This window comes from Heteronotia binoei, chromosome 5 (assembly GCF_032191835.1).
Source record: "Heteronotia binoei isolate CCM8104 ecotype False Entrance Well chromosome 5, APGP_CSIRO_Hbin_v1, whole genome shotgun sequence".
NCBI lineage: Eukaryota > Metazoa > Chordata > Lepidosauria > Squamata > Gekkonidae > Heteronotia > Heteronotia binoei.
In genome coordinates, this window is record NC_083227.1 from 73524416 (window position 1) to 73812773 (window position 288358).

At 42.4% G+C, this 288358-nt stretch overlaps 1 protein-coding gene across 3 annotated transcripts; it reads right to left on the reverse strand.

The window, feature by feature from the left end:
• Positions 1–13635: 13635 nt before the first annotated feature.
• Positions 13636–221276, reverse strand: RAD18 (RAD18 E3 ubiquitin protein ligase). Of its 3 annotated transcripts, none has more exons than XM_060239602.1 (13): positions 221092–221276; positions 218381–218462; positions 212879–212940; positions 207944–208014; positions 180829–181172; positions 177398–177497; positions 172357–172541; positions 163851–163927; positions 160048–160108; positions 122279–122416; positions 116155–116317; positions 58431–58493; positions 13636–14314 (listed from the first exon to the last, which is right to left on the reverse strand). In XM_060239602.1, exons 1-13 carry the CDS (start codon positions 221143–221145, stop codon positions 14221–14223), a joined length of 1494 nt encoding a protein of 497 aa, XP_060095585.1. In that variant the 5' UTR covers positions 221146–221276; the 3' UTR covers positions 13636–14220. The 3 variants fall into 3 exon arrangements, with proteins under 3 accessions (XP_060095585.1, XP_060095586.1, XP_060095587.1); XM_060239603.1 differs by having other exon boundaries at positions 13636–14308; positions 221092–221247; XM_060239604.1 differs by lacking the exons at positions 218381–218462; positions 221092–221276 and having other exon boundaries at positions 207944–208010.
• Positions 221277–288358: the final 67082 nt, after the last annotated feature.

Genomic DNA, 288358 nt, shown 5'->3' on the forward strand with positions numbered 1-288358 from the left:
CACAATCCTCTCTGGTTCTCACCACCCTGAACAATTTAGGGCGTTTTCGCACTGACCTTACTCGGGAGCGACGTCCCTCTTTGTCAAGTCTGCTGTAATGTCTGAGTAGTTTAGGCCCAAACACTGGTTCAGGAAATGGCTCCTGGGTAAAAGCCATACTGTATTCAGATGCTGCTAGCTCAACCTCTCCTTCCCCCCTCCTTCCCTTTGTTATGTAGCACAGCTTGGTAACGAGAACATGGGAATAAGATTGTGAAGCCTTCTCAGAGATAACGAGCGCTAAGGAAGCGCCCAAGGCCAACCAAGGCCTGAGAACGATAAATGTAACAACGATGTGTGAATGTGCCCTGCATAGTGTGCCCCCCCCCTCAGGAATGCTTTTGATTTGTACCTTAAAAGTTTGCCCTTTGTGTATGCTCGCCAGTCTCGCAATCTTTCGTCTATAGCTCTGCAATATGTTACAATAAACTAGAAACTTCTTATCAAGAGAGTCTCGTTATTGAAACATCAGACTTGACACTCTTCACCGTGCAGCGTCTGTGCGGATTTCGCACTAATTGCTCCGCAGAACCCGGAAGAGCCGCAAAGTCCCACGGCTTTTGCGTCACAAATGTAAACTGGCCAAAAACTCTTCCGGGTTCTGCAAAGCAATTAGTGCGAAGTCCGCGCAGATGCTGCGCGGTGAAGAGGGACGTCGCTCCCGAGTAAGGTCAGTGCGAAAACGCTCTTAGTGTCATCTGCAAACTTGGCCATTTCACTGCTTACTCTCAACTCCAAATCATTTATGAACAAGTTAAAGATCATGGGACCCAGTACTGAGCCCTGCGGCACTCCACTGCTTACTGTCCTCCACTGCGAAGACTGCCCATTTATACTCACTCTCTGCTTCCTATTAATTAGCCAGTTTTTGATCCAGAAGAGGACCTGTCCTTTAACTCTACGGCTCTCGAGCTTACTAAGGAGCCTTTGATGAGGAACTTTATCAAAAGCTTTCTGGAAGTCAAGGTAAACAATATCTATTGGGTCTCCTTTGTCCACATGTTTGTTCACCCCCTCAAAGAAATGTAACAGGTTAGTGAGGCAAGATCTTCCCTTACAGAACCCATGCTGAGTCTTCCTCAATAATTCGTGTTCATCAATGTTCCTACTCATTCTGTCCTTGATAATGGTTTCTACCAACTTTCCTGGTATTGAAGTCAAACTGACTGGCCTGTAGTTTCCCGGATCTCCTCTGGAACCCTTTTTAAAGATGGGGTTGACAATTGCTACCTTCCAGTCCTCAGGAATGGAGGCAGATGTCAATGAAAGATTACATATTTTTGTCAGAAGATCCACAAGTTCAACTTTGAGTTCTTTCAGAACTCTGGGATGTATGCCATCCAGACTTGGTGACTTATTAGTTTTTAATTCGTCTATCAGTTGTAGGACCTCCTCTCTTTTCACCTCAATCTACTCAGGTCTTTCAACACCCCTTCCAATATAAGCGGTTCTGGAGCAGGCAAATACTTCTCATCTTCCACAGTGAAGATGGAGGCAAAAAATGCATTCAGCTTCTCAGCCATTTCCCTATCCTCCTTCAGTAATCCTTTGATTACTTGATCTTAAAAGTGCTTTTTTTGTATTTCTCACATGGGATCCACGGAACTGGGCAAAGGAAGCTCTGGCTCTTTCCTTCCTTCCCCAGGGGTCTGTGGGAGGGAGGGAACCTCAGCCAATAGAAGAAGAGAGGCTTGACTCAGTAGCTCTGCTGTGCAATTGAGAGAGCCTGGCAAAACAAGCTCTGCCTCCCCCCCTTTCTCCCCAAGGGAGGTGCCTCAGCCGATGGAGAAAATAGAGGTTTTGCTCTGTAGCTCCTGTGCAATGGAGCAAGCCTTGAAAAGCAAACTGTTATGCAGAAGGAAGCAAGAGAGAAGGAAGCAGATGATAGCCAGTTGCTCGAGGGCCTGATAGGAGTCCTCTGGGGGCCTGATTCAGCCCCCGGGCTGCATGTTTGGCACCCCTGACTTAGACCTTCTCCTACTTCTTGACAAATGACAACCTAGGATCAGCATAGGGGTAGTACATAAACACCTAGTTTCTTTAAATGAAATTAAGTCCTCAGGACCAGATGAGCTGCATCCAAGAGTACTAAGAGAGCTTGCAGATGTAATTTCTGAGCCTCTGGCCATTATTTTTGAGAATTCTTGGAGAACAGGTGAGGTGCCAGAAGATTGGAAGCTGGCAAATGTTGTCCCATCTTCAAGAAGGGGGAAAAGAGAATCTGGGTAACTAACAACCTGTCAGCTTGACATCTATACCTGGAAAAGTTTTAAAACAAATAATCAAACTGTCAGTCCTGGAACATTTAGAAAGAATGGCTGTGATTACTAAGAGCCAGCCAGTCATGTCAGAATAACCCTATCTCTTTTTTTTGAGAAAGTTACTGCCTTGCTGGATCAGGGGAATGCTGTAGACATAGTTTATCTTGATTTCAGTAAGGCTTTTGATAAGGTTCCACATACTACCCTTGTTGACAAGTTGGTAAAATGTGGTTTGGATCCTGTTACTGTTAGGTGGATCTGTAACTGGCTGGCAGATCACAACCAAAGAGTGCTTGTGAATGGTTCCTCATCCTCTTAGAGAGGAGTGACAAGCAGGACCGAATCTACATGGGTTTTTTTTTTTTGGGGGGGGGGCGTTAAATTTAAAAATGACACCCTCTTATAGGCCCATTCTATCTCATGGGCCCATAGAATAGCATGGACTCCATACCCAATTTGGCACCCTCCCCTCTGGCGGTGCCTGGGGCAAGCACCCCTCTGCTTCCCCTTAGATCTGGCCCTGGTGACAAGTGGAGTGCCTCAAGGATCTGTCCTGGGGTCTGTTTTGTTCAACATCTTTATAAACTATTTGGATGAAGGAATAGAGGGAATGCTTAATAAATTTGCAGATGATACTAAATTGAGAGGGGTTGCAAACACAGTGGAAAACAGAAACAGGATACAGGATGATCTTGAGAGGCTGGAAAACTGGGCTAAAACCAATAAAATGAATTTTAACAGGGATAAATGTAAAGTTCTGCATTTAGGTGGGAAAAATCTAATGCATGATTATAGGATGGGGGAGACTTGTCTTGGCACTAGTATGTGCAAAAAGGATCTAGGAGTCTTAGAGAACATGAGTTGACAGTGTGATGTGGTGGTTAAAAAGGCAAATGCAATTTTGGGCTGTATTAACAGAAGTATAGTGTTCATGTCCAGATCACGTGAAGTGATGGTATTGCTTTACTCTGCCCTGGTAAGACCTCACCTGGAGTATTGTGTTCAGTTTTGGACATCACATTTTAAGAAGGATATAGATATAGGATATAAAGCAGGTCTAGAGGAGGGCAAAAAAGGTGGTGGAGGGTCTGGAGACCAAGTCTTATGAAGAGAACTAATGAGTTGAAATTAAATCAGAAGAGTTTCTGGCTCAACATTAGGAAGAACTTCCTGACAGAGCGATTCCTCAGTGGAGCAGGCTTCATCAGAGGAGGCTGAAGTTGGTTCCTTATTCGCAGATCCTTATTCATTCTTTATTCGTGGATTTAACCAAAAACACTAAAGAGAGTTTGAAAGCTCTAAACCCCAAAATAAGGACTGGACCCCATATATCATACACCCCCACATTCAGGGGTCTCTGCCCTTCAAGAAGACATGTGCTGCCTCATGGTCCAATGAGCGGTTCTCATGCCGGTTGCTCCAAAACAAGGTGCCCCCAGGATGCTCAAACAGACAAACACTGGGGATAGGCTGTACCCCAAAAACAATGTTTGGACCACCACAAGTGACACAACCCTATGCTTGGGACACTGTCCCCTGCAAGAGGACATGCAGTGCTGCCCAGTCCAAACAATGGTTCCGATGCCACAAGCTTCCATTGCGAGTGCCACCTAGAAGCCTGAGTTCCAAAAGAGATTTGAATAAGGAACTGTTTGGACTGCTTGCCCTCTGCACCCCAACATGCACTTTGGACCACCACATGCCATACATCCCCATGCTCAGGGGACTCTGCACTATGAGGGGACATGTGCTGACTGATGGTTCAAAGAATGGCTCTCGTGCCAGTTGCTCCAGAGCAATGTACCCCCGGGACACTCAAAGAGGCAGACACTGGGGCCAGGCTGTACCCCAAAACAATGTTTGGACCAGCCCAAGTGACACATCCCCACCCTCAAGGCACTGTCCTCTTCAAGAAAACATGCAGAGGTGTCTGGTCCAAACCTTGGTTCCAGCGCCAAAAGCTTCCAATTGGGGTGCCACCTAGAAGCCTGCATTTCAAAGGAGATTTGAATAAAGAACTATTTTGATTGCTTGCCCTTTACACTCCTAAAAGCAATATTGACCACCACATACCATACACCCTCACGTTCAGGGAACTCTGCCCTTTGAGAGAACATGTGCTACCTGATGGTTCAAAGGTTGGTTCTCATTCCAGCTGCTCAAGAGCAAGGTACCCCCAGGACACTCAAAGAGGCAGACACTGGGGCTAGGCTGTACCCCAAAACAATGTTTGGACCACCCAAGTGACACATCCCCATGCGCAGGACACTGTCCCCTGCAAAAAGGTGTGCAGTGCTGCCCAGTCCAAACACTGGTTCCGGCACCACAAGCTTCCAATTGGGGTGCCATCTAGAAGCCTGTATTTTAAAGGAGATTTGAATAAGGAACTTGGGGTGGTCCAAACATTGTTTTGGGGTACAGCCTGGCCCCAGTGTCTGCCTCTTTGAGTGTCCTGGAGGCACCTTGCTCTGGAGCAGCTGGCATGAGAACCACTCATTGGATCATGAAGCAGCACATGTCTTCTCGAAGGGCAGAGTCCCCTGAATGTGGGGGTGTATGATATATGGGGGTCCAGACCTTATTTTGGGGTTTAGACCTTTCAAACTCTCTTCTGTGTTTTTGGTTGAATTCACGGATAAGGAATGAATAAGGAACTGCGAATAAGAAACCAACTTCAGCTCCTCTTCCTCAGAAGGTGGTGGGCTCTCCTTCCTTGGGAGGCTTTTAAACAGGCTAGATTGCCATCTGACAGAAATGCTGATCCTGTGAATTTAGGGGAAAGTGTTTGTGAATTTCCTGCATTGTGCAGGGGTTGGACCAGATGACTCTGGAGGTCCCTTCCAACTCTATGATTCTATGATCTTAAACCATTTTTCTCAGCTGGGCTCCAAAGCAGGAAATATGTGAACGGCAGCTGATGGCTTGAGCCATCCTGATCCAATAGAAAGGACAGAATATAAATATTTGAATAAATAAATAAACAGTTTTATGTGAATACACATTTAATAAAATATCAGTTTCTCCTCCATCAGTGGGACTCAAAACTGTCCACTGACCCATTTTAAATTGCTGCCTCTAGTGTTCCTCTTCCAGGCGCTGTTCCCAGTTGTCCTATGTCTTATATGGGACAAACTGTTGCTGGGGTATTCAGACCAGGGGAAAATTGCACATATGAATTTCCCAGTTTGTAGGAGACACTTGTATCAGACTCTTACATTATGAAGTCCACGGTCTGTCAAAGAGGAGCCTGATGAATTTCCTTTTGCCTTTAGCTCTGAACTAGGGTATCAGTGATTGCTTGCAAGCTGAATCTTGGTTTTACAAACCATAGTTACAATAAACCATCGTTTTATTTTATGTAGCGATGTTGAAACTGCACACTTATTTATGTACGGGTCCCTGGTTTCATTTGTAAAACAAACACGCATCAGCTGTTTCATAACTGGTATATGCATGCACACAACATGCAAGTGGTATGAGCATTCGCTGCAACACGTGAACAGAGCTTCTGTGATTTTTAACAGGATTGGTTCATTTTGTTGGATGCTAGGGAACAGCTATGGTGATAATGTCCAAACTTTCAAAATTAAAGTAAGCTGGGAGCCTGATGTAGCTCTGCATGTTGAACTTGTGGATCTTCTAACAAAAATCTGTAATCTTTAATTGAAATCTGCCTCCGTTCCTGAGGACTGGAAGGTAGCAAATGTCACCCCCATCTTTAAAAAAGGTTCCAGAGGAGACCCGGGAAATTACAGGCCAGTCAGTCTGACTTCAATACCGGGAAAGTTGGTAGAAACCATTATCAAGGACAGAATGAGTAGGCACATTGATGAACACGGGTTATTGAGGAAGACTCAGCATGGGTTCTGCAAGGGAAGATCTTGCCTCACTAACCTGTTACATTTCTTTGAGGGGGTGAGCAAACATGTGGACAAAGGAGACCCAATAGATGTTGTTTACCTTGACTTCCAGAAAGCTTTTGATAAAGTTCCTCATCAAAGGCTCCTTAGAAAGCTTGAGAGTCATGGAGTAAAAGGACAGGTCCTCTTGTGGATCAAAAACTGGCTGAGTAATAGGAAGCAGAGAGTGAGTATAAATGGGCAGTCTTCGCAGTGGAGGACGGTAAGCAGTGGGGTGCCGCAGGGCTCAGTACTGGGTCCCATGCTCTTTAACTTGTTCATAAATGATTTAGAGTTGAGAGTGAGCAGTGAAGTGGCCAAGTTTGCGGATGACACTAAATTGTTCAGGGTGGTGAGAACCAGAGAGGATTGTGAGGAACTCCAAAGGGATCTGTTGAGGCTGGGTGAGTGGGCGTCAATGTGGCAGATGCGGTTCAATGTGGCCAAGTGCAAAGTAATGCACATTGGGGCCAAGAATCCCAGCTACAAATACAAGTTGATGGGGTGTGAACTGGCAGAGACTGACCAAGAGAGAGATCTTGGAGTCGTGGTAGATAACTCACTGAAAATGTCAAGACAGTGTGCGTTTGCAATAAAAAAGGCCAACGCCATGCTGGGAATTATTAGGAAGGGAATTGAAAACAAATCAGCCAGTATCATAATGCCCCTGTATAAATCGATGGTGCGGTCTCATTTGGAGTACTGTGTGCAGTTCTGGTCGCCGCACCTCAAAAAGGATATTATAGCATTGGAGAAAGTCCAGAGAAGGGCAACTAGAATGATTAAAGGGCTGGAGCACTTTCCCTATGAAGAAAGGTTGAAACGCTTGGGACTCTTTAGCTTGGAGAAACGTCGACTGCAGGGTGACATGATAGAGGTTTACAAGATAATGCATGGGATGGAGAAAGTAGAGAAAGAAGTACTTTTCTCCCTTTCTCACAATACAAGAACTCGTGGGCATTCGATGAAATTGCTGAGCAGACAGGTTAAAACGGATAAAAGGAAGTACTTCTTCACCCAAAGGGTGATTAACATGTGGAATTCACTGCCACAGGAGGTGGTGGCGGCCACAAGTATAGGCACCTTCAAGAAGGGTTTAGATAAAAATATGGAGCACAGGTCCATCAGTGGCTATTAGCCACAGTGTATGTGTGTATATAAAATTTTTTGCCACTGTGTGACACAGAGTGTTGGACTGGATGGGCCGTTGGCCTGATCCAACATGGCTTCTCTTATGTTCTTATTTGATTGCCCTTGTGATTAACTAAAAGAGAAAGTGCTTTCAAGATAAATTACTTCTTTCTTCCAAAGAGTCACCACCAATATTCCCTGTAAACTGTGGAGTCTTGTGAGCAAAAATTCTATTTTGTGAGCTACTGGCATTAAAGTTGTGAGCTACTGCATAAATAAGTTTGCTCTGGGGCCATTTTCCCTAGCTAAGACAAAAATGTGGGAAGCTGGAGGCTAAAAAACCCAGTCAGCTAACTCATACTAACTCAGCTTAAAAGGAACACGGGTCACCACCATCCTTAAGGAGGTTTGCACAAGGTTTGAGAACCTGATTAAGAGTATATTGCTAAAGAGGCAATGCTTAGAGAGGCTGGAAATGTATTTTCATAGATTTAGAAGCTTCCAGTCATGCTTCCTCTATTGGATACTCCAACTTGGTACTTTGAAATCCAGTTTGGGATTCTATCCATAATTACAATCCTGAACAACAGTATTGGGAAATATTTTAGGAGTGGAAAACTGTAGATGGGGAACATGCTCTGCTTTGGCTCTGCTGGGGAAAAGGTCACTGCAGAGGCAAAAGACTGGGTTCCCCCTTTTTCCCCCTGTGAGCTATGATCTGTAAGAAAAAATTATGTTAGATCTGAAAAACAGAACTAAGTTGCATTTTTCCACATCACGTCCAAATGTATGTAGTGTTCTCTTTGCAACTGAATTGTTTTTAATTGAATCAAGGGGGCCCAGTCTTGGTCTTAGGGATGTTAAGTTTCAGAGCTATCTGGGAATAATGAACTTTGACAACAGAACAAGTTTGAGTCCAACCATTGAGGAAATTCTGTTTCACTGTATATGAAGAAGTGTGCTCACACACAGAAGCTACAATTTGAATAAAACTGTTGGTCTTATAGGCACCACTGGACTCAAGACTTTGTTCTGTGGCTTCAGACCAACATGGCTACCCACCAGGAATTTTGACAAGTAAAATTAAGCAAAAAGAACACAAAATGAAATAATGGCAATGTGGATGCTTTTTAATGTTTGAAATGTTTTAATGTTTGCCACGTTTGGTGGGAGGGGGCTGAATTGGGAGGGAAGGGCAGAACAGAAATGTTTTAAATAAATATTTTTTCAGTAGCCCAGGCTCCATCCATTGCTGCCCAGGTTCATACAGGTACATACAAAAATAAATCGCACTAACAAAAGCAAAATAAAAAGAAAATCATCCCAGAAGTACTGCAGATATATTGCTTCAGTACTGTATTTTTGATCTAGTATGCTTCACTCTTGGCTTTGTGGGGGAAGTCCTCCACTGAGGAGTTCACTTCCTCTCAGACTAGGCATTTCCCTTTGCACAATTCTCACGCTTTCCAGAGAGTCCTGAACTGCCTAGAGAGAAAAAGTGAGCTCCACAGCAAAGGACTGCCTCCATAGCACTCACAAAGAAGCATACTGAGTGCAAATGTATAGGATCCAAGCAATATCACAGAATATTCAAAGATATTATCAGTGAAATCATAATCTTAACAGGTTTTTTTGTTGTTGTTGAATTCAAGACAAGAGGAGTAAGAACTGGTTAATATAGAATACAGTTCTTAGGCATGCTTGCAAGAATTGGTTTAAGATGGACATATGTCACCCAAATCTTGTTTGCTGCAGGTACAGTGCAGCAATTGTGTTGGGTGTGTCAAGTGTGGAGGTGCCCTAAAATGAAACTAACTGTACCGCTAATCTTTGGAAGTGTCTCCAGACTTCTCCAAAAGAGACAGGTACTCATATCTATACCATGACCCATCTTTAAGTGCCTTTTTATAAGGATGAACATTGCCAGGCTTGCACCTACATAGTAAGACAAAGCAGTTCTAGAGGAAACTGTGGATGCCTGAAGAAATTTCTATTCTATCATACAGCAGAAAAAGCAAACCATTTCTTAGATAAAAATATCGCAAACATCACGACAACGCTTATGCAACTGTATCGACAGCATAGTTCATCAGAGGGTAGGATGCCTGCAGACCAATAAAACCCTGTCTTCTAAAAAAGCTGGCAAAACACAGTCTTTATAAATTATTTCTAAATGTGGTGTTTCCCATCCATTCACTGAGCACAGCCTTTCCCTTCTCTTGAGAGAAGCTTTGCTCATTCATTCAGTCCCTGTAGGTTTGCTAGTTTCAATTAGATCTGGAATCTGGGTGCACAACTGCAGGGTGAGGGGATGAAATGTCGTAAATTTTGTAGAGATATTGGTTTATTCTATAACTAACATTACTGCTGGAAATAAACAAATAAAAAACAAGTGGGTGGAAAAAAATTGTTTTCTTACAGGGATTACAAAAGTCTATGGTATTGTAAAAATGGTGCTTATTGGATTAGGGTTAAAAACCAACAGATTATTACCATCTTGCTTTAACAGCCAATACCAATAACCAAAACAAATGATTAGGCCATTTGTCTCTAGTGGTAGCAGCACAATTTCATAATCAAAGGTAATATTTTATTAAATATGAAGTCACAAATAAACAATTTTTTTAAATATAGTTTTATGTCACCTCACAAAAAGTTTTGGACAGCTTACAATACCCCCCCCTCCAAGAATTATCCCTACAGTCATTAAAATATCCAAATTACTGATAGTTCAACACCACTATCACATTACCATCATGTTTTAGAGTGAGGGTCTACTACCAAAAGCCCTGTAAGTATCTCCAGGGGCCATTTACGGTTGTTAAAGAAGTGCAGCCAAAAAGAACTTCGCTTTTTCCAGCCCTATCGGCCCAATCCAAATCACACCCACAAGCATCTTCCATTTAAAGGGGCGGGGGGAGAACCACTGGAGCTCCATTCATAGGTTAAGCGACAGGTAAAGAAATACAGGTGCTGACAACCCACCTTGTCTCCAAAAGTGGGACCTCACAACTTACAAGTGTTGGAGGTATCAAAAGCCATGGAAATGTCCAGGAGAACCAAAAGGAATGCACTTCCATTGATGCTATTCCAGTGGAGATCGCCAGTCACAGTTACCAAACCTAGGACTGAGTTTGGATTTGAATGCGTCTAGATAATCTGCTTCCTCCAAGACTACTTGGTCTAAAATGCATTACTGTTTAGTTCTTACAAATGCCACATTAAAATCTGTGTCTTCAAGAAAGATTTTAACTTCATGCTGATTTGCAGGCCCCACCACCAACCAAACTTATTACCCAGGTACTTAAGTGATTGGCTCCCACACACAACTTCAAACTATGTATCAGGCTGGAATTCATTAAACCTTCATTGATGTGCTGTCATTTGCTCTGAGCCTCCTTTGGGTTCAAATCCAAACCTATGAATTCTGTAGATGGTTTGATAAATTCTTGTTTATTCACTTAAGATATCATTTCAAACATATATCTTTTCTAAAGTTCCAGGTGGGTAGCTGTGTGAATCTACCATAGTAGAGGTAAATTCAATTCCAATAGCACCTTAAAGACCAATAAGGTGTCTAAGCTTTCCAGGGTCAAAGCTTTCAAAAGTCAGTAGTAGTGACCCCAAAACTCTGGAAGGGGCTTCCAGAATGGGTAAGGAGGATATCTTCACTTAGTGCATTTAGGAAAGCATGTAAGGCAGTCTTGATCCAGAGAGCATTTGTTTGAATGGTAAATTGTTTCAGCGGTTTTGGATGTGATATAGTCCTGTGTTCATTGATCTTATGTGCCTTAATTCTAGTTTTACAACTTGAGTGCCTTTTAAGATGTAATCTGTATATTTTAATGTTTCAGTTTTGTTAATGGGACTGTTGTAGTTTTAGTGCTTGTACTATGGAGCTGCATTATTCGCTACCACCAGCTCAGGGAGATAAGGCAGGACAGAAATGTTTAAATAAATACTTCTACTTCTTACTACAGTCCTCATACATGGCTTTTGTCCATGTAGGCTTCATGATATGTACCATAGTCTTTGCGGTGGTCAAAGGAGACCACCCACTTCCATTTTCCAGCAGTGGAAAAGCTGGTTGAATCCAACCCATTATCATGTTCAAAAAGCTCTGATTTGTTTTATTGTATTCACAGCTGATGTGTTTTATAAAATTTTAAAACGTTTCATCTGTAAATTTTTTTGTTAATCAACATTTTAAAAAATGAGGGCAGTTCACTATTTAAACCAAGTCCCAGAGTGATCTCACCAGGAAAGGTTTTGATTGCATTAAAAATTGATGTTGGGTGATTAAAGTAATGCAAGGTCCCAGACTCAGCACTGGTAGGATCCAACCCATTCAGATTTTCTTATTGCTTATAATGATATGCATTTGGCTATATCAGGTCCAAATATATATCCAATAAATAGCTTAGTGGTATTTTTCAGGCTTATTTGGGCATCCTTGATGGTATTCAGGATCCTTGGGAACAGTGGTATCTGCATCACGGCTCCCATATATTTCCAAGAATATCTGGGGCCAGCATTTTAAGGATTCCAGGGCTGTCTCCCCTCACTTCGACAAGTTTTCTGGGCAACAGGAAGGTGGCTCCTGGCTGGTGTGAGTTTTGTCTGGCCCCAAGAAGGAAGCTCCCATCCGGTGCATGCAACACAAAGGATCCAATAGAGCTGCAGAGCTAGAAGGCTCCTTCTCCTTTCCTTACTTCATTGTGAGGACTGGGTGTTCTACCAATGTTGGGTTTCTTTCCCCCTCCCAGACCACATTACTGCAAGTAGGACAGCTGGGAGCATCTCAGATTGGCCAGCATGAGCTGAGAAAAACTATGATCAGCCAAGTGCTGAAGAAGAGAAGGGTGTTCAGTTCATTCAATTCCAGAGGTTCTGGCAGTTGGAACCATTCTGAAGACAATCAGTTAAGTTTATTTAACAGGCAAGGGATGAATAGCTGTAGTCAGGGAAAAGCTGAGGCACAACTTGTTAGTATTTCAAAGTACACTTCTTTTAATAGGCAAAATAGTGATCCTGAAGTCTGTTTGCATATATTCTAGATCCTTAACAGTGAGAGATGTTTTACTTAGTATCTTAGTTACAGCAACAATGTTTCTTCAGAGATTTTCATATGGCAGTGCAGTTTTCTTGGAGTTGGTCTCTTTCTTTGAGCACCTAACTTATTCCTTTCTTGAAACTACAGTTTATTTCTCTTCTGAGTGGTCTAAAACTGTTTTCTCTTTATATCAGATCTGGGGTCATCCGCAAAGCCAAACCCCCAGAGAAACTGGTCAGGAATTAATCTTATTCTCCACAGAAGATATAATCCTCTTCCTTTGGTCTTGAAAAGGAGTTTCAGCACACTACCCAGTCACTCATACCAAATCACCATCCCAGTGCTGGTGTCTGTGTAAAGCAAACTTCAGTTCAGACTGACACTTAGACTCTGAATTCTATTTATGAATTCTTCTCCAGGATAGTTACACTACAGTTAAGGCAAAGGAGTCTTTTTCATTCTGTTTGAATGTTATACCATCTCAAGCATCAAAGGGTAAAACAAGAGGGCTCCTATTTTCCCCATCAGGTTCCTGGGCTGGGCTAAAAGCCAAATTATATTCTGTGTGACAAAGTGGGATAAACAGACTTTCAAAAACACAAATATTAACACGCTACTTATGGCTGCTCAGCCACAGTAGGAAACAAAACTTTTGGCAGGAAAATCTGCCTTACAGTGAGGGAGTGACAGGGGTCTGTCATACATAAATAATTTTGTCGCCTCTATCGCATCAGCCCTTAGTCACCTTGTTTTTAATCTAATAAGGCCCAAATTATTTTGTTTCACTTTATAGGAAAGCTACTCCAATGCCATTTCGGTTGCCCTTTTCTGCATCTTCCCAGGTCATACGTATGGCTTCTGAGATATGGCAATTAGAATTGTATTCCTAGTCAAATGAGGCTAGTCCTGCACACTGCTATATCCATAGCTTTGTTTTCAATCCTTTTTTTATTACCCCTAACATGGAACTTGGCTTAAAAAACAAAATGATGTGTTGACATCAGTGATCAGTCCACCACAACCCCAAGGTCTTTTTCACAGTCTGCCTGTACCAGGTCGGACTCCATCAATGTATAAGTTGCTTGCCCCAGTGTGCATCACTTTGCTGTTTCATCTGCAATTTCATTGCCCACTGCTCATTCACATGATTCAGAGAAGTCCTTCCAATACCCTTGTGTCTTCACCATCCAGAACAAACTCAGGATCACTTAACATGTACAGAAGTTCCAACAAAAAAGCAAGAAGCAAATAGTTATAATTTAGAACTTTTATTTATTCCAAGCATTTCCTAAGGTCTTCAAAGTTTGTGCTTACCATTACACAAAATGAACTATTTAAATCAAGTATTTTAAAGCTGTGTATGAATTATGGTTCTCTTCTCCATAGGCAAGCAAATTATGGGCTGCTTATAAGTGCTGCAGAGTTCAACTTTCCCAAGCTATCTCAATCAATATGACATAGGAAAGGTTGGTAGGGAACAGGGAGACAGAGAGAACTGAAAAGTAGGAATGAAGATTACATAGCTAACAAGTATGCATTCTTAATATCAAAAGCCACCAATATTGTATGAAAGTATCTTTAATGAAAAGTGAAAACAAGACATAAGCTTGTTTCAGAACTTTAAACAATTACAGATAAACAGCTACAGCTGTGATCTAAAGCATATTTACTTACAAGTGGTGTTACCAGAATATACTTCCAAGTTAATGAGTTTAAGACAGGAAGGTTTATTGCCAGAGACTTTGGAAGAAATCAGTATATTTTAGTAATTTCCATAGTAATGATTCAAGACCACTGAACAAAGTTAGAAGAGAATGGAATATTTACATTTATTTTGCTACACTTTTCTTCGCTTACTCCTGGACTGTAATGAACTGCTTCTACAGTCTCTTGATTTTTGCTTGGTCCTCTTCACATCTGGCAAACTGTTGCTGTAAGAAAAAAGAGAAAGAAAACAGATCTTAAAAGCTGAATGTAGCGGAAATGATATTTCTTTGTAGAGCCATGAGTCACCAACAGTCTTCTTTGTGAAGATCAAAAGGGTTTTTTTCTCTCAATCCTAATCTTATTTTAGCTATGTTATAAATAAGAATAGATTAAAACACGGCAGAATTTGCATAGCTAAAGGGCAGAAGGAATCAGTTAGATCCTTTAATCGACGGCCTGTATATTGGCACTCAGCCAGTTATTCCAAAAATCAAGGCCACTTACTTAGGTTTAGCTAAAGTACGTCCTGTCCCGATTTTAAGACTTCAGGGAGAATTCGGCAACCCCTTCTGTCTCAGAAGTTAATGCCTAAAGAGATCACTTTGCACACATTCTTTAACAATGACTTTCTTTATTACATGGCATCGGGGTGGAATTTTAGCAAGAGCTCCTATGCATATTAGGCCACACACCCCTGATGTAGTCAATCTTCCAAGAGTTTACAAGGCTCTTTTTTTGTAAACTCTTGGGATGATTGGCTACATCAGGGGTATGTGGCCTAATATGCAAAGGAGCTCCTGCTAGAATTCCACCCCTGCATGGCATCCCAGTGAAATAGCAATGGTGAACTGAACACTGAGATGGTGATATTGTACTAATGTGAAGCACAGTGATTTGAGATCTATAGTGGATGTGGAATCTTGTACCCAGAAAGGAATATGTTGGCTATTCCAAAACAGGATTAGGAAGGGCAGCTGCAGATCAAACAATCAAACGTGGAACTGAACAAAGGCTTGAATGATGTAAACCAATAACCTAATTTTATGCTGCACCTTTCCAAGCATTCATAGCAATAGAAATACATACACACACTCATAAGGGGGGGGATCCCATCCTCCCCCTATTGTGAGCTTGTTGCAGTTCCTGGCGTCTAAAGGTATCACTGTGCCTGGAATGGCTCCTGGACAGCAATGGCAATGCCACGCTTGGACTGGCTCTTGGATAGTGCTTGCAATACTGCACCTGAAGTTGTTCTGTCTCCATCACCAGCTCTCCACAAAAAAGGTAAGCATTGTCTACATTTTTCTTTGTAGTTCTCAGATTCAGCTTAGGTTTGTGCACACTGGTATTCCCTCCTCCCATTTTACCATCAAAACAAACCTGTCAGACAGATGAGGCTGAGAGAATATGACTGGCCCATAGCAGACAGGATCTGAATCTTGGTCCATCAGATCCCAGTTCACCACTCAAAACAGTACACCCAATGGGATATGTGTAGTTAGATGGGTGTAAGAGCATGCGATGGAGAATGTGCATAATTAGCTAACTCAGGGTTGCCACTAAAATTTTATTTTTCATTTCCCTGACTTTCCCTGACCAACATTTGTCAATTTTCCAGACCACTATTCAAATATAACCACAAGTTAAAAAATGAATAGATCATGTTGCATTAATGCAAGGCTTAATGAAATGTTCCACTCTACAACTACACAAGTCTCAACTGCAAAAATATTTGTCAAAGTAAGAGATTTAATATCAGCTTCTTTCAACATTAACTGCAGCAACATCTGTTTTGCAGTTGCACCAATGATTACATCAAGATACAAACTTCAATTCAAGTAAACTCTGAATGCTAAGTAGGAACTTTCCAAAGCTGGGAAAGTTTCACTTTCAGTTTCTGGTTCCAGACAGTGTAATGAGCAGATCAGCAGCAAGAAAGGAGGTGGAGTTTCTGCAATCTAGAAAAGCAGACAACCCTCATTTGCAACCTCTAGGCGTGGGAAAAGTCGGGAGAGTGAGAGAGCTGATACTCTGTAAACTCCAGCAGGAGCAAGTAATCACATTTGCAAAATTTACTATGCATGGTGCAGAGAAGAAAGTGCTAGTTGTCTGTGAAATTCAACAGTGGCAAAACTCATTTGCAACTCTGTGCTGGGTTTAACAGGAGACAAAAGGTCCATTCCATACACAAGCATGACCCCAAAACATGCTTATCTTTATATGTAAGTTAAATGCAGTACTAGCAGGTAGGGATGAAAACAGTTAGATGTTTAAAGTTTGTATATTGCTAAACGTTTAAACTAGTTTTTCTTTGCAAATGCTACAAGCAGACCTAGGAAAGCATGCAGGTAGAGAGCTCAACAAACACATTAGGCTGGTTGCTGGGGGTGGAGCTGAGAAAAAGGTGGAGCTGGGAAAGGGCATCATTCACTTTTATTTGTATTCCGCTACTTCTCTATTCCAGTTGCCACAAGAACAGATCATGCTCTTGAAGCAGCAGGTAAAAAATCCACTGCTTGAATATATTTTAATCAGTTTCCCTGACTTCAGACCAATTTCCCTGACTTTCCCTGACCAAATTCCATTTCCCTGACTTTCTAGAAAGTGGCAACCCTGTAACTGTAGATCTATACACTGATACCACCACAGCGCCACCCCACTAAAATCTTTAGGTATATGGAGAGTGGTGAGCACTCTTAGCAAAAGCCAAGGTCTAACACTTGATACCTGTGAGTATTTTAAATTTTGAGAATAGTTTTATGCAAATAGTGCCTCACATCATTTTGGGCAACTAAGGCAATCCAGTGGTCTAGATTTCTTCAGGTCCAAATCAATGCACTGAACTGGAAACAAAATCTACTCTCATAGAAACTGAGCATTTTTATCAATAGCTAGAGAACAATGTCTTTGAGATGTGTGCTGTTGATTGTGGAAAAAGCATGTCAAAAGGCTGACATTTTAAATCTTCAGTGTTACAAGTCAGTCTCCAGGTTTCTAAAGTCATTGTTTGTGTACTATCTCAGTTCTACTAATGAGGATTACGCAGGCATCCAACATAGCTATGCCAGACTGCATCACATAAAATGAGCACAAGAAGAATTAACACTATGTACAACCCCAGAAGGAATGTGTTCCTTAGTGGTCACTAATTCCTAGTACGTGATTCAGTTGCACAGTACTCATTATAACAGGCAACAAAATGTTGGATAGCAAATCTTGTAATCCTCCATTTAATAAGGCATTTCTCCAAGCTACAAAGTTCAACATAATCTTTCTATTTCATTCTTCACACTGCCTAATAATCAATGATTACAGGAAGAAACAGGCAATCGGGAAGCGGAGCTTGGATAATCATGCAAAGTACTGGCAGCTGAGATGTAAAGTGTGCACAAACTTTTGCTACACAGATTACACAGTGTAGCAAACTCCACAGTGAGGAACTCCAAAGGGATCTGTTGAGGCTGGGTGAGTGGGCGTCAACGTGGCAGATGCGGTTCAATGTGGCCAAGTGCAAAGTAATGCACATTGGGGCCAAGAATCCCAGCTACAAATACAAGTTGATGGGGTGTGAACTGGCAGAGACAGACCAAGAGAGAGATCTTGGGGTCATGGTAGATAATTCACTGAAAATGTCAAGACAGTGTGCGTTTGCAATAAAAAAGGCCAACGCCATGCTGGGAATTATTAGGAAGGGAATTGAAAACAAATCAGCCAGTATCATAATGCCTCTGTATAAATCGATGGTGCGGTCTCATTTGGAGTACTGTGTGCAGTTCTGGTCGCCGCACCTCAAAAAGGATATTATAGCATTGGAGAAAGTTCAGAAAAGGGCAACTAAAATGATTAAAGGGCTGGAACACCTTCCCTATGAAGAAAGGTTGAAACGCTTAGGGCTCTTTAGCTTGGAGAAACGTCGACTGAGGGGTGACATGATAGAAGTTTACAAGATAATGCATGGGATGGAGAAAGTAGAGAAAGAAGTACTTTTCTCCCTTTCTCACAATACAAGAACTCGTGGGCATTCGATGAAATTGCTGAGCAGACAGGTTAAAACGGATAAAAGGAAGTACTTCTTCACCCAAAGGGTGATTAACATGTGGAATTCACTGCCACAGGAGGTGGTGGCGTCCACAAGCATAGCCACCTTCAAGAAGGGGTTAGATAAAAATATGGTGCAGAGGTCCATCAGTGGCTATTAGCCACAGTGTGTGTGTGTGTGTGTATATATATATATATATATATATTTGGCCGCTGTGTGACACAGAATGTTGGACTGGATGGGCCATTGGCCTGATCTAACATGGCTTCTCTTATGTTCTTATGTTCTTATTACACTAATCCACAAGGCTACATACATTAGCCAACTAAAATCACTTTAGCTGATGAAAATTATAATAGCTCAACTATTAATAAAAGTGCACTTACTAGGAATTGTTCCATTGAACCCAGGAGGCCCTGATTTCAGAGGGAGGAAACATTTATTTTCTTCACTAGGTAAAACAGCCTTTTCTAATACTTTGATTCAATAATAATAATAATAATCAGGGGTGGAATTCTAGCAGGAGCTCCTTTGTATATTAGGCCACACACCCCTGATGTAGCCAATCCTCCACGATCTTACAAGGCTCTTTTTTGTAAGCTCTTGGAGGATTGGCTGCATCGGGTGTGTGGCCTAATATGGAAAGGAGCTCCTGCTAGAATTCCACCAATAATAATAATAATAATAATAATAATAATAATAATAAGCTGATCATGCTGCAGTTCTTGCCCTTCAAAAGCACTTAGCAGTATTGTGAGCATAAGAAATCTGAACAGTATTAATAGCTAGAGCCTCAGCTGAGCTAAACAATTTCTTGCCACAAAAAGCATACAAAATAAAAGCAGGGAAAGAAATAGAATCAGCAAAAGTTGTTATGCTAAAACAGGATCAAACACTTAAACTCTCAGTTTTAATTAGAAGTGACTTTTTAGAAAATGTCACACAATGTACTGTTTTAAGCTGCAGTGTTTATGCCATTTAGAAATAGTCATTTGAAGCTAAAAGCTTGATCCTATCACACGCAGCATGAGCAAATAGGTGCTCTGGGGAAAGTGGCATGAACGAACCTTACAAAGCAAGCTGATCCAAGAAACAGATATACACGTCATATTGCCACTGTCCTAGTCCTATCTTCTGGGGGCACAGAAAACAATTCCACACCATTCTTTATATGACAGCCCTTCAAGTGCTTGAAGATGGTGATCATATCACCTCTCAGCCGCCTCCTCTCCAGGCTAAACATCCCCAGCTCCTTCAACCTTCCTCCATAGGACTTGGTCTCCAGACCCCTCACCATCTTTGTCACCCTCCTCTGGACCCATTCCAGCTTGTCTATATCCTTCTTAAAATGTGGTGCCCCAAACTGAACACAATACTCCAGGTGAGGTCTTTCCAAAACAGAGCAAAGTGATACCATCACTTCACATGATCTGGACACTATACTTCTGTTGATACAGCCCAAAATTGCATTTGCCTTTTTAGCCACCACATCACACTGTTGACTAATGTTCTGCATATGATCCACTAAGATCCCAAGATCCTTTTCGCACATACTACTGCTAAGACAAGTCTCCCCCATCCTATAACCATGTATTGGATTTTTCCTACCTAAATGCAGAACTTTACATTTATCCCTGTTAAAATTCATTTTATTGATTTTAGCCCACTTTTCCAGTCTGTCAAGGTCATCCTGGATCCTGTTTCTGTCTTCTACTGTATTTGCAACCCCTTTCAATTTAGTATCATCGGCGAATTTAATAAGCATTCCCTCTATTCCTTCATCCAAATCATTTATAAAGATGTTGAACAAAACAGGTCCCAGGACAGATCCTTGAGGCACTCCACTTGTCACTCCTCTCCAAGAGGATGAGGAACAATTCATAAACACTCTTTGGGTGTGATCTATCAGTGTTACAGATCCACCTAACGCTAACAGGATCCTAACCACATTTTACCAACTTGTCAACAAGGGTAGTATGTGGAACTTTATCAAAAGCCTTACTGAAATCAAGATAAACTATGTCTACAGCATTCCCCTGATCCAGCAAGGTAGTCACTTTCTCAAAAAAAGAGATCAGGTTAGTCTGACATGACTTGTTCTTGAGAAACCCATGCTGGCTCTTAGTAATCACATTCAATTCCGTAGGGCTTGCAGTTAATCAGCTCCGTAGGTCTTGCAAAACCCTCCTTTTCCAGCTGGCTTTTTAAGGTGGAACCATTACATCAACATAAAAATGATGTCTATACGCACATCAAGACTGTAGCACCATATTATGTTATATTGTGGTTTTAAAATTATTAACTTAAATGTTTTATATGTAATTGTATTTTAACTGCTACTGCTTTGAATTTTATTGCTGTATCATTGTACAAAGTACTATGTCTTGTTAGCCGCCCTGAGCCTGCTTCGGCAGGGAGGGTGGGGTATAAATTAAAAATAATTATTACTATTCATTCTTCCTAAATGTTCCAGGACTGACTGTTTGATGATTTGTTCTATAACTTTTCTAGGTATAGACGTCAAGCTGACGGGTTGGTAGTTACCCGGATCCTCTTTTTTCCCCCTCTTAAAGATGGTGACAACATTCACCCGCTTCCAATCTTCCAGCCTCTCCCACAGGTTCGCACAGACAACTCTTATCTTCTGCTAGAGAAGTGTGAGAAAGGGAGATGTTTTTAATAGCCTAAATTTCTTAGTAATAAAAAAGATAGTGTTTAGCAACCTTTGAACCCGTGGCTCAAGTATGCATCTGTAATGTAACCTTTGAAGATATCCTATATAGCAACTGTGTAACCCTATATACGTCATTACTCCCAAGGCTTGTGTCCTTGGTACAGCTTCTGAATTTCTAACAATAAAACAGCTTTGATTTAAAACAAAAGACTGCTTATTGAGAAATATTGGCGCTTGACATTTTGGGAGTAATCTTACTTGGGGCCATAACTGACTTGGAAACTTTCTACCCAAATGGCGTAGAGAGCTCCAGATAATGGAGAAACCCCTGAAAACCCAGAAAGACAAATTGGCGAAGATCAAGGACCCGACACAGCCGCAAGACAACTTCCGTGGCACCTACTCGACGCCAGGAGGCCGGCAGGGCGAGGGTCTCCACTGCACATACAGCGACTGTTTATAACCCCAACGGATTGGGGCCCCAGGAGGTCCACCAGCCTAATGGATGAAGCACCCGCTCAGAGAGAGGCAATCTTGGTGCTGCCTCCCCTACGCACACGGATGGGAGACGACAGTGACCAGGGCACCTTGGAGGCGAGTGGTGGGGATGGTCAGGAAGAGCAATGCCCTGATCCGATCCCAGATGAGGAGGAGGAAAAACAAAACTCTGATCTGTAGGACTTCCTCCAAACGATGAGGTTAGAAATGGCAGAGACGACCAAAGGTTTAATAGAAGAAATGCGAGCCAACAATGCATTCATGGCCCAAAAGATGAGGAAACAACTAGACCGGGCCTTTCAGCCACCGGCACAAAGAGGGGAGCAACCACCACAACCACCACTGCCGCAGCTGCTCCAGCAACCTCAGTCGCTGGTACAGCCACCGCCGTGAGATTACGGGCGAGGCTGCGAGCTGGATGCCACCTTCAATAGAGAAGAGGTGGAGTACTTTTCAATACAAGCCAATAGCTTTATGTTCTACTGGGGCACACCTTCCCCAATAAATTTAGCAGAGTGGATTACTTAGACTCGAAATTGAAGGGGGCTACCAAGAGATGGTATGTCAGCCTGTACGACCCCAGAAGCCCCGAACTAGACACGATAGCGGTGTTCCTACGAGCCCTGACACAGTATGAAGATCCTTTGCAAGAGACCAGAGCACTGACCACCCTGAGGGACCTACAACAGGGGCCCAAAGCCATGAGAGAGTATGCAGCCGAATTCCGAGTCAATGCGGCCAAGGTGCGAGGGTGGAACAAAAAGATGAAGATAGAGCAGTTTCAGAGGGGTCTGAATGCCAGTGTACTGGATTGAGCCTTCCAACAGGCTTGCCCTACCACACCGGTAGGGTGGGTGCAACTGGCAGGTGAGGTGGAAACCAACATGAAGAGAATGGCTCTCCAGCATCAACAGCAGCAAGGAGGTAAGGGGGGACATGAGGGGTGAGCGAAAGAACCAGCAAAAGGCAGCTCAGCATCCGCAACCCTACGGGAGGAAGAAATCATCATTGTTGACGAGCTGGGAGAAGACGCCTGGGAAGACGAGCCGGCGGGAAACAAGGGTGACCTGCACTGAGAGGTGCCGAGCAGCAGGTCGTGGAATTAACGGCACCGCTGAAGGTGAGAATTACTGGGACCTTATTTTTCATCCCACTGACTTTACTGAATCCTAAACTCAAACGTTTTATACATGCCCGAGCACTACTAGATTCGGGGTGTACCAGAGGCATAATCACACCCAAACTAGTAGAAGCTCTTGGACTCCCTACGAGTCCACCCCCCTCCCACCCCATACAATTTGAGCAAATGGATGGGACAGTGATGAAGAGTGAACCCTGTACGGAGCAATCCCAGGGGGTACCAGTGGGAATAGAAGACCACTGGGATACAGATTTTTGTTGTGGCCCCTTCATCATTTCATATTGTCCTGGGAGTAGAATGGTTGGCCAAACATGAGCCCAACATAAAATGGGGGGACCAAATCATAGACTTTAGAGATGGGAGATGTGAGTCCCATCAATGGAATGTGGAGTGGGGTCTGGAACCGCCCCCCCTAAATGAAAAACTATGCCTCACTATAGAAGAGGTGAAATCAATTCCCCATGAGTACAGAGACTTAAAACAAGTGTTTAGTGAAGAAGAAGCGAATGAGCTTCCTCCCCATCGAGATATGGACTGTGCTATAGAATTAATTCCAGGGGAGAGCCTCCCTCGAGCTAAACTATACTCCATGGGGCGGGATGAAAAAGCTGAACTTTGCAAGTTCCTAGACAAGAACTTAAAGTGGGGGTTCATCAGATCGGCTATGGGCCCCCACGCTGTCCCCGTGCTGTTTAGGAAGAAGAAAGATGGGGGGCTCGGGCTATCTACAGATTTTAGGGGGATGAATGCGATTTCGACCTTGAATGCGTACCCCTTACCCCTAATGAAGGATTTATTAAGTAAAGGAAAGATTTTCACCAAGCTGGATCTAAGAGACGCTTACTTCCGGGTACGCATAAAAGAGGGGGATGAATGGAAGACAGCGTTTAACACGCCAATGGGACAATTTGAATACTTAGTCATGCCATTCAGGCTACAAGGGACCCCGGGAGTTTTCATGAACTTTATAAATGAGGTCCTGCGAGAACATTTGTACCGAGGGGTAGTAGTGTACCTGGACGATAAAATTATTTATTCAAACGACCTCCCTTCCCATGTGAAATTAGTGAGGGATGTCTTAGCAACCATCTATGAAAATCAGCTGTATGTAAAACTATCCAAGTGTGAATTCCATAAGACCAAATTGGATTACTTAGGTTACAGAGTGTCGGGGAGGGGTTTGGCAATGGACCCCGCCAAAATACAAACCGTAGTAGATTGGGAACCCTTGAGAACACATAGACAGCTCCAATCCTTCATGGGATTCGCAATTTTTTATCATAATTTTATACAAGGGTTTGCACATACCATGTTCCCCTTGACGGACCTTTCTTAAAATGAAAGGGAAAGGTCCAGAGGCCAAGTGGCCAGGAGCAAAATTGAATTGGACAGAAAATTGTCAGGAAGCCTTCAAAAGGTTGTTCACCAGCAAACCTATCCTAATTCACCCCAATGAATTAAAACCCTTCGTGGTCCAATGCGACACGAGTGATGTCGCTGTTGGGACAATTCTCATACAACCAGACGAGGGGGGGCGGTCCCTAAAACCGTGCGCTTACATCTCTAAAAATTATCTCAAGATCAGAGGAATTGGTCAGTGTGGGAAAGAGGCTTTTGCTCTAACGTTCACAGCAAAGACATGGTGATCTTGGCTAGAAGGGGCGAGGGTCCCGTTTGAAATATGGACAGACCATAAGAATCTGGAAGTCCTTACTGGTTGCAGGAAACTGACTGAGAAACAGATCCGGTGGGTGGGATTCTTTGCTAAATTCGATTTTAAACTGAAGCACATCCCGGGATCTAAGAATTTTCTTGCTGATGCATTATCCAGACTCTTCTCTTGGGGCGTTTTTGCACTCACGTTCAGCCGGCGCGACCCCCCTCTTCACCGCGCAGGATCTGCGCGGATTTCGCACTAAATGCCGCGGAGCAGCCGGAAGAGCCGGAAACTCCCATCGCAAAAGCCGCGCAAACGGAAACTGCTTTTTGGCGGTTTACGTTTGAGCGGCTTTTGCGCCGGGAGTTTCCGGCGCAAAAGGCTGCTCCGCGGCATTTAGTGCGAAATCCGCGCAGATCCTGCGCGGTGAAGAGGGGGTCGTGCCGGCTGAACGTGAGTGCGAAAACGCCCTTGGAGAACTTTGCAATCTGCTGTAGGAGTATCTCATCCAAGTCCTCTGCCTGGCTTGGTGGTCTATAGCAGACCCCCACAATAATATCACTGTTATTTCTTACTCCTTTTATTTTTACCCAGAGACTGTCAGCTGAGCTGCCATTCTCAGATTCACATATTTCCTCACAAGTATATACTTCCTTCACATATACTGCTACACCTCCTCCCTTTCTCATTTGCCTGTCCCTTTTAAATAAGTTGTAACCCTGAATCCTAGTTGTGAGTGTCAACCCACCAAGTTTCAGTAAAACCTATTATGTCATAGTCTCCTTCCTGTATTAGGACTTCCAGTTCCTCCTGTTTGTTTCCCATACTCTGTGCATTAGTGTAGAGACATCGGAATCCACATGTTATGCATCGCGAGGGTTTAGTTTCCGTACAAACCTGCAAGTTAACATTACCTAGCTTATGCACCACTCTCTGCAAATCTTTAATGTTCTTATCCCCAGTTTCTGGCATCATACAAGGCTTTGAATTATTGTCTCACTCCGCCATACAATTTAGTTTAAAGCCCTCCTTATTAGGTTAGCAAGGCTGTTACCAAACACCCTTTTTCCTTCCGCTGTAAGGTGCAAACCACCTCCCAATAGAAGACCACCATCTCGAAAGCGTAAGCCATGGTCCAGGAATCTGAATCTTTCCTGACCACACTATCAACTTAGCCAGTCGTTTATTTGAAGTATTCTTCTTTCTCGTCCTAAGCCACGGCCTTCAACAGGAAGAACTGACGAGAACACAACCTGTGCACCCAGCTACTTCACCTTCTGACCCAGAACCACATAGTCTTTTCTAATATGTTCAGGGCTATGACAGGCAGTATCATTTGTCCCCACATAGATCAGCAAGAAAGGATAGTAATCCATGGGCTTGATAAATCTTCCAGTCCTTTCTGTCACAAGCTGGATGCATGCAGACAGCAGACCTCTCGGGATGACAAGTCCGGTCGGCAAACTTTGGGCTTCACCCCTCTGAGCAAGGAGTCTCCAATCACCACCACCTTCCTCTTCCTATATTGGGGAGCAGAAGCTCCAGGCTTCTTATCCACAGGATCCTGAGAAACTTTATTCAAACTTCATGGAGGCTGGGGAAGTAGCCTTTGTTCCAATGGTTCAGAATCAGTTACTGTGGGGAGAACCTGAAACCTATTGCTGAGCAGCAGAGGCTCAGAACATCTCCTGATTTTCTTTCTCCTTTGGGTTACGTTTTCCCAGGAACCCTCCTCCTGTGTTGGGTTCTCTTCTAATTGCTGAGATACCGTTTCCCCTCCCTCCTCTTGTCCTTTCAAGTGCCTCATGCGTTTTGTCAAGAAAATCCTCACCTTCCTTTATACACTGCAGTGTAGACAATCATGCCTCCAGTCCCTGTATCTTCTCCTCCAGCAGGGCCACTAACTTACACTTGCTGCAAGTGTAATTCGTGCTAATCTCAGGTAGAAATACAAACATCCCACAGTCTTTACACGTCACTGCCTCTGCTCCCTCACCAGCCATACTGCTGCAATCCATTTCAAAATTTTCTTTATCTTGACTTCTCTTTAAATCTCACTACCAACTGCCACTTGAACCACTTGTGAGTAACTACCCACCTTTCTACAGAACCTCCAGTCTAGACCCCGAGGCTAAGAGCCACAGGCCAAGAGCCCTTCGACTCGTGCCTCTGGCAAGGATGAGCCTTGCAAATTAAAGGCTCAAGCCCCCACCCACCTCTGACTCAACAGCCAGAGCAACAGCAGAGGGTGGGGCCAGCAATTACCCCCAGGCAAACAAGCTCTCCTCACTCAGCAAGAGCTACACAAAAGACACACAGAAGCAATCAGAAATCCCTTTCCAGCAAGCACCAAGCACTTACACAGTTCCCTCCCACAGCAACCCTAGGTAATGCTCCCCAGCAGTTTTAGAAAAGCAAATCAACTCTCACTCACCTTACCAGCAGCTCTGTTCTAGCTCCAAGCACCTTCCTCTACTGCAGCTGAGCCACTTCTAATATTTTTACTTTTAAAATAATAAAAATAATATTTTTACTTTTAAAGGGAGAGAACTTAGACAAATAAGCAGTTAGTGAAACACAGCTGGAAAATGTGTTTATGGCAAGATCAAGAGTTGATCCATTTTTGTAGCTGGCAAACTGAAAATTTATATGGCATTTAGTCAAATACTCTATCTGCAGAAGTGAAATGGAACCATAGTTCACTTAAGAAGGCAATAATAACTGAGGGCCATTTTGAAGAAAAGCAGGATTGTAAAAGGAGAAACTCTAAAAATTGGCAGGAACAACATATGCAATTGCTAGCATTCTGGCTCCAAAGAAAGCCTTCTAAGGTTTAAAAATCTGTTGCTGCTATAAAAAGATAGCAGTTTGCAAATGACTGTATCTGCAAAGAGCACTCGACAAATAGTACTGTAGCTGAATAGGTCATTGCCTAAACAGTATCCACTGCAAAGATCTGACTCAGAGAACATTCTCTTTCAGAAACAGTAGGGATATCATTTGCTGATCAAAAATAAGATCTCATACTTTCATCAAGAAAAAAAAAACAGAGGCAAGGGGCTTGGCTTGAATTATGATTTCATAAAATAATAAGCTGTTCTTCACACAACTAAATTATGGGCCAATAATTTCTTAGACGTCTAACACAGAGGACAAATACACAACAGAAAGTGCAAATTAAATGAGGAGGAAAGATGATGAAGCTTGCTCAAAGTTTTGCGACAGAACTTTTGTGCATTCCATAAAGATCATCATTATATGAAAGACTGTTTTGCACTGCAGACTCAAAAATATTATCCCAACAGAGTTCATTCACACACCATAAATTGTGTGACACCTGCTCTCGAACAGCTAAATTACATCATTCAGCTTCACAGCTTGAAATTTCATGTGGTGGTGACATTAATGATATTATTCACACACTCAGAAAAAAACCCTATTAAAAAGTTAATCATGCTATGGGGTAGGATAATGATATAAACAGGCTGTCCTGTTGACAGATAGTGAAGCAATGCACAGTCACCTTTTCGTTGGCACATATTTCAGAAAGCACCTAAAACATTCCTGGCACTGTGATAGCATTCAACCACCAAGAGCAGCTCTGCTCACAGGCTTGCAGTTTTACATAGGTTCTGATAAAACTGCCATGAATAAGAAGATCTACATGCTGGTCCACATGATCATTCCGTTTGCCTGTGGCTATTTGTGTACACTAGAGTTTAGACACTGCTAAAGTCTATTTGGAAGGGAGCTATATTTGTAAAATAACAGCAGTAGCTTTTCATATAGCCAGCACAAACTGTTGTGATATAATACAAGTTCAAATCTGCAGCAAGAGACAATGGACTTTGTTAATGTTACCACAGCAGTGGGTCTGTTGTTCTGCTGTACTGAGGTTTAGTTCAGATAAAACGTGAATCTAGTTCCTTTTCGCTACACTTTGTGTGTGAAGCCTGGGATTTGACTCGCAGACAATAATTCAAATCCTGTCTTGCATAAAGAAAAGTCAGCTTTGCAGCAAGAGCAGCATCAGAGAACAACTCAGGATACTGTGTTCATACATCATGAAAAACCACCTTCGGTCCCTGGTTTCATTTCATGGTTTGATGAGCCATAGTACAATGGTCCACATTCAGATGATCACACTAACCACAGCTGGTATATTTAAAACCGTGGTTTTGTGTGAAGTCTGATCTGACTCTGTGTCAGGGATGTTTTACACAACCACTTTTGTTACTAATTTTTAATCCAAGTGTCTTTTGGGATCATGTTGATGCATGTTTTACTCTCTCTCTAGATTCAGATTCAGCATGCCACAGTATATCAAACATATAACATTTTCTATATTCAGTCAGTCGGAAAGGGAGGGAGGAGAAAGGCAGCCTTGAAGTATACCTTTGAACTCCTAACAAAATGTATTTATAATTAAAAATTAATTCTTGACACTGTTTCTACTATGCTCAATGAATTCCAAAGGGAAAACTCCTTTTCCTCAGGAGGAAAAAAAAGTTTTCCAAACATGTTTTTTTGAAGAGACTAAGTTTTGTGCACTAGATGCTACAAATAATGAGCAACAGCTCTACATCTGGAATAGACCTTCTTGTATCCCCCAAATTTCTGCAGCTCTCCATGTCACCCCAAAAGGCTTGAGGGATTTTGCCAAACAGCAGTGGATTCAACATGAGGAGGGTACCTAAATCTTGAATGGGAAACTAGACTGCCATCTTGAAGAAGTTTGTCCTTCTTCTCCAAGCATAGCATCACAGCTAAATTCTCTGATGGGCCTGAAGGATTTCTATATGCTTTTCTGGATTATGCAGAATTAGGAATAAGGGCAAATAAGTGATTGGCCTGAAGAATTTCTAGATGCTTTTCTAGATTATGTAGAATAAGGGTAAATAAATGTAAGGATAATATTCAGAAAGCAAAACTATGTAGGCGAGGGGTGTCAAACATACAGCCTGCAGTCCAAATCAGGCTCCCAGAGGGCTCCTATCAGGCCACCAAGCAACTGACCGTTGTTTGCTTTCCTTTCCCCTCTCTTGCTTTCTTCTACATCACATTTTGCTTTGCCAGGTTTGCTCCATTGCACAGGAGCTTCAGAACAAAACCTCTATTTTCTCCATTGGCAGAGGCTTCTCCCTTGGGGAGGAAGAGCTTGATTTACCAGGTTCACTCAATCACACAGAAGAACTACTGAGCCAAGCAACTCGTCCTTCTATTGGCTGAAGCCCCCCCCTCCTGGTCCCCTGGGAAAGGAAGGAAAAAGACAGAACTTCCTTTGCCCAGTTCCCTGGATCCCATGGGAGAGATACAAAGAAAGCACCATTAAGACCAATGAGTGCTAATGTTTTAAGCATGTTTTATTTTAAATTTGTCAAAAAAATAGTGTTTGTGTCCTTTATAAAGTTTATATCTTTGTTACCTGGCATTACATTTTATGACACACATGGCCCGGCCTGACAAGATCTCATTTGTGTCAGGTCTGGCCCTCATAACAAATTAGATTGGCACCCCTGATATAGGCCATTCCTAGAGGAAGGATAAAATTGTACTAGATAGATCTCTCCAAATTGACAGCCAGTTCCTAACATTCTGTTTCTCTCTCATGCTCAGAATGAAACAAACACTCATCGTTTGGGGCCAACTATTGTACAGATGAAGCACACATTTCATTTGATATACATTACTTTTCTTCAAGGCTGTTAGGAGAAAACTGGAATCACATCAAGTAAATAGAATAAGCACCTCATAGAAATGCCATCCTTTATAACTCCAAGCTTTGCTTTGTAAATCTCACACTAGAAAGTGCTCTGCAAAAACCTGCTGCTATTTTTGGTTGTTCTATAATTTCACAGCCAAACAAACAAGTCATTTTTCTGTAGTGTGTTCTGTTTTACTGGCACCTTCTATTCTAGTGGAGCCCACTCCAGCCTTTGCTTCCCAGCCTAGCTTTTATGTAAGATTTAACTGTGGCCAAAAATCCGGTATCTAAGATTTTTATTTTTTCCAAAACCATCATATGTTTAACAAAATTTTTAACACACAATATAGACAGATTGGGGAAGTAGCAAATTAGACCATGAATTAGTTGATTATTTTTGTATTCAACCTGCATTTTGTATTTAAGAATAACTTAAAAAAAAAAAAAGAACAGACAAAACTCAACAAAAATTATTTTAATGGCAAAGTTCCACTTACTTTTTCAAAAAGTATTCATTGCTCATGCTGAAGAAGGAAATTGTTTTGATTAATCTGGAATATTAAGAAATGTAATTTTATAAACTGGCTTTACATCTATTAGAGCCAAAGGGAATTTTGCCACAATACTCATTCTAGCATAAGAAGGCTGCAAAATTATGGGGTGGGGATTTAGGAATATAATTAAGCAGAGGGGGATGCATTACTAATGCACAGAACTGCCTATAAACAATCAAACTACCATGAGAATGACAAATGGGTATTATATATGAGTGTTATATTTATAAATCTGTGATTTTGTGCAATTTTCCTTTGTTTCCACCCTTTCAATTCCACCCCTCTGGCATTTAAGGCTGTGAGCAGTATAAGGGAGGAATCATTGGCGGCTATTTATCCACTGGAGGTTGATTCACTTGGAATATTTATCAGGGCTTCTTAATTCCATCTTGCAGTTCAAATCATTGGATTGCCTAAGCTTGCTGAGTCCAGATGTTGCTTTAAGTATTAACTATTAATATTTCCCTTTGTTGCTGTGGGGAAATGTCTTACACCTCAGAAATTAACATCAAAGTGTACTGTTATTGGGTTTGCACTTTGTACAAGCTCAGAGACCACAAGGGACCCCTTGCTATATAACAAAAGACACAGGAACAAGTTACTTCTCAGTCATAGAGAAATGCACATTGTCATAGAAAAGCATATGTTTTGGGCCTGGGTTAATAGAAAAGAATTATCAGCTCACATCTTACACCTCAGCCAAAGAGTTGCACCTAGGAAACAGAGCATTAGAGGCCAAAGTGAAGAGTTACTCCTCCTTCGAGACTGGAGGAAAAAGATGACCCACAAGGGGTTGGGCAAAGGGAGATGACAAAAAGTATCTTAAGCCATTTTGTCATTTTCATGAAGGATTAAGCCATTGTACAATTCTTTATACAGGGACTCCATTTGGAGCACATGTTGCTGAAGCAACAAGGAGAAAGGACTTGGTTAATGGATCATTTCTGCATGTTGCAACTCCAAAAATCAATTTGTCTGTGTAAAGTGTCCTCATGCCACAGCTGACTTATGGTGACCCCACAGGGTTTCCAAGACAAGAGACATTCAGAGGTAGTTTGCCATTGCCTGCCTCTGCGTCCCAACCCTACACTTTCTTGGTGGTTTCCCATCCAAATATTAACCAGGATTGACCCTGCTATGCTTCTGAGATCTGATGAGATCAAGTCAGCATGGCCCATCCATTTTAACATCATTTAGGGGATGTGAGTGGCAGGAAAAGAGGATCTCAAGTTTATTCCCAATATTTTAAATCCTTACTCAATTTGTCGCTTTTGCAAAGGACATGTGTCCTCTTTTGGCTGATGGTAATGGCTCTCTGTGACCCACAGGGTGAATGCCACTGAACTAAGGCAATAAAAGTAGGAGATGTGCAAAAGTGGAGCTGTGGCAGCAGAAGGGACCTGGGTTTACATCACTCAGGCAGAAATTTCACTTAGTTCATAGTCTGTGGTGGCCATGAAAGTTCATCCAGAGGGAGTACAGAACCTGGAAGCAGAGTCTGACTGAGCCAGAGAAGCAGGAAAGCCAAGTTGCCTTCTTATTCGCACATGGGATGAAACAGGGCTTGCAATGCTGCTAAACCACAGTTGTTAACAAAACTGGGCAGCAAGTTTCCCAGGTAAGAAGTCATATATATGTTCCCAGTCCCTTCTGCCCTTGCCTGGTTTCGAGTGACTCCTAACAGCGAAATCGCTGTAATCATTAACCATTATTCTTCTTGAAATATGGTTTAAGTACAATTTAAGAATTTATCATTCTTCTCTTTTGCAGTTTGTGGTACCACATGAAGCAGAAGCTGGGCATATCAAGCTTGATTCTGTTAACAGGATGAAATTCAGTCAGAAGTATTAATCCACCTATTTTTGTGACATGAATAATTAGTAACGGCCATGGTGGTTTAAGGGAAAAAAATGGATAACAACTATGTTTGTGCCACAAAATACCAATATATTAGTAACATTAAATGCATGGCTATCCTCTCTCTTTGGAATAATAACAGTTAGTACAGAGACTGTGTCTAAGAATGAGACAGAGAGAAAGCAGCCCACACAATCAAAGCAAGAAAGGAGGACAAAGCTCCAGCTGCTGCTTTGAGAAGTGATTTCCACAGTTTACTTCATTCTGCCAACTGTGTACCTCACAAGCCCTCAAGTTCTGAAGCTGGAAAGGGCATTGCTACCACCATCAGCTTTGTTCTTTCTTTAAAAAATATACCATTAAGTACTGTAGAGAAAAGAAAAGAAACCACAGAAGCAAAACCTAAACTGTAGACCCTTATTGATTTTGACAGGCCCAGAAGGATGGTCTAATCTAAAAGCACTCGATGTAGTTCTATTGTGAAGCTGCTTAGCCCTGAAAGCTACCTAGACGGGGAACCTGGACACATTGAGGGGAACCTTTTTGTTTGTCTGATGCCCTGTGTGATAGTTACCAAGTACTTTGAAAAATACCCCCGGTTCAGAAGTTGTTTCCCATGGAGGCTAGCCATACAGTTCTTTGGGTTATGGTACACTACTTTTCCTGCCAAAGAATTGTATGGCCATATAGTGATGGGTGCTAGACATAGTTCCCTCTAAGCTGCACTAGGGAGCACTGGTACACAAAATGTTAACAGGCAGCTCAGGGATTTCTGCTTCTATCCACAAAGAAACAATGGAGGATGAGGGTACCTTTTTTGGGGGCCCATAGAATTGGACCCCCTTTTTGAAACTTGAGGAAGTTTTAAAAGAGAGGCACGAGCAGCTAGGCAGCAAATCTGGTGCCTCTACCTTGAAAAACAGCCCCCCAGAGTAACAGATCAATTCTCCATTATAGCCTATGGGGCTCATTGACTATAATAGGCTACAGTAAAGCCAGAGGGAAAAAAAAATTATGCACACTCCTATTTATGCTTTTCAGTATGATGTGTAAACTGCCTTGAGTCACAGAGCAAAGTGGGACATAAATATTTGAATTAAAAAGTAGCTTGGGCAGGTTGGTAACATTTAAGCAACTTCCTGTTTGTTAGGTTAGGCAGGGTTCTGACAGTAATTGTTCCTCTATTACACTTGATCTGTAATGCTGGTTGTCATATTTCACAAACAACAACCAAGCATCCCGCCCTTCACCCCGCCCCCCCTCCACAAGTGCTGGTATATTTTCTAAAGCTCAGCTCAGGGCAATGGCCTGAGGCCAGGTCTACCAATAAAGTGCAAAGGGGTGGGTAGACCTGTTCTCCAGGGGCCTGGTCAATCAATATGGTCGGGGGGAAGTAAAGGTAGTCCCCTGTGCAAGGACCAGTCGTTTCCAACTCTGGGATGATGTTGCTTTCGCTAAGTTTTCACAGCAGACTTTTTATAGGGTGGTTTGGCAATGCCTTCCCCAGTCATCTACACTTTCCCCCCAGCAAGCTGGGTACTAATTTTACCAACCTCGGAAGGATGGAAGGCTGAGTCAACCTGAGCCGGCTATCTGAAACCAGGGATCGAACTCAGGTCATGAGCAGAGGGCTCAGACCTCTAAGAATTTAAGAATTTATTCTGAATTTTTTTTTTTTAGTTTATGTAAGTAATCTTAAAAACTAATGTACATGATAGCCAAATGTAGACCTGCTCACAACTTTAATGCCACTAGCTTTTTTTGCTCATGAGGTGCAATTTCTGCTCACAACACTGGAGAATTTAGAGGGAATATTGGTGCTAGAGGTACTCCTCCTTTGGAACAGCACAAACAATTTACTGCATGCATGTTTGTAGGGCTACCTTCCCCATACACTTAAAATAAAGTCAAGGGTTCAAACTGTGGACGATATTTTACGTTTCTCTTTCTTTATCAGGAAATACTCTAATGAAAATCTGATCTCTGCTATGGTTGCCTTAGTTCCGTGTGTGCAATGTGGGGATAATATTATTGACCAACTTTATAACATACCATAGAGACTATTGAAAGAATAAACACTGTGATCAGTTGGAGCCTACTGAACCCGTAAGCAGGGATACTAGATTTATTTACTGAAAATACCCAGATCTCACCTTCTTTCATGAGACTTAAGCTAACAAAGCAACAGGAAGCTATTTGATTACATTGTCTTACATTGTGTAATCCCTGGGAAAAACATGCCGTATATAAAAAACTAACGACTAAAAGCAAAATATAATATTCAAGGCTTCAAGAAACAGTGCACCAGATAATTGCCAATAGGAGCTGTATTACTCTGTAATGATGCAATGAAACTTTAAAGGCTAACCAAAATAATTTCATTACCACCTTTCCCAAGTCACAGCTCATGCCATTCCCTCCTCCTTTTCCAGCTTTGATATAAAAGCATCTGTCAAATTGCCCATATGCTTACGCTGCAATAAATTTTGTTAGTTTTTAAAATATCCTGTTGTAGTTTCTTGCCTGTTACTATCAGCCTTTGCAGAACTGGCCAGCCCTGTCCCACTTTCCTCCATATTCCAACAGCTCCATTCTCATAGGGCTGGCCTGGAAAGGTTCGGCATTGTGAGGTGGAAGGGAACAACACATGTGTCTTATTGGAGGTATTCAGCTGGAATAAAAGAGGGAGGGGTGGCCCAGTCCACTCTCTCACCTTGAGGGTCTTGTAGGTGGTGGCAATGAGGAATTTCTCCTGAGAGGCCTCTCCACCTGGCTCTGGCTTGTGCTGCAAGTGCCAAGTCCATGGAGGGCATGCAAAGATCCCCTCTTCCTCAAGTCTGAATTCTACATCTGCTATCAGCCTGCAGGGTTTTTCCCAGAGGAAGCTGCAGCGACTCACCCTCTTCCTTGCAGCCGAGTCTCCTTTGAAGGACTGCAAGCCAGAAGCTTCTAGACATAGGTAGAGTCCAGGGAAAAGAGGGCTCTGGTGGGCAGCACTTCTGCAGGAGTCCACACCCGGCCCTACCCACCAGCACTATACTAGGAGTGGAGGAGAAGGGGGAAGCTTCTCGGCATTTCTGAGCAACTGTGCAGTGAGCTCACCAGCTGGAATTTCATAGCTCTGTGTTCAGCTAAGAGTTAGAAATTTGTGCACCAGAGCATGTTAGTGAGTTTAGCAGGAACACTGATCCCCATACTGGTCAGACTGCTGGAATGGTCTTTGAAGGGAGGCACAGGAGCTACTGTAGGGAAGCAGCAAAAATCCATTGCAGAAAGATTGGATCAAACCCACTTGCTCACTGCTTCTGTTTGTGTTTGATCTGTGATCAAACAGCCCACATCCTCAACCCAAACAAATAAATATTTTCCTGATACCCCTGTTTACTTCTCCATAAGGAATATTACCTCATCATTTACAAATAGCAAGCAGATACTGTCTGCTGCCATGTTGGTGATGTTATTTCATAACAACTGCAACAGATGTGCTTATTGAGCAGTTAATGAGACTCAGTCTGGGAATACAAATCTTCTAAAGTATCCCAGATCTAAAAGATGCATGAACTAACTACAAGTTGAATATTCTTCTTTAGGTATGGATAGCGATATTTTTGGTCCCCTGCAGCTACACAACTGAACTGTCATTCCTGTACTAACTCATTCCACCTCATTATTGCCAAATTGTGCACTACAAAATATTAAGCTTCCCTTGGAGTATGATAATTTAGCGCATAATGAAAATGCTTTATAAACCTACTTCGAATATTCCGCTGTAATTCCAAATCTATAAACCCACACTTACAAGCAACCCACCATAATTGGAGAAAACAACTAGTGCAGAATTTAAATAGTGCTTGAAAACAAAACCACCTCATTTATTTTCATTGTCTGTAATTAGAGTTTGTATTTATAAAGAACAAGAACAGCCAGCACTAACAGTGCTAAAAGTGAAAGGCCATTAAGAATGTTATTGAAATATGGAAGAGCATTTTAATAGGATAGAAATAAATCAACAAAACCAACAACTCAAACCCAGGGACTCTGCTATCAACCTTTTGCTCGCCCTTATTAAGTTGGGAGCCATTTTCATTACTGCACTGTAGTAATTTAGCAGTGTGAACAAGAACATAAGGAGGGCACAATAATCCTACTCAGAGCGGTGGCACATTTGTAATGCAATCCTAAACAGGGTTAGATGTTTCTGAGCCATCAATTTCAACAGATTTAAAAGGGAGTAACTGCTTAGCATTGCACTGTTGGTTCTGCAGTTATACTTGTACTGTCAGCAGTACTCCATCTGACTACTGTCTGAGATGCACAAGCCATTCCACAAAGAGATGAACAAACTATGGAGCTTCTCTTCAGTTTTTGCAGGCATATATATTCTTGACTGGGGGAGGGAAGGCAGTATGGTATAGTCTGACCTTATCAGATGTTAGAAGCTAAGCAAAGTCAATACTTGGAAGGGAGAACACCAAGGAAGACTCTACAGAGTAAGGCAATGGCAAACCTCTGCTTCTCACTTGCCTAGAAATCCCTTTATTGGGGTTGTCATAAATCGGATTATCTCTACCTGGAGAAACCATCAAAAGCAAGTACAAGACATAGGCAAGCATTCTGTAACACTCCATAATCACAACATTCAGTACATTTGTAGTACCTTGAAATGTGACACTACTCAAAGTTGTAAAGTTGCAGACAGGAGGTTAGTATCTAAGCATAACGGCCACAATATGAAAAAAAAAATATTCATTTTCCCAGACTGTCCTAAGTAACAACAAAACCTCAACACACCAAATGGAATAAATTTAGCATAGGCCGGGAACCTAAAAAATACAGAGATCATGCATACTAGAAATGGTCATGAACTGACAAATGAATCCCAGTCTGAGCATGAATTAGGCCAGTTTGTGGTTCATGAAGCAGGGGTTCAGCTCCGATGATTTCATGGAGATTCAGGGGGGATTCATACAGGGCATTTAAATACCTTCGGAGCTTATTTCTGGGTCTGGCAACCTGACTGGAAGTGAGCTCTGAAGACTTTTAAATGCCGCCAGAGCTCACCACCAGCCTATGGCCTGAACTGAGTAAGCTTACTTCTAGGTCAGGCTGTCCAACAACAAGTGAGCTCCAAAGGCATTTAAATGCCTTCAGTGCCCACCTCCAGCCTGACTGAATTTCCAGTTTTGACTGGCCTCCCACAGTGAGCTCTGAAGGCTTTTATAGGCCTTCAGAGCTCACTATGGGAGCTTAGTCAGGCTGGCCCAACCCAGAGATGGGCTCCAAAGACATTGAAATACCTTCAGAGCTCACTTCTGGTTGGGTGGCTTGACTTGGAAGTAAGCTCCTTATAATGCACCTTCCTGATCAAGAAATTTGATAGTAAATGTTGCCTTATTTATGGGCAAAACATGAATAGCATGGAAACCACAGGCTTGAATCCATTGCTAAACCCCATAGCGTCCTTGGATTCACTGGTGAATCCCATGGAATGCCTCAAATCTCGCTCCCACTGAAGTCCAAAATGCTGCTTCTGGAATAGCCCCCCCTTCCCAGAACAGCATGATGGGGGAGTCAGAGATCTGTTGCAGAATAGGGGAAACTGGTAAAAATATCTTCACCTTCCATTCATAGAAATATTCTGCAGTATCTAACCCACAAACTTAGAAATGCTAAACTGAGAGGATTTTCATTACATTTGGGGCGAAGAGGAAAAGAAGAACATATATTCAGACAAACTGCTTAATGAGGAAGTTGTATGCTGTCTTCTAGTGAGCTGATTGTTAAAAAGAAATAGTATCTGGCAAACATACTTCAGTATTAATATTTCAATTACTGCTTTCCTTTCCACTGCAAATACTGCGAAAGCAGAGGTATAAATGTTTTAATATAAATTTTGTTTTGTTGGGTTTTTAAGAACTGTCCAAACAGAACTAGATGTTTCCAATTACTATGACACAAGTAAAACAGAGAAGTGCGGCCTGTGCTTATGTTCCCATTAAAATATGACACATTGCATAAGTGTCTGGAGACAGAAGCTACAGCTCTTGACATCCTTTAAAAACAAATCAGTGTAGTTAAAATGTCTGTGACAGCCACTCCCGAAACAAAGTGCCTGGGAGATTCCATTTTCAGTTGAGTTAATATATATGAATAAAATATTAATAACAACAATAATTAAATATTAATGTACCTTAAGTTGTTGTTCTTCAAAGGGTTACCACGGAAAATAGATCACATGTCAGTGCTGGTGATGGTGACCCATCAGTTGCCAATGTAAACTCAGAACTTCCAACAGAACAATGTATCTTTGAAGAGTTCTGCAAATACCATCAAGCTGCTAGCAAAGTGTACAGAACACAAAACTCTTGATTTGCAGAAAGAATCCTTCTTCACGGGCATGCAAGATGAGAGGATGTTCTGAGATGGAGGAAACATTTGCTCTACACACCCCCTTTTGGTTCTGTTCTTCAGTCTTTTGTCCCTCTACTTAAAAGAGACATATTTCTTCATTGATCTTTTCAAAAGGACAATGTTATGAATGAGGTGACAGTGTGCCAAGACACAGACATATGTTTTAAAAGTGTAAGCAAGCCCTGAAATCCATAAGGACTAACTGCATTCAGCATCAATGTGGATAGTCACAGGCAAACAAGCTTTGGGGCTAAAAAAATGAGTATCTATTGATACCCTCATCTGCAGCATTAATTAAAACCATAACTTTGGTGGATTAGACCAAGGGCCCATCAAGTCTAGCACTCTTATCACAACCAACTGCCTTTTGAAAGCCCACAAGCAGGATGATTGTAACAGCATCCTCCCACCCATGCTCCCATGCAATTGATTAAAGAGGTTTATTGCCTCTAGTACTGGAGGAAACAGTCATCATGACTAGCAGCCATTGAAGGCCCTGTCCTCCATGAATGTCCAATCCCCTTTTAAAGCCTTCCAGCTTGATGTCCATTACCACATCCTGTGGCAAAAGGTTCCGCAATTTAACTATATGCAGTGTTAAGAAGTACTTCCTTTTATTTGTCTTGGATCCACCACTACAACCACCCTTCAGGATGACCCTGGATTCTAATATCATGGGAGAGGGAGAAAGGCCTTGTCCACATCATGCAAAGTTTTATAGACCTCTGGCATGCCTCTCCATACTAAACAGCCCTGAACATTTTAACTGATCTTCATAGAGCAGATGCTCTAGCCCCCTGCTCATTTTTGGTGGTCTTTTCTGCACCTTTTCAATGTGTACAATATCCCTTTTCAGGTGTGGTGACCAGAACTGTACACAATATTCCAAGTGTAGTCCACCAGAGATTTGTGTAAGTGCAGTATGATATTGGCAGTTTTATTCTCTATTCATGGTTCTAATTATGGCCACCGTGGAATTTGCCCTTTTCAAAGCAGCAGCATACTGGGTCAATATTTTCATCAAGCTATCCACTGCCATCCCAAGGTCCTTTTCTTGGCTGAGATCCCATCAGTGTATATGTGAAGCTGCGATTATTTGCCCCAATATGTATCAACTTTACACTTGCTCACAATGAATCACATTTGACATTTTAATGCCCATTCCTCCAGAATGGAAAGAACCTTTTGGAATGGAAAGAACCTCTTCGCAATCAGTTTTTGCCTTAACCACTCCATTTAATTTGGTGTCATCCACAAATTTTGCCACCTCAATACCCACCCCTAAATCCAGGTCATTTATGAACAAATTGAAAAACACCAGCCCCCCCCTCGACTTCCGGGTTTTGGTCATGGAGGACTGAGCTGCTCTTCAGCCAACGAGCAGATCAGAATCTCTGTTCTGGGCAGAGAAGGTGATTTTAACACCTGCTGCCTACCTCTTCCACGCAGGGAGAGGGCCAAGATATGCATATTAACTTCTGAGGGGATTTACTTTGGCCGACGAGGGACTCCAGTGGGGTTCCTTTTGGCTTTGAAGAGTCCCCCAAGAAGGACTGCATTCAACCGTCTACAGAGGATTTCTGAGGTCATTAAGTTGGCTTAAATCTACCAAGATACAAAGCTTCTTTGAGACTGATCAACATCTAACAATTAAGAGAGCAGTGCGCAGAAGGATATCGGAATAGAAGGTAAAAAATTTATATCTATCACTCCGGGACTAATAAAAGACTACATAAAAACAAAAATAAAGATCTGGATCCAGATATATCATCTTATATTAAGGAAGATAAAGGAGGGGTTAAAATTGGGACTTGTAAACTTGGAGAATTAACACTAAAAGAAGAAAAACAACTATTGTTTGGAATACCTGTGATCTGAAGTAGATAACCCCTCCGAGAAGACTTGCTGAGCTGGTGATTATAATACAAGAAATGTCATCACTGAAACAACGTGAGACTTCATAACCATTGAAAACGAGACCGTGTCAAGAAAGGAAGGAAGGTAAAGGAAGGAGCCATTAGGAGAAGGGGAAAACAACAAGCCTCCCAGCCCTCTCTAGCACTCAAATAATAGAGAAGTACCAGTGACCATTATAAGAAGGTAATAATTTTTAAAAATTAATTAAAAGAAAACTGGACATTGAAAAATAGCAGAGCCAGCAGATATTGTCATTAAAGGGTTAAATCTATTGGACTATATACTCAGAATTAATTTTGGTACAGTTTTGGAGAAAAAAGGAAAAAACTTTTTTAAAGGACAGAAAAGCCTCGGCAGCCATTTTGAGTAAACAATTTTTTAAAACAATATCTTGACCTAGGAACATCAGAGAACAGCGATTTTGGGTTCATGTAAAAGGGCATGATTTAATCTACAGAACTGTGTATTTAAAATTCGAATCTGAGAGGTCAACTTTTGAACCTATTTAAAGCAATAGGTAAACAGACCAGCAGCAAAGCAGATACGAACAAGGGCTGGGTCACTTGAAGAAGAAAAAATGACCAAAGTTAAAACTGACAAAGCTGAGAAAGTAGGATGGCAAGAAGCAATGGATGCTATGGAAGCAAGATTGGCAAAGATAATTAGAGAAACAAAAACAGAACTAAAAAGAGAACTAAAAAAAGATATTGAGTCCAGTACAGAAGAAATTAAAAAAGACATAGAAGATCTCAGAAAAGACACATAAGCAGCTCTACAGAAAGTACAGAAAGTGGAGGAAACGATGAAAGACCTAGATACAAGAATGGATAAGGTAGATTCCACTATACAAAAAATGTAGGAGAAAGCATTATTAGCTGACTGTAAACAAATGGAGAATCAAAGACAAATGGAAAATTTTCAAAAGCAAGATAGGACAATAATTTGGTAAATGCTTTCAGCTGCACGGACATTATATGCACAAATGTGGAAACAAGACAAAATACCAGAAATGTGGGAATGGACTTTGAAAGTCATGCATTGGAGTGAAATGGACAAACTTACAAGAATCTTAAAAGAACAAGATCTAGAGAAGTTTAAAAATGAGTGGGGAAAGTTTCAAAAATATATTGAAAAACAATGGAACGTTAAAGGACATCTGGTGATCTTTGACAATGGTTAATTTTTAAAGAAACTATATATGGATTACAGTTTAAAAACTAGGATTATTGGATTATAACTTTTTCGTTTCCTTGTTAATGATTAAGAACAACTATCATGAAGATGGATTACAACTATAACCTTTGGGGTTTTTTGAAGAAAGATTCTTTAACAGATAGAGTTTATTACCTTATAACAAATTAAATTTAATAGTAATAAGGAGATGTATGTTAAGGGGGTAGGTACTGCTGGGGGTCACCAAAAGGGGGGTGGGGTGGAGAAAATTATCTTTTGTCATTAAATGTTAATACACATATGTGTACTAACATTTAATGACAAAAGATAATATGCTATTACAATATATTATATTATAATAAATGGTTTTCTACAAAAAAGAACACCAGCCCCAATAGAGATCCCCAAAGGACCCTACTGCTCACATCCCTCCCCTGCAAGAATTGAACGTTTAGCCCTACTCTCTGCTTCCCACTTTCAATAAAATTGAACTCCTAACATTACTCTTCTGATAGATTTCAACATGACCATCACCCTATGAATGCTGCCATAAAGCATTTGAAAATGTCAACCCATATGCCCATGGAACCATTACACTTAATCACAGCATACTGGCAAACCAACCCTGCAATCATTTGGATATTTTAAAGACTATACCTGACATGTAGCTCATGGGCTGACCCCTCCACCTAGTGGCCATTTGCATGTCTGTCCTTATGACAGTGATTTCAGAGGACAAGTTTGCCTATCATGAGTAAAAAAAAAATCTTCCTTTTTTTTGGCTCTAAGAGTTTTCTGAATTATCTTGTTAACAGGATTTTGTGTGAAGCATATATGTGGCACCTATAAAAAGAACCATTTTAATAGGCCCATCAATGTGTACAAGATGACTTATGAAGATAGCTTAATACAAAATGCCAAGCAAGTTTGCAGTGGATTTGGTCTTTCCACACTCCTCTACTCCCAGCAGTCCCTCTGACCTCAGAAAAGTTTATTCCTGGAGTTGTGGATTAATACCACATGGAGTTATATCCACATAGGCCAGAAGGCATAAATGGGAAAGAGGAAAGGAGTGAAATTGCTCCCCTCTTCTTCTGTTGACAGACCTCTGCTAAAGGAAGATGCACAAAAGGCAACTTCATCCAGCCCCAATCCATGCAGCTATTCATCAATATGCATTTCACAACCCCAAAACTAACTTTACCAAGGTCAGAAAGGACTGCTGGGGAAAGGGGATCACAGGAAAAGATCTGTGACCATTTGCTGGCAAATTGCAGGATTCAACTCAATATTTTCAGCATCCCACTTCATACTAGCATGTAACTTTTAAACATTATCTCAGTCTCTAAAAAATACCATTTTAAAAATTAATTCCTGCACTGGAATAGCTAATGGTGTTCTTGCACGGATAACCACTGTTGGACTTAAATAATAACTAGTAAAATTAAAACCAACTCGTTAAACAAAGCCTACTTAAAATGCATAAAGAAGACCAATATTATACGTATATGAGTTCACAGGAATTCTCTTGGATCACATCAGTATTCCTTTAAATCTACCACTTTGTTTCCAAAATGTCAGCCAAATGCCTTTAGAAGCTCACAAACAATGGTGATTGGCCCACATGAATTTGGTATTCAAAAGAACATGCTTCTTTATAAAGTAACCTTTATTTTAACAATTTATTCCTTAATTATGGTGATTTCCTTTAGAGACACCACAAAGTTAATTACCTAGATCGGTATATTAATTTCTCCAGCTCAGATCAGAAGCTATTTTTCTCAGAGGACTATTCAGTTAGATTTGGTGCATGCAAAGTCAACATTCAGCAAATACAGCTGCTTTTGAGGTATATGCATGGAAGTTCTATAGTATTAATCCCTCACTCTCAATGTTTGTGAGCTGTGTGATCAGCCTAGGGCTTTTTTTGTAGCAGGAACTCCTTTGCATATTGGGCAACACACCCCTGATATAGCCAATCCTCCTGGAGCTTACAGTAGGCCCTGTACTAAGAGCCCTGTAAGTTCTTGGAGGATTGGCTACATCAGGAGGGTGTGACCTAATATGCAAATAAGTTCCTACTACAAAAAAAGTCCAGGCTCAGCCTTTTGTTCACCAGGTATCTTCAGTAAAAAGGTAAAGGTGTCTGGCACTGCAAAACTGGGCCTCAGAAGAATGATGTAAAAGTGTCTTATGTCCCCATTAAAAAGCAAGGAGAGATATAATGTGAGGAAAAGCCCCCAACAGAACATCGTGATTACCAACTTGGTTGCCAGAGCACCTGGAGAAGTGACTCACACACGTCTGGCCAGAGAGTGTGAGTAAACCCATCCAGGGGTGAAAGGGACTTATGCAGTACTAGCAGCCATAGCGCTACGAAGGCACTCAAGACCAGTACAAGAGTGCCCACCAGGAGAACGGATGGCTTCCCATTGTTCTGTATGACGTCCATCCCGGCCATGGAACGGAGGAAACTGCGCCGCCAGGAGCTATCCAGGCGAGTAGGCTGGTGGGTGGAAAATAGAGAAGGAAACAGGATAACAGGAGAGGCAATAGGAACTTTTAGGAAAGGGAAGGAGGAAATAGTGGGGGGATGAGATGCCCCCCACAAGTTCTGCAGATCCTCCACAGGTTTCATATTTTCCATCTGAAATGTCACATTCACTTTGCATAACATGATATTAATGTCACATCAGGTCTGAACCTCAGCATCCGAACTGCATGCATTTTCTCAAAGGGCAGGCTAATAGAAATAGCAATAGAAAAGGTACTTAAGAAAGACCATGCTGGCTATAAATTGTCTTCTCCTGACAGCCCCAACCAATCCAATATCATTATGCTAGCAACCCTTATTTTAATTTTCTCGAGTTGTATAAATATCCTAAGCTCAAAAGGAAATCAAACATAGGACATCCAGTAGACAATTTATGTTACAAGCTAATTCGGAAACCTGCCTGTATACAAGATAGGAACCACTTGGTAGGAATTTTTATGAAGAATGCTGAGACTTCGAAAGGCAATAAACTTCTGTAAAATACAAAATAAGCATGCATTTGAAAAGACTTTAAGTAAATAAAAGAGGCTATCAAGCTGTTCCAATGCATATATACAAGTCTGCAAAGTCTATCCTCTTGGCAAAAATCCACATTAACTGTTTATTGCAATTGACTGTAAATTAAATTAAAGTGGGGCTGAATAGTAATAAAAGCCTTTCTAATTTAGCGGCATGCAATACTGATCAGAAGTCTTTTTTAAAAAAAAATACAGACAGCCACAGAAAAATACGCCAAGAGCCAAAGACCTCTTTGGTACATCTAGAATCATAGAATTGGAAGGGACCTTCAGGGTCATCTAGTCCAACCCCCTGCACAATACAGGGAATTCACAAATACCTCCCCCTAAGTTCTCAGAATCAGCATTGCTGTCAGACGGCCATCTAGCCTCTGTTTAAAAACCTCCAAGGTTTTTTAAAAAAACCTGACGAAGCATGTTCCAATGAGAAACCGTCTCTAATGGTCAGGAAGTTCTTCCTAATGTTGAGCTGGAAAATCTTTTGATTTAATTTCAACCCACTGGTTCTGGTCCTACCTTTCTTCTACTGTTTTTGTAAAAAACCCTCCCAATTTAGTATCATCTGCAAATTTAATAAGCTTTCCCTCTATTCCTTCATCCAAATCATTTATAAATATGTTGAACGAAATAGGTCTTTATACAAAATCATTTCTAAAGATTATTTATAAATATCATTTATAAAATGATTATAAATCTTTATAAATGATGTTGAACAAACATAAGCTTTTCTGTGCATTCAGAATAAGTTGCTCATTTCACCTGTTGGCTGCATACGCTTGCACTACCTCAACGGTACTCTGGTCTTCAAGAACTGCTCTTGAGGACACAAGTTAATGGGGCTGGGGGTTAAAATGGCTTTTGGATTCCAACCTCACAGTTATTATTTCATTTTATTGGTCACATGGTCTTGCAGACAACATCATTGTAAAGGAAAAATTAATGCTGTGAAGCAGTCAATTTTGTAGCATGCACATTAAAGATGAGTCACTGGTCTGTTCAAGTAATACTCTACTGGTTAGGTGACTCTCAGATGATTTTTTAAAGTTTACCTGGAATAAAAACAATGTGATCTTTGGAACAAAAATACCATCCTCTTATATAATACTGGGCCTTAAAGGAATGACAGTCTAGTGAATAATCAGTGGAGATCTATTCAGGGTTTGTTTTTAAATTACAAAAAACTATAAATATGGGATGGATTGGGGGATGATTTCACCAATTCTTCCCTCCTGCAGCAGCCAAAAGCACCCTCTGAAAATGCTGTTTCTGGAGGAATAATGTAGTGTTTAGGAATAAAGTGGGGAACCCCCAGGAACAGCTTAGAGGGAAGTCAGAAGTCTCCAATGGAGGAAATCTCCAAAAATTGCATCCCCGCCCCCCAAAACCTAGGTGGGATTGAACCCATGTAACTTCATGATTAAAATGAATATCTTGATTCATTTTAACCATGAAGGGGTGGGGGGTGGGGATTCAGCACTTAAAACAAGGATTGGCATATATGGACAGTTAATTGCAATGATGACATACTTTCTTTTGCACAGAGGCCAAAAGTTTAAGGGAAAGGGCTAAGGCAGAGAACTATTTGCATCCAAAGGTGAAACAATACAGGGAAGCAAAATGTTCCTGGATTGTTATTGAATTCCAGCACTATCAATCAATGTAGCACACAATCTCATATATGGCATTGACTTCAAGCAGTGGAGAGGGTTAGGGGTGTGCAATCGGTAAAGATAAAATGTGGAAAAAAATGAAAAATGTCCTTTTTGGTAATTTTAGGCTTTCATAAAGCTGAGTCAGATTCTCTGATCTGACCTGATAGCTGAATTAAGCATACTAGAGAAAAAGCAAAAAAAAAAAAAAGGTTTTTTTTCTTCAGGAATCAGGAGGATGGCAGGGGGAAGGGGAGAAGAATACTCCTTCCTTGCATACATGAGGGGAATCTTTCATCTTCTTTTGTCTCTACAATTAGAATCCATTAAGAGGTAAAGATTCTCAATGTGTTCCTCAATCACTCAGCCATCAAGTTAACAACTGTTTTATCAGTGTGAACTCAATCAGGGCAATGGGGGGAGAGGAGGGATTTGTTGCAGCAAGTTTTATTTTACTGCAAATAAGAATAAATGCTCTAGAATGGTTAATATTTATAATTTCACACATACTCAGAAATGGATTAGCAAAGGAATGGACTTCTGAAATAAACCAATAGCTAAAAACAAGGCTAGTATGTAATTTAACTAATTTATCATGCCTTTGTGTTATCTTTAATTACACAGTATAGTTAAATTGCTTTCCTTTGTAAGGCCTAGCAGCCAGCAGGAAGGGGGATGGGGAGGAAGAGATGGACAGTCTGGCCAATTAGGGTCAAAGAGGTGCATGCCAGTCACAGGGGATTTTTCACATTTTGAAAATCTTCTGTGCATGGCCAGAGAGCATCACCCTGCTGCTGAATTCCTTGAACATTGCTAAAGGAATACCCCTGACTCCTGTCCTGTCCCTAGCTGCAGGAAGAAGACATCTCCTGGTTTGCCTAGCAATGCTTAAAAATATTTTTACTGTTAGGTCTTTTTAAATTTGCCTAGTGAGGGGGGCTACTTTGGGTTGGGGGGAAGGTTGCCCTTGCCTATGCATTTTTTAAAAAATTTAATTGCTTTGTTGAGGGGCATAGTTTTGACTTCCATAAGGTTGTTTTTCAGGGGCAAGCTGGTTGGTCTAAGAGTTCAGTGGGTGCTTCTGAGTTTTTACAACTTAGTTAGGGCTATTAGTAGGCTTTTAAAAATAATTAGGGTCTGAGACAGGAAATCCTTTGAGTAACATTGTTGGCATAGAGCTTTAGAACTTCCCCTGTAAGTAGGCCAGATAAGATCTTAAAAGCAGGAGATCTCCAGGCCCCACCTGGAGAGCACACCAGCCCTCACCTAGATATTGGCAACAATGGCTCCCCAGAAAATCCCTCCTACCCAATTTGATTTGTCCTGGTTTTTTTTTTTTTTTGCAATGTCATAGTAGCATTGCCTCTGCTGGGCACATGCACTGGTTCTGCTGCTGACTGAAAAAGCAGTTTTTAGGTAAAAAACCCTCTTATTTGATCTTAATCATTTTCCCCCCACAACTAAAACCAATAGAGTTTTTGCAGCCATTGATTTTAATTGGGATAGGGTCACCCTCGTTGGGTGCCCATAAGATTGGACCCCCTGATCCAATCTTTTTGAAACTTGGGGGTTCTTTTGGAGAGAGGCTCCAGCAGGTACCCAGCAAATTTGGTGCTTCTCGCTCAAACCTCCTCCCCCCCCCCCCCCCCCCAGCGCATGGAATGTACTCTGAGGGATTTTGCCATTGACTAAAATGGCCCATAGAGTATAATGGAGCCAAAAAAAAAATTGAGAATACCGATTTTTTTTTCTGGTTTTTCCCCTATACCTAATATGAGATTCGGCTTTCTAAGGGAATAATGATTTTTTTTGTTTGTTTAATCAACCCAAAACTGATTTTTAACAATTTTTTTTCCATGCACACCCCTAGAGAGGGGTAAATATGTGACTCAAGACTCTAGCCTCTTGAAAAAGTGAGTTCATATATTCAATGAAAATTTCTCACTGGCAAATTGTCTGTACTTTCATACTGAGATGTGCCTAAATTTTGATATGTTGCACTGTTTAGGAATAAATTGAGGCCTCAATTTCAGTACTGATTAGGTACTTTCTTGATCATGAAGCTGTAATGGCACCTGGTGTCTTTCAGATAAACTCATTAATTCTGAAATTGCTATCCCATCTGTCAAATATTTAATTACAACTGATTATGAAAAAAAAATTAAAAAACAACAGTAGCTCTCTCTGCCACTGTCCCTCTCCAAATATCCATTCTCCTAGCAACTGCTTCTAAAAATAAAGACAGAGAGAATAAGCAGATGTTTACCTTCAAATTTAGGTTATTTGTAATTCTTCTAATTTAATAAGAGTCATTTACATATAACAACAGAGTGTTCTGGCTCCACTTCAGTGGTGCACGAATAGATTTTAGTGGCCATTTGTCTAATAAATTGATTATGGGAGAAGTAACTCAGATACCATCAGAGAATGGCTACTAAGAGCATTGTTAAGTATTTAATACCATGCCACATATATATTGTGTAGTGTGAGTATGTGGGTGAGAGAGCTTCACTCCTTCATACAGAGGCAGAGTAACACACTTGTAAATTCAAATTTCAACCAATCTGTTATACCATTCAAAACAGGTACGGTATTTAAAAAAAAAACTAGCAAAAAGAGGCCATCAATTTTTTACTCCATGTTATTAATGTTACTCCATGTTACTTATGTTCTTATAAGTATAGCCACCTTCAAGAGGGGTTTATATAAAAATATGGAGCACAGGTCTATCAGTGGCTATTAGCCACAGTGTGTGTGTATATATAAAAATTTTTGCCACTGTGTGACACAGAGTGTTGGACTGGATGGTCCGTTGGCCTGATCCAACATGGCTTCTTTTATGTTCTTATGAAGGAACAAATCATGGTGTGATTCTTATGTGCAGCTAGGGAAGAGGATATACTAGCCTGTATCACTTCAGATGATAGGCAAGGAATTTTTGAATACACCCCCATATAAAATTCACTGCATGAAACAAAAACTAGTGAATCCAGGGCAAAACATAGTGTTCATACTCATAGCTGTTGAGAAGAAGGGACAGGGTAGGATTCCCAAGTCCCCTCATTCCTCTGGCTGAGGGATTTGAAGGGTATTCCAAGATGTCTCTGATCCAATGTCACCTGGAAGTTACACCATCATGTCAGGGCCATTGCACAGTGACGCTCTGGTTTTGGGGCAAAACCAGCTTCAAAACATAGAGTTTTACCCTCAAACCAGAGTGACACCTCATGACATCCCTGACATGATGCACCTGACATGCACTGCACTGGGGACATTGTGCAGTGATGTTGCTGTTTGGTGGCAGGGTTTCCCCCACTGGCCAGCTGTGGGGAGAAGCCCCAAAAACCAGGGGAACCCATGCTGGAACTGGGGACTGGCAACCCTAAGATGGGGGAACAACATTCACGGGGTCCACATCAGTTGAAGAGCTCCTGAAGCCAGAGTCATGCTGCAGTGATTGAACACATCCACTTTTTTAAAAAGTTCTAATACAGTTGTGCACTTCCTAATAAGTTTGTTATCTCCAGAAGTCTATGGTTTCAGTTTTCTTTTAGTTCCACCCAGCTCCACAGTTTTCTCTGCACAGCCAGATCTTGCAAAGGGGCAGCTCTGTTAGTGTGTGCTAGCAAATAAATAAATAAATAAATACAATAATAATCATCATCATTAAAAACCCTTTTGTTTTTTTCATTGTCTCTTTCTCACACTTTTCTCCTCCTTTGTTTCACTCTTTTCTTTTCATTAATCACCATTCCTCTATACCCACTCCTAATGTTTCTCTCCCCTTCAACCTTATTTTTCGGTCTTGGTCTCAACTCCTTCTAATCCATTATTAGGAACATATTCAATAGTAATATAGCATGAACTTTTTGTAAGTAATATTAATAGAAGGAAGGAGTTAATATTTCTCCACAATCTATCAAAGTAGTAAAAGGATGCTTCCCCCTCTCCCCACTCTTTATGTGCATGATAACAGAATGTTAATCTGATTTAGTGGTAATAAATGAGGAACAGAAGTTAGAATTTGGCTTAGCTTCCATTGCAAATAGAATGGGGAGGGGGCGTCTGAAAAGAATCTGAATCCTTTAGTTTTTGGCCCTGAAACTCATAGAACTTAAGAAGAGCCCTGCTGGATCAGACCAGCGATCGTTCTGTCCCACACAATGGTCAACCAGTTCCTCTGGAAGACAAACAAGGCAATGGGGCCAACTCCCTCTCTGTGTTTGAATGCAGATTTCTGTTTGAACAGAGATTTTTACTCTGTCTGCTACTTTAAATGTTCTGCAGTGCAAAGCTTCTGATATAAGAAATGGGCATGGGATAAGAGAATAAGAGAGTTTTGATAGTTGAGGGGGAGAGAACACATAAGGACACAGCTTCTGGAGTGAAATCATTCACTGTCTTTAGGAGGGTGGCAGAAACCTCTTCAGTTATATGGGAGATTAATAAACATTAACAACCAACCATGGATGAAAGTACAACCAAATGAGAAACTTAATTCTCCTCCATTAAATTCAGTGGAAGAGAGCCTGGAAGTTCAGGAAACTGATAAGAATATTGATGCAATTAGGTAAAGCAAATAGTACAGAAAAGGTTGAAAGCTAAAGCTGGCAATGGTTTTTAGCACATCAACTCTCAGTTATTAGGGGCTTTCAGTCAATTATATCAGTTTTATAATTTTTATTAATTTTAACTACAAAAAGAAAAAGCACAAACACAGAAACATCAAGGGGGGGGAATACAGAGTGGGAGATCAGAAACAAAGAAAGCTGCAAATATATCAGTTATATTTTTACCTTAAAACAAAATACCTAATCCTTTCTACCTGCAAGTATTGAGTTTTCCCCTTATTTCTACTGTCTTCATTTTCCATTATAAATTTTTACTAAACTATACTTAAAATACAAGTCTGAACTATTCTTCTTCAGCAAATATAGATATAGAAAAAAGTCACCAAGGTCTCAACACAGAACTAACTGGATAAGCTTAACCATATTAAAAATAAAAACTGACTTGTTATTTTAAAAATATCATCATAAAAACAAATATTTCTTTATCCTTCTAGCTTACATATTTCAAACAGATAAAAAAAAGATCAAATTTAAAATAACGTAAAAAGTGGAGAGATAAGGAAAAAAATGGTAAACAAGGAGCATATTAGTTTATCTATCTCAATATAAGCAATTTCTCCAAACATATTAAGAGCAGATCTACCAGATTACAAAATAATTGTGTTGTCTGTCTTCTTAAAAATTAATCCAAGTTAACTATTTAAATTTCTTTTCAGAACTTTTCAGTCCTTTAGTTCTTATGTCCATATTAATCAGAGAGGAACAAATCTATTATGTCCCAAAGACATAATGTCCCTCACTTTGCCTTTTAAAATCACATTTCTTGCTGAGACTTCCATATTATCCAGTTACCTACAGAGAGAGAAAACAATTTAAAATCCCTTCTTCCTGAAAGTTTTCCACGTTTTGATTTTTTTTAATGAAATGTGCATCCTCTCTTCTTAATGCAAGGACCCCTCTCAGTAACGACAGTAAAAATCCCATGCCGTTAGATCCTCTCAAAAATACTTCAAACAGCCTTAACTTCTGGTTCTTCTTAGTAACTACGCCATAAGGTTCCATTTTAGTTTTCTTCTTTTCATTTCGTGATGGATCTTTTCCCATTTCCAACTCCACAGACGTCACCAAGATCTCTTTGTCACTCTGCCCATGTAGATGGGCAGAGTGACAAAGTTTTCACTAGCTTTCAACAAAAAAGCTCCCATTTGCTTTTTTATCAACTCTGTTAATAAACCAAGGTCCTGCTTTAGAGAGAATATGATATCCATTGTATCTTTTTTATGAAACATTTCGCTTTGCGATCCCATTTTTCTCCACAGAATAACTCAGTCTAATAATCAAAGTTGAAAAGTAACTCAGAGATCCAGTTAGTCTATCCTTCCAAATCTCCACCAACCGTATATCTTGATTGTTGCCATTTCAGTTGCACTCAGACGACAAATATAAATCTCTTTGGAATATATCTCATTTGTTCAGACCAAATTATAATCAAATAATAGTCTCTTTATCACTTATTCAATCATAATCCGGGTCGATTTATCAATATGCAGTCAAATTCAGATTGTTGCAGGCATTCAAAGTTGTTCTTTTTATCTTTTGGAAGCCAGATTCACGGGAAAGTGGGGGGGGGGGGGAATTCACCTCTTTCCCATCCTTTGAACTGACCCGTTTGTTGTTATGTAAAACGACCCATTAGCCTATGGTATGAAAAGCAAACTTACTTGCAGAGTAGAATTGTTGTGTTTGAGATAGGAAAGCAATACATCAAAGGCTTGTTAGCAGCAAAGAAAGCAAGTGGTCGGGTGTTCACCTCTTTCTGCCGTAATGGCGATCAAGGCAGCTGAGCATTGAAGCACACAAGAAGAGCAGGAACAGCTGCAGCTATATTCCTGTCTTCCTGTAAAAGCCCCATGCCAAAAGGAAACCCCTCCAGGGTCCCCCCTAGAGGTGTCCCACCTGTGGCACTTCTCCAACTGCCTGATTCAGGGGGGCCGCAAGAGACAAGCTCCGGAGACCCCCACTGTGCCCAAGGCAACGAAATCCGGAGGTCGGCTCTCAGTCTATTATAAATGGTGTGAATTCTGCAGCAGAAGAACTGCAAATACAAATAGTTATTTGGTGCACAGATAAAAATATCCTTTTTATGTGATCAGATTGGACTCACTGTTTATTGTTTTATCATAAAGGAGCGACAACTTACTGGCAAGCAATGGATCCACAATATAACTATTTTAGAACAATCTGAAGAACTATCTAAACAGAGCCAAGATATTCAAAGACCTCTTATACTTGTTACTGATGCTTTGTTGCAGAAAGAAGACGACCGTAGATTTTTACCCCGCCCTTCTCTCTGAATCAGAGTCTCAGAGCGGCTTACAATCTCCTTTATCTTCTTCCCCCACAACAGACACCCTGTGAGGTGGGTGGGCTGAGAGAGCTCTCACAGCGGCTGTCCCTTCAAGGACAACTCTGCGAGACCTATGGCTGACCCAAGGCCATCACAGCAGCTGCAGGTGGAGGAGTGGGGAATCAAACCTGGTTCTCCCAGTTAAGAGTCCACACACTTAACCACTACACCAAACTGAAGGGGTGGGACTGTATAGGTTTGCAGAGGCAGAATGTCTCTTCCAGAGATCTCCCTCCCAACACACATTTTCCTTTCCTCCTGCCCCCTTCAGGCCCCAGGACCAGGTAAGGGGCCTTAACAGGCTGCTACTACTTTGGTTCTAGGGATTTATTAGACAGGGCCCAGAGCACCCTCCCTGCCCCCAGGCAACCTCCCTCTTTAGTCAAACATAAGGCATGAAGAACAGTGAACAAGAAAGTTTCTTAAACAAATATTATAGCAGTTAAGTAAATAAGAGAACAGTTACAGAAATGAGGCAGAATTAGGGCTGCCATTATCCAGGTGGTGTCTGGAGTTCTCCTGGAATTACAACTGATCTCCAGACTACAGAGATGAGTTTCCGTGGAAGAAATGGCAGCTTGGGGGGGGGGGCAGCCTTTATGGAATAGGATTCCCGCTGAGCTTCCTCCTCAAAATTTGCCCTCTCCCTAGGTTCCACTCCAAATTTCCAGGAATTCTCCAGCCCAGAGTTGGCAACCTTCAGCAGAATTAATAGAGACACTATAGGGATACAGGGCAAAACTCATACAGGCAGCTCATTCTTCAGCCTTGAGCTTAGGGTCATGGCAAGCTGCCATCTAAACTAACATATCCGTTGAGCTGTAGTTTAAACCGAGCTGTACTTTATCCTTGTCTGAAGAAGGGTGCTTTTAGCACACGAAAGCTTACGTTTTTAATAAATCTTTTTTGGTCTTAAAGGTGCTACTTGACTCCTGCTTTGCTCTCTCATCTGCTTACCTTGAAATTCCAAACCTTTTTACAGTGTCCCAAGAAACCACTTGCAGTTATCAAGGCCTATGGTTAATTCAATTGATTTTTTTTTCGTGCTTTCAGTCATTCTGTAGATCAATAAGTTTGGAACTCTTGACTTCTACATGGGGTTTGAGGTGCGTGCTAGAAACAGTCATGAACACTAAGTAAGTCGAGGTCAAAATTGTACCACTTCTCATGAAATGGACACAGCAGGAAGAATTTAACGATATGGATAGCTTTTACCAATAGCATAGGAATTCATTTCCTTTATGCTTCTCTTTTCAGCCAACCAGCTATATATTAAGGGAGCAATTAGAGATGTATCTTTAACATGTAATGTACGTCAGTTCTTGAATGGGAGAGAATGGAAGACCCCCTCCACATCTGAACAGTGGATTTTTCTTGTGTTTCTTTTCTCCTCAACTTTAAATAGTTTAAAGACTAGTCTTATTTATTTATATACACATACACACATATACACACACACAATTGGCAGTGTTTTGCTGATGGGTCATTAATACTGTTTTTATTTGTTTACGATTCATTGTTGCTTTGTTAGTTGCCTTGAGTCTAGGGAGACAAGGCAGCATATAAATAATTTAAATGTAAAGACAAATAGATCAAAAATTATGATACAATATATTTTTTCTGCATAGTTTCATTTCTAAATCTTTCAGTTATTAATGTATTGGGGGGAACCAAACAGTCAAGCTATTAATACATTTAACAACACATAATAAAAAATCAACAAAATGCAGCTCAAAAACCATCAGCTTTGGGGCACACTACACTTCTGAATTGATAACATTCTCTCAAAGAAAGTAAAGTTTTAGAGATAAATGACTATTTGCATTGCCAAGAGGCATGATAAAAAAAAAATCACAACCAAATATAACTCTTGAGAAATAAGAAATAACACACAAATATTTTCCATTTTGGCCTGAAGTTATTTCCTTCCATTGCAAACTGTGTTTGAACCGTGACAAAATAAAAGTAAACAATACATCTTCATGTCCAGTATCAAAATACAACATAGCCCAATGTAAGTTTTTTCTAACCACATGTATTTTTAAATTTGTCTTTTTTTTTACAAGAATTTAGAAACAAATAACAGGAGTATAGTCAGAACTAGTTATTATTTAAATAGTATTCTATTAATCACTCCTTCGGAATGGCTTCCAAGTGAGGGTGTAGAGGCGCCTTCACTTCTTGTATTCAAGGAAGGCGTGTAAAATGTTTTTTTTTTCAAAGAGCATAGAAGATAAACTGGCCGTGTTTTGTTAATGGGTCATTAATACAGTTTTAAAGTGCTTATGATTCATTGCTGCTTTGTTAGTTGCCTTGTGTCTAGGGAGACAAAGCAGGATATAAACAATTTAAATAAATAATAGCTACTTTGTTACTCAGTGGCTCAGGAGCCACCCGCAGTCCCTTTCCAATGTGGCACCTTTCCCAACTTCTGGAAAAGTGGGCCTTGCCTAGTAGTCATTGGTAGCTGGCTCCCACCTTAGCTACTGCTGGACAGAAGGAAAAAACCTCTTTTCTCCAGTCCTGCACCCCTGCCACACACATACCCTATTCTACAGCCTCTGTGCTCTCACCTCAGCATCAAGGTGATTTCCAGGAAGACAGCAAATTTACCACAAAACAGAGAGTAAAGCTACTATGGCAGCAACCCAAGGAATAAGCAAGTCGGCTACAGTGTGTGTATACGAGGGGTGACAGTTTTACTTCTCTTCTCCACAGATTGGTCCTCCTCTGAACAGCAATCTCACTCTCTCTTGCCCAATTTGCTATGCCTAATGCTGAAGAGAGAGCAAGAAGGCTGAAAGGGAATCCCTTCCCCTTACTCTAAATACACAAGTGCTAGCTAGGATACAACAGTGCTGGGGAGAGACAGCTCTGCATGCCCAGAGGTACTCCAGTAATTTTAAAAAGTCATAGTTACATTTAGGAATTATATCACATATTTTTTTTTAGTCCAGTGGCACCTTTAAGACAAACAAAGTTTTATTGAAGGTATAAGCTTTCATGGGCAAGCATACTTCTTCAGATACAATGTATGCTTGTCTATGAAAGCTTATACCTTGAATAAAACTTTGTTGGTTTTAAAGGTGCCATAGGAACCAAACTTTATTCTAATGTTTCAGTCCAACACAGCTACCCACCTGAATCTATATCATATCATTGTGCACGTAAATTCCAAGAGCATGTGGTTCTTTTAGTTGCTAGTAATTGTGAATGTGGCTCTCTGTGAGTCATAGTAAGTACCACTGAGCATATTCATTCTGAAGGGTTTATATTTTTGTTGCTGATAAATTAGTAGTGCAAAGATCACTGACAGATATAAGGAAATGTGAATGTGTACTAGGCATGGGCACAAACCAAACCATGAATCAGGATTCATGCTGAAAATGGGCCTGTCATGATCCTAGGCCTAGTGAGGCCTACAGGCTCCAGGGAAGCCTGTATCAGATTAGCTACAGGGCCTACATTTCCCAGGATCCCTTCTGTCTCTGATTGGTTGGGCAGTATTTTTGGAGGGAGAACTTGCCCAGTGGAGAACAGAGGGATGGGACCTGGAAGGAAGGAAATAAAAGGCCCAGCTAGAGAGGGAGGGTTATTCTCTCTGGAAAAGGCTGAGTTTGGGAGAGGGTGCAGCTAGGAAGGTTCCCTCATACAAAGTGTGGTGACCCAGTTGGAATTAGAGGAAGGAAATGTAAAGTTAGTTGCATCAGGGCTTTTATTTTGGTTTGTACCACCTTTACTGTTTTCATGTTCACTATTGCACTAAAAGTTACAATCCACTTATTGAGCACTTACAATAAACTTACTGTTATACAACCTGGGTCTGCATGCCTCTACAGTCATGGTTAAAAGGATCAGGTGGGTGCTCTGGACCATCTGACAGACAGACTCGTACCAAAGTGGTGGCAGCCAGCAGAAGGCCCTCCCTGCTCCTCTGCTTGTTACAGGGCCAATTTGTGGTTTGTTCCAAACTAGTTCATTTGATCACGTCCGAACAAGAAAAGTAACCGGCTTTTTTTTTTTGGTATGTTGTTTGGTTTGTGTTAGGTTCATTTTACCAGTCATCCTGATGTGATTCCCCAGCCCCCTGCCGCTTCTGGTCAGTTTCACTCCCCTCTGAGTTTCCTGGGAGTGAAACTGACTAGAAGTGGCAGGGGGTTGGGAAAGCTGCACTGATGGTTTTGGTCAGTTTCACTCCCCTCTGAATTTCCTGGGAGTGAAACTGACCAGAAGTGGCAGTGCAGCTTTCCCCAACCCCCTGCTACTTCTTGTCAGTTTCCTGGTCAAGAAAAGCTGACCTTCTCCTAGCCAAAAACCTGATCAGCATGGAGTGAACCAACCAGACGCTGCAGGGCAGCTTCCCTTTCTTTCCGCAGCTTGACATACTCTTAGGAGAGAAGTTTAATGGGGACACCAATTCACACCATATTTGGTGAGCAGGTAGAGGAGAGTCTGCTGAAGAGTTTGCCACAAGTTTGGCATCTCTAGCTGTTCTACACCTTCCTGAACCAAACAAACCAACAACCACAAAACGGGTTGGGAAATCAGAAAAAAACAAGAATAAACATGAACCAACAAATTGGGCGACCAATGAACCATGAAATGAAACAAACCACCAGTTTTCCAGTTCAGGCCCATCCTTAATGGATACAAGATTCCTATCAAGCTCCTTCCTCTCTTTGAATATACAGTATTTTAAAGAACAGTTTTTGCTTGGAAGTTTGTTCAGTTAAGCATGTCTTATATACAACAATTATTAGCATCCACAGACATTTTAAAAAATTAAGACTGAAAGAAAATTAAGAATGATCTGACTTCAATGCCAGTTTTTTAATACCTATAATAGTTTTCAGCTTTTCAAATTCATATCAGGGAGAGCATGGCTTCAGAAGTGAAACAATACACAACATTTGGCATATTTTCCAGTTTAATTAGCCATGTTCCCAACTAGCAAAGTGATAAAAAGAAATCAATTACAACTGTTAAGGGATGAAAATAATTTCAAAGCACTCTTACTTATCTGATGAGCCTGAACATATCCCAGCAATTTCCAAATCTCTTATGATGTCCGAACTTGAGCTGAAAGGCAAAATAAGATTTATTTTAGACTGTTTGTTGAAAACTGTCTGGAATTCCTATAGGATTAAAGCAGCCATGCTTCAGGCAAAAGGAAGCAGAAGAGAAAGGCACTATTCACTAGGACTAGGACAATCAAAGGGATGATCAGAAGCCAGGCTGCAGCCCTTTCCACTTGCAGGAGGGTCTTCCACCTGATGAAGTCACTAATTTTTGCAGTTATCTCTGCAGCAGGAGAGAAAACTGGGTGAGGAGAAAGCAGTGTGTAGTAGAAGGGGAAAGTCACTACTTATACATACCAGCCCTTCCCTCAAGTCTGGATAGAATCCCAAACATATATGTTGAACTAATCAGATCTGCAAGTATACACAATCTCACTCCTTCTTCATTTCTTACTAGCATAGCTACTCCAGTCTAAGCACACTGGAATCAATAGGACAGGAACATTTCCCTTCTGGTAAATTGAAACTGAAATACTTGGGCTCATATATTCCTGGCTCAGGATGGGCACAACTGCCTGCATCTGGGCACTTGGTTTCTTGCCACTGAGTGATATTTTCTACTTTGTATGGAAAACATGTGACACAATTTATTAAAGTGCCAAATTTGAACATCATAACAAATTGTGATCAGCCTGAAGACTTATTAAATCAAGAAGTACCAACCATGGCATGAAGGGGAGCACAGCACACAAGCCCAAGGAGTTCAGGCCTGTTGTTCCCACAGACAAATTGCATTTTTCATGACGTCTGAATGCAGCATGTGTACGTTGCTTTACTGTATGATCTGTATCTGGAAAGCTTAAAAATTCATAACAGAGGACTATATTTACAGATCATGTTTTATTGGACCTTGGCGAACAACTAAGATTTCAGCTAACCTTGCCACTCTGTGACTGTTGCAACCCTCATTCAGAACTGCTGCATGTCAAATGACCATATTGTATTTTAACTTCACAAACCCTTTTTTCCCTCTTAACAGATAACTTTCAGGAGATCTGGAATATACTGCACAAGAAACCAGCATTCAGACTACAATGTTCCTTCAGCACAAACAGCAAGATGTGACAAAGCAGCTCAACACAGTCTCAATATAATGGATGAACCAACTTCAATTGTTAACTAGTGATATATTTTAGGTTTCTTCATAATCAGTGCTCTCTTAAACATTCTTTGGGGCACCAGCTGACATGACCTCTTCATTTACTAGATTTTTATTCTTCTTTTCAGAAAGCCGCAGGAAAAAAATTCTCGTCAAAATTATAGCCTATATTATAAACATTACAAAGCTTTTATGGAGGAAAGGATACTTATCTAACAATGCAATCCTATCTAAGGTTGCTGTAAAATCAAAGCCTATTAAAACCACTCGACTTGGAATTGTATAGCTCTGCATAGGACTGCCTTGTATATTGACTCAAGGCACAGTGGACAGTGCTTGTTGGATTTGCTTCCTCTGATGGCCACTGCAGGCTAAAGAGAGGAGTGCTTTAGTAGGATCAATGAAGAAAGAGAAGGAGGGTAGAAGAGTATTTGGTTGTTTCTCACTAGTTCTTCTGATAGCATCAGTCACAGAGATTCTCAGACTCACCATTCATCTGGAGTTCTAGCAGCAGTTCTACAGAAATCCATTGGGCTATTTATTAGGTCACCTCAGTATAAACGTAGAATAGATGAAATGTCATTTTAAAGTATATCAAATGTCCATGAAAACAAGTGCCATGGTAATGGAGTAGCAAATTGTATCCAAGCATTTCAACAGCTACAGTTATAAGCTATGCATGTTAAGGTGTACAATGTACCTTTTATAATACTTTTGGTATAACAGAAGGTAACCATTAAACAATTACTGGATATTCAATGTTGATTTTCATGTTATCTGCTATTCTCAAGAATGGCATTTCCCACAGGCAGGGTCGCAACCCGGCACCGGGCCGTGGAGCCCTCAACGCCGGTCCACGGGGCCTCCAGTTCCCTGGCCGCCCCTCCCCCCTGCCTTCCCTCACATCATGCCTTCCTCCCCCGGGTCGCACGCCTCCTTCTCCCTCCCTTTCCCACCTCAGACAGGTCAGTTTCATGCTGCACAAAGCCCTTCTTCCCCCCGCATCGCCCGATTGCTCGGAAATCGGCATGGAGCTCATTCCACCCCAGGCCAAGCCGGCGGCAGCTCAAACAGACTGCGGCCAAAAAGGGTGCGTGACGCCTCCCTCCCTGGCACTTCCTTCCCATCCAGGAAGTGCTGGGGAGGGAGGAGGGAGGAGCCATGCACCCTTTTTGGCCGCATTCTGAGCTGCCGCCAGATTGGCCCGGTGTGGAATGAGCTCCGTGCTGATTTCTGAGCGATAGGGCCATCAGGCGGGGCGGGGGGGGGAAGGGCTTTGTGCAGCATTAAACTGACCAGCCTGAGGTGGGGAAGGGAGGGAGGAGGAGGCACGGAGGCGCACAATGAGGGGGGCATGATGTGGGGGAAGGCGGGGGAGCAGCCAGGGGACTGGAGGCCCCACGGTCTGGCGTTGAGGGCTCTGTGGCCGGATTTCCCAGCGAGAGTGTCCTTTCACTCTTTCCCTCCCTTTTCCTTCCTTCCTATTTTCTTTCTCTTTCTTTTTTTCTATATTTGTTTCCTGAAGGATCTTTTCTATATTTGTTTCCAACTCTCCCTCCTTCCCTCCCTCTCTCTCTCTCTCTCTTTCTTTTCCCCTGTCTTCCTTCCTTCTCTCTCTCTCTCTCTATCAGTCTTTTTCTGTCTTCCTTCCTTCCTCTCTCTCTCCTTCCTTCCTTGCCATTGCTAATCTGAGTAGACCTGGGGAGGAGAGAAGCTTTAAATGCCCTGCCATTTCATGTTTTCCCAGGCTGAGAGCATTTTATATTTTAAGTTTTCTGCTGTGTGGTCCTTGTGCTTTTTCTTAATGTTTTATTTTTACAACTGCAAAATCCCACTATTCTCCCACCTTTCCTAAACAAAATATTGCAAGAGTTTTTGGCTTGTTTGTACATAATTTCCTGTCTCCTGGCTCCACCCCCAAAGTCTCCTGGCTTCACCCTCAAATTTTAGTGGGCCACGAAGGAGAAGTGTAAAAATAACCAGGCCACAGGGAGGGAAAGTTTGGGAAACCCTGCTCAAGAAGACTGCAGTTTGGGGAAATTGTAAAAATTGGCAGCAGCATCAAGTGGGTTTTGGATGGTCCTCTCTATTTAGAGACTCTTTAAATGTACTTTAATGGTTTCCATAATATAATCAACCCACTGCTTCCTGTTCTGCATCATTAAACATTAAAAAATCAATCATTGTTATAACTTTGCACAATGTAGTAAACATTTAAGTAGTTTGATACTCCCTTCAAGTTATTTTTAAAAGCAGTAGGCATGTACATTCATTCTAAAATTGCTGCAGTTCCCCAGACAGCCAAATTTACAAGTTAAAAATTGATATATTTTTTTAAAAGCATACAGATAGGCCATTTTTCCTTAAACAAGAACTCAACTGAGATCCTACTTTAATGCAGAGAAACAATGGGTATTTCTTATGACTGATGACAGTGTCCTGGCATCTCAAATCATTTAGTCCTCAGAACCACTTTATTCTCCATCTTGCCAAACTAATAAGATTTATATCCAAGCATCACTCCATCAACCTAAAACTGAGAATTAAGCATGGAACATTCCCTTTCAGTCCTGCCTTCAAGGAAAGAAAGCAAAGAAAAGAGCAACTACATTAGTTCACAATATGGATTATCATCATCAAATAGTTTTAGAATTCCAAAAGAGGTAAGTGGAGTGCTCAAGGGTCTGTCCTGGGAGCTGTTTTGTTCAACATATTTATAAATTATTTGGATGAAAGAACAGAGGTAACACTTATTAAAGTTTCGGATGATACTAAATTGGGAAGGGTTGCCAGTACGATAGAAGACAGAGACAGGATACAGGATGATCTTGACACGCTGGGAAAATGGGCTAAAACAAATAAAATTAATCTTAACCAGAATAAATGTAAAGTTCTGCATTTAGGTAGGAAAAATCAAATGCATAAATATAGGATGGGGAAGACTTGTCTTGGCAGTAGTATGTGTGAAAAGGATCTAGGGGTCTTAGTGGACCATACACTGAACATGAGTCAGTAGTGTGACGTGGTGACTAAAAAGGCCAATGTGATTTTGGGCTGTATCAACAGAAGAATAGTGTCCATATCGTGTGAAGTGATGGTATCGCTTTACTCTGCTCTGGTATTGTGTTCAGTTTTGGGCACCACAATTTAAGAAAGATATAGATAGACAAGCTGGAACATGTTCAGAGGAGGGCAACTAAGATGGTAAAGGGTCTGGAGACCAAGTTCTATGAGGAAAGGTTGAAGGAGCTGGGTATGTTTAGCCTGGAGAAGAGATGAGTGAGAGGTGATATAATCACCATCTTCAAGTACTTGAAGGACTGTCATATAGAGGATGGTGCAGAATTGTTTTCTGTTGCCCGAGAAGATCAACCAATGGGTTGAAATTAAATCAAAAGAGTTTCCGGCTCAACACTAGGAATAATAATAATAATAAGTTTTTATTTATACCCTGCCCTCCCCGCTGAAGCAGGCTCAGGGCGGCTTACAAGGCATGATATAAAATATCATGGTATAACAATAAAACAAAATAATACGGTCAATAAACAGAGACATATAAATTATACAATATATAAGTTAACATTAAAATCATTAATCTAAAAGCAGTATAAAGGTGCTACAGTCGCAGTATATACAAGATGGCTTGATGATAATTCCAGGTTTATCTTAAAAGGCTAGTTGGAAGAGGGCGGTTTTGCAAGCCCTACGGAACTGGTTAAGATCCCATAGGGCCCGCACCTCTTCTGGTAGAAATTCCTGACAGTTAAGAGTTGGTGGGCTCTCCTTCCTTGGACTTTTTATAACAGAGGCTAGATGCCCATCTGACAGCAATGCTGATTCTGAGAACTTATAGGTAAAAGTAGTCACCTGTACAAGCACCAGTCGTTTCCGACTCTGGGGTGATGTCGCATCACAACTTTTTCACAGCAGACTTTTTATGGGGTGGTTTGCCTCCATATTTATTTATGGGGTGGTTTGCCTCCATATTTATTAATATTTATTGATAACCATGGTTTTATCTGTTTTTATCTGTTTTAAATGCTGATCCCTTTATATGCTTAAATACTGTAATTTTGTTGGATCTATCACTGGAAGCCGCCCTGAGCCACTTGTGGGAAGGGCGGGATATAAATCCCAAATAAATAAATAAATAAATTGCCTTCCCCAGTCATCTACACTTTCCCCCCCAGCAAGCTGGGTATTCATTTTACCAAACTCGGAAGGATGGAAGGCTGAGTCAACCTTGAGCCAGCTACCTGAACCCAGCTTTTGCCAGGATCGAACTCAGGTCATGAGCAGAGGTTAGGACTGCAATACTAAAGCTTTACCACTCTGTGCCACGTGGCACTATATATATACACACACACACATCTTAAAATAACAATTTAAATTATACAGTTAAAAGCAAATAAAATAAACAATATAATAAGCAATACACAAGTTATAAACCAAACATGGAATCTTTTTAAAAAATCAGGTGGGACAGAATATATTCTCTGTATTAGCTAGCTACTACATAACACATTTACATTTTAACCATAGAATACAATCTCTAATTAGATGCTTGACTCAGTGGTAGAGCATCTGCTAGGCATGCAGAAGGTCCAAAGGTCAATCCCCAGCATCTACAGATAGCAGAACCAGGCATCAGGTAATGTGAAAGACCTCTGCCTGAAACCCTGGAGAGCCCTTCCCAGTCAGAGTAGACAATACTGATCTTGATGGACCAATAATTTTATTCGTATAAACCCTCAAATTTGCTTGGAAGAGAGGTGTTTTTCTTAAAAATAAGAATTTACAGGTGGAGGACCTTTTCATTTTCTTCTGTCCCACTTCTATCCCTTCTTTTCCTTCCCTGGAAACTCCAATAGCCTCTCCCTTTTCCTGCTTCCCTCTCTCCTTCCCACCCACTGGACAACAACCTATCTTTATCTGCCACTGTCCTTCAACTTTCCCTTCTTCCCTCCAAATGGCAGTTCATCTCCAGCAAAATTATAACCAACTGTGTAGTGGGGAACCTGCTAGGACTTGCAGAGATACCTTACTTTTCCCTGAATCTCACTATTTCCTCTTTCCTTCCTCCTGGCAGCATCCATGTTCTCACCTTTCCCTGCTTCCTTCTCTTCTTCCTATTCATCAACCAACCTACCTTGTATCTGTCCAATATTTATCAATTATTTATTTATATCCCACCTTTCTTTACAATGGCAACCCATAGCAGGTCACTTTATTCTCCTTTCCTCCATTTTATCCTCACAACAGCTCTGTGAGGTAGGATAGGCTGAGTGTGTGTAACTGGCCTAAAATCACCCAATAAGCTTCCACGAAAATTCAAATCGGTTCTCTCACATCCTAATTTACAACTTTATAAGCACTATACTACACTGTTGTTGGGGGGTTTTTTGTGTGGAGTGGCTGCTGTTGATTAGTAGCAAACAACCAGGCCCAGTTAAGCCATGTGAGTTGTGTGGTTGCAAGTTGACTGGTTGTTATTGCCCCAATGAATCCATACTCAAAAGCCAAATCAGCCTTGGAAAGTGCCCTGCCCCCTCTACCTTGTTGTTTACTGACAGAGATCAAGTATTGCCAAGGCTAGCACTGAAGACATTTAGATAGGTAGATAGATAGATAGATAGATAGATAGATAGATAGGTAGATAGATAGATAGATAGATAGATAGATAGATAGATAGATAGATAGATAGATAGATAGATAGATAGATAGATAGATAGATAGATAGATAGATAGATAGATAGATAGATAGATAGATAGATAGATAATTTTATTTGTATCCCGCCCTCCCCGCCGGAGCAGGCTCAGGGCGGCTAACAGCATCATTCAAATTCCAACTATACAAAGAAAAGCAAAGAAAACAAATTACATATAACATTAAAATTCTGATTAAGTTTAAAATTAATTAATTAAATTAGTAAAAGTGCTAATGCTATTTGTTCTTTTATGATGGCGGTTATCATTAGCAATTTCTTTCTTCGTCAGCAAAAGCCAGTCGAAAGAGGAAGGTCTTGCAGGCCCTGCGGAACTGTTCAAGGTCCCTCAGGGCCCGCATTTCCTCTGGAAGTTGGTTCCATAGGCTCGGGGCTACAGAGGAGAAGGCCCGATTACAGGTGCATTGCAGCTTCACCTCTCTTGGTCCGGGAGTAGTCAACAAGTTTTTTCCGGCTGACCTCAGTGCTCTCTGGGGTTCATATGGGGAGAGACGGTTCCTAAGGTAGACAGGTCCTCGACCATATAGGGCTTTAAAGGTAATGACCAGCACTTTGCAGCGAACCCGGTATATAACTGGCAGCCAGTGCAGCTCGCGTAGTCCAGCCTGTATGTGCTCCCATTTAGGAAGCCCCAGCAACAGTCTAGCCGCTACATTCTGCACCAGCTGCAACTTCCGGGTTCGGTACAGAGGCAGCCCCATGTAGAGGGCATTGCAGTAATCCAAGTACCGTTGCCAGATCTTGGCGCTCTAGGAAGGGAGCCAACTGCCTTGCCCGCCTTAGATGGAAAAATGCTGACTTGGCAGTGGCTGCAATCTGGGCCTCCATTGATAGTGAAGGCTCCAGTAAAACTCCCAGACTCCTAACCTGGTGCGCCGCTTTCAGCGGCGCCCCGTCGAAGACCGGAAGAGGTATTTCCCCTTCCCGAGCGCCCCGACCCAGACAAAGGACTTCTGTCTTCGCTGGATTCAGTTTCAGCCTGCTCATCCTCAACCAGGTTGCCATATCCTGCAAGGCCCGGTCTAAATTCTCAGGGACGCAGTCAGGCCGGCCGTCCATCAGCAGATAGAGTTGGGTGTCATCTGCATATTGATGGCACCCAAGTCCATATCTCCTGGCAATCTGGGCAAGAGGGCGCATATAGATATTGAATAACATTGGTGAGAGAACTGCCCCCTGGGGCACCCCACAATCCAGTGTGCGCCTCCGGGACCGCTCGCCCCCAATTGCCACCCTTTGTCCCCGATCCTCGAGGAAGGAGGAGAGCCATTGTAAGGCAGACCCCCTCACCCCTATATCGGCGAGGTGGCGGGTCAGTAGCCGATGGTCGACCGTGTCGAACGCGGCCGACAGATCTAAAGCATCAGCACCGCCACACCGCCCCGATCCAGGTGCCGTTGGAGATCATCTACCAGGGCGACCAGTACTGTCTCCATCCCATAACCCGGGCGAAAGCCGGACTGGCAAGGGTCTAGGATGGAAGCGTCATCCAGAAAGCTCTGCAACTGCGACGCCATTGCCCTCTCTATTATTTTACCTAAAAACGGTAAATTAGAGACCGGCCGGTAGTTTGCCAATTCGGCCGGGTCTGCTGTACTTTTTTTCAAGAGGGGTCGGACCAAAGCCTCTTTCAGGGATGATGGAAAGCGCCCCTCCGAGAGGGATCTATTTATGATGTCCCGTAAAGGACATTCAAGCTCCCTCAGGCAAGATTTAATTAGCCAGGAGGGGCATGGGTCCAAATCACAAGTTGTAGGGCGCGCAGAAGAGAGGATTCCGTCAACTTCCTCCAGGCTGAGCGGGTTGAAATGATCCAGAGTTAAATCGGAAGACAGGCACGGGGCCTCGGGCTCATATACTGTGTCTAAGGTGATGGGCAGGTCCTGGCGGAGTGACGTGATTTTGTCTGCAAAGAATTTCGCAAAAGCCTCACAGCCTATTTCTAATTCTCTAACATTTGGTCTGCCCTGGGGCAGTGTAGTTAAATGTCCAATTATTTTAAACAATTGTGCTGGGCGCGAATTTGCAGACGCAATCTTGGCCGCGAAGTATTTCTTCTTCGCAGCCTTGACTGCCATCTCATACGACCTCATAAACGTTCTGTAGGATGTTCTCGCCGCTTCGCCACGAGTGCGCCGCCACTGCCTCTCTAGTCGTCGGAGTCCTTGTTTCAACCGGCGTAGCTCCGAGGTACACCAGGGAGCCAGCCTTGAACGAGGGCGCAGAGGACGTCGGGGTGCGATTCGTTGATTGCCCCAGATAGCCAGTCTTGCCAGGCATCAACCAGGGCATCAAGGGAATCGCAAGGGGGCTAAGGGTCCCGAAGAGCCGTTTGGAACCGTTCCGGGTCCATCAGGCTCTGCGGGCGAGCCAAAATAGGCTCTCCGCCCTTACAGGGTTGTGGTAGCGTCTCCATACGAGCCTTGAGGGCCAAGTGATCTGACCATGGTATCGCCTCCGTTGCGATTTCGTTCACTTTAATCCCGGTCGCAAAGATCAAATCTAATGTGTGCCCAGCCTGATGCGTGGGAGTCGTAACAAATTGGGAGAATCCCAGTGTCGCCATGGAAGACACTAGGTCCATCGCCTGAGTGGACGCCGCGTCATCGGCACGGACATTGAAGTCACCCAGGACCAAGAGCCCTGGGTACTCCAACGCCCAGCCGGACACCGCCTCCATCAGGGATGGTATGGCGCTGGCCGGTGCGTTAGGCGGACGGTACACCAGCCAGATCGCCAACCTCTCCCCGACATCCCACGCAAGGCCGACACACTCAACACCGTCGATCTTTGGGGCCGGGAGGGCCCGGAAGGAGTAAGCCTCCCGTATGACTATTGCCCCCCCCCGCCCGCTAATCCGCGACTGGTGGAAGACCGAGTAACCTGGGGGAGTCATCTGGGAGAGTGCCGTCGTCTCTCCCTCTTGAACCCAGGTCTCGGTCACGCAAGCCAGGTCAGCATCCTGCCGAAGCAGGAAGTCCCTAATGGTCTCGATCTTATTATTTATAGACCTGGCGTTGCATAACACCAGTGTCGGACGCGGGCAATTTCTCTTGGTCCCCCTACTTGTCACCGTTGGGATGGGAAGCAGACTAGAAGGGGACCGAGCACTGTTTTGTCTCCGTCTCCTTCTCTCGTACCTCCGTCCATTCCCACCGTCATATCTTCCCCTCCCCAGGAGCACTGGAATCCCCTGACCGGACATCCCAAGCCTATTCTTAGATGGTTATATTATAGTTCAACTGACTAATTTACAAACACAGCACAGATCCCCGGCCCACCCCCATCCTCAGTTCCCAATTATCTAGTTCACCAAAAAAAAATTTTTTTCCGAATTGATTAGTAAATAATTCCTACTTAGCACAATACTAAAATCTGATTCTTAAAATTTAAAGTGCTAACATGAATAAATAATCAGTTAAATTAATTAATCCTATATGCATTTAAATACATAAAATACCGAATAATAATCCAATTTCTAATCAATTTAAAATTAGTTCATTGTTAATAATTCTAATAGGTGATCGATAGTTAATTAGGCAGCAAAGATAAATTAAGAAGGTGAGGTAGGGTTTAGTTCATAAAGTGCTGTTAGTTGGTGTAAAAGTTTAAAAACTTTAATTAAATCATTTGGGGAGGTTTCAACCCCCAAATTAATTTTTTGTTTAGATTTCAGATTTTTCTGCAAATCTGATGCTTTTCTCAGGTCTATAGAAATATCTGCCTTGTGTGTCCATGGTCCCAATTTCTGGATTTACATCCCCACAGATGGGGTCCAAATGAGAATTAAATATAATAAATGAACAGTTTGTCTTTCTAACTTTAACTTGCGGACATAAATTAAATGCATAGGAGATGATTAGATCCACTTTAAAAATGAAAGACAAAAAATAAAATAACACAAAAACTGTGATTAAAAACTCCCCAAAAATCAGTTTGTTCTGTTGAAAATTACACATTTGAATATATAGAAGTTAAAACATCAAACACAAAAGAGAACACCTGTAGACGGGAGGAAAGAAGCTTCTGTATACAATGGACTGAAGGGTTTCTGCTCAGCATGGAGGACTCTTGAACATCTCCCACTGAACATACGTACTTTGAGCAAATATACCAGTAATTATATTATGCAAACAATGCTACAAAGCAAATACCTAAAATTAAAATTGATGGCTATTTTTAGTAGAAATGAGACACAACCAGCCCCATTAGTTCAGAACAAATGAAAGCTGATAACCCAGGAAGCTGACTGAAAAAAACCTGAACTTTCCTATAAAGTAATGAAATAAGCGCTTATTCTCCACAGCATCAAGATGCCAAAATTTGAACTGCCTCTGTCTCATGTATTTATGTAGGGCTGGAGGAGGAAGAGGAAGAAGATGACTGCAGATTTATGCCCCCCCTTCTCTCTGAATCATAGACTCAAAGCGGTTTACAATCTCCTATATCTTCTCCCCCCACAACAGACACCTTGTGAGGTGGGTGGGGTTGAGAGGGCTCTCACAGCAGCTGCCCTTTCAAGGACAACTCCTGAGATAGCTAAACCAAGGCCATTCGAGCAGGTGCAGGTGGAAGAGTGGGGAATCAAACTCGGTTCTCCCAGATAAGAGTCCATACACTTAACCACTAGGAAGAAGAAGAAGGAGGAGGAAAAGAAGGAGAAGGAGGAAGAGGAGGAGGATCATGATGGTTTATATCCCATCCTCCACTCTAAATCTGAGTGGCTTACAATTTCATTTACCTTCCCCCCCCCACCTGCAACAGACACCCTGTGAGGTAGGTGGGGCTGAGAGAGCTCTCACAGAAGCTGTTCTTTCAGGGACAGCTCAATGAGAGCTATGGCTGACTCAAGGCCATTCCAGCAGCTGCAAGTGGAGGAGTGGGGAATCAAACCTACCTCTCCCAGATAAGAATCAGCACCCTTAAACACTACACCAAACTGGCTGGAAGGGTTGGTTGCTCTCTAACCTGCGCTTGAAATATCTAACACCGCAGCCAAATGCATCCAATAAAGGACTTAGAATAAAATTGTCATTTTTGGCATACAAATATAATTATTCAGTGTAATAAGAAGACCACTGGCTGAGCAGTAAAACAACAGAGCCCCTGAGAATTGTGACATTTAGGTGTCCTAGAACTAGAGAATGACTTCAGGAATTCATCTATCATCAGAAAATCTAAAATTCTCTCTCATTTATGAATTTAAGACACACAGCAAACTAGAAAGCTAACTACACAGGTAGACATATATTATGACTTTCCCAGGCTTATAGTCTGAGGATGTGGACAAGGGAAAAAACGACTGCCAAACAGAAAAACTGAAGTTATTTCTGGTCCAAACTCGGAGAACACCCCAGCTCAGAGTGAACCCTCATTTCATACACAAGAAGGCCAGTGTGATTAAATCTGCAAAAATGCCCACAGTGAAGTAATCTAAATATTAATTAAAATCCAAGTGGTTCCTTCTATGTTACTGAGCTTTGAATATTCCTAATTCATTCATTAAAAGTCAGGGGCTGCCTGGAATACACAGCGATATTTTAGCTGTTTATTTTTACAGTGCTTCCATTTATTATGTTTCCTTCCCAACTGTTTTCTTGCTGAAGATGTGACAATTAATTTGGATCTCAGTCAATGGCTGTGATCATACTCACTTAATAATGCACTTTGAATCCACTTTCAATGCACTTTCCAACTGGATTTTACTGTGTGAACTGACAAAATCCAGTTGGAAAGTGCTTTAAAAATGGATTCAAAGTGCATTATTTAGTGTGTGTGATCGCAACCAACGTCTCTCAGCTAGTACAACATCATGCTTACCACAGTGGTCAATCAGAAAGCCTACAGCAGAGCACTGGAGCCGGAGGCCTTCAGTAACTGGTATGCACGGGTATACTGTATGAGTATTTATGGCTAATATCCATTGATACTTATCATTAGCAAGTTTATCTAATACTCTTTTAAAGCAACCTACTACCATGGTTAACACTGCATCTTAGGGCATTGAATTCCATAAGATAATTGTGCCGGGTACAGACAAAGTCTAATTTTGTTTACATTCCCCAATACTTAGTAATAATAATAATAAATTTTAGCAGAGGGGGGGAGTTTGCCTAATCACTTTCTCAATACTAGAAATAATTTTATAAATCTTTATAATGCTTACCCCTTAGTTGTCTTTTTCTCAATTGAAAACCCCCAAATTCTTGCCTTTCCTAACAGGTGCTTTGGTCCTGGTTATTTTGATGAGACTACTAGTTCTACAAATATTTCAAGACTGAAACAATATTCCAAATGCAGCTGCCCCCTGGATCTATACAATAGATACATTTATTTTCACTCCCTTTCCTTAGTAATCCCTAGCACAGAATTTGCTTTTTTCAACACTGTCTTGCATGGAGTCAGATTCAGGGGGTAGCTGTATCGGTCTAAAGCAACAGAACAAAGTTTGAGTCCAGTGGCACCTTTAAGACCAGCAAAATTTAATTCTGGGTATAAATTTTCAAGTGCTTATAACCAGAATTAAATTTTGTTGGTCTTAAAGGTGCCACTGGACTCAAACTTTATACATGGAGTCAACATTTTAATGCATCATGAAGACTTGTTTCTTTTCCGGATTCTTGAAGATTTTAACACTGAAACAATATTTCAAGTGCAGCTGCCCCCTGGATCTATACAATATCAAATTTGGCATTGCAACAAATTCATCTGTACATTTGTATCATGAGCTTCCTCCTCAGGATAGCATACATGATATTTCTCCCCATTTTGTCTTCACAACCTTCTGAGGTAGGTGAGGATTTGAACCCAAGTCTCCCAGGTAAAAGAAAAGCCATATATGATCCACATGGTTCTGACACATAGTGTACAAGAAAGAAAAACAATTCTTCTTGATCCTCCCCCTTTTCTGTCTACATTATCATGTGAACCTGAGTTTAGGATTGGTAGCAAAGTGTGGTAGAAGTATTCTTATTACTACTTCTACAACTACTACTATGTGAGCTGAGCTCAGATTTTAAAGGCCATTTTTAAAAGCCATTTCAGATGACAGCTTTAAGCATTTGATTTCTAATGGGACTCCCTGTGTGCAAACAGTAATGATGATGTTTAGTTTAATCACATGTACTGAACATAGCATAACATAGTGCAGCAGTTAGGAACTGGGTTTATGGGCAAATAAACAAACGGCATACATATTTTTCCCTTTGTCCCATGACATAATTTTAGATTGCTACTGTACAATAATTCAAAAACTAATCCAAAACAGATTAAAAGAACCTAGGAGGCTATTTCATTCTTGAAAGAATGCTTAATTTGCTGTGTCCTCCAACTCCCATTGTGAAGAAGCATATATAAAAGCAAAGGCCAGGAGATAATTGCTTCTTTCTTGTTCCAATCTCAATGCAAGGCAAATAGGTTACTTAAGGTCCTTAGATGTTTCTGGGAAACAGATATTAAACCATTAAGGTAAAATGTCAGTTCCATTAAAAGCGACGTAGTTGGATAGCTCCGTTGGGAAGATAATAGCAAATCATTGTTGGCATCGCTCATATGCACACTTTTGCAAACTACTGGCTGCATTATTCAATGAAAGGATAACGCAAGGAGGTGCAAAATGAAGGCCACTGAATGAACCTACATCTCTTGGAATTCAAACCTGTTAATTTGCATTTCAGATTGCAACATGTATGGCCAACACTTGTTTTGCTGTCTGGTCCCTATTAGATGATATCCTGGGCCTTCCCTTGGGTCTCACAGTAAGGAAGAGTCATATCAGATATATCTCAGTTCTGAACAGCTGAAAACATTCACAAGGAAGCTAGACAGTTCTTACGACTTTATTACTGTGAGAGTTGAAACTGCAAGGTATTTTTAAAAATTATTTCCACGCTAATTACACCCATAGTACCATTGTGATTAAATACCTCTGAGTGTTGTAGAACTTCAGACAAATGTTAACTATTGTGTCTATGAGAAGCCATGTCCATATATGGCATCCCAAAAGGATGGTTAGGAAGGCCTGTATCAAAGTAACTGTGGCTAACAGGGATTTGGTCATGGTGACAATTTGGGACCTTGGGACAAGCTAGGTTCTTTACATACAAAGGAACAAGAAAGTGCAAGGTTTGAAACATATTTAGTAATATTTCAGTGGGCGTCACCTTTCCGTCTGTGCAAGAAAGGGAAACTCTTTTCATTTTGGAAGGCAACTGTGAAGGAGAAAATGGAATTTACTATATATAGTAATTAGACCTAGTGGATAAGACTGGAAAGGAATCCTAACACGGGAAGCAAGAAGCTAATCTTCCATTAACAGAAGGAATTCTTCATGGAAAACCTTTGGATTCAACCCATGATTTATTCTTGTTTTAGTTTTTGTAAACCTGGGGAATCCCCTGGGTAAGCAGAACCCTAAGCAGTATCTTCTATTATTATTATTATATTTGTGAATTGCCTCATCCTGGCCAATGCTGGGTTCTAGGCCATGTACAACAAAAATACACATAAAATCAATAAAACTGACGAATTAAAAGCAGTTGCAACCCAATGGACATTCTTTATAATGTGCTGTAATTCTGCTTTCTAGGCATTGGGAGCAGTCCCCCCCCCCTTAAGTGCAGGTGGGAGGAGGGTGCCAGCCCGGTAACCGTCGCTGTTCTCATGCAAAAGCCTGATGGAACATCTCTTGTTTTACAAGCTCATTCTGTTGTACACATTTGACAAATCCACATAGGAGCCATCACTTCTGAATTAGATAAGAATAAATTGCCATCTTTTGTTCCAATTTTTGCTAATATTTCGGCTAGAAGCAGAACCAGACAGTGTGCCATCCACCCACATGCAGCAATAAATCAGGCACGCCTAAATGAACTTAACAATAGGCGAATAAAGCATATTTTGTGATGTCTAGGCACATTACTTAGGAAGCCTGAGCCATGCTAATAATTAAGTTGTTCTGGAAAGGCAGTATATGCCTCAAGAAAAATAGCAATGTGCTTTATAAAAAGGTAAACAGCTTCAAATAGAACTATGAGGTTATCCTCAGTTTGGTAGACTACTGCTGCATTAGGAAATCTATCCTGAACAGAAGCCACCAAAATATAACAGGAATATGTATGTGTATGTAGTTTTTTAAAGATGGCTGAACTACAGCAGACAACAGATTACTTGTACACACCATCTGGGGCTGTACCACTTCAGAAGGAAGGTAGAGAAATCTTATGTTTAAATGGCTTCCTGTAGTAAGAACTCCCAGCCCATGGAAACATAATACATCAATGAGAAGGCTAATCCCCACTGCATGCAGATCCTGGGGCCAGCTTTCTTGCCCAGTGGTTTAAATCACGAGGAAGGAGAAGGCTCACAGCCAGGTCTGCATGTGGTGGCAAGAGACTTCCCTGCTGTGTGCAGATCCTGGAGCCAGCTTCCCCTGTCTGGTGGTTTAAACCAGGGGTCCCCAACCCCCAGGCTGGTACCGGTCCATGGCCTGTTTCCGAGTGGGCTGCGCAGCCACCTGCCCCCCCCCCCAGTGTGGCCTTGTCGTCCCCCCCACGCAGCCTCACCATCCCCCATTTATACCGCTTTAAGGCTAGGGAAGGTGCCATGAAGCGCTTTCCAGGCCGACCTCCCCCGCCCCCTGCTGATCAGCTGATCCAATCAGCATAGAAAACTGTGGCAGCAGAGGCAACCAACCGCTGAAACAGCCATGCTGCCTTAGTTTTCCCAGCCGATTGGATCAGCTGATCGGCGGGGGGGGGGGAGGTTGGTCTGGAAGGCATTTCACCTTCCTTGGCCTTAAAGTGGTAAAAACAAGAAGTGGTGAGGCAGCGTGGGGGCGGGTGGCAAGGCTGTGGGGGGTGGGGCAGAGGAGGGAGGAGGAAACGGGGGGAGGAGGAGGTGCCGCAGGTGGCGGACGCTGGCTCTGGGGCAGTGGTGGGCCGGCCAGCCCTGGGGCTAGTCCCTGGGATAAAAAAGGTTGGGAGCCTCTGGTTTAAACCACCGAGCAGGAGAGTCCCAGCCAGGTCTGCATGTCAAAATAATTCCGCAATACCAAATATTTCCTGAATTCCAATACTGGGATTTGGGAATATCAGGACATACTGATTTTTTTTGGTTCAGTATATCCAAATAAACAAAAACTACTACTTATGTGTGTGTGCATGTGCATCCCTATATAGAACCTCTCAGATGTCTCCTTCCCCCTTAGCCTACCTCAGGTTGCTGGGAGTCAGTTCTGCTCCAAACACAGTTTGGAGTCTGCTGGAAGACTCCAAGGCTCATTTGTTTGTTTACTAAATAAGATGGTCTCACAAAACATGGGGCTGTTGACTTGGGGCTGTATAAGAAAAAAAAATTCTATACTCCATCCCCCCAACATTTGCTATAAACTGTGAAAATTACAAGGATATAACTTCTAGAGCTGTGACCATAACTGTGACACTTCTGCCCCAGCACCCAATAGGTTATTCTCACTCCCTGCTCAGGCAAGCAGTTCTTCAACAAGTAAGTGATATGCAGCCCTATTCAAAAGCTAGGGAGGAATTGTTTTGGTGAGGGAACACCCTGGTCCCAGAGGGAATCTCCCACTGCTCCCCAAGCCCTTTTTAAGTGGAGTTCAGAGCCTTTCCCTTCAGAAGACTGCCACCACATCCTGAACTCTCCCCCCCCCCTTTGATGCTAGGAGGAGCATCAGAGGGCTGGTTTCATAACAAGAGCCTCAGCAAAGCACATAGGCAGGAAACAAGGAACTGCTTTCTCTTAAATAGCACAGCTTTATTCTACTTGCAAACCTCTAGAAGAAATAGAGTAGGGTGCAGACTAATAGAAGAAATGAAACAAGAAAAAACTACTAACCTATTTGGAACTTAGTTCCTCCCCATTAGAGATCTGATTATCTATAAGAGCAAAGAGTACTCTGCAGAAGAAGGCAATGATAAACCACTTCTGATCCTCTTTTCCCTCAAAAACCCTATGATGAGACAATCCAAAACAAACGAACAAAAAAGATATAGTGCTGGAAGATGGAACTCCCAGGTTGGATAACACTCCATCAGTTACTAGGGAAGCAGTGAAGGACAACTATGAATAGTGCTATTCTTAATGACACAACAGGACTAACGCCAAAAGGACACTCAGTTGTTGAAGTAAATGGATGCAAAAGGAATGTTCAAAGCTGTTCAACACATATAATAGGAACATGGAATGTGAGAAGTATGAATCAAGGCAAGTTCAAAATCGTAAAAAGAGAGTGTTTAAACAGTGCAATCCTTGAAGTGGGTGAATTAAAGTGGACTGGAGAAGAAGAAGACTGCAGATTTATACCCCACCCTTCTCTCTGAATCAGAGACTCAGAGCACCTTACAATCTCCTTTAACATCTTTCCCCACAACAGACACCCTCTGAGGTAGGTGGGCTGAGAGAGCTCTCGCAGAAGCTGCCCTTTCAAGGACACCTCCTACAAGAGCTATGGCTAGCCCAAGGCCATTCCAGCAGCTGCAAGTGGAGGAGTGAGGAATCAAACCCAGTTCTCCCAGATAAGAGTCCGCACACTTAATCACTACACCAGTCAGAAAATTACAAAATGTTTTACGCTGGGAATGACAAACACAGAAGAACAAATTTGGTGTAGTGGTTAAGTGCACGGACTCTTATCTGGGAGAACTGGGTTTGATTCCCCACTCTTCCACATGCATCTGCTGCTGTGATCTTGAGTCAGTAAGAAGTTATTGCAGAGCTGTTCCTCTCAAGGGCAGTTTCTGTCAGAGCTCTCTCGGCTATACCTACCTCACAAAGTGTCTGCTGTGGGGAGGGGAAGGGAAAGAAGATTGTAAGCCACTCTGAGACTCCTTTAAGTAGTGAAGAGCAGGGAGTAAATCCAATCTGCTCCTCCTCCCCTTCTTCAGAAGAAGAAACTGAGTTGCTCTAATAGTGAGGGGAGATGTAACACAGGTGGTCAGGGACTATAATGCAAAGTTTGAGAAAAAAATATCAAGCAGATTTCATGGAAAGCCTATCAACATAACAATCATTCAAGTTTATGTCCCAACTACAAACGCTGAGGAGAAAGAAACTGAAAGCTTTTATGCAAGTGTCCAAGAAGAAAATAAATAATGTAAACAAGATATGCTAGGTGACTGAAAGGGGAAAAAAATAGGAATCAAACATTGTTGGAAGATCTGGGCTAGGAGCACAAAATGAAGTAGGGAAGAGACTCATAGAATTCTATGAAGACAACAATTTGTTAATTGTAAGGATGTGTCACTGGCAACCAAGATCAAGTTAATTCATGACACTGCGGTTCCCATCCAGAGGCATGCTGAATAGCCTTGCGTCTGGGGGCCATTTTGCCTCCTCGCAAGGAGGAGGAGCGGGCAGGGCATAATTGGGGGTGGGGCATCTTCCATCTTCCAGCACTAACGGGTGGCTCCGCTCCCGCCTCTCATTCTTCGCCTCGTGCTCGGGGAAAGCGGAGCTAGGCACCGTAGCTCTTTCCCATCACGAGGCCTGTGGCTCCACGTTCAGAAGGCTCACCTCTCCTCCTGACGCGGCCGCTTGTTAGCGCTTCAGCCGGAGGAGCGTCGGAGACCAAGAGTGTTGGTGTCAAGAGTTTTGACGTGGCAGTTTGTCGCTGGCTGTGGCGTTTTCACGTGGCCAGCATTTTGTGATTCCCCTTCCTTTCCGGCTCGCAGTGCCTCTACCTTGGGGCGTTAGAGCCGAGGGTTTGTAGTTCGGGCGCAGTGGTTGTCACCGACCGCAGCTCTTTCAGGCGCTGTTTGGTGCCCCCCCGGCACTCCTGCTTCGCTTGCTCCCATTGGGTGCAGTCGGGGTCTGCCGCGGCGCTTTCATTAAGCTGGTGGCAGGAACCTCCCCTCCCCATTTCTCCAATTTCCTGTTCTGCGGGGCTGTTGCTCCAGACAGTTCAGCTGTGAGAGGGGCCTTAGCTAATCTTTGGGTCTTAACTGGGCTATTTTGGTTTTGGGTTTTCAGCCAACCATTTTATTGGAGCTGTTGGATTCTTTGCCCCTGTTGCTGGAGAGAAGAACGGCCATTTTGAGGATAGCTTTTAACAGTTCTTCACCTGCCTGTGGTAGGGCAGTAGCCACATCAGCGTGGGCAGTAGACGGGCTTTTCACTGTCTTTATTGGGTGCATTAGCAATGCCTAAAGGACAGGGCAAATCCAAGGGCAAGAGCCCTGCACCGAGATTGCAGCGGTCTATTCCAAAGCACTCAGCACCTTTGCCTTCATCGTCTGGTGAGGAAGATAACACTTTTGAACAGTCCGTTTTAGCCAGGACAGCTGCTTTGGAGGGTTCTGGTAGTAGGCAGCCTGCTTTATTGGGGGCCAGTAAAACGGGTCTGGCTTCCAAGGCAAACAAGCGTGCTGCTAAGAAGCGCTTCCAGGAAGAAATCCTTAATCACTTGACTTCCCTTGAAAGCAGGTCTTTCACGGACAAGACGGAGGGTGCGTCGCCTCTTCCAGTAGAGGTGCTCAACATTGATGCTTCGCAAGGCTTGCAGTTGGGTAGGGATGAGTTCGCACAGCACACTACCACAGCTTGGCCCTGGGGGCTGTGGGGGCAGTCCGCCACCTTCAAGCTGGTTGCCAGTAGCCAGCCTGCAGTTTTTAATAATTCCCAGCCTTGGGCTTGGGGCCTTAACCTGGCTAACCCTTGGGGTCCTTGGGGAGGCCTGCCCAGCCAGTTCCCGGGAGGGTCAGTGGCCCCCTATGGTGGCTGGGGTGTTTCTTATCCTTGGGGTCCATCATACTCTGCTGTGCCAGCTAAGACTTTACCTTTTGGTGATCTGGCCTTACCTCTTCAGGATCACTTGTTGCCAGCCACTGAGGATAAAATACTGAAAGGGGATTTTGTGGACCTATTTTCTCTGCTCTACAGGGAGCTGGAGAAAAAGGATAAAGAGGACCTGGATGATAGGGAAAAGGAGAAAATCAAGAGGCAAAGAGTTGATAAGATGTGGGTGAATTGGGTGCCCAGGTTCATTATTTATGCTAGAATTATTTCCAGGTCACAACCATGGAGGGCCACTTCCCTTTTTCAGTATTTCGACATCATATACAAAAGCTACACCAGCTTTACCGGCCCTGCCTGGCTTCAATATGACAAGGAGTTCAGAATGAGGGAGGCTTTGAACCCTGCCCTTCAATGGGATCAGATTCAGCCACAGCTGTGGCTGCAGGTTATGTCTCCAGCACGACCTAACCTAGGTGATAGGTCAGACAGTGGACATGTTGTGCAGCGCACAGCCACTGCTTCCGGTGCCCACAGCACTGCAGGGCAGGTGGTTCAACCCTGCCTGCTCTGTTGGGAATTCGGGTCCCAGGGGGTGTGTGGTAAAAAGCATGAGTGCCCTCTTTGCGGGAGGTCTCATTTCTTCATGAATTGTTCCAGGGGTAAACCCAGGTGGGGACAGCGCAATCAGGGCCCAGGAGGCACAGTTAAACCATTTGGAAAAGGGTCCCAGCCCAATAAGGGTGACAGTGCTTGAGGCATGGCTCCGTGGTTATCCAAAGGATGAAGATCGGCTTTGTTTGTTAAATGGTTTTAAGTTCGGTTTCAGAATTCCTTTCCAGGGCCCCAGAAAGCCATTTATGGCCAATAACTTGAAGTCAGTTATAGGGATGGAGCACATAGTTCATCAAAAGATTGGGAAGGAATTAGCTGAGGGTAGGGTGATTGGTCCATTTCCCACACACTCCGTGAGTACTTTGCGAGTCTCTCCATTGGGCCTTGTGCTTAAAAAGGTCCCGGGAGAGTTCAGATTGATTCATCATTTATCTTACCCTCATGGGGAATCGGTGAATGACGCCATACCGGAAAATTTGTGTACCGTGTGGTACACATCTTTTGACCAAGCGGTGCAGATGGTAAGGCGCTGCGGGGTAGGGGCTGAGTTGGCAAAGTGCGACATAAAGTCCACCTTTTGCCTTCTACCAGTTCACCCTTTGGATTTTAAATGGCTGGGTTTCCAATTTGAAGGGAAGTTTTACATGGACAGGGCCCTGCCCATGGGGTGCTCTGTTTCTTGTGCTGCCTTCGAGTGAATAGCTCCTTTTTAGAATGGGCGGTGCACCACAGGGCTCGTTTGAGCAATGTGCTGCATTACCTTGATGACTTTGTTTGCGGGCCCCCTAGGCTCCGGCCAGTGTGCCCATTTGATGGCAGCCTTCACAGCACAGTTGGAGGAGCTGGGCGTTCCCCTAGCCCATGAGAAGACAGAGGGCCCTACGCAGCAATTGACGTTCTTAGGGGTTGAACTTGATTCACTACAGCAAACTTCATGCCTCCCAAGGGACAAAATTCTAGGTCTGCAGGAAATGGTTGCTCTGTTTTTGCTACGGCGAAAGGTGACCTTGAGGGAACTAGAGCAGTTGGTGGGACACCTAAACTTTGCTTGTAAGGTGGTAGCTGCTGGTCGTCCTTTTTTGAGGAGATTGTGCAATGCAATGGCTGGATTACGCCAGCCTCATCACTGAATCAGGATTTCAATCAGCATGCGGGAGGACCTTTTACTATGGAAGGAGTTTTTAACCTCCTTTAACGGTGTTTCCTTTTGGAGGGCTGAGTTACAGCTGGAAGCCGTGCAGCAAATTACATCAGACGCAGCGGGGTCCTTTGGGTTTGGCGTCTACTTTTGCGGACATTGGTGCACGGAGGAATGGCCTTAAGAATGGGTAGATGCGGGGTGGAACAGAGATTTGACTTTCTTGGAGTTTTTCCCGATCTTGGTAGCCGTTTGGTTGTGGGGGGATGAGTTGGCAGACCACACAGTCCACTTTTGGTGCGACAATTTAGCTGTGGTGCATGTTATCAATTCCCTCACTTCCAAATCGCCCAGGGCTATGAGGCTAGTGCGGACCTTCACTCTTCACTGCCTGAGGCTCAATATTTTATTTTTCCCCAGGCATGTACCTGGGGTGGCTAATGAGGTGGCTGACACTCTCTCCCGCAAACAGATGCAGAGGTTTCGCCAGCTGGCCACAGACGCACATCTTCTTCCGACAATGATGCCCCCCGGGATATGGATGATTGGCGGGTCGAGGCCGGCAGAGCAATAAGTCTCGCCATTGCTCCTAGTACCAGAAAATCGTACAACAGGGCAGTATGCCAGTTTGAAAGTTTCAGGAGCAAAGTGGATTACCAAAGGGGATGGCCCCTTCCAGTGGAGCAATTACTCCACTATAGTATGTCTTCAAGGCGCAGGAGGCTAGCAGTCCGATCTATTAGGGGTCGGCTGTCGGCGTTGGCCTTTGCCAGTAAGGCCTTGGGTTTCCAGGAGGATACCGGTGACTTCCACATTAAGAAAATGTTGGAAGGTTGGTCTAGAGAAGCTGGGCCCAGGCAGGATGCTAGGCAACCAATTTCCCCTGGAGTTCTTAGGGATTTAAAATCAGTCTGGGGCCAGATGTGCGTGTCGTAGTACGAAACGCTGCTCTTCCACGCCACCTCTCTCATGGCATTTTTTGGGGCTTTTTAGGTGAGTGAGCTGGTGGCTCAGTCCAAAAGGGACGTTTCAGGGAGGGCCTTGATGGCCCAAGACATTCGCCTGGCTGGTGGATCTGTATATATTACAGTTCGTCGTTCCAAGACTGACCAACTGCAAACGGGGGATACTATTAGTTTGGGTTCCTGTTCTGACATCGAGCTTTGTCCCATAGCTGCTTTAATGCACTACCTTGCTGCTCGTGGTTTTGGTGCTGGCCTGTTGTTCTGTCATGGGGACTGCAGTCCCCTGACGAAGCATCAGTTTTGGACAGTGACGTGCAAGGCCCTTGCTAGGCTGGGCCTGTCGGGAGTTAAGTTCGGCACTCATTCCTTCCGTATAGGAGCAGCATCCATTGCTGCTGCCCGGGGTACTCCCACCTTCCATTCAGAAGCTTGGTAGGTGGTGTTCCTTGGCCTATAAAGGCTATGTTCACCCTCTTGCACTGCAGTAACTGGCATCACGTTATCAGGGGGCTATGTTATTCACTGTTTCTTCTTTTCTCAGGTGCTGTGGTCCGTGAAGAGAGACGACACGTCCTCTGGGCTTCGTGTTCTGGGCTGACCATTGGGCCAGGAGAACTTCGGCTGGGTCACAGCTGGGGCTCAGCAAGTGAGCCATCATTGAGTGGCATGGACGGCGAGATCTCCATTGGTTGGGCCTTTTGCCCTTATTGTTTGAAGATGTTCACGTTTTGCCACCGCATGTTGTGGTGATAGATCTGGGGGAAAATGATTTAGGCCTGATCAAGGAAAAAGCCCTTGTGTTGCAGGCCAAAGATGACTTTAGAGTTCTCAAGAGTCGATGGCCGCAGGCTTTGATCATGTGTTGGCCATGATCCCGCGCCAGGTAAGGCGTGGGGCATGGGACTCACGGGTGATTGAGAGAGCTTGCTGCAAAGCCAATTTAGAAATTAAAAAAGCCCTCGAAGAGGGTTTGGGCCACTTTCTCCCTCACCCTGGGATCTGGGCTGATTGCACGGATTTATACAGGAACGATGGCGTCCATCTTTTGGATAAGGGGAATGACGCTTCATCAAGTGTTGGGCGTTTAATGGGAGCAGTTGCCTAAGCAGAGACTTGGCCTCGCAGTGGCTGAGTTTTTGCCTAAACTTCCATTATGCAGCTCGGTGAGCACCAATAGCACCCCAGTTTTGGGGCACGGGGTCTCGCTAAATCATTCCTGGACTGTGCAGGCTGGTTGAATGATGAAGCGGACTGCCTTGGGTTTGCATGGATTGATCCACCCTTTAGCCGTGCGGCTGGGGGTTGGAACTCCAGGGCATAACCTTTGCTAGGCCGGCCGAGTACAAGCCATTCATTTGGCTATACCTAGGGGCAGGGTGGCTCGCCCATTATGCTGCAGGGGAGGGCTCTTTGTTCCCTGCCCCTGCCGTGCTGCTGGTTAAGTTTACAGCCCTTGCTGTTAATGTAATAAATAAAGTGGCCCTTTAGTTAGCCAAACAGTCGTGTCCGTCTCTTCCTTCCGTCTGTGGGAGCAATACGGCTCCCATCCAGAGGCGGGTTGCGTCTGGGGGACATTTTGCCTCCTCGCAAGGAGGAGGAGTAGGCAGGGCATCATTGGGGTGGGGTGGAGCAGGCACGTCCTAACGGCTGGCTCCGCTCCCGCCTCTCATTCTTCACCTCATGCTTGGCCCACCCTCCCACCCTTGATGCAGTGTGGGCAACAGCTGGTTGCTCTTAGTTTGTGGGGCCAGATAGGAATTTTTTCACCACTTCTTTTTTGGCTGTTGGAAGTGGTGTTTTTCGCCTACCTCACACTACTTGTAGAAGGGATTGTGGAATTGGCTGGGGCGTGGCTGGTTAAATAGGTTGGTCACTTTTCAGGTTGGCTGGGTTTTTTGCCTAAACCTCCGTTATGCAGCTCGGTGAGCACCAATAGCACTTCAGTTTTGGGGCACGGGGTCTCGCTAAATCATTCCTAGACTGTGCGGGCCGGTTGAGTGATGAAGCGGACTGTGTCTGTCTCTTCCTTTCATCTGTGGGGGCAATGTATTCTCCATTACTATGTGTGGTTGTGAAAGTTGGACAATGGAAAAAGTTGAAAGGAAGAAAGCTGATGCATTTGAAATGTGGTGTTGAAGGAGAGTTTTACAGAAATTGAGTTCCAGATCAAATCAAGCCTGAACTCTCCCTAGAAGCTAAAATGACTAAACTGAGGCTATTGTTCTTTGCTTCACTATGAGAATACAAGAGCCACAGGAGAAGACAACGATGATGGAAAAGCTGAAGGCAGCAGGAAAAGAGGAAGACCCAGAATAAGATGGATTGACTCAATAAAGGAAGCAATGGCCCCCAGTTTGCAAGACCTATACAAGGCTGTTAATGATAACACTCTCACAATGAAGGGACGCTGCCTTTTCAGGTCTCCCTTCATGAACGTATAAAAGCCTTAACCAACCTGGGTTTAAAGTTCTGGCAGCAACAGCCCACCGGAACCTGCTTAGTAAGTAGTGAGTCAAGGATATGCCATGTTCTTACTTCTGACTGTAAAACTATGCCTAACTATCAGGATAAGGGTTCCCTCCCCCCAGCCTTGGTGCTTCCACAAACACTGGCCAATCTCTACAAATGTCACCCCACCCCCTCCTTCTCATCTCAGCCCACAGATTCATGTAGCTATTACTTCTCCAAGGGTCCCCACAACCCTAAGAATCAACTTTCCTCAGGTCAGAAGGGGCTGCCAAAGAAGGAGAAAGTGAAGGAGATCTGTGACTGTCGATGGCTTCTATGTATTGGATCTTACCAATCCACACAGTTTCTTTCAGCAGAGAAAGGCTTCCCACTTAGCAGAGAGGAGGGCAGCATCTGACCCAGAAAATTCAAGATCATTTAATGCAAACTTCTCCCCCGCTACACACTTTCATTAGTACAAGTCCCACTGTTCTATGTTGTACACATAAGAGGGTTCTGCAGTACGTGTATCCCTTTCTAGCAAAAACAGTACAGTACACTGCTGTGCCATGCCACTGCCATAGTTTGCAAAACTGGGAAGAGCCACATGAAAATGATATAGCATATACTATCTCCACTGTCAAAAAGGGCACAAGACAACCAATTGCTAGCTCTGCTGAATATCAGTACCATCATTCATTTTTATTATCTTTGTATTATGTGTCCATTCACAGATTGAAGCTATTATCTAGCAGACACACTTATACTTCCTTAAAACACAAAAAGAGATGATTCTACAATTCTGATCTTATAACTGCAAAAAAGTTGTGCAACACTGATTTTACAACAGAATAAAAGGCATCTGGTGTTATAAGAAACCAAGATTTAACTTCACCATTATGATTAGAATACAGACTCCTTAAAACCAACCAGATAGCTAAGAAAACATGGTTGCCCTCACCTGATGTTTATCGGGTGGTCATCTGTGCATTTACACATAGGTACCTGTGCGTGTACAGGCCTGCTGTATTGTGTTCCAAAGCCCCCTGAAGTGCATACAGGGGTGCTTCCCACCCACTGCTTTCCCACCCCCTTATGGCAATAAAGGGAGGGGGAAGAGTGCCCTATCCTCAGTTCCTTGAAGCTGTTTCTGGAACTAGGTAGAACAAAATTATGTAAGCTCAGAGCAGGGCTGGAGGGAATGATGTGTGACTGCACAGATGACTTTAGTCAAAATTAATCAAATATCTGCAGATCAAATACCTGCAGATTATGCACTTTTTTTTTTTGCAGGCCTTCTAAAAAGAGTTTAACATGCTGTGCAAAAGATGTACTGAGCAATGAAAAATGTCCAGCTTCTTGAATTTCAGAAGGCCATTCAATTGTTTTCAATTGATTCCCCAGGCTTTCTAGTTTGTTACTTATATACTTTTGAAATCCCGTTTCCTGTTAAAACAAAAAAGTGCTGAAGCCAAATGCCTGGACGCAGTGTACTTTCATTAAGAGATTTTAAAACATCATTGCAGCTTTATGACCAGCTGCAACAATGCCAGTGAATAAAACACAGAACACTCCTCTGTGCTGCCAGGTAATGTTGCAACATGTGATTTCAGCTGACATTTGCAGTAACGTCTTAATTTTTAACATGTAACTACTTGATTTTTAACTTGCCCTGAGCCTGCTTGCGGGAAGGGTAGGATATAAATTGAATGAAATAAATATTTGTTTGACCTTTAAGGGCAACATACAAGAAGTCATGAAAATGTACAGCAATCAATAAATCATAACAAGATTTATTTCAAAAAATCAAAAGAATAGAACTAGCAAAGAAGCTATTCAGTTCTTTCAAGGGTTTCAGAATCTCTTAACAATTTTCCTCCTTGTTCTCAGATTGTATAAACTACCTCACTGCCCTACCATTCTTCTCTCCTTTCCACATGGAGGGATGATGACTCTTGAATTTTCTCTTATATTGAATCTGACTATCTGAACACAATGTGTTAGAGTACTCACTCAAGGTTTTATTTAGGATCAGCAAACATGGTCCATGGACCCTGACGGAATGGGGGCCTTAAATTACCACAATGATCTAGATACCTGCACAATAGGACGAAACTACTACATTTTTATTGCATTCTTTTATCATTTAAAACATTGTTTTTAATTAGTCAAATGTTTTAACATTTTTATGTGAACTCCCTGATCAGGTGGAAAGGCAGATTCTCCTAGCGCCAGAACCTGGGGGACATTTTCAGCTGGAGTTTGTAAGTAGAGTGGAGAGTGTCCTGCTCTAAGGGATGGAAATCCTTCCATCAGTCAAAATGCTGCAGTGAATCCTAACTGGTAACTGGAAATGTGGGTGTATGTGTGTGTGAACATGCATATATAAACTAAGCACTTCTAGTCTGTTGAGTAATGATCATGGTTTGGATCCTATAAACGAGTACCATGTGCTCTATATAGTGGAAGAGGAACTATACTCGGCAGCAGATTCTGTAGAGTTTGCACAGAACTTGTATAGAAGATTCAAGTCTAAATGATTATTGAACTCCCAAAAACTGACATAATTATTCCATACCTTTCATTAATTTACCATCAGGTAATGGACAGAAAGATCTCCCTCTATTGCTCCTCCTAAAAAGCTGTCAATAAAACAGGCTGTAAACTGTAAAATTTAAGACAGCTCGATGCTTTGGCAGACGTTTACCTAGAACTGCAATAATGCTAGGAAATGAAATGCTTCAAGGAAAAGCTAATTAAGTTTGTGATTGAGTACTCAGTTTAATACATCATGAGTTACAGTACTGGTGCTTTCTATGTTTGAGTGTAATTCTAGGATGATTCTGTCCAAGCAATTTGAAATTAGCCACAGGACTCAAAATTGAAAAGAAATACCAAACTGGTATACATAAATTTCTTACGCAACTTTTTTGTACATTTGGTTGCCAGATTCCCCCTGACCACTGACGGGGAATGGGTGGGACAGGGGCAGAATTGCCAGAATCAGACTGGAAAACTCCTGAAGATTAGGAGTGGAGCCTGGGGAGGACAGAGGCTACCACAGTGGGATACAAAGCCATAGAGTCCCCACTCCAAACCCCAGTTTCTTTGGGAAAACTGATCTCTGTAATCTGGAGATAAGATGTAATTCTGGGAGATTCCCCAGTTTCCACTTGGAGGCTGACATCCCTAGGTCCTACTGAAAATAAAGACAGGTTGCTTACCTGTAACTGTAGATTTTCGAGTGGTCATCTGTGCATTCATACTCATGGGATAGAGCGTCTGCGCCAATCCCCAAATCGGTACCTAAAAAGCCCGGAATTTTTTCGCGTTCAGCACCAACAGGCATGCGCAGGCGTCCCAGTGCACATGCTTGCCGGCACCAGCGCGAGGATCCCGCCAGTTCCTTCCTGACCGCTGGAAGCTCCTACTGGAGGGAGACCGCCAGCAGTGGGGAAGGAGAGCAGGTAGTGTGAATGCACAGATGACCACTCGAAGATCTACAGTTACAGGTGAGCAACCTGTCTATCTTCTTTGTGGTCTCTGTGCTTCACACTCATGGGAGATTAGCAAGCAAGACATACCTGGAGGCGGGAAGACGGTCAACCGGAAGAAACAGCTTGCAGCACCGCAGCTCCCAAACGAGTCCTCTGCTGAGCATGCATGTCCAGCGCGTAGTTCTTCATAAAGGCATGCGGAGAGGACCAGCCTTGCAAACATCCGTCAGGGAAACCCCTTTAAGGAACGCCACCGACGTTGTCATCGCTCTTGTAGAGTGTCCACAAATAGGTCCAGGTAATGGCTTCTTTGCCAACAAATAACACAGTTTAATAGTCTCAGTGAGCCATTTCGAAAGCAAAAAGCTGCTGGTCCTTACGAAAACTCCTGGAGCGACAAATAAAACATGCCTCACATCTAGAGCATGCAACCTATGTTCCTCATCCGAGGAAGGTGTAGGATGAAAAGTGGGCAACCAAACTTCTAAGTTGAGGTGGAACTGAGAAACCAACTTGGGGAGAAAAGAAATATCAGGAGCTAACGACACTCCAGCCTCCTGAAAAACTAGATATGGGCAGTCACAACACATAGCCGTGGGCTCCCCTGCACGGCGTGCTGATGTGATGGCTACCAAAAAAGCAGTCTTCCAAGACAGAAGCTGTAACAAACATGTGGCCACATCTTGGACACGGTACATATGGTCCAACCTTCTTGATGACATGGGTGTAGAAGCAGGCTTCGCCCAGGGCTCCTTTACCGCCTGTAGGATGACCTTCGTCACTGGCAGGGCAACTGCTGTAGACATATCCCGCTGCATGATGTCGAACACGGTATCGTCTACAATGGGTTGCGGCTGTGTCACTGGAAGCGAGAGGGAAAGTGCCATCCTCTTCACCAGGTCCCCGTACAACTTCAGATCCTCCGATGGTGAGATGTGAAGATCCTCAGCCATATGAGACACCGGTGAAGGTTCCAAAGCCCGGTCTGGATCGTTGGTACCGACCTCGGAGTCCAACGATGAAGACTCTCTGCGTAGAGAGTGTTCTGAGAGCACCGGCATTGACTCTCTGACGGGCGACCAGATCAACACCAATGACCGAGGTTGGACTTCCTCCACCACTACGCCACGTCTGCCAGGCGAGACAGAGATCAATGCCGAAGGACGCCGTCTAGAGTGTTGAGACAGCCTGGACATATGAGATGCCTCGGACTGCTGGTCCCAGTCTGCGAACTCGCGAGGAGGGTACCATTGGTACGGTGGGTAGGGATAGGCGTAAGGAGGCCATTGGCATTGCTCCCATGGTGGAAGCGGTGGGAAGTGACGAGCTACTGTACTCGGTTCCAGCTTTCTCTGACCTCTCACCTGATCCATCGGTGCTGAAGGCTCCATCAGCGCCGACACCTCCACCTCCAACACCGAGTCGCTCTTGCTGAGACACCTGGACCCTGAATAGTGGGAGTGCTGAGTCAGGTCGATCTCTTGCTCCGATGCCGATAGGCGCAGCTGAGAAGCACTGCCTCTCAACACTGAAGGGCTACGACGCGGGGACGCGAAGATCTTCCTCGGTGGAGCTGTCGATGTCGAAGCGTCATGCGAAGGCGAAGGGGTGCAGCATGGTCTCTTCTTCCGCTTCTCCTTCGATTTCACCTTCTTTGGCACGGATGATCAGGTCCCCGAATCATCCCGATGCTTCTTAGCTGGGGTGTCCACTGACCCTTCAGAAGGCCATTTTGTGGAACGCCCGCACTCGACTGGCATCTCGGTCCTGATCGGCGAAACCTCAGCCGATGTAACCGTAGGGGCCGCGGCCTCTCCCATCGGTAGAGCCTGATGCCATCGTTTGAGGATGAAGTGCCGACTCGACCAACGCCGCCGAAAGCCTCGCCACTCGATTCTTACAAGTTTGCTTGGAGAAACTCAGACAGTGTGTGCAGAAGTCGACACGATGTCCCTCGTCCAGACAGAGAAGACAGAGGGAATGGCCGTCAGGGGGAGCAATCTTCTTCCCACAGGAGCAGCACCTCTTAAAAAAAAAAACCAACGTCTTTCCATAGACGCCCAGGAAAAAACCCACCCAGGAAAGTTTCTGAGGGGGAAAACATGGGAGAAAAACTGAGCCCTGAAGGGCAAGTCCAACAAACTTCTTTTTTAAAAAAAACAACACTAACTATCTAACAACTAACTAACTACACTAAGAAAATAACAAACGGGCTATATACAATAGGAAAAGAGCAATCTAAGATTACTTTACCGACCAGATATACGAGAGGAGATCCTCTCAGCACAGCGGTCAGAAAGGAACTAGCGGGATCCTCACGCTGGCGCCGGCGAGCATGCACACTGGGACGCTTGCGCATGCCCGTTGGTGCCGAGTGCGAAAAAATCCCGGGCTTTTGTGATTAAAACAATTTTATTGGTAACATATGCTAATAAATCTATTTCTTACATCTTTAAAAACTTTTATCTATCCCATATATTATTTTCTACTCACCCCTCCCGCCGTTACTTGACCCCCACGGTGTTATTTACTTAAAATGCAAATATTTAAAGGTACCCTTAACTCTTAAAACAAAAATTTATATTCTTCTTCTTTTTAAAACATAATCATTATCAAAAATTGTCCAATGTCCTTTTATTTTCCACTCTTTTTCTACATATCTTCTGAACTTTTTCCACTCCGTCTTAAAAACTTCTAAATCATAGTCTCTTAATATTCTTGTTAATTTGTCCATTTCACTCCATGTCATAACTTTTATAATCCAATCCCATTTCTCTGGTATTTTTTCTTGCTTCCACAACTGCGCATCTAATGTCCTAGGAGCTGAAAGCAAGTACCAAATTATAGTTCTATCTTCTTTTGGAAATTTTTCTCTGGTATTTTTTCTTGTTTCCACAACTGCGCATATAATGTCCTAGGAGCTGAAAGCAAGTACCAAATTATAGTTCTATCTTCTTTTGGAAATTTTTCCATTTGTAATCCCAATAGAAGTCTCTGCAACTTTCTTAAATTCATATCCCAAGATCTTAGAAATTTCTTGCTGAATCATCTGCCAATACTTTTTTGCTCTTTCACAAGTCCACCACATATGGTAGAAAGAACCTTCATGTTTTTTATATTTCCAACATCTGTCTGGCATCTTATTGTTCATCTCTGCCAATTTTTTAGGAGTCATATGCCACCTATACATTATTTTAAAACAGTTCTCTTTAATACTATGACACGTCGAGAGCTTCATAGAATTCTTCCACAGTATTCCCAAGTTTCCACCTGTATTTATTTACATTAATTGCCCATTTAATCATTTGAGATTTCACTACTTGATCCTCCGCAGACCATTTCAAAAGTAGTTAATATATTTTTGAAATTAATTTTTCATTATCTCCAAGCAGAACTTTTTCCATTTCTGTTTGTTCTTTTCTTATTCCTTCAGTTTTGATATCGTTATCCAAGCTCTTTATTTGTTGCTTTTGGAACCAATCATATTTATTATTCAACTCTTCAGCAGTTTTCAATTCTATTTTGCCACTTTGTATTTTTAATAATTGATTATATGACAACCACTTTTCTTCACCTATCTCAGCCGTTTTTATTACTTCAGCTGGCACTATCCATAACGGTCTTCTCTCATCTCCATATTTCTTATATTTCATCCATGTATTTAGCAAATTATTTCTTATATAATGGTGAGAGAAAAAACCGTCCATCTTCTTTTTTCCATAATTCAAATACGCGTGCCAGCCAAATTTATTTCTGTGAACTTCCAGCATGAAGAGTTTTTTGTTTAACAGTGTTATACATTCTTTTATCCACACTAAACAAACTGCTTCCTGATATAATTTTAAATTCGGTAGTTGAAATCTACCTCTCTTTTGCATCTGTCAAAATTTTCATTTTAATCCTTGGTTTCTTCCCAGCCCACACAAATTCTGAAATTTTCCTTCGCCATTTATCAAATTGTTTAATATCCTTCACAATCAGAATAGTTTGAAACAAATACATTATTCTTGGTAGAATATTCATTTTAATTGCAGCTATTCTACCCAGCAGTGACAAATTAAGTTTATTCCATTTTAACATATCTTCATCCATTTTACGCCATAGCTTCTCATAATTATTTTTAAACAAATCAATATTCTTCATTGTTATCTCCACACTTAAATATTTTACCTTGGAGTTGACTTCACAGCCCGTTAGTCTCTGCAATTCTTGTTGCTTATTTATTTGCATATTTTTGCATAGAAGTTTTGATTTTTCTTTATTAATACAAAGTCCCGCCAACTCCCCATATTATTGTATTTTGTCTAACAACAAAGGTGTGACTTGTATGGGGTTTTCATTTATAAACATTATATCATCTGCAAATGCTCTGTATTTGTAAGTAAATCCTTTTATTTTTAATCCTTCTATTTCTTTTTCTTCTTGAATCTGCATCAGTAATATTTCAAGAGTCATTATAAACAACAATGGGGAAAGTGGACAACCTTGTCTTGTACCTTTGCTGATAATCATATCTTCTGTAAGATCTGCATTTATACATAGCCTTGCACGTTATTCAGTGTATATTGTTTTTATCATTCTTATAAAGCTTTCTCCCAGCTCCATTTTCTCCATTACTGCAAACATAAAGTCCCAATTTAAATTGTCAAATACTTTCTCTGCATCTACAAAGAATAATGCTACTTCCTTTTCTGGATGTCTTTCATAATATTCTACAATATTTACAACAGTTCTGATATTGTCTCTTATTTGCCTTTTGGGAAGAAACCCCGCTTGATCTTCCTTTATAAAATTTATCAAATGTTGTTTAAGCCGTTCTGCCAAGATTCTTGTATATATTTTATAGTCATTATTTAATAGTGAAATTGGTCTATAATTTTTTACAATATCAATGAAATAACAGCTTCCTTCCATGTGTTTGGTATTTTCCCTTTTGTTCTTATCATGTTCATCAACTACTACAATTTTGGTGCTAACTCATCTTTAAAGGTTTTAAAATATTTAGCTGTATATCCATCTGGCCCAGGTGCTTTTCCATTTTTCATTGCATTAATTGCTGCTTCAACTTCTATTTTTTTAATTGGATCATTCAAAACTTCGCATATTTTCAGTTAAGGGTTCTACTTTTATCTTTTGTAAATATCCATCTTTTCTTTCTTTCTTTAAACAACTTGGCATAGTACTTAAAAATTCTCTTTTTATTCTCTCTTGGATAACCACCTCTCTTCCATCTACCACAGTTTTATTAATAATTTTATCTTCTCTCTTTTTCTTCAGTTGCCAAGCCAAATACTTTCCAGGTTTATTTGCTCCCTCAAAAGATTTCTGCTGCAGTCTTTTCAAATTCCATTCCAATTCTTTATTTAACAAATGTCTCATTTGCGTTTGTAATGTTGTAATTTCCCTTATAAGCTTCTTTTTCCCTGGCCTATTTATCAACTCCCATTCTTTTTTCTTTATTTCATTTTGAATGTCCAACAACTGTTTTTCTTTTGCTCTCTTATATTTATTATTCAAAGTAATCAATTTTCCTCTCATTACTGCTTTATAGGCATCCCAGACCGTTTGAAATTCTATATCCTCTTTGTCATTCATTTGAAAGAAAGCTTTCGTTTCATTTTCTAGATATGTCACTATTTCTTTATTCTGTAGCAAATCTTCATTCAATCTCCATCTTCTCAACTTCTTAAGACAATTTTGTAATCCACATTATTGGGTTATGATCAGCCCCAATTTTGGGTAAAATCTCTATTTTCCTTGTTATAAGACCTAAATCTTTACTGCCCCACAACATCTCAATTCTGGAAAAAGTTTTGTGTCTTGCTGAATAAAAAGTATAGTCCCGAACTTCAGGGTTCAATTTCCTCCATATATCTTCCAAATTTTCTTGTTTGACCAATTCAAAAAAAGACTTTGGCAATTTTCCTTCTTTGCTGTTATTTTTTTTCCCTCCAGACCTGTCCAATGAGTTCTTAACTGTTCCATTAAAATCTCCCATTAACAAAACTTGGTCATAAGTCAGTTCATCAAGCTATTGTATAATGTCTTTAAAAAAAAATCCTTTGCACCATAAGGTTCATATAATCCCAACAACAACTTTTTTTCCCTTTTAATATTATCTCTACTGCTACAAATCTTCCATCTTTATCTTTAAACACTAATTTTGGATCCAATTCTTGTTTAATATAAAAAACCACTCCCCTTTTCTTCTGTTCAGCCAATGAAAAAAAATTCCACTCCCAATTGTTTGTTCCATAAAAATTTATAATCCTTTTGTTTGATATGCACTTCTTGCAAACAAATTATATTACAGTTTTGTTTCTTAATCCAATGAAATGTTGCCCTTCTTTTTTGTGGTTAATTTAGTCCATTAACATTCCATGACAGTAATTTGTAATCCATCATGGTGCAAATTCTTTATTTTCTTGAAAAAATCTACGCATATCCTGTGCATTTGTAATTGTGATTCTTTTTCCCTGGAGTTCAAAACTCAAACCTTCGGTTATTATCCATCTAATCCTCATTCCATTGTCTCTCAATTTTTCTGTCAACTTTTTATATGTTCTTATATCATTTATCACTTGCCTTGGTAACTTCTTCATGATTCTCACTTTACTGCCTCCTACTATCAGTGTCTATTCAAAATTTTTATTCATGATTCTTCCCACCATTTCCTTTGTCATAAATCTTATGACAACATCTCTTGGTAAATTATTTTTCTTGACATAAAGTGAGTTCACTCTATACATATAGTCATACATGTTTTTAGTCTCCTCAGAGTTTTCCTCTAAAAATTCTGCGATTATTTTTATTATAAATTCCTTTAAATCACCATCCTCCTTTTCAGGTACTCCTCTCAGACGTATCTGAGTCTCCATCAATTTGCAGTCATGGATTGTCACTTTTTCTTGCATTTTCAACAAGGTGGAATCATATACATTCATTCTGCCTTCTACTTCCTGCACTTTCTTAGATGCTTCCTCAGTTTCCTTTCTGAGATCTTTCATGTCTTTTCTAATCTCTGCAATTTCTTTTTTTGATTCATCTATCATCTCTCTCACCCCTTTCATCATTCTGGCCTCCATTGCCTCTAGTTGGTCCTGCATTTTTTCCAATGAAGTAGCCCTTGTACGGGGCTGCTTGTGTTCAGACATTTAAAAAAAACAGGTTTCCTACCTGTAACTGATGATCTTCGAGTGGTCATCTGTGCAGTCACACTGATGGGATATAGGCGCCCGCGCCGATCTCGATCGGTAATCTTGAAAGCTGCGGATTTCCGCGCCCCAGGCCCAGTGCGCATGCGCCGAAGCCCCACCGCGCATGCCCACAGGGACCGGAGCGGACATCCCGCCAGTTCCTTCTGACCGCTGCGTAAGCCCTAGAGATGGACCGGCAGCGGAGGGGAAGGAGGGCGGGTAGTGTGACTGCACAGATGACCACTCGAAGATCATCAGTTACAGGTAGGAAACCTGTTTATCTTCTTCGTGGTCTCTGTGCATCACACTGATGGGAGACTAGCAAGCCAGAGTCCTACCTGGAGGAGGGTGCAACGGTCCATCAGCGAGAAACTTCCTGAAGCACTGCACGGCCCACTGATGAACGTCTACGCCAGTTCAGGTCCAATGCATAATGTCTCACGAATGTATGCGAGGAGGACCATGTGGCAGCGTCACAAATGTCTCTCAGGGGTACTCCCCTCATAAAAGCTGCCGACGTTGCTAGGGCTCTAGTAGAGTGAGCTCTGATCTGTCTCGGCAGAGGTCTCTTGTTCAATAGGTAGCACAACTTTATGGTCTCAGTTATCCACTTAGAGATTCTCTGTGACGAAACTCTAACACCTTGTGACGTTGTGGAATATGAGACGAACAGTCTAGGGTCTTTACGTCCCGGTCTTACTCTGTGTAGGTAGAACGAGAGTGCCCTTTTCACATCCAATGTGTGGAGCCTTCGCTCCGAGTCTGTATCCGGGTTTGGAAAGTAAGTGGGTAGACATATCTCCGCATTCAGGTGAAAGGAGGATGTTATCTTCGGGAGAAAGGTTACATCGGGGCGTAGCCTCACTCCCTCAGTGCTGAACCTCAAATATGGCTCGTCACAGCGCAATGCTGCCAACTCACCCACCCTGCGAGCTGAAGTAACGGCCACTAGGAAGGCAGTTTTCCAAGATAGCAGTTGCAGGGAACAAGTAGCCATAGGCTCGAAGGGTTTCCCCGTCAGTGCCTGTAGCACCGCCGGGAGGTCCCAAGCGGGAGCTGGGTTTCTTACCGCAGGGTATAACCTCGACAACCCCTTGAGGAACCGTTTGGTATCAGGGTGCGAGAACACCGAGTGGCCTTCCAGTTGGTCATGATTAGCCGATATGGCTGCAAGGTACACTCTCACAGACGACACAGCTAGTCCTTTATCTAGAAGCGAGAGTAGAAAGTCCAGTATAAGAGGAAGGCCTGCCTTCCTTGGGTCTCTGGCAGTTTTGGTTACAAATTGAACAAATTTTCCCCATTTATATTCATAGGATTTTCTAGTGGACGATTTCCTACTATTTAGCATGACTTGCAGAGCTCTATCCGACAACCTCGTCACTCCAGCTTCCACGCCGTGAGTTTCAGGTGAGGCACATCGTGGTGTACCACCTGCCCCTCGTGAGACAGTAGCAGGTCCGAGGTCATCGGAAACTGATGGAACGTTCCTTGAGCCAGCTGCAGTACAGGGGAGAACCATTGTTGCCTGGGCCACCATGGTGTGATGAGAATCCCCTTGGGGCGCTCGCGGTATACCTTGTGGACTACCCTCGTGATTAGCGGAATCGGCGGGAAGAGGTACACATGTAGATGAGTCCATGAGATCAGTAGTCCATCTCCCATTGATAGAGGGTCTGCTCCGCCCCTGCAGCAAAAACTGTTGCATTTCGAGGAGCTGCGCGTGGCAAAGACATCCACGTCCGGTGTGCCCCATTTCTGGAACACCGGTCGAAGAAACTCCCAATTGAGTTCCCATTCGTGGAGTGAGGCTCCTCCCCGACTGAGGTAGTCCGCACAAGAATTCAGATTGCCTGGCAGATGCAAGGCTACTAGAGATGTGTTTGATTCTCTGCAAACTTCCCAGATTCTTAGCGCTAGAAGGCATAACTTCCTCGAGACTGTGCCGCCCTGTCTGTTCACATAGGATAGGGCTGTTGTGTTGTCTGTTAAAATTGCTACCGTCCGTTCCCCAATCAGGTGTTTGAATGAGAGAACGGCATGATGTATGGCCAGCAACTCTAGGAAATTGATGTGGTAGCACCGAAGATCCGGTGGCCATCTGCCCCCCACACACATGTTGTTCGCGTGTGCTCCCCAGCCCCATAAGGATGCATCTGTCATTATGGTCAAGGTAGGGGTTTGTCTGTGGAATGGGGCCCCTCGGAGGAGGTTCTTTTTCTCCCGCCACCAGGACAAGGTCTGAAGCACCGATGTTGGGACAATCAGCTGGCGCGAGGGAAGGTCCGTTTGACAATTGAATACTTGTAGGAACCACAACTGCAGAATTCTCATGTGGAACTTGGCGAATTCCAACACTGCTGTTGTCGCTGCCATCAAGCCCAGGAGGCGTTGGGCCTGGAACGCCGTAACTGCAGGGTTTGACAGAAACGTGTGTGACAGTGCTATGATGTCTTCCACCCTTTTTAACGGGAGGAATGCTTTGCAAGCCTGAGAGTCCAATATGGCTCCTATGAATTGTACCCTCTGAGAGGGTTGCAGAGCCGATTTCTTTAAGTTGACCTGCAAGCCTAGCGTTCGTAGAAGGGCTAGGGTGGTCTCTATATGCTGGAGTAGCAGAGGTTTGGAGCGCGCCACTAGCAGCCAATCGTCTATATAGGGAAAAATAACGATTCCTTGTAGACGCAGATGAGCTGCCACCACCACCATGGTCTTTGTAAACACTCTCGGTGCCGTGGAGAGGCCAAAGGGTAAGGCCTTGTATTGGTAATGGTTGTCTCCAATAGAGAACCTGAGGAACTTCCTGTCTTCTTGACGAATAGTTACATGGAAGTAGGCATCTTGCAGGTCCAGAGTTGCCATCCAATCTCCCCGGTTCAATAGGGGCAATATGTTTTGCAGGGAGATCATTCTGAACTTTTGTTTTGGTATGAACTGATTCAGGTCTCGGAGATCCATAATGGGTCGAAGGCCGCCATCTTTTTTGGGTATGGTGAAATACCGGGAGTAGAAGCCTTGCCCAGTCTGGCTGATTGGCACTTGCTCGATTGCGTCTTTTTTGAGGAGGGATTGGACCTCTGCCTGCAGAGTGAGGGATGCCCTGGTGTAAACGACAGTGGGGACTGTCGGGTTTTCTCTGAATTCTATTTGATAACCCGTCCGGATTATCGACAAGACCCATTTGTCCGTAGTGATTGTGGACCAGGCCTGGAAATGTGGGAAGAGTCTGGTATGGCCCGGGTCCGAAGGGAAGGGGGGAAAACAGGGGGAAGGGCAGTCAAAGACCCTGTTTAGATGATCTGTTCCCCTTCTGTCTGGTTGGTTGTGAGGAAGTCGGTGAGTATTTCGACTTGGGATTGTAAGGAGGTTTGGAGAAGGTTGTGGAACCTTTAGGTCTCCATTGTTGTTCGGTAGGCTGTTTGGGGAACGGTTTCTTGTTCCACGGCTTGTTCCAGGTACGTTTTCCTTGGGTTCTAGATGAGATGGGGACTCCCAGATTGCGAGATGTTCTGATGCTTTTATCCATCTCTTGCAGCACAGAATCTGTGTTGGAGCTAAACAATCCACTTCCATCAAAGGGGAGATCTTCGATATAAGATTGAGTATCTGGCTGCAATGCTGTCGACCTTAGCCAAGAGTGACGTCTTAAGGTAATTGCTGAGGTGAGTGTTTTTGCGGCAATGTCCCCTGCATGCTTGGCAGTATTGATCTGCTGTTTGGCGATCGCTAAGCCTTCCTTTTGAATCTTTTTTAGTGCCTGTTTGGCTTGTTCTGACAAGTCTGGTAGAGTCAATAATTGATCCCATAGGGCGTATTGGTAACGGCCCATACATGCTTCGTAATTTGCCACTTTCACTCCTATCGAGCCAGCCGTGTAAAATCTTCTGCCGAAATTGTCCAGCTTCTTCCCTTCTTTGTCAGGTGGAGAAGCGTGTGTCTTTCTAGCCTTTGAAGACGAGGCTACAACTACCGAGTTTGGTCTTGGGTGATTAAACAGGAACTCAGCTGTGGATTCCTGGACCCGATACGTGTGGTCCAGCCTTCGGGAGCTTATCGGCGTTGAAGCCGGTTTGTCCCAGGAAGATTTTGTGGTATGGAGCATGACTGTCGTGAGAGGTAAGGCGACTGCCGTCGATGTGTCCAGTTGTACGACGTCGAACACGTTGTCGGTAACTACCGGCTTTGGTTGGACTGTGGGGAGCGATAGGGCTTGTGCCATACGTTTTATTAGATCCCCATAGGATTTTAGGTCCTCGGAAGGGGATATGGGTAGTTCTTAGCCCACCTTATTCGATGGCGCTGGTTCATCCGGGGAGGAGATGTTTTGATCTTCCCGGATGGAGCCTTCCTCCAATCCGTGTGAGCCTTCACCAGAGTCTGAGTGTCCTGAGGAATGTTTAGGGGTCTCTGGAACCCTTGGTGACTCCGGTGTCCTCCGACGCTCCGTGCTCCGGGAGCGTGGGGGGGTCTTTTGTCTCCTTGGAGCCGTTGTATCCTGTGGCTTCGATACCGACGCTGATGGCTTGTGTCGGGGTCGATACGAAGTCCGGGACCTAACCGAGGCTTCGGACTGCTGGTCCCAATCCAAGGGTTTAGCCGGAAACCACGGAAACATGGAAGTCATAGGGCAAGACCCATACAGGTATTGCCACTGTCTCTGGTCCCAGGACATAAGTGGCGGTGGTCTCCGAAGCGGGGAGCGATCTCTGTTGGGGGATCTCTCTTCCGAGTCTCGGGATCGATGGCGACGCCGAATGCTATGATCTCTACTAGGGCTGTTGGAACGGTCACGCCCGAGGCTGTCGCGACCGGGAGTGGTGGATCGATCCCTTTCCGGGCTTCGGACCCGACGGTGATCTGGGCTGACCAAGGGGTTGCGAGGCGGAGTTCGGGATCGGACGGTGTCTTCCACAGTATGTATTTCCGGTGGAGTGCCCTCCGTCCCCGATCTTTGCGTCAGATCTAGATCGCGATCAGAGTCTGAAGAAATGGCGATCTGCGTCGACATCGATGCCAGTACCGGGGGGCTTAACCGGCGTCGTGGTGAAGTGAAGAGCTTCAGAGGTGGTACTCTCGTCGCCGATTCCGGTGGTGATGCCGGGAGCGAAGTTGCGGACGATCGATGTCTGTCCGACTTCTTCTTCTTCTTCGCTTCCGGTTGAAGTCCCTTCTCCTCCCTTGGCCGTTTTGCAGGAGTGGAGGAGGCGGACTTAGCTGCCGAGCCCGTTTTAGTGGGGCGATCGGCGTCGGAGGGGGTTTTTTCGATACCGCCCGACTCCGGTGTCGACGGCTTATGTGTCGTCGCCATTTTCTTAGGAGATAGCGCTTTCTCCATCAGCGCCGCTGCTAAACGACCCGCTCGATTTTTCTTCGTCTGGCGGGAAAATCTAGCACAGTGCACACACGCGTCAGGGATGTGCGTCTCTCCTAAGCAAAAAAGGCAGAGAGCGTGCCCGTCTGGAGGGGCGATTTTGCTGCCGCAATTCTTGCACCTTTTGAAAAAGCCCCACTGCTTTTCCATGCGGTTGGGAAGGGGAGGGGGGGTTGGCGGGAAAAAAAGGGAAAGGTGAGGTAAAGTCCGAAAAGGAATTTTTCACTGCTTCCCCGCTCCCGAGTCTTTAAAAAGACTGTTGTTTTAGTATAAAGTCTATTAAGTTCGAGTAGCGAATGCAACTTCCAAGAAAAAATAGGGGGTTTACCGACCGTGACGCGAGATCGACTGATCCAAGCGGCGGTCAGAAGAGAACTGGCGAGATGTCCGCTCCGGTCCCTGTGGGCATGCGCGGTGGGGCTTCGGCGCATGCGCACTGGGCCTGGGGCGCGGAAATCCGCAGCTTTCAAGATTACCAATCGAGATCGGCGCGGGCGCCTATATCCCATCAGTGTGATGCACAGAGACCACGAAGAAGATCAGTGAAAATTTGGACCTCACCAATTTCAAATTCAACTATCAGATTCAAAAGAGTTGGACCTGCCCTTTATAACAAGCCCAATTTTGCCGTCCTCGAAGCTCCCAAAGTCAAGATATTTATTTTTAAAGTTTTACTGCTCCCTGCAATTTTTCCCCCTTTTAAAAACGTCCAAAGTCCACACAAATAATATGACCAATAGTATTTATTTTCTCACCCTCTTCTCAGTTAACTCCAACAATTTTTAATGTCCTGAATTCTTTAAAAACATTGTTTTTATTTTGACCTCCCAGCAATGGCTGCCGATGTTTCTCAATGGTATATACTCCTAGAGTAGGTTTTCCTTCCGCTACTTCCTGCTTTTGTTGCCACAAAGTCTCATTCACACTGGTAAGGAGATCTCACAATACTTGATGTACTTCCTGTCTTGCTTGAATGTGCTGCAGGTCTGTGACGATTGTTGCTCTTTTTTCAAAACCGTGAGTAGACTAAACAATAAATTCCTTTCCACTTTTTAGCTCTTTTTAACACTGTCCTTTATATTTATAAAGTCCAAATTTCATCTCTTCCTCCCCTCTTCTTCCAGGCTTTCTAGATTTTCCTTTCCCACCTTTTAAATTTACTCCATTAAGAAAAATCCCGGGCTTTTTAGGTACCGATTCGGCGATCGGCACAGGAGCTCTATCCCATGAGTGTGAAGCACAGAGACCACCAAGAAGATCATCAGGGAATCAATTTCATCAGTAAGTCCATGAAAGAAGAAGAGTTTGACAGTTTTATGGCTCACCACTATGTCATACTTTATGAAATACTGACAAAATAAAGACATTGTAAGAACTGATGACTAAGGAAGACCCAAAGTATAGAACTATCACTGGAAAAGACTGAGTGGATTCAGTAGTGAAATTCAGCATCCCCTAAATTATTTGAAAGCACTAACCTGCACTATATACAAATTTTATTAACATCCATGTTTTGGTTCCTCAGAATGACAATATTTCTAGTATAATTAGGACAAAACTATCTAGCTGTGCATATCAAGGTGTGAATACTGTCCTTTTTGTATCTTCCAGTTCTTCTTAGCCCCTATTCAAAACTACAAAATAGAAACAAAAAATTTCAGGAATCTACATAAGGGTCTCAGTGAAAATTAATAAGTTTAGGATTGCAAATCAATAAGCACTCTAGAGCAGGGGTCCTCAACCCCCAGGCCATGGACCGGTACCGGTCCATGCCCTGTTAGAAACCGGTCCATGAGTTGTATAATTATTTTATTATATATTACAATGCAGTAATAATAAGACGACTTTGGATTTATATCCTGCCCTCCACTCTGATCTCAGAATGGCTCACAGTCTCCTTTATCTTCCTTCCCGACAACAGACACCCCCCCCCCAACCCGGTCCATGGAAAAAGTTGAACAGATGGACATACACTGTACAAGGCAGGGCTTTTTTTGTAGCAGGAGCTCCTTTGCATACTAGGCCACATACCCCTGATGTAGCCAATCCTCCTGGGGCTTACAGTAGGCCCTGTACTAAGAGCCCTGTAAGCTCTTAGAGGATTGGCTGTATCAGGAGTGTGTGGCCTAATATGCAAACGAGTTCCTGCTACCAAAAATGTCCCCAGAGAGCACTGCGTTCCAGTTCACAAAATCTTTTGGAAATCCCTGGGCCTAAGGAGGCCAAACTTAAAACAACTAGGGAGCTGGCCTTCTCTATAAAAGCGCCCCAATGGTGGAATCAGCTGCCAGAGGAGGTGCGGGCCCTGTGGGACCTCAACCAGTTCCGCAGGGCCTGCAAAACTGCCCTCTTCCAAGAAGCCTTCAAGACATAACCAGACTGAATATTACGCTGCCTGGATAAATAGAGACTGTAGCACCACCGTATTGTTTTTTAGCTTTTTAACATTAACTTATATTTGTATTTATTGTGAATTCATTTTACCTGTATTGTTATATCATGATATCATATCATGTTTTGTAAGCCGCCCTGAGCCTGCCTCGGCGGGGAGGGCGGGATATAAATAAAAACTTATTATTATTATTAAAAAAGCCCTGAAAGATACAGTCCCAAGCAGGGGGGTGCAATTTTTTAAACTGGTATTTTTCAGTTTGGGCCTATTGGACCTGGAAAAATTTCGGTATTTCCAAAAAGTTCCACATCCCAATAGTGATATAGTATTTGGAGTTGTGATTGTTCAAAAATCCTGATTTTTTTTCTGGTCCAATAGACTTGAGAAGAAAAATACATGTTTTTGTTTTGTTTTTTTAACCCAACCCAATTTGGGGTTTGGCTTGACTTCTCCTGCAGCCTAGGGAGGCTTCTCTTGAAAGACTTCTCTTGCAGGGAGGGAGGGATGGTGGCTCAGTGGTAGAGCATCTCCTTGATAAGCAGAAGGTCCCAGGTTCAATCCCTGGCATCTCCAAAAAAGGGTCCAGGCAAATAGGCGTGAAAAACCTCAGCTTGAGACCCTGGAGAGCCGCTGCCAGTCTGAGTAGACAATACTGACTTTGATGGACCAAGGGTCTGATTCAGTATGTTCATATGTTGGTTTAAACAGCTGTGCAGGAGAAGCCAGTCCCGGGATTTGCACGCCATGGGGGAGATCACTCTCTGCAGCACACAGACCCTTGTTGGAACAGCTTCTCCTGCAGCCTGGTTTAAACTGTGTTGCAGAAGCCAGACCTAGTATCTGTGTGCCATGTGGAGACTGCTCCCCCTGGGACACAGATCCTGGCTGGGACGGCTTCTCCTGCAGCTCAGTTTCAACTAGGCTGCAAGAGAAGCCAGCCCCAGGATCTGCTGTGCCAAAGCTAGCAGATTGCTCCCTGAGGCACAGCAGATTTTGCAGCTGGCTTTTCCTGCAGCCCAGTTGAAACTGGACTGCACGAGGAAGTAGCCCCAAGATGAGCCAGTGGGAACAGTCTGCTCCACCCCGACACAGTTGATTCTCAGGCGGTCTTCTGAAGTCCCTTTAAACTTTAAACTTTAAAGAGACTGCAGTAAAAGCCCAAACCCAAATACATTTGGGAATCTAAAATATATCTGGAAAATACTTAAGGTATTTTTCCAGTATATTTTTTGTTTGGGTAGATCCGAATGCACACCCTTAGTCCCAGATATCTTCAATAAAAGGATTTAAAGTAGCAGAGCTGGGAAATACCAATTTCTGATATGGCCTTGGAAAGGAGACAATCATTACTGGACTAGGTGAGATCAATGGCCTTTTGCGTAAGGCAGCTTCTTTTGGTCTAGTGTGGGCAAACAAAGATATGAAAGACACAATGTTGGTTAGTGACATAAGCTTGATCTGGGTGTAGCCATACATCTCATTTAGAAAGCAGAGCCACTCCCACATAAGAATCAGGCTAAAAATTCAGGAACTGATTGAAAAATGTTATTGCCTTTCAGACCATAAATAGTGCATTCTAAATGACTTTGTCATGAAGCCGAAATCAGAAATTCCTGTCTAAAGAGCAGCTGATGTGTCTTCCAAAAAGCCCCCTGTATTCGGCTCTGTGTCACCAAATTTGGCTGACCTTACAGGTATATCATTCCACCAGCTGCAAATCTTCCCTCAATTTAAAATGCCAAACTCGTTCTAAATGTCTAAGGAACATGTTCAATTGGCATCAATTCCGTATTTTCTCAGTTAAGTAAGGCCCCCTATGATCCATGCGTCTGTCTACCCAAATAACTATACAATTCCACATTTTTTTTACAAAAAGAGATGACCTTTACAAAAAATTAATTTGGATTTTTTAAAAAAAATTGCTTAGAGTAAACTCTCTTTTTAAAAACTACTTGGTTTAAAAGGAAATGTGAATGCTTCAAACATTCTAAAATCTATGCCTTATACTTGCTTAATACTGAACCATGACCATCTGTCAAGCACAACGGCTGCACTCAGATGTCACAAATGCAACCAACTCTTGTTATTTACTAAATCGCTTGCGTGTAAACTTTCTGCTTCTTACCTCTCTTCCATTGTCAGCTTGCTAAAAGGGGGGATAGTACATGCAATTAAATGTGTTTTTAGTTAATTCACTTATACATCACTTTTCTCCCCAATGGGACCTAAACAGCTTCATAACATCCTCTCTTTCTCTATTTTATTCCTCAGAACAACCCTGTGAGGTAGGTTAGGCTAAGAGCAAGAGATGAGACCAAGGTCCCCCAGCAAGCTCCCATGTTTTATGTGTTCACCTTCACAATAAGACAGGTAAGTACAAAGCATGTCAAGAACCAGCTACAAATCTTGGTGCACCCTAGCAAGGTCTAGTTTCTTTGACTTTTCTGAAAAAGCATAGCTTATGAATCATGGTTTATGTTAAATGGGAATGCAGCAAATTAGTTTTAAAGGTTGCTTTTCTATGAAAAAAAGCCCTTAATGCAGGAATATTTTAAACTTTAGTCCTTAAGTAATTTATTGTATTTATTATTCCAGCATTCCTACTGACCACTGGCAAGTCATTATATGCAGCAGGATCCAGGAGAGGTCATCCATATCGCCACAAGATCATCCATGCAGCCCATAATAGGGTGGTCATATATTCCTATTTTACTTTTACAGCTCCTCGAGCTCTGTAATGTATTCCATTTTAAATGAGTATTTATGACTCTACCAAACAGCATGGGCCTACAGATCTTTTATCACATGGAAAAACACCTTTTTCCCCAGTAACTAAACCCTTGCTTATGAAAAGCGCAGGCAACTTACAGCCTGCTCCTAAAAAGGGTCCACACTAAATTCTCTGTTCATGCAAAGCACTTCTCTGCCAGAGGAACAGAATGTCCCTGCTTCTCTCCTCTCGCAACAGCCTACTCCTCTCACAACTTCTCTCCTCTCACAACAGGTCTCCCACAAAATGCTGCTCAAGTACAGCAGCAGAGATAGAGTAGGGGTCTATTCGTGGGAAACACCCCACCCCTTCCACTACCGGAAAATTTAATCTGGATCCAACGTCATGTTTACTCAGACAGGCCCCCATTTTGTTTAATGGGCCTCATTTCCAAGTAAGCATGCATAGGATTTCAACCCTAGACATAAACAGTACAATCCTGCGAGCTTAAAATCCACAGTCTCAGTTCAGAGTAACTCCACACAAGACTGCACTGGAAGTGATCTTGCTTAGTATCCCTGCATGTGCCTCAAAACAAGTACAAGCTTTCCATGGAACGGGCATGTGAGCTTCATGGCCACAGCAAACGGCAACTATCTATCTATGCATGCTTGTTCAGAAAATACATACCGTACATTTCAGAATAGGGAAGACGGTATTTTTTTCTTGGTTAATCAATTCTTTCAACTGTGACCTATATCTTGCAGATTGCATGTAACTATAGCTCACAAAGCAGCACTGGTGAGCTTCTGGGAGCTCTGATGCAAGCATGACAATCCATGTGAAGAACAGCTAGCTCTTTAAAAGTGGAACAAAGAGAATCACCACACGGAGCTTTCCTTGATGTTTAATCAGACATCTACCATTCAAAACAACAAAATCTCCATGAAAGTATATGTAGCTACATTATCACCATTTGCGCATGCAGCTGTCTGCTGAATTCATCCCAGAAAGCCATCAGCATCCCATAAATTAGGGCTAATCTTATAGGATGGTTGCTAGGATAAAACGGGGGGGGGGGGGGGGGGAAATCCCATGTGCACCATCCTGAATTTCTTGCGGAGTAATACATTGCAAATGGAATAAACAAACCAACAAATAATGCCTCCAGCTGTCTCATCAAGACTTAATATCAATAGCTGGAACATCAGTGGGTATGCGGCAATGTTGCCCAAGTGACTTCACGGATGCAAAAATGACTGTTCAGCGTGCCTAATTAAGTGGTCACATTTTATTACACATACCACGTTGGCACTACAGCTGCTACCATTATGACAGCATTTCCTTAGCATATGCCATCTTCTCTCTCATTAATAGGTGCCTGAAGTGCAGCACACCCAAAACAGACAAAACTGGACACATTTTGTAATAGTCTGAATAAAGTGGAAAATTGTACCCTTCCCAATTCATTCACTGATTCAACTTCCAGTGGCTCCCAGCATCTACTCTATGAAAGTACAATGGAATTACTTACCATTTAGAGAAAATAGAGAAAAATACGTGTGCTGTTTAGGCCAGCACTTGCTGAGTGTTGTTGTTTAAGTTTTGTTCTGATGGGAAAAACTGCTGCAATGAAGGATGCTAAGTGGAAACATTTGGAAGGAAAATGAGATTGCATAAGTGAGAAGACACTAGAGTAGACTAACTCAGTACTTGGAAGAATATATTTACAAACTGTTGTTATGTTTTCTGAACTCATTGGAGCAGATCTGGTGCATCAGAATATCCCTGCTGGAGGAAGGAGGCTGCAAGAAACATCTGCAGTCACCAGTGTCTTCCATCAACAGACTGCAGGATCCAACATTTAATTTGAAATAAGGAAACTGATTAGGCAGCATAATGCCTTGTTCTGCCCAATACCAGTCAATGTTTTAAAGTTACGGTAAAGCCAGTCAGCTGGACAACCAACTGGCTTGCAAAATAAAAGCATAGGTAGGTAACACCAGCCAAAACAACTTGAGGAAATGCTGATCTTTAACAGAATTATCTTCTTGAACCAAGGTACCTATTTCAGAGGGTAATCGTGTTGGTCTGTAGTAGAATCACTAGATTTGAGTCCAGTAGCACCTTAGAGATCAATACAATTTTCAGGGTATGAGCTTGGGAGAGAAAGCTTTTGATCTGACTCTCAAAAACTCATGCTTATAGATCTTGTTGGCCTCCTTAGTGCTATTGGACTCAAATCAAGGTATCTATAGTGTTACAACTATTTTCTAATAGTTAGAAAATAGAACCCTATAGAACCAAGGTATCTATAGGGATTCAAAACTTATCTGACTAAATTTTTAATATTACAGGCTCACAGATAGTGTATCTCTATATTTAAATGACAACAGCAAACACGTTTTCTTCTTTTCTTTTCCACTTAACAGATAAAACTTCTGTTTTATTATAACAGGATTGTTCACTACTATTTTTGGACTTGAACTTTTGTTTGCTATGGCAATTAAAAACCAAATATTAAGTACCCTAATGTGTATACCCAAATATAGGGCTGAAATTTCATTAAATCAAATAATCTACAGCATCTTTTGGAATTAGTAAGCAAATATCAGATAGGAGCACTGTAGAAATTGCTTCCAGACGCTGACCTTAATAAATCTGGCTCCTCTGAATGCAAATCTATTTATTTGTCACCCCAAAAATTCAAATCAAAACCTGGGCAAGGTTAAGAACCCAGCTGCATCTGCAAATCCTTTCTGGGGCTGGGGAAAAAACAAGATGAAATTGAAGCTATTATTCCACAGACTTCTCTGAAAGCTTGACAGTAGGAGGGCAAAGGTACATCCCCAAGGGAAAGTGTTTCATTTTGTCTCTCTGAAAGTTCACTTATACAAAACTTTCCTTCTATATAAATAACAACGTTTAAGATACATCTTTTCTGAGACAAGGCTGCTCTGAGAAAGCTCTTTAAGCCTTTCAAAACTATGTTAAAATGCCAAATTTAAAAATGCCTACTTCAACATTATAGAAATTTGCACCCACTTAACAGTGCAATCCTATGCAGCAGGGGTGGCCGAAATGCAGATTGGGAACCACTTTCCTTAGTTCCATAGCTCTTGTGGGAGCTGTATTTACTAACTTTGGTGGTCAAAGCAAAGATAATGATGCAAACAGTGCTCAGTGATTTATATAGTGTATGTGTGTTTCCCTTTCCTACTGATGTCGAAAAATAATTCTCTATATTCTTTCCCTATGCTGGTCTTATGGGGACTGTTATTCCCAACTTTTGTTTTTTAAAAAGTCTCCTTCTAGCATGGTCATATTTTAAAGTGCATACATATGTATTTTATCTTTCTGTGCAAAGAAGTATTAAGAGTTTTAATAAAATGTTTTGTAATATTAGTTCCATGCACTGTGGCTCTAAAACATCTGACATTTATTTTATGTGCTCTTACATTAAGCAAGTTTGGCCAACCCTGCTATGCAGGATCATTTCTGTCTATGCTGACTGAAAACTACAGGTTTAGAGTGGAGTAATTCTGCATAGCCGTGCATGGGAAATGCATAGCAGTGCACTGGAACTTGGTTGGTATTTGTGCCTCCAAAAGCAACAAGCAGCATCCTGCCTTATGCTGATACGAAAACCTTTATCTACCTCACTTAATAGAATTATAATTGCTTTGCCTAGATGTGTTAGCTTCAATCATGGTTTGGGCAATGAATCTCAGCCTTTCTAGGGGGCCGTTGAGGCACCCCCAACCTCCCCTCAAGAGTTAATGTGAACAGTAATAGGCCTAGTCCATCCTGCAGACGTTACTAATTGGTCTCTTGGCCTACACAGCTCTTATCATTCTCAAGGCCAAAGATGGAAGTGTGGTAATTAGCTTCTTTTGAAAACCTGGGGTCCTGTATGATGGGAGGGGTAGAACCAGGGGAATGAGGTAATTTTCTAGAGGCTTCTCCTGAAGATGCATTCTGACTGGATGTCATCATCACCTGATGTTTCTGGGCCCAAAAACTATAGTTGAGCTAAGGCCCTAAAGGGATCTTGATGGACTAAAGATCTGAACTATGACCTGCTTGAATTGCAATTACTAGCAATGTAGAGAAGACCTGCACTTTAGCCTTTGACTCTTGAATTTAAAGTTTTGCCATCTAACATAAGTCCTTAAAAGTGTCAGGCAGCTGACTTGGTTTTCTTGTTTTCTTCCTGCATGATTTTTGGAGTATTGTGTTGGCTATTTTCATACTGGCAGAAATTGAAATAAACTTCACAAATAAATTTTAAAAATTAAGCAACGGTCTGCTCATTTGCATGCAACTGCCCTGGGGATCCATGGACTTCAGTTTTGGACTCCTTGACAGTTTGTGGCATTCAATTAATATTTTAAGTCATGTTAATAAAAAATGGTTTAAAACAATAACCATGAACAGAGAGATCAATGTTTATCATTTTATGACAGTTCACACAGATTTTTGAAAGAGAACAAGCAATTCTTAATGCATATTCAAAAATGAAATTATGACTGAATGCTTAGATATATTTTAGATATAGTACAATCAGAATCCAAGACTAAGACATGCCAGCAATACTTAGATACAGACTAAAACGCCATAATGGCAGCAATGTACGTTGATAACTCCTTTCTCTCCTTGTCAAAGCACAATTTTCAGACCCTGCTCTAATCAGCTTCCAAGTGAAAGAAAAGTACCGTATTTTTCAGACCATAAGACGCACCCCCCCCCAAAAAAAGTGGGGGGGAAAATGCGTGCGTCTTATGGTCCGAATACTAAAAGATGAGGGGGGAGGGGCCTGCAGCCCCCGGGAGACAAGTGGCGAGATCGCTCCCTCCGCCCCCATCGCCAACCCAGCACTTTGCAGGGAGCAATCTCGCTGCTTGTCTCCCAGCCAGGTGTGCTTGCCCCGCGCTTGCGTGCCTGGCTGGGAGACAAGCGGCGAGATCGCTCCCTGCAAAGTGCTGGGTTGGCGATGGGGGCGGAGGGAGCGATCTCGCCGCTTGTCTCCCAGCCAGGCACGCAAGCGCGGGGCAAGCACGCCTGGCTGGGAGACAAGCGGCGAGATCGCTCCCTGCAAAGTGGCTTCAGCTTGTGCTATCAGCACAAACTGAAGCCAGGCAGAGAGGACCCCCCCCCTCCGCAAAGGCAGCGCTTCGCCAAGCGCTGCCTTTGCGGAGGGGGGGGATTCCTCTTTCCCTGTCAAGCTGAAGCCAGGCAGAGAGGAACCCAGCGCTGCCTTTGCGGAGGGGGGGGATTCCTCTTTCCCTGTCAAGCTGAAGCCAGGCAGAGAGGAACCCAGCGCTGCCTTTGCAGAGGGGGGGGGGGTTCCTCTTTCCCTGTCAAGCTGAAGCCAGGCAGAGAGGAACCCAGCGCTGCCTTTGCGGAGGGGAGGATTCCTCTTTCCCTGTCAAGCTGAAGCCAGGCAGAGAGGAACCCCCCCCCCCTCCGCAAAGGCAGCGCTTTGCCAAGCGCTGCCTTTGCGGAGGGGGGGGCTTCCTCTTTCCCTGTCTGCGTGGCTTCAGCTTGTGCTATCAGCACAAGCTGAAGCCAGGCAGAGAGGAATCACCCCCCCCCCCGCAAAGGCAGCGCTTGGCGAAGCGCTGGGTTTGCGGAGGGAGGGGGATTCCTCTTTCCCTGTCAAGCTGAAGCCAGGCAGAGAGCAATCCCCCCCCTCCGCAAAGGCAGCGCTTGGCGAAACGCTGGGTTTGCGGAGGGAGGGGGATTCCTCTTTTCCTGTCTGCGTGGCTTCAGCTTGTGCTATCAGCACAAGCTGAAGCCAGGCAGAGAGGAATCACCCCCCCCTCCGCAAACGCAGCGCTTGGCGAAGCGCTGGGTTTGCGGGGGGGGGGGCTTCCTCTGTCCCTGTCTGCATGGCTTCAGCTTCTACTGATAGCAAGGGCTGGGTTCGGAGGCAGCCAAGCCTCGGATCCCAGCCCTTGCTATCAGCAGAAGCTGAAGCCAGGCAAAGAGGAAGCCCCCCCCTCCGCAAACCCAGCGCTTCGCCAAGCGCTGCGTTCGCGGAGGGGGGGGGCTTCCTCTGTGCCTGTCTGCCAGGCTTCAGCTGCTGCTTCTAGTAAGGGCTGGGATCGGTGGCAGGATTGAGAGGGGAAAGGTGCCCAGATCTGGGTGCACAGCTTCAAAAAATTTTTTCCTGTTTTCCTCCTCTAAAAACTAGATGCGTCTTATGGTCCGGTGCGTCTAATGGTCCGAAAAATATGGTATATCTGCAGAGCTATCTCCATGCTCCATGGAAAATATTAAAATTCTCCTTAACAAGAATCATTATAAAGCCTGGGATAATTTAGCAAGTGTATTACCAGTAAACACAATAAAAAGATTACCGTTTACCAACTTGCAGCCAAACAACAAGAAGAATAAAATAAGACTATTTAGTAATCTTTAGACTCAAACAGTTGGATCTAGGGAGCTGGTTGTGGAAGATGCCAATGGATGCAGATCTTCCATTGTTCTTCTCCCCTGCCAAACATTTCCAAACATCCCATGATGCAGGACTTACAGAGTGGTGCTAAGCAGGGAAAATAAGTGAAATTGTTCTTCCTGCCTCTTCTGTCAACTTTCTCAAGATCAGAAGGCAAAATCAAGAGGAGGACAAAGCATGGGAATCTGTGATCCTTACACAAGAAGACTGTGGGATCCAGTCCTTAAAGCTGTTGGTTGCAATGTACCCAGACCATCTATCCAGCTATTCATCAATACGATTCTTTAAGCTATAATATAATAATAATTTTGCATACATAAATAATATGATCATCAAAATGAGCTGCCACTGCAAGAAAGACTGCAAATTAGTTTCTTTTTTCCTCTGCAGGGCCTGTGTGTGTGATTTTTCAGGCACAGTCCTAAGATTTTCTTCACACTCATAGCAAATGTTTAAAACTATAGTAACAATGGTATATTATGTTGGCTATGTAGGGAGTAACATTCTGGAAACCAGAGATACTGAAACAATGGGAAACATCTGTTCCCTAAAGCATGCTGCAAAGTTACATTTTCAAAAGCTGTTTTCTCAAAATGAAAGAAGCACTGCCAAGCTTTCCCTCAAACTATTTTACATACTTTACATTCCCATGTACCTATCTGCTTAATTGTTTTTGTCTTCAGAGTAAATATAAGAAGAGTCAAATAAAGGTCAACTATGAAGCATGAATGAACTAATCATGTGCACATTGAAGGCCCTTGCTAAAATTGCCAGCAAAGAGTTGACCAATGTGAAAACACGAAAAACAAGCAAACATTAAACACCGAAGACTTTCATCTAACAAATCCAACTTTTAGCACCATGTCACATTATCAAAATTCTTGTTCCAAAAATGTGCACACATGAAACTGAGATTTTTCCAGGTCATGGTACTGTCTACTCCGATTAGTGGTGGCTCCCCGGGGTCTTAGGCAGAGTTAAATCATCTACCACTAGATCCTTTTAACTGGAGAAGTTGGATGCAAAGTAGTGCTCTACTGCATTTTTGTTTCATGGTTTCTTTCCTTGTTATACTGCTAGTACTCCCTCGCCAGAGGTGACCATCAGTGAGACCCTGAACCTTCGGCTTAGCCTGGAAAAAGGCAAGGGCCCCTTGTAAAGCAACTTGTACGAGAAACTTATAAAGTAGTGAGACATCTTGGAAGAGGAGCAGGAGTATTTGCAATTCCAAATTTTGTGAACCTGTTTCCAAACAACCCTGCATTCAGAGTAAAGATGACTATTCAGCACCTTAAATCTACTGTCACAGGCCTGAATCCTGCCAAACTAATTCAGTGGCTTTAGATCTGGTTTTGCCTCTTACCCATTTCTCAGGGCTGTTTCAGAGTGGAAACCCACCTGCTAAACACAAGCCCCATTGAACAACATGGCGCAAATGTCGCATCGGAGAACAGGGTTCAGAACAGCCACAGGTGGCATGTTAAAGAGCATGTAAAACATTTATCAGCCGCCCTTCTCCCTTGCAGAACACAAGGCAAATTACAATATAACAATTGTAAAAAAATAAAACATTTATATATAAATAAAAGGCCACAATTTTAGTTTTTAAAATTCTAATTAGGATTGCCAGTAAACTGCCCTGAACTGGATAGCCCAGGCAAGGCCAATATCGGGAGATCTCAGAAGGTAAGGAGGGTCAACTCTGGCAAGTACTTGGATGGGAGACCTCCTTGAAACACAAGAGATGGGAGGTGAGGGCAGGCTTTATGTTATGTTTATTCAATTTTTATCTCGCGCTCCCCAGCAAGCGAGCTTATTCAGGCACCTCTCTGAATATCCTCCATGTCCCCAGCAGGGGTCAGTCACCATAGACTTCTAGGTGTGTGTGTGCACACACAAATAATAAAAAAAAATAGAAAGGATTGTCAGCAAACAAAAACCAAAACAGTCAAATGCAGTCCTAAAACTGTGTTATGCTGTCTCCTAAAGACTGACAATGAGGGGAGCCGGGCACACCTCCTTGGGGAGCTTGTTCCATAATCCACCAGATGAGCTTCACTGATAGGTGGGACAGTCAGAAGAACCTCTCCTTGAGATCTTAATTCCAAGTCAAGAATGTATGGAGAAAATGGTCCTTCAGATACTCTTAAACTGGACTTCGGAGTCTATCAGTAGCCAGTGACTAAACTGAAACTGACTAAATTGAAATTGGAACTGACCTGTAACCATCTAGCCATCTTATGTATGATTGTGACCTATAGCACCTTATAGTACCTGTTTTTATCTATTTTAATTAATTTATGTAATTGAATTGTATTTTAAAATTCTTGTTTACATTGTATTTTATCTAAATCATGGTTTCCATGTCTGTGAGCCGCCCTGAGCCCGCCTTTGGCGGGGGAGGGCGGGATATAAAAATAAACTTACTTTACTTTACAGTGTAATTGCTCCTAGCTGGCCCTGACCAGCAATCTAGCCTCAGCATTCTGCACTAGTTGCAGCTTCCAACCACTCTTCAAGCAGAGCGCATCCAGTTAAAAGGATCTAGCCCCAAGCAGAGCGCATTGCAACAGTCCAATCTAAATGGAACTAAAGCATGAATCATAAGAACATAAGAGAAGCCATGTTGGATCAGGCCAACGGCCCATCAAGTCCAACACTCTGTGTCACACAGTGGCAAAAAATGTTATATACACACATACACTGTGGCTAATAGCCACTGATGGACCTGTGCTCCATATTTTTATCTAAACCCCTCTTGAAGGTGGCTATACTTGTGGCCGCCACCACCTCCTGTGGCAGTGAATTCCACATGTTAATCACCCTTTGGGTGAAGAAGTACTTCCTTTTATCCGTCTTAACCTGTCTGCTCAGCAATTTCATCGAATGCCCACGAGTTCTTGTATTGTGAGAAAGGGAGAAAAGTACTTCTTTCTCTACTTTCTCCATTCCATGCATTATCTTGTAAACCTCTATCATGTCACCCCGCAGTCGACGTTTCTCCAAGCTGAAGAGTCCCAAGCGTTTCAACCTTTCTTCATAGGGAAAGTGCTCCAGCCCTTTAATCATTCTAGTTGCCCTTCTCTGCACCTTCTCTAAAGATATAATATCCTTTTTGAGGTGCGGCGACCAGAACTGCACACAGTACTCCAAATGAGACCGCACCATCAATTTATACAGGGGCATTATGATACTGGCTGATTTGTTTTCAATTCCCTTCCTAATAATTCCCAGCATGGCATTGGCCTTTTTTATTGCAAACGCACACTGTCTTGACACTTTCAGTGAGTTATCTATCATGACCCCAAGATCTCTCTCTTGATCAGTCTCTGCCAGTTCACACCCCATCAACTTGTATTTGTAGCTGGGATTCTTAGCCCCAATGTGCATTACTTTGCACTTGGCCACATTGAACCGCATCTGCCACGTTGACGCCCACTCACCCAGCCTCAACAGATCCCTTTGGAGTTCCTCACAATCCTCTCTGGTTCTCACCACCCTGAACAATTTAGTGTCATCCGCAAACTTGGCCACTTCACTGCTCACTCCCAACTCTAAATCATTTATGAACAAGTTAAAGAGCATGGGACCCAGTACCGAGCCCTGCGGCACCCCACTGCTTACCGTCCTCCACTGCGAAGACTGCCCATTTATACTCACTCTCTGCTTCCTATTACTCAGCCAGTTTTTGATCCACAAGAGGACCTGTCCTTTTACTCCATGATTCTCAAGCTTTCTAAGGAGCCTTTGATGAGGAACTTTATCAAAAGCTTTCTGGAAGTCAAGGTAAACAACATCTATCGGGTCTCCTTTGTCCACATGTTTGTTCACCCCCTCAAAGAAATGCAACAGGTTAGTGAGGCAAGATCTTCCCTTGCAGAACCCATGCTGAGTCTTCCTCAATAACCCTGCAGCTTCCTCAATAATCCTTCCTCAATAATCACTGCAGCTAGATCAGACTGAAGGAGAAACTGTAGAAACTGACACACCTGTCGAAGCTGGGCAAAAGCATTCTGAACCACCTGGTTTTCTAAGGTGACTGCCATGTCGAACAGCATTCCCAAGCTGTGAACATGGCTTTTCAAAGGAGTATGAGCCCACCCAAGACAGGAGAGATCTCAAGTGCATGGTCAGCCTGTCTACTAATCTAGATAACCTCTGTCTTGTCTGGGTTAAGTTTTTCTTAACAACAACCCTGTGAAGACCAGCTAGGCTGAGAGATTGGTCAAAGACTTTTGTTCCCAAGTCCTTTGAGGCCACATACAGAAGAGGGAAAAGGACTTTTTGAAAACCAACCTGTTTGAGGATCCAGAGGAGTGGGAGGAGGATGGAAGAATTGATCCTCTGGCTACAGACAAATGAAGAGATGGGCTTCTTACACAATCCAGAGTTTCCTTCTTGACTGCCTCTTCTGTAAGGAAGTCCCGGTCTGGATGTTCTGCAGCGCTCTGCTTTTCCCCTGGCAGAAACAGCAAAACTCAAAAAGTAAATTGGCTTAACTATGTTTCTAAGGATTTATACTGCCATATATGTATTCTCTTCAGTAAACAAACTAAAACCCTGACAAACACATTATGTGTTCTCTTCAGTAAATAAACTAAAACCCTGACAAACATGTGTTACATGTTCTATTCAGTAAATAAAATAAAACCGTGACTAATACACGTTGTGCTGCAGTCTGTGGCTTGCATGTCACACAGGCCTTCAGATGTACAGATTTCTAAATGTACTGACAGGCTTCAATAACTGCTTCAGTGATTTTTATTCTAGCGATTTTTCAGTAATTTTTTTCCCATCATAGTACAGAAACAGGGAATTTGTAAATAGATTAAGATAAACAGAACGAAAACAAAAATCCAGTAAGCAAGAGTGATTTTTTTTGTATGTGAAAGAAATTAACCTTTCTCTCAGGGATGAGGCACATGAGTTAGACTACACTACCTTCACAAAAACAAGAGTTCCACACTCCTGAAGCACTATAATTCAAAGTAAACTGGGAGCTCCTTAGTGTACTATATTTTGCTTTTATAAGCATGCATTTTAAAGACAAATTTGAAGATACAGGCTGCATTTTGTCAGCAAATCTCACCATGGTAAAGTTAAAGTGTGCACCAAATGCATCATGCTGCCACGATTACACCTACTTCCCTTAACACAGGCAGCATAATGAAGTAAGCCTGATCAGAAACTAGTTAGGCAATAGTTAATGGAAGGTAGTCCCCCCGTACACAAGAGTCTAAATTTGGATTAAATTCTAGTTTAGAATCTCTGTTAGTGTGGGAGATAACAGGGGAGTAAACTAGGAACATAAGAACTATCCCCAATTAACCTGTGCATCTGCATTTGCATATCAAGGGTGGTTGGGAGTTAATTTCTGAGGTTTCTTTATTGCACCCTGTGCAAGAGGGGAGGAGAGCGTAAGAAACAGTAGATCACATGTGCAAACCCAGTAATAAGCCTCATTTGTGCATATTTCAACTTTACCATGGTTAAGTTTGCCATCTGAATGCAAACACTGTGTTCTCTAGACCTGACAAGGAGCTGAAACAAAGTAGGCATTGGTGTTCCATAACCATCTATCATTTAATGTGAGAAAAGACTGTGTATTCACTGTAGCAGGGACATAAAGGACTTGCCCTATGATCTAGTAAGGACCCCCTCTGTAACACTTGAATTTGGAACGACTGGGCTCCATTTCACTGACAATCCAGAACTGATTTATTGAGCAAAAAATAACAGTTTGGCTCTAAGAAACAATGTTAAAAGTATTACCAAAAGGAACTTCTCTCTTCATCAACACCACAAAGCAAGTCTATTTAGCCTTCTGATCACCTAACCATTAAATGTTGTAAATAGGAACATTCTGAATGCATTTTTGATACTGCAGGTCACTAGCATAACATTGTCCTGCTGTACTTCTAGAGTGCTAATAAACAGTTCAATAAACAAAAACCCCTATGCATTATAAATTAAAATGAATGGATACTGACAAAGGCAAGAGACTCTTCCTCCAAGTAAAATTTCTAAAATGACAAAGGGAGATAACCATTGTAAGATGAGCTGAAGATGTTCCTTTTTACTCCTGGACACAATTCAAGCTTCCTTTGGCATCAAGAGCTGTGCAAGATGACAATAATGAGGTTCAAAAAGCATCTTTGTATTTCCATTTATTTTTTATTCATGAAAACTTTGGTAAAGGAAACAGGTCAAGAGCCACTGACAGGTCAGAAAAGTGATCTTGTTAACTTGAGAAGCTCTGAGATTTAGATGACTTAAGAGAAGCTGATAGCAGCATCAAAATGCAAAATTCTGCACAGATGCAGTCAAAACCCTGCCTATCTGAAACATAGGCTGAAAAATAGCTACCACTTTTTTCTAAAATCTGTGATGCTTGAAGCTGCTCTACACTACATGAAACTAGGGATGGTTATAAACTGATCCACAAATCATGATTCATGCACAAATTGGGCAGATTCGTGAGTTGTTAAGAAACTATTTGGGAGAACTGCCTCACACAAACCCACCATGGAGGTTCGTTAGGTTCAGAGAGGGTTCGTTCCCTCCCTCCAAGCCTTGGCTACCCCCAGGCACCCCATAGCTGCAGGGCTCCTGAGGAAGCCAAGGGAAGGCAGTTTAAACTGCCTGGGGAAGCCAATCCGGGGAGGGAAGACAGTTTAAACTGTCTGGCTTCAACTGGGCAGCCCAGCAGAGCTCCAGCTGAGCCCATAGGGAGACCTCTCCATGATCTTTCTCAGCTTCCCCAGCCAGCCTTCCAGGACTACACCTGTAATTCTAAGTAATACAATAATGCAGGTACTGGTGTACTATGCAAAAGTACAAAATACAAAAACCTCACTGGTTGCGAAGTACAAAATACAAAAACCTCATTGGTGAGGTTTTTGTATTTTGAGCCGTCCAGGCTGGTTGGCTGAGGAAGGGAAGAGAGAAGGTTCATAGGATAGGATACAATGGGATCATAGGATAAAATGGAGGGAACATGTCATGGCTGCCCTGTGACTCCAAAGAAGGGGCTTTAAAATTAAACCCTTTCTCTCTAGAGTTGCACAACGGCAGCTACACAATCTTCCCATTATATCCTATGGCTCCATAGGATACACTGGAGAGATCGTGGACTGGAGAAGGGAGGGAGTGGCATTTAAATGCCTTCCCCTCCCTCTCCCAGCCATGCCACTGGTACCTAGTGTCCCCAGCCTGCCCACCATGGTAAGCTGGCTGGGGAAGGAAATGGGAGGTAGAGCAGGTCAGTTTCTGCCTCCCCTTTGCTTCTCCCATCTGCCCACTGGAAGGGAGAGTGGGAAATGAACTCAGAAGGCATTTAAATGCCTTTGGTGCTCACTAGGGACCCGATAAACCACAAAACAGTTCAAGCAATCAAACAAACCACAAACTGACACGAACCACCAATTTTTTTATTTTTTATTTTATTTTTTATTTGGTAACTTATATCCCGCCCTTCCCACAAGTGGCTCAGGGCGGCTTACAACAAACAATAAAACAATAAAATCGAAACAAAGTTATTACATTTAAAAACAGACATTTAAAACCTAAAAAACCTTAAAATATTTAACATTAAAACTATACAGTATAATCACAGAAATCTGGCAGCTACATTTATCTAATCAGGCATAGGCTAACTGGAAGAGGGTTGTCTTACAGGCCCTGCGGAACTGAGCAAGGTCCCACAGGGTCCCGGTCCAATTTGGGCAAACAAATGAACCATGAACCAACAGAACCACCGCTTTCCCATTTTGTGCCCATCCCTACATAAGACTACTGCTCTATCATGGTCAGTATTGCCTATCCTGACTGACAGTGTCTCCTCAGGGATTCAGGTAGAGGTCCTTCATATCACTAGCTATCTAATCCTTTTTAATTGGAGATGCTAGGAATTAGAACTGGGACCACCTGCATACAGAGCAAATGCCCTACCACTGAGCCACAGCCCTGAGATATATTGATATTCAGAACTAAGATAGGTTCCTTTTCATATGGGGAAATGATATCTGGAAGAACTAGAGGAAAGCACTGGACACAGAAGGAGAAAATGCACATACTTCTCAAACAAGCTCTGGAGGTGCTGCATCTTAAATTCATAATTCCTAGCTTTTAGTGCTTCTACAGATCAGACTGCAATCCAAGACAAAGAGAATTACCTCCACCCTACTCTCCCATCTTGACAGCACAATACACACATACATCTCCCACCACAGCATTAGGTATCATGAGAACGACATACATCAGGAATTATCATGGCTAAGAAACAAAGAGAGCAGCTCTCAAGATGCCAAGAGAGGACAAATAGAGAGGGGTTTTTTTGTTTTTTTATAGAATCTATGAACTCACTCGGATTTCCATGGGGTAGCCACAGTTTGGAAATGGGCTCAGAGAACAGGCAGGTTTTTGGCAAAATAACTCAGTTTCTTGAGTCAGGCTTAGGTTCACTCAATAGCAGTGGTCTGTGTTCATTTTCAAACATAAGAACAATGAAATCAGAATTCTGTGCAATGCATCCTGGATTCCCTGAATCATGTCGCTCCTTCTTCACTTATTGTGTTGACTTTGATTTCCCTTCCAAAGCAAATATTTGTTTCTCAGTCCAGGTGCAGCGAAATGAAGTGTAAGTCAGTCAACTTATTAGAAATGTATATACAAGTTCAGATTTCTGTGCTATGATTTAACTATGACATGGCACTGTAGGATTATGGGACACATGTTGTTGATTATAAGAAACTGGCCAAGAAACATGCTAGCCAAGAAGAAATACAGCACAAAGACCAGAAGCTGGAATTAATTAAGACTATTTTGTGAGAAAGCAGAAGTACTATGATTTTCTACTGTTCAAAAACTGGAATGTAAGGCATTAAATTTAAAGTTTTATAGGAGTCAAAACAATTACTGGGAGTAAAATAATCGAATGTGGTAGCTTTGTTTTTATTATATACAGGAATGGCAAGAGGCTACTCAAACAACTATGCTTGCTGTTTTGAAATGTGATGGTCGAATGGTACAAACAGTGAATAATCATAATAAGAAATAAAGACTCAATGTGTATTAATGTCTGCCTGCTCCTCTACAGCACATAAAGATCACCAGATGTCACAATGTCTGAAAGAATCTTTAGGAAAGTTTATTTGCGATTAGTGCTGGAAACACAAATTAATCGGGCTTCAAGTAAGAGCACTGTCTAGGCCTTAGGCTTAAATTCTTCATGCACTGAATAGTTCAGGATCTACTCAGGTTAGGTCAACAAAAAAGTGCAAGTGTTTGTTTCATAAAAGGTCTAGTAAAATTGCCTGGTTTGAACAAGTGTTTACACATACATTAGAAGGAGAGAAGATTCTCATGAAACATGATTAATGGCAGATAACCAGGGATGGACATGAAATGTGAAAATGGTGGCTTGTTTTGTTTCATGGTTCAATGGATTGCCCAAATTGGTGGTTCAGTTCGGTTTATGTTTTTTCAATTTCCCGAACAATTTATGTTTCCCTTGGTTTGTTCAGTTTGAGAAAGCGTAAAATGGCCCCTGAGTGAGCTAGGGACACCAAACTGGCAGCAAACTCTTCAGCAGACTCTACTCTACCAGCTCTCCAAGTTTGGTGCAAATTGGATTTTAGGGGAGATCTACAGACCCCAAAGCAGGAACCCCCAGTAAACTGCTCTCCTTGAAGTATGTCAAGCAGGAGAAAGAAAGAGAAGCTGCCCTGCAGCTACTGGTCAGTTTCACCCCCAGGAAGCTTGGAAACTGACTAGAAGCAACAGCTCCATTCTCCCCGTTCTTCTGTTCAATTTCCAGTGGAGCTGACTAGAAGCTGCAGAGGGCCAGGGAGAGCAGACTGTGGCACCTAGTCAGTTTCACTGGAAACTGACCAGAAGCACAGGGGGACAGGGAGAGTGGAGCTGCCACTTCTAGTCAGTTTCACTAGAAACTGACCAGAAGTGCAAGGGCTGGGGAATCATATCATGCCAGACTGTCTGGAAAAACGAAGCATGCCAAGAAAAAAAGCCAGTTCGTGTTCAGGTGTGGCGGGATCAGATGAACCAGTTCAGAATGAACCACAAATCAGCCATTTTTAGCAGAAATCATGATTCGTGCTCCAGTTTGTGCCCATCCCTAAAGATCTCTACTGGAAAAAACTCATGTACATGTTATTCTAACGACTTCAGTTTCAATTAATCGAAGACTACCTACCTCTCAAATTCAGCCCACCTTAGATATGAAAAATGGCTTAGAAATGAAACTGAGCAGAGTTACACCCTTTTAAGCTCACTGACATCAACATTTTCAAGGGGATTAACACCTTAGGAAATGGAAACTGAAGTGCTTCACCTTCATTTTTACCAATAAAATTATACACGTAAGCATTCTGCATTAATTGGGAATAAGAACAATGCATACCAAGCACTAAAGGTGGTTTTTCAGCTGCTGTTTCTTTCTGCTGTGGTTCTTCTTCTTCTGTTTTGGTTTTATTTCCTTTTTTCTTCCGCTTATTCATTTGGTCAATTAAGAGCTGAAATTCAGCTTTGTGTTTCTTCCCTAAAATACAAAATGACATGCAGAATGGATGCTACCACAATGAAAACATGAAGAGCTGATAACCAGCACAATGCCCGCCATTATTATTATAGTACCCATATTTATTGTGACAGCATTTTGACTTAAAAGTGATTTGCTGTAATTCATCCTCATAAAACAAATTAACATCCTCAGTTTCAAGGTGGAAAACATCTAGAGAGTTCACAATAGAAGAGAAATTTGAACCTTCGCAATTCAAGTACTGAATCTCATTAGTTGCGCTGCATATTTTATATATTTATGTTATTTATGGTCCACCTTTCTAACTGACACTCAAGGTGGACTGCATAATGTAAGTCAGTGCAATCAATAAGATGAGGAGATATCTAATATATAATGTAATAGGCCTGGGATTGCAGCTAGACATAGACATGCAGAACTGAATCCAGCTGACATATCACAGCAACCAAAGCTGTCCACCTGGATCTAGCAATCAAAGCTGTCACAGAAGAGGGATCTCTATACAAAGGCTGTAACACTTAAAAATATATTCTGCACACCAGCATAGTATAATCCTGACAGAAGCCACACGACATAAAAACTCTGCAAGCATAGGGACTAGCACATTGGCTAAGTAACTATACAATGTTACAACCAGTGCAACAGCAAGTGGGGTCAACAGCCCAAGGGTAACCCTGAATAATAAATCAACTCTCAACCTTCCATCCTGCCAGGCAGTATAAACCAGACTTGTAAACAGCCTCTTGCAAGAAACAATTAGCTTCCAGCAGGGCCGTAAATACTTTTACTCCTCACCTGGGAGGTGTTTTGAATTTATGCTCCCAGCTCACCATACATATATCTTCTAGTGTCAAGCAAAAAATAATGATTTTTTTAAAAAAACCCTCTCTTGCCACCCTGTCTTTTCTCTGTGAGACATCAAAATGTGCAATTCAGTCAGTTACAGTAATTTCAAATTATTTTTGTTGGAGGCTTTGAGAAAGGATTTGACCATGGAAAGGAGAATATAAATGATCTCTATAATCACAAAAATGATATCAAAGTCATAGCAGGACAAACTGAGACATCCCAGTTGTATTTTTCTCCCTCTTTAAGCACTTATATTTATCCTGGGTTTTTTTAAAAAAAAAAATCTATCCCATTTTAGACGACATTGACTCTGACTTGCCCCCACTCTACATACATTTTTTCACAATAAGACGTGATATAATGAAGAAGCAAACACACACACAACTTTTCTCATTCTTTTATAAGTAGCTAGGTTCAAGGAGAGGAAACATCCAACCCTTGGTAAGCTACTTCAGAGTTAAGAGTCCAGTGGCACCCTTAAGACCAATAAAGTTTTATTCAAAACTGCTTTCAGAAGGCTACTGCAGAGAAGCTCCTCCTTTAAGGTGAAGCTATCGCTACAGCTAATCAGCAAGGAACACAGCTGGCCCTAGTATCTCATGAGGAGAAGCACCCTAGAAAAACATAGGGACCAGCCCGACTTGCCACATTGCCTTTAAAAAGGCCAAGGAGGAAGATAATGAGGGCATCTCGGGCTGCCCATTCAGGATCATGTAGGAGGAAGTCAGTGGCAAGAGATGGAGTGCACCATGCCCTTTCTCTATTTAAGACTACCTAGGGTGAGAGATCCCGGAGTCAGGATCAAGCCCAGCAAAGGGACGGCTGCAACCGCCGCCACCCCAATGCAAAAACAAGAGCACCCAGACAAACCACATATGCATACACCTTCCTTTCTCTCTCACTCTTTCAGAGATGAGACAGAAGGTCTCAGGATGCATCCACATTTTTTAAAAATATTGTGCTATTGTTACATTACAGCAATACCTCATAATGTCTAGGGGGAGGGGTTGTGGCTCAGTGGCAGAGCTAATCTTTAGAAAATCAGGCATGGGATGGGAGGAGGCTGGATATCTATTTATGCCATTCTCCCTCTTCTGATTATCTGTCAGCCCCACGTCAACAGACAGATCTCTTATAAACTTTTGCTTCTGATGGAGGCATTTTATCAAACCTTTTTTGTTTCCTTTCTCTCCCCCCCCCACCATGCACACGTGTGCACGCAAAAGAAAAAAGAGAGTTATAACTAGAACTACATGGATGTTATTATTACTATTACATTTATATCCCACATTCCTCCAAGGAAGGTGGTTCTCTCTTTCCCCTCTTATCCCCACCATACCCCTGAGAAGTAAGCTAGTTTGACAAGGACCAAAGTTTCACAAGTGAGTGGGGATTTGAACTTAAATTTCCAAATTCCACTCCTCCTATTCACAGTATGCTGGTGAAGTGTAACACTTTAACCAATTATCTACTGCCATGAGACTACTGAGCATGCACAAAACAAGCACCGAACCTATCCACTTCAGCAGCAACCCACCAGCACTTAAGCCATGTGTTCTACCTTCCAGGTCTTCCAGAAAGAGAAAGTTAAACTGGGCTCACTGCTCAGCGCTACCCCACACATCTGCTCTGCTACTCCTTTCACAAGCAGCACTGACTCATAATATCTTTCTTTCTTTCTTTCTTTCTTTCTTTCTTTCTTTCTTGGGGATCAAAGAAAAGAAAAAAGAAGTAGGAAAGCACAAACATGTAAAACACAATTGTGAAAAATACCATTTCAAATGACTCATTATTGCCTACAGTGTCCAATACTCCCAAGGCCCCATTTCAATGTAAAAGCACTGTGGAATATATAAGAACTCAAAACCCTCTGATAAGGTCTCCAACATCAAATCTCTTAGCAGCAGCTAGAGTAGTCTGGGCTAAACAATGGAAGAGCTCCTCTGTTCCAAAAATACAGTTATGGCTTTCTAAGGCACCAGAAATTGCAGAGATGGATGACTGTATTGACAAGATTTCTATAAACAGGGGGGGAGGGGTGGCTCTTTAGCTTCATTTGTGTAAAAATGGGGTTTATTCTTTTCCTTTATTAACAATCTTGTTTGCCTCCCTGGAAGGTTGGCGTCAGTGTTCGCCTGTTTGGGCGCGCAACGTTGGGGGCAGGGTCTGGCTGTCTTAACAGCCAGATCCCCACTCTTTGCTGTCAGTCAGTCCTGCAGACAATTGGAGCAGCTCATCGTTTGTTGTGCGTCGGGGAGGCCTCCTTGGTGGCATCGGGCTGTAGGAGCGCATGGAAGGCTTTGCAGTGGCGGCATTGTTGGATGGTTCCTGAGGGCTCCGGAGTCATTCTTCCTGACTGAGTTTGCCTGGGGCTGTGGTGGTCTGCCGGGGGCTCGGGCTTTCAGTTTTTCTTCAGTTTTTTCTTTGGAGCCTGGGGTGGTCTGCCCCCTCCCTTTCTTGGGAGGGAGTTTCGGAATAGGCTTGAGTCCCAAGGCGGGTGTTTATGGTGACTTGGTTGCTGGGGGCTGCCTTCTTTGGATAAGGGGGGAGTGGAGTCGGCCATTTTAAGTCCTCTTATTGAAAGGGGTGGCTGTCATTGCAGAGAGCATTGGTGGGCGGCCATTTTAAGTCCCTTCATTGTGAGGGAAGATAGTCATTGGAAAAGCACTTGTGAGCGGCCATTTTAAGTCCCTTTCTTGCTGAACGGGAGGCCGCCATCTTAGGAGACATCTGTGGGTGGCCATTTTGTAGGTTCTGTTCTGTCTGCGAGAATGTCAAGTGGTAAAGGGTCGGGCAAGTCCAAGGGCAAGAAGCCAGTGCCTAAGGCACCCAAGGCTCCTGCTAAGAGGCCACCACCCCCGTCATCCTCATCTGATGAGGAAGGCGATGTAGCGGTTGATGCTAATATTATACGTAGGTTGCGGGCTTTGGAGCAGGCGTCAGGTATTCCTTCTCCAGGAAGGGTGAAGGGGGATAGGGCCTCCAAGAGGGGTCAGCAAGCTAATACACTTACCAGGCTGTCTATTCTTGAGGGCAGGTCTGGTGGAGTTGTTCCTGGCAGGGACGTTGGCGCCAGCGGTCCTGATGTGGGTGCAGTGTCAGCGGCTGGAGCATCAGGAGTCGGATTGCCAATGGTTCCCACTGGATTTGTAGGTAAGTCTGGGGACAATTGGCAGGCTGGTGCTGGGCAGGCTTGACCATTGGGACCATGGGGGCCTGCCTTGTTGGCCAGGAAGGGTACTTCTGCTGCGAGTCCGGGGGTGCCTGCTTCCCCTCGGGCAGGGTCATTTTCAAATTGGGTTTGGTCAAGTGGGCAAGGTGGCCCTTGCAAGGCTTATCTGGGTGCAGGACACCTTGGCATAGCAGGTTCTCTTATGGACGCAACTTCTCCTTATGGGATGGTTCCTTTTACATCTTTGCCCTTTGGGGATGTTGCCTTGCCGTTAGGGGACCACTTGCTACCCGCAACCAGGGAGAAAATTTTGAAAGGGGAGTATGTAAACATTTTTTCTCTTCTCTTTCGAGAGTTGGAGAAAAAAGATAAGGAGGAGTTGGATGAGAAAGAGAAGGAGAAATTTAAAAAGTGTAAGGTGAATTGGACCTGGTCAAATTGGCTTCCGGGGTTTTGTATTTATGCCAGGGTGATTGCCTGGGCGCAGCCGTGGTGGCCAGCTGCCCTTTCCCAATATTTGGATATAATTTATAAGAACTACACAGCATTTTGCGGCCCTGCCTGGTTGCAGTACGATTAGGAATTTCGGATGAGGGCTGCCCTGTATCCCTCTCTTCAGTGGGACCGTATCCATCAGCAGCTGTGGCTGCAGGTCACGTCCCCGACTAGGCTTAACTTGGGTGATCGCTCTGACAGCGGTCACCTGGTGAGCAGGTCATCTACAACCTCTTCGACTTCATCAGGCTCTCCCCGCGGTTCAGTGGGGCAGGCGGTTCAACCCCGCTTGCTCTGCTGGGAATTTGGCTCTCTGGGAGTGTGTAGCAGGAAGGCTTGCCAGTTCAAGCATGAATGCCCCATGTGCGGTGGGTCCCACTCCTTTGACAGCTGCCTCAGAGCTCGTGGGCGTAAGAATGCAAAGAAGCCTGGTGGGGGTGGAGGATCGTATCAAGCTAGAAAAGGGGCCCAGCCCGATAAGGGTGGGGCCTCTTGAGCATTGGCTGTCGAGGTACCCTCGAAAGGCTAACAGTTTGTATTTGCTGGAAGGTTTTAAAGTTGGTTTTAAGATCCCTTTTCAGGGGACTCGAGTCCCATTTATGTCTGGAAACCTTAAGTCAGTTAAGGGCTTGGAAGAGGTTGTTAGAGACAAGATTGCCAAGAAGTTGGCGGAGGGTAGGATCTTGGGTCCTTTTTCACATCCTCCAGTGGGTACTCTTAGGGTTTCGCTGTTGGGCGTGGTGCCAAAGGAGGCGCCTGGTGAATTTCGTTTGATTCACCATCTCTCCTTCCCCAGGGGGAAGTCTGTGAATGATGGGATTCCCGAGCACTTATGCTCAGTTAGGTATACCAGCTTCGACCAGGCTGTTGCCGTGGTGAGACGCTGCGGGGTGGGTGCAGAGTTGGCAAAATGCGATATTAAATCTGCATTTCACCTTCTACCTGTGCATCCCGATGATTTTGAGCTTTTGGGGTTTTCTTTTGAGGGCCAATTTTACATGGCTAGAGCATTGCCAATGGGCTGCTCTGTATCATGTTCTACTTTTGAGTGTTTCAGCACATTCTTGGAATGGGCTGTGCGGGAGAAAGTGGGGTTTACAGGATGTTGTTCATTATTTGGATGACTACCTCTTCGTGGGTCCCAAGCGGACTGGGCGTTGTGGGCAGCTGCTGTCTGGCTTTATTGAGCTGGCAGTGGAACTTGGGAGTCCCTCTGGCTCCAGAGAAAATGGAAGGTCCGACCCAAAAGCTGACCTTTTGGGGGATTGAGATTGATACTGTTGCGCAGCTGTCCAGGGTACCTCTTCAGAAAATAGTTGAATTGAGAGCTAGGATTTTTGCCTTCCTTCTTTAAAAGTTGTTGCTGGAGTTGCAACAACTAGTGGGGCACCTCAACTTTGCGTGCAAAGTGGTTGCTCTGGGGAGGGCTTTTCTTAGAAGGTTATGTGATGCTATGGCAGGGTTACGTTTGCCTCAGCATAGAACTCGGGTTACCTGCAGCATGAGGGATGATTTGAGGGTTTGGCAGGAATTTTTGGAGTTCTTCAATGGAGTCTCCTTCTGGAAAGAGGACATGAGGCTTGAAGCTGAGCTCCAGGTCATGTCTGATGCTGCTGGGTCCTTGGGTTTTGGAGTCTATTTCCGTGGACATTGGTGTGCAGATAGTTGGCCAAACTCCTGGATACAGGTAGGTGTGAACCGAGATCTTATGTTTCTCGAGTTCTTTCCCATTTTAGTCGCTGTTTGGCTGTGGGGGAAGGATATGGCCAAAAACACTGTTCGTTTTTGGTGTGATAATATGGCGGTATTAATTCCCTTTCATCCAAATCCTGGCAGGTTATGAGGTTGGCGAGGGCCTTCACTCTGCATTGTTTGCGGCTTAATATTTTGTTTTTAGCCAAGCATGTTCCTGGAATGAGTATAGGGGTGGCTGACGCTCTCTCTCGTAAACAGATGGAGAGATTTCATCAGCTGGCCAACAGAGAGGTGGTGCCAATGCCCCAGGAGCTATGGCTGATTGGAGAGCCGAAGCCTGCAGAGCAATAGGCCTAGCCATTGCATCTAGCACCAGGAAGTCTTACGAACGGGATGTGCGGCAGTTTGGAGACTTTCGGGCTGAGGTAGGGTATCACATTGTTTGGCCCCTCCCGGTGGAGCAGTTGCTCCATTACTGTGTTTCGCTTCGAGGTAAGGGATTAGCCGTGCGATCCATTGGAGGCGCCTGTCTGCATTGGCTTTTGCCACTAAGGTGCTGGGTTATAGGGAGGAAACAGCTGGTTTTTGTCTTCGAAAGATGCTGGAGGGGTGGGCCAGAGAGGCTGGACCCAGGGTAGATACGCGGAATCCTATGTCTCCGTCGATTCTGCGGGGTTTGAAGGGGATTTGGGATGTGGTGTGTGCTTCTTCCTTTGAAGCATGTTTGTTTCATTCCACGTCTTTAGTAGCTTTTGGGGGGGCCCTTAGAATCATCAAGCTGGTGGCACAGTCCAGAAATGATGTTTCTGGTAAGGCTCTGTTGTTAAGGGACCCGGATCGATTTGTGGGTAAGGCTGTGATTACTGTCCGTCGATCAGTTGCAAAAAGGTACCGTAATTGAGTTGGATAGTCGTTCCGAGCTTGAGCTGTGTCCAGTTACCGCCTTGGCTGCTTATTTGGCAGTCCGGGGGCCCAAGGAGGAGGTAGCCCATTGACGAAGCATCAGATTTGGGTGGTGACATCACGGGCTTTAGGTGAATTGGGGTTGACTGGGGTGCAGTTTGGGACCCACTCCTTTAGAATTGGGGCAGCCTCGACAGCTGCCGCTATGGGATATCCTTCTTCCTCCATTCAGCACTTGGGCCATTGGCGTTCATTGGCCTACAAGTCTTACGTTCGACCTTTCCTCAGGCCTTAAGTAATTTCTTGTTGGACGGTTATTGGTTCTGTTCATGTTTAACTGTGTTTTCTCTTTAGATGCTGTTGTTCCTGGCCAGAGGAGCCAAGTTCTCGTCTGTGGCCACAGCCACGTGTTTTGGGCCACTCATCAGGCGCAGAGAACTTCGGTTGGCTCTCAACTGGGACTCAGCCAACATGTTTGTATTGAATGCTGGGGGCACCAGGGCCTTCAGTGGCCGGGCCTGCTGCCTTTGTTATTTCAAGATAGTGTGGGTCTTCCTCCTCAGGTTTTAATCGTTCACCTGGGAAGCAATGATCTGGGGCTGTTAAAGGGTAAGGCCTTAGTTTGGCAGACCCGCAATGATTTTCAGTTTATTAAGGAGCGATGGCCTGGGACCACTATAATTTGGTCAGCCATGCTGCCCCGCCTTGTTTGGCGCTGTGCTTGGGACCCTGCAGCCATTGAGAGGGCCCGGTATAAGGCTAATAAGGAATTTAAGAAGGTATTGGAAGGGTAGCTGGGCCACTATCTGCCCCATCCAGACATTTTGTCGAAATTTCCTGACCTCTACAGAGGGGATGGGGTGCATCTCTCAGAAAAGGGTAATATGCTTTTCCTGAGAGATTTGCGGCAAGGGTTGCGGGTGACTTTGGGCCTCCCAGTGGGCGCTAAGCCCTTAGAATACAGACTTGGCCTTAGTAGTGGCAGGTTTTTGGGTTTTAGGGCACTATGCAGCTAGGGGAGGACTGTGAAGCATCCCCCTTTTGGGGAATTAGGGGTCTGGCATGATCAACCTTGGGGTTTGGTGACCTGGGTGTGGAGAATGCAGACAGTCCTGGAGGCTCAACTAGAGGGTGCCTTCTGTTGAGACGTGGCCAGGCTGTTGGTTGGGTACCCTTGCCATTTATTATGATATTTAATAAAGTGGCCCAATTATTATACCAATGCATTGTGTCTGACTCTTTATTCCAACCTTGAGGGGCAATCTAAGGCTTGCAGCCTGCAGCAAAGCTGCTAGGCTGCTTTAGCCTGGTTTGCCTCCCTGGGAGGGTAAAGTCAGTGTTTGCCCGTTTGGGCATGCAATGTTGGGGGCAGGGTCTGGCTGTCTTAACGGCCAGATCCCTGCTCTTTGCTGTCAGTCCTGCAGACGATCGGCCCTCCCGCCTGCCCTGTCTGTTATGTAGGCAGTTGCTGGTTGCCTCATTTGGGGGGCCAGGTAGGAATTTTTTACACCCCAGCTGATTGGCAGTTGCTGGGGTGTGTTTTTTGCCTACCCTACATAGCAGTGCAGTGGATTGTGGATTTGGCTATGGGGAGGTGCTGTTAAATAGGCGGTCACTTTAGTAGGCAGGTTTTGGGGTTTAGGGCACTATGCGGCTAGGGGAGGACTGTGAAGCATCCCCCTTTTGGGAAATTAGGAGTCTGGCATGACCAACCTTGGGATTTGGTGACCCGGGGTGTGGAGAATGCAGACCATCCTGGAGGCTCGACTAGAGGGTGCCTTCCGTCGAGACGTGCGTTTGGGTTCGGGCCCTCTGGTGCATGCCTCCCTGCTGGGCCTGCCTGGCGGGAGCTGAGTCACACAGTTCCGGCTGGGGGTCTGGGTCTCTAACCCGCTAATGGCAGGGGAGCAGTCGCAGTGACCCCTAGCCTTGGCCAGGCTGCTGGTTGGGTGTCCTTGCCGTTTATTATAAAGTGGTCCAATTATTATACCAATGCATTGTGTCTGACTCTTTAGTCCGACCTTGGGGGGGCAATAAGCTCCTTCAACTGGAGATCTTGAGCCATGCAATAAAATCACAATACAAATATTAACAACAATCACAGAATGATGATGAAAAAAAATTATGCTACTAGTAAAATTACAAGATGGTCACACAGCAGGAGAGGGTCTCAAAGATACTATGATAGACAAAAATTTGGTGACAGATCACATAACTTCAGGACTACTCTCAGCCAGAAAAAAAGATACCACCTGCAAGTCAATGGCAAGTTGATACTTGATTAAAATAGGGGAAATCCAAAGTTCTCACAATGAAGACCATTGGTCACAGAAAAAAACAACAACATGATCAATGGACACAATAACAATATACAAAAACAACACTATGATATTGCTGTGTTTATACAATTCTTAATAAGTAAAATGCATATTTATTAATAGTCAGAATATAACAATAAACTGCATTACAATCTACAGTGCCTGTGTCCATCAATATTATTATATAATCTAATAAAAAGTATTCTAGTTTTATATAAGCCAATATCCAAATCATTCTTCAACCACTTGCATTTCTATGACCAAAGAGAACCATCTTCCTTTTCCCCTCTGAAACTGTACTCTAATCTCACAGTGCAATCCATCTTCAACAAGTAACTCAGTAACTACTTCAAAGCATTTCTTATACATAAACAATTCCTGACCAGACCCTAAGTGAATCTCATTTAGTTTGCTACAATTCTTCCCCAGAAGATTCATAGTCCAGAATCAGAAGCCTCAAAGAATTCACAACACCATTCAGAAAAGCACATGTTTTGAGAGGCTGCAGAAAATGTTTTGAGAGGCTGCAGCTGAGAATACACTCAGAACCACAGAGGACTAAGGGTAAAGGTGAAGGGCAAGAGAATGATTCACCAAATTATAAGAAGATATTTGGTAAAAAGAGATTATGCAGGCTTTTGAAACCTACTCAAAAGGCTCTTGTGAAACCTTCACAATATAGCTATGGAACTGTGACCGTTGTTTTACCATACAAAAGTATGAAACTCACAAACTACATTCTCCAAACCATCTCAGAAATGTGTCCAAAAGGATCATACAAAGAGACTTGTGAAGGCCAAACAATCCATTCAGTAGAATGCAAGCAGAAATACAAGCTACCGTATTTTTCGCTCCATAAGACGCACTTTCCACCCTCAAAAAAGTGGGGGGAAAGTGTGTGCGACTTATGGAGCGAATACTGCAAAAAAGGGACGTGGCCAAGGGCGAGCGCTTGACGGCGGGCAGGAGGGTCCAATCTGTGCACACGCGATGGCGGGGAGGAGGGTCCAATCTTTGCACGCCCTCCCCTCCACGAGGTGGGGCCAAGAGCGCTGAGGGGGTCCGGCTCAAGTTGCATGACGACGACACCAGTCTGTAGGAAAAATAATAAGCGGAGGCTGACATGGGGCTGCAGGAACGCTGCGCTTCCTCGGGAGTAGGAGCCTCGAGGCTGGGGGGGGGGAGACTTGGGGGCTAGGAAGAAGCCGACGCGTGTCGGAAGAAGGAGCTGCAGGGCGGCTCCTCTAAAAACTAGGTGTGTCTTATTTTCTTGCATTCTACTTGACAATTAGCATTGTCAAAAAAGAAAGGAAAGGAAGAAAAGAAAGGAGAAATGCTTATTCCTATTACATAATGTTAACAAAAAGATATACTGGTAATACAGCTGTGCAAATCTATAAGCGATCATACAGAAGAGTAATTTAGAATGCTTCCAGAGAATATTAAATTCCACAAACATGCAGGAGTGCTCAAAAGAGAATGATCCATAAAAACAACTCAATTCTGGACAACTGTTTGATTTGTAGAAAAAAAATGACATTTTCACACCATATCGTGAGAGAAAACATGCTTCATCAGAATCAAAACTTCCTATTTGGATAGTAAGAATGCAGGTGGGCTGTAGGTTATACTAAGTGCATAAAGGGCTGTGGTTGCATTCAGACATTAAAACAAAATGAAATTAAACTCCAGTTGAGCCCAAACAGTTTCTTGCATGTTAATGTTCTGGTTGTTCAGTCGCACAATCGAGTCCGACTCTTTGCGACCCCATGGGCAACGTCACGCCAGGGCCTCCTGTCTTCCACCATCCTCAAAAGTCTGTTCAAATTCATGATTGTTACATCAGTAGCACTGTCCAGCCATCTCATCTTTTGCCGTCCGCTTCTTCTTTTGCCTTCTGTCTTTCCTAGCATCAGGATCTTCTCCAGGGAGTGCTCCCTTCTCATTTGATGGCCAAAGTATTTGAGCTTCAGCTTCAGCATCTGACCTTCCAGGGAACAGTCTGGGTTGATTTCCCTTAGGACTGACTGATTTGATCTTCTTGCAGTCCAAGGGACTCTCAAGAGTCTTCTCCAGCACCACATCTCAAAAGTATCTATTCTTCTGACTCAGCCTTCCTTATGGTCCAGCTCTCACAGCCATAAATTACTACTGCGAATACCATCGCTTTAACTATACGGACTTTTGTTGGCAGGGCGATGTCTCTACTTTTTTATACTGCCCAGATTCGCCATAGCTATCCTCCCAAGGAACAAACGTCTTTTAATTTCATGGCTACAGTCACCATCTGCAGTGATCTTGGATCCCAGAAATGTGAAGTCTGTCACTACTTCCATGTCTTCCCCTTTTATTTGCCAAGGTGTGATGAGGCCAGATGACATGATTTTAGTTTTTTTGATATTGAGTTTCAAGCCTACTTTTGTGCTCTCCTCTTTCACCCTCAACAAGAGGTTCTTTAGGCCCTCCTGATTTTCTGCCATTAGAGTAGTGTCATCTGCATATCTGAGGTTGTTGATATTTTTCCCAGCAATCTTAATTCCTGCTTGTGCTTCTTCTGGGCCAGCATTCCTCATGATGTACTCTGCATATAAATTAAATAAGCAGAGTAACAATATACATCCTTCTCATACCCCTTTTCCTATTCTAAACCAATCAGTTGTTCCATATCCCGTTCTGACCGTTGCTTCTTGACCCTTATACAGGTTTCTCAGGAGACATGTGAGGTGGTCTGGTACTCCCATCTCTTTAAGGACTTGCCACAGTTTGTTGTGATCCACACAATCAAAGGCTTTAGCATAGTCAATGAAGCAGAAATAGACTTTTTCTGATACTCCCGTGCTTTCTCCATAATCCATCAAATGTTGGCAATTTGATCTCTAGTTCCTTTACCTCTCCGAAACCCAGCTTAAACTTCTGGTAGTTTCCGATCAACATACTGCTGAAGCCTAGCTTGTAGGATCTTTAACATGACCTTGCTGGCATGTGAAATAAGTGCAATTGTGTGGTAGTTTGAACATTCCTTGGCATTACCCTTCTTTGGGATTGGAATATAAACCGATCTTTTCCAATCCTGTGGCCATTGTTGTTTTCCAAATTTGTTGACATAATGTGTGCATCACTTTAATAGCATCATCTTTTAGGACTTTGAATAGCTCAACTGGGATACTATCATCTCTGCTCGCTTTGTTGTTAGTAATGCTTTCTAAAGGATGTCTGGCTCAAGGTCATCGATTTTACTGTCATGGTTGTCAAGGACACTGAGATCCTTTTTGTATCATTCTTCTGTGTATTCTTCCCACCTCTTCCTGATCTCTTCTGCTTCTGTTAGGTCCCTACCATTTTTTGTCCTTTATCATGGCCATCTTTGCATGAAACGTTCCCTTGATTTCTCCAATTTTCTTGAAGAGATCTCTTGTCCTTCCCATTCTATTATTTTCCTCTATTGCTCTGCATTGTTCCTTCAGGAAGGCCTCCTTATCTCTCCTTGTTGTTCTCTGGAAATCCGCATTCAGTTGGTTGAATCTTTCCTTTTCACCATTGCCTTTCGCTTTCCTTCTTTCCTCAGCTATTTGTAAAGCCGCATCAGACAGCCACTTTGCTTTCTTGCATTTCTTTTTCTTTGGTATGGTGCCGATTGCTGCCTTCTGTACAATGTCACGAACCTCCATCCATAGTTCTTCAGGCACTCTATCAATTCTAGTTTCTTAAACCTATTCTTCACCTCCACTGTATATTCATAAGGGATGTGATCAAGGTCAAACCTGAATGGCCTAATGACTTCCACAGTTTTCTTCAGTTTAAGCCTGAATTTTGCGATGAGTAGCTCATGATCTGAGCCACAGTCAGCTCCAGCTTGTTTTTGCTGACTGTAGGGATATATATCTGACTGTAGGGTTCTATATCTTTGACTGCAGACTATATAATCAATCTGATTTCTGTGTTGCCCATCAGGTGATGTCCATGTGTAGAGCCTTTTAGGTTGCTGGAAGCTATGACCAGCTTGTTCTCTTGACAAAACTCTATTAGCCTTTGCCTGGCTTCATTTTGTTCTCCAAGGCCAAACTTGTCAGTTGTTCCGGTCACCTTTTGACTTCCTACTTTGGCATTCCAGTCCCCTGTGATGAGGAGGACAACTTTTTTTAATGTTAATTCTAGAAGGTGTTGTAGATCTTCATAGAACTGGTCCACTTCAGCCTCATTTGCATCAGGAGTTGGGGCATAGACTTGGATTACGGTGATATTGAATGGTTTGCCTTGGATATGGACCGAGATCATTCTGTCATTTTTGAGATTGTATCCCATTACTGCCTTCCTCACTCTCTTGTTAACTATAAAGGCCACACCATTTCTTCTACAGGACTCCTCCCCACAATAATAGATGCAGTGATCCTCTAAGTTAAATTCACCCATTCCTGTTCCTTTTAGTTCACTGATTCCCAAGATGTCGATGTTCAGTTTTGTCATCTCTTGTTTGACCACATCTAGCTTACCTTGATTCATAGATCTTACATTCCACATTCCAATGCAGTATTGTTCTTTGCAGCATTGGACTGTTCTTTCAAAATCACATCCGCAACTGAGCATCCTTTCAGCTTTGGCCCAGCCGTTTCACTCTTTCTGTGGTTACTTGTACTTGCCCTCCGCTCTTCCCCAGTAGCTTATTGGGCACCTTCTGACCTGAGGGGCTCATCTTCCAGCGCCATATCTTTTAGCCTTTTGTTTCTTTTCATGGGGTTTTCTTGGCAAGGATACTGGACTGGCTTGCCATTTCCTTCTCCAGTGGATCACATTTAGTCTGGATTCTCAGCTGTGGCCTGACCATCGTGGGTGGCCCTGCATGCCAAAGCCCACAGCCTCATTGAACCGCGCAAGCCCTCTCGCCAAGACAAGGCAGCAATCCATGATATGCCACGACAAGGCAGCAATCCATGCATGTTAATGCTTGCTCTTAATTCCTATCACTTCTCTGATGTTCCCACATGGTGCTCGGTGGAATATTTCTCAATTTCATCAGATTCATATTTACCATGATGTCCATAATGAAGTTGAATTACTGATCACAGAAGCCTCCCAAATTTAGGATCCCAGAGTTTAGAATTTCAGTCTGTGTCAACAACAACCAGTTCACCAAGAAGCCTGCATTTGCAACAGAAGAAACACCACAGAATTAAATATAGAACACATGAAAGATTTAAAACCTTTTTAGATGGTTCATCCGTTGAGGACTTCTGGGATCGGAAAATGGCGAGCTGAGCTGCTTTCCTTAATGGGGGCAGGCTGGCACTTCTGTTCAGGGTAGTAAAAGGCAAATTAATGCCTACTGCCTTCTTTTCTCAGCTAGAGAATTGTCCAAGATATGCACAGATACTTTGAGGAGACTTACCTTGGCTGAAAGGGAGTCCCCGGGGGGGGGGAGCTCTTTTGAGGCTTTAAGGGATCTCCGGAGAGGTTGCATATTCTATTTTTCTATTTTTCTATCTATTTTTCTAGCTCTTTTTCTCTTTTTCTCTTTTATATTTTTAAACTTTAATTAATTTATAACTGTACCATTTAAATCATTGTGTATCTGTTTTAACTAAATCATGGCTTGCCATGTCTGTGAGCCGCCCTGAGCCCGCCTTTTGGCGGGGGAGGGCGGGATATAAGAATAAAATTTGATTTGATTTGATTTGATATTCATCATCTGCAGAAGTTTCCAGAGTCATTTATTTGACATAAACTCGACAGGATCCGAATCTTCTTTTACAAATTTAAACATCTAATTTACAAAAGACTGGTGTTGATATGGATAAACTACAAAAAAAAGGTACTGATTGCTATCTTTTCACTCCAGGACTAACTAAAGCTAAACAAAACAAAATTAAAAGGTGGGAGTTGGAAATAATGGAAGCCTGAAAGGAGAAGAAAAGGGGCTAAATTTGAACTTCGTAAATTTAAAAGACAGTGCTAAAAGGAGAAAGAAATTTATTGTTTAGTTTATCTGCGATTGAGGAGGTAGCCCCATTGTCATAGATCTGCAGCGCTCATAGTCAACACAGGAAGTACGTCAGATATTGTGAGATTTCTCTACCAGTGAAACAAGACTTGGTGGCAGGAAAAGCAGGAAGTACCAGAGAAAGAAGAAGGAAGTTAGAGAAGTAAATAGCCTACTCTAGAATTATAATATCAGAGAGAAACATCGGCGGCCATTGCTGGGAGGACAAAGTTTTAACAACGTTTTTAAAGTGACCGGGACAATAAAAATTGGTGGAGTCAACTGAGTTGGCAATTATAAAATAAGGACTATTGGATAGTGGTGAAGAAGATTTGAATTGGTTAAAGGAAAAAGAAGAAATTTTTTTTTAAGTGAAGCAAAAGTCACAACAGCCATTTTGGAAAAAAATAAAAACTTTAAACATTATATCTGAGCCTGGAAGGCTCAGAGGACGGCGAAATTGGGTTCATTGGAAAGGGCAAGCTTCACTCTATTAAACCTGACGGTCCAGATTTAATTTGATGAGATCTTTTTTACATGTCAGACCTGAAGCAAACTCGTGCTAGGTCTGCTTCAATGGAGAAAATTCAAGCTCAATTAGATGCAATGGAAGCCAGGATAATGAAAGGGGTGAAAGAAATGATAACTGCATCTAAAAAAAATAAGAAAAGATATGGAGGACTCAAAAAAAGAATTAAAAAAAGAAATAGAGAATCTCAGAAATGAGACTGTAGTAATAACAAAAAAGTACAAGAGATGGAAGAGAGTGAAAACACGATTCCACCTTGTTAAAATTACAAGAAAAGGTGATAATACATGACTGAAAGTTGATGGAGACACAGATTCGTCTGAGAGGTGTACCAGAAGATGAAGAATCTGATCTGAAAGAATACATAATAAAAATAATTGCAGAATTTTTGGAGGAAGATCCTGAAGGTAATAGAAATATGTATGACTATATGTATAGAGTGAATTCACTCTATGCAAAAAAGAACAATCTGCCAAGAGATGTGGTCATAAGACTTATGACAAAAGAAATGGTGGGAAAAATCATAAACAAAAATTTTGAAAAGACATTGACAGTGGGAGATAGTAGAATAAGAATTATGAAAGATTTGCCAAGACAAGTGTTAACTGTCAGGTATATAAAAAACTGACAGAAAAATTACGTGACAATGGAATGAGATACAGATGGATAATACCCGAAGGTTTGAGCTCTGAACTTCAAGGGAAAAGGATTACAATTACAAACACATAGGAATTGCGTAGATTCTATGGAGAAAATAAAGAATTTGCACCATGATGGATTACAAATTGATATCTTGGAATGTAAATGGACTAAATTCACCACAAAAAGGGCAACATTTCATTGGATAAAAAACCAAAATTGTAACATAGTTTACAAAAAGTGCACATTAGACAAAAGGATTATAATTTTTTATGGAATAGGCAACTGGGACTAGAATTTTATACATTGGCTGAACAGAAGAAGAGAGGAGTAATTTTTTTTATATTAAAAAAGAATTAGATCCGAAATTGGTTTTTAAAGATAAAGATGGAAGGTATATAGCGGTGGAAATTACATTGAACGCTAAAAAAACTTTATTGTTGGGACTTTATGCTCCAAATGGTGCAAAGGACATTTTCTTTAAAAATATTACGCAACATCTTGATGGTGTCCTATGGGCAAATTTTGTTGATGGGGGACTTTAATGGAACAATTCAGAACACAATAGATAGATCTGGGAAGAAAAAAATTGATAAAGGGAAATTGCCAAAGTCTTTTTTTGAGTTGGTTAAATGAGAGAATTTGGAGGATATATGGAGGAATTTCAATCCTGAAGTACGGGACTATACCTTTTTTCAGCCAGACATAATTCTTTTTCTAGAATTGACATGTTGCGGGGTACCAAAGATTTGGGACTTATAACAAAGAAGATAGCGATTTTACCCAAAATAGGAGCTGACCATAACCCAACAATGTGGATTACAAAATTGTCCAAAAAGTCAAGAAGATGGCTATTAAATGAAGATTTACTACAAAATAAAGAAATAGTGACATCTTTAGAAAAGGAAATTAAAGTTTACTTCCAAGTCAATGATAGAGAAGATATTGATTTTCAGACGGTATGGGATGCCTACAAGGCAGTAATGAGAGGAATATTAATAATATTGAATAATAAAGATAAGAGAGCAAAAGATAAACAGATGTTGGACATTCAAAATGAAATTAAGAAAAAAGGTGAATTAAGAAAAAGGCCAGGAAAAAAGAAAATTATAAAGGAGATTACAATATTACAAACACAAATGAGTCATTTGTTAAATAAGGAAATAGAATTGAATTTGAAAAAATTACAACTTAAATCTTTTGAGGGAGCAAACAAACCTGGAAAGTACTTGGCCTGGCAACTGAAGAAAAAGAGAGAAAGTAAAATTATTAATAAAATTGTGGCTGATGGAAAAGAGGTGGTAGATCAAGAAGGAATAAAGAGAGAATTTTTTAAGTATTATGCTAAATTATTTAAGGGTGTTAAAGTAAAGAAAAAAAGGATCGAAGCGTATTTGCAAAAGTTCAATATAGCACCCTTAACTGAATATATGGAAAAAAATTTGAATGATCCAATTGAAAAAATAGAAATTGAAGTAGCGATTAATGTAATGAAAATTGGAAAGGTACCTGGACCAGATGGATATACGGCAAAAAAATTTTAAAAGCTTAAAGAAGAATTAGTACCGAAACATCAAAAATTGATGAATGCAATATGATTAAATGGGAAAATACCAAATACATGGAAAGAAGCTGTAATTTCGTTGATTCCAAAGGAAGAAAGAGATGTCACGAATGTAAAGAATTATAGGCCAATTTCATTATTAAATAATGATTATAAGATATACACAAGAATCTTGGCAGAATGGCTTAAACAATATTTAATAAATTTTATAAAGGAACATCAAGCGGGTTTTCTCCCTAAAAGGCAAATAAGAGACAATATTAGAATTGTTGTAAATATTGTAGAATATTATGAAAGACATCCAGAGAAGGAAGTTGCATTATTTTTTGCGGATGCAGAGAAAGCTTTTGACAATTTAAACTGGGACTTTATGTTTGCAGTAATGGAAAAAATAAAGTTAGGAGAAAACTTTATAAGAATGATAAAGGCAATATATACTGAACAATGTGCAAGGATATGTATAAATGCAGATCCTACAGATGAAATGATAATCAGCAAAGGTACAAGACAAGGTTGTCCGCTTTCACCATTGTTGTTTATAATGACTCTTGAAATCTTATTGATGCAAATACAAGGCAATGAAGAAATAGAAGGAATGAGAATTAAAGGATTTACCTTTAAATATAGAGCATTTGCAGATGATATAATGTTTATAAATGTTTATAACACCTTTGTTGTTAGCTAAAATACAAGATTTTGGAGAATTGGCGGGACTTTATGTTAATAAAAAAAATCAAAACTTTTATGTAAAAATATGCAAGTAAATAAAAGGAATTGCAGAAGTTAACGGGATGTGAAGTTACCTCTAAAGTAATATATTTGGGTGTGGAAATAACAATGAAGAACATTCATCTGTTTAAAAATAATTATGAAAAGTTATGGCGTAAAATGGATGAAGATATGATAAAGTGGAACAAGCTTAATTTGTCATTGCTTGGTAGAATAGCTGCAATTAAGATGAACATTTTGCCAAGAATAATGTATTTATTTCATACTATTCCGATTGTGAAAGACAGTAAACAATTTAATAAATGGCAATGAAAGATTTCAGAATTTATATGGGCTGGAAAGAAACCAAAGATTAAAATGAAAGTTTTAATAGACGCTAAAGAAAGAGGAGGATTCCAATTACCAGATTTAAGATTACATCAAGAACCAGTTTGTTTAGTGTGGATAAAAGATTGGGTGACATTATTGAATAAAAAACTTAATGTTGGAAGATCATGGCAATAAATTTGGCTGGCATGCTTATATGTACTATGTGAAGAAAAAGAAGGATGGTTTTTTCTCTCACCATTATATAAGAAATAATCTGTTAAATATTTGGATGAAGTATATGGCGATGAGAGAAAACCACTATGGATAGTGCCAGCAGAAGTAATAAAAATAACAGCTGAGTCAGGAGAGGGAAAATGGATGTCATACAATCAACTATTAAAAATGCAAAGCGGTAAAATAGAGTTGAAAACTGCTGAGGAGCTGAATTATAAATATGATTGGTTTCAAATGCAACAAATAAAGAGCTTGGTGGAAAGTGATTTTAAAACTGAAGGAATAAGATGAGAACAAACAGAAATGGAAAAAGTTCTGCTTGGAGATAATGAAAAATTAATTTTGAAAATCTGTAAGTTACTTTTAAAATGGTCTACGGAAGAGGAAGTAGTGAAATCTCAAATGATTAAATGGGCAATTAATGTAAATAAAGAAATACAGATGGACATATGGGAATATTTGTGGAAGAACTCTATGAAACTCTCAACATGTCAGAGTATCAAAGAAAATTGTTTTAAGATGATGTACAGATGGTATATGACTCCTAAAAAGTTGACAAAGATGAACAATAAGATGCCAGATAGATGTTGGAAATGTAAAAAACATGAAGGTTCTTTCTACCATATGTGGTGGACTTGCGAAAGAGTGAAAAAGTATTGACAGATGATTCAACAAGAGATTTCTAAGATCTTAGGATACGAATTTAACAAAGTTGCAGAGACTTTTCTGTTGGGATTACAAGTGGAAAAATTTCCAAAAGAAGATAGAACATTGGTACTTGGTCTCAGCTGCTAGGACATTGTATGCGCAGTTGTGGAAGCAAGAAAAAATACCAGAGAAATGGAATTGGATTGTAAAAGTTATGACATGGAGTGAAATGGACAAGTTAACAAGAACCTTAAGAGACTATGATTTAGAAGTATTTAAGATGGAGTGGAGTTCAGAAGATACGTAGAAAAAGAGTAGAAAATAAAAGGACATTGGACAATTTTTGATAATGACTAAGTACAATAGAGAAGAGGATATTAATTTTGGTTCTTATTAATTAAGGGTACCTTTAATATTAAGATTTTAAGTATATAACACCAGCGGGGGTCAAGTAACGGGGGGAGGGGTGGGTAGAAAGTAATATATGGGATAGATCTAAAAAAGTAGTTATTAATCATGTAAGAAATTGAAATTTATTACCATATGTAACTAATAAAATTGTTTGAAATATAGATGGTTCATCGGTTGAAGAAGCCAAGAACATGAACAAACTGTGTAATGACGTCGACTGAGTTGAGGAATGAATAATTAAAAAGTTTCAGGTGGGTAGCCATGTTGGTCTATAGTAGAACAGCAAGATTCAAATCCAGTTGCAACTTGAAGACCAACAAGATCTCCAGGGTATAAACTTTCAACAGTCAAAACGCCCTTTGTCTGGAAATCTTGTTGGTCTTTAAAGGTACTATTGGACTCAAATCTTCCTCTGGAATTTAAAAGATTAACCTCTTTCAGTGCTTTAGAGGAAAAAATCATAGCACACAAGTATTTTCATCCTTCAGAGATTGCATAAAACTTTAAAGCATAGTGCCAGTTTTGACTTTGCAAATCCTCAGCTGCCCCTTTGAGATTGTACCAGTCCATACAGTTTAAGTTTTAAAAAACCTCACATTCCTTAAAATGTTGCTGAAATGTCAGCTTCTGCAAATAACTGTAATACCCTTTACCTTCATTCATTTGTATAAATACTTGACTATCTAAGGTGTCTACTTGTTCTCAAAGTACAAAGGGAAGGCAGGTTATATGAGGTAATGTGTACCATTCTCCAGGAACTCCAGAATACCAATATTATAATTTCCAGTCATGCTCCGGCAGAGGATTGAAGTTGTTCTTGAAGAATTATATCCTCAAAGATCAACAACTACAGGCAGGAAGCTCTTCTATAAAAGCAGGGACCCATTGTTGTGAATCATGATTAAAATTAAAAGCAATACAGATTCTCCATAGAGGAACAAATTCAAAGGTTAAGTGTTACCTTGCATACTGTCCTTAAGATTTATGCACAGTAATTTCTATTACAGTCGCATCACTTATCACAGATTACTTCCAGTTAGTACACTTCAAAATCCAAGCTAAAACTAATAAAAACCTTTCTCACCGCATATTGTTTTCCAAGGCAACTCCAAGTTGCTTTTGCATTTTTAAAAAAATATAAATCCAGAACACTGGAGAATTATATTTATATAGTATAATTATATAGTACAGGGAAGCTTTTGTAAATGTGTATTGCACAAGGATACCTTTGTGACACATGCAGTTTGTATCCTCACTTTACCCCATCAAAAGGATTGCCATTTGCTCTTTTGAAAAATCTCCATATATTGTTTTGACAGCAAACTTATTTCAACAACTATTCTGTCCAGGTTGGAAATACACAAGTCAAAGCCACATATTTAAAAGTCTCCGAAATCACACTATAAATCAAAGAGAGGGCTTTCCCCCCACATTTTAGTCCTTAAATGCCTACTTTACAGTACAGCCAAAGCCTCCACTTTCAGTCTTGAGCTGGAATAGAGAAGGGGAGGGGGGGGGGGAGAGACATTCTCCGGGAACATTAAAGAGAACAGTGAAATCCAATGCACTGTGACTTCGGTCTAATCTCATTTATTTCCCTGGGTTTGGACTAGCAGAACTCTTTGCAGGACTGCACTGAAAATCTGCCAATGTTGAGATGCTGGTGAGGGAACTGAACCATTGGCCAAATTCACTTGGGAAACAAGGCCAACCATAACAACATTTTAATAACTAAGGAAACACTGAGTGCTATTACCCCACAGAAATCATTCAACTCATTCATCTGTGGGCCTTTAAAACATAAATTCAAGTTAGATTAATTTAGTCTGCATTCTGGGATTTGAGCTCAAGACCACTTAAAACAAAATTTCTTATTCTTTAGTTCATTTTATCAACCTTTTTTGTTTGTATCTTTAGATGGTTAAAGTATGCTTTACCATTTTGTTCCTATGTTTATAGGAGCATTCTTCAAAACCTGCATTAATACAGAATAAATAAATCTGGGCTGTTCTCTAGGGTAGTTCCTACCATGCACTGGTATGCTTTTACTACTTTTTAACCTAGCAACTGACATAAAGGGGTTGCTTGATATACATCAGGTCCAAATAAAAAAAACACAAACTGCATACATCAGTTACATACATAAGCACGGCTTTTTCTGTAGCAGGAACTCTTTTGCATGTAGCAGGAACTCTTTTGGTGTAGCCAATCCTGCTGGAGCTTACAATAGGCCCTGTACTAAGAGCCCTGTAAGCTCGGAGGATTGGCTATATCAGGGGACTGTAGCCTAATATGCAAAGGAATTCCTGCTACAAAATAAGCCCTGTCCATAAGAAAAAGTGTGTGTCCGTGTGCACACTTGCACACACAAATAGCATCTCATAAAGCAGATATGCTTCCCAAATTCAAAAAAGCAGGTCAACAGATAAAGATAGTTTTACGTTTTCATGTAATTACAAAGTACAATCAGCATGAAACAAAGGGAATAAACAGCTATTTGATCACAAAATTCAGTAAAAAGTTATGGTAACCTTTTACCTCTGCAAGAAGTTGAGTCTGCAGTGGTCACCTGTGAAGTACAGATGTACAGTGCCATCCCAAAAAGAGTTACACCCTTCTAAACCCATTGACTTTGCTTGACTCAAAATGGTATAACACAGTTCAGGATAAAATAAGTTGGTCTTAAAGGTGTCAGACGTTGGAGATCAAAGTAAATGGACCATCATTTGTTGCAAAAGTTCTGAACAGGCAGTTATTGGAACTGATAGCAAGTATTGAAACATACATGAGTTTTAAGGCCTTACATCAAAGCATTTCCAAACAATCCTACATTCTCACACTCTAGTGCTACAAGTAACACTTTCCCTACTTTCCCCCACCACCACATCAAAAGACGAGGAGGGGGCAATGACGAAGACCTCCACCTCCCAGTTTTCCTGGATCCCTACTGGAAGCCCCTGAGTTTCCTCCGTGCACGGCTCCCCCCTCATGGCCGTCCCGTCCATTTGCTCGAATTGGATCGGGTGGGGAAGCGGGACCTTGGTCAGTCCTAGGGCGTCCACTAACCTAGGGCGTCCACTAACCCCGCCTTAGACCCTCACCAGTCCGGCTTTCGTCCTGGTTATGGGACGGAGACAGTGCTGGTCGCCTTGGTGGATGACCTCCAGCGGCATCTGGACCGAGGCGGCGTGGCGGTGCTGATATTGTTGGACCTGTTGGCCGCATTTGATACGGTCGATCACCAGCTACTGGCCCGCCGGCTCGCCGACACGGGGATTGGGGGATTGGCCTTACAGTGGCTTTCCTCCTTCCTCGAAGGACGGGGACAAAGGGTGGCCATTGGGGGGGAGCGGTCCCGGAGGCACCCACTAGTATGCGGGGTGCCACAAGGGGCAGTTCTCTCCCCGATGTTGTTTAACATCTATATGCGCCCCCTTGCCCAGATTGCCCGGAGGTTTGGGCTTGGGTGCCATCAATATGCTGATGACACCCAGCTCTATCTACTAATGGATGGCCGGCCTGGCTCCGTCCCAGAAAGCCTGGACCTAGCATTGCAAGCCGTGGCAGGTTGGCTCAGACTAAGCGGGCTGAAGTTGAATCCAACGAAGACAGAGGTCCTTTGCTTGGGTCGCGGTGCCCTGGGAAGGGAAATCCCCTTGCCGGTTCTTGACGGTGTGCAGCTTAAAGCGGCACATAAGGTCAGGAGCCTGGGGGTTCTTCTGGAGCCTTCATTATCAATGGAGGCACAGATAGCGGCCGCTGCCAAGTCCGCGTTTTTTCATCTTCGACGGGCGAAGCAGTTGGCCCCCTTCCTGGAGCGCAGTGACCTAGCAATGGTGATCCATGCTACGGTCACCTCGAGACTGGACTACTGCAACGCCCTCTACATGGGGCTGCCCTTGTGCCGAACTCGGCGGCTGCAGCTGGTGCAGAACGCGGCAGCTAGGCTGTTGCTGGGGCTCCCAAGATGGGAGCACATACAGCCGGGGCTGCGCGGGCTGCACTGGCTGCCAGTGGTATACCGAGTTCGCTACAAAGTCCTGGTTATTACCTTTAAAGCCCTATATGGCCGAGGTCCTACCTACCTGAGGGACCGTCTCTCCCCATACGAGCCCCAGAGGGCACTGAGGTCATCTGGGAAAAACCAGTTGAATATCCCTGGGCCAAGGGAGGCCAGACTGAAGGCCACCCGGGATCGGGCCTTCTCTGTCACTGCTCCACTACTATGGAACCAACTTCCTGAGGAAGTGAGGGCCCTAAGATGTTTAGATCAATTTCGTAGGGCCTGTAAGACCCACCTTTTCAGGATGGCCTTCAACTAGTGACAGAATCAATGACAAAGCTAGGCATGCTGCTGGAAATGTTTTAATGTCCTTTTTTAGGAGTCTACCAAATCTAATGTTTATAACGCCACATTGTTATGTTATGTTAATTTTAATAATTTATAACTGTTTTAACCATGTTTTATAATGTAAAACCGATGTAATGTTTATTTTATGTTGTGAGCCGCCCTGAGCCCGCTCCGGCGGGTGCAGCCTGAGTCTACTAAGGCTCGGGCGTGCATGAACCGCTTCAATTTTGGGTTTAATAAAGTCACTGGTACAAAGAGTAGGGCCCCCATTATTCTCACCTGTAGTGGTGCCGTCAAATCCACAACCTGCTGTCTGGCACCACTCAATGCAGGTCGCTCTCATTTTCCGCCAGCTCTGGCTCTCACGACTCCTCTCCCGAGTCCTCGGTTATTACAGAATCCTCAGCAAGCACCACGGATGTGGTGATGCTACCCCGACTGGGCTCTTTGGTCTTGTTCCCCGATTTCTTCTGCCCAGCTGCCACCAGCTTTGGGGTCATGGGGGGTGTGCGTGACTTATCCGGGCAGTTGGCTGCTAAGTGCCCAAGGTAGCCGCAGCGGAAGCAATGGCGCCCCGAAGTCGATTTGGGGGTACCCCCTTGGGGCGCGGCCTTTTTCGGCTCAGGTTTAGTCTCGGCTTTGGGCTCGCGTCTCCCTCTCACCCCTTGCTGTTGCTGCCATTGCAGGGCTACGTGCTTTAGGTTGGTCTCCACTTCTCCGGCCAGTTGTATCCAGCCCACTAGGGTGGTGGGGCGAGCCTGCTGGAAACATCGGTTGAGGATGCTTGCGTTAAGGCCACGGTGGAAAGCCTCGTACTTCATTCTCTCGTTCCAGCTGCGGACTTTGGAGCAGTGTGCCCAGAAGTCGGCCGCATACTCCCTCACGGTTCTCGACCTCTGCTGTAGCTCTTGCAAGGCGGTGAGGTACCTCCTGCAGCGGGTCGCCATACTGCTGTAGCATGGCTTGCAGGAACCCCGCCACGGTGGTCAATTCAGGGTCTCGGGTTTCGTACAGGCTGACGAACCACCACCTCGCTGCCCCCTTTAGCTTCGATCCTAAGTAATCCACTCAGCTGAGCTCGGTAGGGAAGGTGTTCCCCCAATGGGTCATGAAGCTGTTGCCCTGGATGGTGAAGTGCTCTACTTCTTCCGGATCGCTGTCGAAGGTGATCTGCAATTCCCGACCCCTGCCCCCTGCCCACGGTATCATGGGCTGCAGGCCCACGGGTCCCATCGGCCACCCGGGAGGCAGGATTGGCCCTGGAGGCGCTACGGGACCAGAGATCAGTGGTGGACCTGCCGGGGCTGGTGACGCGGATGGTCCGCTGGGAGGGCCCCTCGGCTGGTCTGGCTGTGCGGCAGGCCCGTCTGGAGGAGGCTCGGACGGCTCCCCTGGCTGGTCAACCGGCGGGTCTGCCGGTGGTTCTTCCGGCTCTGGGCGCTGTGCTGGTTCTCCCGGCGGGGCCCTTATTTGCTCTCGCTTCTGGTCCAGTTGCCTCTGCACTTTGTGCGATGTGCATATTGCTCATTTGGAGTTCATTCCGGATCTCTCTCATCCATATCTGCATCTCGTTCCTCAGTAGCTGGATGTCCTCTGTCCCCCTCGGGCCCCGGCCTTCGTCTTCCCCCGGGCCACCGCCTCGGTCCTCCCCGGCCAGTGCTTCTTCTCCTTCCGCCTCCATTCTGGTGAACAGGTTGCTAAAGCGTCCGGCTGCCTCATCCATGAGTGCGATCTAGGTGCGGGGCTGCCACTTCTTCGGAGTGAAGAGTAGCGTCGAGAAGTGCAGCGGTGATCCCCTTTTTCTCCGGTCAATGGTAACACCCGGCGGGATCCCCTGCCCCTCTGTGAGTTCGGTGGGTTCTCCGTTATTCGGAACCTTGGCGGCCATCCAGCTAGCAAGTTGCCGGTTCGGATAAACCCGTACTGGATCAGTTCCAAAATGTCAGATGTTGGAGCTCAAAGTAAACAGACCATCATTTGTTGCAAAAGTAGTGGCGTTTATTTGATATCTCAAAGTTCTGAATAGGCAGTTATTGGAACTGATAGCAAGTATTGAAACATACATGGGTTTTAAGGCCTTACATCAAAGCATTCCCAAACAATCCTACATTCTCACACTCTAGTGCTACAAGTAACACTTTCCCTACTTCTTATCGCTTGCGGCTCCCTTTCTCACGGAGGAGCCCTGCTGGCTCTCCTTGAGGCTTGCTATCTTCAAAGAGCTGTTGCTTTGTTAGTGTTATGCAGAGGAATTCACAGTAACATTTCTAAGACTGTTTGATATGCAACATCTTTTGCTTCATAGTTAGTAACAAGAGTTCAAAAATGGAGTTAGTCAGGTCAAGGTACAAGTTACAGAATACATTCAGCATAATAACACAGTAATGCTCTCCAATGTCTGACAAAAGGTGCAACTTGACTCCTATTTTGTTCTACTACTTCAGACCAACACAACTGACTACTTGGATCTATCTACTGTTCAGGATGGCACTGCTAGTGTCATGTCCTTACTGTGCTGAAAGAACTTCAAGAGCAATATGGATATTCATACTAACCAAACATCTGAGTCCACTTCTTGGTGTGAACCAGCAGTCTGCTGCCAGTTCATCAGTTTTACTAGTTGCAGGGTAGGAGAGCTGTCTACTGCTGTGTGTGGGAATCATACTCGAGTTTTCAGTTAGAATGAAAACCCTTAACCTTCATCTTCCTTGAGATTTAATCCACAAGACTACAGAGCCGGCATATTTGTCTGGTATTTATTTATTTAGACCTTGGGGGAGGCATTTCATCAACAATGTACCCAAAGTGACTTACAACAATGTAAAAACCAACTATCAATAACAAAAATAATTAACCATTAAAATAAAACAGAAGGAATAAAAACAGCAGCATAAAAATGTAATAAAAAATTTCATCAGGTCTTTTTAAAAGAGATAATCAAGGACAAATGTAGATTTAAAAAATTATTAATAAAATTAAAACTGTTGACAAGGGATGAAGGCATGCAATTGCCAACATAAAGTTATAACTAGGGCTGTGCACTCAGTAAAAGGTTTACCAGATATTAATCAGATATCTGCCATTACGGTGATATCTGGAAATAGGGAATACTGAAAGGGCTTTTACAACCTATTTGCAATTCCAGATACCACTGAATGGGTAAATCATTTGTAAATATTTGGTAAATCCTCGTTCTCTGTTATTTTCAATGGGGAAAGGAAAACAGTCAGTTGCCTTTCCCCAAGTTTTCCCACCTCTGGCTGGGGAGAGGGGTAGGAGGAGGTCCCTGATTCAATCACAGCCATGCATTTTGCAAATTGCAAAATGCATGGCTCAGGGCTGTTGTGTGCTCCAGCATGGAGGGGGGAAGGGAGAACCTACTATCCATTGCTGCTGCTGTGTGTTGCCAACTTGCCATAGAGAGACTGTGAGTGAGCTCCTATGCCCTTTGGCCGTGTTCTGCTCTACTCTCTGTGGCCTGGCCTTGGCTGCTGGTGTTCCTGGCTGAACTACTGGACTGGAGGACTTCATCTGGTGAGATGACTCTTTTTTCTGCTTATGGGGAGGGGGTATCAATGTTCCCTCTAAGCCATGGAGTCTTGTGAGCAAAAATTCTACTTTGTGAGCTGCTGGCATTAATGTTGTGAGCTACTGCATAAATTAGTGTGCTCTGGGGTCGTTCTTCCTGAGCGAAGACAAAAAGGTGTGAGCTGGAGGGTAAAAATCTGTGTAACTCAGCTTACAGGGAACACTGGGGGGGTATTTCTGTTTAGATTAGAAGCAGGTTTTTATTTTTAACTTTTTGAAAACCTTGAGTTTTCCTTCTGCTTTGAGTGGTTGGTTTTCTGTCGGGGACTGGGTCGCTGGTGGGGAGTGGGGGTGGCTCTGGGCTGGCCTGGTTTAAGGTGTTTAATTTAATCTGTGTTATTTTAATAATCTTTTCTGGGTTTTTTTTTAAAGTTGGAATTGCCTGTTAATTTTTTTTAATTGCCTGTTAAATTTCTGCCAAGCTTTGGTTGACTTGGATGTGTGGGGTCAGATTTCTTCCTCTGTTTTCCCTTGACCAGGTGGCTTACTGACTTGTTGAACTGCTGGCGGTGTTTTACTGGGTTTTTTGGTTGTGTTGGACTGTATGTGTGTGGTTTGAACTGCTTTTGGTTTCTGGTTGGCCTTTGCTTGGCTGTTCCTATCTGGAGCCTGACACAAGTTTGGCCAGTCCTGGTGGTGACCTGAACTGCTGGTGGTGTTCTACTGTTTTTCCCGGGGGGGGGGGGGTGTCTTTGTAAAGGGGGGGGGTCTTTGTAAAGCGATTTGGGTTGCCCACAAATAGGTCCAGCCTTTTTGGGCCTTGGGGGTTCCTTGGGGGAGAGTCCCCTGCAGCTGCCCTGCCCCGCCTCAAACCCCCTGTCCCCCAGATGCCTTTGATTATACCCTATGCTGTGCCATTGACTTCAATGGCCCATAGGGTATAATGGTGGGATGGGGGCACCTTCTTTCGGTGCTCCTGGAATGGGACCCCCTTGTCCAATATTTTTGGGACTTGGGGGTTCCTTGGAGGGAGTCTCCTGAAGCTGGCCTGCAGTTTTGGGGGCTCTCCCCCAAACCCCCTCCCCTCCAGGCAGCTTCCATTACACCCTATGTTGCCATTGATTTCAATGGCCCATAGGGTATAATGGGGCCGAATATCTGCAGATATTTATTTATTATTATTTATGACAGTTAATTTATATCCCGCCCTCTCCGCAAGCGGACTCAGGGCGGCTCACAGTATCTACACAATTAAACAAATAAAATATATAAAACCATAATTTACATTTCCAGTTTAAAAACGTATTACAATTCGAGATTATTAAAACCATTATATAGTGCTGAATACATTATAGCGGCATTAGAATTCCAAGCCGTGAACACCGGCGTTCTGTGTGATGTCCGGTGGCAGCCATCTTCGGCAAGCCTCGAAGGCCTGCTTGAACAACTCGGTCTTACAGGCCCTGCGGAATGCAGACAGATCCCGCAGGGCCCGTATGGCTTCTGGAAGAGCATTCCAAAGCTCTGGTGCTGCCACCGAGAAAGCCCTAGATCTTGTCACGCATAGCCTGGCTTCTTTTGGTCCGGGGACCGAGAGTAGGTTTTTTGCCCCTGAACGCAGTGCTCTCTGGGGGATATGCGGAGAAAGGCGGTCCCATAGATATGCAGGTCCCTGACCATAAAGGGCTTTAAAGGTGAATACCAACACCTTGAAGCGAACTCGGAACACAACAGGTAGCCAGTGCAGCTCTTTCAGCACTGGCTGAATGTGCTCCCATCGTGGCAGCCTCATTAGCAGCCGTGCCGCAGCATTCTGCACTAGCTGTAGTCTCCGGGTTTGCGTCAAGGGTAGCCCCATGTAGAGAGCATTACAGTAGTCTATTCTTGAGGTGACCGTAGCATGGATTACCATCGCTAAATCGTTGTGCTCCAGAAAAGGAGCCAGCTGCCGTGCCCGCTGAAGATGAAAAAAGGCAGATCTAACAGTGGCTGCTACTTGGGCCTCCATTGTAAGGGAGGACTCAAGGAGCACACCTAAACTCCTGACCTTAGGGACCGGTGTTAATGGCACCCCGTCAAGAGTCGGCAGATGGATCTCTCCCCTTGGACCACCCCGACTCAGGTAGAGAACCTCCGTCTTTGTCGGATTCAGTTTCAGTCGGCTCAGCCTGAGCCAAGATGCCACGGCTTGTAGAGCCAGGTCTAGATTTTCCGGGGTACAGTCGGACTGGCCACCCATCAATAGATAAAGCTGGGTGTCATCCGCATATTGATGACAACCCAGTCCATACCTCCTGACAATCTGGGCAAGGGGGCGCATATAGATATTAAATAGATACTAAATATCTCCTGTATATTCAGATATACCAGATACTGGCATTTGGAAATATCTGGATCTGGATATTTTGGCCCTGAATATTTCGAGATCTGGATATTACCAATTTTTTAAAAAATTATTTTATTTTATTTTGTGCGCAGTCTTAGTTATAACTAACAGTATAGTCTGGGCAGAGTTACTGCAATCTAAAACTCACCAATTCCATTAGGTTTAGAATGGATTGACTCTCCATAGGATTGCACCATAACTCTGTCATACTTTTCCATTACTACCAAAGGGGGTTCACAGCTGGACCTCATCATTTAACATAAAAGTTAGGCTCTTCCTCTGAGGCCACAAAAGTAGGCATTCGTTAGTAGAAAAGATCTGTAGAACCATAAGGGATGGAAGAAGAATCATCCCAAAACAAGCAAGATAAATTAGTAAAATCTGTTCAAAGCCAGTGTGGTGTAGTGGTTAACAGTGTTGGACGAATTATCTGAATGACTCAAGTTCAAATCCCCACTTGTACCACTGAGTGACCTTGAGCCAGTCATAATCTATCCTACCTCACAGGGTGGTTGTGAGGATAAAATGGAAGAGAACGGAATGATGTAACCTGCTTTAGCCCCATATTAAGGAGAAAGGCAGGGTACAAATGAATTAATAAAATATAACAAACAAAAATCTACACTTAACTCTTTCAGGAACCAAGATTTTTAAATCAGTATAATGCCAATCCATTCTTATAAATCAAACAAATGCACTTCCCCAAAACCCGTTGCAAATTTTAAGGAACAATCTTTTATATTAAAACGCATGCATACAAATAATGAAAATGCTTAATAAATTTTAATTCTCTGAAAGGCAAGTTTATAAACTTGTGCAACATCATGTTATAAGGCTCGAGACACCCAGCAGTGCAAGTTCCCTTACTAAGACTTCATGAACAAAATGGTTGCAAAAAGCCAATGGCCTTGTCAAGGATTATCTTCTCTGAAGTCATATTGAAGCTGCAGAAATAGGCAAGCCCACTCTTTTCTGACTCCCCTTGGAATATCAGATATGTTTGAGCAACCACTCCACATCTTAGCAGACATGCTGCCATCTGAGTCTTCAACTAGCTGAGAAGTCAGTGACACACTTCTGGAGAAATCTGGTCTCCAGATAAAACAGCTGCCAGTTTAACTTGTTATTTCCAGCATTCAGCACAAGCATCTAAGAAAGCAGAAGAAGCTACTCCAAAGAAGGGCTGCTCTTCCCAGACCTTTCCATCTCAGTTCTTTGCAAGCATTCACAGTCACATTCTAGACATCTATGTCCCTCTCTGTCATATCGTTTGGAATCTTGCTTCTGTGGACTACCTTGCACCTGGGCATAGCAGTCAGGAACTGGAATAAGCTCCTCACACACTCCAAGGCTACCTTCTCATAACTGTACAATTTTCTCTTTATGAGACAGAAGAGGTTGTAAGATTTTCCTTGCTATCAAAAATCAAGTGCACCTAAAAGGAAGCATTAGGTCTCCCTGAGTGGTTAACAGGTCAACAACAAAAGCTAATGCTGCAATGAAATTAATATTCTAAGAGCCACAAGGCCATTTGTTAATCTGATGTAAAATCTGAGTCTGGTTGCACCTTGAAGACCATTTTTTTCCAGGGTACAATCTTCTATGAGTCAGAGCTCACTTTGTCAGAGTATTTGATGAAGCAAGCTTTGTCTCATGAAAATTATACCTGAAAAATTTCATTGGTCTTTAAGGTGCTTCTAAACTTGAATTGTGTTCCAAAATCTTTGGTGTTGTAGAAAAGGTATGAGATCTACATTTAATGGTAATCTATGGATCTTCTGATGAAATAAGGAAGCTGAACTTGTGATGGAATCTCCTCCCTTTTCCAGTCAACACAATGCTGGATGTTCTTGAACCATGTCTCTCTTTTTTCCTGTGTATAGTCATTAGTGCTAGGGACCACTGCGACAATTAATAGCTTTATCAAAAGTTTGGTTTCCTGTGAGCTCTTCATTGTGAAACACTGCACCAGCATAGATATTCTACTTGCCTCCCCCCCCCCCCCACACACTCTAAATTCCTTCTGTGTCACTGTCCTACTCTGCAAATCCTGGATGGGTATCCACTACATCTGCCAAAGCACCCATCTTTAAACCTTATTTTAGTTAACCAATACTTACCAACTAAGGGTTTTCCCCTTCATTTTGAAAGTAATTAAGGCAAATTCTAAGAATTCATGTATCAAAGCATAAAAAAGAAATAATGCAAGATGTCGGTGAAATTCAAGGCCTTCTTTCCAATGCTGCAATGCATATTAGATCACACCTGTGGATGTGAAGTGTATGACATTGTGCAGGAACCTGTGGAGGCTGTTCATCAAAACAAAATATATGGCCATTGGAAACTCACCCACAGGGTGAGAGAATGTCCAAGAATGCCATAATCACAACACTGAAAGCACTGGAACTATCTCATACCCTTGCAATTCAATCTCCCAAGCAGTCTCACATTGTGGAACCCAACAGACAAGGTGAATGAAAACTGCTTTCCTTAGAGACAAAACTTCACATGAGACAGAACTTTCTTTTTCATCCCTGAAGAATCACATGTAATTAAGTTTAATCACACATACAGCTAGAACCACGTCTTGAGTCCCACTGTTAAATACGGTCTTCTTAAACAATTTGAGAAATCACACTACTACAAAACAAAGGGTTCAAAGTAATATTAAATGGAATTTTAAAACACCAGCTTGCAAAAAGAGTAACTACTAGGATCTCTGCCACAGAAAGATTGGCCCCCTAACTGAGAGGGGGGGGACTACTGATGCTCAAAGCACAGCAAATGTTTTCACAATGCATGAAATCAATATAAGTGATAAAACCAAGTCAGAAATTCCGGAATGGCCCATGCAATGCAATACTCAGTAGATTCTGTCATGCTGCTTTTTATAACCACCCTGCCACAGTCCTGAGAAATCTTAAGTAATAATTCACAGGAGGAAATGGACATCCAGCAGTCCTATACTGAGATAGTCAGAGCAGCATGTGAAATGTACAGTAATGGTGTTATAAAGGTTTATATTAAGCATTATCTGACGTGCAGTTCTAGTGATTTCATATCTTGCTTATTGAATAAACCACAAGACTAAACAAAGGCATTGAGAGTGACGTTTATGTTGGAACCCACTCCAACCTACATCAAAACAAAACTCAAAGAATGGAGCACCATCCTGCTAACGTCCAACCTTCCTCATCAAAGAAAGGTGAGAACTTATTTGCCTCTTGAATAGAATTGCTAGTGTACAGCAAAAAATCCTGGCATCATTCCTCTTTCCAAAGGTTCTTCTACGCTCACCAACCATAGAGGCGGCAGCCCTCCCAATATTTGTTTGTAGTTTGAATAGCAAATCAGCAGTGCCAAAAAGTTGTGGCAATGGCTGATGAAGCAGCAGCAAGAGCAAACATTGTTTTTTGCAAACCACACCCAAAATTAGGTTTATAACAACTGCCTTTCTCCCCAATGGGGTCCCAGAGTGGCTTACATAATTCTTTCCTCCATTTTATCCTTACAACAACCCTGTGGAGTAGGTCCGGCTAAGAATATTTGACTAGGCCAAGGTCACCCAGCAATCATCCACAGCAAACTGGACACACACCTAGGACTCCTTGATCCTAGCCTGGCATTCTAAACACTATACTACACAAGTTCTGAGGGATCCAGGATGTTCTTAAACCCTCTTTGTTTTGTAAAAGGAGAGGGTATTTCCCAACCTACTTGTCCATTCTGCCTTCCTCTGCAGTGTGGATCCAAAGCAGCTCACATTGTTCTCTTGTCCCATTTTATCTCTTCAATAACCACCCTATGAGGTAAGTTAGGCTGAGAGGGTCTGACTTGCCCAAGGTCACCCAGGAAGCTTCTGCAGCAGAGGCGAGATTTGAATGTGGGTCTCATAGATCTTAGTCAGACTGATACCCAGCAATGAACCCCTAAAATATGATATAGCTATGTACCTCTGGAATATAGCATATGCCCACCTGAACTGGGATAGTCTCTTTTCCACAGAAGAGAGACAAACCTAACATAAGAACATAAGAATATAAGAGAAGCCATGCTGGATCAGGCCAATGGCCCCTCCAATCCGTGTCACACAGTGGCCAAAAATTATATATATATATATATACACACACACACACACACACACACATATATACACATATATATACACACACACACTGTGGCTAATAGCCACTGATGGACCTCTGCTCCATATTTTTATCTAACCCCCTCTTGAAGCTGGCTATGCTTGTAGATGCCACCACCTCCTGTGGCAGTGAATTCCACATGATAATCACCCTTTGGGTGAAGAAGTACCTCCTTTTATCCGTTCTAACCCGACTGCTCAACAATTTCATTGAATGCCCACGAGTTCTTGTATTGTGAGAAAGGGAGAAAAGTACTTCTTTCTCTACCTTCTCCATCCCATGCATTATCTTGTAAACCTCTATCATGTCACCCCGCAGGCGACGTTTCTCCAAGCTAAAGAGTCCCAAGCGTTTTAACCTTTCTTCATAGGGAAAGTGTTCCAAACCTTTAATCATTCTAGTTGCCCTTTTCTGCACTTTTTCCAATGCTATAATATCCTTTTTAAGGTGAGGTGACCAGAATTGCACATAGTACTCCAAATGAGGCCACACCATCGATTTATACAGGGGCATTATGATACTGGCTGATTTGTTTTCAATTCCCTTCCTAATAATACTCAGCATGGCATTGGCCTCTTTTATTGCAATCACACACTCTCTTGACATTTTCAGTGAGTTATCTACCATGACCCCAAGATCTCTCTCTTGGTCAGTCTCTGCCAGTTCACACCCCATCAACTTGTACTTGTAGCTGGGATTCTTGGCCCCAATGTGCATTACTTTGCACTTGGCCACAATGAACCTCATCTGCCATATTGACGCCCACTCACCCAGCCTCAACAGATCCCTTTGGAGTTCCTCACAATCCTCTCTGGTTCTCACCACCCTCACAACCCAAGCAAATCTCTAAGCCCTAGGTAGGCCAATATGACACCAAGTTCGGTTCACAGGCTTGGCAAACATTTTGGCTGTGCTGAAAGGCTAAGATGCATCCATTTTCTGATTCTGAGAATGAAGAAACCCAGGCCCAGAGAAGGAATATTATGGGCAATGCTTCACCCTACAAAAATCTGCAAAATCCTGTTCTCAAACCATAAATAACAACAGGACATAAACATCCTTGCAACTCCTAAAAAAATGACCTGGATGGTATGGCCTGTTGTCTCCCAGGAAAGACAGCAGAGACACTAAGGTGAAAGGTTGATCCAATTTGGCTATGTGGTGAATGTGTGGTATATCTCTAATCCGGTCTCACATTTCTGTCAGGGAAACTATTTACTATAGAATCTATATTTTTCTTTCATTACTGCTGAAAGCCATCAAAAACCATCTCCCAAACATGTGATGAATGGACATCCATCTTAACACAGAGAGAAATTCATCACCTTTCCTGAGCTTCAAGGGAAACTAGCCTCTACAATGACATGGCCATAAAAACCATTTCCCAAAGTAATTAAAATTCCTTTGGGGGGGTTGCATGTATTTGACACCCTCCTTTTTCATTGGATACTTGGAATCTCTTGATATGATGTAATTTACCCTAGAAAAATAGGCCATCCTACCTGTCATGAGAGAGTCCCTTCTCGAGAGTCACCTTCTCCCTGACTGAGCCTACACTGCAAGAACTAAGTACTGTATCACCTTCCCCCTCCCTACCTATCAGCTAACCTCTGTAATTCCTCTTGTATGCTTGTAATTCTTTGATTGGGATGTAACTATTTAAAATCATTTCCAATAATAAAATTCATTAACTTAACCAAAGATTTCAGTGGTCTAGCTCCATAAACACTGACAGAATTCCTGCTTACCTCACCTCTTGCATAGCCTACCATTTTGAGCTAAGAAAAATAATATTCTCCAATAAAAGCTGTTTGAGGTAACAAGACACGCTAACCCACTACACCATGCTAGTTCTGACAGGTCAGGGAAGTTGCTAAACCCCCTCTAGTTTGCAATGGAAAGGATATATTTCACCCTGTCTGTGCTGTGTCCACCTTCTTGACTTCTCATGAGTAAACCTTAGCTTCCAATGCAAATTGTGTAGAGATAGTATGTGTTTCACATGAGATAGTATATAGCTAGGAGTCAGACAATAATAACAGTGAAGGTCTTTATTAACGAAATTGCTTGAGCCTTCTCTGCTCTCTCTGCTAAGTTTCACTTCTCTATCCTGCTGCTCCTTCTGCTGAGCACTTCCTGTAGCTGTACTTTCATTCTCTCTAGCCATCCTGAGCCTGCTTCAGTAGGGAGGGCGGGATATGAATCTAATAAACTAAACTCTCTTCCTCCTATCTACTCTCCTGATTTGCTCAGTTCCACATATATTGTTAGAGTATGGAGCTAATCTGGGTCAGGATGTTCCAATTCCATTCTTTCTTAGCACTGCAACTCCCATAAGCCTTCTGAAGCTGTTGGCCAATTTTGAAATGCCTAGCTTTATTTGTTATGCCTTCCACAGAGAACATTAGCTTCCACTGCAAACAGCTCCAGGGGTCATGTCTGGAGCTAATCTAGGCCAGTATGTTCTGATTCCCTTCATCGATAGCACTGCAACTCTCACGCTCATCCTGGAGCAGGAGAGCAATTCCGAGATTCCTACCTTTATGCCTTCCTCAGACAGACAGAGGGATCCTTTTATTATTATACATCCCTCCCTTTGCTTTGGACTTGCCAGATATGAAAACACAAACCATGAAGAGGCGGAGAACAGGAGATAAACAACTTAATGCCCTTCCATTTTGCATCTGTACATTTCCTAAGGCAGGGCTTGTTTTTTTAAAGAATATATAAATGAAATAATCATGTTACTTACGGTAATCTCTATGCATTTCATCAATTTCATTCTCCTCCAGGTGATTTGCAAATGTCAGTCTCTGCAACAGTTGTACAAACATTAAATTTTTTAGTCAATGATATAATCCTCAACTCATGCCAAAGATTTTTAAGCATAAGTATCTTGAAACTAAAAAAATTATATCTCATAGCCAAGCTCTGGCCCCCTGTGCAGATGAAAAGAATCTGCACTATGTGGCAAGCCATAGCTACAATTTAGAGTTCTGTGAATCCAGGAAAGTCCTAGGTTTGTAGAAAAATCTGTTTTACTTAAAAAAAAAAGATGGTAAAACAAAAATGCAAGGCAGACAACACATTAAAAACAGGGGCTATGATCCTATGAATGAGTTCTGTGTATATTGGATTGCTCTAGCTGTGGTGTGTGCATCCTCCTTGACAAAAATTTCCATTTGCACAAGGGCCAATTGAAAACTATTGATGTTATGCAAACCGAAGAGTCAGAGTTTGGGCAGCATATTGGGTTGTTATAGGAACTCAAAGTGGCAATCAAAATTGTGAAGCCACAGTAAGCTAGTAATGGAAGGTAGTAATGGAAGGTAGTAATGGAAGGAGTAAGGTAGTAATGGAAGGAGAGAACCAGAACTAGAACCAGCGGGAAGAGCCAGATCCAACAGGAAGTTGGGAAGGGATGTAGAGCCTCACATGTTCCCCTCCTGTAATTTATCTATTCCCTTATTCACCACTAATTAATATCCTGCACTATTACAAATGCATATTAAACATGTGATATTTAACATGAATTTGAGCTAATGAAGGAAAGTACCTTTTCTCTACTTTGAAGCTATGCCCTATGCACTTCCTAGCATTATTGATATGTAAATGTCTCTCTCTAACTTAAAAAACCTTGAGTACTGTGTGACATTTGTACGCCATATTAGGGGTCAGCATTTTATTTTCTTCATATTTTTCAGTTCTGATCTATTGGATCTGATCCCAAAAATTTCAGGATTCCTGAAAAAACCAGGATCCCAGTACCAGTAAAGCATTCAAATCCAGGATATTCTACAATTTTTTCGGTCCAATAAATCTAAACTGAAAGATGGAGATAAAAAAGCAGCAGCAAAGCTGTAAAAAAGAACTGAGAGGCAGCTCAGCTAGGGCTCTTTGGGCAGTCCCTTTAAACCAGACTTCCTAACAGAGCCTGCCAAACAGCCGATCCTGCAGGGAGAAGTCTCCCTGCAGGGTCCACTAGGGCTCTCTTCAGCAATTCAGTCTAACTGCTCAAAAGAGCCTCAAACTGAGCCAGCAGGGAGAGTGCCCCCCCTCAGTTGTTTTGTAGGCTGCAGTCACTTTAAACACTTCCTGTTTAAAGGGACTGCAGAATAAAGCCTCAAAATAGCTATGAAACAGGAGCAATCTGCTCCAGCGCCTCAGCTGTTGTTCAGGTTTGCCAGTTACTCCCAAATATATCTGGGATTTTTTCTGGGATTATTGTTTCCAGTTCTCTCAAAAAATCCCAGATGCATTTGGGATGTCAAAAATATACCTGAAAAAATACTGATAAGTTGTTTTTAGGGTATATTTTTGGTTTGGATAGACCCAAATGCACATCCCTAGCTATAATTCACACATGCTATTAATAAGCCTACTTTTTATTTTTTTGCCAAAGAAACTCATAATAAATTTGGTTGTGTTGGTAGACAACAGCCCACAGTCTACTTTTCCTAGATTTTCCACCTATGGCACAATCTCCCTTCCCTTTTTAATGGGCTCACATTTTACCTGAGCACCATTCCCCCAAAATCAAAAAATCCCGATAGAAGAAATCTAGCCATCAGTCCCTGATCTTGCCTATACTAGGCAGGATAACAGCACAGGAACTGTCTGGGGTAAGTCGCACAGATCCTTCATTCTGAAGCTGCTGAGACACAGTAGGCATTCAGTAACCAATAATCAAAAGCTGCAGATATAGATCGTAGCCCACTGTAAAAAAGCAGGCCTCCACTATTTTCTATGGCAAATATTTATTCTCAAGCCTATGGATCATAGAACTGAATGCAGAAGCTGCTATTAAACGCAAAATCTGAATAAAAACACTGAGTCCCAAGTTTCATTTTTATTTAAAACAAGTTCCTTGCACTTATGGTAGTAGAAAAACATTTGGAAACAGTCAATAAATGTTCCCTAAAATTAACTAGCTAAATTCCCTCCCATGACATCTATTCAAGTTCTATTTCATATTACAACACTTCTTGCTAATTACCAGCATTCCCCGTGTCAATGCTACCAGTCATTAAATGGCACTAGGTCATTTGTTTTGCATCTGCCTATTCTAAAACGAGGGGTACCTTCAAGTACAAGAACAAAATATTTTAAATGTCAAACAAATTTGCTTGCTTAATTTCATATGCTGATTACTCAATTTTAATAGACTAACTGCAATCTGATGCAGTTACTCCAGTCTAAACTATTAATTTCAACGCAACAGAAAAAGTGCTAATTGCTTATCACAAATGGTAAAAACTAATACAAATATTCACAGTATTACCTCTTAATCATACAAAATGAATTACCCTGGCATCCCCGGTAGACAAGTGGATTGGGGCAATTAGCAGCGCTATATAAACATCTTCTATCAATGCAGAGTTATTTTAGTTTAAGTTCACTGAAATATATATTCTTAAACTGGAATATCCCCACATATAAAATGACAGAATTCTCTCATCCTTAACTGACATAAAGAGCAAACATAAGCAGGTCTATTCAGAAGTAAATCCCATTTTATTCAAAGGGGCATACTATCAGGAAAGTTTTCTAAGGATTGCAGCTATAGACATATATCTTTACCACTAAGCAAAATGAATATCTCAAGCAGGGGGAATGAGGGGGGAAGCCAACAGTGGGAGGGCTTCAAATGTCCTGGCCCCACTGGTGGGCCTCCTGATGGCACCTGGATTTTTTTAGCCACTGTGTGACAGAGTGTTGGACTGGATGAGCCAATGGCCTGATCCAACATGGCTTCTCTTATGTTCAGGGGTCCCAAATCTTTGTAAGTCTGCTGTGTCCTTTGAATTCTGACACAGGGTCCTGGGCACAAGGACAAAATGGCTGGGAATAGGAGATGGAGCCAACCACAAAATGTCAGGGAATAAAGTCACATAGTTCTAATATTAAATCCTCAACAGTTCAGTCAGAAGATCTACCCAACAGGGTTACTTTTGAAACGAACACATAGTTTTAAAATATTTTCTTGCATTCACGCAGCTTACTTTAAGTAATGCAGTGAAGATTCCTGTACTGTGGTGGCAGCTGCCACCGAAGCATTTTTTTTTTTTAAATCACCACAACCAATCAGCTCTCCAGTGTACAATCAGAATCCCTGATAGGCAAAAGTTGCATCTACCCCCCTTAACTTTCTAAAAACACTTGGCAGGCCCCAGGAAAGGTGTCAGTAGACACTGTGCCATTCACAGACACCACATGGGGGACTCCTGGCTTTGATAGCTAGGCACTGCATAAACCGTAAATGTGACAGAAGTCTTAACTTCAGCATATGCACCTTAGGAGGGACACAGAAGCAACCTTCATCCCTCAAGTTAAGCAAGACGTTCTGCAATATAAATACAGTCATCCTCAATAGCCAATCCAAAGTTAAGGTACAGATTGTTCTTTATTTGCTTTAATGTTTTCATTACAGAAAACTGGAAACAACCATGATACCTTAACTTTGAAGCCATCATAATTTCAGCAGACTACTACTGAGGTGGAAATGGAATAAAAGATACCTATCCCTCTTTACTGTGTTGAAGCTTATCAACTTACGTCTTTCCCAGCCATCTTGGATTCAAGCTGTGCTCGAGTCTTTTCATTGTTTTCCAGCTCCTTCACTATTTCTTCAACTGTTTGAACAAGCAAGCACCATGATTAGCAGCCTAACACCACAGGACATATTACAGTCAAGTATTAAATGTTACTGGAAATGCATTCAGTTTTTCATGTTAAGTTTTTCATGTTTTCAGGATAAGAAAAGCTGAAACATGTCAGTCTCAAGTTAAAACACATTCTAAACAACACAGAGGCTCTTTTTAACAAACTCAAGGAGGAAAACAGAACATTTTGAGTGGAGATGATGCATCTCATCTCCCTGGTTAAATTAAGACCTGAATGGAGTAGGGCAAGGGTGGCCAACAGTAGCTCTCCAAATGTTTTTTGCCCACAACTCCCATCAGGCCCAGCCATTGACCATGCTGGCTGGGGCTGATGGGAGTTGTAGGCAAAAAATATCTGGAGAGCTACCATTGGCCACCCCTGGAGTAGGGAATATAATCATTGGGGAAAAAATGGGGGAAAGAACAGTAATGATAGGGTAGGAGCAAGGTAACTCAAAAAACAAAGTAGGAGGGAATCTCTTTTATTTGAGCTACATTGCGAGTGAAAGTTACAGGCTCTCTTCATAGCATATTCCTGATGGTTGGTAGCTCTAAGCATCTGCCAAGTTTTGTAACAGCCACCTATTCCTATACATAATGGAAACAAACATCAACCCTAACCTTCTCCCTAGCATGCCTGTTATCCCACAAGGAGGATCATTCTAACATGCAACCTCTGCCAGAATCTGAAATTGTATTTTTCCAGCGCAATACAGCACTTCTCTGGAAAGAAACACTAGTTGTTATTGTTGACATCAGTATCAACAAATGTTTATATCCAAGTTAATAATGATAAAATAATATGTATGACTACTTCCTCCTGCCCTTTTGTAGCAGGCATAACACATTAGAAAAGAAAGCTTAAGAGTCTCAAAAACTGGGCACCAGCTTCAGAATGGTGGGAGCTGCAGGACCAAAAATGAAGGGAATTATAGCATCCTGGCTCTTTCTCAAAACATTCCCTTCCTGTGCTATTTGCAAAGGAATCCAAGGTTTATTCACTACAAGTCAGGAAAGTAGAGGCAGCACAGACAGGGAGGGTGGAGCATGCCCTGTGCTTTACAAAGCAGATGTTATTTGCTTAAGAACCGCTATGAGCTGTGCTTCAAAAACCACTCTTTTCTTTGTGGTAGTAGCCATGTTCAAGTTACAGGGAATGTGCACCCATCCTGTCTGTATGCATGCACATCTGTGAGAATAGCCAATGTGCATTCACTTTACAAGTGAAATTGGGGCCAGTACCTAGATACACATGCAGTTTCGATCACACATTTGGCTGTACATGTAATCTGAGAATTACTCAATGTACATATAAAGAAATATCAAATGTATGCTATATATGGACTACAGATGCATTCCCCCTTCAAAGCAGGGGGAAGCAAAACTAATAGGTTAAATGACTGAACAAAATAGGTGTCAAGTAGCACCTTTAAGACCAACAAAGTTTTATTGAGAATGTAAGTTTCTGTGTGCTAGAAGCACACTTCATCAGACAATAGGATGGAATGCCAAGCAGTCCAAAATATAAAGAAAGTGGGCAGTGAATAAGTATGCAAAATCATGGAAATGTTTTTAGCAGATTAAAAGAATCACAAGTTGGGGTCTGGTGACTGTTAGTTTGTGTTGACTGGGCTGAAACAACAAGAAAGCAATATAAGTCGGAATAGCAGATTGATGTATATGTCATTAGGTGTGAAGTGCAATAAATAAGAGTCTGTTGTAATGTTAGCTCTGGGTTAAAATGAGGGCATTAATTTCTCAGTGGTTTAATTTAAACATGTAACACACATATAAACATCATTCTAGCTTGCCATTAGAAAAAAATAATACATTAAAATATATTGGAAGATGGATTAGTATATGTAATGAGATAAACAGCCAATATCCCTTATATGAGTATGTCAATACAAAAAAAATTATGATACACTATTCTAAAAGCGAAATATATTGGAATACTGTGGATATACAGCTATGCTTGATGAAAGTGGGTTTAGTATATGTAATGAGATAAAAAAAACAACTGAATGTTTATGGATACAAATTGGTAGAGGCGTTCCATGAATAAAAATAAAAAAGAACTTAAGGAAGCAAGGAAATTTTGGCACTTCAAGTGAGCCACAGCTGGGAGAAAGGTAGAAGGGAAGTCCCTTCCAGTGTCGTCCCTGCCCCCCTTTTCTCAGCAGCAGCTAGCCACAGCCAGAAGAAAGGGGGAACCAAACTCGGCAGACAGGCTCAGTTTGGGACGGGAGTACAGTTTGGAGTACAGTTTGGAAGCCACCCTATACCATTTTGGGGGGGTTCGTACCCATCCTTACTGCCCAGAATCCATAGTTCAGATTATTTCCTGTGGAAAATAAATGGCTGATAAAAACGAAAAAGAGCCAGTCTATTTTACAGTGTACTACAAGATTGTGTGTGTGGGTTTTATGTTTTGCTGTTTTTAAGGCTATCCTACAGTGACAAAATGTCCAAGCTAGAACCACTTATGTGAGCCCTTTGGATTTTTCACATGGGGAAATCAAACCCAAATATGAATTCAGACAGGAATTTGAAACCTTCCGAAGAAATCACTCCATAAAATACAGAGATTTAAGAAATAAATCCAGTATCAGTGTGTTCAATAAACAACTCATGAATAAACACACAGTTGGAAAACATCTGCTGATCTGAAGAAAAATTCAATCTGGACTGAACTGACTTAACTCAGAAGCACAACTGAATTCAAATATAAATCATATCATTACTATACTGGCTTAGATTCAATCTGGCTCCAGGTGGTTTCTCAAACTCTGCAAATATGTCTGCAAGTATGTGTGTCTGAAAGCAATTATTTTTCAAAGACTGATACCTGGGAAGTTACTGCAGCATAGGAGGGAAAGGGATAGAGCTCAGTCAAGAAGATTAAAAAAAATCATAATGCATTCAAAACTCCATTCAAACCTTGGTATCAGCTATAGAAATTTGCTCACAGTACAGGAAGCCAGTTTAAAAAGACATCTGACCCAAATATTGACATAATATTTTAAACTCCCAAGTTTTGGAGAGTATCAAGAAAAGACTGCAAGATGTGATGCTCTTGAAGCCCCAATGGATTCCTCAAAGATCTCACTTCGTTAAAGCAAAGTAAGTTTCTCATTTTTTCCATTGCAGATGAAAAATAGTGCTTAATAATTAATCTTCTAATGGTAAGCTTTAGCCTTTCATCTACAGTATGACCTTTTGCCAGAATGGGGATATGGCTCATTGAGACAATTCATGCTTTACATGGTTAATTCTGAGTAACTAAAAATACTGTGATATCAAAAAAAATAACCCTCTGAGACTTGGCATGGCATTCTCCATCAAAACAGATAACAGTCAGTATTACCAACATTTCATCAAAACAGACAACAGTCGCCAATGCTAAAACTCAGTTCAAGGCAGCTCCTCTATAGTTATCTTTTTAAGTAGAACAGTGACCTACGGCAAGTCCCCTGCTGTACCACATTGCCATAAAGATAGATTAACAACCTCTTCCTAGTAAGTAAGAAAGGTTGCCTTCACCATCAAGCTTTTCTTGAGTTGGATCTAGCAATCAATCAGCAGAAGTCACTGCCAGTCGTAGATCATTTCCACATTCCACCCCCGGGAAACCTCCAGAAAACCTGATTTTCAGGGTTGTGGGACCTACATGAACTAACAGTCATGCTGTACTCATGAAGAGGGGCAAAAAAATCACCATCCTTCCTTTTACTGAAGAGGGAGTTATTAGTCCACTAGAGCCAAAAGGCATTGCTGGGGAAACAGGAATGCCAGAAATATCCACAACTATCCCCAGCTAGGAACATTTTGTGTTAAAGTTATCTTCCATAGTTTGGCTTACTTGAACCTGTATTAATTTGTCCATGGTCTAAGGTAGTGTTGTTCTCCTCAAACCTGCCTTGAGGGATATGATGGAACAGAGAAGAGAGCTTTTGCAGTTGTGGTCCCAGGTTCAGGAATTCCCTGCACCAAGAGGTCCAGTCAGCCTCTCATTACTGGCCTTTCAGAAGATGGTGAACACAGTTCTTTCCAGTAGGGCCTTTGACTGAAGTGAACTGAGATGAAAATCTGGGCTTAAGGATGTGCTTTTTCTACTTCTTTTTTTTTTAACATCTTTTGAGTTTATTGGTTAAAAATTCTTCATACATTATTCAACCACAACTGTTTTTAACGTCAAAGATTTTAAAATACCAAGAGTTATTAAATGAAGATGACACCCTAAAAACGGTTGAAGAGCTAGGGAACCAATGCATAAAAATGGATTGGTGCCTAACAATGCAGATCAAATCAAAATTTAACAAAGACAAAGTAATCGGTTTCAGCAAAGAGAATTTTGATTTTGATAAATTGTTAATGAGTGAGGATAAACTAATAAAAAAATTTTATAACTATCTTATGCAACAGAAATTGGAGGATGAGACATTTAAAGAAGTAATGATAAAATGGTCACAAAATCTGACAAAACATAGATTTAGAGCAATGGGCACAATTATAGCAGATTAACTGTAGAATAACTAAGGCAGTAAATTTTAGAGAAAATCTATTGAAGATGTTTCACAGGTGGTATATTACACCAGTTCGGTTAGCTAAGATATTCCCAGGAGTATCGCCAAAGTGTTGGAAACATGGTGAGAATATAGGCACGTTCTACCATTTGTGGTGGATGTGCAGAAGGGCGAAAAAATATTGGGTTAAAGTTCATGAACTCCTTCAAGGAATGCTGAAAACGGTAATTCAGTTTAAGCCCGAAATTGTCTTATTAAGTCTGGTTAAAAGAAAATGTTCACTTAGTAATACATGTCCTCACTGCCACGAGAATGTTATATGCAAAATACTGGAAACTGGAGAAAACTCCAAACATGGGAGAGTTAATAGAAAAGATTTTTCAAGCTGCAGAAGCAGATATTCTTACAGCAATAGTCAATGGGAAACCAAAAAAAATTGGCCACTCAAAGATGGGGGAAATTATATGATTGGATACAAATTAGTTAAAGATGAGGAATACAATACAAGCAATGGGTTAAAATCTGAAAGAAATGATCTATAGAGGATAAATAAATTAAAATGAATGGACGGATGGTATAAGGATATTAAGTAATTTAGGAATTTATGAAATAACTACCTTTGTTTTCTGTTTTTAATAATTTTGTGGGGGGGTTGATTCTTTTAAATGGATTATGAATTAGGATATAATTATCAGGATGTAATGCTTTTTCTACTTCTTAAATCTGTTGCACTGCTGAAGGGGTTTTTTTTTATTAAAGAGCTCAAATATCCCATACTTTTCACAATAATACAAAATTATATACAGATATAAAAATTGCAGGGCAAGAAAAATGGGTGTTAAAAATGGGAAAATTACATGAAAACATTCCTGCTAGTCCTAACTACAGTAGAATGTCTAATAAATGGAAGCCATTTGCAAGCCAGAAATGCTATTGAGAAAAGACCACTTCTATAATAAATGTTATCAGCTAAAACCAATTCCTGCTCATTTTAAAACCTTAGCAAGCTATTCTCTGAAGAGATCACTGCCATTTTACCATAGCCCACACAGTTGCAGCAACATTTTAAAAGCTTTAATATCAACAATCTAACATTGGTTTGATCATTCAAAACCAATATAACTGACAAAAAATTGAACTTGACCAACGTTATTCCAAACAGTTAAAAATGACAAAAGCACTTTGGACTGAGCATAAGGCCAATTCTACTAAAGATGAAAGAAATTAAGATGAGATGCAGAGCATTCCCAACTCATAAAAACTGTCAAAGAGAAAGACTCTAGTTGGCCTTGTGGGAGTCAACTACTAATGGTATAGCTTCTTATATCGTGCTTCCCTCAAAGACAATATTAGAGAAAAATCCTTAAAACTAATTCACACACATACACATACAACATATTCAGACATAAATAATTTCCCAACAGGTATCCATACTCATTCAGTTACTATACATCTGTATAGTTACTATATATATAGCATATATAATTACTATGTATAGTAACTATATATTTGTTTCTACTCCGCATGTGCAAAGATTGAAGGGACCACTGTCATTTTACCTGGCTTATCACATGAAGAGAACTGTAATTAATCACAAACTGAACATAAACTGGAAGTGTGATGTGGCTTTAAGAAAGATTAATACAATTCCAGGTTGCCTAAGCAGAAGCACAGTATCCAAATCACAAGTTGTAACATAATGCAATCCTATGCAGTTACTCCAGTCTAAGCCCCACTGACTTCAATTGGAATAACTCTGATCCTTTGGCAAAAGGAAAATGCCAGATTTTTCCTCTTCCTTTCTGCAGAGCTTTTCCAGAAATAGCACTGCTGCCTCATTGCAAAAGCACAGTGTAAAAACAGAAAAAGTACCCGTCCCTTCTCCCCAATTCTGTGTGCATGCCATGGGACTCAAAGGAAGGGAGGATCACTAGAAACCCACACATAATGTCTGGTTTAGTAAGTCGAGACAAAAAGTTAGAGATAATTATTATTATAAATAGCATTTCAAGTAATGAGAGAGGAAGGGAGGAGGAAAGGAGGGGAGAGAGAGTATATATATATATATATTTGAAAAAACAGAAACAACCTGATTAACATAAGGAAAAATTCATACAAAAAACATCATCATACTTTTCTATAGACAATTATAGTCCTGTTGTTCTTCCTAAAATCTTAAAAATTGTACCAGAGCACTCACTTTGTAGGCACTTCTATCTGTTGGCTATGACTAGTGATGACAAGATAAGTTCTGCCATTGTATAACCAGTGTTAAATAGTTGCACTGGTTAACTACAGTCATCCAGTTTGTTTGTTTTTTAAGCCACTGTAGTTCTACAGGTTATACTGACCCTCAGTGGAAAGAATACTTCTACTTCAAGCTATAAGAGGCAGGACCGGATCTACATGTTTTTTGAAGGGGGGCAAAATTAAAAAATGATGCCCTCTTATGGGCCATTCTGTCTTATGGTCTCATAGAATACAATGGACTCTATACCCAATCTGGCATCCCCCCCTCCATCAGCGCCCAGGGAAACCATCCCCCTCTGCCTCCCCCCACTAGATCCTGCCCTGATAAGAGGGAGACATATTGGATACTTTTGAGTCAAGCTCTTTCTATTGTATTCCCTTTAGGTATTCTACAAAACTTTCTGTTTATCAGCTATGCAAGAATCTAGTAGTACTGTATAAACATTCAGGCCTGCTTAGTCCACAGAACATCTTCGTCTATCTGTGCCCTTTGCACAACAAATGTGACCCTCTTCAGCCAGATTGACAGCATTTTTCTTTATGCTCCCTCATTTGCTGGAACGTGCTTCCTGAGGAGGTTTGCCCTCATTACTGTCTTTCCATGGGCGACATTAAGACAGTCCTTTTTCAGAGAGATCTGCTCTTTGAGTTTGGGGGGCTGCTTTACCAATCTGAAGGTTTGAGATATTTTGGTTGGATTTGACTTCTGAATTTTTATTTTTAAGATATTGTGTTTTTAATGGCAATATTAGCCACCTCTAGCACGCACCAAGAGGCAGGATATGTATTTTCATATAAATGCCTGCCACATGTAAACACAGTTTAACATTGAGTTTGTAACAGGGAATCATGACTAGCATACCAAGGCCTTCAGCACCCCAGTGAAAACAACAGGATAGCCATGTGTATTTCCCCTCAGTGTTTATGAGAAAGCCTGCAGCAACAAAGTCACTAAGGCCCACTTCACATTAAATGTAAACAGGGAGGTCACATGAAGCATTCCCTCTAAGCTGAGTTAGTGTGAGCCAGCTCACAGTTTTTTAGCCTCAGCTCACACAGGAAAGATTGCCCCAGAGCAAGCTAATATATGCAGTAGCTCACAACTTTAATTCTAGTAGCTCTCAAAGTAGAATTTTTGCTCACAAGACTCCACAGCTTAGAGGGAGTATTGGTCACATGGAAACACCATGAAGGGATTTCAATATAGCTATTTAAAACTGCATCCATTCAGCTGCTGCTGAACTGAGCCCATCTGTGTGAGATAGCTCCCTAGATTAGCCAGTTTCAGGTGACCTGTCTGTACACTGCTATCAATACTTCCACCTGCACTGCTATCAATACTATCAATACTACTGATAAACCAGACAGCTGCAACTGATCCACGTGGCAAGCCACTGAATACAAGCTGTTTGCATATGAAAGAGCAGTCGCCAAGCAATTTCATATGATCTTCAACATTACAGCCATTTCATGTTAAGGAAGGAAGAGAACCAAGTCCAAAGTAAAGCAATTAACAGTTTAACATTAAAATGAAATTTCTAGTAGTAACCATTGCCACCCAGAACAGAAAGTGAACAGTAAGAAATAGTTGAAGAAAAGGTTAGTTGAAATTCACCTTCCTACCTGATTTGGGATTTAAAGAATCACATTGCGCATTATACATATGAACAAACTCTTGGTGTCTTTTAATCAGTTGTTGTTTTGTTCCCTGGGTAGATAGCCCATGCTGCTTCAGTCTTTTCCTCAGATCTCGGTCAGAAAGTAAGTTGTATACCACTTTAGGCAGGAATCTTCTTTTTTGTCCAGAGCTGGAAGAATAACAACAAAAACATTATAAAACCTCTCCCTCGATGCACTCAAATGAATGCAATATGTTTAATCTCCCTCCAATTCTGTTTAATCATGAATGAAATACTATCAAAGTTCATACAGGCTTTATGACTCAGCATGTAGTAGAATAAATAGAAAGCTAGAAGAGAAAATTACAGTCAGAAGCATTTTTTTCTATTTTTCCTACAGGGTTCTTCTAACACTATTTGCCTCTAGGTGGGAAGCCATGTTGGTCTGAAGCAAAAGAACAAAGTTAGATTCCAGTGACACCTTTAAGACCAACAAAGTTTTATTCAAGGTATGAGCTTTCGTGTGCACACACACTTCTTCAGATACAATTAAGTTTGCATGCAGACTTTAACTTTGTTCTAGTACTTGGCCTCATTTGACCTATCTGACTGGCCCTTTCATTGTTTGATAGATTTGACCTCCACTTTTCACCACCTTTAACAGATTGTTTTGGTCAGCAACATACAGAAACACCAAAAGTTTGGATTCAGATTCATTCCAGCTCCAATTATTTCCATCCTGCAGGCAATCCCTCAGTACACACAGGGTACACCACCATCCACAGCCCTGCAGACCTACCCACAACACACTAATGGTTTCTCTCCCTTTCTCTCCACCCAATAAATTCAGTTTTTCCATTTCTGAGCTTGATGCTCTAATGTCATTACAAATATTCAGCCATGGTCCAATACTAGATACAAATTAAGTAATGTTCTAGCTGTAGACCAAGAGAGAACATCCCCCCCACCCTTTTAGAAACTTGGTATCCTGGCAAGCCTAAACTTATTATACAGGAAAAAAAGTTCAAAATGTATCCAAAACAAGCTTGATGACCATTTTAATTACTTCATTTTAATTACTATAATCTTTGTTCTCTGTAGCGCAGGTGGTGAGAGGATGCATTTCCTCTCCAAAAGAGAGTTGTTAAGATTCTGGTAGGAAGCATAAACCTTTCAGTGGGTAATTATATCATAGTACTTCTGACAATCCTACAGCATATGTGAAATAGCAAGCAAAAGAGAATTTGCTTGAGGAAGCCAGCAGGTGAAGGCTGTAGAGCTATTCCCTCACATGCCTGGATTGAGACATCAAAAGCAAGCTGGGGGGGAAAAGGATTCTGCAAGGGTCAGTCCCGTTGGCATATTTTCAGTCACCCACTCTACCACACATGCAGAAAAGGCACTTTAGAGGCTGAATTAACCATTATCAAACACTGATAAAAATACAAGTCAGACATGATGCTTCTTAAGCAGAGGGCTGCCAGGGCACTTTTCAGGGGCATCATTACAACCATTAATGAATTGACATCATGCCACATCCATCCTTTGAGCTAATCGCAGTTTAGAGCCCAACCATATTTTGAGCTCCTACTGAAAAACAATAGATCCTAACTGGGAAAAGGTAAGAATGAAAGATGGAGCATAATTTAGCATGTGTTGGAACTGAACTCAAGAGAAAGGGGTACAAGGAACAGAGAGGGATTGAAACTATTTAAAGTAAATGTAAAAGCAGGATGACTGCTTCCACACACAATTCTATGCACAGGGAGCCACGAATACAATTGCTAGATTTGTATAGATGCAGAATCATAACAACTTGCCCCAACAAAATACAACTAAATCCTCTAAACTCTGTTTCTCCAGTTTTCTTTATGAAATCAAGAGCAAACTGCATTCCTCAGAGACAAGATGAATGTTCAAACTGCTACTGAAATAAAATATGCTGCCAAGGTCATGCTTAACATCTCTCAGTAGCTAAATATTTTGTGATAAGAATATTTTTTTCTTTTTTATGAGGGAGAGAGTGTGTGTGCGTGTGTGTGTGAGAGAGAGAGACTTCTCAAAGTCTCTCCTAAGCATGAAGCCTAGATAAAAATAAATCATTACACAAAACATCCACACTTCTAAAATGTCCAGAGGAAAGCAAGTTCCAGTCATCTAAGCCCTTATCTGTCCACATAATAACAAAAAACAACAAACGCTCAAAAAAGTGTCAAGAAAATATTACACATGTCTCAGAGCTACATGGCAACACAGCTATGAAAAACATTTATATTTCTGTGACAAAGGACATAAGAACATAAGAGAAGCCATGTTAGATCAGGCCAATGGCCCATCCAGTCCAACATTCTGTGTCACACAGCGGCCAAATATATATATATATATATATATATATATATACACACACACACACACACACACACACACATACACACTGTGGCTAATAGCCACTGATGGACCTCTGCTCCATATTTTTATCTAACCCCCTCTTGAAGGTGGCCATGCTTGTGGCCGCCACCACCTCCTGTGGCAGTGAATTCCACATGTTAATCACCCTTTGGGTGAAGAAGTACTTCCTTTTATCCGTTTTAACCTGTCTGCTCAGCAATTTCATCGAATGCCCACGAGTTCTCGTATTGTGAGAAAGGGAGAAAAGTACTTCTTTCTCTACTTTCTCCATCCCATGCATTATCTTGTAAACCTCTATCATGTCACCCCTCAGTCGACGTTTCTCCAAGCTAAAGAGCCCTAAGCGTTTCAACCTTTCTTCATAAGGAAGGTGTTCCAGCCCTTTAATCATTCTAGTTGCCCTTTTCTGAACTTTCTCCAATGCTATAATATCCTTTTTGAGGTGCGGCGACCAGAACTGCACACAGTACTCCAAATGAGACCACACCATCGATTTATACAGGGGCATTATGATACTGGCTGATTTGTTTTCAATTCCCTTCCTAATAATTCCCAGCATGGCGTTGGCCTTTTTTATTGCAAACGCACACTGCCTTGACATTTTCAGCTAACAGATTTGATAACCCTGTGTTGTTTTATACTCAAGATAATGTTAAAGAATTATTGAAACCTGAAGTTTCATTCATTCGTAAGGAAAGAAAAATCAAATAAGGACAAGCTCATAGAAGCAATCATAGAACTCACACCAACTCCATCATTATGCATGTTTTTGTGAACCTTTTTGAGAAAGGTGATCGATAAAGAAAATTTTAAAAATAATTAAAGTCAAAGTTCATATTAGATCAGTCCTACTTGTATTTCCTATTGTCCTAAAAAGTTATAGAATGCAGGCTGGTTTCAATAAAATTGTATCAAGAGCTGGCCTTATCTCAGTACCACTACTATCTTCATTTCTACTGTTTGGGTCATGAGCCTGTTGTTTCAGAAACAATGCTTATTCTACCTATCTTACCTATGTTAAGACACAAGTATTTAGAGTTAGTTTCAGCAATATAATGCAAAAATCTAAATCCTCCTTTACAATTCTGCAGGGCAGACTGGAAAGAGATATGGATAATTTTGCCATCATGACTTTAGCTCCCAATTGTACATTCATAGTAACTATGGGGCATGTTGCATACAATACATATTCAACTAGAAAAGCAAATTTTTAAGGGTTACCATACTGGTGCAAGCCAAAAGTAGTCTGTCACTCAGTAGTTGTTCAGGTACGTTACTGGCCTGAATGGACAACTCTGACTGTGCTTTGTGGCCAGACAATTTCCCTTTTGTGAGCCATATATAACAGACCTATCGAAGAGAGCTTTTGATTCATGTGAAACATCTCTAATGGAGGCCAGAAGGTGGCTACATGGAGGACATATAGAAAGCCAAGCAAGCCTGCTACCTCACCTCCAAGTTCCACACTTGGTCTGTATATGGCAATGGGAAACAGCTGCCTCATCTTTGAGTTTCCATGTATTGGCACCAAGATGGAACACGGATCCTTGCCAGCAAAACACTGGTGTATAGTAACCCACAGCTCAATTCTTTAATGTAATTTTTTAGACAATTCACAGTGGAAGAAAATAGCCTTTGAGAAACCAGGCAGCCCAGAAAGTACATGTTATCTCCTTAATAGACCAGATTCTTTTCCATCTACTTTGCTGTTGTTTCCAGATCCATATTCTAGATTCTTCACTAGAAAACAGTATGAAAATGGATCCATCCCTATCATCCCTCCTCTCACAGTCACATGGAATAGACACCAATATCTGTGGTTACGTTCCTCAGCTAATTAATGGATACCCAGGCCTCTTTCCTCCGTGAACTCACCTAATCTTTTCAGAGCCATTATTTATTTATTCCTTATAATGTTTATGACTCACCATTCTGCCATAGGCACTCTCAATGATTTGCAAGAAATACCATTGATAACGTTCCCTAGCAACAACCTCCGCAGACCACTTGCACATCTTATAAAAAAAAATCCTTTATGTTTTTCATCCTGATTTTACTGTCTATTATATTTCACTGGCCTTCCAGCTCTTGCACCATCAGGCAAGGTAAACAAGACTGTTCTCTGCACACTCCATTCATGATTGTGTAGACCTCTACAAACTTTGGCAAAACGCTTCCTATGGCAAGCCATCAGTTTTAGAACCATCTTGGCCAAATGGTCAAAACCATTTCAATCCAGCCTGTATTTCTGCTCGATACCCCCTACTGTGCACACTTTGCAGAAAGCTTTTTTTAGAAGGGGGGGTGGGGATAAAAGCAAAGTAAATATTGTCAAACAGAAAACCAGACACGCTTTTAGCACAAGATTTTCTTTCCCTGCAGATTCAAACCCACCAAAATCATCCCATTTACTCTTGAAACCGAATGTCCTTGAATAAACTGAATGTTCTTGTTGCTAATACTGGGTTTTTTCTTTTCCTTTAGAAGGTGCTTGTCAAGCTTATTCTTTATCTAAAGACTGTCTTCATAGGATAAAACAGGCAAACAAGAACTATTCACTTTAGTAACTCAGGCTATAACCTGCTACAGAAAAATGTGCAACAGCAACAAGAAGCTCACCCATTCAGGTCTCTTACCTTCGGAGACTCTCTTTCTTCTCATCACTAGTCAAGCAGCTATCAAGGTGCTTATTTATATGCAGTCCATGAACAGGAACCCCACAGACTGGACACTCCACTGGAGAATTTTGAACACAAACACACACACACAAATCAACATAACCTTTCCTAAAGCCTGTGACTTTAATGAAAGTAAAGCAATATCAAATACATTTGTAGTTTGTTTTGTCAGGTCTATGGTGGTGCAGAAGGGAATACACAATCCTAGGACATTTCTTCCCAATAATATACTCAATTTATTCATTATTATTGGTTATATCTTCCCAACTTTAATTTATTTAATTCAGGTTTTATTCGCCCTCCCCACAAGCAGGGCTCAGGATGGCTTACAACAATTTAAAAATTTTAAAAAATTAAAACATTATACACTAAAAATCAATTCAATTTAGCATAATATAAAGTACAAGATGGCTCCAATGTGGTTAAATTACTCATAAGTTCCCACTATATGTGAGCACTGATGGTTTAATAATTTAATTACTTGTAAAATCCCACCAGAAATCACATAAAACAATGCCTGCAAATAACGCCAGCATATGGAGCGAGGGGGGGGGGGCATTTTAATTTGGTATCCACTGCTGCAACCAATGACTCTCTGGAACTGTAACAAATTCTGCAGGGCCCTTATTTCACTTGGAAGACAGTTTTACCAGGCTGGAGCCAGAGACAAAAAGGTTCTCGCTGTAGCTGATGCTAAGCAGATATTTCTTGGACCAGGTATCACTAGTAGATGTTGATCTGAGGAACACAAGACTCTTTGGGGGACAAAGCGGGAGAGACAGTCCTATACATATGCTGGTCCCAGACCGCACAGGGCTTTAAAGGTTAATACCTACATATACTCTATCTATTAGTTATTGCTGAACTTGAGTTAATGCACAGGTTCAGAACAAGGAATCCCGCCCCAGGCTGAATAGGGATTTAGGGTTTTTATCTCACTACAGATGCTAATTTCCTGCCCCCAAGCATTTCCCTCCAATCAAGCTTATTACAATATGCATGGTACCTCTGCATCCTTCACAAGCATTCTTTACAGTGCCCCTCCTACCTTCTGACTAGGATAAAAGGATTTAGAGATCTCCATTTCTACTCAGCTTGTGTAGGGAGCTTTCACTCTTGAAAGCTTGTACCCTGAAACTTTTATTTGTCTTCAAGGTGCTACTAGACTCCAGTCTAACTGTTCTACTGCAGACCAACACAGCCACCCTCTGAAACTCTCCATTTATTTATTTCATTAAGATATACCCTTTCAAGGAGGAGGAGGAAGAGGAGGAAATTGGATTTATACCCCACCATTCAGTACCTGAAGGAGACTCAGAGTGGCTTACAATCTCCTTTCCCTTCCCTTGCCCACAACAGATACCCTGTGAGGTAGATGGGGCTGAGAGAGTTCTCCAAGAACTGCTATTGATCAGAACAGCTCTGAGAGAGTTATGACTGACTCAAGATCACGCCAGCAGTTGCATATGGAGGAGTGGGGGATCAAACCCAGCTCTCCCAGATAAGAGTTCATGCACAACCACTACACCAAATGGCCTTAAGATATACTCTGCCTTTCCCACCATCAAACACAGGTTCTTGGCATCTTAAAAATGCAGCCATAAACTAGACTGCACAAAAAAATTAAAATATTACTAAATACCAAAGTCAGAAAAATGATCCTCTGCCTACAGCGACATCAACATTGCCTCAGTTCAGTTGGATTGCTCTCAGAAGCCTCTTTGAACAAGAAGGCTTTATGATGATCCAGAAATATACTGACCTCTGGGAGACAGTTGCAAAGAACAGATGCCACAGCCATGAAGTAACATGTGTAATGTACGTTAGGAATAGGACACTCAAGTGAATGCTCTAGGATGATGAAATTTGGTGCATGGGCTCATAATGTAAGTGAGAGTTCTTCAGGTATGTTGGTTCCAGGCCATGTAGGACTTTGCAGGTTGTACATTAATCATGGAATCTGATCCATAAGCAAATACACAGCCAATGTAGATGACATCAAATTAGATCACACAATCACACCTCTGAGCTCTAATTAGCAAATGAGCATATGTTAAGTACCAACTGAAACCTCTGGATAAGAACGGCACCACACAAAGCACATTGCAATAGTGCAGCCTTGTAGTTATAAATACCTAGATCAGCACAACCAGCTCAGCAGAATCTAGTTAGGGAGCCAATATCTGCACTAAATGTGGTTGAAAGAATGCCCTTCACATAACTGCATTAAGCCGACCTTCCAACTGTGCTGAAGAATACACAGGGCTGATACTGCTAATCAACAGCAAATGATTGCAGGAAAGGTCATCTGCCTCCTGATGAAGTCTGAGAGGATGAACAAGGAGTTGCTGTTGAGATGGCTGTAGCAGTTAGGGCCTTCAGGCCCAAGTGGTAATAAAAAGTTAAAAAAAAAACTTGTTGAGTTCCTTCATAAGAATTTGGGATCCGTTATTTGGGGGAACCTGGGGGATCTTCCTAATCTCACATTATAGCAGATCATCTTAATTCAGTTTGTCTTTTAAAGCCTCTGAGCAACAAGACAAACATCAGAATAAAGCTGAATGTAATAAAACTCCCAGGCTATTCACTGAATTTGTCAGATTAAGCACCACCCAATTTAGGGTGGGCAAAGCAATCCCCTCCAAAACCTCTGCTAGTCTGACCAGCATCATCTCTGTCATGTTTGGATTCAAGTTTAGATTTTTATTCCTAATCCGGGAATGGTTATGATGATTTTATGGCATGCAGTTATGAAAACTCTCCTTCTCTGTGGCAGTGGATCTACACATAAACTAACAGAACAAAATTTTTGCAACATAAACACAAAGGTGATTTCAATATTGGTAATGCTGCAGGTATTTTTTTTTTTAAAAAAAAATGAGACCTGAATTGCAAAGCATCCCTTAACTAAAGAATTTTCAAAGTTAACTTTTAAAATGGAACTACTGAACTGAGTAAACTTCTAGCTGTGATCACCAGATGAGCATCTTATTGCCTTTGTTAAGGACCCAAAAGGAAACAGGATGTCACATTCAGCAAGAATTTAAATGTGATAGAAATTATTGTATTACACACATCTATTTCTTCTCTGAAACTTTTATTTCACATTTTCTGCATTAATAGGAACACCTTTCCATCCAACAGCTAAGCACTGTTTAGAAGTGGTCAAAACAAATGGCAAAGGTCAACATCAAAAGTGCTTCCTCATCTAGAGGTTTGTTGATTCTGTGCTGCATCAGCTGGCATATACAAACCAAACACGAAATCTCTGGCTGTTGCAGAAGACGCATTGCTGACGCAGATGCCTCACAAGATGACCCATTTTAAGCATAGCTGAAAACTAGCATGAGACACTGATGTGCACGACAAAAATAAACTACAAACCTTACCCTTTGTGATAACTTTCGTTGCTGAAGTGGAGGGCGTTTCAGGTTGTCTTGTACTTTCCTCAGCACATGTGTTTGATTTTCCTTCACTAAGTGTTGTATGGTGTTCTTCAAAACCATAGGGGTCCTTTTCCTCCTTTACTTTGATCTTTTTACTTCCCCTCACAAAGGTCTTGAATGGTCTTCTAGGTGTCTGTTCTTTGACTAAAAGGGTACTTGTAAAATCCTGTCCTGAAGAAAAGTCACTTGAAGAATTCAAAACATCGACTTTGACAATAGCCTTCTTTGTTAAAGGTACTGGAGGAGAAACCGATGGAGAATCCAAAACTACCTGGAATAACTGTTGTCTAGGAACAAACACAGAATTGGATCAGCAGCAGATATTGTGCTTCTCCCACATTCTTCTCTTCATCTTTTGAAAGAGAACATAAAACCAGCAGCAAGACACAACTGCACTGCAGACCCTCCAAAATATTTCCTAGCTGTTCATATTAGGAGTTGGGACACGAGGATGTTAGTCAGTGTACTCAAGTGTATTCGATGGGACTTGCCCCAGGAAAGTGTTACAGGGATTGAACTGCAAGCCATCTGCTCTGACTGCTTATAATTATAATATAATATAAATACCCAACCTCACTACGTGTGGAAATTATATAACAATTTATTACTAATTGTAACAATATCTGTATTCTGTAACAAGTCAAAATAGTACAAGATAGTACAAAATATACAAACTATGAGATCATATATAAAGTTCTCCATCCACAATACACTCTTACTCCTACTGATTCTTCTGTGACCAATGTCCAAATCTATTAATAACAATGAATGAAGTCCGACGATCAAGAGAACTGGTCCAAAAATCGTTTCGAGCCTCAAAGCCCTTCTTCCAGGGACCGTCTTCTCCAATATAACATGCAGTAGGTAAGTAGTGCCAAAAGTCTACATTTGTATTTCAGTATGTCTCATTCATTCAGTCTTGCTTTAACGTTTCCTTATCATTACGGAACCTTTCTGCAAATTCCATTCGTGTCTGCTGTTCCAAACATTTGGAACAGCAGAAACGAATGGAATTTGCAGAAAGGTTCTGTAATGTGAAAGCAAGACTTCAGTCATTATTATTAATAGATCTGGACATTGGTCACATACGAATCAATAAGAGAAAGAGTGTATTGTGGACGGAGAACTTTATGTATGATCTCTCATAGTCTGTATATCTGAGGCGGGCAAGGCAGCTGGCTCCCTTCCTAGAGCGTCAGGACCTGGCAACAGTGATTCATGCAACGGTCACCTCGAGACTGGATTACTGTAATGCTCTCTACATGGGGCTGCCTCTGTGCCGAACCCGGAAGCTGCAGCTGGTGCAGAACGCGGCTGCTAGACTGTTGCTGGGCTCCCAAAGTGGGAGCACATACAGCCGGGGCTGCGTGAACTGCACTGGCTGCCAGTTACATACCGGATTCGTTACAAAGTGCTGGTTATCACCTTTAAAGCCCTATATGGCCAAGGACCTGCCTACCTTAGGGACCGTCTCTCCCCATACGAACCCCAGAGAGCACTGAGGTCAGCAGGGAAGAACCTGCTGACTATTCCCGGGCCGAAAGAGGTAAAACTACAGAGTACCCGTGCTCGGGCCTTCTCTTTTGTGGCTCCACACCTATGGAACCAGCTTCCGGAAGAAATGCGGGCCCTGTGGGATTTTGAACAGTTCCGCAGGGCCTGCAAGACCATCTTTTTTCGAATGGCCTTCACCGACTAAAGAGAGAGACTGCTAAGTAAACTCACCATCTGTATAATAGCACAAGCATATTAATATTAATTTTATCGTTTTAGAATTTTAATAGAATTTTAATTAAACTGTTAAATTAGTCTTGTTTAAATATACTGTATAATGAATGTATTGATTTGTGTTGTTAGCCGCCCTGAGCCTGCTTCGGCGGGGAGGGCGGGATATAAATAAAATGATGATAATGGTGTCTTATGTAGGTCTGGTGAAAGCATGGCCAAACTTGCTTAATGTAAGAGCCACAAAGACTAAATATCAGAAGTTTGAGAGCTGCAAGACATAAATATCAGATGTTTGAGAGCTGCAAGACATGAGTGTCAGATGTTTGAGAGCACGGGACGGAAGGAAGGAAAGAAGGGAGGGAGGGGGGGAGAAAGGTGGAAAGAAAGCAACTTTAACTTTAAAAGCATTTTCCAAGCCATCAGCTGCTTGGCTTGAAGAAGGGATTTAAAGAGAAAATTCCTTCTTCAAGCGGGCCGATGAAGCAGTGGAAGTTTCAAGAGCCCCACAATATGTGTGAAAGAGCCACATGTGGCTCCTGAGCTGCAGTTTGGCCACCCCTGGTATCACCCAACACAGCAGAACCAAGAGACTGACACTCCAAAGAATTCCCCCACAAACATTACCCAAGAGATATTTCACACCCAGGATGATGACACAGAAGAAGAATAGCAGATTTATACCCCGCCCTTCTCTCTGAATCAGAGACTCAGAGTGGCTTACAATCTTCTATATCTTCTCCCCCCACAACAGACACCCTGTGAGGTGGGTGTGGCTGAGAGGGCTCTCACAGCAGCTCCCCTTTCAAGGACAACCTCTGCCAGAGCTATGTCTAACTCAAGGCCATTCCAGCAGGTGCAAGTGGAGGAGTGGGGAATCAAACCCAGTTCTCCCAGATAAGAGTCCACGCACTTAACCACTACACCAAACTGACATCACCATAGATTGATGAACAATTAATAAAGAACTGGGACAGCTGTAGCTGTGCATTCATCTTCCCACCGAGAATTCATATGTTCTCTTCAGCAACATGTACCATGAAGAACCACCAAAAGCATATCATTTCATACCAAAAGGTAATATTTAAAAACTTAACAGATTTTTCTGACCCTCACTGTTTTGATCCCATATAGCAGCTACACTTAGCTAAGTGGTGACATCTAGTGGCTATACCTTGGGTACATGCAACCAAATCTCAGAGTAAACCCAACAGGAAAAACATAAGAAAAAGTCACAAGCATATTTTCCATAATGTCATATTTAGCTCACTATAACACTAGGCAAAAAAGTTGGACAACATGTCATATGGAGCCAACTTAGAGAAGGTACAAATTAAAAAAAAGTTTTAGGTTCTCATAATTATTTACTCATAAGATGCAATGTGGAGGAAAGCCTGCATGGTCTAGCCCAATCTCATCAGATCATAGAATCATAGAGTTGGAAGGGACCTCCAGGGTCATCTAGTCCAACCCCCTGCACAATGCAGGAAACTCACAAACACCTTCCCCTAAAATCACAGGATCTTCATCGCTGTCAGATGGCCATCTAACCTCTGTTTATAAACCTCCAAGGAAGGAGAGTCCACCACCTCCCGAAGAAGCCTGTTCCACTGAGGAATCCTTCCCACAAACTCAGATTTTAAACTATTGATTATTTAATCCCTGTCACAGCTATGGAAGAAGCAGAGATGTAAAGGGTCTAGCGGAAAAGAGAAACATACAGGGATTTTTTTTTCTCCACCCCCCCAATACTTGTCAAAATATTAAATTAAGTTCAGTGTGATAAATAAGTATTGCATATATTTCAAAACTTCTCTGAATTTCAGGGACACAGATTTTCCCATGGCTTCAAAATTTTCAAAAATATTATATATCTGGAGCAAAACAAACTCCAGTTTGCTCAGGTGCCTATGCTCACACATCACAGAAAACTGAACTCAGACTCAAGGCTTCAAGAGCAAGAAGACTTCAAGGGGGGGGGGGGTGGAACTTAAGGCATGCACAAGAACAGTAAGTCATATCTGTGCTCATTACAAATAGAAACAGGTATGTCGTGAAGTCTGAATGCAGACTATTTAATGAAGTCAATGTTGCTAGGATGAAAGTAGTCAAAAAAGAGGGTACTGAGGAAGCAACTGACTGGGGACACAAGGAGACTCAGTTTAAAGAACTGATAAAAATGCCAAGCACTGGGAAATGAGCACTGAACTGCTTCCAAATCACTAAGGGGGAGAAATATTTCAGGGGAGGGGATCTTAGTCATTTGTAGAAACAGACCCATGTTTACCTCATGGCAAATTATCTCTACAATAGGCTTCAGTGAAATCAGCTTCAATGATCCATCAAAACTGGCTACTAGAGAGTATAATGACAATTATTGCCCAACGGGGATTCCATTAAAATAAAATTTCATTCATCCTCACAAACCCAAGAAATCAAGGATAGAGGAAATCACTATCATCAACACTAATGTCACAAGATGTGTATGTTTCAGCTAATCACCATTAGAAGTTATTATACCCCATAGAAAATCCTAATTTATATTTAAATTCAAAGCTGTAAACATCATAAACCAAAACACTATCAGCCTCAGAACCATCCACACATATGCAGTTAATGAAAGGGGAAAAAAAGACAACTGTTATTCTTTCACTGAAGTAATTGACTAGAAATCCAAAGATGATCATGGCAGTACAGTAAAAGTCACATTTGCCAGTGATCAACTGAAACTGAAAATATTTACTTTAACCTTAAAATACAAATCAGCCCCAGAGTTCCACCATAACCATCTCTTTATTACTTCATCAAACATATGACCATCTATATATTTCATCTCAGTCTTGTGTGTTTGAACATTATGAAGCCCATTAATCTTAGTGAATGTGAGGCAAACTGGAACCATCAAAGCATCCAACTTTTTCTAAACATACAACTTTTGCAAAGCAAAACTACAAAGCATTAAACCTTATCTTGAGTACACAGTCCAAAAAGAATGGGAAAGTAACATGTCAGGGGAGCCAATATGCAAGGACAAGTTAATGGCCAAGACCAGTCACCACATAGCTTCATAATGTCAAAGACACAAAGGGTTGAAGGCAAGACACAAGAAGCTACTAGCTAGTACGAATCTGCACCATTATCTGTGAACATCATAGGAAGAAGTGCTGGAAATACCTTCAGACATCTCTCTCTTTTTCAGTTTACACCAACTACACTCTTGGACCTAAAGCAGCTTTCACCATTCTTCCCTCCTCCATTGTATCCTTGCAACCACTACTCTGTGAAAAAGGCTAGGTTTATTTATTTATTTTGTACATTTATAGCCCGCCCTTTCCCGTGAAGGGCTCAGGGCAGATTCCAACAAGCTAACAAAGTTGAAGAGTGACTGACCCAAGGTCACACACCACACTGCCATGACGAAGTGGGGATTTAAACTTGGGTCACCCAAATCCTAGTCCAACATTCTAACTAAGCTGGTTCTATAGCAACAGTAATACCATGTGAAGGTAAATGAACTTGCTGACCATAAATCAGTGTCTCTACTCTCCCTCTCCATTTTTGCACAGCTGTGTATACAATATTAATATAGAAAACACATTCCAAGAAACGGCTCAAAGCACTCCAGAAGTCAACTAGCCTAACATGAACCCTAAAAAGGAATTCTCCGCAACGCAGGCAATCAACTGATCAACACTTCATATAGTCAAGAATGCCACGGTGTAGCTCAGGGGTATCGAACTCATTTGTTATGAGGGCCAAATCTGACATAAATAAGACCCTGCCGGACTGAGCCATGTTGGGTTGAGCTGGGCCATGTGTGTACCTATTTAAGACTAGGTAGCAGAGATAAAACACAGGCAAACACAAAGATTTTTTTAAAAAAACTCTTAAAACATGCTTAAAACATTAGCACTTGTTGGTTAAAGATGTTTTCTTTGTATTTCTCTGATGGGATCCAGGGAACTGGACAAAGGAAGCTCTGACTCTTTCCTTCCTTCCCCAGGGGACCAGAAGAGGAAGGAGCCTCAGCCAATAGAAGGAAGAGAGGCTTGGCTCAGTAACTCTGCTGTGCGATTGAGAGAGCCTGGCAAAGCACATTCTCCCCCCCCAAGGGAGGAGCCTCAGCCAATTAGAAAACAGAGGCTTTGCTCTGTAGCTTCTGTGAAATTGAGCAAGCTTGGCAAAGCAAGCTGTGATTCAGAAGGAAGCAAGAGAGGAGAAGGAAGCAGATGACAGCCAGTTGCTAAGTGGCCTGATAGGAGGCCTCCAGGAGCCTGATTCGGCCCCCGGGCCACATGTTTGGCACCCCTGGTGTAGGTGACAGCTTCTCTTTTTATTGTATGGTGGTATTACCATCTGTCTAGGGCTGATTCTTTCACAATACACAACACAGCATTTCAAATACATGGTATAAACAAGCCTTGAGACTACAGGCTTTTCTATGCTGTCTTCTCTGCACATTAGGTCATATGAGGACACTGCATTGGGCATTCATTGATTTTGTTTTTGGGGGAAACTGACTGCCCTTCAGGTCACACAGGAGTAGATTACCTCTGCCTCACAAGATTTATATTGATACATTAAGAAAATCAGAAGTTAGGGATTATAGGCCAGTACCAAATTGGGTACATGCAGCACAATCTGTTCCTTGCAATGTTAGATACAGGAAGAAAAAAATCAAATTAAGTGCCTGCAAATAATTTGCCACTAAGACAACTTGGGCACAAAGTACAAACTAAAATATTCAAGTTGCAGGAAGTAAAAATTCACTTGTCAAATAAGAATGGTACTGGGGGGGTGGAAAAATATATAGAACCAAACACTGTGTCACCATGACAAAGCCAAGATCCTTTCTTTTTATTCCTGTGCTTTGTTTTAAACATAATCATATTAATAAAGCATCAGATTGTCCCAGAGGCTAGAAGGAAAGAGCAACTGATTCCATTGTTTCCTTAGGTGGCTCATTCCACTGTTAAGCCTTCCCTAAAACTTAAGTCTATGCTTAGTCTCAACAGTCATTCAACCTGACCAGGAATCCTACCTGATAGTGGAAGCATACGCAACGTAACCTGCTGTTTAAACAAGAAAACATATAAAAGTGAGAAAGACAGGTTGCTTACCTGTAACTGTAGATCTTCGAGTGGTCATCTGTGCATTCACACTCATGGGATAGTGCGCCTGCGCCGATCCCCGAATCGGTAACTGAAAAAGCCCGGGATTTTTTTCGCGCTCGGCGCCACTGAGCATGCGCACGCAACCCACTGCGCATGCCTACCAGCGCCCGCGCGACAATCCCGCCAGTTCCTTCCTGACCGCCGAAAGCCTCTTACTGGAAGGAGACCGTCAGCAGCGGGGAAGGAGGGCGGGTAGTGTGAATGCACAGATGACCACTCGAAGATCTACAGTTACAGGTAAGCAACCTGTCTATCTTCTTCGTGGTCTCTGTGCTTCACACTCATGGGAGATTAGCAAGCAAGCATACCTGGAGGTGGGAAGACGGTCAACCTGAAGACACAGCTTGCAGCACCGCAGCTCCCAACCGAGTCCTCTGCTGAGCATGCACGTCCAGCGCGTAGTGCTTCATGAAGGCATGCGGAGAAGACCAGGTAGCCGCCTTGCAGACATCAGACAGAGACACAACCTTCAGGAATGCCACCGACGTGGCCATCGCCCTTGTGGAGTGTCCACGAACAGGTCCAGGTAAAGGCTTCTTGGCCAACAAATAACAAAGTTTGATCGTCTCAGTGAGCCACTTGGAAAGTCTTTGAGACGAAATTTTGGACCCTAACTTGGGGGCAGAATAGGAGACAAAAAGCTGATTGTCCTTACGAAACCCCCGCGAACGATTCAAATAAAACAGGAGGGCACGCTTAACATCTAACGCATGCAGCCTGCGTTCCTCATCCGAGGAAGGACTAGGGAAAAAGGTGGGCAACCAAACTTCTAAGTCAAGGTGAAACTGGGAAACCACTTTCAGGAGGAATGTAATGTCCGGAGCCAAAGAAACCCCAGCCTCCCGAAAGGCAAGGTATGGGTAGTCACACCTCATCGCCGTGAGCTCCCCCGCACGACGTGCTGAAGTGATGGCGACCAAAAATGCAGTCTTCCAAGACAAAAGTTGCAGGGAACACGTTGCCATGGGTTCAAAAGGACGGCGAGTCAACTTGTCCAGAACCAACGTCAAGTCCCACAACTGTGGAGGGGATCTAGAAGGGGGATGAAGGCGGAACAGCCCTTTCATGAATCTTTTTGACTGCGGGTGAGCAAAAACGGTGTAACCCTCAACCGAACCATGGAAAGCAGAAATAGCTGCTAAGTAGACCTTGATGGAGGAGAATACCAGTCCCTCGTCCACCAAAGACAAAAGAAACTCAAAAATTGCCGCCAGCCCAACCGAGGCAGACGGCATCGGGGAGTCAGCCACAAACTTGCTAAACTTCTTCCACTTCCTCTCATAAGAGGCACGGGTGGAAGGTTTCCTGCTGCTTTGGAGCACCTGCTGGACCCTGGTGGAAAAGTCTAGTGGTCGATGAACCACGCTGTCAGCTTCAGGTGAGGCACGTTGTGATGGAGCACGTGCCCGCCCTGGGCCGACAACAGGTCCGGTTCTGCCGGGAACTGGTAAAAGGTCCCCCTCGACTGCTGGAGCAGAATCGAGAACCAGCTCTGATGGGGCCACCACGGAGTCACCAAGATGCAGCGTGGCTTCTCCTGCACTAGCTTGTGGACCACCCTCGTCAGCAAAGGTAAGGGCGGGAACATGTACAGGAACCAGCCCTCCCACCGAAGTAGAAGTCCGTCTCCCAAGGAAGCCGGATCCGCACCTCCCCTTGCACAGAACAAGGGGCACTTCTTGTTCTGCGCCGTGGCAAAAGCATCCACCTGCGGATAGCCCCAAAGTTGGAACACTGGCTCTAGGAACCTCCAATGCAGTTCCCATTCGTGTGGGGAGGCTCCCCCCCTGCTGAGAGAGTCCGCCTGTATGTTGAGGACCCCCGGCAGATGTGTGGCCTTTACAAAAATGTCCCACTGGAGGCACTCCTCCCAGAGATCTATCGCCAGCGAGCATAGCCTGCGAGACACTGTCCCCCCCTGTCTGTTGATATAGCACAGGGCAGTGGTGTTGTCCGTAAGCAATGCCACAGTCTTTCCCGCTAACAGTGGGCGGAAAGATCGAAGGGCAAAGTGAACCGCCAGCAGTTCTAGATAGTTTATATGGCACCAGCTCAGTTTCGGTGTCCACTTGCCCCCCACACATAGATCTTCCAGGTGAGCTCCCCACCCCCACATGGAAGCATCGGTAGCGATGGTCACTGTAGGGGTCGGCAGATGAAAAGGAGCCCCTTGGCAGATGTTGCTCTCTGCTCCCCACCATTGCAGTGAGCGGAGAGTCCCGAGTGGAATGGTGAACCTCTTCCGAGGTGAGTCTCTGTGAGGTCGAAAATGGCGCAAGAACCATAGCTGTAGGCCTCTCATGTGCAGTCTTGCGAAGCGTAGCACGCTTGTCGTCGCAGCCATCAACCCCAGCATCCGCTGGAGCTGCTGGGCCGTGCCCCACTGCTGCCTTCGAAGAAGCTGTACCAAATCGATGATGTCCTTCGCTCTCTGCGAAGGAAGAAATGCTCGATGCTGCTGTGTGTCCAACAGAGCCCCTATGAATTGAACTGTCCTTGAAGGAGTTAGATGGGACTTCTCCAGGTTGATCTGCAGCCCCAGGGTGCCGAGAAGACGCAGAGTGATGGCAATGTGTGTTGTTAGATTCTCCCTCGACTTCGCCACAAGAAGCCAGTCGTCGATGTATGGGAAGACGACAACTCCCTGCAGACGAAGATGGGCAGCCACCACACTCATCAGCTTCGTGAACACCCGAGGGGCAGTAGACAGTCCAAACGGCAGGACCCTGAATTGGAAGTGCCGAGCACCCACTGCAAACCTTAGGAAACGCCTGAACGCAGGATGAATGCTGACATGAAAGTAGGCATCCTTGCGGTCCAGGGTCGCCATCCAGTCCCCTTGATTGATGAGGGGCAGGATTGTTTGCAGCGTGGCCATTCTGAACTTCTGGTACCGAATAAATTTGTTCAGACTCCGAAGGTCCATGATAGGCCTTAGGCCCCCGTCCCGTTTGGGGACCAGGAAGTAGCAGGAGTAGAAACCTCCTGTCCTGGCCTCCAATGGAACTTCCTCTATGGCTTGTTTTTGTAGGAGGTTGTTCACCTCCGCCAGCAGAGGTGGGGAAGGGAGAGTGGTAACTACCACGGACTGGTCTGGGGTCTGAATAAACTCTATTATGTAGCCCTCTTTCACGATGGACATAGCCCACCTGTCTGTGGAGATCAACTCCCAGGCAGGCAGGAAAGGGCGTAGACGGATGGAGGAGTCGGCAGTGGGAGCGATGACGTGTGCTAGCGGGAAGTCAAACCCCCTGCTTCTGTGGCCGGGCCCCCTTAGACTTGTTGGAAGGCTGGCCCCCGTAACGGTTTCTGCCGTTACCGGAGTAGGACGGTCGTTCGGGCTGTTGAGAACGAGGACGCCACTGCTCCGGGGAGAACTTTTGGTATGGTTTTTTGGACCAGGGTTTGGGCCATTGCTTGGATTTAGAGGACTTGGAGGACGACTGGACACCCAAGTTCCTAGACGTCTTGACACTCTTGTCAAACTCTTGCAGCGCCGTGTCAGTTGTGGCGCTGAAGAGTCCATCACCCTCAAAGGGTAAGTCTTCAATAAAGGTCTTGGTGTCCTGGTGTAGTGCCGTTGACCTGAGCCAGGAGTGCCGCCGGATACAAACTGCAGAAGTAATAGCCTTGGCTGAAGCCTCAACCATATGCTTCGCCGCGGCCAGCTGCTGTCTGGCCACAACGAGACCTTCTTTTTGCAACTTCATTGCCGCCGTCTTCTTGTCCTCGCTTAAAGAAGAGAGGAAGGGAGAGAGCTGTTCCCACACTGCATACTGATATCTGGCCATGCATGCAGCGTAGTTAGCCACCTTAATGCCGAGTGCCCCCGCTGAATAGACCTTGCGGCCCATTACATCAATCTTCCTGCCCTCCTTGTCCTGCGGGGAAGAATGCACCTTCCTAGCCTTCGATGAGGATGAGACCACCACCGAGTTCGGATGCTCTCGCCTTTGTCGGGGCTTGAACGGCGGATCTATGACCGGTGCCGAAGCATCCACCTCCGACGCCGAATCACTGATCGACCGCCGACGGGAGCCGGAAGATGAAGACCGTTGTGTGAGGTCGATCTCTGGCTCGTGCTCCGACGCCGACAGCCGACGGACTGATGGGCTCCGAATCGGAGAGACCCGTGCCGACTTTGACGGTTTTGTCGATGTCGATGCACCGCCCGACGGGGAAGGAGTGCGGGGTCGCTTGCGCTTCTCCTTCGACTTCGCCTTCTTAGGAGCTCGGGTCCCCGAGTCCTCTCGGCGTTTCTCAGCGGGCGTACCCGAGCGCTCGTGGGAACGGTCTGTAGCGCCACGCTCCTCCGGCAGTTCTAAAGTCAATATCGGAGCGGCATCGGCCGATGCGAGCTCCTGTGCCGGGGTGTCGGTCGACTTCGGTGCCGATGAATCCATCGGTCGATGAGGCCGAAGCGCCGATTCAGTCAGTGCCGCCGATAATCGAGCCGCGCGGTTCTTTCTGGTCTGTTTAGAGAACCGAAGGCAATGCGGACACGACTCTACCCTGTGCGTCTCTCCAAGGCACAGCAGGCAAAGGGAATGGCCGTCCGGAGGGGCGATCTTCTTGCCGCAAGCACGACAGCGCTTGAAAAACCCCCAGCGACTTTCCATAAGCAGCCGCCCGAGAAAAAACTCTCAGCTAAAAAACGACTGAGAGAAAAAATGGGGGAAAGCGAAAGCGGAGCGCCCCAAGGGGCAGGCCGCCAGACAAACGGAAAAAAACGCTTTTTTTTTTTTTTTTTTTTTACTATCTAACTATACACTATCTAACTATACACTAATGACTAACTAACGAACTATTTACACAGTGAAAACGGGCAAAAACGAGAGAAAAGAAACTCTCACCGACCGGGAAAGCAGAAGTGAACCTCTCTAGCGCGGCGGTCAGAAAGGAACTGGCGGGATTGTTGCGCGGGCGCTGGTGGGCATGCGCAGTGGGTCGCGTGCGCATGCTCAGTGGCGCCGAGCGCGAAAAAAATCCCGGGCTTTTTCAGTTACCGATTCGGGGATCGGCGCAGGCGCACTATCCCATGAGTGTGAAGCACAGAGACCACGAAGAAGATCAATATGTGTATATCCATATGCTTAAATTACACTATTGTCCACAATTTATCAGACAGAATGTCACATTCTCAGGGTGCAGGCAGGCAGGAGTCCAAAGCCAGTTCAAGGTCAAAGTCCAGGAAGTCAGGCAGGAGCCAAGCCACCAATGCAGAATCACAAACCAGAATCAGAAGTCAATGTCCAAAAGTCAAAAAGTCAGGGTGCCAAGGAAATCAATCAGGTCAGGATTAGGCAGGAGCATGGATGCAAGCCATAGAATAGACTTGTTGCTTCCACAAGGTTACCAGGTCCTGGGTGGGAGCTATATGGGAGTCTCAATCAGCCTGCTCCCTGGGTGGCAGTGACTCTGCTAGAACTCAGGGCTGAGAGATCTGAAGCATCGACATGCCTCATGTCTTCACTCTGAAAGTTCTTTCCGGAGCTTGCTTCGAACTCTTGAGATGGGAGGAGGAGAGCTTGGAGGAGATTGATCGTCAACAGCTGACACTGGTGCCTGGAGAGTGATTGATGGACCACTGCTGTTTGTTTAGCTGAGGAACTGGCTGGCAACTCTTCCAGGTCTGTTAACCCTTCCAGCTCCTCCTCGTCAGGGCTCATGACACTATCCCCCCCCCCCCCGCAGGACCTCCCCCCTAGAAGGGCCAGGCCAGTCAGGGTAGGCCATCTGGAACTGCTGCATGAGGTCAGGGGCATGTAGGTTTTTCGCAGGATCCCATGAATGGTCCTTAGGGCCATAGCCTTCCCAGTCCATGAGGTACTAGAGGTCCCCATGGTGGATTCGGGAGTCTAGGAGCTGGTAGACCTTGTATTCCTCTTCATCATCAACCAGGACAGGAGGAGGCAGCGCTGGAGGTGGCGGTCGGATGGCATCCGATGGTGTACCAGGAACAAGGAGGGATCAGTGGAAGACCGCGTGGATGAGGAGGGTGGCCGGCAGCTGTAGCTGGAAAGCAATGGGGTTGATTTGGTCCATGATCAGGTAAGGCCCCGCAAAGCGAGGGTCCGGCTTGCGAGACCGGCTAGGCCGACGCAGGTAACGGGTGGAGAGCCAGACGTGGTCCCCGGGCTTCAGTGGAGGTCCCACCTGTCACTTTCGGTTGGCGGCTGTCTTGTAGGCCTCTTCAGACTGTTGGAGCAAGTCCTGGAGAGCCTGGAGTTCCTGCAGGTGTGCATCAGCAGCAGGGACTGCTGTGGGGGGCAGGACTGAGGGGAAAAAGTGAGGGTGATGCAGGAGGAGACCTTGGTGGGTAGAGAGGTCCCTGGCCGGGCTGTCTTGCACTTCCAGGAGGCGTTGCTGAGCCCAGGGGTCTTGGGCCTGGCTAGCTTGGATGTCTGCAGCCAAGGTCGGGCAAGTCATGGTGGCAGTGAAGACCGAGGGTGCAAGGATGAGCCCAGTTGAGATCTCCTCCATTAGAGGCACAGTGTATTCTGGTTTTCAGGAGAGGGCGTCCACTTTCCGGTTCTGGTTCTGCGGGATGTAGGCGATCCGGAAGTCAAACTGGGAAAAGAAGAGGGACCTGACGCTGGGTGAGGCATCGAGCAGTCTGTAGATGCTCCAGGTTCCGGTAGTCAGTCAGGACCTGGATGGGGTGGCAGTCCCCTTCAAGGTGATGCCTCCAAACCTCAAAGGTGGTCCTGATGGCCAGGAATTCCCACTTCCAGATGGGGTAGTTGCGCTCTGTGGGCGTCAGCTTCCGCGAGTAGTATGCACAGGGTTGTAGCGGCTGGGAGTGGTCCTCCCGCTGGGATAGCACTGCGCCGAGGTCCACGCTGGAGGCATCGGTCTCTACTGTGAATGACAGCTGCGGGTCTGGGTAACACAGGAGCGGCTCGGTGATGAAGCAGGTTTTCAGAGTGGTGAAGGCATGGTCTGCCTCTGGAGTCCAGTGAAATGGCTCTTTGGGCCGGAGGAGCTGGGTCAGAGGTGTGGTTACATCAGCATAGGCAGGGATGAACTGGCGGTAATAATTGGAAAAGCCAAGGGACCGCTGTAGGTCCTTGCAGTTCCGCAACGTCTGCCAGGTCAGGACCATCTTGACTTTTTTCCGGTCCATCCGAGTCCCATGGGGTGAGACGATGTGGCCAAGGAACTCGACCGCTGTTAAGTCGAAGGCACACTTCTCTAGCTTGGTGTAGAGACCATGCTCGCGCAGGCGTTGCAGGACCTGGCGGACGTGCCCTGCATGCTGGACAGGGCTTTCGGAATTAAAATGTCATCTAAATAAATGATCACAAAGCTGTCGAGCAGGTCGCTTTCCAGGCGGCCATCAATGCGGAGACACAGCGTGATTAGGCCTTGCAGTGTGGCTGGTTGGTCTACTCGTGCCAGCTTACCAAGGACTTCATCAGCCAGCCCCTCTGTATACTGGTCCATGAGGGCAGCCTCATTCCAGGCCACGTCTTGGGCCAGAAGCTTGAATTCGGTGGAGTACTTATTCAGGGTCCGGATCTTCCGATTTGCGGTGGCTGCTTGCTGGGGGTTAGCAAAGGCTACAGCCATATGATCCAGAAAGCCCTGGTAGTCAGTCAGCAGGGGTGATGGGACTAGAAGCAAGGGGGTAGCCCATTAAGCTACCTGTCCCTTTAAGAGGCTGACAGTGAAGCTTAACTTGGACTTGTCGTTGGGGAAGTCTCTGGCACGTAATTCAATATACAGTTTGCACTGTGCCAGGAATGCAGGAAACTCCTCCACCTTACCAGTGAACTTCTCTGGGGAAAACACCGGGCACTTGGGTGGGGTAGTGACAGTGGTTTGCTGCCGCTGTTGCAGGTGAGCCACCATTTGAGTGAGGTGCTGTACCTGAGTGAACAAGGCTGCTAGCTGCTCAGAGCCTCTGCTTGCCTCCTCATCCATCTTGTGGAGTGAGTGTGTGTGGAAGCAATCTGTCACATTCTCAGGGTGCAGGCAGGCAGGAGTCCAAAGCCAGTCCAAGGTCAAAGTCCAGGAAGTCAAGCAGGAGCCAAGTCACCAATGCAGAATCACAAACCGGAATCAGAAGTCAATGTCCAAAAGTCAAAAAGTCAGGGTGCCAAGGAAATCAAGCAGGTCAGGATCAGACAGGAGCATGGATGCAAGACTTGTTGCTTCCACAAGGTTACCAGGTCCTGGGTGAGAGCTATATGGGAGTCTCAATCAGCCTGCTCCCTGGGTGGCAGTGACTCTGCTAGAACTCAGGGCTGAGAGATCTGAAGCATCGGCGTGTCTCGTGTCTTCGTTCTGAAAGTTCTTTCTGGAGCCTGCTTCAAACTCTTGAGATGGGAGGAGAGCTTGGAGGAGATTGATCATCAACAGCTGACACTGGTGCCTGGAGAATGATTGATGGGCCAGCTGCTGTTTGTTCAGCTGGCAACTCTTCCAGGTCTGTTAACCCTTCCAGCTCCTCCTCGTCAGGGCTCATGACACAGAAGGATTATATAAATTTGACCAAGACACCTATTCCAGGCAATAGACAAGCTGCAGGCCTTCATCGCATAATAAGCAATATGAAGACCTCTGCCTGAGCCCCTGGTTAGTGATGGAAAGTGTTGTCAAGTCACAGCCAACTTATGGGAACCCATAGAGTTTTCAGGCAAGAGGTGAATACAAGTGGTTTGCCACTGCCTGCCTCCACATAGCAACCTTGGATTTCCATGGTGGTCTCCCTTACAAACAGTCACCAGGGGCAACCCTTCATAGCTTCTGAGGTCTGAAAAAATCAGGCTAGGCTGGGTCATCCAGGTCCCTGAACAGCCACTGCCAAACACTGACTTTCATAGATCAAGGGTCTAATTTCATATAAGGTAGTTTCATGGTATAAATGATATGCTAGAATCAGGCACCTGAGTCCTGCTGCTTTGATAAACTGAAACCCAAAGATCCTGTTTTCAAAGGATCCTGATAACTGGAGAGACCTACAGCACAATTAGACAGCATTTCTGTGTCAGATCCAGGAATACTGCTGCCATTTTAAAGCCTAATGCAAGCAATTTAAAAAAATGCTGCAGTGCAGCAAAACTAAGGGCTTTTGTTCCCCTCCCCCCAGTGCCTTTTCAAAAACCAAACAGTCACCACCGACTGTGACATTCCCAGGGCAGCTTTGGGATGCAGTCACATCTAGTTGTGCCCTCAGAGTATACATGTTCCAAGGTTTGACTCAATTCATCAGAAAGTACACAGAACACCAGCAAAGGAAAGCATGACTGACAGATTAATCCCAATCAGAATTACTCTTAACCTGATGTCAAAGAGCTTAGACTGGAAGAACGCCACACAGGTTTGCACTGTGTCAGTCTCAAGTGCCTTTTATATCTAAAACATGTTAACAGAAATAATGACAAGGAGGTTCTCTTTATTTTCCTTCTTTATGGTAGTCTGAAGTTCTGGCAAAAATGTACAGGCAGAATGAAAGGCTCATTCCACTATTTAAACCAAGACACTTTTGTGTTGAAACGTACCCGGCACCAAAATCAAGCTGACATTCTTCAGCAATGCTAGCGATTGCCAGCAAATAATGGAAAGCAGTATTTAAAAAAACAAACTTCCCGTAACAAGTTGCAGCTTTGCTTCATCTCAAGGAATGTGTGCAGCTGAAGAACCCAAAGGGGGAGACAGGCAAAACATGAACTACAGAAGAAGTTTCAATAATGCACCAACATTCTTGGGTTTTGTTTTTAACTTCAAGGGCATGTTTTACAGCCCACAATTTTAATAATTTTGTTTATGCTTAGTACTTATCAATGACAATTAGCTAGTATTACTTGAGTCTGAAATATGGACTTCCAGGTTAGCTTGGACACCTAGCTATAAAAATTGGAAACTTTCTTAGAATAGATGTTTTAGAAAAACAAAGACAGGTCATTGCCCAGTGTATCAGTTCCACCAGCAATGGCACTTGCCTCTGGAGAAAGAAAACTTCCACTGCTACAAGAGGCTCAAGGCTGCAGTATCAAGGGGAGGCTGCTTGTGCTGAAGGAAAGCATCAGTGCAGGTAGAAGTACTTCTCCATGCCCTTCAGTTTCCCTCAAGGCCTGGTTTCTGCCACAGAAGGGCACAGGAAGGGCAGTGGTCCAGTAGTGGATCATCTGCTTTGCATACTGGAGGTCCCAGGTTCAACCCACAACATCTCCAGTTAGAAGATGTCAAGATCCTAGAGAGCTACTGCAGTCAGAGCAGACAGCACTGACCATGACAGACTAATAGTCTGACTCAATACATGGCATGTGTTTATCTGGGGAAAGAACTCCAGAGGCTCAGCTACAGCATACATGTTTTTTTACTAGCAAACACAAATTAGTTGTAAACAAAAATATTCTCATTTCTTCACCAATGACTTTCTACTGTTGTAAATCATTGACTCGACAACAAGAGTGGTATTGCGGTTAGACTCTGTTGACTAGGATCTGAGTCCCAAGTTTGAATTCCCACTTTGCGCTGAAAGCTTGCAAGGTGATCTTGGGTCAGTCACACATACTGAGCCTACACTGCCCCTTGGGGTTGTTGGCTGAATTGGGAGGGCAGACTGATGCCGATCCCTTTGAAAGAAGGGTGGGATAAAAATACAAAAATTAAATACATTTTGCTGGAAAATAACAGGTGGCTATAATTACGCAAAACATGTCCTTGGACTACAAGTGCAGAGTTGCAACACAATAAAGAAAAAGTGATGGGTGGAATTGTGATTATATGCCAACACTTCAATAAGGGCTGCCTAGTGTTACTTTGAGAACAGAGACAGGCTTAACAGAGCATTATAACACCACTTTTTCCATTTCAAAAGATACAGGCTCACATGCTCCTGAAATGATCTGAGATTGACAAAACTCTCAAGCATACATACAGCAATTCCAACATTAGACTTTTCCAAGAGCCTATAGACAAAGCCCCATCTCCTCAAAATACAGCTAGATTCTGTGTCTAAAAGGAACAGGAGAAGCAGCTCTTAGTCCTATAGAAAACAACTCTTACTCCAGTGCTCTCAAAGTCCAAGAATGAAAAATGACTGCATAGAATAAACAAAAGTTCAGTTTCTAAATACCTTTTCAGTTTTTAAGTACCTTTTAAGCACACCTGTATCACTGCTAAGGAAGGCGTCATTTCATGGACTGACACACAGCCACTTCTTTAGGAATAGCAGACGGGTTTTTATGAAATCAAAGTATTTCAGGGCAGGCTCCCTCCAATGAAAATGTCTGACTTCAAGACAATAACAAAACTTTTGGGTTGTACTTTGTCTGCATCACTACTATTTAATCATTACATGATTTACCAGGATTCCCTTTTGCTCCAAATACTTTTAGAGAAAGCAATGTCAGGTATAACGTAACTTTTCCCATTTAGCAGTTAACAGTTCTGGAAAGGGGAAGGGAAAAGAGAACTACTCCATACATTAGTATTCTATTTTGCTGTGTCAGACCTGTTATTTAGAAGACTGAGGCTAGTGTCTGCTATGGTTGGGGGGGAATATATTTTGTAGGTATTTACAAAGAAATGCCTTAGATATGAGGGGTTCAAAGGAATAGAGGAGATAATCATTTTTAATGCTATAAGAGTGGACAATGGTACCAAAAATTGATAGAAGGCAGACCATAGATTGATAGAAGACAGTCCATATTTTGCACAGAATATATGCAGAAACATACTGGGTTGGATTCAGAGGAAGGGATTTCCATCATCAGAATGGGACCTTCTCACTTCCCCCATTTCATTGCAAGCTTATAGCCAAAACATCTTTTTGGTCTCTAAGGTGCTAATTATTAGCCCCGGCGCCCCTTTCCACCTATTATGGACTATTAATTCTCTGGCCCTTATGCCAGACTCACTATGGATATTCAGTGCCCATGGGCTATAATCATTTAGCTCCTGCATTAGCCTTATTATGGACATTCGTTTGTATGGACTATACAGCAGTGCTTCCAGCCAGGCCTCAGCAAGCTTCCCGCCTGTGCTGGTTATTATGTGATTGCCTGGACTGACAAGCTGAAAGGACAAACTGATCAGCCCTGCAGAACGGAAACTGCATCCCAGTCATTGAGAAGACAGCTCCAGAAGCAGCCCTGACAAAAGCCATGTCCCTGAGATGTTCCAAAAGGACAACACTCACTCCTGTAAACCACCAAACAGAAGAGATATCTCCACCACATATCACATTCCAGAGGCCCACCAAAGCTTTGGAAATGCAGATGGAGAGGCAGTCAACAATAAGCTGCTGCAACATCTTCTCACCAAACAATAGAATCTTCCTGTTGCCAACAAGACAAGCTTCTTACACAAAAGAGCATCGTTGAAGATGATCATCTGTCAACAGCCACATCCTGCCCTTCTATTGTTTTACCCAACGTGTTACAATAGGGCACAATTCAGCTCTAGATTGACCACTCTAGTTTCATTGTCTAGAATATGGTTTGCACTTGGCAAACCATCAACACGCATCAAATTCTTTTGTTTTCTTTTCTGGGAGCCATCTCTGGGTAGGTGTCAACCATCACACGATCCTGCCTCGGAATATGAAATTGGCTATAAGAAGGCCGGATTTTTGGCCTCCCATGTGTGTCTCTGACGGTACCCCTAACTTGCTGCCAGAGCCACTCCCAATTCCTGATCAGTTTTGGGCCCATTATTGCAAATGACACTGGTCATCTCTTGTTTCCTTATCATCTTCACTAGAGGATTGTCCTTAATTTGTCACCAAGAGATATAGTATCCCTCTGTAAGTCTTCCCTCATATGTCCCTATCAATTTTCCTACCTATTTTCTTAGACCTGTGTGAATGTTGATAATTGAGTTTTCTTGTGTGCTTGAATAATTCTTCAAATAAAAACCTATTTTTTAGTACACCAATCTCCTCATTATTTAAAGAGGATTCTTGGATGGACTGACTCCTGTATACACAGGTTATTGATCCCGTATATTTTGCCATCTGTGCCCACCTAAATAATTTCCCCATGCCTCTTTTGTGAGCAATTTGGCTAACATACTAGTCTCAAATATAGCTATAGCTGTTCTACTACAGACCATTATGACTACTCTATGAAACTGCTTTATTAGTGGAAGTCTACTGTTAGATCCAACCCACTGATGCAAGAAAATATTCAAAATACACCCTTTCTTTGAGGCATAATCTTACATAAAACACTCACTGTTACATGAGATGAACATTTCAAACAATAGATTCATAAAAAAAATGCAAATCACAACCTACATACAAGAATAATTAGGTCTCTGTGTTCCTTTGACAATGTCGTTATTTGAAATACACATTATTAATTTCTTATAATGATTTAATATGGGTTTAATTTTTTTCTAAGGTATTCCCCAGAAGAATGAATGTATATTCTCATACCAATTGCAACCTCTAAATACTTTATGAATCAATAAATGTTATAGCCTTGCATACATTTTTAAAGAACAATTTGTTCTGGGCAGAAAGGTCAAAAGTTTAATAAAAGCACTGAGGGACAGGACTGTGAGTCATCTGGTAAAGAAATTATATCTGGGGAGCAAAAGACAAAGCCAGTCAATAGTTACACATTCAATTGTACAACTGGCAGGAAACGTCCGATTACTATCAGCTTCTTGTTAATAAAGCCATTCCTGCTGTAATCCTACAATGGGTTTAGTAGCCATTCTGCTGCAGACAGCGAATGCACAGGCACAGAAGGGCTTTTTTTAAACTCTCTTAATAATCACTTCTCAACAGGCAGCACTCTTGCAAACTACCCTATGTTAACTGAACAAAGTTTGAGTCCAGTTGCACCTTTAAGACCAACGAAGATTAATTCTGAGTATAAGCTTTCATGTGCACGCACACATCTTCAGATACACTGAAACAATTTTCCTCAGCCTTAACATATATGTAGGCAGGTAGTCGCCAGGAAGGGCTAGACTCCTAGAAACTAACCCTCCCCCCACCCTCTCTCTACCTACCTAAATGTAAGGCCTGAGAAAAACGGTTTCAATATATATGAAGAAATGTGCATGCACGCCAAAGTTTACATGCAGAATCAAACTTTGTTGGTCTTAAGGTTTCAAACTTTGTTCTGTTGCTTCAAACCATCATGGCTACCCACCTGACCTGATGCTAACTGGTTAGGGACAAGTGGAATTTATTGCTGGTATCACTCTTTCATCTCCCTTAAGGCTAAAACAATTCCAGTATTTCCTTGCCTTAGAGCAGGGAGGTCCAAAAGCTATCTCAGGAGCTACTAGAAGTTCATCAGCTGCTTAAGAGTAGCTTGCACAGCCCACAGAAGAGCCAGGAAAAGATCACAAAAGAGAATCTTCTCATAAGACTCAAGAAGGCTCAGTGAAATGACCTTCAGTGTTTCCCTGTACACAGCCGTATAGCCAGAAATTTTGGGGTGGGGTGGGGGGCCAAGGAGATATAATTTTGGGGTGGGGAGGGCAAGGGGATATAATTTTGGGTGGGGGTCTGTGGGGCTTGGCTGTTTCTTCCAGCAGCCAGCCACCAGGCCCCAGCTCCCTCTCACTCTCTCTCACGCTCTATCTCTTGCTCTCCTGCTTTCTGTCTCCTACTCTCTCTCTCTGTCACTTTCGCTGCCTCCTCTCGCTCTCCCACTTTCTCTCTGTGTCACTTTTGCTGCCTCCTCTTGCTCTCACATTTTCTCTCTCTCCCCTGCTCTCTGTCACTGTACGCACAAGGAGCAGGAGAGAAATAGCCTGGGAATGGAGGGGTCCTACAGTGAGAAGGGGGGTTTACATAGAGCAGCCTGCCCCCCCCCCCCGTAGCTACGGGCCTGCTTGTACGAAAGGAAATACAACCAGCCCTGCCTTTAGCTGACAGGGAGCACATTTTATATATTAACATATATGAGAAGTGGTGGTGATGTGGAAAGTACTGTCAAATCACAACCAACATATGGAGACCGTGTGGTGTTTTCAAGGCAAAAGATTTTCAGAAGTGGTCTGCTATTGCTTGCCTCTGCATGGTGACCCTGGACTTCTTCCATCCAAATACTAACCAGGGCTGACCCTGCTTAGTGCTTCCAAGATTAGACAAGAGCAGACTAGCCTGAGCCATCCAGGTCAGGGCATATAATGAGTAGCTCTCATTAAAAATCCAAGGTTTTAAGAGAATACAAGAAAAAAAGGTATGAAAAGTGGGCGAGGGGGCTTTTATGTTCCCCTCTACCAGAAATTGAAAGAACTGGAAACTTGACTATTGACTATTTCTGCTTTTCTCCCATTTTGCCCAACTGGCAGAACATTTTTTTTAAAAGATGAAGCAGCTCTCACTGGATATATGTGCAATTATTAAAAATGTTTAATAAATAAATATATTTCATCAATATATTAAACAATATATTATGTACTAAATTATACATAATGGCCTGTACCCAACCACTCTGTGCTCAGAACAGGCAGCTCCTGCATTCTTCTGTGGTTCTGCAGCCTCTTCCAATCAAAAGAGAAAAACCACTCCTTGGGCTGCAGAAATCACATGGCTCAGGAACTACAGTGAGAAAGGACATGCAGAAACTGGGAAATCATTTCCTCTTCTGAAAACTTAGCTTTTCTGAGGAAACTAGTCAATTCTGACCCTCCTCCGTTCAGCCCACTGACCCATAAAGCTGTTCCTCAGTATGGATGTCACCATCCCAGGAATGATCTTTCCATAGGGTCAAAAGGGACTACAGGAATTGAGAGGAATATTGGGGGTGGGGGGAGGACTCCATGTGCCTTTGATTCACAGATGGCTGGATAGAGGCCACTTGTTTCATGTTCTGAAAGTTTTGATATGGATACAAAAGTATTGCTTATGATTCCATTTTTCCCAAGACCCAAGTATTCCCCCAAACATAAACAATTCCCAGAAATTTAATATCTTTGTCAAGGATTAGAACTGAGATGTGAAGAAAGGTGACTCCTCTGTTTTAACAAATTGTGAGTTCAGGGATGATCTACTACCTTTGAAGTAGGGCATTATAGGTGCTAATATCTTGCATATCTTATCCCATATGGATATTAATTAGTTCAACTATACCTCTATAAAGTTCTAGTTGAATCTGCTTTTCATGTTTCATCTTGCACTTTCCAGCATCAGAATTTATGTTGATCCTACCTTGGGTCTTGGTTGGGTCTAAGGATGGGCACAGACCAGACCACGGACCTAATTTTTCCACAGACCGGCACCCAGTTCACAGTCTGTGAGCCCAGTCCATGTCATCCTGCCAACATGGACCTCCCACGAGGTTTGTAAGAACCATGTCAGTGGGGCTTGCAAAAACCATTTAAAAGTGGTCCCTTTAAGTGGTTTTTGCAAAGCCACACAGCACACAAGTGAAGGCCAAGAGGCAATTTCACCCACCCAGAAGTGGGTGAAATCGCAGCTTATCTTCACTCATGTGTTGCACAGGTTTTTTTTTCTTTTTTAGAAAGCCACACAGCCAATCAGCAATTTCACACACCCAGAAATGCATGAAGTCACTGCCTGGGTCCCACTGCCCATGGAAGAAAATTATCTTTAAAAACCACAGCCTTGACTGTGGCATCACATCACTTCCAGTTAAAAAAAAAAAAGACATGATAAACAGTACCTGTAGGAATCACCTAGGAATCAACTCTAAGGTTTTACCACAGAGTTTCCAGAAATTCCCATGTCACTTCTGTCCCCCCCCGCCAAAAAAAATGATGTGATGCCACAGCCAGCCAGCCATATAAATACCCAGAGCCCTCCCACTGGTTGCCAAGTACTGCCTATCAACTCTAGATTCCCGCATCCGCTAAGTACAAATGGTAAAGTTCAAAATTACACAAATCTAATACTTCATCTCACCAGATGCCCTCTCCTACTTTGTTTATTATCAGGAAGTCTTAGCACTACATATTAATTGTAGTTTCAGTTTTCTTGTGCTGCTGCTTTTCAGAAGAATACCTTGGGAAATTGATGATCCTTTGTCATTATAAATTATAAACAATGTTCTCCCAATTTTGTGTTTATTTAAAAAGTTCCCTCCATTTAAAAAAATCAAAGTAAACAGGTCAGAAAGGCAATGACTAAGACTAGCAAATGTTCATCAGATTTCAATCTATTTTCAAGTGTCCCTGAGTAATAGCAACAGGATTGCCTACATAGAAAACCACTATTCATTTCATACTTTCATTTATATTACAATATCTTTGAAGTGAGGCTACTGTGATGTCCTGGAAAGACAAGGAAGTTGATACACCAGGCTTTTCCTGTAATTATTTTTCATTTTTTTAAATTATTTTTTTTTGTGTGTGTGTGCATGTCTGGAAGTAATGGTTGACTTCTAGAGACCCCTAGTGAGGCTTAGCTGTTCAGAGAGGTGGCTTCCTATTGCCTCCCCCTGCGTCCCGGTCCTGGTATTCCTTGGAAGTGTCCCATCCAAGTAACTGCCAGGGTCAGCCCTGCTTAGCTTCCAAGATCTAATGAGATCTGGCTAGCCGGGGCTATCCAGGTCAGGACCATAATTATTTTTCAGACCTACTAAGCCTCCTGGTCTTCCCATGCAGAGACAGTGAGCTGAACTTTGTAGATTGTGAGGACTTTTTCAGTTTGTTCAGTGGGAAAAGTGAGCAATCAGGGGGAGCACAAAAAAAAAATCCTTACAAAATATTTTCTCTTTTGGAGTGAGTGAAACATTTTTAAGACAAGGTTAGTGTGAAATTTTTATGTCAGACCATCCTACAGCATTACATTATGATAATTCTTGTGTATTTTTATTTATTTATTTATTTATTTATTTATTTATTTATTTATTTTTGTTAATTTGTATTCTGCCCTTTCCCACGAGTGGGCTCAGGGCAGATAACAACAAAAGTTAAAACAAGGAAAACTACAAGCTAAAACCATAAAATACAATAAAACAAATAGCACAGACAGTGATACTGACATATCTTCTAAATTTTTTTTGTTAAAACGTGAGTGATTTTGGCAGCTGTTAATATGCTATGTCTTTAATGATAATTCATAATTTAAAAGGTCAGTGTTTTCACTGGTATAAAGTTTAATTTGATATCCAAATATACTGGTAGTCCTACCTACTGTGACTCTATAAGAGCATTTCTATGCAAACTCTCTCTCTGTTTGCAACTCTCTCAAGTATTGGTCTATTGCGATGTTTTTCCCGTGGAAATTTTACACATTTGTATTTTTTTTATTTCATGAACAGGCCAAAGAGTACAATTTTGTATGCTTAGTTATAGGTGGATACATTTAATGTTGGTCTTGCATGTTTGACATTAATAGACACCTTTCAATCAAGATGAAAAGGGCCTTTTCAGAGAACAATCTATGGATATTCTCCCAGCAGTTTAAGCAGAATTTGTTATTTAAAAGCTAAATCTGTAATAAAGCAAAGTACTGAGGACACTGCAACACCATTTAATTCTTGTCACAAAATACCATTTTTTAGGAAAAATTTGGACCAGCAGACTATTTACCTAATTTATTGATTCCCCAATACAGGAAAGCTTTCACTTTGGCCCATTTCAATGATCTCCCATTGACACTTTCAGAGAAGGAGTCATGATGATGTGCCATCTCATGAACGTATATGCCCTTGTGCAAGTGAGAAAATGGAAACAGCTGGGTATGTTCTGCCCCTTCTACAACGATCTAAGACAGGGGTGTCAAACATTAAGCCTGCGTGCCAGAACCAACCCCTACAGGGCTCCTATCTAGCCTGCGAACAACTGGCTCTTATCTGCTTCCTGCATTGCAGCTTGCTTTTGCCAGTTCTCTCCTCTCCTGCTTCACAGAGGAAAGGAGAGAAAGAAAGCCAAGCCTTTCCTTTTCTTGACTGGCTGAGTGCTCCTCTCCCTCCTCCCCCTCCTTTGGGGAGGAAGTGAGAGGGAAGGAAAGAACTGGGGGGGACAGAGAGGGAGGGAGTCCTGTGGCAGCTTTAAGATCAACAAAGTTTAATTCCAGGTATAAATTTTTGTGTGCACACATGTTTCTTCAGAGAGGGGGAGGGGTAAAGTGAAAGAACTATGTGAGAGAGAAAGAGAGAGATTCCCCCTTTCCAGTTCTAATAGATGGGGGAAACTTGTGTGCTTCAGGCCCATTCAAAGAGGGGGGGGTCATAATTCAGAGTGATTCAACTCTGGAATGAAATTTACAGATAACTACAAACAACTCATGCTTCACTGATGTTCTGCTGCAGTGTACTGCTAAATAATATGTCTGCCTCCCTCTGTTCATTTTTCTCTATCCTGTGCCCCTTTGTCTATTGTCATGTCATCAAGACCAGGGGGGGGGGATAAAAGGCATTGGCAGGGCCTAGAACACAATGGTGCTACTGAATTCATTACAAGAACGGAATCTCTCCCATATGCAGCTCACACAAGCAGTTCCACTTTGTCTACCCTTAAGAAAAGAGACCTTAGAACAGAAGAGACAGCCAACCCAGTGAAAGAGGGTCCACCCAGGATATGTTTGGAGTGGGGGGGGGGGGGGGTTGATTGTCTTTTTTTTTAGCTAATATTTTTTAAATTGTTTCAAACATTTCTGTAAGCCTCCATCAGTCCCTCTGGGGCAAAAAGTGCCAGAAAATGTACAAACAAATAAATTACTTCAAAGAAATGCAAAAAGGAAGCCTCCTTCTTGACAGAAAACTGTGTAGATAGATACACTCACTTTTTCTCTCCCCCTTTATACATGGGTGTATGTGTACCTTTGTGTACAAACTGAATAAAAGACTTAGAGGAGAGGCACAGCCTAGTGGAAAAGCCCTTGCTTTGTATGCACAAGGTCCCAGGTTCAATCCCTGGCATACTCATTTATAAGAATCAAGTAGTAGAAGAGATGAAAGACCTTCACTTAAGACCCTTGAGAACTGCTGCCAGTCAGAAAAGACAATACTGACCTTGCTATACCAATGGTCAAACAGTAGAAGGTAGCATCATGTGTACATGCTTTGGCACATTTGACTAATACCCAGTGACCAATTTAAAGACTAGCAAGTACATTTCCTGGATCCTATTAAACGCATCCCCTCTGGTTGTACACTGGGTTAAGTTTTCAGCTTTTAGCCAGTTTGGCCAAATGAAAACTTTTATCCAGTTCCAAGCAAAAGACAAGTGACAGCTGCATTTCTCACTCTCAGATTCTCAAAACAGTGCAGTACCTTGTAGAATTAAAGGTTTTTACCAGGTCATCTAACATCCGGTTGTTTTTCAGATCGGGCTCTACAGCTGCCTACAAAAGAACAGAAAACAGTCAAGAGAGTACTCATACATTTTAAGTCTGTCATATTGTCTCTAGAAGGGGCCACATCTAATGGAAAAACAAAGATGCTAGAAAATGTGAAACTGAACATTTGAGAAGCATTATATAAAGTTAAGCATTTTGTTTTGCTTTAGAAAGCTATAATCTAGCAAGAAAATCCATTCTTACCAATAATCTCCAGTCATACACTGATTTAACAGAGCAGTAACTAAGATTTGCAACAGAACATTCGGCACTTAAGGAAGATAAGAATATTAAGCCACAAATGGAGGATGGGAGAGAAAACAGAAAATGCCAAACTTGGATTAATTGCAGAACAAGCAGATACAGTTTCTGAAAAGGTCTAGTACATACAAATTATTCTTTTATAAAACTGGTCTATTTCTTTTGGTTGCCATATATGGTGCAAACTTATGTTGTTCTGTTGCTGGTGGAGGCATTCTCATTGTCTGATGAAAGAAAATAAAGTGTAAAGAAATGCTTCTTTTTTGTCTCCTGGGAGGTTGACAAATGGGCAAAACCTTTGCTTTGTATTTTAACAGGCAGTTTTTTTTTCTCTAAGGGAGTCAGTTCACTTATATATCAGACAATCCTCATACAAATGCTAATAGGTCTAGACAAAAAGGATCGTTCTCTCTTCGCCTTCTTCAGGCAGGGAGCAGAGAGTTGTGGGTGTTAAATTCTAGAGAGGCTTAAGGAAGGAACTTTCTGAAGACAACAGGAAAAGCTTCCTTGACCTGGGCTGACCGGGTCATCTGGGAGGGGAAAGAGACATGATAAAAACTCCTTGCAGTCAGAAGGAGCTGTCTTTTCCTTAGGTGCTGCAATCAAGAGTGCACAGACCTCTGCTCTAGAGCAGGCAGCCATTTTGACCACATGCTCACCTAGAGAGCTGAAGGGAGCTTCAAGGTAAAGTAAACTTTGTAGAGAGCTAGAACATCTAAGCTACAGAGTCTGCCCTATATTTTAACAGCTGAAAGGGCATGTATAGAGGAAGGTGCAGATGATTTTCATTTTTACCAATTTCTTTTGTATTCCTTGCTCAGCCTGGTGCTGTGCTGAAAGTATGCTTGTAAACATTTTCTTTTTAATAAATACTTTACAACTTTTGGTGCTGGGGATCATTCTCTGTACCTCATAGATCTCCTGTCTTGAATATGAAGAGAAGAGCCACAGCAAAGAAGGCACTTGGCAAACAGCTATTCCTTCAAGGGCACCCAAGGCAGTAAATGGTCCCCACAGTGACCCAGAGCTGGGCAGTGGGAGACACTGAGGCAAGACCTCTGAACTTTGAAGGGAATCTGGAAGTTCTAAGGTAGTAGTGGTGAGCTATCCTAGAGAGAAGAAAAATCCCCCTCCAGGGAGTTGGGAACCCCTAGGAGGGCAGGACAAAATAAGGCCTGCAGGCCAGAGTAGGCATGTTCTACCACAATTTGGTGGCATGTGAGATAGGGACACTAGAGTGTGATAACAGGCCAGCATTTTGGGGGGGTTGGGAGGCGTCTTGAATTGGGCCGGCTCAAAAAGAGCCATCCTGAAGCTTCCACACGCTCCCCCGCAAGCCATCCCCATCCTGTCCATGGGTTGACATGGGCATGTTTGACAGCTGTTGAGCACCATTCCCATCACTCAGCTTCCCCATACATTTTCAGTAGTCATGCACATGTGTGCACCTGTGCACACATGCACTCTGAACAGTTTTTATTTTTAAAAAAGCCGGATGTGACTTGGGGCAGCTTGGCAGTTTCACACTGCCAAGGTGTCTTGCTTGCGCCCTTCCACTTCCAGTTGCCAAGAAGGTGACTGACGTGTAGCTCAAAAATTTGCTACCAATTTGGAAGTGGTAACTTTTTGCATTGCATGTGGAGGCCAGAGGACGGGATGAGTACGGGACGAGGACAGGCGGCAGATGTTTGCATGTGGAAGGATTTTTTGGGGTCATTTCAGAGGCATCTCTGAGTCGGCCCAAAGTGCCAGTCTGTTAGCAGCCACTGCGAACTTGATTGACCAGAGGATTTTAAATTTGGCATGCGCACACACAAAGAGAACAATGGAAGTTTTACAGAGGGTTTTAAGTCAATTGGAGTAGGGTCAAATCAGGCTAGCTAGGATGGGGATAGCAGAGCCAGTGAGAATTCTTAAGATGATAAAGTAAGAGCTGTAGGATGAATGCAAGAAACAGAATATAGATTATGATACCGGGACTGTTGCTGAGATGAAAGCTCTCCTGCAAAATGCTGGCAAATCCCTAGGAGCAGCAGCAGCTGAATGCCTAAGCCAGCAGGTCAACATCCAGCTCAGGAAGCTATAGCTGGAAAGTTGCGTTTGTAGGGGAAGCAGTGCAGGCAAGTGCTTGAGAAGGAGGAAAAGCTGCAGGAGGAGAAGTGAAGGATGCTCCAGGAGCAGTGGGAGATGCAGGAGGAACAGCAAAAACATGACCTCGAGATGATGTGCCTGAAGACTGAGCAAAGCAGTTACCTCAAAAGATTTTGTTCCATATAAAGAGGGGGAAGATCTCTCACTATATTTTGAGAAAACAGCTATGTAGTGGGTGGCTGCAGAAGCAGACTACACACCCTACCTCTATAGCAACCCAACTGGGGAGCTAGCTGCTGTCTACCTCAGCATGCCCAGACAGGAGGGCATGCTGATGAATTTAATATTTCAATATTTTAAAGCCATAGTTTTTAAACAGTTCAAACTTTTGAAAGCAGTTTAGGATTTTATCCCCACAGCTATGCAAAACCTGTTCTGAGTATGTGGTAAAACTGACTGAGATGGGGAGGAGACACGTGGAAGAGGCAAAAGCAGGAGACTATTGATGCTAGACCAATTTTATTCTAGTGGTGCTAGACCAATTTTATTTCAAACTCCCCAAGGAACCAAAATATCTAGTAAAGGACAAAAAGCCTAAAGTACCACTGAGGCAACTGAAATTGTGGATGAGCTGATGCTAAACAGGGAGGGTTGGACTAGAGGACATCCCGGGAACGGAAGGGAAGGGGTTCCAGAGGGGTTGGAAAGTGGACTCTCATCCCAAACAGGAAGGGGCTTCTGCTCAGGCAGAGGTTAAGAAAGCCCCAGATATGGTTAATTGGAACCAGCCCCAGGTTAGAAAATGTTTTAACTGGAGGGACAGACCACTCTAGTTCTGCCAGTCCCCAGTTACAAGCAGAGACATTCAAACCTGCTTCAAAAATATCAGCTACCCAAAAGGTGAAAGAGAAGAGAGTGGCCACAATTAACCATGAGTGCCTTTTTGCCCCCGCAGAGCCAGCAGAGAACCTGTGGAGCTGAGAGACCAGCTGGTTTGGGGATATGCTGACACAGGCTCCTCTGTAACCTTCGTGAGGGCCGATTTGGTGTCCGAGTCTGATATTGTACCCAGCATGGCATTCTGGATCCAGAGAGTTGGTGGGGTGGCCCTGAGGGTTCCTGAGGCACAAATGCCTGGTTCAAGATTAGATATGATTTTCTCTGTGTTTCACTAGATGGTCAGAAAGGAATTCTCTACAACCCAGATTTTGTATTATATTTTTCCTATTAAGTAGAAGCAGTCATACTAGACCTGGCAGCTCTGAAGATAAGATAACCTTGCTTCCTATGAAGATTCACAAGAATGACGCTATTGGCACAAATGAGCCCAGTTATCCTGTCTTTCTAGAGCTATCACAAAGTAACCCAAGAAGAAAGACTGAGCCTTTTATCCTTCTGCGAATGCAATCTGTTTTTTTAGCCATCTCAGCTTAATTGTGCTTCCTGTTCTATAGATGCAGTTCACTCTCACATCTTCTGTGCTCATACTAAAGAATATCTTGGCTTAAAGAATACAAATTAAGCGCAGGGAATACAGATTGTTTATCCCTTTCCCCACCATGCCACTTCCCATCACTCCCTAAACAGTCCTCACTGTGAAATGTAAAGCATATACTTTCCCTACATACTTATACATGTTTAAAGCATATGTTGACATACAGTAATTACGTGAAGAGTTAAGTGCTAAAAGGGATGATTTAGCCCACAGAGGGTTTGTATACATTCACACAGACACACACAGAAGACTTCTCCAAACTCCTCCTTTCAGAACCTACTTTTGTTAGTCAAAGAAACTGAAGGAAGGTGGTGGTGAAAGAGGATTCACATATAGCTGGATAGCAAGCTGTCATTTACCTCTTGCGTTTTCCTGTGTAGACAAGTATTCCTCAAGTGCACTTACATGTGTACTGTCAGGATAATGCATAAATGCAGCATTATATAGCATTAATGCTATATATGCAGCATTATATAGAATGAGATAAGAAGCTACTGTGGCTAAAACCAAGAAATCACTAAGCAAATTAAGAGAAGGGGAGCTAGGCTGCTAGTAAAGGAAAGAGAAAATAAGGCAATCCTAACAATGAGGCCTGAAGCCAAGCTGCAGGGATATCTGAGGAGGGAAAAACAGATAAGAGCACGCTGAAAGAACAACTATTTAATGTTCCATGTTCCACCTAGGGGGCCAATGATTCCATTCTTGAATTATAGCAGAATAAATTTCAGGTAATTCCAATGCACTCTAAATTTGCAGAACTGAGAGAGAGGTAGCCTAGAACAGGGGTCCCCAACCCCCAGGCCATGGACCAGTACCCGTCCATGGTCTGTTAGCAACTGGCCCATGAGTTGTGTAATTATTTCATTATATATTACAATGTAATAATAGAAATAAAGTGCAGAAACCATCCCCACCACCACCGGTCCGTCTTCCACAAAACCAGTCCCTGGTGCCAAAAAGGTTGAGGATCACTGGCCTAGAATATTTCCAACAGAGCAGAATATGACAGTCAGTAACACTTACCACACAACATGTAGGACACTGAGCTTTATAGGATAAGGTCTTGCGTATGCAGAGAGAACAATCTGGAGGGAAACATATGACATAATTAGAAGGGTGTGCTATTTGTAGAAACACTATAGTTTGATATTCCAGCTGCTAAAACCTGAGGCATAAATTTCAACATTGAATGTCATTTTCCCCTGCACAGTGACTCTTTTCCTTCAGCTCATCATTTGAATGGTGATCAAATATTTTCCACACAGCTGCTAACACTGCTGAGACGAGAAAAAGGGAGTCTTACAAATAGGATGACAATTTTTCACAAGCAATAGAAACACACCTAGAGTATCATATTTACCAGTAGAAAGTACTGTTTTGTTTGGTTACATTCCTTGATAATGCCAACAACATATTCAGAGCGACCACTTCCTCAGCAACACCATCAAAATTCCTTCACACTATTCCAGTGATGCACTTCAATAATTCAAAGAAAACATACAGAATGCATGCACTATTAGGAAACTTTGTCGAGTCTTGTGCAGAGCTCTTACTACATCCCAGTAAGGTAGATTTTAAAAATTGATGTATTTTTTTAAAAACATTAAAATTCATTTTTTTAAAAAAATTTAAAGTAGTTTTTTTAAAACAAAGTATCAGTTCTAATCATTGTTTTATACAACAGCCTTGCTGTGAATGAATTCCAAATTTAATGTGAACAACCATTTAAAGTCTACATTTCTAAACTCTTCAACATTTAAATGTTTCTCAACTCTTCAACCAACTCCACAGCACTCATTGTTGAGAACACTGACTTAAAGCATGATTTCTATGTTGGGGGGGACGGATGGTTAACAACTGACTTTTCAGGTCAAGCATTATATACAGGGCTCTTTTTGTAGAAAAAGTCCAGCAGGAACTTATTTGCATATTAGGCCACACCATGTGAAATCACCATTGTTTCACACAGGGCTTTTTAAAGAAAAGGCCCAGCAGGAACTTATTTGCATATTAAGCAGCACCCCCTGACACCAAGTCAGCCGGAATTACATTCCTGTGCGTTCCTGCTAAAAAAAGAAAGCTCTGATTATATAATATGGCAATAGGTCATAGCCAAAAAAAAATCATAAATGATATTTATTACTGAGAACATTTTTTTTCCATATTGGTGATTATATTGGTGATTATCAACTAATTATTATATTGGTGATTATCAACAGGATTCTCATGTTATGGAGAATCCAAAAGTGTTCAGTAATTATCAGTTCTTGCTTCTGGAAAGTTCTACCCACATAGGTATACTGAATAGTCTAAAAGAGTCAATTCCCATTACCTTGCTTAGTATTTTTGCATGTGTACACAGAGGCCCCCAAAAAATTTGTTAATTTTACAGTTATTCCCCTCCCTTGTATTTGAGCTCATATACCATTCTCCTAGCTGCAAACCAATGCATTTGAAATGCTTTACTCTTGTTTAGGAAATAATGAATTTTGAAAGCTTAATGAAAATCAGTGTTTGAAATTGGTTTTTTTTTTCTTGGTGATATAAATTATGATTTAAATAATTTAAATTATGATTTAGATCACTGGTTTAAATCACTTTGACTTAAAAATCAATCCACCCTGCATCCAAGCAAGCCTAGTAAGAAATAATCATAATTTCTCCATTCGTTTATGAACTTGCCAACCAGTTAATATTTTGTAAGATGCCAGTCATTAATCATGTAGTTGTTAATTCCTTAACACTAAAACTATAGGAAAGGAGTTTAATTCTGCACCTAATCCACTTATGTCGTTCTTGATGATGAAGCAAAGAAATAAAGCCATTTATTTTCAGTTCAGCAGCTATACTGCTGATCAATTAAGAAGTGTCTAATGAATGTTACATAACACAATTTTCCATATATGGAAATCCATACTAATTTTCTAGCTGCATTAATATGAATAAGTTTAATTGATCGACACAGCTATTACGCCTCCCTTCCCCCATACCAAGACATTTTAGAATGTGCCATGACTGATTTATGCCCTGTTCATTATTTATATCCAAAGGAACTGAAAGGCATCCAGAAATAAAACACTGGAACAGAATCAAGAGAACAATCTTTAGCACTAGGCCTCATTTATATTTACAATGACACTGTAGTAAATTTATGTCTTCAAAACTATAACTGCAAAACTAATTACAGCACTCAACTGAAATACCAAATCAGAACAGTCAAAGACTCAGCTTGTAGCATTACAGAAACAGCTGCTTTATTATGTACCAGAGGAAAGAAACTAAAAGAGCCTCCAGGAAACAGAAAAGCTAAGAGATTTATTAACAGATGTGACTAAAGGATACCTGGGACTATGCTGCAATATTAACAAATTTTAGCAAATCTTACCAACAGTTATTTCTGACATAACAAATAGCACCATAAATAGCATTTATCACAGTCATTATATAAATTGATGGTACACACAAATTTAGAAAACTGTGCCAGCAGCATCATAACACAGGTAAGGAAGACAGGTATAAATCATCTAAATATGAAATAATGCCACTGTACAGAACATATATGGTTCTTCCCCCACTCCTCCCTGTTTTCTGTGGGTTTGGCTCAAGTTTACTGAGCTGCAGAGGAGACTGCAATGCACTGCAGGAGAGGAAAACAGAAGGAGACTGTGTCATTGTCAGTTTTCAGGAATGCAAGACCAATGGCCTTCCTGCTCCAGACCACATGCACTACAAATCCCCACAAATTCCCACTTTCTATCCTATATGTGGACTGAACATGGAAGCTGGACCTTCCACACCACAGATCTGATAGGACAAAAATCCCATTTTAAAAAATGGCAAGACAATCGTAGAACAGGATTGGCTAAGCAAAGTGCATTCAATGCTAGGAGATAACATCAGGGGAAGATCTTGGCCTTAATACCCTGCTTACTGGCTCATCAGGGCAACTGGTTGGCCACTGTGTGAAACAGAATACTGAACTAGATGAACTAGTGGTTTGATCCAGGAGACTTCTTTTAAGAGTATGAAAAATAGAGGAAAAGAGTTTTCCATGCTCTCAATTGCACATTCCAAGAGCCAAGATTTTATCAACATTCTTTCATTAGAATGGGCATTTTAAAACAGCAGAAGCAAGGGGCATCATCTTCTAGAAAGAACTAAATACAATCTAAGGTTACATTTACCATATTTACAATATTAAACCTTTACAATCTAAATGGCACAACAAAAAAGCCAAAAATTGCTCATGAAGCTAATTTTGAGAAATGTCCTTCAAACAGTGTTTGCATATATAATACAATTTTTAATTTCATACAGCAATCTAGTTGGGAATGTTGAAATGAGGAAGCCCATTAAGATTTGTATTTTATGATATTATTAGTTTATACACAGCTGTAACAGACTGCACTTTTAAAAGCTTAGAAGAGCTGTGTAAACAGATAAAGGACTGTGAAGGATTAATTCTTCAGAGCCAAAGAGCACTGAGTGACAGGCTGTTCCAAGAGATCTGACTGGTTATCATCAGCTGAGCAGAAAAAGACTTCCAAATTGGATGCTGAAAAAAAGCTCATCTGATTTCAGCCCTAGCTGAGAAGAGTCTACTGACAGTTTCAGAATTCAGTCCTGACGAATAGCAATTTAACACAGACAGGAGAACTGAGTGAAAGTTGGCAAGGAAGAGTGGGTAGTTAGACAGAGACTCCCCTTTGGGCCCAAAAAATGAGACAGATCTTGAGAATTTCCTAACCCAGTCAAGCAGGGAGTTAACTCTGAAGAGTGCAGAAATCTGTGGTCTAATGTGGTTAGAAACTGCTTGTAGAAACCTTATGAATTAGCTAAAAACTCAAGACAAGTACTAGTGTTTCAAGAGAAGGGGTCTGGGTACCAGAAAGAGCACGCCAGCCTTCTGGCAACCAAAAGAGTCAGGATGCTCAAAGAAAGTGTACTGAAGTGCTTGAGGAAAACACTGGAACCAAAGCCTGTCAACATAAAGATTTAAGTCACTGTGAAAACCTTAAGACACCCTCATTTGTTGAAACTTATGAACTAAAGTCTGTGTATGTGCTGGCTTTACCTCAGAAATTTCATCTTGATTTCACCTAACCTTCCTCTTCTATGCTGAATAAAATATTCAGTTACTTTGGAATTTCAAAATGCCTTAAGTGCCATTTAAAGTGTTTAAGTTAATGAGGGCTCCCAATCCTTCCCTCAGGTTCCTGGGCTGAACCAACAGCCCAAATATTGTACTGTAAAGAGTGGGTGGGACAGTCAGAGTTCTTCAGCAAAAAAGAAAACACATAACTACCGTAGCTCAGTCAGTAAAGGGAAAGAAAAACAGAAGGTAAAATGTTGCCTCCAAGGGTGCCCTCATAACAGCCTCTACGTATACAAGACACTAACTAGAAAGGCTGTTTAACCATGTATAATAACTTGTGGTTAATCACATTGGATTTACTTCCAGGCAAAATTACACAGGACTAGGGTACACATATAGTAGTTTTATGAGCCCCCATCCACATAACCATTTGCCTCATTAAAACAGGATTTCAAATAATTCTACTGTGGCTCCAGAACAAAAGACATTGCTATAGCAGACATTGTCAAAGCAGATGTAGCATTATATTACATGAAGTCTTGGGCAAGGGACCATGGGAAAGAAGAGACTACTTTACAAAGATATCCACATACCCATGGTCACCCATGAATTCTGATACTGAAGGAAGAGGCTCTTTCTCCCCCACCCCTGCTTCTCCCCTTCCCCACCCCCCCACACACAATGCAATGCATTATTGCTTTTTACAGTTCTCTTCCACCACTTCTCTCATTGTCATTTTCAAAACTGTGAGTTCCAGACTTTACCTGTTGTCTCAAAGTCACATCATTAGGGGAAAACAACAACTATTGAAACCAATGGTACTTGCGTCTTAGTACACCTTGGGTGGAAAGAAGACACTGTAAAAATCACATAAGAGGAAAGAGCAAGCCCTTAGGGCATTGGGACCACACTGTTCAATACTGTATAGTTCAGCAACCACAATCTGGATTGTACTGGAAACCTATACACTAATTAAAAGACCATGGTAGTGGTCTCCTAGCAACTCTATGCCTCTACTTGCAGAAAGATTTCAAAAACCACCCAAGCTGAGTTTCTGGCTATCATCACACCAGTCTCAAAACTTGGGGGGAAAAGTAATTTGTCATCTGAATGTTCTTTTTCCTTGAGAGTCCTCATCACCCTGGAGTTTCAAATGCCTAGTTTAACTACAAATTTCAGGCCCTACATTTCAGATTTGATGAGTAGAAATTTAAAAAAAAAGACTAGCATCAAGAACTCACTGAAGATGTATGCACATAATAATTTAGTATTTCTGTTAGATAAGATGAATTGAATTGAGATAAAATGAATTCATTTGGGATATTTTATTGTATTTAGCATTAGAGTTTAACTATGCCAGTGTGACTGAGAAATGTAATTTTTAAAAAATCAAAATCATAAATAAAAATGAGATAAAACTTGGTACTTACAATTATGTGAACATTGGGGAATGATCATTGCAATATTGAAGTAATCAAAGCATATCCCACAGCGCAACAAGTTGTCCACTTCCTGAAAACATTTGAAAGCTTATTTTCATATAGTACAAAAGTAGTACCTCAAATAAATTCTTGTCTAGAATAAGGGCAGTTTTGATGAAGCACTTACACATGAAGGAAGACCAAAATAATATAATGTAATTACTGCCACTTCTACAATGCCATAACAAGCACATGGACAAAATATTATATTCATCTGGACTGAACACATGATTAGCTCATGGGGGAAAAAATCAAATTTATATCTCATTGTTCTCTCTGATCAGGACCCAAAGTATGGCTTTCCTGCCTCTCTCTTCCTGTCCCTTTGTGATGGTTTAGATCCTTTTAGTTGGTATGATATTTGTCACAGGGACTATAGCAGGAATGTGGAAGCCAAGTGAAATCCCACACACAAGCCCTTGTACAAACATTAGCCCTTTTCATTCATTCAGTGGTAGGTTGGGATCCAAGCCCACATGTAGAAAAACATTAAGGAGAAACATCATGCTCTACAAGAGTAAAAACAGACAAACAGGAAACAACAGTAGCCACTAAAACATTAGCACATATGAACTAGGCTTGGGTTCAGGATACTAGAAAGACCATTTTATGTTAGGAAGACTTAATGCTTTACCCTCAGTGGTACTGTCTGGGAGGTTTGCCAACATCCCTTATCAGGAAAAATTCTGCTCATGTAATGGAAGGCACCTTGAAACGGTCACCCATGTCCTACTTCACTGTGATTTCTATGGGGAAGTGCGGGATTGTATAATCAAACCTATCCTGTCTAACCTTTATGGACAACCTGAGGCAAAGTTGGTTTTCTTTCTGTTATCTGACCGATGTTACCATACCACTAGCCTAGTTGCAAATTACCTTTTGGCTGCCATAACAATCAGGGAGCAAAAGACTAGCTTCCCTTCTTGATGCTTGACTAGTTTTTATAACTGAAACTCTGTGCAACTTCGTCATGCTGTACTTTTTACTTCTATGCCAATAAAGGGATTTGGATTTGGATTCGAGTCTCATCCTCAGGGCCACATAGTCCAACAAAGAAGCCTCAGAGCAGGGGTGTCAAACTCATTTATTATAAGGGCCAGATCTGACATACATGAGACCTTGTTGGGCTGGGCCATGTTGGGCCGGGCCATATGAGTACTTGTTTAAGATTAGGTAGCAGAGATATAAACTTTATAAAGGACACAAACACAAAAAAAATTAAAATAAAACATGCTTTAAACATTAGCACTCATTAGTCTTAAAGGTGATTTCTTTGTATTTCTCCCATGGGATCCAGGAAACTGTGTAAAGGAAGCTCTGGCTCTTTCCTTCCTTCCCCAGAGGACAAGGAGGGGGAGGAGCCTCAGCCAATAGAAAGAAGAGAAGCTTGACTCAGTAGCTCTGCAGTGTGATTGAGAGAGCCTAGCAAAGCAAGCTCTGCCTCCACCCCGTCCTCCCCAAGAGAGGAGCCTCAGCCAATGGAGAAAATAGAGGTTTTGTTCTGTCACTCCTGTGCGATTGAGCAAGGCTCACAAAACAAGCTGTTATGCAGAAGGAAGCAAAAAGGAGGGAGAAGGAAGCAGACGACAGCCAGTTGCTTGGGAGCCCGATAAGAACCCTTGAGGGGCCTGATTCAGCCCCCAGGCCACATGTTTGACACTCCTGCCTTAGAGCTTAGGCACAATTCAGTGAGGGATGTCAAATATAGTGCTTGGAATTAAATTTCTGGTGGCAGCATTGCATACTTTAAGAGGGAAGTAGTGACACTCATGGTCAAATGAAACATCTAGTGCTTCAATCAAGAACTCCTGAACTGGGTATCCTTTAGTCCACTGGAGGCTAAACTGTGGCTCGTGAGTCACATGTGGCTCTTTCACACATATTGTGCGGTTTTTGAAGCCCCCACCGCCCCATTGGCTGGCTTGGAGAATGCATTTAAAGGTCAAGCTGCTTTCTTGTCACCTCTCCCTCCTCCCTTCCCAATCAATTTTACTTCCTTCTTTCCTTGTGGCTCTCAACATCTGACGTTTATTCTATGTGGCTCTTATGTTAAGCAAGTTTGGCCATCTCTGCTTTAGTCCTTACTGAAGTCCAAGTCTCAAATGGGTTTTGAAAATGGTATCAGATCATCTAGTGTAAGCACCCAGATATTTTACACACTTTCTATCAATTCAGAGCAGATGTATACATACACTGCAAGTATAGCGACCACTAGCAGCTGCTGCATGCCCTGTGTATTCAGCACATTTAAGCAGTTTCTATTGCCTAATAGAAACATGGCTCCTAATGAAGATTTCCTCAATAATCAGAACCCCGATTTTGGAACAGGAGTCTTGTGGAACTTTAAAGGTTAATTAGCTTTTATTACACCATATAGCCCACAAAAATTTATGTTAGACTAAAAGCTTTACGATGTTGCAAAAGTCCTTTTATTTTGCTGTCACCAGACTAACTTACCTGCCACTTGGGAATATTTTCCAATTTGGGGACAGTTTTATAACAAGAAAGTCAGCGCAGATTAAGGACAGAACTGCCAGGAAAATGTATAATTGAATTGTATGTGTTTGTATAAAACGTGGACCTCTCCAAATCTGAGGGATCCCACACCCCCAACGACAGGCTCCTTTCTGCCTCAGAAAGGCACGATCCTCGCTACTTACTTTCAATGGCGCGAGATGTTCAGGCCACTGCGAGTCATCCAATGCAAGCGACATGGCCTCCCCTCACTCTGCAGAACCCGATAACTGAAATTTGCCTGCCAGACTCGAAATTGCCCGCGCTGCCTTCCTGGAACTAGCGGGAATGCACAGTACACGCCTCCGTTTCCGGATGCGTCGCTGAGGGTGTCGGGAAATGTAGTTTTCGCTGGAACAGCAGCCTACTGCTCCGTGGAACTTTTCTGCGCAAAAATCTATAGACGAAGTATTGATGGACGACAACGGAGCGACTTAGGCTTTCTTGCGGGCAGTCCGTCTAGTTCCTCGAAAGCAATCCAATCGCCTTGCCAGCGGAACACTCGGACTTGCCGGAATGAAGTTTAATTACACAGCCTATTTTCGAGAGAGCTTTTTCTTTTGTAAAGCAATATAGCTGCAGAGTCCCCAGGGCATATAGAAACGCATCCTGGGATCAGTGTGGCTTAATTAATTACATCGGGTTGCAACCTGACGTCGAGAGGCAGCTAGGCTGCCCAGGGTGTCCTCCGAGGCGCAATATTCCAGTTTATACTAGATCCCTTCGCTAAAATCGTATTGTAGGATAAATGGTGCGGCCAGTGGATGCAGGCAGAACCTGAGGTCAAAGAAGTAAGCAGGCCCGTAGTTAACCAGGGGCCTATGGGGCCTGGCCCCTTGACAGATTTTTTTTTTGGGGGGGGGGGCTCCCCGCCACTGCCCTTTCCATGCCATTTAAAGGGCCTGCCAATCAACTGATTGACAGGCTCTTTAAATCGTGCAGGAGGGAGAGGGATGGCCCCCAGCCTCTCCAGCTTTTTGCACTCTCCCCAGTGGCCCCTCTGTAGCCCCTAGCTATGGGGCTGTAAGCACACCACAGCAGAGTTACGAACAGGGTGAGTTAGGGATGTTAATCTCCAGGTGGTGACTGGCTATTTTACAATTTAACTCCAGGAGACAGAGATCAATTCACTTGGAGAAAAGGGCTGCTTTGGAAGAGGGACTGTATGGCATTATTGTCCCTCTCCCATTGAAGTCCCTCTCCTCCCCAAACCCTGCCTTCCTCAGGCTTCCCAGCCCCAAGAGCTTTAGGTATTTTGCAATCACAGCCCACAGCTGGTATCCCCAAGTGGAAGAAAGGAAATGATTGAATTTGAAAACTAGGTTGCCAGTTTCCAGGTGGGTCCTGGATATCCCCCAGAATTACAGCTTATGTGCAGATGACAGAGGTCAGTTCCCCTGGACAAAATGGGTGCTGGGCATGGACTCTATGGCATTGTACCCCACTCAGGTCCCTGCCCTCCCCAGTTTCCACCCCCAAATCTGCAGGAGTTTGCCAACCCGACTCCTGCCAGTGGCCAAGGGAGACCTGGCAACCCTAACAAATGTGAGAAAGTCCATGGAAGAGCTGGCACAGGCCCTAGTCATGTAAAAGTCTGCTAATCGTTCAGAACTTATTCCATGGCCAGAACACTTTATTTTTATTTTCTACTTTTGTTGTACATAATAATATTAGGCTAAACCCACAGTACAAAAGCATTTTCAGCAGATGAAAACAGACCCATTAACTAGCATTCCCAATCTGTTCTTGGACACTGCTGCAAACCTCACTTGAAAATAAGACCTCTGATATACTTTTAAATACAGTATGTTATTTATCTCTTCAACTTCATTATTATTTCCCTGTTGGCTGCTCCTTTCAGATGATGCCAAGATGGATATGAAAATACAGCCTAAAGTTATCTCTTCGCAAGAAGAAGCCAAAGACATCATTTGTCTCAAATATATGTCACTGTTTCTCTATATTTCATTTAAATGGATTAATTCTCTGAGGCTGAGTAAAAACCTCTGAGGCTGTTTGCCCTAGGGAGACTCAGGCTGCAATGGGGCAGGGATTTGAAGCCAACAATCTGTAGAAAATTCCTATGTAAAGTCCAAAGAGAGAGAGAGAAATATATATTACTTCATTTATTGAGCATATTTTTATCTTAACATTCTCCCCACCTGCATCTACTACATCTGTGGCACTGCACAACAATGCTGTGAGGTAGGTTGGGCTGAGAGAGACTGGCAGGCCCAAGGTCACCCAGTAACATTCCATAGCAAGCAATGACTTGAATTGAGGCCTCCTCAGTCCTAGTTCCACATTCTAACTATTACACCACACTGACTCTCTCAGTCTTGCAGGTGTGAAAGGACAAAGATTCAGGGCCACTGTGGACCATGTTGGCAGAAAAAGCCAACTTTGGGTTCAGCAGCAGATCTAGTCTCCAGAGCATAGTCAATAATACATGGCATGCCCCCATAGGGGCAATAAGCAAGACAGATTGCCATATTGGAGCCTGGTCAAGACACATGTAGCATATACAATATACTTGAATCACTGGGCTTGCATCATGTGCTCAGGACTATTGGATATGTAATATATAATTCAGATACTACAGTGTTGCACCACTACCCAGTTTTGCATGTGTATTTCCATTCAGTGCTTTGTGTTTCTTACCTTCAGAAAGGGAAAGGCTCTCTGTGGTATCCTCAGAACTGAATCAGATAACAAAGCTGATGGCCCACAGTGAAAACTGGGCTATTCATAGACAAGGTAGGGGTCTCTATATACTTGGGGATCTCAATAGGTATGCCACAAAATATGGCTTTGCAAATTTAACAGAAAGGGAGGGGATTCTTTTTTTTAAAATTAATGACAGGGCGTTTTCCAGGATGCATGAAATGTTGAGGGCAGCTGGGAGTCAGTTAAAGGGGAAAAAACAGGGAGATAAGGAAATTGGTTCCTGAGAGCTATTAGAATTCTTGGGCAGAAGTGGTTAACGGACTGAAGAGGGTCAGTTTCCAAATCATTAAGCCATTCACAGCCCCCACTGCACCCTGTTCCACCTAGTTCAGGATTGTACCTGTCATTAGGGCTGGGGGGCGGGGCAAGAATGGAGCCAGAGGACAGGGCTCTTCAGGAGGCTGCAATCCTTTATGCACTTTCCTGGGAATAAGCACCATTTAATAAAATGGAGAAGGTTGCTAGGTCTGACTCAGCAAATATTTGGGGACTTTGGAGGTAGAGCCAAGAGACTTTCGGGGTGGAGCTAGGAGCAAGATTGTGGCAAGCATGATTGAACTCCAAAGGAAGTTCTCACCATAACATTTAAAGGGATTGCACTCCATTTAAATGCTTTCCTTTTATTGGAAATAATGGAGGATAGGAGCACCTTCTTTTGAGGCTCATAGAATTGGATCCCCCTAGTCCAATCTTTTTGACATTTGGAATTATTTATTTATTTGAGGGGAGGCACCAGATGCCATGCTGAAAATCTGGTGCCTCTAACAAAAAACAACCCCTCCAGAGCCCAAGATACCTATGGATTAATTCTGTATTATACCCTATGGAAACTGGTCTCCATAGGGAATAATGGAGTGCCCAGTGGACATTTCCTCCCCTACCCCCACTTTCTGATAACCATGAAGTGGGGGGAAGGGTCTCCAAACCAGGGGATCCCCTGCCTCCAACTAGGGATTGGCTATCCTGAAAATAGATCGTCTGAATAAAGATGCAAGGGTTTGCATTGTTAGAAACATGCATAAAAATATTGCTGGGGGAGAAAATTCCTCCCAAATTGACTGATGAGAGTATATTCTATTCCAGGAGGCACAGAATGCTAAGAGCTGTAGAATATTCCAGCATTGCACATCCTTCAAATCTTAGGGTTCAGATCTATACAAATGAATGAATTCTTGTCTAAACAGTTTTGTTTTCAAAGCCCCACTTAATATACCTGGAAGAGATTCTGAGTGGACCTGCTTAGAATGGGACCACCAGCACCATTTTATCTATACAAACATGGCCTGCCTAGCACTCAGCACAAGATGCAAATAAGAGGCTTTGTCATTGCCTTTTTTTTCTATTCTTCCCTCTATTTTGAGTTATTTTGATTGGTCTTAATAAGAGGCTTTATATGTCTTTCCTTATTGGAGAAGGCACAGGACCGAGTGATTATATTGGACAAATGCTGTAGGAAAAGGCCCTTGCAGAGGTTCAGCAACATTCTTGTGAAATGAGATTTGGTAATTTACACTTGTGTGAGTGCTCAGCTGGATCATTGTCAATCTGCAAATACTTTTCATTTTGCCGAGAATATGATAGCATCATTCCCACAAACCACAGTTCAGTTGCTCAGAGATATCACTACAGCCGTTCTTTAGATAAGCTGGATACTTATTATGGACCTATGTTCTGAGTTGCCTTATCCGCAAGGGATACCGATACAGTTTAAATGGTGAATTAAGGTTCTGAAAAGTGTGAATTACAGACCTGAAGAACTTGCTACACTACAGACATTCATTTACCCAGTGCTGTAAATTCTATTTCTGTGTGCTGATATACAATTACTTTTGCTGTGCTTCACATAAGAGAATCCTAGCAGCTCAAGGGAATTAATCATAATTCCAGAGAGGTAGCAGTGTCACCATGCAACCAGAAACAGAGTTATAACCTTCTAAGTCCCTTGAAGTCAATGGGCTTAGAAGGGTGTTCCCTGTGTTTAAGATTTCACTAATTCAATCACAGTAGGAGGGAGAACCAACAAAACATTTTTCCTCTGTCAGTGGGCAGGCTCTTTCTTTAGCAGAAAACAAACACTGGATCCAACCCTACGAAATGTATTTAATGTAGTATCAGCTTCCATGAGCCAGAAGCTACCTCATTGGATACCTAACACTATATGCATTTGGCAAGGCAGGAACAGAAATGGAGGGGCCTAGCCAGAAGACCTAGCATTCCAAAACACAGGGGTGTTGCTCTGAAATATAAGGGAACACACCTATGTCTTGGAACACTGGGTCTTCTGGCCTCTAGCTCTAATACCCAACCTCCATACTGCAACCCATTTTGTGTTTGTAGCTGTGTGTATATATCCACCACAGACTAAAGGTTAACACTTCATGATAGGCTTGCCAATCTCCAGGTCCCAGCGGGCGTTCCCTTGCTTTCCCAGGCTCCTTCCGGCTCCCAGTCAGCTGGCTGGCAGGGAGAAGCCCCACCCCCACAGTCACAATGTGCCTTTCCACCTCCGGAGGCTTTAGTCTCCTCTTGGAAAGGCTTCCTCTTGGGGTGGTGTGTCTGTGCCTTTAAAGCTGAATGAGGGCAGAGGGGCAGGCAGAAGAACATGGCTGCTCCCAGTGACTGTAAAGGCAGCCCAGACCCTCCGTTGGTTGCACAATCTTTTCAGAGGTCGTTTGCATAGGAAAGGTAAACTTTAACCTTTGGTTGCTCTATCTTACTTTGAAGAAGTTGGAAGTTCAGCAATTTGTGAGTAGAAATGCCAATCTCCTGCTTCAGAGTAATCAGAAATGGCGGGGTTGGGGAGGGAAATGTCTGCTGGGTGCTTCATTATTCCCTATGGAGATCAATTCCCATAGGGAATAATGGAAAATTGATCTGGGGGGCTCTGGGGCTCTGGAGGGGCTATTTTTTTAAGATAGAGACACCAAATTCTCAGCATAGCATCTGATGACACTCCTCAAAATGCTCTCCAAGTTTCTGTGAAGTGGCCTCTAAAGTAAAGTATTTAGTAGAAATTACAACAAAGAATATTGACTTATTTAAAAGCAACTATGAAAAGCTTTGGTGGAAAATTGAGGTGGACTTACAAAAATGGAATAGGTTGAATTTGTCTATCCTGGGTAGGATCTCGGCAATAAAAATGAATGTATTACCAAGAATAATGTTCTTGTTTCAAACTATACCAATAGTGAAAGAAGATAAACAATTTCATAAATGGCAGAGGAAACTTTCGGAATTTATATGGGCTGGCAAGAAACCAAGAATTAAGATGATCCTGACAGACACTAAAGAAAGGGGAGGCTAACAAGTACCAGATTTAAGACTATCATGATGCAGTTTGTTTGGTATGGATTAAGGATTAGATAGTGTTATTAAACAGAAAATTATTAACGTTAGAAGGCCATGGAAAGGTTTTTGATTGGCATGCATATTTGTGCTATGGGAAAAGTAAAATGGATGGTTTTTTCTCACATCATTATGTAAGAAGTAGTTTGCTTAAAACTTGGTTGAAATACCAAAAACATGGAGATGAGAGGAAACTGCTGTGGATTGTGCCAACAGAAGTAATAAAGCTATATTCAGATACTGAGAAAGAGAAATGGTTACCATATAAACAATTGTTAAAAATACAAGGAGGCAAAGCAGAATTAAAATCAGTGGAAGAACTGGGTTATAAATTTAATTGGTTTCAATGGTTACAAATTAAAAGTCTGCTGAAGCAGGATATTAGGAATGAAGGAATAAGACAAGAACAAACAGAAATGGAGAAAATGCTGTTTGATGAGGACGTAAAATTGATCTCAAGAATATATAAACTGTTACTGAAATGGTCTACAGAGGAAGAAGTGGTAAAATCTCAAATGATAAAGTGGGCAATTAATATAAACAAGAAAATTCAGATGGAACAATGGGAATATTTGTGGAAGAACTCTATGAAAATATCAACATGTAATAACATAAAAGAAAATTGTTATAAAATGTTGTATAGATGGTATATGACACCAAAAAAACTGTCGAAACAAATAATCAGATGTCTGATAGATGTTGGAAATGTAAAAAACATGAAGGGTCCTTCTACCATATGTGGTGGACTTGTGAAAGGGCTGTACAATAATGGCAAATGATCCAACAAGAAATGTCAAAGATTTTGGGATACAAAGTGAAGAAGGCACCAGAAATCTTTTTGTTGGGATTACAAATAGAAAATTTTCTGAAGCAAGACAGAACATTACTTTGGTACATGCTTTCAGCTGCATGGACATTGTATTCGCAGTTGTGGAAGCAAAATAAAATTCCAGAAAAATGGGACTGGGTTATGAAAACTATGCAGTGGAGTGAAATGGACAAATTAGCAAGAACACTAAAGGAACTTGATATGGAAAAATTTAATAATGAATGGCGAAAGTTTCAGAACTATGTGGAAGAACATTGGAGAGTGAAAGGACACTTCGTGATATTTGATAATGGATAACTTGTTTATTAGCTATTTTTAATTTACTGGGAAAAGAATGATGGTTAAAATGAGAGTATGAGAAAATATTTTGTTCTTTCTTAAAAGATTATAATAAGATAGATAATATGATTTAATTTAGTAATATATTGGATCATTAATCAAATGAGGTAATAACCATAAAGAAGTATAAGTTCCTTTTTTCTTTTTAAATAGTTTTTAAAAAAATGTTAAATTACCTTTATTGCTTTTATATTGTAAGTAACACTGGGGAAGTCTTGAAAGGGAGGAGGGGAGGGGAGAAATGTGATGCAACATATTGACTTTTATTTGAGAGAAGTAAATGAAATAGTGATATAATATGTTGTAGAATAATAAAAATTGTTTTTACAAAAAAAATGCTCTCCAAGTTTCAAAGAGATTGGACTAGGAGGTCCAATTATATGAGCCCCCCAAAAAGGTGCCCCTATCCTTCATTATTTCCAATGTAGGCATTTAAAAGGTGTGCGGTTCCTTTAAATGTGATGGCCAGAACTCCTTTTGGAGCTCAGTTGTGCTTGTCACAATTTTGCTTATGGCTCCACCCCAATGTCTCCTGGCTCCACTCCCAAAGTTCCCAGATATTTCTTGAATTGGACTTGGCAACCCTACTTCATGAATCTGACAAAGTAGTTTCCAGCTTGTGAAAGTGTTGTTTTGTTATAAAGTCTAAGATACTCTTCATCATTTTGAAAAATCTGAATATTCTTGTTTTCGTGGCTCAGAAATAACAACATCCCCATCAGTTACTCATGCCTGGATGTAATCATCAGGAAATCTATTCTCCATCTCCTACAGTTCACACCATCAAAAAGGGAAGACTGAAGCTTCTCCAGCGGGCAAAGCACTCACATCTGGAAGCCAGCTGCAATTCAAAATACTTTGTTTGAGTAAAAGTTGTCAGATCAAATTTTAAAAATGAGGATATTGTGGTAGTGTTAATTATACTATGAAATTCTGTGAGCCAGAGGGTTGTGAAGAAAAGAGAGCTATTATATCCTGGACTAAGGGAACTAGCCCTTATCAAAAGGAGTAGCTTGTGTCAACAGCCTTTCAGAAGCACAGTCATTCCAGCCTTATTAATCCACTCATCAATCTGGGCAGTATTTCACTGTGTTAGCAGAATAACTGGAGCAAATCATGTTTAGTAACAACCTTGGGTTCTGATTGCTGTGGCTCAGTCTATCCTACATTACGTAAGAATTGTGGCTATCCCTTCAACAGGACTTAAGGGTTCTGGTCAAACAACCATACAGGATTGGAGCCCCTCTTTGGTGCTAGGAGCAGGCATAGTTGGTTAAAACTATTGGGTTAAATGGAAAAAAGAAATCATTTTCTTTTGGAAGCACAGAAGCTTTATACAATATCCCCAATTTAGGGTTGCCAGTCCCTAGTTAGGAGCAGGGGATCTCCAGGTTTACAGCCCCTCCCCCCACTTCAAAGCTATCAGAAAGCAGGGGGGAAATAGCCACTAGGAGCTCTGTTATACCCTATGGAGACCGGTCCCACAGAATATAACAGAGGATCAATCATATAATAGAATTTAGAATCTATAATAGAAAAACCAGTTTTCAGATTTTGTCTCTCCAGGGATCAAATATGGTCTAGCAGATAAGCTGCCTTGTACCTCCACCAATGCCTTGCTTGTATTTTTGTAGATAAAGCAAATATTACAAAAACATCACAAACCTCCAGTCTGCTCACCTCAAAACGGAACCAGCACAAGTGAGGACTTCCGGGGTTGGAAAATGGCGAGCTGAGTTGCTTTCCCTAATGGGGGCAGGCTGGCACTTCTGTTCAGGATAGTAAAAGACAAATTAATGCCTTCTGCCTACATTTCTCAGCCAGAGAATTGTCCAAGATATGCACAGATACTTTGAGGAGACTTACCTTGGCTGAAAGGGAGTCCCGGGGGGGGGGAGGGCTCCTTTGAGGGATCGCCAGAGAGAAGTTGCATATTCATTGTCTGCAGAAGTTTCCAGTGTCATCAATTTGGCATAAGCTTGACAGGATCCAAACCTTCTTTTACAGTTTTAAACATCTAATCTACAAAGGACTGGTGTTAATTTGGATAAACTATGGAAAAAAGGTACTGATTGCTATCTCTTCATTCCGGGACTAATTAAAGTTAAACAAAACAAAAGTGAAAGGTGGGAGTTGGAAATACTGAAAGTCTGAAAGGAGAAGAAGATAAGGGACTAAATTTGAACTTTGTAAACTTAAAAGACAGTGTTAAAAGAAGAAAGGAATTTATTGTTTAGTCTGTGGTTGAGGAGGCAGCTCCATCGTTACAGATCTGCAGCGTTCAAAGTCAACATAGGAAATACGTCAGATATCGTGAGATTTCTCTACCAGTGAAACGAGATTTGAAGGCAAGAAAAGCAGGAAGTATTGGAGGAGGAAGAAGGAAGTCAATGAAGTAAACAGCCTACTCTAGGATTATAATACCAGAGAGAAACATCAGTGGCCATTGTTGTTGGGAGGACTAAGTTTTAACATCGTTTTTAAAGTGACTGGAACATTAAAAATTGCTGGAGTTAACAGATTTGGCAATTAAAAAATTACTACTCTTGGATAGTAGATAAGAAGACTTGAACTGGTAAAAGGGAAAAAAAGAAATTTGTTTTAAAGTGAAGCAAAAGTTGCGACCGCCATTTTGGGAGAAATAAAAGCTTTAAACATTAATATCTGAGCATGGGAGGCTCAGAGGACAGTGAAATTGGGTGTATTGGAAAGGGCAAGCTTCACTTTATCAAAGCTGTTGTTTCAAATTTAATTTGGTGAGATCAAAATTTTTGATCTTTTTTTACATGTCAGACCCGAAACAAACTCATGCTAGGTCTGCTTCAATAGAGAAAATGCAAGCCCAATTAGATGCAATGGAAGCTGAAATAATGAAGGGGGTGAAAGAAATGATAACTGCCTCTAAAAAAGAAATAAGAAAGGATATTGAGGACTCAAAAAAAAGAATTAAAAAAAGAAATAGAGAATCTCAGAAATGAGACTGTGGTAATAACAAAGAAAGTACAAGAAGTGGAAGAGAGTGAAAACACATGACTCCACCTTGTTAAAATTACAAGAAAAAGTGACAATTCATGACTGCAAACTTATGGAAACTCAGATCCCTCTGAGAGGTGTACCTGAAGATGAAGAATCAGACCTGAAAGAATACATAATAAAAATAATTGCAGAATTTTTGGAGAAAGATCCTGAAGGGAATAGAAATATGTATGACTATATGTAAAGAGTAAATTCACTCTATGCAAAAAAAGAACAATCTGCCAAGAGATGTGGTCATAAGATTTATGACAAAAGAAATGGTGGGAAAGATCACGAATAAAAACTTTGAAAAGTCATTGATAGTGGGAGGCAGTAGAGTAAGAATTATGAAAGAACTGCCAAGACAAGTGCTAACTGATAGAAAGGCATATAAAAATTGAAAAAAAAATTACGTGACAATGGAATGAGGTACAGATGGACAATACCTGAAGGTTTGAGCTTTGAACTTCAAGGGAAAAGGATTACAATCACAAATACACAGGAACTGCGTAGATTTTATGGAGAGAATAAAGAATTTGCACCATGATGGATTACAAATTGATATCTTGGAATGTAAATGGACTAAATTTACCACAAAAAAGAAGGGCAACACTTCATTGGATAAAAAAACAAAATTGTAATATAGTTTGTTTACAAGAAGTGCATATTAGACAAAAGGATTATAAATTTCTGTGGAATAAACAATTGGGACTAGAATTTTTTACATTGGCTGAACAGAAGAAGAGAGGAGTAGTCTTTTATATTAAACAAGAATTAGACCCGAAATTGGTATTTAAAGATAAAGATGGAAGGTATATAGTGGTAGAAATTACTTTGAATGCCAAAAAAACATTGTTGTTGGGACTTTACGCTCCAAATGGTGCTAAAGACATTTTCTTTAAAAATATTACACAACATCTTGATGAAGTGACCTATGAGCAAATTTTATTGATGGGGGACTTTAACGGAACAATTCAGAACACGATAGATAGATCTGGGAAGGAAAAAAATTTATAAAGAAAGGAAATTGCCAAAGTCTTTTTTTGAATTGGTTCAACAGGAGAGTTTGGAAGATATATGGAGGAAGTTTAATCCTGAAGTACGGGACTATACCTTCTTTTCAGCTAGACATAGCTCTTTCTCTAGAATTGACATGTTGTGGGGTACTAAAGATTTGGGACTTATAACAAAGAAAATAGAGATATTACCTAAAATAGGAGCTGACCATAACCCAATAATGTGGATTACAAAATTGTCCAAAAAGTCGAGAAGATGGAAATTAAATGAAGATTTACTACAAAATAAAAAAATAGTGACATCTCTAGAAAATGAAACCAAAGCGTACTTCCAAGTAAATGACAGAGAGGATATAGAATTTCAGACGGTATGGGATGCCTACAAGGCAGTAATGAGAGGATTACTAATAACATTGAATAATAAAGACAAGAGAGCAAAAGATAAACAGATGTTGGACATTCAAAATGAAATTAAGAAACAAAAGGTGAATTAAGGAAAAGGCCAGGAAAAAAGAAAATTAAAAGGGAGATTACAATATTGCAAGCACAAATGAGACATCTGTTAAATAAAGAATTGGAATGGAAGTTGAAGAAATTAAAACAGAAATCTTTCAAGGGAGCGAATAAACCTGGAAAATATTTGGCCTGGCAATTGAAGAAAAAGAGAAAAAGTAAAATTATTAATAAAATATTGGCTGATGGAAGATAGATGGCAGATCAAGAAGGAATAAAGAGAGATTTTTTTTTAATATTATGCTAAACTATTTAAAGGTGTTAAAGTAAAGAAGGAAACGATGGAAGCGTATTTGCAGAAAATTAAAATAGCACCCTTAACTGATTATATGGAAAAAGTTTTGAATGATCCAATTGAAAAAATAGAAATTGAAGTAGCGATCAATGCAATGAAAATTGGAAAGGCACCTGGACCAGATGGATTTACGGCAAAATTTTTAAAAACGTTTAAAGAAGAATTAATACCAAAACTTCAAAAATTAATGAATGTGATAAGAATAAATAGGAAAATATCAAATACATGGAAGGAAGCAGTAATTTCGTTGATTCCAAAGGAAGATAGAGATGTCACTAATGTAAAGAACTATAGACCAATCTCATTATTAAACAATGCTTATAAGATATACACAAGAATCTTAGCAGAACGGCTTAAACAATATCTAATAAACTTTACAAAGGAAGACCAAGCGGGTTTTCTCCCTAAAAGGCAAATAAGAGACAATATTAGAACTGTTGTAAATATTGTAGAATTCTATGAAAGACATCCAGAGAAGGAAGTTACATTATTCTTTGCGGACGCAGAGAAAGCTTTTGATAATTTGAATTGGGCCTTTATGTTTGCAGTAATGGAGAAAATAAAGTTGGGGGAAAACTTTATAAGAATGATAAAAGCAATTTATACTGAACAACGTGCAAAGTTATGTATAAATGCAGTTCTTACAGAAGTAATGACAATCAGCAAAGGTACGAGGCAAGGTTGTCCGCTTTCACCATTGTTGTTTATAATGACTCTTGGAATCTTATTGCTGCAAATACAAGATGATGAAGAAATTGAAGGAACGAGAATTAAAGGATTTTCCTATAAATATAGAGCACTTGCAGATGATATAATGTTTATAAATGAAAATCCTATGCGAGTAACACCTTTGTTGTTAGCCAAAATACAAGATTTTGGAGAATTGGTGGGACTTTGTGTTAATAAAGAAAAGTCAAAAATTTTGTGTAAAAATATGCAAGTAAGAAAACAAAAGGAATTGCAGAAATTAATGGGATGTGAAGTTACCCCTAAAGTAAAATATTTGGGCATGGAAATAACAATGAAGAATATTGATCTGTTTAAATACAATTATGAAAAGTTATGGCGTAAAATGGATGAAGTTATGATAAAATGGAACGAGCTTAATTTGTCATTGCTTGGTAGAATAGCTGCAATTAAAATGAACATTTTGCCGAGAATAATGTATTTGTTTCAAACTATTCCGATTGTGAAAGACAGTAAACAATTTAATAAATGGCAAAGAAAGATTTCAGAATTTGTATGGGCTGCGAAAAAACCAAGGATTAAAATGAAAGTTTTAACAGATGCTAAAGAAAGAGGAGGATTTCAGCTACCAGATTTAAGATTATATCATGAAGCAGTTTGTCTAGTGTGGATAAAAGATTGGGTAATGCTGTTGAATAAAAAACTTTTTAACGTTGGAAGGTCATGGAAATAAATTCGGCTGGCACTCTTATATGTACTATGGAAAGAAAAAGTTGAATGTTTTTTTTTCTCACCATTATGTAAGAAACAATCTACTAAATATTTGGATGAAGTACAAGAAATATGGCGATGAGAGAAAACCACTATGGATAGTGCCAGCAGAAGTAATAAGAATAACAGCTGAGACAGGAGAGGATAAAGGGATGTCATATAATCAATTACTAAAAATACAAAGCGGTAAAATAGAATTCAAAACTGCTGAAGAGTTGAATAATAAATATGATTGGCTTCAAATGCAACAAATAAAAAGTTTGGTGGAAAGCGATGTTAAAACTGAAGGAATAAGATGAGAAGAAACAGAAATGGGAAAAGTTCTGCTTGGAGATAATGAAAAATTAATTTCGAAAATCTATAAGTTACTTTTAAAATGGTCTATGGAAGATGAAGTAGTGAAATCTCAAATGATTAAGTGGGCAATTAATGTAAATAAAGAAATACAAATGGACACATGGGAATATTTGTGGAAGAACTCTATGAAACTCTCAACATGTCAGAGTATCAAAGAAAATTGTTTTAAGATGATGTACGGATGGTATATGACTCCTAAAAAGTTGACAAAGATGAACAATAAGATGCCAGATAGATGTTGGAAATGTAAAAAACATGAAGGTTCTTTCTACCATATGTGGTGGACTTGTGAAAGAGCGAAAAAGTATTGGCAGATGATTCAACAAGAGATTTCTAAGATCTTGGGATACGAATTTAACAAAGTTGCAGAGACTTTTCTCTTGGGATTACAAATGGAAAAATTTCCAAAAGAAGATAGAACTTTAATCTGGTATTTGCTCTCAGCTGCTAGGACATTTTATGCGCAGTTGTGGAAGCAAGAAAAAATACCAGAGAAATGGGATTGGATTGTAAAAGTTATGACAGGGAGTGAAATGGACAAGTTAACAAGAACCTTAAGAGACTATGATTTAGAAGTATTTAAGATGGAGTGGAAAAAGTTCAGAAGATACGTAGAAAAAGAGTGGAAAATAAAAGGACATTGGACAATTTTTGATAATGACTAAGTATAAGAGGGAGGAGGATATTAATTTTGGTTCTTATTAATTAAGGGTACCTTTAATATTAAGATTTTAAGTATATAACACCAGCGGGGGGTCAAGTAACGGGGGAAGGGGTGGGTAGAAAGTAATATATGGGATAGATAAAAAAGTAATTATTAATGATGTAAGAAATTGAAATTTATTACCATATGTTACTAAGAAAATTGTTTGAAGCAAAAGAAAGGGAACCAGCACAAGGAAGCACTGGAACTTCTCACCCACTGGGGAAGTTGGGTGCGCATAACAATTAAGGTTGATAAGTATGGTTCCCTCTAAGCTGTGTCAGTGTGAGCTAGCTCACAGTTTTTTAACTATGGCTCAACACATTTTTGTCTTAGCTCAGGAAGGATGGCCCCACAGCAAACTAATTTATACAGTAGCTCACAACTTTAATGCCAGTAGCTCATTAAGAAGAATTTCTGCTCACAAGACTCCACAGTTTAGAGGCAGTACTGGTTGCTATGCAGGGCTTTTTTTCTGGGAAAAGAGGTGCCAGAACTCTCAAGAGGGAAATAACGGTGCCCCTCATTAACTTTTAAACATTTTTTGAAAATTTTGTTCCCATGAAGAGGTTCAGGAACTCTGTTCTACCACATTCCCCCAGAAAAAAAGCCTTGTTGCCAGGTTCTACTTCACTGCTGGCAGGGGGATCCTGGAGTTGCACTGGGAGTCTTCTGTCACATGTGCAAAGCATGCACAGCATGATGACGGTAGTCAGAAGTGACATCATTGTGTGCAACACTCTAGGTTTTAGTAAAACCTCTATGTATTTTTTCCTACAAAACTACAGTGTTTGCCTAAAAACCAGAGTGTCATCACACAATGTTGGTGATGTGATGACATCATGTCTGAGTGATGTCATCACTTCAGGGATGTCGCACAATGACATCTCTGTTTGGAGGAGGTGTTTCCTCCACTGGCCAGCTGGCTGGCAGTGGATTGGAGCTCCAAAGTCCAGGGGATTCCCTGGCCAGACTGGGGGTCTGGAAACCCTAACAACAATACATAATCCAACCTAACCAGTTTAACTTCCTGCTCCCTTTTTGCTGGTGCCCCCACTACCTTCTCATCCTTGTTTCTCTTTGTTCAAAAATGAGGTCTCACATTTTTATATCAATTCCACAGTAAAGGAGCACTGCCCAAAGCTTGTTGGATGATGCTTAGTGTTAGAGTATTTATTTATTTGTTTAAATCATGTCTATGCTGTTTTTCCACCCAACCAGGGTCCTCAAAAGTATCTCAATATAAAAACTTCAAGATATTAAAACAGCATTTAAAATATGTATATATATTTAAAAAAATTAACAAAACACACAGACACTCATCACCTGATATTGTTTACAGCCTCAAACCCACATATCTAAAGAGCCATACATCAGGACCCTGTGGGACCTGTCACAGTTCCAGGGTCTGTAAAACCGAACTGTTCAAACTTGCTTTTAGCAGTTAAGAGGAGGTGGCTATTATTCCACAGCACTGACACTCTCACTGAACTAACGTAACTGAAACAAGAAACTTCAGAATAACTAGAACATCAACGTTCATCTTGGACTTTTAATGACTATATAATGGAAATGATTTTATTGTATATTTTGGCTGTAATATTTTATGCTGTTTTTATTTGTTGTTAGCCACCCTGAGCCCATCAGGGGAGGGCGGGATATAAATCTGATTAAATAAATAAATACTTATTGGAAACAACCTAATAGCCCTCCACTCCAGAATTGGTGCAATAAGGTGTGGGATGTCCTGCTTCAGGATAAACTGACAACTACTATTACTTTGCTAGACAATGTTAAGGCGGGAGACTGGTTTTTGCAAAAGTGTTTTAGCTTCCTTGAGCACGTGAATGGATCTGACACTATATTTGGGAAACTGCCGGCAAAATATATGAACTTTATGATCTATTAATATTTGAATGGATGTAACTCAGTGATCTCTGACTCTCTGACTTATTTGTACAATTTGATGAGTTTTTCTGTAAACGCTAACTAGTAATATCTGATGTGACGGTATTTGCAAGGTTATACATTGGTTCCCCTTGTTGGGGAATGCTATTTATTTAAATGTTTCAATAAAATTTAAATAAATAAATAAATACCCTCCCATACTAACTACAGTTCTCAGGATGATATTTACTGGCTCTCCCTGAAATAAAGTGAGTTCAGTCAGCTCTGAATAAACCAAGAACAATTTATTGCAAGAAGAAACAATCACAGAGGAACCCAGGCAAAACTGCAACTATATACAATCTGGCCATGACTAGCCACGCCCCCCCTTCCTTTTGGCTTCCTCCAGAATCCTTCATTTGAATCTCTTTGTTACAAGTTGTTACATGCCTAGCATCCTAATTGGCAAGTTCTTGAAAACAAATCAGCCAGTATCATAATGCCCCTGTATAAATCGATGGTGCGGTCTCATTTGGAGTACTGTGTGCAGTTCTGGTCGCTGCACCTCAAAAAGGATATTATAACATTGGAGAAAGTCCAGAAAAGGGCAACTAGAATGATTAAAGGGCTGGAACACTTTCCCTATGAAGAAAGGTTGAAACGCTTGGGACTCTTTAGCTTGGAGAAACGTCGACTGCAGGGTGACATGATAGAGGTTTACAAGATAATGCATGGGATGGAGAAAGTAGAGAAAGAAGTACTTTTCTCCCTTTCTCACAATACAAGAACGCGTGGACATTCAATGAAATTGCTGAGCAGACAGGTTAAAACGGATAAAAGGAAGTACTTCTTCACCCAAAGGGTGATTAACATGTGGAATTCACCGCCACAGGAGGTGGTGGCGGCCACAAGCATAGCCACCTTCAAGAGGGGTTTAGATAAAAATATGGAGCAAAGGTCCATCAGTGGCTATTAGCCACAGTGTGTGTGTGTGTGTGTGTGTGTGTATAAATTTTTTTGCCACTGTGTGACACAGAGTGTTGGACTGGATGGGCCATTGGGCTGATCTAACATGGCTTCTCTTATGTTCTTATGTTCCAGGCTTCAGGATCCTGGTTTGCAAGAAGTGCCGGCCTCAAGCTCAAGCAACAGAACCCAGTAAAACACAATATATAACAACCCCCACAAAGGTAGCTTGCATGGAATCAACCAGAGCACATGCCTTTTCCACGGTAGTTCCCACTTTGTGGAATGCCCTTTCTAAGGAGTTGAGGGGAGCACCATTTTCAGGAGGCCATTATGTTTTCCAGAGCTTTTTAGGGTATATAGACTCTTGTTGTGTGGGCATTATTTGCATATTTTGTATGTTTTATACATACTTTGTATGTTTTAATTTGTGCTGGTTTTTAATTGTGGTATGTAAGTAGCTGTGAGGCATGAAGAAAGCCAGAATATAAATATTTTAAGAAATAAACAATGAAAGCTCATTTTGTACTTCTTAGTACTTCATGATTACCTGGCGATTCCCTGGATGACCTGGTTGAGTCTTGGCATGGTAGACTCTCCAGAGCCATCGATGAGATCGCACCTCAGCGCCCTCTGTGCCCTCGTTCTAAGCTAGCACCATGGTATAATCCAGAATTGCAGCAGATGAAACGAGGGCTGAGACGGCTAGAGAGGCAATGGCGGCGTACTCGAGATGAAGTGACTAGAACATCTTAAAGAGAGTTTATGAGGTCCTGTGAGATGGCAGTCAAAGCCACAAAGAAAACCTACTTTGCGGCCAAGATTGCGTCTGCAATTTTGCACCCGGCACAATTGTTTAACACAATTCGGATCCTTACAACACTTCCACAAGGCAGGCCAAATTTTAGGGAACTGGAGATCGGCTGTGAGGGTTTTGCGAACTTTTTTGCAGATAACATCTCGTCGCTATGCCACAACCTCCCCGCCACATTGGAGACAGTATGTGAACTCGAGGCCCCATGCCTGTCTTCTGGTTCAACTCTGGATTGCTTCGATACACTCATTCTGGAGGAAGTTGACAGAATCCTCTCAACTGTACCCTCAACAACTTGTGATCTGGACCCTTGTCCCTTCTGGCTAATTAAAGCTTGCCAGAGGGAGCTTAGATATCCTATACAGGATATCGTAAATAGATCCCTTGTGGAAGGGCGGTTTCCAATGTCTCTTAAAGAGGCTGTGATCCACCCTCTCTTGAAAAAACCAACATTAGACCTGGACGAATTGGCACATTACCGGCCGGTCTCGAATTTACCCTTTTGGGGTAAAGTTATTGAGAGGGCAGTAGCGCTACAGTTAAAGATTTTTCTGGATGACGCTTCCATCCTAGACCCACACCAGTCTGGCTTTCGCTCAGGCCATGGGACGGGGACAGTGCTGGTCGCCCTGGTGGATGACCTCCAGTGGCATCTGGATCGAGGTGGCTTGGCGGTACTGATGCTGTTGGACCTATCAGTGGCATTTGATATGATCGACCATCGGTTGCTGACCCGCCAACACAGGGATTCAGGGGTTGGCTTTGCAATGGCTTTCCTCTTTCCTAGATGGTCGGGGACAAAGGGTGGTGATTGGGGGTGAACTGTCCCAGAAGAAGAAGAAGAAGATATTGGATTTATATCCTGCCCTCCACTCCGAAGAGTCTCAGTGTTGTTCAACATCTATATGTGCCCCCTTGCCCAGATTGCCTGGAGGTATGGGTTGGGTTGTCACCAGTACACTGATGACACCCAGCTCTATCTACTGATGGATGACTGGTCTGGCTGTGTCCCAGAAAATCTAGACCTGGCGCTACAAGCCGTGGCTGGATGGCTTTGGCTAAATAGATTGAAGCTCAATCCAGCGAAGACAGAGGTCCTTTGCCTAAGTCACGGCAGCCTGGGTGGGGAAATTCCCCTACTGGCATTTGACGGTGCGCCACTGATAATGGCGCACAAGGTCAAGAGCTTGCCTTGACAATGGAGGCCCAGAGCCTGCCTTGACAATGGAGGCCCAGATAGCAGCCACTGCCAAATCCGCTTTTTTCCATCTTAGGCAGGCAAGGTAGTTGGTCCCCTACCTAGAGCACAGCAACCTGGCAACAGTGATCCATGCAATGGTCACCTCGAGGCTGGACTACTGTAATGCCCTCTACATGGGGCTGCCGTTGTGCTGAACCCGGAAGCTGCCATTAGTGCAGAACATGGCCACCAGGCTGTTATTGGGGCTCCCCAGGTGGGAGCACATTCAGCCGGGGCTGTGGGGACTGCACTGGCTGCCAATAGTACACTGGATTCATTACAAGGTGCTGGTTATTACCTTTAAAGCCCTATATGGTCTAGGACCTGCCTACCTTAGGGACCATCTCTCCCCTCATGTTCCCCAGAGGGTACTCAGATCAGGATCACAAAATCTACTAGTAATCCTGGGCCGAAGGAGGCCAAATTAAAAGCCACCAGAGACAGGGCCTTCTCAATTGCTTCCCCCTGCTGGTGGAATCAACTGCAAGAGGAAGTGAGGGCCCTGCAGAATCGTGTGCAGTTCCACAGGGCCTGCAAGACTGTCTTCTTCCAGCTGGCGTTTAATTGACACGACGTCTGTATTCAGGGAAGTGGAAGAAATGCCGTCGCCACTGAAATGGCACCAAACTAATACCTTGTTCTTAATTGTTTTAGCTATTGAATATTGTGTTTTATGTTGAATGCGTAATTTTTATTAATTTAATTGTCTGTTGGGATTTTATGCTGTGAGGTGAAGAGGGTGGAATACAAATGGAATAAAATTTTAAAACATAAATAAATAAAAAATAAAATAAAATAAAATGATTTCCTGTGACAACCTTTTTCACGTAATTCAGTAAATAATGATTGGGAAATTCATAGAGATCTTGGGGTGGATCTGGGTGGGGGGAGGGCATGGTGTGAGAGGGGAGGAACCTTAACAAGGCGTAATCCCACAGAGTCCACACACACACAGACTAGCCATTGTCTTCAGGGAAACTGATCTCTATAGTCTGGAGGTCTGTTGAAATTCTTGGAGACCTCCAGCTCCCACTTGGAAGTTGACAAACCTAGTTGTATCTAGAAAGTTTCTGATTCAAATGTTACCATAGTTATGACTAAAGTGTCTAAAGCAAGCCATTATCCCTCAGCCTTTGCCCTCCACCCATATGAAGATATGCAGATTATTATTATTAGTCCCCTCCTCATGAAGTAAAGGCAGATTATGAGATATGAAAAAATACAATCAGAATTCAAAGATATCTAATAAGAACAAGGCAGTGGGGCTAATACTGAAGCATTAGAAAATAATGCAGGCAGAAAAAAAGTATACAACGCTGTTATAAGGATTGCTGAAATAATATATGTGATGTGAAGTGCTATGAAAAATCTTAATACTGATCTCTTTTTCTATTGTTAGTGAAGGTTTAAAACCCCCAAAAAACCTTCCCACCTACATTACTAGAAATAGATGTTCAAGACTGAAGTTGTTGTATTAAAAGATATAATACACAGGCACTTTAGGATCCAGATAGTTTATTAAGTTAAAACTCATATTCTCCTTCAGGGAATGGAGGGAACTGAAAATATGGTGATATTTTTGACAGCATCCTCATGCTCTAAATACTCTAAATACATTCCCATGGAAAGCCAAAGCATGTCTTTATTGTGCAATTTCCAGCATGGACTGTAAGCCTGAAATTGATTAAAGTGGCACTTGCAGGACCAGAACAAGGCTGACATTCTGACAATCTGCTTTTCTTGAGACCGCCACGAATTTTAACCAGTATTTTTTTCATTCTGTTTACTTTGAACAGTAAAAGAGCAATTTTCAGTATCATGGAACCAATTCACTTGCTTTGCTGAAACAAGTTCAAGACCAGTTCTCTGAGACCTCTCTCAGCCCCACCTACCTTACAGGGTGTCTGTTGCGGGGAGAGAACTGGACTATGTTCAAGGTCATTTTAGGTTATTTATTTCCAAGTTACATCACAATGAGTGCATTCACACTATGCTAACTAATGCATTTTACATCCGGATTCTTATTGTGTAATAGCAAAAATCTGGATGTAAAACACATTAGTTAGTGTAGTGTGAATGCACTCAAGGTTATATATACTAAATGTCCACATCATACTGTTCCTCCACAATTGTTCAAGCCCAGTAGTGATGCCCCAAAGGTTTAAAGATCAAACCAGCCTGAGCTCCAGTCCAAAGCAACTGGGTCAGTAATTGGTACTGCTTTGAGTAAAAAGTCTTCATAGAGCTAATAGCAATCATTTCCACAGGCCATTAGATTCTAAGCACCTCTTAGTCTTAATTGTTGTACCATTACATTTGTAAACATCTGCCCTGCCATTAGGCATTTAACATACTTTACTTTCATTATACATCTGCTTGTAGGTAATGTTCGTATACAAATAGTGCCTTGACTGAATAGCCACTTACATAGGCAGCAGACCTGAAGAGCAAGATGTATGCTATTTGCTCAACCAAAAGGGAGGAGGAGATTGGATTTATACCCCATCCTTCACTCAGAGTGGTTTACAATCTCCTTCTCTTCCTCTCCCCACAACAGATACTCTGTGAGGTAGGTGAGGCTGAGAGAGCTCTCAGAGAACTGCTCTTGAGCAGGACAGCTCTGAGAGAACTGTGACTGACCCAATTATACTTTATTTTTCTCCCCCTTTTCTTTTCACAGTCCCCAGTTTCTTCCCACATTACTTTAATACATTTCTAAGAAAAAGTCCACTTCATTGGGGAGGAAAAAAATATTCATTATCTTTTGAAAATATACATTTTTGATTCAAATTATAATTTTGAAATAGTTTTAATTTTATTAGGGTTTGTAGAATCTTTCGGGATCAAGTTTTAATTTTCATTCAACATGCTCTTCATTCAAATGGAGACTGCATTTTAGATATCTCCTTCACTCATTAATTTCCTTTATATAGCATGTATTATTTTTTGTTGCTGCATTTCTTATAAATTTTTTGAGAGTCTTTGCTGTGAAATGAATTGATATTTCCAATTTTCTATTATTATATTTAGCAGATAGTCATCATCTTCCCCCCCCCCCCAAGGAGCTATAATAACAATATACTGGGATTAACATTTACCCTGAAGGTAGGTGACAAAGAAATGAGATGCCACAAACAGCAGAATCCACATCTTATGATGAAAAAAGCTTATCAACCCCATTTATGAATATTCACAAATGCTTCATTAAATAAATGAACTATGGTTACACATAACCACAGATTTGTACTAAATGGCTGCCATGAAAAGGACAATGTTTATCCTTGCTTATATCTATTATATTTATCCTTGCTTATATCTATCATACAAGCTGTCGCACCCCAGGCGCCCCTCCCGGTCTCCCGGTGCAGCCGTCATCCCTCTATCCCGGGCGGCCCCCCTCGGGTACTTTGTGGGTGTTCCCCGGAGGTCTCAGAAACAGGGGTGGGAGCCAGGTTACTTCACCACAGGCCCCCGTTCCCCTTCGGGCTGTGCAGCGGCTCCTGTCCCTCTCTCTCTGGAGGCAGCCTCAATAAGCACCGGCCAGCTTCCTCCCCGACCTCCTGCCTCCCTCCCTTTTATCCTCCAGTCCCAGTCCTTCCCCCCTCCTGGGTTCTGCCCCTCCCTGGCTCCACCCCCCTTCAAAGCCCCGAACGCCCAGGAGAGGCGTGCCGGGGCTGGGCTGCCTGGGCATGCCTCGGGCGTCCTGGGCCTCTGCAGCGTGATGGGGTGTGGCGTCTCTCGCTGCCGCGGGTCAGGCAGCTCTCCTCCTCTTTGCCCGGTGCTGGGCTTGGCTTCTCCTTCCTTACTCCCCAACGTCTCGCTCTGGCCACGCTCCTCAGACCCGGAGATGAGCACGTCGGCAGTGGGGCATTGCTCAGGCCGCCGCCGGGGCTCCGTCGGCCCAGGTGAGCGGTGAGGCCGCCGCGGGGGCTTGGGGAGGTGTGGGAAGCTCTCGGGGCGGCGACGGGGGGGGGACGGCTGGCGAGCATAGGGGGGTCCCCCTCGCGCAGTCCTTGCCCGGGCTGGGCGGGACACAAGCACATAATGCAATCCAGTTTTAAATGTCATATGATATGAATCATTGATTTGCAATCATTGGTTTGCCATGCAGGAACTGATATGCAGACTAGAAATGCTACTTTTTGCATATCTGGCTTTTCAGTATGCCTTACAGAATCAAAGAGAATCAAGATTTCCTATTCCTGCTGAGAATCCTGGATACAATGCTGCTATCTACAGTTCAGAATATTTTATCTTTCTTGTACCTTATGTAGCATATATGTGATCTATAAGCTATTCCTTTTAGAAATGACCTTGGTTTATATCCATTTCCATGACTATAGGCCAAATGAGTAGAACTGTATCCAGTGGTGTACAGTTTTTTCATTGTTTCTGAGAGAGGTCTACTGAGAGAGTCTCTGGTTTTGGATAATCATCCAGGGTCCCTGAAAGATTAACCTGTGTACTTTCAACCTCCCAGAAATCTGATGCATTAGCATTTCTCAAATAAAGGTTTTCTCACTCCAGACTGATATAATTTGGGCTATTTACATTGCCTGCTATAGCCACATATCACCAATTACACCAAGACTGCCCCCAAAAACATGCCCTCTCCACACTAGAATACCTCCCCATTTCTACTTTATTTGGAAATATTCCAAAGACTCTATCAGTACAATTCTAAACAGACTTACACTATTCTAAGTCTATTGAAATCAAAGGCCTTAGAAGGCATACTTCTGTTTAGAATTGTACTAAACACCTCCCACTTCTACCCTTTGACCAGTCAGGTACCACACCTGAACACTCTTCTTGACTCCTGGGGAGGCAGGGAGATGGCAAAGGCAGCCCCTGGCCTTCCCTCCCCATGTAAACACCCCAACGGGGTGTTTCAATGCGGGAGAGGAGGCAGATCGGGGTGTTTAAATGGGGAAGGGGAGGCAGATCACTTGCCTTTGCAGTCTCCCCTCAAGGCAGGGAGATGGCAAAGGCAACCCTTGGGCTTCCCTCCCCATGGAAACACCCCGACGGTGTGTTTCAATGTGGGGGAGGAGGCAGATCGCTTTCTTTGCAGTCTCCCCAAAGGCAGCTCCCAGGCTTCCCTCCCTGCCTGGGGTGTTTAAATGAGGGGGAGGGGGAGGAGGCAGATTGCCTGCCTCCCATTTTTTGAGTGGGAGTGCCATTTTTTGGTTTTGCCCCCACTCAAAAAATATGTAGATCTGGCCCTGTAGCCACCAGAGAAAATCAGGTGCTTACAGATCCCTGCATATCCATTCCATGTTGCCATATGTCTGAACTCCCCTGGTGTACACTCAAACCGGTTAAGAAGAAATGTTTTCAAAGAATGCCAAAGTTAAAACAAACCCAACAACACAGAGACCATGTGCTTGGTGGCTGATGGACAGCACTAATCTGAACAATCAACCATGGAAGAAGCATGTGGTGAGGCCAGATCAGGATGGGAGTCTGATTGAAAATATCTGTCACAAAATGTGGTAGGGTGATTAGCAGTACATCGAAACTGTGACAACCTTCCAGTGTGACTGCAGCCTAAGTGAGGCTGATGAAACTTGACACCTTTCAGCAAAGACATGTGCAGGTGAGGATAAATTAATTCAGCAATAAATTGCTGTTTGTATTGAGTGGAATTGCTCAGATAGTCGTCGCCATAAATGGTTACCTAGCCCAGCTCACCCTTAAAAGTAGAATAATAGTGGTGAGTCAAACATTCTAATAAATTAGTTGAATCTTGACTATGTTTGTCCTATGTCTTTATGTGAGGAACAGCGCTGGACTGTGCAAAGCCAAGATTAAGCCAGGACTGAGCCAGGATGTCTGTGTTCAAACACCATATGAAGCAATAGGTATGATTAACTGTGGTTAATAAACTGTCTTCAAGCATGGCTTCAAGTCCTGATCAGATGTACTCTAACTTCAGTTAATGATGTGGATCTCGCTTGGGCAAACACATCAACCATTATTAGTGACTGAGCCAATGTCAATGAGTTATTCTCTTAGAAACAGTGATTCTAATACGTGCAAGCTGCACCTGAGAGGAAATCCTTCATGCTGACCCATAGTCAAAGACAAATAGGTAGGAAAAAATCAACCCAACACTTTGCTGCATGCAGCATATTCTTGTTTTGCATAAAGGGATAATATATGAACTGCCTTTCTGCAGCTTTTATAAGTTCAATAAGAAACCAAAGATGGAAGTAAAAGCTTCTATTTCTTTCTCTTTTAAACTAATTCAGATAAGCACCACCTTCCATATATGAAAGTCTGTGTTTGTGTGTGTGTGCATGTGTGTGCGCATGTGTGTTTCCACACAGGAGTTACTTGCTTCATGTTTGATGATAAGATATATAAAAGTGTTATCAAAATGGCTTCTCTTGAATCACTGATGTCATTACCTTCAGATTGAAATATTGTCTCCTGAATACAAAATATATGAGATTCGAAAGAGGAAGTGCTGATGATAAATATGCTGCCCTGATCCAGCTTGCAAATGCTGTACAGAATTGATAGTATAAGCATTAAACTAAAAATCAATATAGGCACGTTGGCTGTCACACTGAATCTTAAGTAAGCAATAAGCCTGAATACAAATGTTTAATCTTGACTGGTGTATTATCTGGCTATAGTTTGGAATTTAGCTCTTAGCTTTCCTCCCCTATATTACATATTACACATATAATTTTAAAATGTGCGTATGTTCCCAATAGCAAGCAGAATGTTATAATTTAACTGAAGGTATTTATTTAAACACAATAACAAAATGGGTCTGTTTATAATACAACTACTTTTTATCTGTGCCCCAAATCTAGGCTTCTATTAGCTACATGTTGAAGGGAAGTTGTTATATCTAAGAAATTTGTGAAAACAAAAAGGAGGAGGAGGGGAAGAGGATGAGGAAGAGGAAAAGGTTCCAGGGAAGAATGTGCTATAATTTTATGGATTTTCTCATAATCTCACTAACAAAAGAAGCCAACTGCATAATACAGGATTCCAGTTAGGATTCTTCTGATATTGATTCCCACAAAAATCCATTGTGGAAATGCCTGCAGCTAGAAAACGTAGCTAGTTTCCAGTTGTTGCATGTACAGCAACCTACATGCAGAAGAAGTAATTTCTGGCTTGGTATGTTCGTGGATACAGGGTCACTTCCCAACATAATTTACATGAACCACTTTGAAGATATGAATCTCTATCAAAACCAGTCATCTTCATCTCAGACTGTGCATCTGTTGTGATAACATCAGAACAGTTGAAAATTTTAAGTCACCAACAACTTATGGTGATCCTGTAGAGTTTTCAAGACAAGAGATGAGCAGAAGTGATTTGCCATTGTCTGGCTTTGCGTAGCAACCCTGGCATTCCTTGGTGGTCTTCCATCCAAGTATTAACTAGGCTTGCCTGAGTCTGCAGGTGGTATACAAAAGTAATTTATTAAATAAATATAGATGATTTAAATCATTATTTCAGTTGCCAATAAAAGGGAATTTAAATCAAATCTTCATGTATTATAATTTTCTATGATCTCTTTTATCTATCTAAATAAGAGTGCATACCAATTATTTTCTATAAATATTCATGTTTACTTATTTATTATATTCCATCCTTCTATAAAACAAGCTTTCAGGGAAGCTTACAGAAAGAATAAAATCAAATAAAGATATTTAATGGAAGCAGTTAAAAGCACTCTCATGGCACAAAGCCAAATCTGGCTTAAAACACAGAACCATTAAAAGTGCCAGTAATAGGGGTTTTTAAAGATAAAAACAAAAGAAAGTATCATTAAAAATGAAAATGTAATTTGTCAAAATAATAGCTCATATAATCTGAAAAATCAAGTGTGGCCAATATGGTTTTATGATCTACAAATAAAGAAGAAACTGATGTTAGAAGCTGAGAACATCTAGAAGAAAGTCATGCAAATTAAGCAGAGTATATGGAATAGATGTCAAAGAATTAGATGAAATGGGAAGGATAAGGCAAAAGACACTGAATTGGTAGCATCTGATGTAATCATGCAGGGATTGCTTAAGCCATCTTGTTGCTTGAGCTAGAGATGGTGCCCTTGCAGGGTAGTAAAAATATAACAATGAACTACGTGATTGATTGTTTACAGCCCTGTAATGGTATCCCAGCAGCTTTCACTTCCATCACCCGCCTAGTGAATTGGCCAGCCTTGGGCCCTTGGTGTTCATGGTGATGTGCCTGAAGAACATGAAAACCTCAAAAAAGAAGGAAGGATGAGAAATAGTGACAGTGTGATAGATGAAGCCACAGACTTTACTGAGAGCAATGAGCCTGAAGGCGAAAGTAATCACTGAACATAAGATGTTGGCACTATCAGATGCAATGAATCAGTAGGTTTTTACATTTTCTACCTGCTCTCATTTGCCTCATGCAGTTTTTGGGAAAGTGGGCTTTGTCAAGCATTTCTCAATTAAATACATCAAACTTGTCAGAATTTACAAGACCAACTGCAAATTTGCATCAGTTACAATTAAATCAAAAGAGTTATGTGACTGTTGAAGCGAATGGATATTTTTTTACTTGTACAGGCTGGTCTGCCAGAATGTGTAAGAATCCATATACATATATGAACATATGAAGCTGCCTTATACTGAATCAGACCCTTGGTCCATCAAAGTCAGTATTGTCTTCTCAGACTGGCAGCGGCTCTCCAGGGTCTCAAGCTGAGGCTTTTTCACACCTATTTGCCTGGACCCTTTTTTGGAGATGCCGGGGATTGAGCCTGGGACTTTCTGCTTACCAAGCAGATGCTCTACCACTGAGCCACCGTCCCTCCCCACATGCTCCGCTGTTTTCAGTTTTTCTGCTGTTTAACAGAGATCAACATGGGGAGGATAAAGTTGCTGTGACATAAATCTAGTAATTAATCAAAGACATTGGACATTAAGTGAGGAGGGGGAGAGAGAAAGATAGTGTAACCTTAGGGTTAAAGTGTTCACACATTAGCTTTCCACTTACTTGAATCATTTTTTTCTACTAGAAAATTGCTTTGCATTGTTTTTCTGAGAACAGCCAGTTCAACAGGATGCTGTGTCCAGGGACAGAGTCCATTCCCACACTCATGCCCCCACCATTCCATCCCTGTGACCCAGAATTTACCTCATGGAGGTGACAGCAGCAGCAACTCACTGGCCTGTTTGTGACACCACCATTCATTTCTAGATATAGAATGCTGAGTTAATAACCAACTGAAGAAACCAACTAAACCTGTTTTCTAGGGTTTGAGTACTCAGTAGAATTATGGATGCCACTAAAAATAAGGCCCATTGTGGAGAAAAATGCAATGGGCTCTAGAAAGAGGCTCTGGGTGAGTGCCCCTCCCACCATTGCTGTCTTCCCACTCACCCACCCACCCAAGTGAAGGCATTCAGACTCCCACTCTTGGTGTCTTAAACAACTTCCCACCCCACCCCCTCCAACTACAACCCCCCAACCACCAATTCCTCTCAACTACCCCTGCACTCTTGGCACTCTACTACTCCCCCCACCCATGACATTCATCCCCACCCTTGCTGTCTCCCCCCCCCACAACCATTTGCATTCACTCACCCCCCAAGCTTGCTGTCTTCCCACTCCACAGCTGAAACAGATGCTGACTCCCCCCCCCCTCCGCATATGTGTGTGTTCCTGTGTCTGTGGTGGATCAAAGCCCTGAAGAGTCCCAGAATGGAGATAAAAGAATAATTAAGGGGGGTGCAGGAGGAGGCATGATGACAGTTTCACAGATGCTGAAGCTCAGCATTCCTTTTGTTTGCAGTGCATTGTTGCCACTTTTCCCCGTCATATTCAACCTTGTAGCATTTAATATCAGCGTGAGATTGTGGTGTGATCTGGGGGTATACTATAGAGCAGGGTTTCCCAAACTTCCTCCCCCCCCCCATGGCCCGGTTATTTTTACACTTCTCCTTCATGGCCCACTAAAATTTGGGGGTGGAGCCAGGAGACTTTGGGGGTGGAATCAGGAGACAGGAAATGATGTACACACATGCTTAAAACCCTTGCAATATTTTGTTTAGGAAAGGTAGGAGAATAGTAGGATTTTGCAATGCAATGTTAAAAATAAAGCAAAAAAAAAAAGCACAAGGATCACACAGCAGAAAACTAAAAATATAAAATGCTCTTAGCCTGGGAAAACATGAAATGGCAGGAAGGAAGGAAGGAGAGAGAGAGAGACAGGGGGAAAGAATGAGAGAGTGAGAAAGAGAGAGAGAAGGAGAGAGAGAGAGAGAGAAAGAAAGAAAGAAAGAAAGAAAGAAAGAAAGAAAGAAAGAAAGAAAGAAAGAAAGAAAGAAAGAAAGAGGAAGGAAGGAAGGAAGGAAGGAAGGAAGGAAGGAAGGAAGGAAGGAAGGAAGGAAGGAAGGAAGGAAGGAAGGAAGGAAGGAAGGTGGAAAATAAAGCAAATAGGATTGCCTTCCGGTGCCCTTCTGGATATTGAAATTAACCTGGGGTGGGGAAGAGAGGGAGGAGGAGGTGGGGGGGTGGGACTAGGCATTTGCCTCCCTCCCCACCAGGATCAGAGGGTACACCGCAAGGAGGCTCAGGCTGCTTTGGCAGGGCCAGGCTGATTTGAATCCCACGCTGAAGGAAGTGAGGGAGGGGTGAAACTTCTCCTCCTCCAGCCTGCTCTTCAAACAACGTCGAATGAGGCCGGGTCCTGTCGAAGCGGGTAGGACCTCTGAGCTGTCTCTGATCGCTCGGGTGGAGGAGGGGGGCAGAGCGTGGCGCTGGGGAAAAGAAGAGAGGGGACAGGTGGTGGCAGCGAGCCGAGCCTTGTCATGCTGGGGGTGGTGACGGAGCGGCTCGTTGTGGCGCTACGAGGGCAGGGCAGTGGCAGCAGGGTGTGTCAGAGGGCAGGGAGTGGTGGCCTGGTTGCAAACAGGCCCTGGACCAGAATCAGTCTGTGACCCAGGGTTTGGGAACCCCTGCTATAGAATATGCGCCTCAAGGTGGCCATTTTCTGTAGGGGAATTGATCTGACTTCAGCTTTCCATCTCCTTCCCCTCTGTACATCCTCTACTTAGGAAAAGTACAGCCTTTCTCCACAATGTGGACCAAAGCAAGAGAGAAATGACCTCAAAGCAGCCATTTTCTCCAGGAGTAATAATAAACACATGTACTCAATGGATAATATAAGGAAATCACCGGAAACACCGGAAATCACTGAAAAGGAGAGCCGGCAACACCTGCAGAAGAGCATGTGCTAATCCATGTGTAAGGAAATTTAGTTAAGGCTCCACATAACGTCGAGAGAAGGAGGCTAATGAAGTATATTGTTTCGAAATCGCGAGGAGTCCTGCAATAAGTGGTTCCTCCTTACTTTCTCCGTGCCATTTGGAGTTGAATGCTGAGTTCAAAGGATTTTGCCCACTCTGTTTATTAGAAGAAGCCAACTTCCAGGCTGTGGAAAGACTTTGTGGGGACATTACTTATACTGTATACTCAGGCCGTTTTCGCACTAGCGTTTACTCCGGCGTAGCACCCCATTTACCTCCGGATCTTTTCCTGGTTTTCGCACCTGTTGCTCCGGCGCTGCGTCTTGCTCCGGTGCTGCAGGGGTTTCATGCCGGAGTATCTAGATCCACCTCCTTCCGGAGTTTTTGAAAACCTCCGGATCCACACCGGATCCACTCCTCGGAGTTTGCTGTGGGAAATCCATCCATGCCGGATCGACTGCTTTGTGGGCGTCACCCTCTCCCTTTCCGTCCTCCCACCCCATCCACCCCCTTGGCCAATCATCAGCCGTTCGCGGCGCTTCCCAAAAGTGCCCGCACGGCCATTTTTTTTAAAAAACTTCATCTTTCTTGCGTAATAGCGATATTTCGAAATTAACAAATAGAAAAAAAAAACCCTCCTGAAGCGGCGGGTATGTGAGGTTGCTTTTCCGCTGTTGCGTTATTTCGCAATTTCGCAATTGCATTATACATTATACATTGTTGGGGGGGGGAATCTAGTGCCGGCGTGGGCCAAAGCGTTCATGTGTGTGTGTTTTAAAAAGGCAATGCCTCCCTCAGCTGTGCCACCAGCATTTCTGGACCTGCACAAAATCGCCATGTATAAAATGGGAAGTTGGAGTCCTGCATTCTCCTCCCTGGCTACATTCCGCTCGGTTAGAAAACAGACGCGAGCTCGCTCTTCACACGCGCCACAGAAGGGGAAGGAGAGAATGGGGCGGGGGGGGGAGCTCTGGCAGCAGGAGTCAGTCAGGTCCCCGTTGCAGCTGCAAGCGCCAGCCGGGGAGGGGGAAGAGCGCGGAGGAAATCCCAGCTTCACCACCCGGGAGGGAGCGAGGCTGGGAAAGGAAGAAGCTGCCACATACACACACACACACACGCAACTCTGCAATTTGTGTTGGGGGGGGGAATCTAGTGCTGGGATTCTCCACTGTGAATGCTTCTGTTAATACATAAAGGGCTATGGAGGATACTACAGCTGCAGCCACTCCATAAGCAGAAGCGGCACACGTGATGCGGTTTACGTTGTTACGTTGTTACGTTGTTACGCAATTAGACTTGCGCTTAAAAAAAAATGATTGACAGGGCATCGAACTCAAGTCGATGCTAGTGCAAAAACGATTTGAGCCGGGGCTTCATGGAAAGCGACTCCACTAAAGAGGCAATGTGCGAAAACGAGGAAAATGATCCGGACATAATTGCGCTGAGGAATAAGGGGAGCAAACGCTAAGTGCGAAAACGACCTCAGTGTTCTGTTCTTTTTGTTCAATTCAGTTTGCACTAAATATATTTGTACATGGTTTTGTGAAAGTTACATTGTTTCCGGTGATTTCCTTATATTATCCATTTTCTCCAGGAGAGTTGATATCTGCCATCTGGAAAGCCATTGAAATTCTGAGTGATCTCCAGCCCTCATCTGGAGATTAGCAACAATGGTTCCCCAGGAGGAAATGGCTGGTCTGGAGAATGGAGTCTATGGCATTGTACCAGGTGCCATCAGGAGGTCCACTAGTGGGGCCAGGACACTAGAAGCCCTTCCACTGTTGCCCCCCGAGTACTGAGCCCACTGTTGCCCCCCCCCAGCACTATGCCACACTGGCTGTTATGGGGGGCTTCTGCTGAACAGTAGCAAGCAGTCAGGCCTAGAGTAGCCAGTTTGGTGTAGTGGTTAAGTGCATGGACTCTTATCTGGGAGAACCGGGTTTGATTCCCCACTCCTCCACTTGCACCTGCTGGAATGGCCTTGGGTCAGCCATAGCTCTGGCAGAGGTTGTCCTTGAAAGGGCAGCTGCTGTGAGAGCCCTCTCCAGCCCCACCCACCTCACAGGGTGTCTGTTGTGGGGGAGGAAGGTAAAGGAGATTGTGAGCCGCTCTGAGACTCTTCGGAGTGGAGGGCGGGATATAAATCCAATATCTTCTTCTTCTAGCCAACCTCCTGGTGGAGCCTGAAGATCTCCTGGGATCATAACTGAATTCCAGACAACAGATCTCTCTCCCCCTGGAGAAAATAACTGCTTTGGAGGGTGAGCTCTATGGCATTAGATTCAGCTGAGGCCCTTCCCTTTACTGAGAGAACCTAGCTTGGTTGCTTAGCAACCACCAGTGCTTAGCAGCTTCCCCAGTGGCCCAATCCTCATCTGTCCAGGCCCAATTCTCAAGGCCCAATCCTGGGGTGAAGCTGAGGGGAGAGGAGGGAGGGAATGATAGGAAAAAGGCAGCCCACCATGCTCCCAGCGGGACCAGGCCTTGCTGCCTAGTCACTTTACCACCTTTGTTCCCTGTCTCTTCACCTTCTCACCAATTCTACCACCTACTTTATCTTCTGAATGCCACAGAGAGTGTGTAGGCGACAGCAGGCAAGAGAAGGAATAGACTCAACCAATGGAAGGCAATGGAATTTGAATGGTGGTTGACAGGCCAATGGCTGATGGAATGCACAACACAGCCAGTGGGAGAACCAGAAAGTGCCAATATGATCGGTGTATATACTGTATGTGTATACACACACACAGAGGGCTTTTTTTTTTGAGCAGGAACGCACAGGAACGCAGTTCCGGCTGGCTTGGTGTAAGGGGTGTTGCCTAATATGCATATAAGCTCCTACTGGGCTTTTTCTACAAAAAAGCTCTTTGCAAAATAATGGTGACATCAGGGGGTGTGGTCTAATATGTAAATGAGTTCCTGCTGGGCTTTTTTCTAAAATAAAAAGCCATGTGTGTGTATTTGTGCCAGAGATTTTAACCATTGTCCTATCACTAATTTCTCCCCACAATCCTTTTCTCAGCCACTTTTCACCAGCCATGATTCTAGATGCACGTTTGCTGTAATAATAATTTTAAAAAGGATGGGTAGAGTGGCTGCAGGTGAGAGAAGGGTTAAGTTGGGTTTGGAGAAGGGGCTTGCATCAAGCTGAGATGTTCAGAAATAATTTGCTATTGCCTGCCACTGCACAGTGACCCTGCTATTCCCTGGTGGTCTCTCATCCAAATACTGACCAGGGCCCACCCTGCTTAGTTTCCAAGATCTCACAGGATCTAGCTAGTCTGGGCTATCCAAGTCAGGGAAGGGTTAAGATCCTCCTGTTTTTCTCTTCTGGGCTTAAAATCAGATCTGCTCTGCCTACTTTTCATATGACTTTTAGAGAGAAAACCTGAGTCTCCACAATAAATTTATGCTGGATTACATTCATGAAGTCCTAATTAGGTTAATAAATTGATGCCCTCCAGATCCACATCATGAAGTAGAAGTCACCACAGTCTGGCACCAACTATGAGAAAGATCTTGGGGTCGTGGTAGATAACTCACTCAAAATGTTGAGACAGTGTGCGACTGCAATAAAAAAAGGCCACCGCCATGCCGGGAATTATTAGGAAGGGAACTGAAAACAAATCAGTCAGTATCATAATGCCCCTGTATAAATCAATGGTGCAGCCTCATTTGGAATACTGTGTACAATTCTGGCCACCGCACCTCAAAAAAGACATTATAGCATTGGAAAAAGTGTAGAAAAGGGCAACTGGAATGATTAAAGGGTTGGAACGTTTTCCCTATGAAGAAAGTTAAAACGCTTGGGGCTCTTTAGCTTGGAGAAACGTCAACTGAGGGGTGACATGATAGAGCAGGGGTGGCCAACAGTAGCTCTCCAGATGTTTTTTGTCTACAACTCCCATCAGTTCCAGCCATTGGCCATGCTGGCTGGGTCTGATGGGAGTTGTAGGCAAAAAACATCTGGAGAGCTACTGTTGGCCACCCCTGTGATAGAGGTTTACAAGATTATGCATGGGACAGAGAAGGTAGTCAACAGTTGACTAGAATCACAGTCTTAGGAACTGGGGAAGACACCAGCGGGAAGGTTGGAGTTATTCCAGGGAAGCAGCCTAGAAATAAAGTAGCTAACTTCTATGTTGGATATGTATCTCCTGGAATTACAGCTGCTCTCCAGACCACCGCTGTCAATTCTGCTGGAGAAAATGGCTGCTTTGGAGGGTGGTCTCTATGGCATTACATCCTGCAGAGCTCCTTCTCCAAACTCTGTCTTCCATATGCTATTTCCACCTGCAAATCTCCAGGAATTTCCCAGCCTGGAGGTAGCAACATGTCCCCTTTTAAGGTCTTGGGGTCCACCGCCAGGGATAGAGAGGACTCCAGGACTTGGGTATCTAACAGAGAAAGGTCTCCTGCTGGCTCACAATGTGAAAGGGAGGTAGTTTCACCACCATGAGCCCACCTCTTTCACCACAGTCTCAGAATTGAGGGACGCCAAATGCGCGCTCTCTCTCTCTCTGTCAGGAGGTCTCCTCTTTACTTCTCCTCCTTTACTGAGACTCTCGATTTAAGTTTTATACCTCTCAATCTTTTCCCCCTCCCCTGGCCAGTAACATACACACACACCATTACAGGTGCCTCTTGATGGATTGACTGCAGGACAGAGAGAAGGCAACCCAGATGTTCCCTTTTGGCTGCATTCTCCTTGCCTGGAGACGTGACAGCTGCTGGCTGTTCTACCCTTTGATGCAGTGCCTCCTTGACCTGGCCAAGCTGGCTGTTGAATCTTGTGTTGCTGGAGGTTGTAGGTGTAGGCAGCCTCCCAGTGGGGCTGGCTTCAAAGGGTCGCTGGAGCATGTCTGCATTCATTAGGTCAGACCCTGGACACAACAATACCTGGAGATGCTGTGAGTACCAGCAAAGAAGCTTGAAAAGGATTGGAAAAAGAGAAGACTTTGGTACCCAAATCTGCAATTTTGCATTGTGCTTGCTAAAGAATATTCAGTGCAATGTTAATATATATGCTCCATCACCTAATGATAACTGTTATTCAGTGCAATATTAATATATATGCTACATCACCTAATAGTAACAGTCTGTCAGCTAAAAATATAAAGGATTTTAGCAGAAGAAGAAATTATACAAACAAAATTGTCTGGCAGAATATTTTATGTTCACAATATTTTATGTTCACTTTACCAAATCCAATTTAAAACATAATTTACTGTCAGAGACAGGCTCATCAATCAGAGTTTTTAACATGGCAAAAACAGCTCCATGTGCAGAACTTCTAAGAATTCATGGTTTCAGTAGTGTGCTGTAATTTCTCTTTTAAATGTTTACCTTGATTACTACAACGCATATAGGTTTTCTCCACTGCTGGTTCTTGGCTGCAATGTAGGCTATTTATAGGTTCAAAGCATACACCAATGTTTCTTTAGATATTGAAATTCTAGTAGTAGCAGCACTAGAAAGAATGTAAATCAGAGACCAGAATAATTTCAGACAAAAATGTTTAAGAAGAGCCATTCTCTCCTTTCAGTTTTGCAGAATTAGTATCTAAAGACTGAATCATAGTCCAGGAGGACATGCCCTCCCCCCCCCGCCAGCAAAAACAACCCAATGCAAGAAAGGAGACCCCCCCACACACACAGATGAGCAAGGCCTGCTTGGGCTGGCTAGAGGTCCAGCCAGCCCAACCCTTGCTCGCCTGGGGTTCTCCTGGGCCGCCCTCCTCCCAGTCAAAAGGCCAGTAAGCCACCTGCCGCCCAAAATCACATAAGAAGTGGAGAAAGGGCTGTGCGGTCTTCTCCAGGGGTTAATGAGGGCTGCTGGGGGTGTGGCAAAGCTCCCTGTGGCTGGCTGGCTGGCTGCCTGCCTGCCTGCCTGCTCTCCTAATCCAGGGATTGTTATGCAGCTGCACCTACTATTCAATGGACAAGGCTGGTGGGGAGGAAGAGGAGGAACCCTCAGAAAGGTTCAGGAGCTGTGCTCCTGTGAGCTCCTGCTGAATCTGAGACCTGATTATTGCCATGTAGCACCCTGAAATCATATGCACTGCATCTTGGCAACACATCTGCTAAGGAACCATGATGATAACAGTACTCTCCGTGCAACATCTGAACATATAACATCACAAAACACAACATATCACCAGTAATAATGACTGTTCTTATCAATGCTACCTTTTGTCTTTTCATGGTGAATTGATGCCCCATGCCAAGAAAATGAAGGTGCAACTGAAGGAACTGATATGACCATATAGCCAACATAGAGCCAGTTTGGTGTAGTGGTTAAGTGCATGGACTCTTATCTGGGAGAACCGGGTTTGATTCCCCACTCCTCCACTTGCACCTGCTGGAATGGCCTTGGGGCAGCCATAGCTCTGGCAGAGGTTGTCCTTGAAAGGGCAGCTGCTGTGAGAGCCCTCTCCAGCCCCACCCACCTCACAGGGTGTCTGTTGTGGGGGAGGAAGGTAAAGGAGATTGTGAGCCGCTCTGAGACTCTTCGGAGTGGAGGGCGGGATATAAATCCAATATCATCATCATCATCATCATCATCATCATCATCATCATCATCATTATCACCATTATATCAGCACTGTGTTAAACCAACAAAAACAATGGGCTAGAACTTACAAAGTCACTCATGAAGCTACTTTATACTGAATCCTACTATTGGTCCATCAATTTAGTATTGTCTACTCAAACAGGCATCACCTATGGCCTGGTCCTGTGTTTTAAAACTGGAGATGCCAGGGATTGAACCTGGGACCTTCTGCATGCCTCATCCACTCTTCTGCATGCCTCATCCACGTCACAGCCCCTCTTAGAACTTTGGCACTGGAGGTGAGAAAGCTGGGATAAGACCATTTTTGGCCATGAAATGTCATTAGGTAACCCCATGGTGCATAGTGGTAAAGCTGCAGTACTGCAGTCCTAAACTCTGCTCATGACCTGAGTTCAATCCCAGTGGAAGCTGGGTTCAGGTAGCTGGCTTGAGGTTGACTCAGCCTTCCATTCTTCCGAGGTTGGTAAAATGAGTACCCAGCTTGCTGGGGGGAAAGTCTAGATGATTGGGGAAGGCAATGGCAAACCACCCCATAAAAAAAAGGTCTGCCATGAAAATGTTGTGAAAGCAACGTTACCCAGAGTCAGAAATTACTGGTGCTTGCATGACTATCTTTACTGTTACCTAACAATCATTTATTTTAAAAAAGCAGTGTTACCTTGCATTCAGTGGTGTACAGAATAGTTTAGAAGCCATACCCTATTCCCTTTTTAATTGCCTTGAGAAATTCTCCATCTCTCAGCTTAACTACCTTTATTTAACTTAAAATGTTTCTATTCCTGTTTTCCTCCTGAGTATCTCATGACACAAGGCAGGTAACAACAATGTAAAAACAATTTTATAAACCAAATGTTAAAAACAAGAAGTAGATGAATGAGGTTAAACATACAGTAGTGATATAATATAACCAACAAATGACACCGTTGTGTGTCGTAAACTTGAATGCGCAAGAACAGAGGAGAGGAAATAAAGATTTGGGATGAATCATATTCTAGGCCACCTGGAAACAAATTTCAGCCACCCTTCAGCCAGCTATATTGGGCATGCCTGAGATATGACAGTAAGGTTTTCCAATAAAAGACAGTGCAAGGAAACAGACTCGTTTGTACCTCTCCCATTCCCTTGGTGGCCTTAAAAAAATCAATAGAAATAAGTGGTGTCTCCAAACCTCCAAAAAAAGGTTTTTATTTAAGAATATGGGATAGTGACTATCAGCTCTTTATTCTTCATTTTACCTTTGAAAGCTGGAGTAGGTTAAATAGCAGGGAAATGATGAATGCCCCTTACTTTATATTTCATTAATCTTCTTCGGGCAGTATGTTCTGACTGACCTACCAATTAGGAAACAAAGGCAAAAGGAAACTTTTCTGTGTAGATTTTCAAAAGGTTGAGATATTTACCAACTCTTTTTCATGATGAAATCTGAAGTATACTTGCTAGAAAGGGAGTCCCACTGAATGACTGGGACTTACATTCAATTATGTTTTTGTTAATACCAGTAGTTTATTAAGACATTGGATTACCAATAGAAAACCAATATTAAAAGATTCATAGAAAACAACGACAAATAACAGAAAAAAAATATTTTTAAAACTAAATTTTAAAAACTTGCTTAGAATCCAACCTAAACTGCATGAATTTGGTAACGTAATTTCAAAATGGTGTCAGGATATATGCTAGTTTTATTTGCTGTGGCCCAATAACGTGGAAAACTTGCTTGAAAAGATGTGGCCTACCACATGTCCTACTAAAGGATAGTGTTCCAGGTAAAGGCAGGAATTGCTAGGGCTGGACTCAGCCAAGCAGATAGCACTCAGATATCCTTCCAGTACAGGTAACAGGGGTTTTTTTTGTAGCAGGAACTCCTTTGCATATTAGGCCACATACCCCTGATGTAGTCAATCCTCCTGGAGGTTACAGTAGGCCCTGTACTAAGACCCCTGTAAGCTCTTGGAGAATTGGCTACATCAGAGGTATGTGGCCTAATATGCAAAGGAGTTCCTGCTGCAAAAAAACAAAAAACCCCAAAACCATGGTAGAAGATACACTGCAGCAAAGAGGCAGAGAGGCAACTGTGACCTCTTTAGAAAAAGATTACTGGCTCTTATAGGCATCATGCCTGGTTTGGCAATGAGTTTCTACAGGGCTGGGATGTGTCTTGTTGTGTGATAGGCAGAGGAGAAACCTTAGGGGCTGCAGGCAAGAGGTTCAACAAATCCAAGACAAAGAGAGTTAACCCAATTTCTTAGGAAGCTGACATCAGTTGGGGCTCTGGGGTGGCCAACTCCAGCTCAAGAAATTTCTGAAGCATTGGAGATGGTGTCTGAGGAGGGGAGGGAGGTCAGCAGGGATATAATATCACATGATGTCACTGTCTGTGATGTCACATATCCAGATCAAAGATCAGCTCCTCCAACTCTTCTTCTTCCTGTAAGGTCACTTCACAAAATTAAAATTTGAAAGTTAAATAGGGTTGCCAGCCTCCAAGTGGGGCCTGGAGATCTCCCGCTTTTACAACTGATCTCCAGTTGGCAGAGATCAGTTCCCCTGGAGAAAATGGCTACTTTGAAGGGTGGACTCTGTGGCATTGTACCATGCTGAGGCCCCTCCCCTCCCCAAACTCCACCCTCTCCTGGATGCATCTCCAAGGTCTCCAGGTATTTCCAACCCTGACTTGGCAACCCTATTTCTGCCTCATCTCACTTTGACTTTTTCCCTTTTATATCACTTGTACATTTCTGTATGCACATATTCTGTATGTTTTACTAACATTTTGATTCTAAAGATTTGTGCCAGTTAAGTTCCAATAGGCCTTTAAAAAACCTTTTAAAATATTCTTCAGGTTTTTCCTCAGTATTAAAATCCACTCTGAACATCCAGAGGATAACATAACATCAGAAGAGCTCACTGGATTAAATTAGTGATCCATCTGGTCCAGCATACTGTTCCACACAGCAGTCAACCAGGAAGGCCAAACAAAGAAGTCATAAAGGTTGAATCTCTCCCTTGCTGCTGCATCCCAACACTGAAATTCAGAGGTTTGCTGTCTCTGTAGATGGAAGCTCCCTTCAGTCACCATGGCTAGCAGCCGTTGATTGACCTCTCCTCTATGAATCGGTCTAGCCCCCTTTTAAAGCTAATTATGTTCATGGACATTACTCTGTCCAATGTCAGCGAATTCCAGAATTTAAGTACCCGTTGATTAAAGAAGCATTTCCTTTTGTCTGTCCTGAACCTATTTTCCAACTATTTCACTGGGTGCCTCCAAGTTCTAGCATTATGGAGGAGAAAGAGAGAAATCTCCCTCTATCCACTTTCTCTGCTCCATGCATAATTTTGTAAACCTCTATCTCCTCGCCACATTAAATGTCTTTTTTGAAGACTGAAAAGTCCTGGATCCTTTGGCCTTTTCTCACAGGAAAGGCACACCAACCACCTAATCATTTTAGTTGTCATTCTTTCTACTTTTTTCAGCCCTGCAATATCCTTTTTCACATACGGTGACCATAACTAGACAGAGTATTCCAAATGAGGCTGCCCCACAGCTCTATACAAGGGCATTACAGTGTTAGTCATTTTATTTTAAATAATTTCCCCACTACTTCCTAGCACAGTGTTTGCCTTTTTCACTGCTGACACACACTGGGCCAACATTTTCATCAGGTTTTCCCCTACAGCCCCGTGATCTCTTTTATTCTCAGAGTTAGCCAGTTCAGGCCCCATCAGAATATTAGGATCAGTGTATCTTTTGTTCCAATATGCATCACCTTACAACAGTCCATGCTGAGCTTCATTTGTCACATTGTTGCCCACTCACCCACTTTAAGAAGATCCTTCTGTAGCTCTTTACATTCCATTCTGGTTTTCACTATTCAAAATAACTGGTATTGTATGAAAACTTGTTTATTACAGTGCTCAACCACATTTCTAAGACATTTATGAACAAACTAAGTACCAGTGGTCCGAATACCAATCCTTTTGAGACCTCAATACTCAGTTCTCTCCATTGCAAGAACTGTCCATTCAGATTTACATATTTTTGAGGGGGGGTAGAGTGGTAAAGCTGCAGTACTGTAGTTGGAGCCCTCTGCTCATGACCTGAGTTCGATTCCAGTGGAAGCTGGTTTCAGGTAGCCATCTCAGGTTGACTCAGCCTTCCATCCTTCCGAGGTCGGTAAAATGAGTACCCAGTTTGCTGGGGGGAAAGCGTAGATGATTGTGGAAGGCAATGGCAAGCCACCCCGTAAAAAGTCTGCCGTGAAAACATTGTGAAAGCAATGTCACCCCAGAGTCGAAAACGACTAGTACTTGCACAGGAGACTACATTTACCTTTTAAGATTAAAAAATGACACCTCCTTATGGGCCTATTCTATCTTATGGGCCCATAGAATAGAATTTATTTATTTATTTATTTGATTTATATCCCGCCTTCCCCACCGAGGCAGGCTTAGGGCGGCTTACAACATAAAATCTAAAACAATAAAATTAATAAATATTAAAAAGCATATACATAATTTACAATAATTAAAACAGTGAAACAAGAAACAAACAGTCTGACAGTTCAGTGCTATTCTCACAGCCTTCCTTCGCAGTTTTTAGTACCAGTTAGTTATATGCCAACTGGAAGAGGACCATCTTACAGGCCTTGCGGAACTGCCCAAGGTTCCACAAGACCCTCACCTCCTCCGGTAGCTGGTTCCACCAGCAGGGGGCTGTAATTGAAAAGGCCCTATCCCTCGTTGACTTTAAACGGGCCTCCTTTGGCCCGGGGATTACTAGTAGATTTTGGGAACCAGATCTGAGTACTCTCTGGGGAACATGCGGGGAGAGAATGGACTCCATACCAAATTTGGTGCCCCCCCTCTGGCGGTGCCCAGGGCAAGCAATCCCTCTGCTCCCCCTAGATCCGGCCCTATGTCCAATTATCCCTACACAGTAGTTCCTGTCACTTAACCAACTTGTAATCCACATACTCGTTAACCTGTTCAAAGAACTCCAATAGGTTGGTGAGGCAGGACTCCCTATGTTTAAGCCATATTGATTTTCCCTTAGCAGAGTTATTCCTCAATGTGCTTAATAATTATCTACTAATTTGCCTTGAACAGTTGTTAGGTTAACTAGCCTTTAATTTCCTGGATCCCCTCTGGATCTCTTTTTTAAAATTGGATAACATTTGCTAATTTCCAGGCATCTGGCATGGAGGCCGATTTTAGCAACAAGTTATAACTACTTGTTAGTAAATCAACGGTTCCAAATTTGAGTTCTTTAAAAACCCATGCATGTGTGCCAACTGGACTTGTAGATTTATTGTTTTCAGTTTGCCTAGTAGTTCTAGTTGAACTTCAATTTGACCTATTTCTTCAAACACCTCTTCTAAAATCAGTGGCTCCAGTGCCAGTATGCACCTCACATTTTCCACAGTGAAAACTTTTTCTACCATCTCATTTTAACCAATCCTTTATCATTCAAAGACCAACTGCCTTTTTAGCAGTTTTCCTATTTGAAGAAAGTCTTATTTTGTCATAATATTTTTAGCCACATGTTTATCAAATTCTCTTTTCATTAACCTTATTTTCAGTTTACATTTGTTTTGTCCAACCTATGCTCCTTTCTGCTCAGTTCTATTGGGAAAACTCATGCGCTTTTAAAAAGAAGTCTTTTTGCATTTTAGGGTTTCCTTGATAACTCATTACCCATGCAGGCATCTTTTGAGACTTTTTGATCATGTCTCTGCAATAAAAATATAGAAGCACTTTTGGTAGCACAATTTGTAGACAAGGGTCACTCTGTTGATGATTGCAGTTCTTTATAATTAGCAAACATGTATCACATGCATACAATCATTTTGATGTTCAAAAAATCTTACTCTGTCAAGAGGCTGCTTAGATTTATAGGGTAAAACATATAATGCCCCATGGACTCAATACAAATTTGGATCGGTCATGTTATATGTAGGAGCTACTTCTTTAAGACCACTTTGTAACGTATTTATATTGCATGTGTGATAGGCTGCATTTTGAGTGATTTACATTATATTACTAAGGGTATTATTTAAAATGCATTGAATATCTGAGGCAATGGTAAAGCAGCAGTACTGCAGTACTGTGGACTGAACTCTCTGCTCACGACCTGAGTTCGATTCCGGCGGAAGCTGGATTCAGGTAGCCGGCCCAAGGTTGTCTCAGCCTTTCATCCTTCCGAGGTCAGTAAAATGAGTACCTAGATTGCTGGGGCGAAAGTGTAAAAGACTGAAGAAGGCAATGGCAAACCACCCCATAAAAAGTCTGCTGTGAAAATGTGAAAGCAACATCACCCCAGAGTTGGAAATGACTGGTGCTTGCACAGGGGACCTTTCCTTTTCCCTATATACACTACATTCTATTAGCTTGATCATGGTTATAATTGTGATCTGTGCTTTTAAGGGTGTGGTAGTTTCACATGCAGCTGCATGGAATTACAGGGGATAAAAGGGCATGTTGCCAGTATGTTTACTGAGTGTTTTGCCACCTAGTATTAGAGCAGTAGGCTTTGCACCTGATTAAGGAAAGGCTAAGGAACTGGTTTGTTTCCTATGTAAATATTGAGTTGTAGAAGAGGTAAGTCTAAAGAATACCGCATGTGCTCCTTTATGATACTAGGATTCCATTCAGCTATGTGGTGTCCCTTGTGTTATAATGATTATGGTCAGGTTTTTTTTTGCAGAAACAGCCCAGCAGGAATTCATCTGCATATTAGGCCACACACCCTGATGTCACTGGAAGTGATGTCACCCATTCAGTAGGTTACTTTTCACATATTGATGCAGAACAGTACAGTGCTATCAGCTGCATTTCATGGATGTGTGTTCTCATACAGCCCAATGTTCTCACACTCTCCCCCCAACATGGCCAGAGAGAAAGAGCCATGTGCAGCAGAGCAGGCAGTGGCAGGCCCAGCTTCTCCCAGGAGGGGGTGTTCATGGGTGGCTCCATGTCTCTCACTCTCTTCACAAGCCTGTTGGAGGCTAGAGGAAGCAGAGAAGATGAAGTGCGCATCTGGGAGAGTGTGGCTGCCTAGTGTCTTCCCTCCGCTGGATACCTTTTTTTGAGCCAGAGCCCTGGCTAAGCCAGCCAGAACTGCATTCTGTGTATTCCTGCTCAAAAGCATCACTGATATAATTAATTCTATGAAGATAACTTCTGGGGAAGATCAACTACAAAATGGGCTTGCATTTAGTTGCTCGTCATATACTACAACTTATTACAGGAGCTGTTCTACAATATCACAAGGATGGGACTTTTCTAAATTTGTAACACAGGATCACATTAGTTGTGATATTTTTCTGTCACCTATATATGTAAGGACCATATATATTTTTATTAACTATAAAACATAGTAGGCATAAATTGCAGTTATTTTTGGGGGGAGGGAGGGTTACACTGTGATCCTGGTTTGTTTTTCAGCACTTCTTCCCTTGCAAAAGAAGATTTGAACTTCTGGAGGATTTGATCCTCTAACTGCAAGCACATACTATAGCCCATCTAGCTTTGTTACTCATAGCATTTGTCATATAAATTAAGCCATTGTAATATTTTTCAGGCAGCCAATTTGCACTCTGTTGTCTATGTGACTGTGTGTCTGTAGGAGGAAGGATGGAGGTGGGGAATAAGTTGACTGATTGCTGAGAGGCGCCTTACATACATGAGTAGTTTTTAGGCATTACCAGGAAGAGTTTTGTCATTGGTTGGTGGGTGGCCATTATGATTGCTATGCAACTTGTCTTTTTTATTACTCTTTATTTCTCTATTTCTATAACAATTATTTAGGCATAGTATTCTGATTAGTGGAATTTCAGAATTTTAGGCTAGGCCATAGTACCTGGTACTATGCCTGGTACCTAAGAAATGATTCCAGATTTACCTAACCTTCAGACTGCAATTTTAACTAAGACTATCTCCCAATCTGATTAAATGCTTTCTCATCCTTGTTTGTTGAGATGTCGTTTTGAAAGTGAAATCATAAAGTAAATAAAACATTCCCCAGAAGAGTAATCACATTTTTAGACTCTTGTAGATCAATGAAGCAATTTTCCACAGGAAGCCTTTAAGCTGTATGTCTTCAGCTGTATGCTCAGCTCATGCATGGAAAATAATTCTGATATGGTCAGTAAAACACATTTATGATTTTGAGTTCTGTTTTTGCTCTGCAAAATGCCACATGATCTTTCACCTTGAAGAGACAGAATTTTTCATTGTTCATGACAGGGAGGGAAATACTGTAATTAGTTTCTATTGCAATTTATAATACCTCCAGAAGAAGCACCTAACAACAAAGAATATTGTTATTGTCGCAGTTTGAACTTTCATCATCTCATCCATTGAAAGCTAGTATTGTCTTAGGTGAAGTGTGACATAATGTAAAAGGATTTGTAATTGTCCTTGGATTACCTCAAGGTTTTTGTTTGACTGTGTTTGCTGCCTTGTAATGTGTGGTCACATAATTTTATATGCCTTTCAGCATTACTGCTAACATTGGTCTTGTTTGGGTTTGGAGTTTTTCACAATCATGCCATACAAATAAGGGGGCACTTTTTTCTTTCTGAAACTCCTGTATCTTTTCAACATGTGAATGCCAGGTTAGCAATCCCGCTACAGCAGAAAGCACAACCACTGAGATGCCCATTAAGACAGTATTCAGCCTCTGATGTTGCCAACTGAGGGTGGGGGAACAGCCTTCTCACTGGTGGGGGCACATGGCTGTTGCCTGAACAGAAGACTGTAGATTTATACCCCACCCATCTCTCTGAAACAGAGTCTCAGAGAGGCTTACTATCTCCTTTATCGTCTTCCCCCACAACAGATGCCCTGTGAGGTAGGTAGGGCTGAGGGAGTTCTCACAGAAGCTGTCCTTTCAAGGACAACTATTGCAAGAGCCATGGCTAACCCAAGACCATTCCAGCAGCTGCAATTGGAGGAGTGGGGAATCAAACCTGGTTCTCCCAAATAAGAGTCCGTGCACTTAACCACTACACCAAACTGGCTCTACACCAGACCATTACACTGAACAGCAGTTCCAGTAGACAAATGACATGCAGTTTTCAAAGGAACCTCTAAAAGCAAAATGCTTGCCCTGACCTAGATAGCTCAGGCAAGCCCAATCTTGTCAGATCTCTGAAGTTGGCAAGTATTTGCATAGGTGACCTCAAGGAATACCAGGGCTGGGCCACAGAGGCAGGCAATCGCAAGCCATCTCTCTGAAATGCCCACAGTATGGATTGCCAGAAGTCAATCATGACTTCCAGGCACACATGAACACACACACACACACACACCTCAAAATTTTTAAAAAGCAAAAAGCCTGAAAAGCAAAGTGGTCCTGCAAGAACAAATTTTATTTATTTTATTATTTTGAAACTTCCATCCAACAGTTCCAATAAGGGTACCTTACACAAAATTACGAGAACAGATTTATGGACAAATAATCCTGTCCACCAGTACCCCAATTCTCCAAGCAGTTGTCCATAAATCTGTTCTCGTAATTTTGTGTAAGGTACCCTTATTGGAACTGTTGGATGGAAGTTTCAAAATAATAAAATAAAATAAATAAACTGTAGTGACTGATCACCAGAGAAAACATTATTAACTAAATGGTCCCTTAAACAGATATGAGGCCTTGAATACCTTCACAAAAAGGGTAAGCAAGGCAGTGGAGAAGGTTCTTGGGCAGGTAGATCCCAAGCAAGCCAGATTCAGTGAGGCCAAAGGAAATACTCCTGAAGCTTTCAGATCTCCTTTAGGGACACATTCAGGTGTAGATCATGCTAGAGTAGTCAAAAGTTCCAGGAGTATGGATCAGTGTGGCGCAGTCACCTGCATTTAGTAGGGAAGACAATTTCAAAATAAGATGAAGATGAAAGGAAAGTGCTTCTAGCTTCAGGAATACTGCACATAACCTAACAAACCAACCTTTCTGCCCCTCTTTTTGAAGAATCACTGACACCAAGTGAAGAGGCATATGCCTGTAAATCTGCATGCCTTGTGTCACACATATAACCACCGTGGAGGCATCCATATGCTTGCCTGTTACTGTATCACACTTGTGATCTTTACACATTGTGAAGGACTGCAAGAATTCCATGTTTTTGAAGTGTTATCTTGGCAGTGTATGCCCAGCACAGGAGGCACCTGTGGATACTGGAAATTGAACATTTCTGCCATTTATTGTTTTTAGGAATTTTAACTTTGTATGAATTTGTATTTGTATTTGCTATTAGGTTTTTTTACTTCACTCTGTTGTGACCCACCCTGAGCCCATTTGTGGGGAAAGCAGGATATAAATCCAATAATTAATAAAATCTGAGCTGGCCAGAGCTAGAGTCCCTGGCAGATCAGTTACTTTCACTTTCCCGGCATGTGCTTAGAAACTGTCATTGTCCTTCCATAATACTGACATTGAGATGGCAATGTACACTGCAAAAAGTGATAGAATAATGCTAGGAGGGAACCGAGGCAAAATCATACAACCAGTTAATGTCTGTATTCAGTGCTGTGAATTGGAAATGTCATAGTGGATTATATTCAATTTCTTTAAACAAATAATTGATCAAAAGTTTGCATTTAAAGATAGGATGGGGAAAAAAGAAAAAAAGGGCAAGTTACCAGAACTATAGAAAACTCTATTAAATGTAACGTCAAATATGTATGTCAAATATGTATGTCACGTCGCTCCGCCAGGACCTGCCCATCACCTTAGATACAGTACATGAGCCCGAGGCCCCATGCCTGTCTTCTGATTTAACTCTGGATCATTTCGACCCGCTCAACCTGGAGGAAGTCGACGGAATTCTCTCCTCTGCGCGCCCTACAACTTGCGATCTGGACCCATGCCCCTCCTGGCTAATTAAATCTTGCCAGAGGGAGCTTGAATGTCCTTTACGGGACATCATAAATAGATCCCTCTCGGAGGGGCGCTTTCCATCATCCCTGAAAGAGGCTTTGGTCCGACCCCTCTTGAAAAAAAGTACAGCAGACCCGGCCGAATTGGCAAACTACCGACCGGTCTCTAATTTACCGTTTTTAGGTAAAATAATAGAGAGGGCAGTGGCGTCGCAGTTGCAGAGCTTTCTGGATGAAGCTTCCATCCTAGACCCTTGCCAGTCCGGCTTTCGCCCGGGTTATGGGACGGAGACAGTACTGGTCGCCCTGGTAGATGATCTCCAACGGCATCTGGATCGGGGCGGTGTGGCGGTGCTGATGTTGTTAGATCTGTTGGCCGCGTTCGACACGGTCGACCATCGGCTACTGACCCGCCGCCTCGCCGATATAGGGGTGAGGGGGTCTGCCTTACAATGGCTCTCCTCCTTCCTCGAGGATCGGGGACAAAGGGTGGCAATTGGTGGCGAGCGGTCCCGGAGGCGCACACTGGATTGTGGAGTGCCTCAGGGGGCAGTTCTCTCACCAATGTTATTCAATATCTATATGCGCCCTCTTGCCCAGATTGCCAGGAGATATGGACTTGGGTGCCATCAATATGCAGATGACACCCAACTCTATCTGCTGATGGACGGCCGGCCTGACTGCGTCCCTGAGAATTTAGACCGGGCCCTGCAGGATATGGCAACATGGTTGAGGGAGAGTGGGCTGAAACTGAATCCAGCGAAGACAGAAGTCCTTTGTCTGGGTCGGGGCGCCCGGGAAGGGGAAATACCTCTTCCGGTCTTCGACGGGGCGCTGCTGAAAGCGGCGCACCGGGTTAGGAGTCTGGGAGTCTTACTGGAGCCTTCATTATCAATGGAGGCCCAGATTGTAGCCACTGCCAAGTCAGCCTTTTTCCACTTGAGGCGGGCAAGGCAGTTGGCTCCCTTCCTAGAGCGCCAAGATCTGGCAACGGTACTTCACGCAACGGTCACCTCGAGACTGGATTACTGTAATGCCCTCTACATGGGGCTGCCTCTGTACCGAACCCGGAAGCTGCAGCTGGTGCAGAACGCAGCGGCCAGACTGTTACTGGGGCTCCCTAAATGGGAGCATATACAGCCTGGGCTGCGCGAGCTGCACTGGCTGCCAGTTACATACCGGGTTCGTTACAAAGTGCTGGTCATCACCTTTAAAGCCCTATATGGTCGAGGACCTGTCTACCTTAGGGACCGTCTTTCCCCATACGAACCCCAGAGAGCACTGAGGTCAGCTGGAAAAAACTTGCTGACCACCCCCGGACCAAGAGAGGTGAAGCTGCAATGCACCCGTAATCGGGCCTTCTCCTCTGTAGCCCCGAACCTATGGAACCAACTTCCAGAGGAAATGCGGGCCCTGCGGAACCTTGAACAATTCCGCAGGGCCTGCAAAACTTTCCTCTTTCGACTGGCTTTTGCTGATGAAGGAAGTGATTGCTGATGAAGGAAGTGATTGCTAAGGATTACCGCCATCATATAAAGAACAAACAGCACTAGCACTTTTATTACTAATTAATTAATCAATTTTAAACTTATTAGAATTTTAACGTTAAATGTAACTTTGTTGTTTTGTTGTTTTTGTATAATTGAATGATGTTGTCAGCCGCCCTGAGCCTGCTTCGGCGGGGAGGGCGGGATATAAATAAAACTACCTACCTACCTACCTACCAAATCAAAAAGTAAATGTAGTTTGCTTTTCCAATACATGATAAATGATATAGGATGATCAATTTTGAGCAAATGTTTTAGTGTATTGCCCTCCTTCTTTGACTTTTATGTAATTAATTAATACAAGCATCACAGCATTAAGATGTAAAAAACTGAATCTGCCAGAAACCCTATCTACATATTTATTAAAATTACAGAAACCATCCTTTTATTTAGACATTATAGTCCTATTTTCCCAGCTATCCATTTGTTTTCTGAGTCTAAGTAGTAGAATTTTTTCCCTTCCGCAACTATAAGGTGAAAGAAGGGCAGAAGAATGGGAGAGAATAACAGCTGGGGATGGAACTGAGGTGGGAAGGCTTGGGGGAATGTTAAGGTGGCAAGTTATGATATAGTAATTTGCTTATAGGTGAATAAGACTGTTGTGTTTTTTTTTGCAAGTGTATGACTGGTTTAAAACTATATGCCCTTGTTAAACTAAAGCTATTCTTTTTATGTAGATGGGAAATAGATCTATAGCAGAGTAATGTAGAAAAGATCGCCAATTGCCTTGGCCCCAGATTCCATGCTCAAGGTCTTATGAATTACTGCTTCTCTGTAGCAGATGATAGGAAAATTATTTCAGCATACAAGAATGCATTTTATGGCACATTGTATCATTAAAGTATGGTAAATGAGCAATGTAAAATTATTTATATCAATAGAAACATTTTCAAATTCTGTATTCCACAAACCTGCCTTATTTGAGACTTTCACAAATAAATTATATTTACTTCAGACTTGGATAATACATTTTCTATTTTGAAAAAAAAATCATTGCATAAATGCTTTTAAACAGATAATACTATAAAACTGGCACCTCTTAACAGGGCTTTAGAAAAAGTCACCAACATTAATATTTATTGAGCTCTTCACAATTGGGGTTCTAATCTCTTATATGGCATTGTCTGGATTTTGTGGAAATTGTGAAACCATGAAAAATGGACTGGACTAAGTTAACTGGAAACATACTTCTGTATGTTTGCAAATGCGAGAAGCTAATCTTATTTTATTTTTACTTTGTGGTTGTCAAAGTGTGGTTTTGGTCCAAGCTACAGCTAGCATATTTTGTGTCAAGCTACAGTTAGTATATTCAGCTACCATATTGTGCATGGTGAATAGTACAGAGTTTAGGTTTTTCTTTATTCAGTATTTCTGATGAACAGAGGGGATCATTTCATTGAGTAGAATGATTAAACACTGAATACATGAAACTTGCCTTCAACTGTCAAATTATTTAGGAAAGGGGTAAATATTATATTTTGTATGCAGAAGGTATTATGGTTAATCTTGGTATCTTCAGGTAAAATGATCTGAGGTAGCAGATATTGAGAAATACCTTGCTCTATCTTAGACCCAGAAAAGTTTTTGCCAATCCAAACAGACAATGTTGAGCTGGAGAAGTGGTCTATCTTGGAATATGACAATTTCATATGTTCACTGTTTTGAAAGTAGAAAGGTTTCATTTCATTTCAATTCAAATTAGGCTAAATCCGATTTAGATTGTGGTCCATTCACCAGTTTTAGTTGTACAACTGCTGTAAACTATTTGGTAACAAGCTTGAATTCACAGTTTAGTCTTTGTCTCTTGCACACTGGACTGGTCTCCTGCCATTCCACATTCACCTCGGGGATCTGGGATATGTCCAAAATCATGCTCATTCATAGACCTAGATTCAAGCCCCAGGCATCCAAGAGATTATACTGATTTGCAAGGGTCATTTTGTAGAAAAATAGGTGGTGGAGCTAATTAGCATAATTCATTAGCATATGCTGCCTCCCCACCAGCCAAAAGCAACCCGATGTAAGAAAGGAGAGCCCCAGATGAGCAAGGCCTGCTTGGGCTGGCTAGAGATCCAGCCAGCCCAAGCAGACCTTGCTCACCTGGGGCTCTCCTTGGCTTAGGCTTCCCAACCCCCCCCCCCACACCCTGGCATGGGACCCCCAAATTTGCAGCCTCCTCCCCCGCTCTCCAAAAATCCTGAAGCGGGGGTTGGGGGGTGGGAAATAGCGCCCATTTTAGTTCCACTCTTCCCCATTGAGCTTCCCAGTTAGGTTATTCTGCTTTCCGAGGCTGCTTCTCCCACCGTCAGCTGTCCAGAGGGGGAAGCCCCACCCCCAGAGGATCATGTGCCTTTCTACCTCCGGAGGCTTCAGTCTCCAATTGAAAGGCTTCAACTCTGGTGTGTCTGTGTTGCTGTAAAGAAGCTGGCAGCAACTTGTGAGAAGAGAGGCCAGATTCGCCAGAAACCGGGCGGGTGGGGGGGGGGGGAGGAAAGGGAAACCTCTTCATTATTCCCTGTGTGGAGATCGCTTCTCATAGGGTATAATGGGGAATTGATCTGGAGGTTTTGGGGGCTCTGGGGGAGCTGTTTTTTGAGGTAGAGGCACCAGATTTTCTTTCTTTTTTTTCACATTTAAGCATTTTATTGAGGCATAAAAGTAGCTTACAATCCATAACACAAGAAGTTTACCGTGAAGATTAACAGAGATAACATCGTAAGCTTAATAGACAGAATACAGAGCAAAAACAACATTTAAAAACAAAATAAACAAAATACAAACTGGAGGTAATAATAATTATAGTTATTATAACACAGTATTTAAAAATAAAATAAGATCAGGGAAAGGAAAAAGGAAGATATAATACACTTTAAGTAACTTGAAATTAACTTGTTAAAAAAAATTATAGCAAAAGGAAATCCTTATACATTTTATTTTTAGAATAAGAGTTAGCATAAAATGGATCGGTGTCAAGCTTTTCTAGAATGGGAAGCCAAGTTGCCAGATATTTAGCGTAGGCTTGGTATGGGTCTTTGTGGTCTATGGCTGCCTGAATTTTATCCATTACAATGTGTTCCCAGACTTTAAGTAGCCAGTTGTCAAGTGTCAAATTCAATGAGTTTTTCCAGGACTGCGTGATTGTGGTTTTAGCCGCTGTCAGGAGTTTAACTATCAAGGATTTTTTAGAAGATGAGAGACGGGTATCAGACCAATGATTGAGAAGTATCCTTGTTGGGTCATCTGGGATCAAGACCCCAGCTAGGGAGGAGAGATGGGCACAAATTGAGGTCCAGAATGGTCTGATTTTGGGGCAGTCCCACCAGCAGTGAAAATAAGAGGCTTTGAGCCCACAGTTTCTCCAGCAGTCTGAAGAGCCTAACTGGGTCATATGGGAGAACTGGTTAGGAGTAAGGTACCAACGTGCACAGATTTTCAGCATAGTATCTAGTGCCTCTCTCCAAAGTACCCCCCCAAGTTTCAAAACGATTGGACCAGGGGGTCCAATTCTAGGAGCCACAAAAGAAGGTGCCCTTATCCTTCATTATTTCATATGGAAGGAAGACATTTAAAAAGGTGTGCTGTCCCTTTAGATGTGATGGCCAGAACTCTCTTGAAGTTCAATTATGCTTGTCATACCCTTGGTCCTGGCTCCACCCCCAAAGTCCCCAGATATTTCTTGAATTGGACTTGGCAACCCTACCTTGGCTGCTCCCCTCCCCCATAGTCAAAAGGCCAGCAAGCCACCTGCCACCCAAAATCACATAAGAAGTGAAGAAAGGGTGACATGGGCTTCTCCAGGGGTTAATGAAGGCTGCTGGGGGTGTGGCAAAGCTCCTGGTGACTGGCTTGCTGCCTGCTCTCCTAATCTAGGGATTGTTATGCAGCTACACCTACTATTCAATGGACAAGGTTAGGTGGGGAGGAGGAGAGGGGCCATCAGAAAGGTTCAGGAGCTATGCTCCTGTGAGCTCCTGAACTGAGTCTTGCACTGAGAAGAAGCCAGTAGGAATGGTTATGAGTAGCCTTTGTTCATTTCCATCTGATGTGTAAACTGGCTCTCCTCTTGCATACTGCTGATCTTTCTATGCTGCTATGAGGATCTGTAATCTCCAGGAAGAACTAATGTAATATACTCTTTGACATTTCAGTTTGTGAAAAACATGGCAGTGCATTATGCCAACACTGATAGCTTCATTGGCTTTCTGTATGATTTCTGAGCACAATTTAAAATTATGGTTTTATCTTTAAAACCCTTCAAGGTCTGGGATCCATACACATTAAGTACTGCTTCTCCCTGTTTCATACCCTTTGCCACCTGAGATCAGCCCAAAAAAACCGTTGGTGGTGGTTTCATTAAATTTGTCTTGCTTTTGTGGGAGTTCATTTATTTACTTGCTTTTGTTTCTCTTCTGCAGAATATTCTGACAGTAGAAGTCTGTAATGGTCCCTCCAGTTTTGATCTGATGAGCATTTGATATTTAAGATAGCCATTGTTCCTGTCTTATCGAGGAAATTTGTGTTCCAGTTGATTAGCACAGTTTGTGTATTAAATACTTATCTATTATAAATATTATTTTTTGTTTGTTTCTATAAACCGTTTCAGACTATTTTGGAGAGATAGAATATGCATTTTAAACTAAATGGCCTAGGACCTGCCTACCTGAAGGACCATCTCTCCCCACATGTTCCCCAGAGAGTACTGAGATCGGGAATTCAAAACCTCCTCGTTATCCCCGGGCCAAAAGAAGCCCGCTTAAAATCTACCAGGGACAGGGCCTTCTCTGTTATGGCCCCTTCCTGGTGGAACCAGCTGCCGGAAGAGGTGAGGGCCCTGCGGGACCTTGCTCAGTTCCGCAGGGCCTGTAAGACAACCCTCTTCCGGCTGGCCTATAACTAACCGGCACAAGAAGCTAGGTATGGTTCTATTAGACTTCTGCTGCTCTTAATGTTTTAAATGTTTTAAATGTTCTTAATTATTTTAGCTGTTTAAATACCTAGACTTAATTTATGTCAGATTCTGTGTTGTGGGCCGCCATGAGCCACTTGGTGAGAAGGGCGGGATATAAATCATAAAATAAATAAATAAATATAAATAAATAAATGGAGGCAAAGAAGAGGAGGAAATTGGATTTATACCCTGCCCTTCACTCAGAGCAGTTTACAATCTCCTTTCCCTTCCTCTCCATACAACAGACACCCTTTGAAGTAGGTGGGGCTGAGAGAACACTGCTGTTGAGACAGCAGCTCTGCTGAGAACCTTTGGTTGACTCAGGGTCACAACAGCAGGTGCATGTGGAGGAGCAGGGAATCAAACCCAGTTCTCCCAGATTAGAGTCTGCGTACTTAGCCACTATACCAAACCGGCTCTCTCACTGGAACTTACACCTTTCAATATTTCAATTTAATTTTTGTGAGTAAAAACCAAGGGGAAGAAATAATCCAAGATAGAATACCACTTTCTTTAGAATTAATGGAAAAGCACCATTAAGTAGGTGAAATAATTTTATTTTAACAGTGCAGTCTCCCAGTACTTGCAAAACCTGCTCAGGAAGCCATTAAACTACTACATCCATCTGTGTAGCTCTCTGAACTTGTAATGAAGGCAGTTTCTGGGATCAGCACCTACATCATAAAACAGCTGCATTATCTCCTAAAAAAGTCTGTAACATTCAGATGTGGAACACTCTGTTTTTGGTGACATGAACTTAGAGGGAAAAGTGATTAGGACTTGCATTCCTGATTCATACCACTTCACAGGGATTACTGGCAGAAAACTGGTTATATACTAATTCTGCATGCTTTGGTAATGTCTCTATTGAACAGAGTGTCACATATCAACAGAAAGGAAATCTAATGGCAATAATCCCAGAAGGGCCTATGTCAAGAGATTTTACACTTGAGCATCTCTCTTTTTTTAGTTTAACATGCATCTCTTTTTAATTCAGTGCATCTCTTTTTTAATGTAAAAGAAATCAATTTTAAGACAACAGTAAACTTTTGTATAACATACCTGATATCAAAAGGAACTGTATTTTTAAAAAAATTTGTCTTAGTGTCAGAGTGAGCAATGGAGTCGATCTGGAAGGTAAATGGTAGTTTTGGGATATAGGATTCAGAAAAGCTATAGTTATAGGGTGTAGCATACCAATAAATAATAAATGCTAGCGTATTAGCAAAGCAATAAATGATTGACTGCAATTTCTCTTACATCAGCCCATAATTACCATAGGAAAAAAAGACTTTGGGCATTTTCACACTGACCTTACTCCGGAGCAACGTCCCTCTTCGGCTTTTGAGTCGCAAATGTAAACTGGTTTTTGGCGGTTTACATTTGCGACGCAAAAGCCACGGGACTTTGCGGCTCTCCCAGGTTCTGCCCATATTATTTAACATCTACTGTATATGTGTCCCCTTGCCCAGATTGCCTGAGGTTTTGGACTGGGTTGTCACCAGTATGCTGATGTCACCCAGCTCTCTCTGTTGATCGACGGCAGACCGTCTTCTGCCCCTGAACAGCTTTCCAAAGCGTTAGGAGCCATGGCTGGATGGTTACAGCAGAATCGACTGAAGTTAAATCCAACTGAGATGGAGGTACTGTACCTGAGTCGAAGAGGGGTGGGTTCATGCATCCAGCTCTTAGCCTTGAGCGGTGCCATTCTGGTGCCGGTCCAACAGGTGAAGAGTCTGGGGGTGATTCTGGATTCCTCCCTCTCCCTGGAGGCTCAGATCACAGCAGCTGCTGGGTCTGCCTTTTTCCATTTACAGCAGATCAGGCAGCTAGCACCATACCTATCCCCCCAAGACCTGGCTACAGTGACCCATGCAATGGTGACTTTCCGGCTGGACTACTGTAACTCGCTCTACGCTGGCCTACCCCTGAAACTGATCCAGAAACTGCAGTGGGTGCAGAATGTGGCAGCTAGCCTGCTGAAGAGTCTGGGGGTGATTCTGGATTCCTCCCTCTCCCTGGAGGCTCAGATCACAGCAGCTGCTGGGTCTGCCTTTTTCCATCTACAGCAGATCAGGCAGCTAGCACCATACCTATCCCCCCAAGACCTGGCTACAGTGACCCATGCAATGGTGACTTTCAGGCTGGACTACTGTAACTCGCTCTACGCTGGCCTACCCCTGAAACTGATCCGGAAACTGCAGTGGGTGCAGAATGTGGCAGCTAGCCTGCTGACAGCATCACCTGTACGGGTGAGCATGCGGCCAGTGCTTCACGACCTGCACTGGCTGCCTATAGAGTACCAGATCCATTTCAAGGTGCTAGTTTTGACTTTCAAGGCCTTGCATGGCCTGGGACCAACATACCTACGGGACTGTCTCCTCCCATATACACCCCAAAGGTTGCTTGGCCTCCCAAGATCTTCTGATAGTCCCCAGGCCAAGAGATGCCTGTTTTGCCTCTACCAGGGCCAGGAATTTTTCGGTCCTGGCCCCGACCAGGTGGAATCAGCTCCCTATGGAGATCCGGGCCCTACCTGGGCTATTGCCCTTTTGTAGGGCCTGCAAAATGGAGCTGTTCCACCAGGTCTTTGGATGAGGCAGTGGGCATCTATTTATTATTGATTGGCCTCCCCCCAACTGCTTTACTGCTCTACTGCACTACTGTACTGTGGTGCTGCATTGTGGTACTACTTTGTGCTATACCACCTTGCTGTCATATCATCTTGCTGAATCATCTTACTGCACTTTGATGAATGTTGTAATTAGTCTTATTATGATTTTATTGTGATTTTATTTCTATTTGATGTACTCCGCTCTGAGCCCCCAATGGGGGAATGGGTGGAATATAAATAAATAATAATAATAACTAAGCCCAAGGCCTTCCTCTGATGGTGCCTCCTAGCACTGGTATTCAGAGGATTAGTGCCTCTGATTGTAGAGGTTCCCTTTAGTCACCGTGGCTAGGAGCTTAGCTAACATTTGTTCTGTAATGAACTCATCCAAATATATATGTGATCAGGGCTTTTTTGTAGCAGGAACTCCTTTGCATATTAGGCCACATACCCCTGATGTAGCCAATCCTCCAAGAGCTTACAGGGCTCTTAGTACAGGACCTACTGTAAGCTCCAGGAGGATTGGCTACATCAGGTGTGTGTGGCCTAGTGTGCAAATGAGTTCCTGCTACAAAAAAGTCCTGTATGTGATGCCCCAGCATATTAAAACAGAACCAAGAGGTAACATCTTAAATGTCTCTGCTATTAATAATGCATTGGCTTACTGTCATTCCAGTTCTCTGTGGCATATCTAGCCTTTGCCAGTGGGTACTCTTGGAGACTATAGAACTTGGAAATATGTTTTTCCTGGCTAACAGGAAAATCCAAATACCATCACGCAATGCTGGACATTGATTCTAGCTTTGAACTAGCCAGTTTTTAGTAAAAAGGGACCCCTGCTGATCAGGATCAACACACAGTCAAATCAACACTCTCCTTCTGTAACGAAATACACATCACCACATTTGTATTCTTGAAACTGCTAAACCAATTTAGTACGGTGGGAATGAAATTCTAGAAGAATGCCGAATATCAACTCTGGCTGTAAACACAGCATGGGATTTGTAGAAGCCAACAGGAAACATTCATGGTATTAATTTATTTTAGTTATTTTTATTTCCTTTATTTATGGTCTACCTTTCTCACTGAGACTCAAGACAGAACACACGGTGTAAGTCAATGCAGTCAGAACATAATAGGGCAAGGATTACAGAAATCTGAAATAAAAAGTATTAGACATATGTTAAGCAATGCAAAAATGGTATTCTATAACTGGAAAACAATGCACTGAAAGCAATATGATACATACAGTAAATGGATAATATGTACTATACATAATCCTATCCTTTCCTATTCCATTCTATTACTCCTATTACCTTTGTTAAAATGCTCTCCTGAACAATTCTGTTTTACAAACTTTGCAGAAAGCAAGAAGCATCCAAACTTTTCTGGTCTCAGATAGGCCATTCCACAAGGTGGGATCTGCAACAGAATGCACCTGCCTTTCCCATTTATTGTGTGGCACACACAGAAAGCCCTGATCGGATGACTGAAGCTGCCATGGTGGAACATAGGTGGTCCTGCTGATATAAAGGACTTTGTATGTGATGGCTAATACCTTGAATTAAGCCTGGTAACTGATTGGCAGCCAATGGAGTGATTGCTGAATGGGTATAGTATGAATGCCCTGTCTAGCTCCTGGTAATAACTGAGCCGTGACATTTCTTTTATTTACCTTATCTATAGTCTATCTTTCTCACTGAGACTTAAATGGCAGATTATAGGATATAAACTGCACAAACATACAGCATAAATCAACCAATGAAGAGTACAATAGGACTAGGTTTATAGAATTAGAAAACAATTTGCACAGCAAACTAACGCAGATAAAGTATAAGTAATACCAAAAGTGAATTACAAGGTAAAGACAATGCAGTAAAAGCACATTATATCTACAGTAACCATTGCAGTGGACTCCTCCATTATAAAGTTGTGCTCCCGAGCTGTTCCTTCTGCTATTGTTCTAATCTCCTTTTTCAAAAACACCTTGCACATAAAAGTTTTCACATTTGTGAAATAACAAAAATATGGATACCTTGCTGACCTCTTCAGTCAGGCTGTTCTGTAAGATGTGATTCACCACTTGAGAATGTACAAGGACAGGCAGCTGCCTATCTTTCCCATCTGTAGGGTGGCGCTTCTAGAAATTTTGCTCAGATGAGCAATGCTGTCACAGTGGAGCATAGCAGGAGAGATAGTCCTGCAGGTATGCTGGTCCAAGGCCATTCAGGTCTTTGTAGGTGATAACTAGAACCTTGAATTGAAGGTAACTGATCAGTGACCAATGGAGTGTCTGCAAGGTGTAACATGTGTGTCCTGCTGGCCAATAGTAACTGGGCTCAAACTTTGTTCTACCACATTTTCAAGTTGTATTTAAGGGCAAACCCATGTAGAGTGCATGACAGTAATACAGCCTTGAGGTAACAATAGCATGGATCCATGAGACCAGGACAGTTAAGGTAGAGATAAAAGAAGCAGACAGAAGGTCTCCCCCCCCCCCTTTTTTTTTGCAGCTACATTGACTTGTTTCTCCAGTAATAGTGCTGGGTCCAGTATAACCCTTAGGTTATTGGACCCCATCAATGGTGAAGAGAGCACAATGTATTTCAAGGCTTCAATTTCCATCCCATGTTTAAAAAGTGGAGAATTGTTCAGCAGCCTACCTGTGACTGTATCTGCAAGCCTTTCAAAAATCAGAACAACCTAGCATATAATCAATTTCTGGAAGTGTATCTTTTCTGCTATCTGATTATGTTGTGTTTGAAATGTTAATTCATGGGGGAAGTAGCCTTGGATGCAAAGCAAATTTTAGTTAATTAAAGATAAGGATAGATCTTTCATATGTTAATAGACATGATGTCAACAACGGTAAGCAGTGCTCAACATTTTAGTATGACAGTTCTTCTAATTATTATCTTGGTTAGATATGATGCATAGAGTTCATGCATGGAATTAATCAATTACATTAAATGGAAGCACTGAAACAGAAAATTAAGCACTATGTTATAATGGATTTAGGAATGAAGTGTAGAAGATGTCATTGCTCTTTTCTAGGCTAACTCCTATTGCCTTCAGAAACTCAGGAAGAAATTTACACACCTTGGTTTCCTTTATATTGAATATATTATTTAAAGATACAGCCGTGGTATGCCACTGAATAACTGAATATTCATTTAATTTCAGTCATGATAGTTATTTATATACTTGCCAGCAATCAATCTACCAATAATTGGTAGTACAGTAGAACAGTTCTGCTTTAATATTGATTTGGCTTTCTTCTGAATATCATGGAGAGAGGGGTTTTTTATTAAAAAAAAAGGAAAGAAAAATAAATACATTTTAAAGAAATACATACAAATAAATAATGAGTAGCAGGACAAATTGCAAGATGCATATTTAGATTATATCTTTATTTCACACATTTAGATTATAGATAAAAAGGAATTTTCCAACCATGAAATATAAAATTCTGGAACATATTAACTAGAATAGTTATGGGAGCAAGGAAACATTACTAACAGGTGTGAAGATCAGAGTTTTAATTGCCACTTAAATTGAGGTCTTTACTCATCTCTGGTATTATTTGTGTGGCTACATAACATTTTTTGCTGACTCTGAGGAGTTTCTTTTCCCCAGTTCAAGACACTATGGACAAATATGTCATTTGTAACAACTACAATATATGTTTCCTCAGGGCTTTTTTTTTGAGCAGGAACGCACAGGAACCCAATTCCGGCTGGCTTGGTGTCGGGGGTGTGGCCTAATAGGCAAATAAGTTTCTGCTGGGCTTTTTCCTACAAAAAAGCCCTGTGTAAAATGGTGATGTCATGGGGTGTGGCATAATATGCAAATGAGTTCCTGATGGGCTTTTTCTACAAAGAAAAAAGCCCTGTGTCTCCTTTACTGGGAATCAGGTAATTTAGGTTTTGGTTTGCAAATAATCTATTTTTGAAGAGGCTGACTTTTCCTGAGATCACCAGGAAAGTTTTCTTTTGCTTAGGGGGAAAAGTGGCCCTGCCCACTTTCTAAAAAGCTCAATGGGCACCAGGGAAATTCTGGGATGTGGAAGAACCCTGATCTCCTCCCTGAGACTTCTCTAGTCTCATTTCTAAATAAACATCTGTGTGATGCACAAGAGGCTTTCCTGCCCCTGTAAGGGGAAAAAAGCCACTCAGCTATTTCACTCCTGAGCCTATTGGGATGCTACTTGAGCCTTTCAGAGGAAGGAGGGAATGTTGGAGGGAAGCACAGCAGGAGTTAGTTCAGATCTGCCTCAGGGAGAGGCAGTCATAGTTTGATTCTGCCTGAGCAAAAGCAGGGCCGGATCTGGGGCGGGGGGGCAGTGGGGGGATGCTTGCCCCAGGCACTGACAAAGGGGGCGCCAAATCGGGTATGAAGTCCATTGTATTCTATGGGACCGTAACATAGAATGGCCCATAAGGGGGCGCCATTTTTTGATTTTGCCTCCCCTCAAAAAACATGTAGATCCGGTCCTGAGCAAAACAAGAGCAGTTTGAAAGGTAGGTCTGTTTGGGTATGTCGGAATTATCTCTACTTTAGGGACCATTTCCACACAAATGCAAACCCCCACATCAGCATTCTTAAATAACTGAAGTTTGTAAAACTTTCAACACAACTTTTTGCCTCTCCAGGAATAAATCCAAATTTAGTGTCCTGTTAAGCCACATTTTCCAAATCTACTTTCCCCACATTTTTTTCCCTTTGGATCTGAACTCACAGTTTTCCAGTAAGGAATTATTGGTTCTGAATTTTGTTTCCCACCATCTTTTGTGTCATCTGTATCACATGTTCACCCCCCTGCCCTCTCAGGTTGTCACTGAGCAATTCACTAATTTTTAAAGCATTATGATGCAATTTTTTCTATTATACTACAGCAACATTATAACATTGGAACAAAAGAGGCAGGGAGGTTTCATGTAGTCTTCTACGTGCAATTATCCATTCATGAAGTTCCTTTCCTTTGGGGTGGGATAGGTAGGTTTTGACTCCATGTGCTTGTATTGTTTCTTCATTCTCCCCCCCTCCCCCCTCGCTTCTCTTCCCCTGTTGCTCCTGGTGTGTGTTTAGGTGAGCTGGGGTTGTCCGGGGTGCGGTTTGGTACCCACTCCTTTAGAATTGGGGCGGCCTCTACAGTGGCGGCCCTGGGATATCCTTCCTCCTCCATTCAGTGCCTGGGCCGTTGGCACATTGGCCTACAAATCTTATGTTCACCCTCTGCTCAGTTCCTAGCTTCCTCTGTTTGTAGTTGAAATGTTATGGGTATGGTTTCTAGTTTGTCTGTTTTTTTCTTTTTAGATGCTTTTGTTTCTGGCCAGAGAAGCCAAGTTCTTGTCTGCGGACACAGCTATGTTGTTTTGGGCCGCACATCAGGCTCAGAGAACTTCGGCCGGCTCTCAGCTGGGACTCAGCCAATATGTTTCTATCGAATGGCATGGGCGCCAGTATCTACAGTGGCCTGGCCTGCTGCCATTGTTATTCCATGGGAATGCGGGCCCTCCTCCTCAGCTTTTAATCATTCACCTGGGAGAGAATGACCTCGGGCTAGTAAAAGGCAAGGCTTTAGTTTTGCAGGCCCGAGAGGATTTTTGGTGCATTAGGGAGAGATGGCCCAGGACCACTATAATTTGGTCAGCCATGATTCCCCACCTTGTTTGGCATAGTGCTTGGAACCCTGCAGGCATAGAGAGGGCCCATTATAAAGCTAACAAATAAATTAGGAAGGCATTGGAAGGCGGGTTGGGCCATTATCTGCCCCACCCGGATATTTCTATGAAATTTCCTGACCTCTACAGAGGGAATGGGTTGCATCTCTCTGAAAAAGGTAACATGCTTTTCTTGAGAGATCTCTGGCAAGGGCTGCAGGTGGCCTTGGGCCTCCCGGTGGGTGCTAAGGCCTAAGTAGAGACTTGACCTTAGTAGTGGCAGGTTTTGACTGGGTTTATGGTTCTATGCGGCTAGGGGAGGACCAGAAAGCATCTCCCTTTTGGGGAGTTAGGAGTCTGGCAGGATCAACCTTTGGGTTTGATGACCCGGGGTGTGACAATGCAGACCGTCCTGGAGGCTCGACTAGAGGGTGCCTTCCATTGAGATGTGCGTCTGGTGGTTGGGCCCTCTGGGGCTTGCCTCCTTGCTGGGCCGTCCTGGCGGGAGCTGTGCAACACAGCTCCAGATGGGGGCTGGGTCTCTCGCACACTAATGGCAGGGGAGCGGTCTGTTTTTTGGGTACTTTATTGTAGCTTTCCAAGACGTTACATATAATTCAAAATAAACAATAAACGATAGTTAGAAGCCTATGCATTTTCAGGTTTACCTTGTAAAGTTGTAAGACTAACCATGTTTTCTATTATAGACATTAATTACTTAACTGTGAGAAAGAATATTAACAATTCAAAAGTACATTAGCTTACTGTACATTGAGTTCTTAGGAATGATCTCATTATCCGATAAGTACCAATGGGTACCAAATTACAACAATGGTACCAATGGGTACCAAATTACAACAATGCGATTTTCATATTGAGTATATGAGATGTCATACAAGTTCAACGCAATTTTGCTCATAATAAAGATATCCCATAGCTTCTGATGCCACATCTCTAAGGTAGGGCTGTATTTGTCTACCCAGTGAGTGGCAATGACCAGTCTTGCTGCTGCTATTAAGATGTGTATTAATTCCATTGTGCCTGAACTAATTTTGTTGTTTTTCCAATTATGTAACAGGAAGATGTCAGGTTTCAGAGGTTAGTTTACGTTTGTGATCTGTTTTATTTCCCTTCTAATTTGTTGCCAGAATGTAGATAGGATGGCACAGCACCACCATCCATGGATATAGTCATAATGGGTCAATAGTAGGGATAATTTTGTTTAGTCTTGTTGGGGGAAAATACCATCTAAGTAAGGTCTTATGGAATTGGAATTTTAAGCTTATTACATTCGATTTACTTCCATATGAGTCCCAAATATTTTCCCATTGTTAGTCATCTATGGGTTTCTGGCAATCTATACTCCATTGATTTTTGTAGGCATGAGTTGTGTTTTCCAATTGTGCTATTACTAATTTGTAGGTTTTTGATAATAGTTCACTTGTGTTGCCTTTTAATTCTTTGATTAGAGTTTCAAATTGCGTTTGCGGATGTGTGAAAACTTCTTTTATTTTTTTTTTCAGTGAAACATGTCACTGATTTGTAGGTAACAAAACCAACTGATGTTGAACTTAAGCTTTTTTTCCTAGATCCTTTTTTTCTATAAACTTGTTTTGTGCCACAAGTTGATAACCATGTTTCTCTCTCCATCTGCAGAATTCGGCCGTTTGGTGTCCCGGAGGAAACCATTGTTGAGATGAGAATAAGGATTTCAGGAACAAGTTTGTTATGCTTCTGTTTCTAAAAGGTAAGTAGTGAGTGAAGAAAAATATTCTATTTGTATTTTATTTTGGGTATGAGGTGAAGGTTCCATATTAGGTTTTGTATTTGGTAGGGTCTCAGGTAATTGGCTTCTATGGAGTTCTAATCTGCATAGTTGCGACTCATTATTATTTTGGTGATTTGCATTAAAAGTGTTGCTTGATAGTACGACCATAAATCAGGGTAGCTCAGGCCTCCTTGCATTGAGTGTTGAATGAGTGATCTGTGTCTGACTCTTGCTTTACCATGGGTCCATAAAAAATTATTAAGGTCCAATTGCCATTTGCCTATGGTTGCTTTAGTGAGAGGTATTGGAAGCGAACGGAAAAGAAAAAGATGTTTAGGAGTAATGAAATTTTTTATAAGGTAAAAGCGGTCTGGCCATGTGAATTTTAAAACCTCCCATTTTTTTATTTGTAGTAGTATTTCTTTATGCAAAGAATCGTAGTTATGTTGTTTCAGATTAGAGTAGTCAAGTGAAATGTGAACTCCCAGGAGTTTCCATGATGTTTTGGTCCAATTGCATTTCCCTAGTTTATTTATCTCCTTCGTGGTCTTTTCACTCAGGTTTATTGGGAAAAGTTCTGATTTAAAGCTGTTGAATGTGATGCCGGATATAGCGCTGAATTCTTTTAAAAGTGAATTCAGAGCTATAAGTGACTGTGTAGGAGAGGATATGGAAAGGGTGAGATCGTCTGCATATGCTGCCAATTTATGGTGATGACTGTCTATAGCTATACCTTTGATTTCTTTGTTCTGTTTGATCGCTTCCAATAGTGGTTCAAATGCTATGAGGAACAGGAGGGGAGACATAGGACATCTCTGTCTCGTTCCTTTTTGGATTGGCAGGGGGGATGAAGAGTGTCAATTTATTAGTAAACAGGCCGATGGTGTTTTGTATAGAGCCTCTATGCTGTTTTTGAAATGAGGTCCAAATCCCATTAAATCTATAAGGGTTTTTTTCCAGCTTTTTTGGCATCCAGTGACATGATCAGAGTGTCGTGGTTCTGAGAGCAATACCGTATTATATTTATGGTTTCTCGGATTGTATCAGCAATGTTGCTGTGTGGAAGAAAGCCTGATTGCTCTATTTTATATATGCTGGGAGAATTGTTTTAAGTCTGTTGGCCAGAATTTTGGTAAAAATGTTATTGTCGAGGTTTAGGAAAGATATAGGACGGTATGATGATGGAACTAAAGGGTCTTTGTTGGGTTTTGGAATTACTATAATGTTAGCCTGTGCCCACGATGGGGCATTTCACCAATATCTATAATTGGGTTACAGAGATCTTTCAAGGGGTTGACTAATTCTTGTTTGAACAATTTGAAAAATTCTGGTGGAAAACCATCACCTCCAGGTGATGTTTGATTTTTGAGTTGACTAATTGCCAGTTCTACTTCCTTATTTGTAATTTCTGCCTCCATTAGGCTTCTATGTTCAAGAGAGATCTTGTTAACTAACTTATTTTTGTTAGAAAGTCCTGTATTTTGTCTGGTTCTGGAGATTTAGTTGCATACAGCTCAAAGGCTTTCACAAAGCCTTTTATAATTGAAGCAGTTGAGGTGAAAATATCACCAGTGTCATTTTTCAAAGAGTGAATGTGCCTAGCTTACTTTTGTTCCTTCGCTTTTCATGGGAGTAGGTGGAGCAATTTCTTTGATTTTATGCAGTACTTTCGTTTAGTATAAATTAGGTTTCATTGTATCGCTTTGTTCTCAGTAGTTTCTAATATCTTTCTTTCTGCTGTTAATTTTTGTTAAATTTTCTGGTTGCCTGTCCTCTTATGGATTTGTTCTAAATTGTTGATCTTTTCTTGTAGTATTTTAACAGTTTCCTTTTGTTCTTTTTTTAGGCAGGAGGATATGCTGATGAGCTGACCACGTAGAGTGGCTTTAAAGTCTCCCAACGTGTTGCTTGTGAAGTTTCATCAGGTAAGTTTACTTTTAAAAATTATGTAATGTTTGTTGCTAATTGTTGTTTGATATTTTCGTGTCTTAAAATTGCCATGTTCAAGGACCATTTTCGTTCTATCCTGAGGTGATCAAATGATGTAAGAAAACATGTGACTGGAGCTTGATTTGTCCATTTCCATTCTATTTCAGCTGATGTGATTTTTTCTACCAGTGAGTGTGATAGCAGGATGTAATCAATTCTTGTATATGACCAAAACCTGGGAGAAAAAAAGGTGTAATCTGTGGTTCATGGATTTTTGCATCTCTAGATGTCTGTTAAAGTAAAGGTGTCTAATAAAAGTTTTGTGTGAAACGATTTTTTATTTGTGTTGAGTTTTTTTCCCATTTGATTTATCTAGAGTCTTGTCCATGATATAATTGAGGTCTCCTCCCAGGATGACCTCTCCTTCCTGGAACTCTTGCAAGGTTCTCAGGGTCTGTTTAAGAAATTTTATTTGCAGGGTGTTTGGAGCGTATATGGAGCCTAATGTGACAAGGCAGCCATCTAGAAGGCCTTTTACAAAAATGTATCTGCCTTGCGGGTCCTTGAGCTGGGCTATTTGTTCAAATCTTGTGTTTTTTGCAATGATTATTGCTGAACCTCTGGACTTTGATGTGCCCGGGGCATGAAATTGTTGCCCAAACCATGTTGACTTTAAGAGAGGGTGTTCAGAGGTTCTGATGTGAGTCTCTTGGAGAAATGTTATATTTGGCTTGAGT

Coding starts and splice junctions, on each gene's coding strand:
- RAD18 (XM_060239602.1), bottom strand. CDS start 221,145: ATGTCGCTTGCATTGGATGACTCGCAGTGGCCTGAACATCTCGCGCCA. Junction 218,463..221,091: donor AACATCTCGCGCCATTGAAA/GTAAGTAGCGAG, acceptor AAATGTTTTCAG/GAAGTGGACAACTTGTTGCG. Junction 181,173..207,943: donor AAAACCTTTAATTCTACAAG/GTACTGCACTGT, acceptor GTTTGTTCCTAG/ACAACAGTTATTCCAGGTAG.